The 288358-nt window shown below is 45.5% G+C and overlaps 2 protein-coding genes across 8 annotated transcripts; one reads left to right on the top strand and one right to left on the bottom strand.

Moving 5' to 3' along the window:
* The first annotated feature begins 12723 nt into the window (after nucleotides 1-12723).
* Nucleotides 12724-149265, top strand: ARHGAP22 (Rho GTPase activating protein 22). Of its 4 annotated transcripts, none has more exons than XM_026481525.4 (10): nucleotides 12724-13131; nucleotides 37204-37403; nucleotides 62329-62416; nucleotides 120422-120598; nucleotides 138130-138337; nucleotides 141237-141369; nucleotides 142191-142264; nucleotides 142898-143019; nucleotides 144867-145773; nucleotides 148717-149265. In XM_026481525.4, exons 1-10 carry the CDS (start codon nucleotides 13098-13100, stop codon nucleotides 148943-148945), a joined length of 2172 nt encoding a protein of 723 aa, XP_026337310.1. In that variant the 5' UTR covers nucleotides 12724-13097; the 3' UTR covers nucleotides 148946-149265. The 4 variants fall into 4 exon arrangements, with proteins under 4 accessions (XP_026337310.1, XP_026337312.1, XP_026337311.1 ...); XM_026481527.4 differs by having other exon boundaries at nucleotides 144867-145621; XM_026481526.4 differs by having other exon boundaries at nucleotides 120422-120550.
* Nucleotides 149266-157721: 8456 nt separating this feature from the next.
* On the bottom strand, nucleotides 157722-263333 carry MAPK8 (mitogen-activated protein kinase 8). Of its 4 annotated transcripts, none has more exons than XM_026481528.4 (12): nucleotides 263148-263333; nucleotides 198566-198736; nucleotides 194393-194522; nucleotides 188969-189027; nucleotides 188741-188879; nucleotides 175882-176047; nucleotides 172174-172245; nucleotides 170655-170837; nucleotides 170232-170356; nucleotides 169625-169688; nucleotides 166417-166494; nucleotides 157722-162291 (listed from the first exon to the last, which is right to left on the bottom strand). In XM_026481528.4, the coding sequence occupies exons 2-12, from the start codon at nucleotides 198685-198687 to the stop codon at nucleotides 162146-162148; spliced, it is 1284 nt and encodes a 427-aa protein (XP_026337313.1). In that variant the 5' UTR covers nucleotides 198688-198736; nucleotides 263148-263333; the 3' UTR covers nucleotides 157722-162145. The 4 variants fall into 4 exon arrangements, with proteins under 4 accessions (XP_026337313.1, XP_026337317.1, XP_048075190.1 ...); XM_026481532.4 differs by having other exon boundaries at nucleotides 157722-162296; XM_048219233.2 differs by lacking the exon at nucleotides 172174-172245 and adding an exon at nucleotides 172604-172675 and having other exon boundaries at nucleotides 157722-162296.
* Nucleotides 263334-288358: the final 25025 nt, after the last annotated feature.

A 288358-nucleotide genomic window follows, 5' to 3' on the forward strand; every position in this document is an offset into this window, starting at 1 on the left:
AGGCTCAGGGCAGAGGAGCCTGATGTGGGGCTCGATCCCATAATGCCAGGATCACGCCCTGAGCCGAAGGCAGACGCTTAACCGCTGTGCCACCCAGGCGCCCCCTAAAGTCAATATTTTCTGAGAATAAGCCCTGAGCATGAGGAAGGCCAGGGAGCCATGCCACCGTCTGGTGATGGGGAGCCCACCCCCCAAGTCAGCACAGATCCCCACACTGGGCAGCAGCAGATGGTGACAGAGGAGTGGGGCTCATGGACAGCAGGGCTAGAGTGTTTTCCAGGGCCGTCACAACATGTGACTTCATGACGGTGAGCACACCTGTGTGAGGGTGAGCCTGTGGGTATGTGTCAGGCTGTATGTACACACGCATGCGTGGGTGGTGAAGCCGAGTTCAAAGGGAAGTGTGCGACTGTGTCTGAACCGGAGCATGATCATGTGCCTGGGACAGAATGTGTGTATGCATGTGAGTGTGAGGGTGTGTATGTAAGACTGTGAGGGTGCGTGCGTGTGTGTGCACATGTGTGTGTGCATGTGAGTGTGTGCACATGTGAGTGCATGTGTGAGGGTTAGCAGTTTCGTATCTGCCTCCCCCTTTCACAAGATTATAGGCTCTTAAAAGCAGCAGCCCTGCTTGTCAGGTTACCTGTTTCATAACCGACATAAAGGAAGCCACATACCTACGTGTTACGGAGGGTCAAATGTGTTCCAAGCATATGCTCCCTGCTTTAAACCCTGGTCTCACTTCATCTCCATCACCACCCTGGCCGGGGAGGTGGCAGTCGCCACCACCATTTTGCAGCTGAGGTGACTAAGCTACCGAGAGATGAAGGGGCTTGCTCAATCCATTCAGCCAGTGCATGGTGGGGCCAGATTTTGATCCCAAAGCCCAGGCTCTGTCCGTGATATCGCACTGCCTCCCATAACCTGGCAAACAGAAACCAAGAACGGAAAAAGCTAATCAGATGATAGAAGCTCATCAGAGCATTGGGTGTGCAGAGGGCTGACGGGGCAGCGAGCGCTCGGCGTTGGTATGTGGTGTGTGCCAAACTAGAGCGGTGGCACGCCGTAAGCGGGCACAGTGAGTGTCCCCACCAGCTCACTTCCTCTGAAGTCACCTCCCCCCTCCGCTCCCTGTTGTATTTATATCAAGAGACTGCCTGCTGAGTTACGCAGAGCTGTAAACAGAGAAGCCACGTTTGGGAAGGCTTGAAATTATTGACCAAAACACAAGACTCACATGCCAAAGACGTCAGAGCAAACCGCAAGCTAGTGAGCAAACGCTTTTAACGTGCAGTGCAAATAAGTGTGTTACCTTCATCGGTAAGAGCAGAGATATCATGGTGGCTGTTACTGAGCATATGTCATATTGTGGGATACGAATCCAGCTCTCGGGGCCAAAATCTTGGGGAAGGATGAACCAGGAGTGGTTCTTCTCAGAGTTTACTGGGTTGTCAGCGCACAGCTGGTTCTTGCTCATCGTGGGCCACAGAGTTGTAGGCTTATACACACTCTCGTACATGTCCTTATATAGTGTTCGGCAGTTTGCAAAGAGCTTCCACATACACAGCCTTCCTACCTTAGTATGGCCCATTTGGGATGGGCAGAAAAGAAATGATCGTCTCCGTTTGATGGGTGAAGGAACAGGCACAGAGAAGTTAAGGGACTTGCTCCAAGTAACTCAGATCAAGGGTGGTGGAGCCAGGAGTCAGACTCTGGTCTCTTGTTCTTCATCCTCTTGGCTCCCCACTGTGAGAGCTGTTTTCAGCTGGCCACTGCAACCATTTCCAGTTTACTTTAGTTGGAGCCTTAGTCATCCCTGGCCTAGATCATTCCAATCCTCCTGCTCAATTCTCAGCCTCCAGTGCTCCCAAAGAGCCACCTTGTCCCCCTTGGAAGCCATCCTGTAGGATGAGCCTACCTCTTGGGTGGGAAGATGGATGAGTCGGAGGCTGTGGGTGGAGAAAAGGAGTGTTGCTTCCCTCGCAGAGGTAAGGAACAAAGTGGGTAGGATACAGAGTAGGGAGCCACCCTTTTGCCTGTAGACAAAGACATTTAGGACCAACTTTCACATCGAAGTCAGCAACCATGACAAACGCATCTCCCTGTGCTGTGGCCAAAATCACCACTGCACTGGGGCTTGATGTCGGACACATGTTTGGGCTATTCTGTGTGCCTTGCAATTCCATATAAGCTTTAGAATCAGCTTGTCAATCTCTACAAAGAAGTCATCTGGGATTGTGTTAAATCCGTAGATCACTTGGGGGGTGTTGCCGTCTTAATGTTAAGTCTTCCAGTCATTGAACATAGGATGTTTTTCCATTTATTTAGATGTTTTCAGCTAAATTCCTTTCAACAGTGTTTTCTAGTTTTCTGAGAATAAGTTTTGCATTTGTCTTATTAAATTTATCCCTGTATATTTTATTCTATTTAATGCTATCATGAATGGAATAATTTTCTTTTCTGACTTCATTCTTAGATTGTTCACAGCAAGTATGTAAAAATACAATTGATTTTTGTATATTGATCTTGTTAACCTTCAGTCTTGCTGGTCTCATCTACTAATGCTAATAGTTTTTGAGCAGATTCATTAAAAATTTCAATGTACAAGGTCATGTCATCTGTGAACAGAGATAGTTTTACTTCTTTCCTAATCTGGATACTTTTATTTCTTTTTCTTCCCTAACTGCCTGGCTAGAACCTCCAGTACAATGTGGACTAGAAGTGGTGAGAGCAGATATCCTTTTAAATCTATTGAAACTTGTTATGTGGTCTAGCATTTGGTCTGTTCTAGAATGTGTTCCATGTGCATTTGAGAAAAATATGTATTCTGCTGTTCTTGGGCAAAGTGTCCTATAAATATCTGTTAGGTCTAGGTGGTTTGCAGTGTTCTTCAAGTCCTCTATTTCCTCATTGATGTTCTATCCATTATTACAAGTGGGGTATTAAAGTTTCCAATTACTGTTGTTGCACTATTACTCTCTTGAGTCTGTTTTTGCCTCATGAACTTTGGTGCTTTATTGTTAGGTGAATATATGTTTATAATTGTTACATATTCTTGATATATTGACTCTTTTATTAATACTTATAGTCCTTCTTTCTCCCTTATAGTAATTGTTGTCTTAAACTATATCTTGTCTGAATTTAGTACCCCACTCCAGCTCTCCTTTGGTTACTGTTGGTGTGGGATATCTTTTTCAATCCTTTTACTTTCAACCTATTTGTGTCTTTGAATCTAAAGTACAGTAGTCCCTCCTTACCTGTGGTTTCAACTTCCCCAGTGTCAGTTACCTGTGGTCGAACATGGGCTAGAAGTAGATAATCCTCCTTCTGATGTGTCATCAGAAAGACAATACTAGCCTAACCCTATTCACATTGCCTATGTCATTCACCTCATTTCATCTCATTACGTGGGTATTTTATCACATCATCACAAGAAGAAAGGTAAATACAGTATAATAAGATATTTTGAGAGAGACCACATTTTTCATTACAGTATATTGTTATAATTGTTCTCTTTGTTTATGAAGTGTTGGTACTCTCCTACTGTGCCTAATTTAAAAGTTAAATTTTATCAGAGGTATACAGGTATAGGAAAAAACATAATATGTATAGGGTTTGGTACTATCTGTGGTTCAGGCATCCACGGGGTCTTGGAGCCTCTCCCCCATGGATAAAGGGGGCTACTGTAAGTCTTTTTAGACAGCATATTGTTGGTATCTTTTTAATCCATTCTTCCACTTCAGCCTTTTAATTGGAGAGCTTAACCCATTTATATTTAATGTAATTACTGATAAGGAAGGATTTGCTTTTGCTACTTTGCTACTTTTTTCTGTGTCACATATCATTTTTTGTTCCTCAGATCTTTAATTACTAACTTCTTTTGTGTTAAGTAGATATTTTCTGACATACTCATAATTCCCTTGTTGTTCCTTCTTTTACTACCTATTTTTGGATTATTTTCTTAGCAGTTGCCTTGGGGATTACATCTTAATTTATAGCAATCTACTTTGGATTAATACCAACTATACAAAACCTTGTCTTAGATATCTCTATCCCCACACACATACTTATGCACGTGTTACATCTTCATACACTGTGTGCTTTATACAGTGGGTATTCCTCACCATATATTTACCATTATTGTTTGATGCAGTTATCTTTTAAATCAGATAAGAAAAAAAGAGAAGTTACAAAAAAATACATTAATCCTGTCTTAAATATTTACCTCTATAGTTTACTGCTGTTCTTTATTTCTTCACGTGGATTTGAGTTACCGTCTAGTGTCCTTTCATTTCAGCCTGAAGGACTCCCTTTAACATTTCTTGGTGGGTGGGTCTGCTTGCAATTAGCTGTCCCAAGTTTTGTTTATTTGGGAATGTGTTAATCGCTACTTCATTTTGGAAGAATAATTTCATCAGATATCGAACTCTTGGTTGACAGGATTTTTTTTTTTCAAAGGCTAAATAAGTCCCCCCACTGTGGGTTAAAGGAAGGTGGTGTGTGTACCAGATACTTAACAAGGGCAGAGGTGCACACCCAGACAGGAGCTGAATTTTGAACAGATGAGGAGGAAAGAGTCCGGAAGGAAAGAAGTATCAGTCAGAGTGGGAAGACCCCATCCAGCTGCCCCTTCTGGTTGAGCTGCGATGACTGTCAGTCATAACCCACAAGAGCCTCACCCGGGAAACATGGCAACAGGCAGCCATGGTTAGGAAGGAGAGTCTGTGGTTTCCAGTCTGAGACGTGCGATGATTAGCTTGGTGGCAGAATTGGAGTAATAAGGAAGGAAATACCATCTGTGAGAGAACAGACACACGGGAGATGCACCATCTGTGCTGACTCAGGAGGATCAAGAAGTGAGAGAGAAGAGGAATATGGAAACAGGGGCTGAGAGGCATGATATGGGCCCCAGCTAGAAATCTGGAAGGCACCCGAAACCAGCTGAAGCCAGAAAGGGGAATTTATCAGAAGTATATTGGAGATTTACAAAATCTTTTGAGAGCTGAAGAACTAGGCTTGAAAAATGGACAAGAATGATGGTGGCCCCAGAGGGCCTAAAAGAAAGAAGCATAAGGATTCTTTTCTCGCGGGATGGCATGGTCGAGACACCCCTGCCTGATAGCTCCCCCATATGGGATGGCACCACTGTCACAGCAGGACATTGTCACTGCTGCCGGTGCTAGAAAGTCCATTCTAATCGTGTGTCCGACTTTTTGTGATGTTCAAGATTAGATTAAAAACCAGGCAGGGGCGTCTGGTGGGCTGAGCCTCTGTCACCTGGCCACATCTGACTGCCTGCAGGGCCGTAGCAGATCCATTCCTTATGGTTTCCAAAGAGGGAGATGGTGGAAGATATCCCCCCCACCACCACGATAGGAAGGGGCTGGATATTGGGCAGCCCCCAAATAAATTCCATTCCACCATAACAAATGAAGGAAAGAAAAGGTGTAAGTTTGAGAGCAGGGGACTCTTGAGTGGTTTTGTCAACTTGGAGAAAAGAGCCAGTGAGCAAGGGAGGGATTAAAGATGCAAAAGGAGGGGAAATGTCTAGAAGAGCAGAGGGACGTTATGTGTCAGGGGGAGGGGAGCCCAGGGTGCCCAGAGGAGAGGAGCAAGGGGCAGGGCTGGTTGTGCAGGGAAGGAATCCTGACCTTGGGGAGAGGTGTGAGTTGAGAGAGAAGGCTTCTGGGAAATTTCCGTTCTTCCCATCTATCCCAAACCCGGCCATTCCACAACTAGCAGGTGTTTTCACGAGGGAGCAGACTTGTTTTTCAATAATACAAAACTGACTAAAGTGGTGAGTCATCACTTTCTAAAATCCGACTCTTTGGGGAGTGGAAAACATTTCAGACCTGCTTCCTCGCTGGATCCAAGCGAGGACAGGTTTTGCCATTTGAACTTGGGCAGGCAGTAGCCCCACCACTGGGTCCCCCGCCGCTGCTTCAGGGGAAGGGTGACAGCTCCTTGGAACCTCGGTACATTCTATTTCCAGGACTCAGAAACCCACTAGTGAGGCCACATTTCCCTCTTTCCTCTCAGCCTCTGCCAAAAGCAGGAGCTCAGCAAGGGATCCTGCCTGGCCCAGGGTGTCAGGCCTGTGGTCTGGGGTCCTTCCTGCCCCTCCGCTGGTGCCCTGGGGGACCCCACATACTCACAGCAGGGCTGTCCCACTGTCAGCTCCACACACTCTTTAATAGAAGCTTCCCTTCTAAGAAACCCTCAGTGAGACTTTGCAGCTCAATAAAATCTTTATCTGAAAGCTTCCCAATTAAATGGGGAGTTCAGACAGTTGGCCAAATAAAGATTCTTAAGCAAGTAGTATGTGTCTGAACGCAGCCTTTACAGAGACTTAAAAATGAGGCCTTTGAGTTCCGTAGAACCCCTGTGTGGTAGCCGCTCAGAGCCCCCTTCGAGAAACGACTAACTGCCCAGCTGCAGGGAGAGGAATCGGCTGAGCCACTGACTATTACCTCTTTTAGAGTCAGCCTCAGCTTTCAAGCCAAGTCCCTGCTGTTCTTGGGGGGCCCCCAGCCAACAACTATGCCAAGCAATGATGGCCAAGGTCATGCTCTTCTTGAGAAGACCCCCAGCCAGTGACTGGAAAGGCAGCGGCACACAGGCCTGACCACCTCCACCCAAAGCCAGACCCCCTATTGGGCCCTCTGCTTTGGAGCTCCCCAGAGTGCTGGCAGAGACGCCGTCTGGTTCGCTTGGTGCTCTAACACTCCCCTCCCACCACACTCCTGAACAGGTGTTCATTCCCAATAGAACTCGCATCTCAGCATCTGCCCTAGAGAACCCAGCCAGTAACCAATCACTCATCCATCGCACACAGCAAGCCCCCCGCCCCCGACATCAGCTGCTTGGACATTAGCCTGTCCAAAGTAGAAGGTGACATGTGACAAGCACGACAGTGGAGGTTGGAGCAGAAGGCTGTGGTGTCTGAACCCGCTTGGGACCCTGGGCCACCTCTGCCCTGACACCAGGGCTGCAGAACTCTAGAAACCATGCCCGAGGCTACAAGTCATAAAGGAGGGGCTTTCCAAGCAAGGCCTCCAGGTTCTGGTCTCCACCCTCTTGCTCTGGCCTGGCGTGTCTGGGTGATTTTGCAATACCCAATCCAGGATTCTGCATCTTTGTCCTTCTGACTTTCTGGCCAGGAGCCTAGACCCAGAACCAAAGACCCAGAAAAGTAGGAGTCCAGGGCTCTAGACCCATTCTGGGGGCCTGGGCTAGTATGCGAGGCTGTACCATACGCCGAGGTGTGTGCATGAGACTGAAATGAGAAGCCAAGCTAGGCATCTGAAGGAGGCATTGGGCCAAAAGCAGAGACAGACATTAAGCCTAAGGCCACAGGACCTTGGGACAGTGGGCAGGGAGAGAGGCCCTGCTCTCCGGGACAGAGCAGCTCACAGCACCCAAGTGCCCGCAGGTAAAACCAAGGATATGCTCAGAGTACCAGCAAGGCAAGGCCACCAAAGTGGCAGAAAAGTTCACCTTTGATGAATCCCACACAATCGTGCAATTAAAAACTCTAGAAAGAACACTTCAAATTCAACATACTCTTAAGTTTTGTTTATAGTTTATATTTAAATTATGGGTTATCATATTTAAATTATGGGTTAATTTTTAAATTATGGGTTGATTATGGGTAATAATTATGGGTAATTTAAATTGTATATATTAAAATTATGGGTCATGTCTTCACCAGCCCTGGCAAGAGGCCTTTTAGAAGGTTCCTGTGGCCTCAGGCATGGGTGATGAGGGAGATAGTAAAGGTGCTGGACACTAACCGTGGCCACCGAGCAGGGAGGGGACACTGAAACAGGGTCCAAAAGGAGGCATTGAAGTCTGAGAGGCAAAGCAGGGCAGGCAGAGGGTATATGTGGTGGAAAGGCTAGCTGGAGTCATGAAGAGGACCCACTAGGTAATGGCTCTCCTCCCTCTCATAGACATCCGAGATGCTTCCAGGTTGACGGTGGGGCTTGCCCTCCCTCAGTCACTCAGAGGCTCAGACTGCAGGGCCTCTGCTCCCCCTGCATGGACCTTCCAGGTGGCCCCAGAAAAGGGAGACAAGCCTGGAGCAGTGTTGGAGGGAGGGGTCCTGTGGGCCAGGCCCAGAAGCGGCCACATCATGTCTGCTCAGAAACAATGGCCAGGACAGGGTCACGTGGAACTTCAAGGAGCCTGGGAAATGTAGAGCATCGGGCCATGCCCAGGAGGGAGGGGAGAGCAGATCCGGTGCAGAGCTAGCCTCCTCTGCCCACAGCAGGGAGTCGACAGTGGTGGGGCACACAGCGTCGACGGGGTAGGGAATGGCCAGAGGTGGCTGGCAAACACCTCACGACTGGCTCTCTGGAAGGAAAAAACACTTAAGTCTGGATTGGTAGCGTGTGCTAATTTTCTTGATGTAAATACTCCCACTACCATCCATTTCAAAGTACCAGCATGATCCCTGAACAAGGCGCTGCTGAGAGACGTGTGAGTGCAGCCCAATAAGCAGATGAGTTAGGGTTCTTGAGAGAAAGAGAACCAATGGAAGAGAGCTACATAGCTCTCAAGAGTGTCATAAGAATATATACATATTTATGCATACATACTGTATGTTATTGAGGCTGAAATGTCCCAAGATGACAGTTGGCAAGCTGGACACTGAGGAGGTTCAGTGTCGTTCTAGTTCAAAGGCCAGCAGGCTCAAGACCGCGGAAGAGCCGATTTTCAGTTCTACTCCAAAGGCAGGAAAAAAACCAACGTCCCCTCTCAAGGCAGTCAGGCAGGATGAGTTCCCTTCTATGCATGGGAAGGTGAGCCTTTTTGTTCTTTTCAGGCCCCCAACTGATTGGATGCGGCCCACCCACATCAGGAAGGGCAACATGCTTTATTCAGTCTACTGATTCAAATGCCAATTTCATCCAGAAACACCTTCACAGGCACACACCGGGAATAATGCTTGACCAAATGTCTGGCTGGGCACCCCGTGACCCAGTCAAGATGCCATACAAAATCAGCCCTCACGAGAGTGTTCTCACTATCACGCAGATACTATAGTGCAAATAACTGTAAGAATGTAGAGAATACTAAAATGTAGTAAAATAATTAGGAAGTGGTGTGTGTTGGGTATGTATTTGTGTATGTTTGTTTTTATCTGATTTATTTCACTGTAAGTTTATAAAATTTAATCTCCAATGATGCCTGCATTAAAATTGCAAAATTCCTGAAAACTTAGCAATCAGCTCTCATTGGCTTCTGTTCCGGCCAGCTGTTCCAGCGCACCACTGGGATGGGCAGACGTGACACGCGAGAGGGCTGGAGCCAAAGCCTCCTGGCAACAGGGACAGAGAGCAGTCGAAGCAGGAAGTCAGGGGACACTGGTGCTGGTGACCACAGTGCAGGCATCTCAGACCCAGGGTAGCAGTGTTTTCTCCCTCTGCCTCCTCTGCACGTTCTGGAATGGGGAAGCAGGTTTCTGCTATCTAGAAGAAGTCTTGGTAAAAAACAGTGAAAGGCTCACCCTCCTGGCAGCGGATCCCCTCTAACAGTGCTAGAACACACAGCTTTGCCAGCAGAGCCCAAACCCAGCCTTACTCCCTCCTCTGCTGGACACCGTTGTACAGTGAACAGGCTGTACAACCGTACATGAGGTTCCATGTGGAATGGAGCAGTCTCCCATTGAGACTTGGGAGGGGGGGCCCCTTTCTGCTTTCTGACTGGGAGACTGATTGGCAAAATGTGCCCCTGTCTGAGAAGAAGACTCTCTTGGGGTGACAGGAGACAGAGACTGCCTCTGGTGTCCCCAGGCTGAAGGATATGCAATTATCTTCTAAAGTAGTACTTCTCAACCCTGGCCACATGCTGGATCATGGGAGGAGCTTTTACAACTCCCAATGACCAGTGCACATGCCAGACTCAACAGGACCCAATGGCCAATGGGACACAGAAATTAATTTTCAAACTTCCCAACATCCAGCCAAGGTTGAGAGCCACTGACCTGAAGCCATGCTGGTGCTGGCCCGTGATGTTGGTGGGTGACCACCTGACTGAGAGGTGTGCGTTCCAGCAGCCGCCTTCGGAGAGTTCTGCCCTCCCAAACTTCTCTACTCACCCTTCAGCGCCTGGCCAAGTCTGGCCCACAGCAGCCTCGGAAAATGCCAGGCAGGAAACTGGGGGAGACCCAGGACCACTGCTGGGGCTGGGGGAGTGCCGAGCAGGCAGGGGCAGGGCCCTGGAGAGAGGGCCGCCTCTCTGCCTCTACTTCTGTGAGAGGCCTGTATCTTTCCTTTGTAAACTTCAGGAAGGAAGGGGTGCTAACATCCCTTCCAGCTGGACCCTGTGGATCCCCTCCTCCAGAGAAGTCCTGGAGAACATGGTCTTAGAGCAGGGAAAAGGAAGAGCTCCGTTGCCCACCCACCCGCCACAACCCCATCCTCCATCGCTCTCAGGTGCAGAGTCCAGACTAGATCTTGCCCTCTTCCCGGCTTTACTTCTGGGTTTGAGCCCAGAGCCTCCGTGGTTTTGTCCGATTCCAACACTGATCCCAGGAAAAGCAGGCGGGGGAGCACAGCGACTCAATGTCATTGGGGGAAACAGCTGCACAGGAAAAGCACCCGGGGGTGGTTTCTTAACCAAAACAAGTGTGAGTGGACCCAAACTAAGTCTTCAGGGCATTTTCCTGCCTCTGGCTTGGAGGACGTGGTTCAGGCTGCATTACTCACAGGGCTTCAGGATTGCTCAAGACATTGTCACTGGCCACGGGACCTCACCCTGTGACCCTGATGTCAACATGAGGTTTTCCAGATCTGTATCCTCCCCACTCCTCCCGGGTGGCCTGTGTCCCAGCCTGACCCGGCCTCTACCTGGCCTGAAAGGAAAAGGAGGGCAATTTGGTCATTCAGTGGTGTTTCTCGGATCTGTCCCTCAAGCCAATATTCCTCACATGGCTCGTGGCCTGAGTCCAGCCTGAGGCTGAGGACTGGGAGTGCAGGAGGGGTGTTGGGCAGTCTGAGACACAGCTCGGAGCCCTGGGGAAGTGCTTAATGGCTCCTTCTGGTGGTAGAATCAGGAGACTTTCACAGGGACTTAGAATGATCAGGCTTATGTAACTGAAACTGTGGGAAAGGATACTCCCGGGAGAGGGAACCACTGGTGCAAAGGCCCGGGGGCACATGGGCTGCATGTGCACATGGCCGTGTGTAGCATTAGCAAGAGATAAGTCATGGATGAAGCCGTGAACTGTACCATGAAAGGCCTTGAATATTATCTCAAACTACTGATTCCTCTCTCCTGAGGGGTGGCTGGGGGCCAGAAAAAGTGACTGGGTGCGGAGTAAGACAGCTCTGTCTCCAGGGACTCTGCTTTCTCCCTGCCACCTGGCCATTGGACCCCCACATCCTGATGAGTCCTTGACCTCTCCAATTCTCCCCTCCTCTCTGTAGGCCAGACCCTGTCCTCTAGCATGGATTGCTGCAGGGGCTAGACCCCTAGTCTCCAGAACTTCTGGACATCCAGCAGCCAAAGTTGATTCCACGTTCATATTTCATTTGGGGATCAGTGGACATGGGGGCGCTGTGAGGTTCAGGGAGGGAGCATGGCCATCCAAACAGAGAGGTCATCTTTCACATCCCTCATCTTCAGCTGAGCGGACCACACCACACTCCGACTCAGAAGGACCCAGCCCTAGGCACAAATGCCTAACACAGCACGTGGGGTCATTTCAGGGGCACCAAGGCTGGTCCTCACCATCCAGCAAGTCCGCTGAGGACTCTCAAGCCAAAAACTGCTCACCTGAAGTGGTTGGAATTTGGGAATTTAGAGAGACTGGCATCACAGAAAATCATCAGCTGTAGACACACCGCCCCGGGGTTCAGATTCCCATCCTGACAGTATTGTGTGACTTTGGGCAAGTTATTTAACATTTCTGTGCCTTATATTCTTTATCTGAAAAGTCATGACAATAGCACCTGCCTCGGAGAATTTGAGAATTAAATGAGATATGGAACATAAAGTACGAGCCTTAATGCCAGACAGAGAGTAGGCACCTAATGAACGGTGGCTATTACTGTGATTGCATTTCTCCGGCAATTTTTAGCCTCTTGGGGCTGAGCTCCCCAAAAGCCCCACTATGCATTCTTTAGAGTTATGTTACTATTAAATGGAAACATGACAATTAGCAGATTCACTACTCAGGGAACAGTGTTTGAGACTCTACTGCGTGCGGGGCCCTAATCTAAGTGCTTTACGTGCATTCTGATTTCTGTCACCTTATGAAGGCAGCAGAAACATCCCTAAGGGGCATCCCTCTGCTTGCTGGGCCCATCCCCGGGGGATCGGAGGATCTGAACGCTGCCCAGGCTGCGAGCTCCTCGAAGACACACCTGTCTTTCACAGTTGAGCTGTGAGCTCCGAAACCGCCTCCTGGGCCCCCCTGGCCGGAGACATCAGGCAAAGCGGGTCCCATTGGACGTGCGCTGGAGGGGGCCTTGGCCCGGAGGGGTCGCCCCTCTCTCCCCAAGAGCCCTCTCCGGGGGGAGGGGGGCGCTTGGCAGGACAGGAGGGCGGCGCCGTGGATTTCCGCCTCTCTTTGCCTGTAGCGGGCGCGCCGGACTGGCCCTCCCCGCGCAGTGGGCGGATCCGCTCCGGAGGAGCCGGGAGCCATCAGACCCGCCCGCGTCGCGGGGCCGGGGCTGCACCGCCCTCCTCGCGGACCCGCCCGTCTGCCCGCCCGCCCGCCCGCGGGGAGCAGAGCCCCACGCGCCCGCGGCTCCGGGATGGGTAGCGCCGCGCGCGCCCGGGGGCGGAGGGACAGCCAGGCCGCCCCGCCCTGGCCCAGTGATTGATCAGCAGCCCTACGGAGCCTTTTACTGGCTCGCGTGGATGGGAATTAATTCTGGGATGGATAAATAATGCATTGAGGTTTGTGTAGTCCAAGGCAAGCCGGCGGTCGGAAGCAAGGAGAGGGAGACCAGGGAGCCTCGCCCCGTAAAGCCAGCAGCATGGGGGCCCGAGCGGGGCTAGAGGGGCAGTTGGGCCAGAGGAAGAGAAAAGGGAAGTGGATGACAGCATGATCGGCACAAGGACTCTGGCCTGGCGGCTTCTGGAATATGCTGAGCCCAAAGATCAGGCAAGCCAGGAGGGGTAAGTCCAACTTCCTGGGGCGGATCTGGGCCCAGTGTGCGTCTCTTGACTAACACGTGCAGACACTTACCCGGCTGCCACCCTAGGGGTCAGATGAGGCAGGCAATCCAGAGGCATCCTCCTGACCGACATGGGTGCCTAGTGAGGCTCCTGGGTCCGTGGGGGTCAGACCTGAGACACGAAAGGGCAAGGGCCATTTTAGTGCTCTAGTCCTCGTGCAACCCTCACCCCATATTCTGTGTTTTGCCGTGTTCCTGAGTTGCTCAAAGTGACCAGGTGACAACTTTGGGAAAACTTTGTTCCTTTGCTACAAAGGAAGTGCTCAACGCTCATGATTTGCCCCAGCAGCCAAGACAAAAGTGGCCCTCACCAGAGAGGGCCATGTGCTGGCTTCTGGAGACAGCCAGGTCCAAGTGAGAGTCCTCATTGCTGTGGCCTGGGAGGGTGCTCTCTAGAGCCTTCGGGAACTGCGAGGGCTGGGCTGCAGGAAGCGATTCCTCAGGCAGGCCAGAGGCAGGCAGGCGCTCCCCCGGGGAGAAGTCCTCGGAAGTTGCACAGCCTGGAGGTGAGGGTGCGGAGGGCACAGAGAGCCAAGTCAGAGATGGGAGCTTGGAGAAACTTGCAGGATGATCTAGTGAGACTGGGCTAGTGCCCCAGCCAGACTGTGTCCCTGCAGAGTGGCCTGGAGACTCAGGACAAGTCCCTGGACGAGGGACAGCATCTCGCTAGGGACAGCAACTTCTTGGCCACTGTCATTTTAGATAAGAATGTCTGTCTTGTAAGAAAACAGAATGTGCCTTTTCATGTGGCCAGTCTTTACAGAGGGCTGAGCTTCCCTTTTGAGCAATGAGTATGAGGACAGGTAGCTTGGAGGTGGATGGAACATCTGCCTGGGGAGCTTGGAAACAGTGCATCTCGCCTGGTGTGTGTGTGTGACAGGGACCCTCCAGCCTCCTGTGAACTCACAGGCAACACACCCATCTCATTAGCTACTAACAGATGACTGCAGGGTGGGCTGGCCCTCCAAAGCGTGGTCACGGCAGTCGGGACCCCTCTGTGGGGTGCTCCAAATGGATGATAACCTGTGGACCCCGGTGGGCAAAAGAGGGCTGTGCATGGCTCTGCTGAGGGGTAGGAGTGCAACTAGTGACCACCTAAAGGGGTGGGCCAGGCCATGCATGCCCTTTGAGAAAACTAAATGTCCCTGCCCTGTCTAATGCACTAGCTACTGGCCAGATGTGGCTGTGGAGCCCTGGACATGTGGCTCGTCCAAATTGAGACACATACACGCTAGATTTTGTTGACTTGGTGGAAAAAAAGAATGTAAAATATCTTACTAATAATTATATTGAGTACAGGCTGAAATGACAATATTTTGGATATGTTAAGTTAAATAAAATATATTACTAAATTTAATTTCACCTGTTTTTTTTTTTTTTACTTTCTTTTAAAGCAGCTACTAGAACATTGATAATTACAATTACATATGTGGCTTACATTATATGCCTGTTGCATAGTTCTCGTCTAGAAAGAGACCAAGGCTTCAGCAAAGGGGCTCTCAGGAAGCCAGCCTTTGAAATCCCAAACTTCTTATAAGCAGTTGTCCTAGGTCAGTGGTTCTCAGCCAGGAGTGATTTTGCCCTGCTCACCAGTGGACCTTTGGCCTTGTCTGGAGACATTTTTGGTAGTTCCAAATGAAGGGCTACTGGCTTCTGGTGGGGAGAGACCAGGAGCACTACTAACTACCCTACAACGCAGAAGACAGGCCCCACAGCACAGAATTATCTGGCCCCACATGTCTGTAGTGCTCAGGTTGGGGACCACTCTACTTGATGCTGTTATCTGGTAAGATATGTTAAAAGATGACGTTTATGGGGCCGTGCGTCAGCTAACCACTTACCCACAAAAATGTATGATCATAAACTATGATAAGAAGCATTCTAGGAGCTTATACTACAAACATAGCGTCCGGAGGAAGTAAGAGGTCCTTGAGCTGTGAGCTGGGACATGACAGGGAGCTAACTAGGCGAAGAATGGTGGACGACAAGGCCATGTCGCAGGCGGGGAACGGCCTGTGTGCAGGTGCCGTGGGAGGGGCGGGGCACAGGGGAGTAGGAGCCTGGGGTGGGGGCAGGGAGGGGCAGCAGCCACAGCATGAGGCTAGAGACCAGGTCAGGAATTGGCTCATGCAGGGTCACGCTTGCAGCTTGGTAAGGAATAATTCACCCTGGGGACATTTCTGGAGAAATACAGACCAAATTCTGTGCACGTGTGTGGGGGTGGGCATGGGGGTGGGTGTGCACACATGTGTGTGTGCCTTTAAGTAACGGTTATGGTAGAAGTGGTGGAAAGAAGAGCTCACACCAAAATTCACCCCCCATTGAACCTTGTAGGGGCAGGGCAGGATGCGTGTTACCAACACAGCAAGTCAGAGGATGCTAATCACAGCCCTTGGTATCCAGACACTGCCTTGTCCAGACTGCTCCAGACTATCCATATTCCAGATGTATGTCCAGGCTACACCACTATGTGGATATGCTGGGTTGCATGAAAAAGACTGGGGTTGCTTTCTGAGATAGGTCACAAAATCAGCCTCAGCCAGCTCAGAAGCCTCTGGGATCTGGCCAAAAGGCTGCTCTGCAGATCGGGGCTTCCCAGGGACCCTTCCTCCGAGTCATGTTGGCTGTTAACTTCCCGGCAGGCTCTCATCCAGGCCAGCCCTGAGTGAGCATGCTAAGGCTGCCAGCACCCTGAAAGCTGTCCTCAGGTCTCCTTCCGAAGGAGGGGGAGATGTCCAGATCCAGAACCTCCCAAGGAAAACCCTGTTGTCACTTACCTGCATATAGACCTAAGTTTGTTCATTGTCACGCCCTGACCGTTCTCAATTTCCAAGAAGTTAGAGGCAAAAGAGACAGGTGTCAACTTAAACAGACATACACACATGGACACAGACACACACAGACACACACACACACACACACACACACACACACACACACACACACAAGAAGACGATAATTCAGAAAATAGGCACCCAAACTAGCTAGAAGTGGCTCAGAATAGGCCGGTGAAATCAAATATTGTGCTTGGTTTAAGTGCATCACACAATTCAGACTGATTTCGGGACGGTGGTCCAGATTGGCTCAAAACAGCATTCACTGGCCATTAATACGATAAGTGATTTTAGCTGGCCATTGCTTGCTGAGACCAGTTCAGACTCAGCCTAGCTAATCGTGGTCTGTCGAAGCCAGTCCGGGCTATTTGGAGCCAGATGTGGTTCCTTGCTTCCCACCTGGTTCCTGAGGTCCCTTCCAGAGACCCTTTCCTATCGCTTTGCCTCAGAAAGCTTTTCCTCCACTGATTCCCATTTCCATATTCCCAGAGTGGGACTAGAAGAGACAGTTGACCCCTACTCTTGCCAACTTTCCCAAAAGAAAAATAAGATAAATTCACTAGAGCTCCTTGAATGTATTACATATACAAAGGAGCAAGTTGCAAGTCTGTGTGCTTTGTGGCAGTGTGAAAGTTGTGATTTATTTTTCAAGATAGAAAATACAAACATAAGGCAGGTGCCTTCTCTCCTGGGAATAGGAGAGGAGGAGAAGTGGAGGCTCATGTCATACCCTGAGGCCCGCTACCACATTCTGTGCATCCACCCTATGCCCTCCACGCTCCCTCCTCTGCTGGCAGAGCCCCTGGGTGCACCTGGTTAGAACCAGACCTGGTTCCCTATCTCTCCAGTGATAGCAGAACTGAGTCCCAAAATTCTTGACCTTGATGCAGCCCCAGCTGGCCGAGATTGTTCCCCTTTCTGAAATTCCACTATACTAGGACTTAGGTCTTCAGAGACTGGTATGTTCTGTCGGTCTTGATTGAGGCTTATTGCTTTGGCCTTGCCCTAGTCCACAGGATGAGGGATGGGGGACAGCCCTGTCACTTTATCTTCCAAAGAGCTCTTGACTCTGCCTGTGTCAGTTATCCTCATGCCATCACCCACCCCCAGCCATCACCGTCTCTCACCTGGACTTTGGCCATAAGACTGTCTCACTCCCACCCACCCTCATCCATTCTCCACTCTGAAGCCAGAGCTGTCTTCATATGTAAATGCAGCCATACATTCACCTCTAGTGGCTTCCCCAACGTGGAATCCTTCAGTGGCTTCCCCATTGCTCTTTGGGTTAAAAGGCAAAGCCTTACCATGGTCCACAAGACGCCCCCTTACCTAGCCAGTGAGCACCCCTCCAGCCTCCTCTCACTCTTTAGGCTCCAGCCACACTGGCCTTCTTCCTGTTCTCCAACTGTTCCATGGGCCTCCTACCCCAGGGCCTTAGCTCACCATTTTCCCTACCTGGAATGTCTCTCCCTTCTCTCTGTCTCTCTGTCTCTCTCTTTCCCTGTCCCCCTCCCCCTACACATACATTCCTTGACTCCTCCTCACCCTCCGGCTCTCAGTTCAAGTGTCACCAGCCAGGGACATCCACACGCACCAATCTAAGCTAGGTCCTCTGGTGTAAGCTCTCCTTTCTTTTTTTTTTTTTTTTTTTAAAGATTTTATTTATTTATTCGACAGAGAGAGACAGCCAGCGAGAGAGGGAACACAAGCAGGGGGAGTGGGAGAGGAAGAAGCAGGCTCATAGCAGAAGAGCCTGATGTGGGACTCGATCCCGTAACGCCAGGATCACGCCCTGAGCTGAAGGCAGACGCTTAACCGCTGTGCCACCCAGGCGCCCCTCCTTTCTTTACAGCATTTACCTTGGATTATAGTTGTGCACTCCCAAATGGAATTATCCGATGGATATCTGTCACTCCACTGGACTGAGTTCCATGGAGGCAGAAACCATTTCCGGCTTTGAATATCATTATACTTCAATGCCAGGCACCTAAAGGAATTCAATACATACATTTTGAATGAATGAATGAATGAATGAATGAATGAACGGTAGGGAAAACATTAGCCTGGGAGGCTGAGGCACTGTCTCTGCTCTGACTGGTCCAGGTCCTCAGGAAAGTCAGCACCCCCCTTGACTGACTTATATATTGCAAATATTTTCCCAATTTGTTGCTTGCCTTTTACTTTTATTTTAGGGTTTTTTTCCCCCAGATGTACATCAGTTTTTAATTTTCATGTTGCTGTTCTATCCATATTTTCTTTCAGGGTTTCTGCCTTTGTTTAGAATATTTCAAAATAAATTGATGTCGTTATTAAGGAGGTTCCTTCCTTTAGAGGAAATCATGAAACGAATGAGCCGCGCTACAGCAGCTCTAGCTACCTCTCTTAGCCCGAGTGTCAGTGTCTTGGAAGCCTGGATGTATGGGCGGAGCCTGGTCAGTACTTGGGGATGGAGAGAGAGCAAGCGCCAGGAGATGAAGTACTTAGAGTGGCCTCATTGTTCTTGATTTTCCCCACAGGAAAGTAAGCCATCATTTATCACGTGTCCTCCACGCTCAAGGAGTCTGTGTTACTTCATGAATCCTCGTAACTACACTGTGATGAGGCATCAGTGCTCCCATGTTACAGATGTGGAAAGAGAATCATGGGGGCCCTGCCAACAAGTGGCAGCATTCCTATTCATGTCTGTCCCATGCTGAGGCTTCTGAGCTCTCTCCCTGACCCAATGCAGGGATCCACACCAGCCAAAGACCACTGACGGTAGCCCTGCATGTCCCCAGGGGGGCTGTAGATCCTTTGAGTTATAAGATGCAGTGGTTTATTTTTATTTTTATTTAATTTTTAATTCTTTTAATTTTTTAAATTAACATACTGTATTATATTAGTTTCAGGTGTGCAAGTAGTGATTCAACAATCCTATCTATCACTCAGTGCCCTTCCATAAGTGTTCTCTTAGTCCCCATTACCTATTTCGCTCATCTTTCTTCTCACCTCCCCTCTGGCAACTACCAGTTTGTTCTCTCTAGTTAAGAGTCTGGGTTTTTTTGTTTGTCTCTTTTTTCTTTGTTCATTTGTTTTGTTTCTTAAGTTCCACATATGAGTGAAATCATGGTATTCGTTTTTCTCTGACTGACTTATTTCACTTAGCATTATACCCTCTAGATCCATCCATGTTGTTGCAAATGGCAAGACTTCATTCTTTTTTATGGCTGAGTAACATTCCGTTGTATATATGTCACATCTTCTTTTCCATTCATCTGTTGATGGACACTTGGGTTGCTTGTGTATCTTGGCCATTGTGAATAAGGCTGCAATAAGCATAGGGGTGCGCATATCTTTTCAAATTAGTATTTTTACTTTCTTTGGATAAATACCCAGTAGTAGAATTACTGGATCATACGGTAACACTATTTTTAAAATTTTGAGGAAACTCTGTACTGTTTTCCCCAGTGGCTGCACCAGTTTGCGTTCCCACCAACAGTGCACGAGGGTTCCTTTCTCTCCACATCCTCACCAACACTTGTTTCTTGTGTTTTTGATTTTATCCATTCTGACAGGTGTGAGGTGATAGCACATTGTGGTTTTGATTTGCATTTCCCTGACGATCAGCGATGTTGAGCATCTTTTCATGTGTCTGTTGGCCATCTGGATGTCTTCTCTGAAAACATATTCATGCCTTCTGCCCATTTTTAATTAGATTATATGCTTTTTTGGTGTGGTGGTGTTTTTGGTGTTGTGGTGATATTTTTAAGAAGATGCCCACTGCATTTGAACACATGGAGATTAAATTTAGACAACCGTTGGAATATTTAAGGTTGAATGATTAATTTGTAGTAGAAAACTAAGCAAATGGAAAAAAACAAGACCGTTATGAACTCCAGGGAAAGCAAAAGTGATGCACGAAAGGAAAAATTATTATAGTATACTGCATAGCTCCGTTGGGACTAGCAGTTACATAGTGCAAATTAAGAATGCAAATGTGTCGTGTTGAGCAAACCAAAATTATAATACAACTATGTTGGGAGGATGGAGTGGATGCTTATGTGTGGTGGGGCGAGGGGAGGGAGAGAAATAAAATCCTCACTTTCCATAGTGAGAAGTCAACAAATAATACTTAAAAAAGAAAAATCGAGAAGTGATTTGGCATAAAAACAAACACATAGGTCAATGGAACAGGATAGAGAGCCCAGAAATAAACCCAAGCATATATGCCAGTTGATTTATGACAGAGGAGCCAAGAATATATGATGGGGAAAGGATAGTCTCTTCAATAAATGGTGTTGGGAAAAACTGGACAGTCACATGCAAAAGAATAAAACTGGACCATTATCTTATACCATATAGAAAAGTCAACTTGAAATGGATTAAAGACTAAGTAAGACCTGAAACCATAAAACTCCTAGAAGAAAACATAGGTGGCAAGCTCCTTGACGTTGGTTTTGGTGATGATTTTTTTTGAATTTGACACCAAAAGCAAAGGCAACAATAAATAAATAAATAAATAAATAAATAAATAAATAAATACGGGACCACATCAAACATAACAGCTTCTGCACAGCAAAAGAAACCATCAACAAAATGAAAATGGGAGAAACTATTTGCAAATCATATATCTGATAAGGGCTCAATATCCAAAATATATAAAGAACTCACACAACTTAATAGCAAAGCATAAAATAAAATAAAATCCAAACAATTCTGTTTAAAAATGGGCAGGGGAACTGAAATATAGACATTTTTAAGACATGCAGTCGCCAACAATTACACGAAAAGGTGTTCAGCATAACTAATGTCAGGAAAGTGCAGATCAAAACCACAAGAGATACCCCCTCATACCTGTTAGAAAGGCTATCGTAAAATAAACAAGCAAAAAACCCAAGAGATGACAAGGATGTGTTGTCTCCAGTGAGGCTGTGGGGAAGAGGGAACCCTGGCATCCTGTTGTTGGGAATGTAAATTGGTACAGCCACTATGGGACACAGTATGGAGCTTCCTCCAAAAATTAAATCTAGAACTACCGTGGGGTCCGGCAACCCCACTTCTGGGCCTACAGCCAAAGGAAATGAAAACAGGATCTCAGGGATCTCTGCCCTCCTATGTTCATTGCAGCCTTATTCACAACAGCCAAGACATGGAAACAACCCGAGTGTCCATCAGAGAATTATTGGACAAAGAGGTTGTGGTGTACGGATAGATACAATGGACTGCTATTCAGCCATGAGAAAGAAATCCTGCCGTTTGTGACCACGTGGACTGATCTTGAGAGCCTTATGCTAAGTGAAGCCAGACAGAGAAGGACAGATACTGCTGCATGGTATCACTTATATGTAGAACAAAAAAGGCAAACTCATAGAAACAGAGAGTAGAAAAGTGGTTGCCAGAGATGGGAGGGGGTGGAGGGGTGAGTAGGGAGAGTTTAGTAAAAGGGCACGAACTTTCAGCTCTAAGACGGACAAGGTCTGAGGATCTGATGTAAAACACAGTGACATAGTCGGTGACACTGTATCGTGTAAGTGAGATTTGCTAGCAGAGTAGAACTGACGTGTACTTCCCCACACAAAAAAGATAAATATGTGATGTGATGGGTGTGTTCATTAACTAAATGGGGGGGGGGGGTCAAGGGGGGGGGAGTGACAGTAAATGATTACTGTTAGAAATGTAGAGATAAATATCAAAAGGACCAAACTAAAAAGGATCAATGTGTCTGCCTCTGGGGGTTGAGGACTGGAGAGTCACAGAAGAACAGGAGACAGCCAGGTTTCACACCAAGGCTTGTAGGACTACTTGAGACGTGGTTGAGGGGTGATAGCCCAGAGATCAGATAACCTCATACCAGTTCAAACTGGAGGACCGCTCTTAAGGGACGACCCTGGAGTTCACAGACCTCCTCTGATTGCTTGGTTCTGAACAGTGTGGCCTTCCAGGATATGCCTGTGGTGACTCCATGCTGCCCCTTGCCCAGGCTTGTCCGCTGATGGCTCCCTAAGGCAGAACACCTCCATGGCCCTGAGAGTGGGACGGCCAAGGGACAGTAGCCTACTTAAGGGACATATCTGGCTTTGCCTGAGACTCAGAGAAAGGATCAAGGGCTGGGAGAGGGGTCAGGGAGGTGGTCTAGGAGAACAGTTTCTGGAGAGTGGAACCAGGGTCTGGCCCAGAGGCCAGGTAGGGACTAGAGGCCTCATAGACAGCAGCTTTTGGAGCAGAAGGAAGGCCACGAGAGACTGACCCAGTGGTCTCCTTATTCCAGGCCAGGCCCTGGCACCACTGCTCAGGCCTGTCACCTTTCCCGAGGGTTCAAGTGCCCAAGCCTAGACGTTCTCTACACTAACGGGGTCTTCTCCCCCTGCACAGAAGACTGAGCTCTCTCCTATCTCTCCTCCCAGAAGTTTGCTCAGAAATGAAATGAAGGGGGCATCTGGGTGGCTCAGTCAGTTAAGCATCTGCCTTCAGCTCAGGTCATGATCCCCGAGTCCTGGATCAAACCCCTTGTTGGGCTCCCTGCTCAGTGGGGAGCCTGCTTCTCCCTCTCCTTCTGCCCCTCCCTGCCACTCGTGCTTGCTCTCTCTCGCTCTCAAATAAATATAAAATCTTTTTAAAGAAACAAATGAAACGAAATTGCAGAGGCACTCAGATGAACCAAATGTCTAGGACAAGCCCCAAGGACCTGGTCAGAGGAAATAAAATTTCCAGCTTGAGGATCTTTGGACAACAGTGGCCTCAAAGTGCATTGCAGCCTGATTTTTTTAATACTGTTTATTCTAGGATTTTCATGATTCATTTCTAATATTTTCCTCATTTTTAAAATTGAAGCATAATTTACATACAGTAACATATGCAGATCTTAAGTGTATATCTCTGACCACCACCCAGGTCAAGACACAGAGCCTTTCCTTTAACCCCAGACAGTTCCTTCCTCTTTTTCCCCATGCCTCCTCACTCTCCTCACAGCCAGCCAGCCAGACACTCTTCTGATTTCTATCACCATGGATAGAAATCGTGGTATAGTGGTTCTGCCTATTCTTAAATTTCATATAAACGGAATCGTAGGATATGACTCTCTCATTACTAACACATCAAAGGCCACAGAGAGCCTTTGCACTTTCTCCTCTAGGGAAGGAAGGAAGGAAAGTCAGAAAATATCTCCTGAGCATTCAGCATCAGCCGTATGAGTCAAGGGAGAAAATGGAAGCAAGATAATTTAAAATGCTCAAAATCACACCACTAATAAAATCAAAAGCAGCTTAGCCACGGAACTCTGAAGCTCAAGAAGCTTCCTTCCCCAAATATAGGCCTGTCCAGAGGTGGGCGCCGGATGGTGTCACCGAGCAACTCGGGCCCCAGCGAAGCCAGGCTATCTGATCCCTTGGAAGCACCTGTTTCCATGGTATCCACTGCACTGTCGCCAGGTGCAGGGACAAAAACAGAAGACGGGGTCGTGCCACCCACTCTGTCCTGGTGTGTCTCAGATTTGTTCCGCTGAAAGGCCCCCTGGCTGAGCAGCAGGCTAGTAAAAAAAAGGAAGGACTCCAGGTTAGATGGGAAGAGGAGAGTGGGTATCCTGAGATGTGCCCTCACCAGTGGGTGCGGCAGGGCTGGCAAGGGTGCCAAGGTGTGTGGTGGGTGCAGGCGGGCCCGGCCCCCTCCACGCCTGCTGGTGCTGAGGAATCCCAGCCTTGGCTGCTTTTTTATTTCAACTTGCCGTATTTCCGACATAATTAGCCAGCTGGAATACCGCACACTCGGCTCCCTTCTTCTCCCTGCTTGCATTAGGCGTCACACATAGATTTAACCTTGTGCTCTGACCAAATATTTAATAATAGCAATAACCATCGCTCATGTCTATTGACCTTATGTAACCATGTTTTAGAACAAGCACAACTCATGAAGCAACTTTCTTTGTGCCCACCACCATACTGGGGGGCCAGGCCTGCCTCTGGCCCTGCCTGGGTAAGGCCCTGTGACAACTCTGGCCGCTCTTGGGTGATGACTTGCCCTAGAGTCACTTTCGTTTGCAAAATGCATGGCCACTTCAATATTTCAGCATCCATCCCAGGGCTGCAGAGCTGATTTTCGCTCACCTCTTTGAAAGTGTGCTTCTTGGTCTGGCCCTCGTTTAAATTGTCACATCTCTTGAGTCTCCGTGCCTTGTTGGAGTTTCTATTTCTATGTCCTGTGACAACTACCATGTGTGAAATCTCCTTTCATCTTCAGAAGACCCCTAGTTAGAGACCACCATTGCCCCATTTTTCAGATGAGGAAACTGAGTCCCAGAGAGCTAAAAGACCTTGCAGCCAGGAAGGGTACCCACCCGGATTCAAAACCCAAAGGCTCTCGAATGCTATTGTGCGCTTGCTTATTTATGCAGTAGGGATCTGTCTGGGCAGCAGGAAAGGAAAGCTTTCTCAGGCAGAGAAAGCCTCATATGTTAAGACCAGGGGTGCATGTGCTGGCCAAGCTGTGAGCCCCTGGGTATGGCGGCAGTGCAGAAAGGCAGGGGGAAAATGGTGATGTAGCCCGGGAAAGACCCGTATCGCATCCAGGTAGGGCTTTAAACAAGGGAGTGACGTGGCTGGATGGAGCGTTAGACACTGGTACTCGCTGCAGTGCGGCCAGTGTGTCTGCAGGGAGTGGCTGCAGGCAGGGAGAGAGCCAGCGTCCAATAAATGCTCTGGGAGCAATGGCGTTTCCCACCTGCCAGTTGCGTACAGAGTGAGGGGATAGCGGGGCTGTGGTGCAGAGCACATCTACTCAGAGCTCTCAGCTGCTCCCAGCTCAGTTCCCCTGCTTCTGGACACTACTCCAGCCCCCACAGTGTGTTCTAGAGAGATGCACTGTGAACCCAAGCCTGCTTTCTCCTGCCTCTCCTCCCAGATCCCAGCTGATGGGAAAGCTGAGGTCTTCACCTGTAGAAGACGCCCAAAGTTCGTAACACCAGCACTCTGGACACAGGACACTACCAGATGCTGGCCCAGAGGAGCTCCAGGGTGGACTTCTGACCCCAGAGAATAGAGAGCTGTTCCTGACCTTACTGACTGAAGGTGGGAATAAATGATTTGTTTGCAAGACAGGCCCGAACTGGGTTAGGTAGGCCTGGGCCAGAAGACTGCCTTGGACTCCCCTCCCAAGACAGCCAGGGACATGCCCTTACTCTGCTGAAATCATCAACAGCCTCAATGATTACTTAACCAAGGGTAGAGAATGTATTGATCTAAGCTAATGGCTTGTAGGCAGACAGAAATGAAATTTATAATCGATACCGAAAAACATTGACTCCACTGATCCCAGGCTTCTGGTGAATGGCCTGCTGATCTTAACAGAACTAGAGGTAGCGAGGTTGGGGCCAGCTGCTCTGGGACAAGGTGCAGAGACAGGAGAGGCTTCCAAAGGGCTCAGTCATTGGTAATTAAAACCACTACTAACCACCAATCACTCAGCGCCTCTTCCTTTCCAGAGTACTTTCAAAATACCCTTCATTTCGTCCTCACCAAAGTCTAAGAGGTGGATAGGATTTGTATTTTGCTCCCATTTTATATGGAAATATGGGATTCGAAGAGGCCAACAGGCCTCAGGCCTCCAAATTCTGTGCCCCTTCTGTGACCTCACACAACCTCTCCAGACCAACCGCCAAACTAGGAAAAGTAGGAAGACAATGGTTCGGTTCTGAGCTTTGTCTCCTTGCTTGCCACTTCTCCTGTTACGGGACTGGAATCAATGATCTCGTGTCCTTTAACTTTATAATTGGATGAAAACAGGCCCAGGGTAGGAGAAATCCTGTTGGCAGATTTCTTCCAAACCAAGAAGATCATCTACAGACACACGAGGTCTCTTGGATTTGATCTTTCCCATCTTCTTGGAACTTGAGGATTCCCATCTCATGTTCATTCATTCACTCAGCAAGCATGTGTCGAGAGGCTCTGTGCTGCAGTGTGGGGATCCAGGCACGGGGAGGGCACCTTCCCTGGTCATAAGAAGCTCACAGATCAATACAGCACAGAGATGTGTGCCAATCATGGCGGCAGCATAATGGATGGAAGGTGACTCCTCTGCTTTGAGAAGCTCCTAGAGGAGTCTTCACATGGTAGGAAACAGCTACACTGATGCCTCAAGAGTGAGTCAGGACTCCTCAGGCCGGCAAGCCCAGAAATGCAGAAATGTGGCATCAAATGACCCGTGTGGGGACCAGTCATTGGCTTGGAAAGAGTGAGGTATGTGGTGTGAGTAGGAGGTGACGCTGGAGATGAGCGCTGGCTCAGAGAGGCCTTCTCCTCGTCTCCACTTCATACCCATGTCAGGGATGGCTAAGGCACAGCCTCTCCAAAGGAGACCCAGCAAGGGCAAGATCACTACAATGGTGGTTGGAGGTCCAGCTTGTAGACAGAAATGGATGGAGGTCCATCAGGCTTGTCTTTCTCAGAGGAAGAGTTTCTTCATTAGTCTTGAGCAGGAAGGGTTAGGGAATTGTCTGTTCGAGGGTGGAGATGTGGGTCCTGTGAGAGTCAGTGTTAAGAGCCAGGGAGCCAGAATTCCCAGGTCTGAGCACACGCTCTCTCATCCTGCATGGCTTCCTGTGCCCCCTGCTGGCCACACCCTTTCTTCCCCCACCACCATAGTGTAGAGGATGAAAAACGTTTCCTCTACCCTCTTAAGTTCTGAATCTGGGACCTGCTAACTAAACTGACAGAAGGCAGGGCAGTTAAACACCAGGGGCAGTACATTGTGGATGGTGATTAGGAAGTGTATGGTAGATAAGGTTGTTTAGTAAGGTTTGTTATTCAGACTGTACTCAGAGTCTCATTCTCCTCTTCCTTGTACAGGAGTAGGAGAGGCACCTATACCCTTCTTTTAGGCAGAAAGAGGGAAGAAAGAAAGCTTCTTCAGTGTTTGCTATTTCTCAATTGCCTGCGACTCAAAATAATCAATGTGCCATATGGCCATATTGCCATCAGCAAGTGGCATATTTCGGGGGGTATAACCTGATCCCCTCCAATGTTCACTCCATTCTTTCATCCAGCTTCAGCCTCCCCATTGGCCTCCCAGCCTGACTTCCTCCTGCTGCCTTCATGTTCCCATTTCCCTTACATGTGCCATGATGACCATCAGACCTTGCGTTTGGGTGTCTCTGCTCCCCGTTTACCTGGGCTAGGGCAGGCGCATGCCTTCCATCTCCATGCCCCCAGTGGCCTGCACAGGGTGGATGCCCAGGAGGCCCGCATGAATGGATCGATGAATGCCAGACCCAGCAGACTCTGAGGGGGCCTGCTACAGGGAAGTGCAGATCAAGCCTTTCGGGTGTCTCTCTGCCTTCAGCTCCCTCTTGCCAAAGACCACCACCGGCGGAGTTGCGAGGCAGTCCCAGGAAGAGCCAACAAAAATAACTTTTAAGAATGTGATCTTTTTTTTTTAAAGATTTTATTTATTTATTCGACAGAGATAGAGACAGCCAGCGAGAGAAGGGAACACAAGCAGGAGGAGTGGGAGAGGAAGAAGCAGGCTCATAGCAGAGGAGCCTGATGTGGGGCTCGATCCCATAACGCCGGGATCACGCCCTGAGCCGAAGGCAGACGCTCAACCGCTGTGCCACCCAGGCGCCCCAAGAATGTGATCTTTTATATTGATTTTTTAAAATCATTAATCATTATGAAAAAATTCCAACTTCCTAGACAAGCTCAGCACTATGGTAGAATTAGTACTTCTCTCTTGTGGGGGGTAGGTTGTGCCCCTTGCTGTCTTTCGTCCTCCAGGCCCTAAAGTGAGATTCATTAGGAAGGCCTGGCTGCTTGTCTAGGCCCTTTAGATGAGGGACCTAACAGAGAATAGATGACTAAATGGAGTCCAGAAAGAATGCTAGGTAACAAGTAGGGAAAAAAAAAAAGTAGGGACACTCAGGAGCCCTAGTGTAATAAATCACCGAGGCTCGAGCCGTCTGTATTCCCAGGACAGCATGGGCACCTGACGAGGCCCCCTCGCCCTCGGCTGCAGATTGCATTAATGTTATGAAACTGTCTTGTCCGGCCCTCCAGATTGCCCCTTCCATTACCTCACCTCTCTGCTCAATCAATCTTTCAGCCTCAATACTTACCCTTTAAATCAATTCCACTCTGAGAGCCATCTTGCTAGTTTTCCAGCCTGGCTTTAAAATCCCATTGACTTGTATAAATCAATTATGTTTTAGCTCCTGGGCGGCCACTCCTCCATGCTCCTGGGGTTGCACTTACAGAGCTGCAGATGGAAAATCATCCCCTGGCCGGCTGCAGGGCGCCCAACCCCAGTGAGCGCTGCTTGGGCCAGATGCTCCAGCAGCCGCCCGAGGCCCATGCTGCTGCCACAGGCCTATCCAGAAGGCCTGGAAGGCAGTCGGGTATGGTAGGTGGGTTGTCCTAAGTAGACCCTGAGATGAGGATTGTCATGAAGTCATTTATCAAAGAGGTGCCCCCAGGAGACACCAGTGAGAGGGTGGGGGAGCAGGACAGGGAAGAGAGCCAAGCTTGGTAGAAGCCCAATCCAGGGAGGTGTCAGCCTGAGCCTTCTGGAACTTTGAAGTGTGAATTACACCTCTTTACCCCTCTGAGTGGTTTCCAACTAGAAACCAAGCTGCAGGAGTTTTCAGGCTCCCACACCCAGGAGTCTCGGGCCAAGGGCTGGTGGCTGGGAGCGTGTAAATTCCCAGGCACTTCCGGTTCTCCTAGAGTCTGAGCAAAATGGTCTCCATGAGCCCCAGGGCAGTCTTCCAAAACAGGCTTGCAGCCCTGAAACCCACCCCAGGGTGAGCTGCTGGAAGTAAAGCAGTAGCATACCAGTGGGGGTGGGGGTGGGCACATAAAAACAGGGAAAGAGATCCAAGGGAATTTGGGCAAAGCTTCAACATGATCCACAATCTAAGATGTCTTCGATGTGTTCTCAGTCATTTGTAAACTTCAGCACCAGCAGGAGGCCCCAGTAGTTGCACCACAGGGTAGTGAGTGACCCACACACGCTCACTGAGCCCCTCCGTATGTGGAGGGGTAGCAGATAGTCTGGAGTGGACCCAGGCTCCACCAGAGGGGCTCACAGAGAGGGGCCCCCTGACCTGATCCCCTGGAAGGGCCACAGATGGGTCTGGGTCCGCTTCCAGGAAGCATTGTCAGTTGGGCCTGGAAGCTCTTCTCGTCTGTGTTGAGGTCCACAGCTTAGCGTGATGCTTGCCACGGATAAATACTCGTAGACGTTTATCAAACTAGTGATATTTTACTTGTTATTTTAGATCTCCTAGGGGGATCCCATTCCATTCCAAAAGAGCTCTTTCATTTTGCAGTTTTTATTTTCATTTCCTTTCAGTAATCTAACGCATGCGTTCCTTCCGCATGTGAAACGCACGCCCCCACAGCTCCGTCTTCCCTCCACAGTCACCGTTAGAGCTGTGACGTGTTTTCTGTGCAAATACACGCACCCACCACAAATACAATGTGATGTCTTTTGTTTGGGGGTCGTGGTTTTTCTTCCCTCTATAAAAAGGGAAATTTTACATTTTGTGTGTTGTGCTGTAACTTGCTTTCTTCCATCAACAGAATTTAAGTAAATGTTAAAGTAAAGCAGGAAAGGGGAGCTGGGAGGCTTGGGAGTGCCTTTTTAAGGGGTAATTGGACTTTCCTCAGTGAGAAAGTGGCATTGAGTTCAGAATGAAGGGGCTGAGAGAAGCCCTGCAAGGATGGAGCGGTGGGGGGCGGCTCAGGTGCGGGGCCGGGTGGCTGGTGCATGGCTGGCCGGTCTGAGGGACAGCAGAGGCCAGTGCAGCTAGAACTGGGAAAGCAAGGGAAAGCTGGAGAGGTCGCATGGCCAGGGCCAGAGGACCCCTGTAGGCTGTACTGCTGGCTCTGACTTTCACTCTGAGCAAGACGGGGAGTCCCACAGGGCTTTCATAGGGAGGGACATGCTCTAACTCCCATCTTTAAAAACGCTCTCTGGCTGCCCGTGAGAGGCTGCAGAGGGGAGAGCAGGGTGACAGCCTGCAGAAGAGCTTCCAGCAGGAATTCAGATGAGAGATGATGGCAGGCTGACTGATGGCAGAGACCATGGGAGAAGTAGGGTCAGGGCCGGAAAGCCTGGGAGTTCCACTTCTGGCATGTGACATTGGCAGTGTCCTGTAGACAGCATGACGGACAGGTGGGTCTCTGCACAGGCGCCTTGCGCACACGGATGGTGTTTAAACCCATGAGACAGGAGCAGATCCCTGAGATAGTGAGTGTGGATAGGAATGGAGCCCAAAGGCAAGCCCTGGGCTTTAGACTAAGAGGCGGGAAGATGAGACAGAGTGGTGGCCAGTGAAGGAGGAGAGGGGCAGGGAGCGTGGTCTTGGAGCCCTAGGGTGGAAATGGTCCTGGAGAAAGGAGTTACCAACTGGATCCAGTATCGCCAGGAGTCAAGGAATGGGAAGACTGACTTGACCCTTGAATTGAGCCACGTGAAGGTCACTGCAGTCTTGAGAAGAGCAGTCTGAGTGGGGCAGAGTAGGGGAAACCTGACTGGGTGGGGTCCAAGAAGAACAGGGAGCAGTTGGGATGATGAGGACCTTCTGGAGCTGGGTGGTGGTGATGGTTGCACAGCAGTGTGTACAGACTGAATGCCCCTGAACTCTACACTTCAGAATGGCTGAAGTGGTAAATTCTGTGTTGTATATAATTTACTAAAAAGAAAAGGGACCAGGAGAGGAATTAGAGAAAAGGGACTGAAGACACCTCTTCTGAGGTGCTTGATAAAAAGGGGGAGCTAAACATGTTAGCTCACATACATTCTCCTCGTTCCGCTTAACTTCTGCAAAGCGTCTTACAACGTGAACACAGCGCAGTCTATTCAGCCATTTTCTGGTTGTTGGCCATTTGGGTTTTCCCCATTTTTAGGGATCATACAGAGAGCTCCAAGGGCATCCCTGTGGGTGACTGCCTGTGCACTCATGGTTCTTTCTTGGAGGACACGGGCGAGAGGCAGAATTGCTGGGTGGTAGACTGTGCGTGTTTTTAACTTTAATAAATGCAGCCCAGTTGCCGTCTGCGTCGTGGCTTACAATTACTCACAACCCATCCAACACATCACATTACCAGACTTCAAACATTTACCGCCTAAAGGGACACCGTGCTGTATTATCTTCTGGCTCTACTTTGCACTTCATTGATTATTCCTGGAATTCAGCATCTCTGCACATCTCGACTGGCCATTTGTATTTCCTCTTCTGTACATTACCTGTTCACATCTTTCATTTGTCCAGCTCTGAGAAGTGAAAGCTCCCCACTTCCTTGGCAGGCCCGGGCGTGCATCAGGGCCTGGTGGGCCGGCCCCGCCTCTCATTTTGTCCTAGTGACACCTTGATGCTGAGCCCGCTTTGCCCTTCTCTAATAACGGATGAACCTTGGGGCACTTGGCTTCCATTTTCTCCACTTGGAGTTCTGACGTCTCCCCGAGAATAAAGACTATGAAGACGTAGGGGACCCTGCTCCCTCCTGGGGAGCTCTGTGTGCCTGAGTGTGTGTATGTTTGCCAGTGTGTGTGTATGCGTAAGAGTGTGTATGTGTGTGAGTGTGGAAGTGTGTGTGTATGTGTGCATGCATGAGTGTGTGTTTGCAAGTGTGTATGGGGGCTCCCGGGAAACACCAAAAACTCAGGGTACTGCGCTGTGTCTGGAGGAGTTCCGTAGACTTGGAAGGCATGAATGAATGAGTGAATGAACGAGTGAATGGTTGTGATTTGAGCAGAGGAGCCCTGACCGGGGGGCGGGGGGGGCAGAGGGCCCCCTCCTCCTCCCCTGTCATGAGCTTGCCCTGGGCCCGGTCCTGGGCCCTCTTGAGAAACTCAATCAGTTCTAGAGCCTCAGAATGCTGCTTGAGTTGAAAGCTTTGCCTAAGTATTTAAAGAACTGAATGAGTTGACTCAAGGAAATGCTGAGGACAGGAACAGCGGTTATTAATAAATCATAACAATGATTATTTTCCTTTCAAGACACTCCATCGGCCTTATAAGAAGTAGTATCCCTGTGATTGATCAGCTGGGGGAAAAGCCTGGGCTGGTCTGGCAGCCTAAGTAGCATCTGCCAGCAGAGCCTCTCCGCTGAATGAGGCAGCGGGAGCTGGTTCTTCCTCTCTTCTGAGGGAGCCTGGGGCAGGGCAGGCAGAGACCAGTGCAGGGCAGAGCCAGGCCCTCCAGCCCCCTGCCTGCCTCCTCCATACCTGCAGCCATCGGGAGGGTGGTGCCCAGGGCCTGGGGATCAGGGCAGAAAACAGTGCCATGTCATCTTGCCACACCGAGGGAACAGCAGATGACTCACACTGCCAGTCGTTTATTTCTTGCTGGGCACCTGCTGTCCGCCAGGTTCAGCATCCAGCGTTCTGTGCTCTGAGAGCTCAGCGTTCCTGGGCAGACATGCCAGGACAGAGAGCGTCTCTGCAGACGTGGCCAGTGTGCGGCCCAGGGCTCCCCAGCATTCTTCAGTGTTGGGTGCACTGATGAGTCTCTGAATTTTTATTGAGCTCCTACTATGTGCTGGCCCTGCTCACAATGCTATGGGGGTGTGGAAGGAAGGGCAGGTGTATTCTGGGTCCCACCAGTGCTGTGATCTTGTCACATGAGACCATTTCAGGCCCTATTGTAGCAGAAGACAATAGAACCAGAGATAAAGCACTAGAACATTCCATAAAGCCAGATTCCTCACTAAAGACCCCAGAGGGTATTTAGAAGGGGAGAAGGTCCTACACAGCCCTTACAGATTCCCCAAGAAGAGGAAGAGGAGAATATTCAAATAGACAGAGGAGGCCTGAACCGACCCACCGCCTCCAGAGAGTCTTCACCCACAGGGGCCCAGCTTCGGTCAAGGCTCATGTTAGAAATCTCAAGTAATTAAAAAACAAAACCCTAGGCACTGCTGACTTACTTCATTTTACCACTGATTCTCAACCCATTAAAGGAATTTTAGAGATGAAGAAACTGAGACCCAGAGAAGAAAACTCAGTAACCAGGGGACACATCTGTCCCCTCTCCCACCTCAGTCTTCTGTCAGACTCCACCAGAATACTGGGGTTGTGGTAACTCTAGTGCCCAAGCCCCTAGGGCCCCACACAGCCCTGGGCCCTGGAACGGGATCAGTCAGTGTCTGCTGAATCCAGCCCCCCTCCCGCCCCGGCACAGCTTGAGATGGAAGGAGAGCTGGAGGGGCAGGTACCGCCCTGGGAGCAGAGGGGTCCTTCCCGATGCTGGTGGGTTCTGTTGGGCACAAGCCCAGCTGTGCCAGCAGCTCGGCCCCAGCGCTTCTTCCTGCAGAACAGCTGAGGCTCAGAGCAGAGGCGGAACGTGCCACAGACCCTGGGACTTGGGCTCTGGGCCCCTGGGAATGGAAGGGCAGCTTTTCTAGGGCTGCAGGGACACTTCTAGAGAATTAACCAAGGCTCGTTCAAGAGGGGGAGAGGGTCCAGGTGACCAGGAGACCTACGAGGACCCCAGCTGCCCCCCCTCACCCCCAGCCAGCTCTTTCCACCAGGGGCAATCTGTTATGTGGACAAAGGGAGCAGGCAGAAGCTTTCTACAGGGAGTAGGAGCCGATGCAAAGATGTCCCCCTGATAAGTAACCCAATAACAGGGTAAGCTGAAACAGTAACTGTCATTTTATACTACTAAGTTATGGAGTAGGAATATTCAAATTATGATATGATATTCAAATTATGATATTCAATTATGATATTCAAAATATTCAAGTTATGAAGCAAGTGGTACAACCAGGCTTTGTGTGTTATAATACAGCCACATGCTATTTTTAAAAGGAAGGGTGTAATGACACCTAACCAGCCAAAATCCGTAAAAAAAGTCCATGCCTTCCATCCCGTGAGTCTGCCCTGGGAACCCATCTCCAGAAAACAGTTCTGCGTGGACACATCTCCTGCACCATTTCCATTGGCAGGATCCTCACTGCCGTGGTAACCAGTTACGGGGCACCACGTTCATGCCAAGCCCCCTGCCAGACGTGGCCATCTCTCCTCCTCCGGCTCGCTGTCCAGGGTCAGGTGTCACCATCCCCCACGCACCCAGCTTGCCCATCAGCAGGCTGAGGCGCAGACAATTCACAGAGCTGGCCACAATCCTGTATTTCTTCAGCTGGACCCCATTGTCTCTTTAATTAAATCACTAACATTGGAAGGACTCCAAATACCCAGTGATATGGGAATCTTTAGGTAACTCACAGGGATAGAACAGCCACAGAAATAAAGGAGGGAAGTAGACTTTAATCTAGTACACGTCAGTACGTGTGGGGACTGGAACCGCAGATGGGCGGGGAGCAAAGGTAGGGGGCAGCCGGTGAGTTCAAGAGCAGCGCTTGGCACAGGGCTTCAGGGCTGGGCCGCTTTCCTGGAAAGAGGAGCCAATGGCGCCCCCTGACGCCTCTCATTTGCCTTCCCTTTCGTCTCTGGGAAAGACGCTCTGCCCTCAGGGATTGACAGTCCCCCTTCTGTGCATTGGGGTGAGCCTGGAAACAGCCTGCTTGCTCTCTGGGCCAAGCACAGCCAAGACAAGGCTGGAGCGTTCAGCACTGGCCTCACCGCAGCCAAGGGATGGCCATGGGAAATCCAGGTGGAGAAGTCACGGACTGACGTAGTCTGAGCTGTCACAGCTGCTAGGTGGCAGAGAGAATGGTGTCTCCCCTTAAGCCCCCTGCTGTCAGTGAGCTGACATCTTCTAGAGCAGGGCCCACAGGACAGCCTCCTTATTTTTCTGTCCTGTAAAAGTGGTCGATTCAGGATCGTATTCCAAGCCATATGTCACTTGAGACAAAGCTGAGGACCACCAAACGGTACGATCTCCTCGGAGAGCCGCCGAGTGTCATGTCACATTTAATGCCGTGATAAGACACAGACATACCTACGAAGTAGGGTGGGCCTCAGTACAGGACAAGCATGACTTACATCCATTCCCCGAGCAGCACGTGCTGAGGGCCACACATGCGGAACTAGGTAAGACATCATGTCCTCCCCTCCACGCACCTCGGTCTGCTGGGGCAGAAAGGCAGCCCCAGATGATTGCCAGCCATGGGTCACCTGTCCTGGTAGGGGAGGGGATGACTATCTGGAGGAGATCCAGAAGGAAGGTTCTGTGGAAGAAGTACCTGAGCTGGGTCTCGAAGGATGCGTAGGAGCTCACCAAAGATTCAAAGCCAGGAGTCGAGTGAGCAGGGGATGGAAGAAAGGTCCAGGTCCGTGGGGCAGCATGGGCAGGGGGTAGGCCCGGCTTCGGGACCTGTGGTCACTAGGGTGATGGGAGGAGCTTACACATATGCACACACAGAGTCACAGGTACAACGCCAGAACGGTGGGTCACAGGGAACATGCGTTCCAGTCAGAAGTTAGGATCTGTGGTCTAAGAATTACAAGTGGGGTTACATTTAGAAGAACTGTCCTTCGTAAGCCCAGGATGGCCCCTCCTGGCAACCACTGCCGCGGTACACCTATTACTGGCCAGAGAGGGGAGAGGAGCTTCTCCTAAGACAGAGGGGAGAGGGGGACGTGGCAGGATAGAGGCGGGTCAGTAGGCGACCTACTATGAAGGGCAGTACCAGTCCCAGCGGGGTGCCAGTCAGTGGTATCAAGTTAGGAGCAGAGGAAGTCTGCCGGGCAGAAGGGCTCGTGGCCTCAGAGATGCTGAGGTCAGAGAGACGGCGCCGCTGCCGGGCCAGGAAACCACTAACAAGTTAACAACCAACAGCCGAATCAGAGGCCCCGCTGTCTAGGCCCACTCTGCCAAGATGATTCCAGGGGAACAACAAGGTAGCTTGGGGGGTTCTGGGCAGTGATGTTCAAGTCTGATGCCTCCAGAGAAGGGGTGTCATGCAGAAACCAGGGAGGGGGTCCGATGGGGCCAGCTCCTCGGGGCCTGAGTGGCAGAAACCCTGGTAGAATGTGAGCTCCGGGAGGACCCAGATTTTCATCTGTTCCTTATTTCTCTGCTTCATCCCTAGCACCTAGAACAGTGCTGACATATACAGGTACTCAATAAACAGCTGCTGAATGAATACACGGTTGAACCATCGAACAAATGGAAAGATGATGGATGGATGGATGCATGGATGGATGGGTGGGTGGATGGTGGATGGTGGATGGATGGGTGGATGGATGCATGGATGCATGGATGGATGGATGGATGGGTGGATGGATGGATGGATGCATGGATGGATGTGTGGGTGGATGGTGGATGGATGGGTGGATGGGTGGATGGATGCATGGATGGATGGATGGGTAGATGGTGGATGGTGGATGGATGGGTGGATGGATGCATGGATGCATGGATGGATGGGTGGATGGTGGATGGATGGGTGGATGGATGCATGGATGGATGGATGGGTGGGTGGATGGTGGATGGTGGATGGATGGGTGGATGGATGCATGGATGCATGGATGGATGGATGGATGGGTGGATGGTGGATGGATGGGTGGATGGATGGATGGATGGGTGGATGGATGCATGGATGCATGGATGGATGGATGGGTGGATGGTGGATGGTGGATGGATGGGTGGATGGATGCATGGATGGATGGGTGGGTGGATGGTGGATGGATGGGTGGATGGATGCATGGATGCATGGATGGATGGGTGGGTGGATGGTGGATGGATGGGTGGATGGATGCATGGATGCATGGATGGATGGGTGGGTGGATGGTGGATGGTGGATGGATGGGTGGATGGATGCATGGATGCATGGATGGATGGGTGGGTGGATGGTGGATGGTGGATAGATGGGTGGATGGATGCATGGATGCATGCATGGATGGATGGGTGGATGGTGGATGGTGGATGGATGGGTGGATGTGTTCGTGGACAGCTGCATGCACTAGTGGGTGGGTGGATGGATGTGTGCATGCATGCACGGATGCATGGATGGGTGAACAAAGCTGGGGAAACGAAGAACCTAGGGGCCTAAAGACATTGCAGAAACGAATTAGGCAGGCAGGCTATCCCCCCAGCCCAGGTGGGTAACCCTGGGCTGCTGCTGCTGCTGCTGAGGTGTTCCAGCCCTTGTCCCTTTGAACCGAGGGGGAGTATGCCAAGCAGGATCATGTCCTGCTGGCCTAGGTTCCCATGCCCTGGTCACAGGGTAGCGGGGATGCCAGAAGGGCGCAAGGACTGGCAACAGGCATGCACCCTTCTCACTCACTGTGTGTGTTTTTGGCTTCCAGCCCGCTCCAAAAGCCTGGTGATGGGGGAACAGAGCCGCAGCCCGGGGCGGCTGCCCTGCCCCCGCAGGCTGGGCCCCGTGCTGAAGGAGGGCTGGCTGAAGAAGCAGAGGAGCATCATGAAGAACTGGCAGCAGCGCTGGTTCGTGCTGCGTGGGGATCAGCTCTTCTACTACAAGGACAAGGATGAGACCAAACCCCAGGTGAGAAGCACGCATCTTGTGTCCCGGGGCGTCATGGCAGGGTCCAAGGGAGGGTTAACTATGCCCAGGAGAGGGGAGAAGGCAGAGAGATCCTCTTGTCTGCACCTCAGCTCCTCAAGCCCCCAAGCCATTGAATTCACTCATGGTGGCATTCACCAGGATTTCCGAAGTGATTTTTATTCTCAGCCCCTCCCGTTCCGGGCACCCGAGCTTGTTTTAACGAACCAAATCCACAGCTCGAGTCATGAGCATGGCTCCGTGTAATGTTGGTAGAGAGCATCTCTGCACAACTTAGGAAAACAGGACTTCCCTGGGTTCTTTTCAGCCTCTTGGTAACATTCCTGTTACTGCCACTGTCCAGGGACATGGGTACCCAAGACAAATCTAACCTCAAACTGAAATCTGGCTCACTGTGGAGCCCCCGTGTCCAATGCCTTTGCCTCTCAGTGGCTGCTTCCATGTTCCGCCAGTTCTGGAAGATCCACTTGGTCTGGGGTCAGGTGGGTGGGAGCCTGTGCACATCACAGCGGCTCTCACAGTGTGGAGCTGGGGCCTGGGGGCAGAGAGTGTGCACAGTGAGGGGCAAGGTGGGAGGAGGGACCTGACATCTTGTGGGCCTCACAGTAGGAAGATAAATGACCTTCCCACCCCTCTTCTAATTTTTCTGAGTATATCAAGGGGAAGCATCATTCGGGTGCTAGGATGGGTTTAGCTGTCTCCAGCATTTGGGATCCTCCCTTAAAAAATGGAGATGGGGTGGGAAGGAGCAGGCCTCACTTCCAAGCCTTCAGTGGCAATAATGCACAATGTTCTTTGCCGTATTATTCTAACGGTTATCTTTGCTTGTGGAAGGTGATACTGGTCTCCATCCATGACAGTGATATCACGTTTTCCCTTTTAAAATATATCTAAGTTAAAACCAAAAAACATCGGGATGCCTGGGTAGTTCAGTCAGGTAAGCGTCTGGCTCTTGATTTCAGCTCAGGTCATGATCTCAGGGCCATGGGATCGAGCCCTGTGTCAGCGAGGAGTCTGCTTCAGGATTCTCTTGCTCCCTCTGCCCCTCCACATGCTTGCTCTCTCTCTCTCAAATAAATAAATAAATCTTTAAAAAAATCAAAAAGCATTGCATAGCAATGTGGAGGTACTTAGTGCCCCTGAGCTATGCACCTAACAATGGTTAAAACGGGAAGTTATATGTTATGTAGATTTTACCACGGTAAGAAATAAATAAATAACAAGTGTGAGACTGTTTAAGGAAAGCTTTTCTATGAATGCCAGTACAGAGGAGAAGTGGGTGGGACAGAAATCATGAAGCTGGATCTGAACTAAAGCTTAGGAAACCCTGATGTTGTCCAGCCTCCCCAGTTTCATAAGGAAGGGAAACAACTCCCAGAGAGGTCAGTGGGAGAAACAGAAACTTTGGAGTCAGGCAGATCTGCATTTGGTCTGAATTAGGTCTGGCACACTAGCTTTGTGACTTGGGACAAGTCACTTGCTCTCGTTTTACTTTTGATTTTATCACTGCTAAATGGAGACCTTATTACCTACATCACAGAAATGTGCTAAGGGTCAGATTATAGCACATATACATATCTGATTGCCAGTCCTAGCACATGGGTGGATACCCTCATGCTTCCTCAGCGCTTTTGCTTCCAGGTCCCTTTGCCTCGCTCCGCTCCTCCCTGGCCCTACCGCTGAGCCCACTCCCCAGATTGGGCACCACACGTCTGGCTTACCCACCACCATTTTCCTTCTGGCCTTTACTTCTTGTGTTGAAGACCATCCTTGGCCCTTCAATGATCTCTTAGCTTTCCTGGCTGACCTGTTAGTCATATGTCACTCTAATGACTGGGAAAATTGCCAGGGTCCCCACCTTCTTGGGATCCTGTTTGTGGCCCCTACTCTCATCCCCTCCTGGCCCAGCCCATAGCACTATCTCCTGGGAGAATTGTGTGTTGAGGCCGGGCAAGCCCAGCTCCATGAGGAATCTCTGTCTCCTGGATTTCATAAACTGGACACTCCCCTCCCTCCCCCGCCATCTTTTCTAGACTTCAGTGGCTTCTGATGGAGATAGCTAACAAATTGGTGGCATCTACATCCCCAGTCAACAGCCTGGGCACGGGAGGAGCCTGGGGCCCAATGCAAACTAACCCAGGGCATTCACTGCCAGGGAGCCATGGGATCTCTAAAAGGAGCCAGTGTCTCCCAACAGGGCCCTGGTTTGGCCTCTCTGGGCCTGGCTGACACTCCCAAATCCTCTTGGGACATGATTCCTTTCCCATAATCCCCCTCCCCACAAAGCCCAATGGCAGCCCTGTTGCACAGGTTCCCAATCTCAAGGAGACTGTTGGTGAAATTGGGCCCATTTAGCTTCTACAGTATGATCTCAAACCTGCATGCCTGCTGGCAAAATAGCCCACACATTTCCACTTAATTGCATGAACTGCATGTAATGGACTAATTCTCAATATCTGGTTCCTGGAAAAATGTGCCCTGCTCACTGTTTCCAGTGACAGAGAGCCCAGGCAGTAAGCACCCTCCTCACAGACAGCCTGTCATCTGTCTAGCAGACGTAATTGTGGAGAGCAGGGACGTCCGGCTATCCTTGATGCTGCCCAGAGCCCATAACCCATGATGCGGATGACTCTCGGCCCATATTCTTATTCTCTCTCAAAGCCCTATCACTCCCCCTCTCCCCTTCTCACTAGCGGGAAGGCCAGCAGAGAACCTAAGAGCGTAGAGCAGGGAAAATTCGAGATGGAGGCAAAGTGGCCGTACAAGGTGAGATGGGAAGACTAAGCAAAGGTGCTTTAGAACAGAACCTGGAAGTGTGCCCCTGTCCCTACTGCTTTTCCCAGCGCCTGTCAGCAGACAGCCCTTATGGCTTCCCTAAGACAAGATTCCAGGTTTTTGCGTCTTACTGGTTTTCGCTTTGGCTGGAAATGTGTCTTGAGCCATGAAACCTCCCACTACATTCTTTGTTGAGCAGCGTGGTGCGTTTCTGCAGATCGAGGACTCACTTTTAGTCTAGTGATCCGACATCCAGGCCCTTCGCTTCTGGGTCTCCTGGCTTTGAATAGAAATAGAACAGAATAGAAATGAAAAGTGTAACTTTCAAAACATGGGATGGAAAAAAAGGTGACAAATCAAATGCGATCATTTCAACAAGTGGGCAGAAAGTGGGGGGAAGGAAAAAAAAACAAGAGGGAAAGGTGAATAGAATAGAAAAAAATAGGCAAATGAGAGGCAAGGAATACGGACAACCATTGCAGTCACCATAACAAATGGGACTCGGTCATATTCACCTGAATCTTAAAAGACAGTGGAAGATTGGCTTTAAAAAAGAACAAAAAACAGAAAGGTTAAAAAACAAAAACCGTGGAGAAAAGATAAGCCGGCAAACGCAAGCAAAAAGAGAGCAGATTTAGCAACTTCAAAATCAAAAATAATAGAATTCAAGGTGATAAGAACAAAGGAGAACAAAGAGAAATATTTCATAATAATACAAATAACATACTGAGAAAATAGAGCAGCTGCGAACGTTTATGCTCTTAGTGACATAGCTTTGAAGGCTATATAAACAAAGAAAGACAATACCATTGTTTTCCATTTTTTTCAAAAAGTGAAATTATAGAGACATTCATTGTCTATAGTGCAAAAGAAAGACTTAAAAATTAAGAACAAAACGATAGTGAATTGAGGGTGTGTGCACGCGCGAGAGAGGAGTTCTATACATGTGGAAATAAAGCATATCCTTCATGGGCGCCTGGGTGGCTCCGTTGGTTAAGCATCCAACTCCTGATTTTGGCTCAGGTCATGATCTCAGGGTCCTGAGAGGGAGCCCCACTCTGGGCTCTGGGCTCGTCGGGGAGTCTGCTTGAGATTCTCTCTCACTCTCCCCCCCCCCGCACCACTGGTGTGCTTTCTCTCTCTCTCTCTCAAATAAATTTTGAAAAACACACACTTCATAATACCTCCTAAATTAATAAAGAAATCAAAAGTTAAATGCAAACTTCTAGTTAAAAATAACAGATTTAAAAACCCCACAACTCCAGGGGTACCTGGGTAGCCCAGTCGGTTAAGCATCTGCCTTCAGCTCAGGTCATGATCCCAGGGTCCTGGGATGGAGTCCCAAGGGGAGTCTGCTTCTCCCTCCCCCCCCCCACCTGCTCATTCTCTGTCTCGCTCTCTCTCTGTATCTCTCTCAAATGAATAAATAAAATCTTTAAAAAAAAAAACAAAACCGCAACTCCAGTAAAGAACACTGACAGATGCTTTTGAAGGTGTGAACACACCCGGGTGGAAGGGACAGGAGACAGATGCCACCACAGCATTCTTGATGCTAGAAAACAGATGGGCAAGAGGTAGCTGACTCAGCAGACCCCAGAGAGCTCAATTCCAAGCCAGCACAAGGAGAGCGCGAAAATCTGTCTGGTTTGCAAAGCGGCACCCCTCACTTCCCACCAAAGATCCAGGACTTGGCAAGACCGGTGATCTCTGGAAATGAGGGCAAAACAGGAGCCAAAACCAGGAGAACTGGTGGAAGATCAGCTTAAAAAGCAGCTAGGTCACAGATCTCCTGACCAACCTCATGTCAAGCCTAACCGCCCTCGCTCTCTGTGGCATAAACCTGGAGTTGGTTCTCCAGGAGGGCTGAGAGAGAGGGACTTCAGGCTGAGGACACCTGCCCGCCGTGGGTGGGAGCACCCGCCCCAGAACAGGAGGATGAGACCGAGGGTGATGGGCTCCCATTACTCGGCCCTCCCCATCTCTATCCCTCATGTGGCTCCCGGGAGTCAGGAAGAACCCTCAGGAAGGAAAGGAAGAACTTTCACCAAAGAATCTAACAGGCTGAGAAGAAAAAAATGAGATATACCCAGTGAAGCAGCCCCGCCCATCTCTTTCTGCGGGCCCGGCCGCCGTGTAGACACCTCCCCACCGCCCCTCATACAAGCTTCCCGTCGCTGTTTACAGAACAAATAGGGGCAAAGCGCTTTGGGTCACTACGCATTTAAGGAAAAAGTCTCATGTGAAGGACAGACACAGACACAGGAAGGAAAGAAAAAAAAAAAGAGGCAACAGAAACCATACAGGGGGAAAAACCTTTTTTTTTTTTTTTAAAGATTTCATTTATTTATTTGAAACAGAAAGAGCGCGAGTCGGGGAAGGCAGAGGGAGAAGCAGGCTCCCCGCTGAGCGCTGACTCGGGGCTCCATCCCAGGACCCCCGAGATCTCCACCTGAGCTGAAGTCAGATGCTTAACCGACTGAGCCACCCAGGCGCCCTGGGCAAAAAAACGTTTATATCAAACTATCTGCATCACCCTCAGAGACAGACTATTAAAATGGCTGGTCAGAGAATACACCAGTTCCCAGAACCCAGAAATCAAATGCCAGAAACAAAAACCCAAGGGAAGAGTTGGACGAAAAACATGACACGATCTCCCAGAAAGAAGAGAGGAACAACGGAGAGGAAAAGAGGAGAGGTAACCCAGCGTCTGACTGGGAGGAGTTCTAGAAAGAGGCGAAGAAAGGAATCCTCACAGAGGGGCTTCAGGTTCAACTTCGGCAGGGGCGCAGAAGCGCTGAGTACTGACCCCCACAAACCACCGTCACTGTGGACGTGCAGAAAGCCACCTGGGGTGGGGGCGTGAATAAAGCAACATCTCTGCCTTCCGTGCTGGGAATTCCATCCTTAAAGCCTAGAATGTTCATTCAAGACAGGGTCACGTAACCAGATTATTTAGAAATGAACGTGAGGAAAGAAAGAAAGAAGTCCTGTGGAAAAGAGCTGAAACTGGTGGCTGAGGTCCCGTAGAAGAGGAAGAAATTGCCGCCTTACACCCCGCCTTGTGGCCCTCCTTGATTCGTTCAGCTGTGGTGAGATAGGACCTTCACTGGAAAAGCGAGTGAAATAACACTGAAATAATTTATTTGGAGAGTTTTCAGAATACAAGTTTCGGGGAGGGTATGGAGAGTGAGGTGGGACTCAGACACTTGAGACTTATCTGTATGCTTTTTACTTTCTTACAGTGAGACTATATTCATTTAAATCCATATCTTACAATATTTTTAATTTAAACAAGGAAAGAAAAACTCAAGCCAGAGAGGGAATGTAACAGGGACACAACCGCAGAAGGGGCATCAGCTGAGGGGTCAAGTGGCTCCCTGTTCTAGACAGAGCCGCCAAGCCCAGCTAGTCTCTGCAGAGCTGGCCCTGGCACATTGGAGGTGCTCAGAAAATGCATTTAAAGTGAACCTGGGGGGCCTGTGTGTCTGGCAGCTCATGCCCGAGGAGGGAGCCCAGAGTATTTGAAATACAAGTGTGAGGCTCATTATATTGGCAGGAACACAAACCATGGACAGGATACCAGAAGCTGGATGTGGAGGGGCTTGGCTGCCACATCCAGGAGCCTGGGTCCTTATTCTGTCCATGGTGTTAGGGGGCTCTGAAGGTTTGGGGGCTCAGACTTGGCCCTCGGAGCTCTGAGAGGGGAGTCATCCAAGAGCAGCACAGGCAGGGGTTAGGAGGGGGCCGGGCTGGAGGCAGAAAGACCATTCGGATGCAGCTCTTGTCCTGACACCTAGCATGGCCTAGAAAACCACATGCCAGAGCAAGGAGGTGAGGAGGCTTGGTGACCGCAGGGGAGAAAGCGTGGCAGGTGGCGCCCGCAGCCTGGCATGGCAGAGCCTCCGACCTACGCCCCGGGTGAGTGATGCAAACACAGGCATTCACAGAGGTGATTTAAAAATCACTTGGAGAACAGTCTGGGTTTGGTTTTTGTTTTTGCCAGGAGGACAAGTGATGGGAAGCTCAGCCGTGGGAGAGGAGATTGATTTAAAGTTTGATTTAATTTCGAGTAAAAGGTTGAAATTGGAACAAGGAAAGACAAGACGGATGGGAAAGCAGATGCACTTCTAGGAGCGAACATTAACCCTGGACAGTCAGAAGCCAGAAATCTTCAAGAAGAAACCTCTGGGGAGGAAAGAGAGGCCATCTGACCTTTGATCTTGACAGTCACAGGGAATGTGCCAGCATGCAGCCAGTCATCCCTACCCTCAGCCATTATGTACCAATATGTACCAAATGTGTACATCACAGGGAAAGCGATACTGTCATGAGTTGGTCCCTCGGGTCCTTGCCCATGGAGAAGGTGCCTAGACTTTTTGATGAGGGAAGTGGGGGGCTGGCATCAGCCTAGGTTGACGGGGACGGTACCATAGCGCCTGAAGTCCCAGATGTGCAGCGGGACAGCTAGGGAGCAGCTCCTTGCTGGGCTGCTTAATGTGTCCACCTACGTCAGACTCTACCCACCACGGCCCTTATCTCAGCCCTGTGTGGGGCTCTAATCAAGATGCTGTCAGGCTGGTCAAAGCCCGTTCTATGCTCACAGCAAGTCAGGGGGCAGCCCATGCGTCAGATGCTCCTTTGCGTCTAGACCTCGTAAATCTGTCTCGGCTGCATTGGATTAGCGTGCGGTAACTGAGCCTCCTTCATAGGTTGTCAGCTGTTGCTCAACCCAGCCCAAGGCGAGGCTCATGCTGATTGCTATTGTTGCATTGTTGCTGTCTTGTAACACTGCCTCAGCTTGATGTCCGTTCTCTGTTTTGGACTGTAAACTTCATTCAGGCCGGGCCTCCGTTGATCTCATTCCTTCTTTTTTCCCACCACCCAGCGCAGGGCCAAGTAACTGAGGCTCGGTAGTATCCGACGCTTACAGGAAAGAAGGGAGGAAGGGAGGGAAGGGAGGGGAGGGGAGAGGAGGGGAGGGAGGAAGGAAGGGAGGGGAGGGGAGGGGAGGGGAGGGGAGGGGAGGGAGGAAGGGAGGGAGGGAAGGAGGGAGGAAGGAAGGAAATAAATGGAATGAATGAGTGAATTCTGCCCCAGCCTTGTGTTGGATCCTGAGTAGGAAAATATTTCATTATTTTTGGAAAATGCCTGATGATTGGCAAGGGGCTTATTGGACTGCCTCCCCTATTAGAATGTAAGCTCATCAGAGTCAGGATTTTGTCTGTCTTGTTTATATCTGGTCCTCAGTGTCCAGAACAGTGCCTGACACAAAGTAGAAGCTCAGTAAACACTTGTTGAATAAACATTCATGATTTCCTTCGAGCCTCTCAGCAACCTTACCGGGGCAGGTACAAGTCATTTCCATCGTACAGATGGAGAAATTGATGCTCCAAGAGGTGGAGTGCAAGCTTGCGTACTATAATTTTCCATATTTGGAATCAGAGAACCTGGGTTCAAATCCCGTTTATACCACCCATGTGCTGCAGATGTGGGGAGATCACTGAAGCCCCCCCTTGCTCCCACCTTTGGTTGGTGTCTGGGGCCCTGGCTGCACTAAGGGTCGGAAATGGAAATTGGTGGTGGCCGTGTCAATGCTGCCCAAACTCTCAGAGACAAGATTTGTCCGTCCTTGGAGAGGGACCTAAAATAGAAGAACTCCAAGAAGTGTTAAGAAGGCTTCTAAAATGAAATGTGAAAAGCAGGGGACAGATCCAGAAAGTGAGGACCACCCGAATCAGCAAGGCTCCCTGAGAGCAAGCGTACGTGTGGTCCACACTGCCTTCTTCAATTAGGAATCCAGGCCAGTGGGTGTCAGGACTGCCTTGGGCACCCGGTGTCTGGACCCCCGCAGCCGTTTTACAGAATCCCACATGATAGAGAAGAAAGACAGGTTTTTGGAGTTCGGCCTCACTGCTTTCTAGCCAGTAATCAGAGAAGGAATTTCCCTCTCTGAGCTTCGTTCCTTGGTGTGAGATGAGATTAGCCATGCCTACCTTATAGGGCTGCCCTGAGATTCAACCTGTAGGTAATCCCCTAGTGGTGATCTTTTCTCCTGGGGGGAGCTCTACCCAGTGAAGGCTTAGCAAGCCACCCAGCCCAGCCAAGCAAGAGGAGTCCTGTGGCATGGACCACGGCCCTGATCTTGGCTCTGCCTTACTCTGTGGCTTTGAATCTACATAAAAACGAACACTAACATGCCTTATGAACCAGCTATGGTTCTAAGAACTTTCTCTCTAACTTGCTGTCATGCTCACAGCCACTGTACAAGGTACATGATAAGATCGTCTCCAAGCACGGCCACCACCTGTTCCTGCACTCCCTGAGTGCCCACTCCTCCTCCCAACAGGAGCTGGAATCTAGTTCCCCTCCTCTGTCCCTGATGAGACAGAAGTGATCTGGGCAAGTTCCAGGTTCGGCCCTTGAGACTCCAGGCGTTTTCTGCTTTGGCTCTGGGAATGTGCTGCACGCTGTGAGAATGCTTGAGCGGGCCACACGATGAAGAGGAAACCCGGAGGAGAGACACCACGTGGCCCAGGCAGATGGGGCGAGGCCTCCATGGACCTTATAGCCCATCCCAGCCACCAGCTGCAGACAGCTGAGGGAGTGACCGTGGACTGGGCCGAGGGAGTGGGACTGCCAGCGAATCCTGCCTGCATTCTGGGCCACGGAGTCATGAGAAGTAATGAAAAAAAATCAGTTTTTCAAGCCACTAAGTTTTGGGGGTGGTTTGCTCTACGGCAATAATTGACTGAAACAATTGAGGAATGATCATTATCCTCACTTTCCAGAGAAGGAAACTGAGGCACAGAGAGGTGAAGTGACTTGCCTAAGATAACATAAAGCTAGACAACACGAGCACCAAGATCTAAAACTAAATGATCTGACTGCAGACTCCACTGTCTTGGTCGTTATGCTGTGGTGTGTTTTGATGACTTTAAAAAACCAAAGACACTCTTGGTGAATTTGCAGAGGTGGGAGGGACCGTAAAGGTGGAAAATGGCATTGAGATTCAAAATAACTTTGATGGGCTGGGTTCACGGGAAATTGTTAAGATAAAATATAAAGTCCTCCCTTTGGTTCAAAAAAATCGTTTGATTTCACAGATTAGAGAGACCTAGATTAAGAACAGTTCGAATGAGGCAGAGTTAAGAGTTTAATTGGCTTCAAAGCTCAGTACAGACTAACAGTACCCCAATCAGCTCTGGGCAGACCAGGTCACAACTGCCACATGATAGCCCCTCGAGGCACCACAGTTTCAGCGCAGCAGGACAGCCAAGATGGCGAGGGTTCTGAACGCCTGTCCACAGAGGGACACACTGAATAAATCATCTGGAGAAGACAAATCCTGAGAAGGGCACTAGTTCAGGCAGGCACCTCTTGTGAACAAGACTGTATCTCTTCTGTGAACTTCCAGAAGCTGTAGCCAGGACAAGTAGAATTACACAGAGGCCATCATGTCCCCCCATATGGGAAGAACCCTCTGTGCCAGTGGAGTGGTCTGCTGGTTAGGGCTGAGCTCCGGTCCCTGGTGCTGTGCAAGCCGAGGCCAGACCGCCAGTTGGCTTCGAAGAGAGTTGGTCATCAAGTGCGAAGTTGGCCAGAGATGATCTCCGAGTACCCCTTCAACTCTCAAAGCCAAAAGGTCAACAAAGACTGTACAAGGCAAAGAGAAATGGAGGCACAATAGCTAGTCAGCCAAACCATAGTGGTTTGCAGAGGTTCCTTCCTGGATGAGTTGAACACAAGGCTGAAGAAGCAGCCAAGCTCCAGGGGTCTGACCCAGAGTTCCTGCTGTTGGCGCCACTCTCGGTCTTGGGTGGCCATTTGGTAAAGCGCTCGGACTGTGGCACTGGCCAGGGTCGTCATGGAGACACGGTTAGTGGCAAGAGAGCTGATGGCTGCAGACCTTGATGCCGTGGGACCTTCGCAGCTGGTGTCTCCAACTGGTCACTTTTGGCTTAGTGAACTTGCCCCTGACTTTCTGAGAACTTCTGGAGAGCCTGACTTCCCTTCCTGCTTCCTACTTTCCACCTGCAACTCTCTGTGCACAGTAGAGCAAGTGACTAATGACTTCCTTAGCTGCTCCCATAGATTTTGCCACAGCGAATTCCAGTCGATCCCAGAGCGCTCAGAAGGGACACGCGAGGGTGACGGAAAGGTGCTGAAGTACAGCAAAAGCCAGCTCGCTGCCTCAGGTTAACGCAAGAGCTACTGAGCAGGTGTCCTCCACGGGGCCTTCGAGGTCGCCGTGAGCTAACTGGGAAGGGTAGTAACATTACCACGTGTGCTGCAGAGGAAAAACTAAACAATAAATGTTTTCTTGTGTAAGATGTCCTTAGGGACAACTTGGAATGCTTGTTCCGCAAAGAATTACTCATTGGAGTCTTATAGAAAGAGAAAGTCATTTATTTAAGATCAAACGTCAGAATTTATGGGGTTTTTTAAAAGGAGGCTTTATATTTTTGAAGCTGTTTGAGAAATATAACTCCTCACTATTAAACAGATCAAAATGAAAATTCTAGTCAGTTATTTTAAATCAACTAGAAACGTCTTTCGTAAATTCAAATTGGTAACGGCAGCCAACTTGTTTTTAAACAATTTTTAAACAATATTTAGTTAAAACCCTCTTTTTTTCCTGCATCTGACATGTGAAGGAAAAATATAAGATTGAAGGAATCATCCCAATATGTGTGTTTTAAGGCTTATCGTGCGGTGGTTGTGAAGCGGGCCCCGAGAATAAGGAGACCAGCAACACCTGTGAGTACCTACCACTTATCATTACAGGGCAGTATTTGCCACTGTCATAGGCAAAGAAAACTAAGACCCTAAGAGGCCTGATGACACACGCAAGAATATATAAACCGCAAGTGACAAGAGTCTGGCTGCCCCCAAATTCTTTTGCACCCAGAGTGTCACTGCCTGCAAAACGCATCTTCGCCTTCTCCAGAGGACATCTGTGTTTCCTTGAGTGTGGCCTGACTGTTGATGCAAATGTAATGAGCTTCTCTCAGGGTCTGCTCACTTAAGTCAGCACGGGTATTAGCTACAGGACCTAAGTGTCTCCTACTTATAATCAATCCTTTGGCTTTCCACTGAACCCGGTTAATTTACAGTAATAGCTACGAGACTGATTGGTAAATTGCTAGTTTTGTGTATTACTAGGCAGAAAAAAGAATCAAATGACATTGAGGCAGCGTGGAAAATATATTTTATTCATTATTCAGACCGGAATAACTTATTTTTAATTATATTTGGGGCATTCTAGCTCCTTAATACATTAGTAGACTGCTGAGCAAAATGGGGGAGATTGGGAGGGTCTGTGTAGGACTGCTGCCTTGCCTGGGCCCCTGAGAATGAAGGGAGCATTTCCAGAATGAACAGCAGCTTTTTTTTCTTGTATTTTCCTTTTTATTTAAATTCAATTAGCCAACATGTAGACATCATTAGTTTCAGAGGTAGAGTTCAATAATTCAGCAGTTACATATAACACCCAGTATTCATCACATCAAGTGCTCTCCTTAATGCCTGTCACCCAGTTACCCCATCCTACCCCTCCCCTCCCCTCCAGCAACCCTCAGTTTGTTTCTCATAGTTAAGAGTCTCTCATGGTTTGTCTCCCTCTCTGATTTCTTTCTATTCCTTTTCTCCCTCCCTTCCCCTATGGTCCTCTGTGCTGTTTCTTATATTCCTCATATGAGTGAAACCATATGATAATTGTTTTTCTCTGATTGACTTATTTTGCTTAGCATAATACCCGCCAGTTCCATTCATGTCGACGTAAATGGTTAGATTTCATCCTTTCTGTTGGCTGAGTAATATTCTGTTGTATATATATATATATATATCCCACCTTCTTTATCCATTCATCCATCAATGGACGTCTGGGCTCTTTCCAAAGTTTGGCTATTGTGGACATTGCTGCTATAAACATTGGGGTAGAGGTGCCCCTTCAAGTCACTACATTTGTATCTTTGGGGTAAGCACCTAGTAATGCAATTGCTGGGTCATAGGGGTAGCTCCATTTTTAGCTCCTAAAGGAACCTCCATCCTGTTTTCCAGAGTGGTTTCACCACTTGCATTCCCACCAACAGTGTCAGAGGGTTCCCCTTTCTCCACAGCCTCACTAACGTCTGAATTGTTAATTTTAGCTGTTCTGACAGGTGTGAGGTGGTATCTCATTGTGGTTTTGATTTGTATTTCCCTGATGCCAAGTGATGTGGAGCATTTTTTCACGTGTCTGTTGGCCATTTGGATGTCTTCTTTGGAGAAATGTCTGTTCATGTCTTCTGCCCATTTCTTGACTGGATTTTTTTGTTTTTTGGGTATTGAGTTTCATAAGTTCTTTATAGATCTTGGATACTAGCGCTTTATCTGATAAGACATTTGCAAATATCTTATCCCATTCAGTAGGTTGCCTTTCAGTTTTGTTGACTATTTTCCTTTGCTGTACAAAAGTTTTTATCTTGATGAAGTCCCAATAGTTCACTTTTGGTTTTGTTTCCCTTCCTTTGGAGATGTGTCTAGCAAGAATTTGCTGCAGCGAAGGTCACAGAAATTGCTGCCTGCATTCTCCTCTAGGATTTTGATGGTTTCCTGTCTCACATTTAGGTCTTTCATCCATTTGGAGTTTATCTTTGTGTATGGTGTAAGAAAATGGTCCAGTTTCATTCTTCTGCATGTGGCTCTCTTATTTTCCCAACAACATTTATTGAAGAGACTGTCTTTTTCCATTGGATATTCTTTCCTGCTTTGTTGAAGACTGGTTGACCATAGAGTTGAGGGTCCATTTGTGGGCTCTCTATTCTGTTCCATTGATCTGTGTGTCTGTTTTTGTGCCAGTACCATGCTGTCTTGATGATCACAGCTTTGTAATAAAGCTTGAAGTCAGGAATTGTGATGCTACCAGCTTTGGTTTTCTTTTTAAACATTCCCCTGGCTATTCGGGGTCTTTTCTGGTTCCATACAAATTTTAGGATTATTTGCTCCAGCTCTGTGAAAAATGTTGATGGTATTTTGATAGCGATTGCATTAAATGTGTAGATTTCTCTGGGCAGCATAGACATTTTAACAATATTACTCTTCCAATCCATGAGCATGGAATGTTCTTTCATTTCTTTTTCCTCATTTCATTTTCCTCAATTTCTTTCATAAATGTTCTGTAGTTTTTAGAATACAGATCCTTTACCTCTTTGGTTAGGTTTATTCCTAGGTATTTCATGTTTTTTGGTGCAATTGTAAATGGGATCAATTCCTTAATTTCTCTTCTCTCTCATTGTTAGTGTATAGAAATGCAACTGATTTCTGTGCCTCGATTTTATATCCTGCCAGGTTGCTGAATTCCTGTATGAGTTCAAGCAATTTGGGGGTGGAGTATTTGGGTTTTCCACACAAAGTATCATGTCATCTGTGAAGAGTGAGAATTGGACTTCTTCTTTGCCCAGTTTGAATGCCCTTCATTTCTTTTTGTTGTCTGCTGAAGCTAGGACTTCTAGTACTATGTTGAACAACAGTGGTGAGAGTGGGCATCCCTGTCGTGCTCCTGACCTTAGGGGAAAAGCTCTCAGTTTTTCCCCATTGAGAATGATATTCTGAACAGCAGCTTTTGAGAGGATTGGGATGAGGTGTGACTTTCTCAGCAAACACAGCCCATGCCCTTTGGCAGCCGTCCTCTCAGTGGGGCAGCCGGGCACAGGTCAGTGCATAGGACTCTCTACCGTGTTTCTCAGACTAACCTATTCTCCAGTAAACAGTACAGTGGCCGCTGTCAGAGGCACCATGTGCCCCGGAGCACAGCACTCGTTGCAGGGTCTCGAGGGCAGTAAGACAGAACCAAACCATGTCCAGCCAAGGGAGGGCCCCTCTCATTCAAGGTGAGCCCCTGAACCCAGCATTAGCACATGCCAATAGTGTGTATTCCCAGCAGAAACAAACTTCTGAGGAAGCGTGCTCTGAACATGGGCCAGGCTGAGCAGGCAGGGTCAGCCTCTGGGACAGCCTGTTTGTCATGGGGACAGAAGGCTGGAAACATGGCAGTGACAACCGCATGGAAGAGCACACTTACGGTTCAATGCCGTAGACCCCCAGCTATAGACAAGCGCTGTGTCCCCACCCCCCCAACCGTCAGGCTTCCAGTTCCGAAGGAGAAGCAGAGGCTTTTCCAGACCCGCCAGGCAGGCTCCAAAGAGCTAAGGACAGGGTAAGAAATCTACCCCAACATCTACCCAAGTCCTGGATTGGAGAAAATACTGGAAAGAGGTGGGTGGCCAGTGAAGACCCCTCCCCTTGGGAACCTCAGAGCTCCTGCAGCTGGCGGCTGGTCCCCGTGTGAATGCATCGGCCCTCTACTGGAGATAGCAAGTGCCCTGGGCTCCCGATGGATTGAACTTATCTCTGTTTCTCCCTTAACCCCTCCACCTGGAAAACCAGGTATTTTAAGGAGGCAAAGTGGCCTGCCATTGGGTCCAGTGAGCCAAGGCTGAAGAGGGGTCCTTTTCATGTTCTGTCCAGGGGAGATCCTACACAGGCTGGACATTTGCCAGGGACTGTGGTGGTAGCCCTGACCCTTCATTCACAGTGACCTACAGCCTTGCTGGTTCCTTCCAGTGCTCCAGTCCAAAAAGTCAGGCAGGAAGGGGGTACTAAATGGCCATCACAGCTCAAGACCAGAACCCAGACCTTCTTCCAAGCTCCACTCAGTGCATCAGACCACGAGACTGAGGCAGCTCCCCCATGCCTCCTCATAAGTAGATGGGCCTGGTCTCTCATTGCCTTTCCCTCCCAACATCCAATCAGAGGAGCAAGAGAATAATCTTTATTAATTAAACAGCTTCACCTGCATTAAAATACAATGTTTAAATGGTACCATGATTCTAAATCGTTTGTGTGTGTGGCCAAGTAAGCAGTTTGGGACAAAATTATCTAAATTTAATTTTTCAAAATAACTTCTAATTAGTTACAATAAACAATGCTCAGTGGTCCTGAAATCCCAGCACCTAAACACAATAAAAAATGTATCTTTTGCTGTGGACCAGGTGGCAGCCTCATCTGTCTATCGAGGCCTCCAAGGCTGACCTAGCAGGGCAGAAAGGAGAGAAAGCTGGAGGTCACTCCTGCCCAGTCCCCCTGGCCAGAGCTTTGTCACCATGGGAAAGTTCAGGAAAGCCCCTGTCTAAGCATGCTAGTCCACTGGTCACAAGCATTAATTCCCCTGTATCCCTAAAAGACGACTCAACATCCACAGGCACTGTGGGTCTGACCCAGCAAGGCCAGGACACCAAATCTCATGAGCACTGGCTTTGCACAGACTCCTTCCAACATGGCGTCGCATTTCGTTCCCATGAACTTGCTCACAGGCATTAGGATGCCCACAGTGATGAGGAGGACCCAGGGTGAGAGGCCGAGCCCAAGGTGCCCTCACCCAGGCAGAGCAAGGTGTTAGCTGAGGATCCAGGGCACAGCCTCAACCCCACCACCTGCTGCAAGACTTAAGGATCCACGGAGATGGGACCACCTAAAGGGATGGCCCCAGAAATGACTCAGTGCAGGTCAGGGGTACATGATCTGGGCTGGGGTCTAGACCAGGAACCTGGAGTGGCACAGAACTAACGAACTGCAGGGAAAACCAGGAGCTCAGAAAGAGGACCCACCCCGCACACAAAGGACACTCCATTGGGGGATGGGATTGGCTGTTAGCTATGAGGCCGGAGGGTTCCTAGGGGCCAGCCCAGACACCATGCTTAGAGCTACAAGTCTGCCCCAGGCCCTAGGCTCACCCTTGGATCCCAGCTGGATCCACTTTCATGAGCTTAGGCCCTAGGCTGGGTGGCCCCACAGGTAAGGGATTCAGGGACTGTGGTCAGCTGGGAAAGTGCAGGGAGCTGGTGCTGAGCCCCCAAAACCCCTGCTTCCTGCTGGAGGACACAGTGCTGTCCCTCAGGATACACCTACTGACAGGCTGTCTGGGGAGACTAGGTAAAGCAGAGTGTGGGGACATGTGGGGCACACCAAATGCAGCATCACTCTGGAATCTGCTGGGAGAAGCTTCGGGACCAAATCCTTAGCAAAGACATCGGCTGAACAAGTGACTCATCTCAACCCCCTAGGGAGGGAAAGTGCTCCAGCCAAGAAGCAATTTGTCTCCAACTTTAGGTTGCCCTCCTTAATATCTGCATTTTAGACAGTAATAGCCATGGTTACAGGCTTGTGTGATAAGGAAGGGGAGGATGTTCCCTGCTTGGCACTGAACTTCATTCTGACCTGTGTTATTTAAAATTCAGAGTGGTTCAGTTCCTGGTTGGGTGTCAGAGGCTAAGGCTTTTTAAGATTGATCTGAGGCCACAATCAGAATTACAGAAGATAAGGAACCTTGAGTGATTGCTTTTTGAAATGTGTCTGCAATTTTCCAAGATGCTGCCGGTGGAAAATCTTATCATGTCCTTGCTAAGGAGCATTTCAGAAGTTGGGTCTTCAGACAGTCTTTCTCTAGACAGGGTGAAAAATGAAGACTTTCCAGAGAACCAGCCTTTGATCAGGCTGGAGAGAGAGCTCAATAAGAGTATGAAGTTCTCAGGACTATTACGAACCCCAAAACTCAGGCCAGTGGGAGGAGTGCAGGCATCCCAGGTCCTGCAGGAGGTCCCCACAGGGCTGTCATCAGAAACCGTGAAGGAGGAACCCTGCCTTCACCATCCCGGGACTCCTGAATCTACATCAGACCTTATGTGAGGGCACAAGCCACGGTATTATTGCTGGAAGTGTTGTTCCCAGAACAACCGGTATAGTGGCCAAAATCCTCTTTACAATAATAATCATGACAATTACTCCCATTCATTCAGCCTTAAGTGCTTACAAAGCACTAGCCCGGGCAGCAAAGGACAGAGGTTAACAGCCTTATTTTTACAGGTAAGAAACCCAGGGCTCAGCCCAGGAGCTGCTCGAATCCCACCTAAGTGACGATGTCACAATAATTATAAACCCTAAAAACGATTTTTAAGTGTTTATATGTATTCTAACCCCTGAAAAATGGTCATAAGCGGACTCTACTCCTTGGCTATGAAATGATTCACAAATCACAGCAGCACTTACTCTGGAAGGCACTCTACCCAGTGCTGCCCAGACGTTAGCTCATGAAATCTTCAAAACATGGCCCATGACAGAGGAGGAAACTGAGGCTCTCCTGTCTTGCCGGAGCACTAGTCGGTAAGCTGTCACTAAGACCGTCCTGGGTGCCTGCCACAGCCCGGCCCCACTCCAGGCCCTCTGCTCACTCTGTCCCACTTGATTCCCAGAGAACCCCATTGAAAAGAGAGGGAAACTGAGTCTGGGCAAGGCAAACTTGTTCACATGCTTCCTGTTGATTAGCAGTGGGGTCAGGATTGAAACGAGATCTGCCTGACGCACACAGCTGTGTGGTGTGCATGACTGTCCCACCCCACCCCACCCCAGACTTAACATGTCACCGTTGCTTGCCTTTTTGCAACGTGAGTAAATCGTGGGGGTGAGACAACTGAATGGAGACAGATGAACAGCAATCTTTGTCACTGTTGCTCCTGTTCCCCTCACTGTCCCCCTGAGCCAAGCTGAGGCCTCCAGACCAGTGGGGTTCCTGGGATCTGTTGCAAGAGGGATCATTTTGCCCAGCAAGCTGCAGCAGCCTGGGGTGGGGGGAGTTTAGGGGGACAGGGAGTTGGGCAGAGGCTGGTGCACTCTAGTCAGAGGGCTTGGAGGGTGGCCATCACTAGATTTTAGTCTGGTTGGGGAAGTTGAGACACCTGCTACTCTAATGTTTGCAGAAGGGAGATCACTGTCCTTTGCCTGAGAATGACAGATGGACTTCCCAGCTGAGGTCATGTGGGGCAGGCTGGCCGGGCCCTTGACATGTTAAGTGGAGGAGCATTCCGTCGGGGAGTGACAGTGGGAAGGTGACAACAAGCTATCAGGCATGGGCAGTGCCCTGTGAATGATCTGACTGCCTTTGTTTCTTTTTTTAATTTCCTTATTTTTGATGCCAGCACTGTGGGGCAAACCATAAAGCCGCCCCACCACTCCGTCCCAGACTGCAAGCTGTCAGGGCCTTTCTGTGTGCTTAGGACCCTATGGGCTCTTGAGAGAGGCTAGGAACAGCACTTGGGATGGGGCTGTACAATTACTTTCTAGGGCTCCATTTTTTTTTTTTTTTTTTTTTTTTTACTGGACAATTCTGCTTAGAAGCCTTTTGTATTTACCTCATTCTGGAAGGCTGTACCCAAAATAATTGAACCACTCCCTCATTGTTTTCCACTTTTTCTGTTAGGAAAATAATGCTACAGTGGGCATCATTGTACATGTATCCTCATGTGTTTGTCTTTCCTTGGCACAAATGTGCAAAATTCAATACTAGGTTAAAGGGGTATTTTTATTTTAACATTATTTTAGAAATTGCAAAGTTGCTTTCAAAACGGCTTTATCAAATCATCACCCCATCAGAAGTGTATGAGAATGCCCAGTGATGCGGGGGATCTTTTTGTGAGTTTATTGGACACCCTTATATCTTCTACGGTAAAGTATCAGTTCAAATCTTTTGCCTATTTTTAAATTGGGTTGTTTCCTCATTATTAAATTTTGAGAGTGCTTTATATATTCTAGGTACAAGTCCTTTATCAGACACATGACTTCCAAATACTTTCTCATTCTCATATTTTCTCTTACTTTCATTTCTTTTATTTCATAATTCATATTTTCATTCTCTTAGTAACTTCTAAGGCACAGGGTTTTTATTTAAATAAGTCACATTACCAACTAGTTGTTTCATGAAGTGTGTTTCTGATGTTACATCTAAGAAATCTTTGCCTAATCCAAAGTCATAAAGGTCATTTACCGGAAGTTTCAGTCTTAGATTTTACATGTAGGCCTATGATTCATTCGAACATATGTGACATGGTGTGAGCCATGGATCAAAGTTCATTATTTTTACACACGAACATGGGTTTGTTCCACCACCGTTTCCTGAAGACACTATCCTTTCTCCACTGCATTGCATTTGTGCCTTTGTCAAAAATCAGTTTATATATATATATATATACATATATATGTATATATATATATAAACTTCTTATTGTTTCATTAATCTACTTGTCTGTCTTGACACCAATATCACAATATTTTGATTACTGTGACTTTATAATAAGTCTAGAAATCTGGCAGTATTAGACCTCAAACTTTGTTGTTGTTTCAAAATTGTCTGGCTATCGTAGGTCCTCTGTATTTCCATATGAATTTTAGAATCAGCTGGTCAATTTCTACAAAACACCCACTGGGATTTTGACTGGAATTGCATTAAATCTAGAGGCCAATCTGGGGAGAATTGATGTCTGAACAATCACCCATGAACACAGTGTATCTCTCCATTTGTTTATACCCTCTTTCATCTCCCCCAGCGACGATCTACAGATCTCAGCCTACAGTTCTTGAATGTCTTTTGCCGTATTTATCCCTAAGGATTTCCTATTTTTGATGCAATTAAAAATGGATTTGAGTTTCAATTTCCAATTGTTCATTGCTAGTATCTAGAGATATGATTCAGTTTTGTGCATTTCTCTTGTACCCTGCAACCTTGCCAAATTCATTTATCAGTTCTAGCAGCTTTTTCTGTAGGTTTTCACCGGATTTTTTACATAGACAATTATGTTGTCTGTGAAAGCACTTTTACCTCTTCCATTCCAATCTGGACAACTTTTCTTTTTCTTGCATTATTATAGCAGCTAGGACTCCGGTATAATATTTCATAGAAGTGGTAAGAATTTAGACATTGTTGTCTTGATCCTCGTCTTAGGGGAAGAACTTTTAGTAGGGTATTAGCTTATAGGTTTTCAAAGATACCCTTTATCAGGTTGAGGAAGTTGGTTTTGATCCCTAACTTGTTGAGATTTTTAATCAGGAATGGATGTTGAGTTTTTTCAGTTGCTTTTTCTACATCTATTGAGATGATCATATCTTTTCTCCTCTTTACTTTATTAATATGGTGAATTACATTGATGGGTTTTGGAATGTTAAGCCAACTTTGCATGCTTGGGACAAACCCCAGTTGCTCATTATGTATTTTCCTTTTTATACATTGTTAAATTTGATTTGCTAAAATCGTGCTGAGAATTTTTGCATCTATGTTCTCGAGGGATTCTAATCTGTGGTGTCCTTTCCTTGTAATGCCTTTGGCTGGCTATTATATATAAAGATAAAGCTGGCCTCATAAAATGCATTAGAAAGTGGGTCCTCTTTCTCAATTTTCAAGAAAAGTTTGGGTAGTATTGGTAGTACTTCTTTAAATATTTGATAGAATTCACTAATGAAGCCGTCGGAGTCTGGAGTTTTCTTTGCGGGAAGATTTTTTTTTTTAAGATTTTATTTATTTATTCGACAGAGACAGAGACAGCTAGCGAGAGAGGGAACACAAGCAGGGGGAGTGGGAGAGGAAGAAGCAGGCTCATAGTGGAGGAGCCTGATGTGGGGCTCGATCCCATAACGCCGGGATCACGCCCTGAGCCGAAGGCAGACGCTTAACCGCTGTGCCACCCAGGCGCCCCTGCGGGAAGATTTTTAACTACAAATTCCATTTCTGCATGAGATAGGGGCTATTTGGCTATTTCTTCCCGAGTGAGCTTCAGTAGTTTCTGTCTTTTTGGTCCATCTCATCTGAGCTGTCAGATTACTAGCACAATGTTGTCCTTAACATTACCTTATCCTCTTAATATCTGAAGACTCTATAGTGTGGTCACTTCTCTCATTCCTGATATTGGTAATCTCCTTTTTTTTTTCCTGACTAGTCTGATTAAAGGCTTATCAATTGTATTGATCTTGTCAAAAAACCAGCTTTTGGTTTCATTGATTTTCCCTATTATTTTTCTATTTTTCATTTTATTTGTAGCCACTCTGATCTTCATTTTTTCTTTCTTTTACTTTGGGTTAAACTTGCTTTTCTTTCTGTACTTCTTAAGGTGAAGCCCTAAGAGGCCTTTCTTCTTTTCATATCAGTATTGAGTGCTACAGCTTATCCCTTAAGTACTTCTTTTGCTCCATGCTCAGTGTGGAGCCCAGCCTGGGGTTTGAACTCACAACCCTGAGATCAAGACCCTGAGATGAAGGGTCAGATGCTTAACCAACTGAGCCACCCAGGTGCCCCCTTTAAGTCCTTCTTTAAAGGCATTTCACAAATTTTTGTGTGGCATGTTTTCATTTTTATCAGGTACAAAGTACTGTTCACTTCTTTCATTTCTTTTTCGACCTATGGATTATTTAGAAGTATGTTAATGGGATTTCCATATATTTGGGGATTTTCCAGAAAACTTTCTGTTATTGATTTCTAACTTCATTCCATTGTGAACAGAGAACATGTGTTGTATTTAAATTCTTTTCCCTTTATGGAGACCTGTTTATGGCCATGATAGTAAAAAGTTTCCTGTGCCTTTGAAAAGAAGGTCTGTTCTGCTCTGGAGGGGGTCAGCAATTAGGTCAAGTGAGTTGATGGTGTTCTTTCAGCCCATCTATATCCTTATTGATTTCTTGTCTCTGTGTTCTATCAGTGTATAAAATCAGCCATGGGCGGGGGGGAGAGCGTGGTGCAGGTATTTCTATCACAGAAGTTGGCAAACACTACAAACTTGGTGGCCTTATTTTTCTCAGAGAGCCTGTGGCTCAACATTTGCCAGCACCACCACCCCTCGCCCCCAGACCCGGTGCTCTGTGCTTTGACAAGCTCAGAGGTGATTCTGATGCCCTGCCCAAGGTTGAGACCTGCCCTGAACATCTCCACTGAGGGCTTCCGATGGACCCCTTCCGTGTCTTACTACTGTCACAAGAGGAATGGGAAAGCAGACTGCCTTGGCTTCCCTGCCCCTCTCCCCACCCCGCGCCCCACCCAGCACCTGACCACAGCACTAGGATCAAAGCCCGCTCTCCGAGTGTGCAGGCAGGAGGGATCTGGACGGCCCAAAGCCGGTTCTGACGTTCCCTTGCTGTGCTGGGGGCCACACTGGGATTCCCCAGGTGAGAGGAGAAAGGTGGGTCCCGAAGTCACAGGCTGGCTCGCCACGACAGCTTCCTGCACACAGTCAGCCCGCAGCTGCTACCACAGATGAGAGGCAAGACGCCCCAGCGTCAGATACGGCTGGGTGCACCCCCGGCTTGCCCCTGCGGCAGGAGGACAAGTTGCCGCTTGCGCTACCTCTCCAACCTCCCTCTACTCATCCAGGAAATGAGAATAGTAGTCCCCACCCCATGGGGACTCCAGAAGGTGAAATCCAATCATTTCAACAAAGAGCCTGGCATATGGAACTAGGTCTCTGAACAGCAGCTATTTCTGCTTTTCTATGGACCTGGAGCAGAAAGTACCGTCCATGTCAGCAATGTTACTCTTTTTATGGATGACAGGTTTCGAGGCACAGAGGAATGAAGCACCGTGCCCGGTATTACACGGTTACTGAAACAGCAAACACCAGAAGCCATCCCCTTAGCCAGCGATGGATCCTGTCCACACCCTCTCATGAGCACGTTTCCCCCACCCTGGGGCCGCACTCCTAATTTATTCCCAGTGGCTCCAGATTCCCTTGCAAGAAAGTAACTGATAATTCAGTTACAACAATTACCAGCTGGTTCTCTGGTTTATTGCTGTAATTTCTCTAAAGGAAGTCTGTGTGGGCAAAGATGTGGTCCTGCCTTTACGTTGCTTCTGTGAGAAGAGGTCTGTCCATAAGACGCCAGCAGCCATGGAGAGGCTCCAGTCACCCTGGTAAACCCAGGGATTGTCTGGAAAAGATGGCGTGGGAAGATGAGCGCTCTGTGAGCACACGCAGGAGTTGGGAGCGGGAGGTGACGTGATCACACCCCTCATCTGGGCAAATGCAGATGCGAGGATGCTTGAGCTGTGTGCCAGGCGCTGCTGTAATCCCAAGTCCCCATCCAGTCAAGGCTCACGACAGCCCCACAAAGTACTATTATTATTCCTACTTCATGAATAACAGAATTGTGAGGTTGCACAGAGGGGTTAAGCAATTTGTCTGAGGTCACACAGCCAGTAAGTAACTGAGCCAGGATTTGAACCCAGACAGTTAGGCTATAGGAATGGAGTTCAAAACAGGTTTCTCATGGAGAGCCAAAAATGTATAGTCAGAGCCACCTGCTGTCTCAAATGAACAAATCTGCACATGTACGAAATGAAGAGAAGCCACAGCAGCAGTCCGTCACTAACAGAGAAAGGGAGGCCCCGCCTAGCCCTTGGGTGGGAAAAGGGCTGGCGTAAAGGTGGTTGTGACAGCACCCCATCTTGAGCAGCACCCCCTGAGCAGAAATCCAGTGTCTCAATGCCCCTGAGAAGTGGGAGTTACGGTGCCATTGTCCCGATGTGGAAGTTGAGGTTCAGAGAAGTTAAGTGGTGTGCCTGAGGTCACACAGCCCAGAAGTGTAGGGCTGAGACTCAAACCCACATACCTGTCCCTACACCCTGTGCTCTTTCCCTGCATCTTTTATCCTGACTACGGGATTCCAGCATCAGAGAGTAGGGTGGACCCATCCCCTGTCATGGACACGCACGGGTACCCCAGGCACATGGCGGCATGATCTGTGCTGGGTACGTCCTGCGTGGTAGCTGACTCCCACTGAGCAAGAAATAAAATCCTACCCAGCAGGAGAGAGCAGAGCTGGACTCGCGATCTGTTGACCCTTCCTCCCTTGTCAGCTCGGGGCCAGTTCCATACAAGAAGCCAGCCTCGGGGTGCCAGCCTCCCTGACCCTGACCCTCTACAGCCTAAAACTCAGGCCCCCGGAGGGCTGCAGATGGGTGCATTGGAAAGGCAGTGAGGGGGTGTGGGTGCTAGGGGCCTTCCCCCCTGCTCCGGATTTGTGTTTCTGAGCCTTAACCAGGGAGTAACATTTCCAGGCAGTCCTGGCCCTGCCTGTGCGCAGAGCTCTTACAACTGTGTATGTAAACCACAGCACACACCCCGCTCCACCAGGAGCCCCACGCAGGCTCCTTGCGGTGCCCAGTCTGCCCAGCCAGTGCCTGGAGGGCCGTGCCCCTGACCCCGCAGCCCTGCCCTCTCTCTCCAGGAGCCGTTTTCCCACCATCTCACACCTCCCGTGTTTGTGTGTGTCTCTTCCGTTTCAGGGATTTATTTCTCTACAAGGGACCCGGGTGACTGAACTTCTTCCTGGCCCTGAGGACGCAGGGAAGCACCTCTTTGAGATCAGCCCAGGTAGGCGGGCGTATCTTTCTGCTCTGCGGGGGCTGGCGCTGGTGGCCTCTGGCCCGGGAGGGCAGACCTCCTTCAGAATGCTCCTCCCTGTAGGAACATCAGCGCTGTCCCCAAGCATGACTCAGAAATTAGGGCCAAATCTAGAGAATATTGCAAATTTGGGCGAGTATTAGAAAATCCAGTCTACTGAGTAACTAGCTTTTGGGCGAGAGGAAAATGTGGATTTTAAAACTCACAATAAACACAAGGGAAACCGGTCAACGGGGACTGGTTGGGGTGAAGGTCCAAAGGAGCGTCTGAACCATATGCAAGTAACTCCAGAGGGAACCCACTAGCACAGGTACAGAGCGTTAAAATGAGCTCTACGGTGACTCTCAAAACGGAGAACGGAGATGTGGTGGGGGGAAGGGAAGTATTTAAAACCAAGGAACTGTGTCGTGTTAGCGCTTACAACACCATCTTTTAAAACTCCCAGTTTTAAAATGAGATTGTTGTGGAACTAAATAGATGTGTCTTGAAGATGCGCTTCTAGAAGGGCTGCTTCCTCAGGTGCTGTTTTTCTACCTCGGCTTCCCCCAGATGCAGAGCCTGAGACAAGGCTCTGAACAGTTTATTCAGAGGGGATTCCCAAAAAGTAGGGGGAAGGGAGCAGGGAGGGAGGAAAGCCATGCGGGGTGTGCTAGTGAGCTGACTGCTGCTGTGGGAACCGGGGTTCGATTCCAGCAGGGGCGGTGGAGACTGCAGGGAGCCGACGTGCAGACATGTCCGGCCCCTGGAGCGTGGAGGCTGGGGGTGACCCACCTGCTTCCACCTTCCCACTACTAATTCCACCAGCTGCTCCCCCTGAGCGAACTCTGGCATCTCTGGACTGCCCGCGGCATGGCCAAGCTCCCCGTAGACAGAGAAGGCTTGAGGGAGCATCACAGATGCTTGAGCAAAGAGGCGGCTCTGGACAGGACATGGACGACAGGCAACTAGTCATCCCGTGCCACCAATGTGGTCCCCATTTAGACTTCCTTCTGCGAAGGGGTGGCTGTGAACTGAGTGTGCCAGGGTCTCCTTGGGCTCTGTGAACCATGCAGTTACAGTCTCCAAGCAGCATGGCCACCCCAACCAGTGTGAGGGGGTGACCCAGCTGTCAGCCGGACACCAAGGGAGAGATCAGGCCAGGCTCAGGCCAGCCAGCAGCAGCCCATGGGAGCCGCAGTGAGTGCAGCCAAGCTTGGGGCAGGGCCCTGTTCACCTCTGCTCTGTCCGCCAGTCCACACCAGGAATTACAGAAGACACAGGCAGAAGGTGACGTGCAGGGAGCCCCTCCCCGATTTCATGTCCTGTATGCATAATGCGATTTCATGGTTTCATTTGGGTTTTCCTATGTGGGTATTTAATCTACTGCAAAACCCTTGGTACTAAAATTGCACATTGGAAGGGGGCCATAGAGTGGTCTTGGAGTGTGGAGTGGAATAGAGAAGCTTGGTTGACTGTGGAACAGGGGCAAAGGCTTCTGCAAAGAAGATAGGGAAGAAATGGAGAGGGCAGTGAGGTAGACAGGGCCGGCCGTCTGGGGGAGGGGGAGCAGGCCCGGGAAGGGAGGCTGGGGGATGGGCGAGGAGTCCGGGGCTTGGCAATGGGGGAAGAGGAAGGCGGTGAGGCTGGAACGGAAAGGTAGAGGTTAGCACACCCTCTCCATGAATTCAACAAGGCCCTGAGCCTGTGCCCCAAGGACCAGATGGGAGAAATCACCAGTGCGCATGCTCTTGATCTGGGTCAGGGCTATTTACAAGGCTTTCTTCGACTGTGGGGGGAAGAACACCCATTTGCCATGTAAGGCAAGGTCCTGGGGATTAAGATGTGGACATCTCCAATGGAATATTACTCAGCTATCAGAAAGAACGAGTTCTCAACATTTGCTGCAACATGGACGGCACTGGAGGAGATAATGCTAAGTGAAATAAGTCAAGCAGAGAAAGACAACTATCATATGATTTCTCTCATCTATGGAACATAAGAACTAGAATGATCAGTAGGGGAAGAAAGGGATAAAGAAAGGGGGAGTAAACAGAAGGGGGAATGAAACATGAGAGACTATGGACTATGAGAAACAAACTGAGGACTACAGAGGGGAGGGGGGTGGGGGAATGGGATAGGCCGGTGATGGGTAGTAAGGAGGGCACGTATTGCATGGTGCACTGGGTGTTATACACAACTAATGAATCATCGAGCCTTACATCGGAAACCGGGGATGTACTGTATGGTGACTAACATAATATAATAAAAAATCATTTAAAAGTGAAAAAAAAAAAAAAAGATGTGGACATCTCTGTGGGACCACTATTCTTTCTACCACCATGCTCGAAACATCCCTCTAAGGCAGGAGTCCTTTTATGACTATTTTATTTACAAAGACCCTGGGAGTTGGAAAGGATAAGCCGCTTGCCCAAGCATGTACAGCTAGACGGTAGCAGAGGTCAGGGCTGGTATCCAGAGAAAAAGCTGTTCTCCAGCACAGGCGGCTGGCTTAGGACCTAGCGGCTTTCCCACCAGGGCGCGGGAGGTCGAGGGATACAGTTATAGGAAGGAAAGCTCCCCGCAGCCCTCTATCCCAAACTCAGTAATGCTTAAAGCACTCGGTTCATGCTGGTCCCGAGAGGCGCCCCGCACTACCCTCCTGCCTTTGCACACGCAGCCCTACTGAAGGCCTGGGGGCCAGGTGGGGGTGGGAGTGGGGCTGAAGGCAGCCGTGAGGAGGCTCAGGGAAAGCGGGTCGGTGGTGGGCAGAGAGGGGTCCAGTCAGCCTTTGTGGAGCACTGAGCAGGAAAGACTCAATCGTCCCTCTGGGCGCGCCAGGTAGGGTGTGAGTATGCCACACCGGATAGCCAGAGGGGGATCACCTGATGATTCTTGGAAATGTGGCAGAACCCAATTAGGATAATGCATAAGATCAACTACATGAATTTTAAGTTATAAAAACTACTATTTTTGTTCTTCAACAGTATGAAAAAATCCCAAGTTTCATCAGGATGGAATTAAAAGAGGAAATAGAAGAGGAAAAATTATACTGTGAGCGCCCTCTAGTGGAGAGGCTTGCCAATTACATGACAGGCCTTAGAGGCCCTCCTACCCCCACTCTCCACCCCCCCCCTCATGCCCCACACCACCATTTCAACCAGGCCACACCATGACTGTGGCTGGGCTCCCACAGAAACTAAGTGGTGGGACTGAAGCTTGAGCCACCTCTAAACCAGAGTCTAAACCAAAGTCCTGGGTCAGGTGGGAGGAGCCAAGCCCCAGAAAAGGTCTGGGATTCAAGGACCATGGGTCTCCTTCCCACCTGGCCTCTTCTGTCCAGGTAGTTGCCTGGTATGATCCTGTGGTTTGGATTAAGATAGATATAGATACAGGTACAGATACAGATATAGGTACAGATACACATATGGGTATAGATATAGATATTTGGTATTCACCCTGGTTCCAGGCACAGAGCTTCTAAAACCCTCAGAATTTTCTAAGTGAAGAGAGCGGTGAAGGTGTCTTTTGTTATGTTAATGAGACGACTTTTGGAGAGCCCCTAGGTCATCTAAGGATGGACACTGGTTGTCCGGGGAACCACCCAGGTGTTTAGAAGATTGGAGATTTCAGGTCCACCTCCCAGTAGGGGGAGGCGCTGAATATTGAGTTCAGTCACCAATGGCCAGTGATTTAATCAGTCATACCTACATAATGAAGCCGTCATAAAAAAACAAAAAGGAGAGGGTTTGGAGACCTTCCCAGCTGGTGAGCATGTGGCGATCCGGGGAGGGTAGGGCACACGAGGAGGGCAAGGAAGCTCCACGCGCCTTCCCACGTACCTTGCCTTATGAGCTCTTCCATCTGGCTGTTCCTGAGTTATATCTTTGTATAATCAGCCAGTGATCTAGAAACGAAAATGTTTCCTTGAGTTCTGTAAGCCATTCTAGCAAATTAGTCAAACCCAAGGAGGGGATTGTTGGAATCTCAGATCTGTGGCCCTTTGGTCAGAAGCACAACATGGCCTTGCGATTGGCATCTGAAGGGGGGAGGCAGCCTTGTAGGACGGAACCCTTCACCTGTGGGATCTGACATTTTCTCTAAGTAGACAGTGTGAAAATAGAGTAAGTTGTAGGTTGCCCAGCTGGTGTCGGAGAATGGCCTGGTGATGTGGGGAAAAACCCACACACACCATAACTAGTGACCAGAATTTTACCTGGCAAACCCCACTGCCTCCCGGCCCTTTGAAAGCTCTCTGCCCCTTGCAGACTTGATCCTGCTGGGCTCCCGGTCCTGACAAAGGGGGCATCCACCCCAGGCCATGTGTAGGCCTCCCTCTAGATACACAGGATGGAGCTTTGGCACTGTGGACAGAAAGAGTTACTAAATCCACAAGATGCTTTGTCTGATGGAACAAATTAGGTAATCAATAAAGCAAGTGCGACTTGTCTCAAATACTCTTCTTCCAGTATTAGCACAGTGTTACCAAAGGGAGGCAGGTCAGTTGCTAAAGGGATTTAGATGGGAGCCCAAAGTCTTTCTGGTAAGTAACCGCATGACTATCTTGTCTCCTCCATCACTGGTACGTCTTTCAAGAGTCCTGATTGCAGGTGAAGCCAGCTCAGGCTAACTCAGGCAAAGAGAGAATGGGCCAGAGAGGTTGTGGGGCCACATAGAATCATCAGGAAGCTGGGGAGCTGCCCGTGGAAGGGGCAGGCAGCAGGGCTGCTCAGTGGTCCTGGAGGCAGGAATGGAGAGCAGGTCAGTACTGTGTGCTGGAAAGGTTGAGTCCCAGCAGACTCAGTCCTCGTGTCGCTTGCTCAAGTCTGGAGTCTTGGTGTTGTGTTTTGGCCATAGGCCCGTGCCTGGCGACACTGGGGTGCTAAGGAAAGCCCTGTCCACTCCAGCATCTGGACAGACCCTCCCACCGAAGCTTCACACAGTGAGAGCAAGGAGCCCCCAGAGGGACACTGGCACCTTCAGGAAGGGAGGGGAGGTTCTGTTTTTTCAAGGACCAGGTGTCACATCATGGGCCTTGGCCTCTCTGCAGAACCTCACCAGGCCCCAAGACGGGGTGCCTTTCCAGGCGCATTTCATCCTGGGAGTGCAGGGACCTCAGCATGTGGAGCTGAGGATGAGCCCTGTGGGACAGGAGCGGCTGCTGCCATGACTCCAAGGGGACAGACAGAGGAAAGTGCTGTCTTCTTGAGCAGGAAGACACAGAGGATGTAATGGCTGCTGTGAAGTCTGGGCCCCGTTCCTTTGGCAGAAGGCCTGTCTGCTTTGGGCCCGCAGACTGTCTTCCTCAAGATAACGTGCTGGAGACTCCGGTGGAGGCTGCCCAGTTCAGAGGTCTGGCAGGCACTCCACTCTCCCACGGAGCTCGCAGACTGCCTCCCCTCGACTCCCCAAACACCCTTCGGGCAGCCAGCCTGGGTGGGGGAAGCCTCTGATGTGCTGGATGTTGAGCTCTGACCAGGGCTGGGGGGTTGAGGTTACAGGCAAAGGAGCAATGGCACCGCGTGGAAATCAGGGAGACGTCAGTTGGGCCCAAACGTGCCGGGGATGCAGATGTTCCCCAGGGGCAGGCTGGTGTCTGCGTGCAGAGAGGAGGGTCCTGGGGAGAGAGTCAGGAGGCCTAGCCAAGCCACCACCTCCCTTCACGCCCGCTTTCTGCACTCTCCCAGTGGGGCATGGTGTCCCCGTAGCATCTGGCCCTAGCCGGTGTTCCAGACTGCCCTTCTCGCCAGGAGTCAGGACAAGTCACTGAATATCCCTGTGCCTATGGGTAGTAATGGAGCCGAGGGCCTCAGGTTTGGGGAGGATGTGCTGAGATCCCCGTGCCCAGCTCACAGGAGGCACCTGCTCTTTTTACATCCTTCCCTCCTCCCTTCGGTCTCTCGATTTACCGTTATTATTCATCATAACAGCACCGTCACTGCCTGGCTGATCCCTGCAAATCAACAAACCCAATCCAGTGTGAGTGGTGCTCTGACAGAGGTGTCCCCAGGGCTGAGAGCCCAAAGCTAGGAGGGAGGGTGACTTGCCGGGGTGGTTAGGGAAGGTTTCACTCTTCCAGATGACCTCCAAGGTGCCACCCAGAAAGAACGGGTTCTAGCAGTTTCTGACAGCTACACGGGGTCTTTGAAGCCACTCTGGGCCCTGAGCTTGCAGCTGGCTGTCCTTATCCGGCCGGCAGCTTGAAGCAGTTAGGAGCACGGCCACCCGCTATCTCTGAGGCTTGACCTTGAAACGAAGCCAGCACACACAGATTCCCCCGGAGAAGTCGACTGATAACCGCGCTCCTGACCTCCACAGAGCACTGCTCATCTCATTAGCCGCCTCCTGAGCGGGATGCCGAGCTCGGCCTATCTCGGCACCTGGTACCAGCCAGCCTGCGTATCAGCCTGACCTCGCGCGGCCCTGCTGAGTTTGCCTGCGGAGCGCCAGACGATGGGTAATGACTAGAAATGAAATCAGATGAGAAGTTCTCCCGCGCTTCTCAGCCCCGGGAGTGGGAGACTCAGCAAGTCCGAGAGTGGTTGCTTGGACTTCCCGGCTTTGCGGTCTGGCCCTCCTGTCCTAACCTCACTTTGCCCAGCTAAACACAGAAACAGGTGTGGGACGCTCCCCCGGGGTCCCTGGAAATAGATGCCCTTGAAGAGGAACGTGCAGTTCATTCTTTTGGCCAAAATCAGGTTCCAGAGCAGCTCTGTTCAATAGAAACGTAATGCAAACCACGTTTGTGATGAGATGAACCATCCCGTTGCTCGGTGACACCAGCCACCTTCCACATGTGTCTGGTGAACCAAGGTGCCCCGTGAGCTGCAGTGAGAAGTGACTCAGTGCAATGGTTGGCCTAGAACAGGTGCTCAACAAGCACCCCTAAAATGAAAGAGAAGTGGGGAGGGAGGAAGAACCGGGGAAGCGCCTGGGCTTTGGAATCAGACCCAGATTCACATTTTAGCTCAGCTGCGCACTGATTTGGAGAACTTGGACCAATCAGTTAAATTCTGTGAGTGTTCTTTTCATTATCTGATCATAGAAATAAACTTGGCAAGAGCTGTGGCCATCAAGTAAGCTAAGATACATGGATGTGCAGAGGACACGTCCCCCACCCTCTGCTACCTGTTCTCTCCCTCCCTCCCTCCCTTCTTCCTGCCTTCCTTCCTACCTTCCTTCCTTCCTCTCTTTCTTTCTGTCTCTCTTTCAACCCCTCTTTTATCTGCAATATACAAGCAAGCTTCAAATAACATTACAAATTTCATCGGTCTATTGTTTAAAAAACAGGAATCCTAGCTCTAGAGTAGTTATTCTCAGACTTCCCCGTGTGCCAGAATCCCCTGGAGAGCTTGTTAAAACCCAGACTGCTGGGCTCATCCCCAGACTTATGGATCCCAGAATTCTGGGGTGGGGACTGAGAACCTGCATTAGACCATCTCCCCGAGGTGAGACCGGTGCTGCTGGTCTGGGAACCACACCTTGACAGGTCAAAAGAGAAGTCACAAAGGAAAGGAATACACTTTCACTGAATACCCTCAATGGCACTGTTTTCCTGCTTTTGGAAGACAGAGCCCTGCATTTTTATTTTGCGTTGGATCCCACTAATTCAGCAGACAACTCAGCAGTAAGGAGCCCAGAGGCTGTGTTTACAGAGAGGAGTCTGGAATAAAGAAGGTGCCAGCCGGAGCTGGGGTCAATTCTGGCACTGTGCTAGGACGGACTCGCACAAGGGGGTGATCTCCAACGCCTCCACACTTACCTGCAGCTCTGAGCTCCCCCAAACCCCTTCTCCGTGATAAGCTTCTTTAATGATAGAGTTCAAAAGCCAGACCCAGCACCTACTAGCTACGTGAACTTGGGCAAGTTGCTGACTTCTCTGTGGCTGTTTCCTCATTCACAAAATGCGGATAAAGTATCTACAGCTCGGTTAGGAATGGGGGTGAAGGAATTGGGTGGGACTGGAAAGGGTAGAAGAGGGAGACTTAGGATGATGGTATGGTTAAGTATCTTGACTGTGGTGATAGTTTCATGCGGTGAAATTGCATGGTGCCCTCCCAACACATGCGTGCGTGCACACACACACACACACACACACACGCACAAGTCCAGGTGTAACTGGTGGAATCTGAATGGGCTGTGTGCATTGTATCAAGGTCCACTTCCCGGTTTCAATATTGTGCTCTACTAGGATGTCTCCCTGGGGGAGGCGGGGGGAGGGTGCACAGGACCTCGCTGTACATTTCCATTTCTTTGCAATTTCCTGTGAATCTAGAATTATTTCAAAATAAAAAGGTTTTTTAAAAATACCTACCTACCCCATAGTGGTGTTGTAACATCGTGCAGCTATAGCTTAGGATATTATCTGTGTTAAATATTCCATGAAGTTCGACAAGTAGTATAACAGGGCGTCTGCAAAATCAAGAAACAGAGATAAACTTATTTTTTAAAAAATATGTCGGTAGCCTTCCCAAATAGTATATTCAGTGTGCTTTTCTTCAACCACCAGACATCTTTTCAGATAAAATGCCTCTGAATTGAAAGCGATGGTTCTAGTTGTTCATCTTTTAAAAAGGATGACGATACGATACTTTCTCTGGGTTTTGTAAGTTTTTGGACACTTGGGCGTGTGTTTGTTGATGGACATTGTTTCCTAGAAGTGTTTCACCTGACAACGCAGTAAGATTATTTGAAAATCTGCCCAACATGCTATTCAACAGTTTACTTTCACATTTCCTGACTTTGTAGACACCTGCGTGTGACTCTCCCTCACCTCACGAGTCTGCCCCCCTTCTGTGTGTTTGCCCCTCGCACACCTGGTCCCAGACATGTTGGCCAACTGACTGAGTGAAAGCCCACTCGCCAAGGAAAACCTGCTAATTCCGCCAAGTGTAACTGATCATGTTCCTGGGGCAGCAATACAAATTAGTTCCTTATGTTAATATTCTTCTGCAGGACACAAGCAACGTGAGATTCTTTTTTTTTTTTAAGATTTTATTTATGTATTTGAGAGAGAGAGTCGTGGGGGAGGAGCAGAGCGAGAGGGACAAGCAGACTCTGTGCTGAGAATGGAGCCCGCCGCTGGGCTCGATCCCACCACCCTGAGATCAGGACCTGAGCCGAAACCAAGAGTCATACGCTCAAACTACTGAGCCCCCCAGAAGCCCCACAACATGAGATTCTTAAGGTGATTTGTTGAGTTCCTTTTTAGAAGGGAAGTGAGAAGGATTATTCATTAGTGGTTATGTTGGCTGTCAATATGGTCCGCATAAAGGTGTACATAGTCCATACATGTTTAAAATTCAGGGGTTAAATATTTTATACACTTGAACATGTATACATATCAAATGCACGGAATAAAAACATAAGTCTATGAAATAGAAGCGTTAAAGTTATTACCCTTCTCGTAAAAATGATTAGCAGATTAAATTTTTTTTTAAAGATTTTTTTTAAAGAGACAGTGAGAGAGGGAACACAAGCAGGGGGGAGGGGCAGAGGGAGAGGGAGAAGCAGGCTTCCCGCTGAGCGGGGAGCCTGATGCGGGACTCGATCCCAAGACCCCGGGATCATGACCTGAGCCCAAGGCAGACGCTCAACGACCGAGCCACCCAGGTGCCCCGATTAGCAGATTAAATTAATAAAATCGTCAAACATAGCAGACCAAACCCCCAAAAAAGCAAGAAAATTTTAATAATAATGAACACTTGAAATGAAACACTCTTTGATGTTACTCTTGAATCCTGAGCCTATTTCTGTGCACATTTTTTTCCTAGCTGTCACAAAATTTCTCACTCTGCGCTGGAGAGGAGAGGGCTCCAAGCTAAATTTCAGGCCAACTCCAAATATTATCCTTTGAGCTCTTCATCTTCAAATAATGCATTCTCATTTGATACTTTAGAGATTTTTATTTTTGTCCCCCTTTTTTTGTTGTTCTTAGCAGCGACTACATCTTAATTGATTCGTAGCTCTGGTTTTATTTCAAAGAAAGAGTTTCCCAACAGCCTTCATCTTCTCAGTGTTCTCCTGCGTGGGCGGAGATCCCAGTGGGTCAGGTGGACGGATCGCCTGAAGCAATTTCTAGGCTGTTGTGTTTGAATGCCCTGGGTCGGGAGGTCTTTGAACCAGTACAAGGATTTACGGTGTGACAGAGTCCCCGTGGTTTTCTTCCTCCCCTCTGGATGACAGAGAAATAGAACACCACTTTTGAAACAAGTTTACTTTTACTGGATCCAAACTTCTGCTGCAGCATATCCCCGTGTGTAAATGATTCCGTTTTTTAAAAAAATTTATCACAAAAATGCCCATAGTGCGGCACTTCTTGTTTTATTTTTTAAAAGATTTTATTTATGTATTATTTGAGAGAGAGAGAGAATGAGTGGGAGGAGGGGCAGAGGGAGAAGCAGACTCCGTGTGGAGCAGGGAGCCCCCCCGCCCCGGCCCGTGGGACTAGATCGCAGGGTCCTGGGATCATGACCTGAGCCGAAGAGATGCTTAACTGACTGAACCACCCAGGCACCCAGTTCAGCACTTTTTAGAAGCACATTAATCTGGGGGCACTTGGGGGGCTCAGTCAGTTAAGCGTCTGACTCTTGATTTCAGCTCATGGTATCAGGATCAAGAGGTAGAGCCCCACATGGAGCTCTGTGCTCAGCCCTGAGCCTGCTCAGAATTCCCGCTCTCCCTCTCCCTCTGCCCCTCCCCCGCCATGCTCATGGGTGCACATGCGCTCGCTCTCTCATTCTCTCAAAAAAAGAAGGTGGGGGGGCACCTGGGTGGCTCAGTCAGTTAAGCGACTGCCTTCCGCTCAGGTTGTGATCCCAGGGTCCTGGAATCGAGTCCCACGTCAGGCTCCCTGCTCAGCAGGGCAGTCTGCTTCTCTCCCTCCCCCTGCTCATGCTCTCTCTCTCACTCACTCTCTTTCAAATAAATAAATAAAATCTTAAAAAAAAAAAAAAAAAGAAAAAGAAAGAAAGAAAGAAAGAAAAGAAAAAGAAAGAAATAAAAGCACATTATTCTGGAATACCAGAATGTTAAAACTGGGGTTGCAATCAGTTAAAAGACTCCAGATTTGGAAGGTCTTCTGAAGGTCAGTGACACTTTTCTGGGCTGCCAGGGCACAGCTCGCCCCGATGCTTTACTGAGTGCGAGGAAACAGAGCTGGGGAGGCCAAGGCTCAGAGAGGAGAGAGGTCATTTTTGTCCCCTCCCCCCCCCCTTCACCACCACCAGAAACCTCAGAATGTGACTTTATTTGGCTCTTGGGTCTTTGCCTCTGCAGTTAGTTATGAGGTCCAGAGTGGTGGAGGTGCCACATGCAGTGACCGGTACCCTTACAAGAAGAGGGAGCTCTGGACCCTCAGACACACCAGGCAGAAGGTCCTTAAGGATAGAGGCGGAGACTGAATTGATGCAGACATAGGCCAAGGAGTGCCAAGGATTTCTGGGTGACCCCAGCAGCTAGTCCAGGGGCCTGGAACAGAGGCTTCCCTGGAGCCTTAAGAGGGAACACAGCCCTGCCTACACCCCAATTTCAGCCTCTTGCCTCCAGAGCTTGGAGAGAACACGTTTCTGTTGTTTTAAGCCACCCAGTTCGTGGCACTTTGTTCCAGCAGCCCTGGGACCAGTACAGTCGTGGAGTTGTCAGGGAAGCTGCCAGAGCGTCAGGCCCTTCTCAGCAGGACCTGCTTTCGCTGACCTCGGCAATCCAAGCCACACTCTTAGGAGCCGAAACCCAGAAGACCTGGCTCTCTTCCTCCCTTCGTGCCCCAGTGGGTGGTCCATCTTCCCGCACCCCCTCTCTGCCCAGCTCTTATACACAGGCAGCACGCTCCTCCAGCCGCAGCACCTCAGTCCCAGGGTCCGCCCCCCCCCCCCCCCCCCCGCCCCCGACTTCCACGTGCTTCTGTGATCAGGTGGAAAGAACAGAGAGCTACAGGAGTCCAAGAGACCCAGGAAAGAACCGGCTTTTCCTAGCTGTGAGCGAACCTCCTTCCCTCCTAGGGTCAGAAGAGTCGAGAAACCCGGCATCCTGGAGAGCCAGGCTTCTCCCGATGGGCTTGGGGCAGGACTGGAGCAGGTGGAGACGGGCCAGAACACACCCTCAGTGGGCAGCTCCTTCCTCTGGGAGGAAGAGGCTTGGCGAGGGAGGTGGGAGACACCAGTCCTCATCACAGATACACAGGCCCCGGACTGAGAGCGAGAGGCTCCGGTCTGGTTGCCTGTGCCTGGCACAGAGTGGTACCCCACAAATACGGGTCAAAGGACGGGTGCTGCAGGGGGGAAGGAGAGCCCAGCGGATGCAGAGGGCGGCTGGTGGGCCAGAGCCTGTGCGTGGGAGGAATGTGCAGTGCAGAGATTTCTTTGTTTTAAGTTGAGAGAAGCTGATCTTCTTTGTTCTGTGAAGGGTCCCTCAAGTGGCCCTCTTGGATATGCAAATGCCTGACAAGTAAGCGTCCTGGGATCTGTTTGTAATGGGAACTTTTGTGGCTGTGGGTGGTGGGTTCTGTTTTTTGTTTTGAGTGGCTTGGCCAAGATTGTGCCTTTCTCTGGCCTGCAGCAGACAGGGGAGATTTTGCTGGGAGAGTTGGGGGAGGAGAAATTTGTGGACTGATTTGCACAAAGAGCCCAAGTTTTCTGGAAGGAATGAGATGGTTATACCAGCAAAGTGTTTTCACACTTTTTTGACAATGAGAAATAAACAGTACATCCCACCCCAGGGCCCGGGCGCACACTGAAGCAAGCACAGGTTTCACAAAGCAGTTTTATTCCCATATGCAGTGTCCAGTGGCATTTTTAGTTCATGTGATTCTATCTCATTTTGAAAATTACTGGTCAAGACCCACTGAGTTGATTTCATGACCCGCTAAAGGTTGAGCCCATATTCTGAAAAATGCTTCTTGGTTTTGGAGTTCAGGAGATCTGTTAGGTGGACCAAGGGCTGCAGGAAGGGCTCTGAGGCCATGGAAGGAGAGGCCTTGGAGGTAGTGAGCCCCACCCAAGACTGAGGAGCTAGGGAGGTGAGGTACAGTGGTCCTGGGGGCTTAGCAGATACTGGAACTGTCTCTGACCCAGCTATCTGAGAACACCCGGTCCCTTAGAAATTATGTAATTGTGTGTATATGCGTGCGTGCGTGTGTGTATGTGTGTGTGTAATCCAACAGAGGAGGTCTGTAGAAGCTGGTGGATGGTCTCCCCAAGCAGGAGGGCATGTGCCAGAGGTTCTATGTGTCTGTGGAGAAACTCGGCAGCCCCGTGAGGCCCAGCAGCCCATCCCCACACAGCTGTAATCTTGTGGCCCCCACCGCAGCCAGCTTGGGAGGGGAGCGCCCCACGCTCAGCATCCCAGGGCAGCCCAGCACCCTGTGTGAGTGACCAGGTGAGGGAATCCACAGTCGTACCCCAGAGGCCCTGCGTTATCTGGCAGAGAGCCCTCCCCACTGAGCAGGACGCGGAGGCCTGGAGGGACCAGCCTGGAGGAGTTGCTGAAAGTGGCCTTCAGTGGCCCTCTTGGATATGCAAGGCCCTGGGGAATAGGGACTCTACCCACCGCAGCACATACGCTTTAGCTGCCTGGCGAGTGCCAGCTTCTGCTCAGCAGCCGATGGGCATCGGGAAAGGACGCTTATCTGCTAGAACAGAGAAAAGGGAAGCCGAGCCGTGCATTTCCTCCTTCCACAACTAGGTGGCGGCAGCAAACACAAGTACTCCATCCCCTTCCTAAGGACTCAGCATCCCCATCTTCCTCCTCAGGGGTAGAATTCTCCCAGTCCAGCCCCTCCACCTGCCCAGCACCCCATCCGCTAAGAAAGGGAAGGCTGTTGAGCACTGAATATGTGTCAAGCTCTTTTCTTAGCACCCCAGTTAATCCTCACAGCCCTTCAGGACCTTCAGCCCCTCTCATTGCCCCCGTTGAAGGACTGAGGGTCTTCCAAGATGTGGAGGCTGCAATTCAATCCAGACAGCTTTGGCATCCGTTTCAGTATGGTGGCAAAATACAAGCTTGGGCATCAAATCGCCTGACTGCCTCTCATGACAACTCACCCCTACGAACCGCAGGGGTTCAGCCAAACCTGTTTCCTTTTCCTATGGCCATGCAAACACACTGTTTCCCAGCCTCCCCATCCAGTAAGACAGGTCACATGACTGAGCTCTGGACAGTGGAATGCGGGTGGGAGTGCCATATGTGCTGCTGTCAGCCCCTAACATCCTGAGCTCTCCCTGCCCCCTGATCCGTCCTCTGACAAACAGATGGAGAGGATCCAGAGGACGACACCAAGGTCCTAGAGGAGCCTGGGTCCCTAAGTGACCACATGGAGCAGAAACCCCTCCCCCTCTTCCCCTCATGCTGCTCTACACGAGATGATGACCCGAGCAAGACAGAGTGTTTATAGGGTTACACCAGGGATATTTTGCAGTTGTCTGTCGCAGCAGCAAGCATTAATTACCTGATGAATGAGCTCGCTTTCTTATCTGCAACATGGGGTTATCAGCACTCATTGTCAGGGTCGTTGTGTCAATGCTGTACGTTGTATGTAAATCGCCCAACCTAGGGGCTGGCAGAGTGCAAACACTCAAAGGCTCACCCACTGAGGTCCCTCCCCTGCACAGTCAGCAGCCACAGCAATAATGATGACAGCAGCAGAGGGCTGGCTAACTCCCAGCTGACAGTGCCATGCCTCTAGCTCCGTGGACCAGACAGCAGGTGGGCAGCTCATGGTGGAGGGCCTCATCTTCTGGGGCACGCGCGATGCTAGGAGCCTTCAAGGGTCTGGGGCGGGGGGGGGGGGGGGCTGTCTGTGCAAATGCTCTGTCTACCGCAAGTTTACTCTACCCGTGGAGACACACCATCAGGGAGGATCTGTAACTGGGATGCTGAGCTAAGGGGATCGTACGCACTTGAAGTGACCGGTGAGAGTCACGTTGCCTGTCTCTTCCCCTTACTAGCTGTGGGACCCCAGGTAAATCGCTTAGCCTCTCAGTGCCTCAGGTTCCGCATTATTCAAATGCGGATGTAACAGGGTTCTTGTAGAGATTGAGTTAATATATGTAGAATGCTCAGAACAGTGCTTGGCATACAGCAGGTGCTCAATATGCATTGCTCTTCCTACCGAAGCAAGTATCCCACTTGGTAACTCCCGGTCAAGCAGCTGAGATCATCCCCAGCCCCCAGTGCCACAGTCTCCCTCGAGGAGGTGCTGCTGCAGCTGTCCAGGCCCCTGGGCAGGGGGCAAAAGCCCTCACGGCCATGGCTGCGGCCTCCCGCTCTTTCCCATGCTGCATTTCTCCTGGGGGTGGGAGAGGAAAGAAAGAAAGTCAAGAGCAGGTGGGGGCAGGGGTGGGGGGTGAGACTCCAGGAAAAGACAATGGGCTTTGTAAAATCCCTCTCTGGGCAGTCTGGCCAAGTTCAATGGCTGCAGGCCACATGAACAGCAAGAAAAATGTGGCCCAGGAATTTCTCCCCAACGATTCCCCTTGTCTTTCTCTGTGGGAATTTGGAGCTGCAGACACATTCCTTCCATGAACAACGTCCACAGCAGCTGAAGAACCATTGGCCAGAGCCGGGGAACCCAGCTGGCCAGGCACCTCTGGGGCCCCACCCCCAATGCCCCACCCCCACCCCTCCTGGCCCTGAGTAGTGGGCATGGCAAATGTGCAGGAGAATGGGCTCTCGCTGGCAAACTTCAGAGCCCACTCTGACTTCTCCCCCGCACTGCACACGCCTTTCAAGCGCCAGCTGTCTGGACAGTTTGTGCAGCTGTACTTTTCCCCAGTCCGTCACCCAGAAGTGGAAACTAGCCATCTTGGACAGAATTCCCACCTCTTAGAGATGGGAATTCACTTTTTTCTAAGCCAAGTACTTCCCAACTTAATAAGAAACAATTTCCCAATGCTCCAAAAGTCTTTTAAAACAGAGGGCTGCAAACTACATAAACCCACAGGCCAAATATGGCTTACCACCTGCTTTTGCAAATAAAGTTTTATTGAAACACAGCCACACCCATTCATTTAAGTACTGGCTAAGGGTGATTTCATGCTATAAGGGCGGAGTTGGGTAGCTGCAATGGAGACCACATGGCCTGAAAAGTTTAAATATGTTTACAATCTACCCCTTAGGAAAAGTTCACTGACTCTTGGTTTAAAGTAGATTATATTACATTCACTTACTCACTTATACTCCTGTGTTATTCCACAAAGGATTTGAGATGGCTTCTAATGAGAGCACTTAGTATAAAAATGAAGGTAACACAATAGTAATAATTTTAAAAAATTAAGGACCAGAGAAAATGCACGTAAATGGAAAAGCAGGGGAGCTTGGCTGGCTCAGTTGGTAGAGAATGCAACTCTTGATCATGGGGTCATGAGTTTGAACCCCGTGTTGGGGATAAAGTTTACTTAAAAAAAAAAAAAGTAGAAAAGCAAAATCAGGGCACAAAATCAGGGATGCGATGGCCTACCTTAGGGCCTTCATACTTGCCAAAGCCAAACTTTACATTTTCCCTGAGCTTCCTGGCAGCCAAAGGAAAAGTGAAATGGTAGTTAAGTCTCCTTAAGGAAAGGAAAAAGCAGACAAGTCCTTATGGAATCCACCACCTTTTCTAGCACGAAGCAGTGCAGGCCCGCTTCAAATAGACTACCTTCCCCAGAGTCATATCCTGCATTAAAAAAAAAAAAAGAAAGAAAGAAAAACCCAGAACAATGAGTCTATAAAGTGAATAGCAATGGCAACGCTGTTGATGACAGATAATATGGGCAGAGGGGTGCTAGTGAACACGTTTAATCAGATACTGAAATCCAAACCGGTCGGCTTCCGTGCACTGTGGTAAAATTGCACAGAATACGTTTTGAGATACAGGTGAGCAGCCTCCCTTCTGCTTATCGTTTCCGCAGGTCTGTTTGTTTCTGAGCAAAAACCGAAGCTGACTGGAGGTACCCCAGCTTGTCACTGACTTACCTTTCGGGGCCTGGCACGACGCAGGCCCTCAACAAATGCTTGATGTGGGGTGGATCTGGCCTCTCCGGACCGTAGATTTCCCACGAAAAGTGAGGAAGTTGTACTAAATCATGAAGTCTTTCCAATTCTAGAACGTCTGTGTGTCTTGGTGGTGTACGCATGGCGTGGGCACCCTGGATTTTGGCCAGACTCCTAACACAGATCAGAACTATGATGGAAGGAGAGGATGGGGGGGGGAGGCAGGCCAGATGGAGACCCTCACCTCCCAGAGGCAGGAGGCAGGAGGCAGGGGTCTGGTCATTAGGAAGGTGACCTCTGGTGGTCAGATTGCCCAGATGGCAGGGTGGGCTCTCCCACCACCAGCTGTGTGACTCTGAGAGCTCACCTAGCCCGAGCAGGTGTCGATAGCCTGTCCTGTAAAAGGAGCGTGCTGACATCTCCCCATCACCAGGCTGCTGTGGACAGGAAATGAGATGCTAGGGCCAGTGTGAGAGAGGTTTGTGACACGTGGTCTGCAAAGTGCCTTTGTCTTCAAGAAGCCCCTTCTACAGGTGCCAGGAAGTAGCCCTGACTCTGAAAAGCTAACAGAGCAATGAGCCTCCCATGGCTTTCCTGAAAGGCATGGTCCAGCCCTACAGAGGAGCTGTCTTTTCTATCCCATGTCTCGCCTACAGATGCGCCTTGGACCTATGGGGCACTGAATTCAACACCAGGTGTTGTCCCTTTCCCCTCCAGAATATCTCCCAGAGAGTCATTGAGAGCTCAGGCTCCAAAGCAAGACAGGCCAGGTTCCAGTCTGAGCTCAGACACTAATTAGCTGTGTGACCCTGTGCAAATTACTTTACCTCTCTGTGCCTCAGGGGCCTCCACCATAAAGTGGCAATAATGACGATACCTAACACATAGGACTGCTCGGAATTCGAATGGAATGCCAAGCCCTTGGCCCGGCACACTGGCCCAGCCTGACAGTGGGAGGACTGGGAGGTGTGGGTCACCAGGGCCACCCTGCAGACACACACCCCACCTGGTCTCCCTCTCCTCCTGCTGCGTCCAGGCCCTGCAGCACTCAGGCAGCTGCCTTTTGCTTCTTAGCTTCTCCCTGCTCCTGGTCGCCCCTTTCCGGTCCCTACTTCATTCCTGCATCAGGCTGATAAGTCAGATTTTTCCCCTACCCTAGATGCCCTCCTGAGCTTTCCCACCCTGGAACCCAGCTCCTCAACATGCTCACAGCACCGCCTGTGGGAGGACCATTCTTATGCCGTCCCCTGAGGAGCTGGTCTCCTCCTCTTGTCTCCATGCTCATCTCAAAAACCTCTGCTCTGTAGAGCCCTTCCTGAGCCCCCTCAGCACTGGGTCCCTGTCCCCCACCCCCCTCAGAGCTCTCAGGGTGTCATCTTGGCGTCCGCAGAGCTCAGGCCTTGGGCTTTCTCAGGTGTTCAGTTGTGTTCAGTCATTGTTTGGTATATAGATGAATGAATGATCGATCATCATAGCCCCCAAAGCTACACCTGGGACTAAGATGCCATGACCCCATTCCTACCATTCCCCCGAGCTGCCCAAGGCTGGGCTCACACCTTGATAATGGTACCATGGAGGTGCCTTGGGTATGTCAGGGAGGAGCAACCAGACCCCTTATAGAGAGGTAGAAGGACCAGCTCCTGAGTCTCTCCTAAGCCAATCCTTGAACGGCCTAGGACATTTCTGGAACCAGGAGCTCAGGCTGCATAAAGCTGGGATCCTAGCAGCAGCAGCATCCTTCCTAGAAACAACCCCATATCCTCACTTTGAAATGGAATAAAGCAGTAGAATGCAGAGCTCTGGGTGGATGGGGGTAGCCCCAGCCCCACAGAGTCTTTGTCCTCCAAATCTGGTGTCCAACCTTCCTCCCAGAGCCCCTGGTGCTCACTAGAAACCCACCTTCAGATTCTGGCTCTGCTTCCCTGTTGTGTGCAGGATGGTGGCCTCTCAGCTCAGAAAGAGCTCTCAGAGCCCCCTTACCCTGACTACTCTTCTGGAATGGGGTGGCTTGAGCTCATCTGGAGCCTTGCACACTGAGTGATCCTGCTGTTTTGGCTCAATTCAAGACGGTTTGGGGTCATGATCAATTCAGGGGGCAGAGCTAATATTCAAGGAGTTTGGTTTTTTGGGCAAATTCCATGCTCAGTATGTACTTTCCAGTTACAGCCCGTAACTCTACGCCTAAATGAGGAAATGCACCCAACCATCCATCCATCTGTCCACCCATCCATCTGCCCACCCACCTACGCATCCATCCATCCATCCATCCAACCATCCAACCATCCACCCATCCATCCATCCACCCATCCATCCATCCACCCATCCACCCATCCAACCATCCATCCATCCATCCATCCATCCATCCATCCATCCAACCATCCACATATCCATCCATCCACCCATCCACCCATCCACCCATCCACCCATCCACCCATCCATCCATCCATCCATCCATCCATCCATCCATCCATCCATCCATCCAACCATCCATCCAACCATCCATCTTGGCTCTACCACTTACCACTCCATTGGTCTTGGGCAAGTTTCTTCACCTCCCTGAACTTTTGTTTCTTCCTCCGTAAGTTGAATCTAACATCATCTACCTCATAGGATTGTCCTATGGTAAACTATGATATTATGAATTGCCTGGCATCTGGTAGGAAGCACATAGTGAATGTTATTTTTTCTTCCCTTTTAAGGAATAGACACATAACTAGAAAACTATAAAAAGCCAATGAATAATCAGGAATTAAAGTGTGTGAAATCAAAGGCAGTAATACTAGAAGCTCTGCCTTGCTTTCTGTCTCCTAACTTGCCCTGGGAGTTGATATTGAAAGCGACTTTGAAAAGTCGAGTATCCAAAATACATTTGAACGGTTCAATGGGGACGCTGACCCTCTATAATAGGCTCATTCGAAATGATCCTGCTTCGCTACTTCCTCTTAGAAAGATAAACAAGCAGCCCACAATGGCCGCTGTGATGTTTTCTTTTAAATCTTGCTTTCCAAATGTAGGACTTGGCCGTTGGACAATCACCCGGGGGCTCGCTCCCCGCACATGCTCTCCCTGAATGCAGGGAGCTCTAGCTTGGAATTCCTGGGGCCTCATTAAGCCCGCTGTGACTAAGTGATCTTGCCTGGTGCTAAAACTGTTTAAAATGACTTGGCAGCAACCATAAGTCAGGTCTCCGGCTTTTTCTCAGTTCCTCCCTCTCTGTAACCCCCGCCTACATGTCATGAAGTGAAAACATCTTTCTTTCCAGATCTAGTGCAGGACAACCCTTCTCTCTCCCTGAAAGAGCCTCATCTTCCTCTTTCTGGAGATTAGGGAGAGGGAGGCAGAAATCTGCCCCTTTGTTAATCTCTCCTTTGAATAAGACTTAAATCCTGGGAAAACCTCTTCTCTGCTCCAAGTTCTTCTTTCCTTCCATCCCCCGTGCCCCCCCACCTCACCCCGTGTAACTGTTCTGCTCCGGCCACAGGCAGCCTGGCCTGGCCGCTGCTCTTTTCCTGGACCACCTCTGTTTTCCCAAGAGGGATTGGGAGTAGGGTGGAAGGGAGAGAATCCCGGCAAGCCAAGGCCATTAGAGGCTCATCACAGCCCTTCAGGGGCAGGAACAGATCCCAGGACCTGAAGGGCTGAGAAAGAACTGATATTTAATTACACAATAGGTAAATACGCCTTTCTTTTAAGAAATTAGCCGGCTATCAACATGCTAAAGTCTCTTGACGCCATCTTTCAATCTGTTCTTGTCACTCACCCTCTCCGCAGACGTTTCTCTGGGCCCCAGGGCCGAGAGCAGTGCCGCCCGCGGAGTGACCGGTCTAGTACCATGTTGTAGGCGTGTGTTTATGTCGGTGCTGTGAATCCGCGGATCTCAAACGGCTCCAGCTCCCTATTTTGATACGCTATTTTGTTTTATGAAAATGCCTGTGTATTTGATAATCTCTTTACCACTGAACATTTTGTTGATTTCAATTTTTTGTGATTACAAACGAGGCTGCAATGAATGGCCTTGTACAGGTTTCCTTGGGCACGTGGGCAAGAATTTCTGTGGGGTGCACGCTGAGAAATGGGACTGCTGGGCCCAGGATGTTAGCAGTACTAGTTTAAAATAAGCAGCTCACACGTTACTTTCCAAAGTCATTGCACTAAAAGTACCCGTTTGCCCAAATCCTGACCAATACTTGACAATGATGGGTCCCACAAGGCACTGAGTGACCCCACTGGCTGTGTTCTTCATATATGTATAGTACATATCTATAGATCTATGACTAGATGGATTATATCAACTTATGTAATCCTCAGATTCACTGGAGCAGTTCTATTATTCTCTCCGTCTTACAGACAGGAAAATAGCACAAGTTTAAATAACTTTATACCATCAAACCTTTAATTTGCGCCAAATGACATCTGATCCGGTGTCCTTTCCCTCACTTTTCAGGTGGAGAAACAGTCTCAGAAGGAAAGTGACTTAACGAAGTCACCTAGTCCGTCACCTAGTCCATAGGTAGCACAGCCAGGTTTGGGGGTAGCTTGGGCAAACACTGTTTTACCGCTACTGCAAGTTGCAAGATTCAGGTGAGCTGGCAAAATGAGATACCCCCACCCCCAGTGACCCACGAGGTGACTGCTTAGAGGACGCAGGGGGGAGGCGCCGCCCTCGCACGGCACGCAGCAAGGCACCCTTCTTTCCCGCTCGCGCCGCCCAGAAGTCAGGCGGGTGTCCCCCCCACCCCTGGTTGGCTCCTTGCGCGCGGAGGAGGGAACCGGAGACCGCTCGGGCTCGCACCGCGCCCCCTGGCGGCCGCTCGCGAGCGCGCAGCCCGGCGCCGCGGGAGAGTAACGGGCCGCGGGGAGGGCGCCCGCGAGGGCAGGGAGCCGGCGCGGGGCCGCCCCGGCGCGCGGAGATAAAAGCGGGCTGGCGGCGCGGCCGGCGCAATCTGCGCGTTCTCCTATTGATTAGCAGGGTCTGCCCGGAGGCCGTTATGCCCGCGGCGCGGGGCCGGAGCGGAGCGTGAGAGACAGGGAGCCGCCGGCCCGGCGGCCCCGCGTGCAGCCCCGCGCCCGACTGGGCACAGCCCGCGGGCCGGACCTCGGTGGCCCGGACCGGGAGCGCGGCCGGCAGCAGGCGGCGCGGCGGGTAGCGGAGCCGAGCGGCGAGCGCCGGCGGCTGCGATGGGGCTGTGTTGCTGCAAGGACTGGAGGGGACACCTGCCGGCGCCCAAAGGTAACTCTCGGGAGCGCACGTGCGCCGCCGGCTCCATCCAGCTCCTGCTGGGGGATGCCTGACCCGCCTCGGGGACTTGTCCGCCACTTCTCCAGGGCCGCACGCCACCTGCCTCAGCCCTGGAGAGGGTTCAGGTGTGGCTGCAACTCCCGGAGAGTCTCCAAACTTCGGAGCGTGCGTCCAGGTGGTCCTCTTGCAGCACGGAGCCCGGCTGGGGGCTGGGTCCGGGGCCCCCGGGCGGGAGGGGAGGGGAGGGGAGCGGAGCCGAGGGGGAGCGCCCGCCCTCTAGGTCAGCCAAGTCCACGGCTGGGGCGGAGGAGCCCCCGGGGCCCGGCCCCGCCCACAGGTCGTCTGCAGACCGAGCCTGGTCGGCGGCCGGTACCGCCTCTGCGGCTTAACCGCCAGGAAAGGGGCATCCATTCTCCTTGCCCGCCTCTTTCGCAAACTTGGACCCAGTGACCCTGACTCAGAGTCTTTTAAAAGTCGCGGCAGAACGTGCGAGGGGAGCTGCTTGTGGAATGCAGCAGACTTGGAGAGGGCTCTGAGCCTGGAAAGGGGCTGAGGAGCCGGCGGCGGCAGCCTGAGGTCCGGCCTCCTTCGGGCACTGGCCTTTCCTGCTTTTAACCCTTGACTGACTGAACCGATCCCTGTTGATAGAAACTTAGAAGTGTGTCGCTTTACTGAAGCTCTTCCCAAACTCACCTGACCCTAGAACTCACCTAACACCCGCCTCCTCCCTGCTCATGAAACAGGCAGATCCCCGGGCCCCACCCTGACCTGCTGGATAGGCCCTGAGGAAGGTCCTGCGAAGCTGTGTGCTTAAGGACTTCCCCAAGTGACTTCCCAAATTGGGAAGCCTTGTATGTAAACCATAAGGTCAGTGTAGGCTTTTCCAGAATGGGCCTCAGATCCTGATACCTTGAAAAATATATCCTGGATCCAGATAAAGGTATGACTGTGTCAAGCAGCTTGAAGGACTCTTGTTCAGGTGATAATGATGCCCAAATGTACTGGTTTGTTTCACAAAGGGTTTGAGATAGCTTATAACATGTATAACAAATAAACGTATTTTAAAAACTGAACTGGATTCTACATTGAAACAGAACTCATTGAGCAAAGAGCCCAGTTAATCTGGCCATAAGATACTATCTGTGGTTGAGACTTTCTGCAGCCAAAACCAAATAGGAAATGTGACTAGTTGCATGGTTCTCATTGCCCAAAGCAACAATTTTCTTAGCATTTGATTTTGAAAAGAAAAAAAGAATTTTGTCTGTGGGGCTTCATGTTTGGAGGGAGAGGACTGAGAGTTAGTGAGTCTGGACTGTTCCAGGAGCCAGGGCAGCAGTAGGACCCAGAGGGCAGGGTTTTGCTGCATGCTGGCTGAGGGCAGGTCTGAGGGAGGGCACAGCTGGAAGGATTTCTCTGGGGGCTGGCCGGGCTGGAGCTGCTTTTGTCTCATCCAACCTGACCCTTCTCAGTAAACAGGGCAAGGGGTGGAGCCTGGGTCCCAGAAGCAAGGGTAGATTTGCAGGGTATTGGTTAGGGGGGGTACATACTCAGCAGCCCTAGAAGGGGGCTAGGGCATGTCCTGCTAGATTTGTCTTCTGGGGCTGTGGATGCCCAGGCTATACCCATCCAGGTGAGGACACAGGTCTGGAGTAGGAATGTTTCCCGGCGTGACGCCCCTGCCCCTGCCATCCCAAGGCACAAGTAGCCACAGCAGCCTGAGGTCAGGGACCCAGTCTAAAGGGACCACATGGTCCTGCAGCCCATGTAAATTAACAAAGCTGGTGAAGTCTGGAGCGAGAGGGGGTAGGGAGCACTGTGATGCCAGAATGTGCCTGCGCTGTCCAGAGTGGGTAGCCAGCCGGCCACTGCCAGGCAGCAAGGATTTTCTGTGGTTCAGGGAAGGCAGATATTTGCTTTGTTTGGTTTTAATGTAAAATCTCCAAATGTTTAAACGTTGTTGCCTCATTTAATAAATTCAGCCAATCTGGCTAGGCCGGAACAGTTTGGACCATTGTGCAAAATGCGTTCTGCCATAAACCGGGAGGAGGAGGAGGGGTTCCTTGGTCAAATAGTCCTAGAAATCATGAGTTATCAAAATTTGGATGGTTTTTTCACTGCGAGACTTCTCAGTGCTCTAAACACATTGGTGCCATTGTGCATCTCCAAGTTGGGTGGATTGTAGGTACGGTCTCCAAACCTTCGGCCAGGGAACCCACTTTCCGTGGAGCACCTCAGCACCCGTGTCTTCGGACACACTTTGAGAAATGTTGCTTCAGACGGTAAACGGATGTGGTGCATTTGTTTCCAGGGGGAGAGTGTTGTGTGTTTGGCTGCTGCAACTACCTGGGTAGGGAGCTTTCTGACCTTCCAGACTAGAAATGTGTGTAGGTATTTCATGTAAGAAAAGACCAAAAGAGAGTCTATTAGTCACTGATGTAATTGAAAATTTCCCAAGACAATCACTGTTGTTAATGGATTTCATTGTTGGAAATTTCTGAAACAAAACTTTTAGAGCAGGATATTTGACTATCTTAGCCCTGTGTGAAAGTGTACTGGATAAAGCAGAAAAACTCAAATAATAAATGCCATGAAGAGAGCAGCAGATATCCGTCACGTGCCGGAGTCCCCACACTGGATCTGGTCATCGTGCCTTTATATCCAAAGGCCGGCACTCCCTCCGGGAGACACCTGCTCCCTGCTGGCTGCAGAGCTTCGGGTGGGTGCTGTGGACCTGGGGAGGGATTGCTGCAGATGCTTTTCGGACGTGATCTGCAGTGACCCTCATCACACTTACTATCACACACAAGACAGGTCACTGCGAATGCGGCAGACCTGGGGCCCGGGCGCTCCCGAAAGGTCAGTGAGCAGGATCTGATGTGCGGAGAAGGCTTACCCCTCCTCAAAGCAGAGGTCAGATGTACTTGATCGGAACTCCGAGAACACTTTGATTTCATTCTTTCTAGGCAATGTTTCCAGATGCTTCTTCCAGGTAGAGCTCTATGGTGGGTCTGTTTAGTGGCAAGTTTCATTTTCTTCTACTTTGCCTTGTGGTCCAAGGCTGAGACTCAGAGGAAGAGGTGGTCCAGGAGTACAGCGGTGAAGCAGCTTTTGTTGAAAGCTGGGGAGGGGGGGCGCGAGCAGACTCGTGGGTCCCTTAAGGTCCACTGGCCCTCTGCTGCCTCTTTGTCCCCAAATTCACCTTTCCTGCTGCTCTCAGCACTGGGAGCCCTCCTCTGTTTTCCAGGATCTTGACCCCTGTCATGTCCCCTGTCTCCCCACCACCCTCATCTTCCCTTTTGCTGGCTCCTTGTCAGACTGCAAACCTGCCCCAACTCACTCATCAGAACATTTTTTAAAAAAGCCAGCTTCTTGGGGCGCCTGGGTGGCTCAGTCGTTAAGCGTCTGCCTTTGGCTCCAGGCGTGATCCTGGCGCTCTAGGATCGAGCCCTGCATCAGGCTCCTCTGCTTGAAGCCTGCTTCTTCCTCTCCCACTCCCCCTGTTTGTGTTCCCTCTCTCACTGGCTGTCTCTATCTCTGTCAAATGAATAAATAAAATCTTTAAAAAAAAAAAAAAGCCAGCTTCTTGTGTCCGTGGGCACCACAAGCCCGGCCCTTGTCTCCTCTCCTGTCCAACACCAGTGCCCCAGGAGCAGTCAGCCTCCCTGTCTCCCCCTTCTCCTTGTGGACTTCTCCCTGCCCCCCCCCCCACACACACACACTGTGCTGGACCTGGTGAGCAGTCCTGGAGCTCTGAGCATCTGGGAGCCTGCTCTGCCCCCTCCCTCCTACCCACAGGGGCTGCCCCCGTCCAGCCCTTCTATCTCCTCTTGGCCCTGCCCCCTTTAATGCAACAAGTTCAGCTGGGAATTCTGTTTCATCTTCTGAGCTCTGTCTATAAGTCTCCCCCAGAAATCTCACCCAGGGCCCCGATAATTGTGCTCACTTTTAAGCAAACAGCCCCCTAAATCTTTTGCCCCGCACCCTGCAGTGCCCATCTCCAGTCTGAAAATCCAGAACTCCACCGGAGTCCTGTGCACTCACCTTCCCTTTCTCTTGGGTTCCTGGCTCACAGCCCTGCCTGCTGCTTCCTTTCCCGTGATCAAAAGGCCGATAGCATCTGTGATCCTGCCCCAGGCAGTGTCCCCATCCTTGCCCCCAAGGCCACCGTGATGCCTGTGCAGACTCTCAGCATCTTGCCTGCGCTGGCTTCCCAACTGGTCAGCCCAAGTTCATCTTGGCTCCTTCTAGTCCACTGCCCGGGCCAGCATCCCATGCACACACCTGTCACACTGTCCCTCCTCCAACTCTGCCCCGGCCCCAGAGTGCCTGCAGAAGAAAGCCCAGCTTCTTAGCCTTGCTGGCTTTGCTCGCACCCCCACGCCCTTCCAACCACCCGGACAACCTGTTCCCCTCTGGGCCCTGCATGCACCACACCCTCTCCTAGAGCCTGTAGTCAGGCCGGAGAGGGCTCTACAATGGGGAAGGTGGGCTGCACCTGGAGCCACTTCTGAGCCCCTGGCCCACAGCCCCAGTTCATTTCATTCTTTCCAGTGCCTGGTTGGTCTGGGTCTGTCGCCCTTAGCTGGTAATTGTGTGACCTCTGTGGTCTGGCGCCGTGCTCTGCAGAGAATTTGGGCTCAGTGCATGGAGTTGACGAGCTGGAGGAGACAGTCATGCTCACCTTTGCCTGTTCCTATTGTCAGACTCCCCGGGGACCCCAGTGGCCCCGACTCCGTGTATCACTCTGCTGTGCTAGAGGGAGGCGCAGGGCATGGCCTCCGTGCCCCTTTCCTAACGGACAGAGGGCTTGTTGGGGCATCTGGCAGCCTGGGTGCAGAGGCCGGTGGGCCGGGCTGGGCACCCTGCAGGACAGGCAGGCAGAGGTGTGCTCTGCCCTGGGGAGAGGCAAGGCTGTCCCTGGGTGGAAGTGGTAGAACTGGTTCTCTCCGGCAAACTCCTATGCAGCCTCTGAGCCCGCCGTCTGGAGAAGGTGCCAGTTTTCATAAACTCTTCCAAGATTGCTCATCCAGGCTTCTGTCCATCCGTGTAGCAGTTATCTGTTGGGCACCCACTCCACGCCTGGCTTCGTGCCCAGCTCGAGGATGAAGAGTTGGGGAGGGTGCAGCTCTGCCCCCGGGGTGCTCAGAGCCTGACGGGGTGGAGACCTGGGAGACAGACAGGGACAGGGCAGGCTGAGAAGAAAGGCAGGGAGAACAGCCAGCCCTGGTGCTCCACGCAGCCTGGAGGTTCCGAGAATGGCCGGAGCAGCCAATGCCTGAGCTGTCTTATAAGAGGGGCAACCCCCCAGTAGAGAAAATAGGGAAGGGCTTTTCAGGCCTGCGGAGGTGTGCCAGGGCCGAGGCGTTTGGGGGGTGCAGGGGCTCCTGCCTATCGCCGCAGCTCCCTTATAGACGTTCCTCCACTCACTTCTGCCCCCCACCTGCTCAGCCCTCTTGCTGGCAAACCCTTCAGAGTCACCATTTTTCCAGCCCAGGCCGGGCTCGGAGCACCAGACCAGCTTGACCACCTCCCTTGGGTTCTCCTGGACTGGACAGGGGCTAAATCTGAACTCTGGCTTTTTGTCCTTCTGCTCTGGATTGCCATCACCAACTCCTGCCAGTTCTGCTTCCAAAATACACCTGAGTCCCTCTGCTTGTCTCCATCCCAGGCCAGCACCCGGGTCCCAGCCACCTGCATGCTGCCCGGGGCTCCTACCGTGGCCTCCCGATGGGTCTTCCCACATGGGCTGTCCCCGCTCCAGTACGTTCTCCAGCAGCAGCCAGTGCCTGCTCAGGTTGCCTGCGGGATCTCGTCAGTCCCTCCTCACAAACACTCGATGATTCCGGGGCCATTCGCACCGAGCTCTGCACACCGTTCACAGCCACCGCGGTGCGGTTGGCAGCCTCCCGTCTCACCAGCCTGCGCTCACACCCAGCCCGCTCTCACGACCCTCGGGCCCCCACGTTCTCTCCACCTCTACGGTTGCCCATGCTCTTCCCTGCCTGGAGTCACCTTGCCCCTGCTCTTGACCCGGGGACCCCAACATTTGGCTGGGCCTAAGTGCCTATCTTTCCTGAGAGCCTGACCCCCGTAACTTGCTCACTTGCGATCCTATACTTTAACTTGAAAATGTATCACAGCGCATACATACACACGCGTCCGTCTGTAAAATCTGTCCTCTCTCACGTGAGCCGGATGCTCCCTGAAGGCAGGGCCGGCTCTGTCTTCTCTTGCCTCTCAGAAGGCTGGCAGAAGCCAGGCTGTGTGGGAGCATTGATGTCTGACCCGACCTCGAAGACAGTGGAGATTTGACAAGGACAGACAGGAGGCCAGAATGACCTGTTCGAAGGTTCGAGCCTCTTGCTCCAGGGGCTGAGCTCATGGCCCAGAGCCCTAAGGCCTTTGGTCTGTAGCAGGAAGTTCGCGTGGGTCCCACTCTGTTTCTGAGGAGCGTCCCTCTTTGTTACCTCTTCCCCATTCAAGTGTCCCGGCCAGCAGTGCTGTGGCTTTTTTAAAAAGGGAACCAGCCTCCGGCAGAGGATTTGGTTCATTTCCTGGCCGGGGGATCCCAGGCCACCCGTGACCTCTCTGAGCCTCTACAGCCCCACCTGTAAATGGGGACAGGCGTGCTAACCTCAAAGAGGCCTGTTGGTAGTTCTCGCTCTACCCCTTTTAGCTGGGTCACCACTTAGGACCTCAATTTCCTCTTCTGTAAAGAGGGACATTGGCAAGACTAGATGATCACTAAGGCTGTTCTCTGAGGAAACTCAGAACTGCTCCGTGTTCCTAGCAGCGAGGCAGTTAGAAGGCCAAATGCCTCTTCCTATCCGCGCGGACAGGGGCTCTGCCAGTGGTCATCTCTCGGGGGCAGGGGACGGGGGTTTGATACTGCAAGGACAGATTAGCAGCCCCCCTTGGATGAAGTTCATGAGCAGGTCTATTTAACCAGCACAAACCCATGGCTGACAGTGCTGGCCCCAGATGGGAGCCAGTCCTGGGGGAGCCGGAAGGCTCTGTCTTGGCCATTAGGGCAGCAAGCCTCCCTGAGAGCTTGAGTCCTAACTCCTGAAGGGACAAGGGAAGAAAATGCCTGGTTGTGTTTTCTGGTCTTGTTAGCCTGTGGCCCTGGCACCTGTAAGACAGCTCTACTTCAGGAATGCTGGGACTAAAACCCGGGGCATCCCAATGAAGCGAACCCCTGAAGCAGTTCTCCTTATCTACCTGCTCCATCCCAGCTAGGTCGTTGGTGCCTATTCTTGCCTGAATTACAACTTTTTCTGGGCTCTTCCCTCGAACATCCAATCACCACAGTGTTTTACAAACAGCTTTAATGAGATATATTTTACATATAGAATTCATCCTTTTCGACTGTACAACTTAAGAGATTTTAGTATATTCACAAGTATGCAATCATCACATAATCCAATTTTAGAACATTTTCATTACCCCAAGAAGGAACCCTATATCCATTAGTAGTCACTTCCCAGTCCCAAGACAACCCTTCCCCCTTCTCCTGCAGCCCCAGGCAACCACTAAATTGCTTTTATACAATATTTGGCCATTTGTGAATGGCTTGTTTAACTTAGTGTTTTCAAGGTTCATCCACATTGTAGGGGCGCCTGGGTGGCGCAGCCGTTAAGCGTCTGCCCTCAGCTCAGGGCGTGATCCCAGCGTTCCGGGATCGAGCCCCACATCAGGCTTCTCCACTAGGAGCCTGCTTCTTCCTCTCCCACTCTCTCTCGCTGGCTGTCTCTCTCTGTCAAATAGATAAATAAAATCTTAAAAAAAAAAAAAAGGTTCATCCACATTGTAGCATGGGTCACTATTTCACTCCTTTTTATGGCTAAATATAGTCCATGCTATGAGTATGACACATTTTGTTTTTCTGTTCACCAGTTGGTGAGCTTTCGATTCTATTCGGCTAGTATTTTGTTGAGGATTCTTGTGCATGTATTCATAAGGAACGTTGGTCTGTAGTTCTGCTGCAGTGTCTTTGTTTTTGTTATCAGAGGAATCCTGGCTGCACAGGAGCTGGGAGCTATGCTCTAGTCTTTCCTGTTTCTTGGGCAAGTTTGTGAACAATTGGTTTTAATAGTTTAAACGTTTGATGGAATTTACCCGTGAAACTGACTGGTATTAATTCTTCTTTACATGACTGGTAGAATTTGTCAGTGAAACATTTTGGGGAATATTTAAGTTATTCATTCAGTCTTTTGCTACATAAAAGTTTTTTTAGATTTTCTATTTCTTCTTGTGTCAGTTCTGATAGTTGATGTGCTTCCAGGAATTTGTCTATTTCATCTAAGTTCCTTCATGTGTTGGTGTGCCGTTGTGCGTATTATTTTCTTATAATCCTTTTTATTTCTGTAAGGTTGACAGTGAGGTCTCCTGTTTCATTCTTGATTTTAGTAATTTGAGTCTTCTCTTGCTTTTTTTCTTGGTTAGTCTAGCTAAAGCTTGTCAAATGTGGTTATCTTTCCAGTGAACCAACTATTGGTGTTTTTTATTTTAATTTTCTCTATTATTTTCTAGCCTTTGTTTTATTTAAACCATTTCCAGTCTAATCATAATTATTTCCTTCCATCTGTTTGATTTGGGATTGGTTTGGTTTTTCTCTAGTTTCCAAGGGTATAAGCCTTGTTATTGATTTGAGATCTCTCTTCTATCTCTCAAGGTTATTGATTTGAGATCTCTCTTCTTTTATAATGTGGGCATTTATAGCTATAAGTTTCATTCTAAGCACACTGCATCCCATAAATTTTGCTATGTTGTGTTTTCATTTCAATTCAACTGAAAGCGTTTTTAAAAACTTCTTTTGTGATGTTTTTCCTTTGGTTATTTAGAAGTGAGTTGTTTAATTTCCATATTATTTGTGAATTCTCCAAATTTCCTTTCCTTACTGATTTCTAATTTTTCTCTATAGCTGGTGAGTATACATTCATAGTTGGTTTTATTCAATCCATTGAGATGTTTAAGATTCGCTGTAGGATCTAGCATCTGGTCTATCCTGGAAAAACCTTCTTTGTGCCCTTGAGATGAGGGTGTACTCTGTTCCTGTTGCATAGGGTGTTCTATAGGTATTTGTCAGGGCTACTTGGTTCCTTGTGTTGTTCAAGTCTTTCGTTTCCTTATTTATTTTCCTCCTAGTTCCATCCATTATTGAAAGTGGAGTACTAAAGTCTCCAAATTATTATTGTGGAATCCCACTTCAATTCTGTCCATTTTTGCTTCATAATTATGGAGCTCTGCTGTTAGGGGGACATATGTTTATAAATGTTGCATCTTCCTGCTGGACTGACCCTTTTATCATAGAATGTTCAGCTTTGTTACCAGTAATATTTTTATCTCAAAGTCTATTCTGTCCCATATTTGTGTAGCCACTCTGGCTCTCTTTTGGGTGTTGTTTACATGCTACATCTTTTTCTGTTATTTCAATTTCAACCTCTTTATTTTCAAATCTAAATATGTCTCCAATAGATAGCATATAGTTTGTTTTTAATCCATTTATATTTAATATGATTACTGATAAAATGGATTTATGTCAGCCATTTTGCTATTTGTTTTCTGTATGTGCCATGACCTTTGTTTTATCATTGCCTTCTTTTTATATTAAAAAGATATTTTTCTGTTGTTTCATTTTAATTTCCTTTGTTTTTTTTTTAAGATTTAAAAAAAAATTTTTTTTTTAATTTGAGGGGCACCTGAGTGGCTCCATCGGTTAAGCATCTGCCTTCAGCTCAAGTCATGATCCCAGGGTCCTGGGATCGAGCCTGTTTCTCCCTCTGCCTCTGCCTGCAGCTCCACCTGCTTGTGCTCTCTGTCAAATAAATAAATAAAATCCTTAAAAATGTTTTTAATTTATTTGAGAGAGAAAGAGCGTGCATGCACACAAACCGGGGAGGCGGGGGGGAGTCGGGGCAGAGAGAGAGAGAGAGACAAGCAGGCTCCCTGCTCTGAGCCCAGAGGGACAAGGGGCTCATCCCAGGACCCTGAGATCATGACCTGTGCCATAGTCAGGTATTCAACCAACTGAACCACCCAGGTGCCCTTCCTTTTGTTTCTTTACCATATTTTTAAAGTTATTTTCTTAATAATTGTTCTAGGGATTACAGTCTGCTCCCTCCCCTTCCTTGTGCCATTATTATCATACTAATCACATATTTATGCATTATAAGCACATCAACACATTTTTATAAGTATTGCTTTATGCAGTTCTCTTTTAAATCAGGTAAAAGAAAAAAACTACTAAAAATACATTTATACTGTTTTTTATATTTGCCTATATCGTTACCTTATTGGTGTTCTTTCTTTCTTCGTGTAGATTCGAGTGACCATCTAATGTTCTTTTCGTTTTGCTTGAAGGACTCCCCTTCAGAATTTGTTGCAGTGCCCCTTCAGTGCTCAGGTCGTTCATACGGCCTTAGCCTCACTCCCGGCTTGTGCGTGGTTGGCCAGAAGTGAGAGACTGGGGGACCTCTCAGGTCTGTCCTGCTCACTGGCACGGTTCCACACCTGTACATGGGTTTCTAGATCTCCAGAAATAAGTCAGAGCTTTTCAAAGCCCCTGGTGGGTTTCTCCATCCCCCAGATCTTCCTTTGGGCCAGCCACGTTTGCCCAAATTAGCACCCCAGCTGTGGACAGCTGTAATGATAAAGACTTAGCACTGGGTGTTTTCGACAAATGCCCTGGAGAGAAGGCTTTTCCACAGAGTGAGTCAGGCCTGGTAATGACAGTGCTGTGTCAGCGGGGCTTTTTCAGGGATCTACAAGACAGGTCAAGTTGCTGCAGTGCTCTGGGGGGTGGGGAACCTTGTGAGATGCTAAGTCATACCCAGGGAGGTGTGGGAGCAGTTCCTAGGTCTTCTCTGGTTTACGCTTTGTTTCTCTCACCTGAACGACCTGGATGTGAAGTGGGGGGTTGGAGGTGAGTTAAGGGGCTCGAGGGCTTGGTTGCAAGGAGGCGGTGTGAAATGTTGGAAGCTTGTGAAGCTTTGCATTGGGCAGACCTGGTCCTGAGTTCTGGCTGTGCCACCTGCTGTCTGTGCGGCCTTGGGGACAGGTCCCTTGCCGGAGCCAAAGAGGGATACGTTTGTCTGCAAATTGGAATTACTGACAACCTCAGCAAGTTGTGCTAAGGGAAGAATTCACTTGGCCTCTGTACGAAGGCGGCTGGCACGCAAGAAAATGCCCAATAATGGGAAGGATGATTCTTTCACTCGAGGCTTAGGGTAAGATCCTGAAAAATGATGAGGCCAGTGTCTCTCGGTTGAAATAAAAGCACTGACGACACGTACCACTCACTGTGTGCCAAGCCCCGGCCCCAGCACTTCACAGGCAGGGGTGCACTGAATCCGCGCTGGCCTTCAAGTGGGTTCTGGTGTCGGTGTCAGTTTAGAGACGAGGAGACAGGCACTGAGTTCCCTGCCCGGGGCCGCCCCGAGCTGGGAACCCCCCAGCCCATCTGGCACCAGGGTCTCCGCTCCCAGGCCGTGCTCCGGATTTATTTCACTTACTACCCCGTGACTGAGAGCCGGGCATTCGCTCGGACCCGCGGCAGCGGGGAGCGCAGGCGAGAGTCAAACAGAAAGCAGCACAGGCCCTGTGTCCGTGAAACTTGGAACAGAGAGCTGGACACCCCCGGTCACATCGGCTGGAAAAGAGCCAAAGGTCAGTCATACACCAGCAGCTTCTCCTTTGTGGCTTCAGCTGGACAAGGTTCCCCTCTGAGGATCCGTCACACAGGGCCGGCACCCCCTCCAGCTCCCGTTGGAGTTCCTTTTAGGGCAGGGGCTGCAGTGTCCTGGAGCCTGCTCCGGCGCTCACGCGGACCGAGGCTGCCGTCGAGGTGCTGTGCTTCAGCCCCCTCAGTCAGCTGCCCAGCAGCGGGCAGGGGTGTTCAGTCATGTGGCACTCACCACGACTCACCCACGCCTTGCAGGAGCAGGCGCCCCCGGCCCCAGGGTCAGTTCAGTCTTTCCAGATTCAGATGGGCTCATGCCAGCCAGGGATGTCACAGCGGCCACTGCCCGCCTGTCGCGACACTGCCTCTGCGAGCACAGAGCACAAGGTGTAGGTCAGGAACCCCTGCAAGGCCCTCTGCACCTGTTCCCCAGCCTTCTTCTCAGACCTCCCTGATGAGGGCCCTAACCTGGCAGGCTCTCAAATTCCTTCCAGCCCAGGAGGTCTGCAGCCTTGGCTGAAATTCAGATGGCACTCACCAGAAAGGCTAAGAGGTTTGTAAACCACAGAAATACTTCCAGGCCAGTTAGTAAATCGTCACCGCCCCCAGCCTCCCCGGAGCTCCCCAGCCTCCCCGTTATCTAGTAGCTGAAATTTCAAGTCTGGCCCAGCAGGGCCACCTCGGCCTGGGTATAGGCTTACGGCCCCGTCTGTTCTGATTGGCCCTGGTCCCTTCGTTTAGGATTTTGGACCCCACCCAGTCAGTGTGCATCAGCAACTTCTGGAGAAGAGAGCCCCTGAACTTGGGAGCAAGGAAAGATCTTTGAGATGAGATAGTTTCCTTCATTTCCTGATGAGGAGAGTCAAATGGAGAGAGGTCTCCGTCACTGTTTCAGGGCAGACAGCTTGTTGGGACAGAGTATGAGCCCCTTATAAGTTGGGGGTGCAAAGTAAGGGGGCAGCAGGAACGGCCTTAAAGTCAAGGCTCCCTGGTATCAAGTCCTGACTCTCCCACCTTGCCCTGCATGCCTCTGGGCCTCGGTCCCACGGCGCGGGGAGCACTGCCTCACCCACTGCCCCTGCCTGATGCAGTGAGGTTGTGCAGGAAAGGGACCCGTGTAGGATGAGTGCCCACCAGCACCCAAGGCTGCCTTCCCTCACGACCGGGGCTATGGAGACACCAGCACCTGCTAACTTGGCGAGTCCCAGGGCCATGTCCAGGGCCACCTGCCTGTGAACGAGCCACCACCAACCTTGTCCCAATTCAGTGTGGGGGCTAAGCAGGCTCTTTTCCAGGGAAGGCCTCCTAGGGGAGAGGTAAGCAAAACATGCAGCATTCGGTTCCAGTGATCAAACCGTCAGTCCTCATGGATAGAACATCTGGACTCCGAGGGGGCGAGCTGAGAGGTCCTGAGAGATCACCCAGCCACACTTTCTCATTTTCCAGATGAGTTTTTTAAAAAAGCCTCAAAGAGAGGAAGTGTCGGCCTAAGGCCGTCCACCATGTCAGTGGCCCAGCTGAGGCTCCCACCAGCAGTCCCTTGAGTCGGGGGTCCCCTGTGCTCTTGGCTCTGAACAAGGCTTCCTAACTTCATTCTCAGTTAGTCCCTTTGGATTGAGGGCAAGTTCAGTGCACAGAACAGGTCTGGGCCCTGACAGAGCAGGTGTGGCCCTTCTATCCTCCGGGGGGGGGGGGGTTGAATGGAGGGAAGGGGCAGGACAGACAAGAGTTTTCAAGGCCCGGTGGAGTGTTGGGCAGACCCAGCTTATAGGTGTGGGGCCGCCACCGTTTCCTGCCACCGCCGACAGCTGGACGCACAGTCAGCCCCTTGGCCGTGTCTCCTGCTCAGAATGTGCTGGGGGGTCGGGGCAGCTCTGTCCGTGCTCCCACCCCTGTCGTGTCAGCATGTCCCAAGGACCAGGAGGGACCGCCGAGGCTTCCACCTGAGCCTCTCTGCTTTGCCATGGGCCCCAGCACCCTCTGCTGTCTTGCTTTGCTCACTTGCGTGGACTCCACGGCCAGGGCCGGGTCAAGAGGGTTCCCTTTACGCCTGCCAGGTTGCTCAGCCGTAGTTCAGGAGCACTTTACGTGTGGAACGCACTTGGTCTTGCACTTGGGAAGGAAGCGGGGCTAACACTTGTCAGGTGCCTGGTGCCACGCCCAGCGTGTGCGGTGCCTCCGATTTTTCTACCTGCCCGGTCGGGGCGGTCTGGTACTGTTGGACTTAGAGCGGAAGACATCGAGACTCTGAGAGTTAAGTAACTAGCTGTCACTGGTCACACTAAGCCTGAGCCTAGCTCCAAATGACCCCCACATCCCTGTTCTGTTTCTCTTTCTTCAGCTATCTTTCAAATCTCAAGAATGGACTCTTCTGGAAAGATTCCAGTTAATGGTCCTTGGCTGCCAGGACTATGAATCTTTGAGGTTTCTCCAGTACCTAATAAAGTGTTTTGTGATGAAAACCTAAGGACATCCTTCCTTCCTGTGCCCCCCTCCGCTGTGACCCCCAGGACATCATCAGAGCCTAGAGATCCGGGAGTAGCAGGCGCCAGAGGGATGTCGCAGCCCCTCGTTTTATTCGCAAAGGCTGGGGAGCTGCTCCTTCCCAATAAATTCCCAGGAAGCCGCCCATCAGAACTGGGTGATGGGGGCAGGGCCTGGGTACGTCTGGGGGAAATGAGGCCACGGAGCCCCGGAAAAGGCCAGGGTCACCCAACATCCTGCCCTATGTCCCCTGTGAGGCCCCATTGTCCTCCTCGAGCTCCCAGGCTGGCCCGCCCTCGCCACTGCCGCATTCATGAGCTGGCTCTGAGGCCCATTCTGAGTGAGTGCTATTTGTAGAATCTTCTTAAAATACCACAACAGTGCCATTCACAGAGCGTCTGCCCGGCCGGCGATCGATGGCGGAGGCTGGAACAAAGCTCCGCTGTGCTCGGCATCCCGTCTGGGCCCTGCCGGAGGGCACCCCTCCGCCCCACTGATGGGGTGCTGGGGCTCTCCCTGTCCTGGGTGCACCCAGGCGAGGCCCCTGGGGTCCAACGTGGACTCTGGTCCACCGCGCTGGCCTGGAGCGGGCCCCGGGCCGGGCTGGCAGACCGAGCGAGTGCAGGACAGGGTTCGGCTCCCTGTAAATGACGGTGTGCCCTTCCCAGCGGCCATCCCCCACAGCCCAGGTCGGGTCAGGCCTGTCACCAGGCCACACACTGGCTCACTCAGGTACAGTTGGGTGGACAGATGAGAGTGAAGAATCGGGGATCATCAGGGAGGGACCCGAGAGGGAAGGCTTTTGTCCAGAATCAGGGCCCTGGTGTTCTGGTGTTCGCAGGTGCTCGTGTCCTCCCCACCCACAGCAGCGTCCTCATCAGCTGCTTCTCTGCCCCACCTCAGTTCTCAGGGGCGTGTTAGCAGGGGTCCTATTAGCAAGCAAGGAGCTGAGTGGGGGGTCAGTGTTTTCTCTGGGGTCGGACTCCCTATAGCCTTGCCAACGGACCACGTGCTGGGCATCTGTTCCCAAACGTTGAACCTCTAGGCCCTCCCTCACAGGACTGCTACCTGCCCAGCGATGTTCTCGCCAGACCTTCCTGTGTCCCCTTCAGGACGTGGGTATGGCTGAAGCCCTGTCCGGTCAAAGGGCTTGTCTCAGTGCTTGTCTTACCCCATTGGCACCTAGCCATGTGTGGCGTAGAAAATCAGAAATTGCTCCAAAAGGAGGCGGCTTGGCCGTCCCACCGCGCCTGAGGCCAGGAGCCTGCAGCTGACCTGCTGTGTGTCTGGAGCTTGCTGGGGGACCCCCTCGCTGCCCAGAAAGGCCGGGTGGGCTGGCACCCAGTAGCTCCCTCATTGGGCAGCTGTGCCAGCCAGGACTGATGTCCAGGCTCCCAGGGTAGGTTTTTAAATGTCCTTGGCAGGTCCCCAACAAGTCCCTAGTAACCGTTGGTCACTGAAGGACACTGGACCCCTCTCTGACCAGTGATGGGGTCATGACACACAACTGCAGAACAAAGTGGGCCTCTTGACAAGGGCCCTGGCCGTGCAAAGCTGGGGCGAGGACCAGGTGAGACACCGACACCCCGGGATGGCTTGGGGATTCTCGCGGAGCACCACCGCGTAAAGAACAGTAGCGACCTCAGTGTCATGGTGACCACCCAGGGCTGGAGCCCTGGCAGTTGAACTGGAACCTTACCGTCCTGGCAGAAGGCAGGATGTCCTCCCTCTGAGACAGGCAGGCCCCCGTCATTCACTGGCTACAGCCTTTCAGGCAAGGAGCTTGGCATTTCGATCTGTCAGTTTGCCTCTCAGTAAAACGGGATCTGTAAGGCCTACTGTGGGGCTTGCTGTGGTCCTTCTAGCTCTGCCGAGGGGGGAAGGGGGGAAAGCACCGGATACCAGATAGACAACGCATAAAATCTCAGCTCTGGGTCTCTGGCTGGGAGACCTTGCGTGTTTTTTTCTGTAGAAAGTGGAAAGATAAGTACTTCCCCAGGGTTGTCTCAAGGCTTAAATGTGAGAACATGGAGGGTGTGGTGTTGCACAACTCCAGGACCTGCGGGGGTGGGGGGCGGGAGGCAGGGAGTCACAGAAACTACAGTGTGAATTGGTGCCACCAGAGGGCACCATTCATTTAGACTACAATGAGAGTGGCTGCCTGGAGTGGGGACAGGGTACCATGCACTTAGACTATGTGAATAATAGTAATAATAATAAGGTGAATGTTATTCTCCGGGGTGCCGTTCATTAAAGATGAGTGGCTGCCTTCAGAGGTTCCGTGCTCTTAGACTACCATGTGAATGGCAGCCTCTAGGAGCTGGGCCTCGGCGTGGTGCTGGGTCACAGAAAACACATTTAGCTTCCAGCCTTGCAACACTTTTTACTTGTCAGACGGTTGTTTATACCTGGCCTCCAGGAGAGAGGCAGCTTCTAAAGACAGTGTATTTTTTTTTTTTAAGAAGCAGAAGAATTTGGGTGAAAAGAGTGTGGGGAGAGCATTATCTGAAGCCCCGAGCTCACACATACCTGCTGGAGGCGGGCCCGCATCTGGCTGGGCCTCACCGGAGCCCCCGGCAAAGGAAAAGAGCACCAGTGAGAGATCCGTAAGGGAATTTCTCATGTGCCCAACGTAGATTTTGTGGCTCAACAAATGTCCACATGAGTGGCTAGAGCAGGCACAAAGGAACTGGGAGGTGGGGGTGAGGGTGCGGGATTGGGTGAGTAGAACATGGGTGTGGAGCCCCACAGGCCCTGGGGCACTTCTGTGCCCTTTGCTAGGTCCATTCCCTGAGCCTACCTCTGCACTCAACCTTTCTCCCCAGCCAGCTGAACTACTTACAGGCCTTTGGCTACATTTGCTGCCAGCCACCTCCAGGCAGCCCTCCAGACCCACCCCCCTGTGCCTGCTGGCCTTGACTTGGAAGCCCAACTTGTCTGGGGGGAGTGGAAATGGTTAGCCTAGGAATTCTGCTTCCCGTACTCTTCCAGGCTGCTGGAGGCAAGGGAGTGGCCTGCAGGCCTCCTCCCCGCCCCCGTCCCCACCCCCACCAGGGCGAGTGCCGGGGAGGTAAAGGTTTTGTGATGCAGAACAAGAGACCCGGATGACGACCTCCATTATAAAGAGTGGAGAGGTGGGGAGGGGGGGAGCATCCATCCCTCTTGTCGACCTCCTCCCAGATTCTGGGGTAGAGAGCAGATGTCTCTGTTGCCAGTTTGTCGTCTTGGGTTGTTTCCCAGTCTGTGGCTGACCCGCCTGCCCTTGGCTCCCTGAGGACCAGGGCTTAATGTCCCCCGTTCCTAGCAGGCTGCCTGGCAGGGTTCAGGTTGTGCCATGATAGGATCCGAGAATGTCCTTCAAACACCTGTTCGGTAGGTCAGTATCCAGCACCTGGAAACACACAAGAACTTCTAGTAAATGGAGGAATGGAGATGTAGCCCTGGGCTGGCCGCTGCCTCCTGGGGTCAGTGATAAGAATCCGGGCCAGGCCCTTGAGCGCAGGTCAGCCCCTGCCCTGTACTCCAGTCCTTCCCCAGTGATGCCAGTCCAGGGGGCCTGGAGGCGGGGAGCTAACCACCAGGAAAAGGGCAGAGATCCCTCCCTGGTCTGTGCTTTTCAAGCAGCTGGGCTTGAGCCCCGGTGGGGTTCAGTTGGGAAGGGGACAAGAGAGGAAGCCACCAGCATTTTAAAAATTGGTGCTTACAATTACAAAATGATCTTTATTTATTAGATTTTGCCTAAAATGTAGTTTCTGGAGACAGTGAGCAGGGTGTGGTAGGACATGGGACACCCTCTCTGGCATTGGGCCCCGTGCCTGGAGGTGGATCCTCGTTCTGCACTTCCTCTGGGTCACTACCAACACCAAGACAGATCCTGAAGCCAGGCACTCGTCACCCCCTGCACCCCTCCCCGCCTGGCCTACATCACTGCATCTCCACCCTGGGTACCTGCCACCCCCTCCTATCTACCTCCCGACTGACTCACAGCCTCCTGGGTGCACTGAGCCTTACAGAGGACCTCAGTACTTTTCCTACCCCAGGGCCTTTGCAGTTGCCGCCCACCCCCAACCCTCTGTGCCCAGACCAGATCAGTGCAGGAAAACCAGCCCCTCTAGTCACTTAGTGCTCAGCTCAGGGGCCCTCTTCTCAAGCAGGCCTTTACTGATCCCCTGCTTAAGTAGCAACCCCACTCCATCTTGCCTAAGTCACCCCACTTGACCTTGTGTCCTTCCTTGTCCTTTGTCCATTTCCCCCAGGAATAAGCTCCAGGAGGGTGGGGTCTTGCCTGTCTTGTTCTCCCATGTGCTCCCCCCCACTACCCCTGTGCCAAGCACAGAGCTGGCACAGTGGGGTCTCCCCGAGTATCTGTTGCCCCTTTGAAAGGAAGAGACTCCCTACCAGTGCTGTAGGGGGTCAAGCCCTTCAGAGTGCTGGCGGAAGGAGAGGGGAGGGACGTGAAAACTGTAGGGACCACCCTTGACCAGTGGGTAACTGGAGCCAATGGGTAGCATCCTTCTGGGCTCTGTCCACTTCCCCGGTTCATTCCCTGCCCTGCACCTCTCCCCAGGGTAGCTTCCCAAACCCACCAGCACAGGAGTCCTTGTCTCAGGCTTTGGTTTTGAGGAACCCAGGCCAAGACAGATGGAGTTAGTGGGGGGAAAAAACACTCGGTAGCAATGCAAAGTAGCGAAGGTTCCAGTTTCCCGCAGTTACTACCAGCTCCGGTCAGCCCCCGGTGCTTCGCTCACTCATTTAACAGATGTGCTGATGTGCCCACCTGGAACCAGATGTTCTGTCAGCTGAAGGAGAGGTCCTGGAGGCAGCTCATACCCGGGGAGCCTAGACGGGAGCCCAGGAGGGTGGGACCCCGGGGCTGGGAGGGGGCAGGGGCTGGGTGTGGACGGAGGAGGGGTCCTGGTTGCATGTCAGGCTTCCACCACTTGCTAGATTGCAGGGCTTGGGAGCCTTGACCGCCGGGGTGGGTTTCTCCTGCACACTCTTGTTGGGAGGGGTTCAAGTGTGTGCTGGCGTGAGCAGCGAGGGGCCCTGCTAGCTCGGACATTGGGGCCCAGCAGGAACAGGGGGCCCCGCCCTGCACGCAGACCCTGGAGAGCTCGGAGAGCTCGAATCCGAGGGCGGTAAGGAAGGTGGCACTGTGTAGACGCTCCATAAATGTTGATTCCCTTGTCCGTCCCTAAGAATAATGAGTTGAACCATCATTCCCTCCAGGTCGCTCAGCATAAATCGCATTTTTTTCCATTCTGAGTGTCAGGCCCAGCCCTCTTCCCTCACAACTCCCCACCCTTGAGCCCCAAAGAACCCGCTGTTCCTCTGGCAGTTAGCATGCTCCATTTGAATCTGGTGCTATTTTTCACTTGTTTTTTTTGTTTTTTGTTTTTCTCTTCACAAAAGTTATTTTTAAAGGGGGTAGGGGACAAGGGTGCCCTGGCCTCACCATCGGCGGTGTCTTCCAGTCCTGGCCATGCAGCCTTACTGCTCCGGCCTGGCTCCCCCAGGGCGGTCGGGAGAGCAGAGCCAGGTGAGCCCAAGGTGTTGGTGGCAGGTGGCCCTGTGGACGCAGTTCTCAAACTAGGGTCTCAGCCCCCACCCCCCCAGACCTCTGGAATCCTTCCTAAGCTTTTGATGGCGGTTTTGCATGTGTTTGTGATAATGGTTCAGGCCAGTCCTTCCCACCAGGCTGCATTCTCTAAGAGGCAGGGCCTCTTGGCTTTGTCACTGCCCGTCCCCAGCACATGGCACCATGCTTGGCACATGGTGGACCTTTAATATATATTTGTGGAAGGGAGAATGGGATAAGGAAAACTGGGAGGAGCAAGGGGGAAAAGTTAAGGAAGGTGAAGGAGAGGTGGGGCTATTTGAGCCGGGTCTTGATGAATGAGTAGGAGTTTACCAAATGTGCAAAGTGGAAAGGTGTCCCAAGAAGAGGGAACAGCATGTGCAAAGACAGTGAGGCACGAAGTGCAGGGTATGGCCCAGGAATAAGAAGTGCGGCAGAGTGCCTGGAGTGGTGCTGAGATGGCCTGAAAAGGTACACTCAGCTGACCCCAGAGGAGCCCGGGTGGCAAGCAGCAAACCAGGACACATTCTGAAGGCAGAGGAGGGAGGCCTTGGTGTGGAATTCTTACCAGGGAAGGGAAAGGCCTGACTTGCATTTCAGAGAGGACCCTCTGACCAGGCATTCCCCAGCCAGCCCCACATTCCTTCCTTCACTTCTGCAATTGTCCCTGTGAGAAAAATCACAGTCCGTTCTCCCATGGGTGCTGCCTGGGGCAAGGTCAGTATGGATTCCCTAAAAACCCCAACATCCCCAGAACCACAAAAGATTTCCCAGGGAGATGCTGGTTTTGAGAAATGAAACTGCTGTGGGCTGGGCTGGCAAGAGGGGAAATTGGAGCTCAAACCATTTGGAGGATATTTGGGGCATTTTTCTAAGTTAAAAGTACTCAAGGGGCACCTGGCTGGCCCAGTCAGTGGAGCATGCAGCTCTTGATCTTGGGGTTGCAGGTTCGAGCCCCACCTTGGGTGTGGAGATGACTTAAAGATAAAATCTTTAAAAAAAAAAAAAAGTACTCAAAGCACAAGCAGGTCTAACTTGTCCCGGACCAAACACAGCAACTACCACCTCCCTTAACAATAAAAAGAGACAATCTTTGTTCAAGAAAGGAATCTGTGCCCATAATAACACACACACACACACACACACACACACACACACACACACACATACACTTCAGAGAGCCCTTAGGGAAAAGTAAGCCCCTCTGTTCCTGAGCCCCTTGCCTCCTCTCCTGAAGCGAGCCCAGGCCCCTGGACCCAGTCCTGCTCGTCCTTGCAGAAATGAGCTCACACAACCACACCCTGGAGTACATGGGACTCTTAAAATGGCAGCACACTGGCCACACTGTTTTGTGCTTTCTCCGTCATCGTGTATCATCCCCGATCACATATCCTGCTGCCACCTTTTTTTGGGGGGTCATACATAATTTATGTAATCAGTACATTATTTATGTAACTTGATGGACTGTTAAGTTGTCCCCAGTCCATTCTTGCTGACTCCTTATATGCAGGAGTGAATTTATCCACAGAGTAAATTCCCTGGAAGGAAGGGATTGCTGGCCATTTAAAATTTTGATAGATATAGTCAAACTATTCCCCAAAGAGATACACAAATCTGCTCCTAGCAACATGGTAAGGGGCCCCCTCAGCTTGGTGCCTCCACCTGCAACCCCCCCCTTCACCCCTCCCCGAGCTGGTACCCCCACCCCAACTCCCAGCTGCCAGTAGGCCCACTGAGGCTGATTCCTTGCTGAGCACACAGCCTGCAGCCCACCCCTCATTGCTCCCATGGCCCGCAGGTGATGTGAGGCTTCTTTTACTTGTCACTTTATATGAAATTCTATTGTCATTTAAAAATTTTTTTAAAAATTCTATTGTCGTTTAGGTTTTTCTTTTTTTTTTTTTTTATATTTTTATTTATTTATTTGACAGCACAAGTAGACAGAGTGGCAGGCAGAGGGGGAGGGAGAAGCAGGCTCTCAGCTGAGCAGAGAGCCCGATGCGGGGCTCGATCCCAGGACCCTGGGATCATGCCCTGAGCCAAAGGCTGATGCCCAACCAACAGAGCCACCCAGGTGCCCCTGTCATTTAGTTTTTAAAATAGATAACATGGTTCGCTTTTCAAAGGGAGGAAAGCCAGTCTCCCTGTGCTACCGCTTCCCTCCCCGGAAAAGCCACTACTCCCAATGGAATCTTCTCGTTCCTTCCAGAGATATTTTGCACATATTCAAACACATAAGTATCTCTTCCATTCTTCTTTCCTCCCTTTCTGTGCAAAAATGGTCACAATCATTGTGTTTTTCACCTGACAGTAGCTAGCAGAGAACATTCCAGATCTGGGCATTAAGCACAGCCTCACGGTTTTCAACACCCACAGAGCATCATATTTGGTGACTGTCTGTCCCTCTCACCTCCTTTTGTCATTTGTCTTTTCACTTTCTTTTCTTTGCCATGCAAATATTTTTAACTTTTGTGCAGTAAAATTTTCTTTTGTGGTCTCCGGCGGTTTGTGTCGTATGTAGAAAGGCCTTCCCCAATTTGGAGATCATAGGAAATTCCTCCCACTGTTGAGCCTCGTGTTTCTGTGGTTTCATTTTTCATCTTTAAATCTTTGACCCATGGTGAATTTTTATTTTGTTATAAGGTCAGATATAATGATCCAACTCGGTCATTTTTCTCCGGGGGGGCTATCCCTTTGTCTCTCTTCCATTTATTCAGTAATGTCTTGTCCTTGCCCACTTGAAATAACTCTTTTTTCCAAACTCCAATGTGTATTTGAATCTATCTCTGTTCATGTACTGAGGGACCTGGCTGGTTTTACTTACCGTGGCTGGATCCTCAATTCCGTTTTAATAAATTGGTTTCACTTCATTTTTTCCCCCCAAAATGCCTTTGCTGTTTTTGTTACGAACTTTAGAATCAACTTGTTTAATTTAAAAAGAAATGCTACGAGTATTTTCTTGTCTTAAATGTATAGATGAAATCAGGGTGAATCAGTATTCTATTATGTGGGTTTTCCTACTCACGTGATGGTATTTCTGTTTCTTCTAATTTATAAATAGCTTGTGGTCTCTGTTGATTAATTCTGTGTCTGCTCACCTTACTGCATTCTCTTACTGCTTGCAGTCCTTTTCAGGTCATTGACTTTGGTTTTCCACATACAGAAATAACAATAGCAATAATAATAACACTGTACCCTTCCCTCCAGCTTTTATTGTTTGACGTTCTTTCTCCAATCTAATTTGCACTGCTGAAGACTTCCAGGAAAATGTGCAGTAACAGTGACGATGGTGGGCACGCCCTTACTGTCTCTGGCCTTGATGGCAACGCTGCTCGTGTCTCTCCCTGAAACACGGTGTTGGCTTTGCTATATCCCTGTCAAAGAAGGGGCCCTCTGTTTTTATTTAATGTAACATGTCCATCAAAATGGACGTTAAAAGTTGTCAAGTGCCTTCTAAGGTTTTTCCTCGGAAAAACGGATTCAAGGAGAGCCCTAAAGGAACCCTGGGGACCTGAGTCTTTCCTCCAGTCACTGGAACACCTGGTGTTCTGCCCTCCACCCCTCCCTGCCCCCTGGGCCTGGGGCAGGCACGGCTGCCCTGGTGATGGAGTAGAGAGGGGAGGCTGAGTGTTTAGACACCCTCCACTCCCAGATTTCAACATCCTCTTTTCTGGGTCCGTCTACCTTCCCTGGTCTCCTTTTTCCCTCGCATTTATGGCAATGAAAAGGCTTTCTGGAAATGTAGGGGTGGGTTGTTAGTCTCTTCTCATCCTTTGGCTGAGGGCTGCTGCCATGGAGAGCACACAAGACACAGTCTGTCTCTTCGGAAGCTGATCTCAGAGGTGACACCTGTCGCCTTTTGCCTTTTCTGTTCATTGAAAGCAAGTCACTAGGTTCAGCCCACATTCCAGAGGGTGTGATGCCAGGAAGCAGGGTTCACTGGGGGCTCTCTCGGACGCTGCCCACCACAGGGATGGAACCAGGAGGACAGATCCTCAGCCCGCAAGGGTGGGAGTGGCCAGCACTTTGGGAGACCAGCTGGCACGCAGTTTCCCCTTGCTGACCAGAGCTACCGTAAGCCGCACTCATAAGCCACTTACTCAGCCCGTTGTCTCATCTGCAAAGTGGCTGTCATCACTGTACCACCTTACAGGGTCATCGTGAAGCTAAAATACTGAGCTACAATGTGCAGTTGGTAGAAATCATGCCCAGAATATTGTAAAGACCCAATAAAACTTAGATGTTGTCCTAAGCGAGATTGCCTGTCACTTCCACAGAGCTTTCCATGTGTCCCCACAGTGACCACTGCAATTCATTGTGCTCCCACCCTTTTCCAGGCACTGGACCAGTCCCTGGGGATACCGGCCAGACCAAGGGAGGCAGGCTCCGCTCCCATGAAACTTGCCTCCTCTCGCAGAGACACAATAAACAAGCAGACACAGAAATAAGCTCATTTCCCAGTGTGATAAGCTCTACGGAGAAAAGAGCGTGAGAGTAATTGGGCAGGAGGGAAAGGTATTTGACAGAGGTTCTCGCCTGGGGCAGGGGAAGGTTTCTGTAGTGACATCTGAGCTGGGGTGTGAAGATGCAGGGAGCTGGCCCAGCAAGGAACCAGTAGAACAGCCTTCTGAGCACCTGTAAGTGCCGACTTCTGGTTGGAAAACAGTGAGTCTGAGGAAGAGAGAGTCCAAGTGGCTGCTGGCAGTAAGGGTGGGCCAGCGGGGGAAATGTGGTCAGGGAACCTGGAACCCCAGGATCACAGGAGAGTTGACTCTTATTCCAAGAACCATAGGCCCTCCGAAGAGTTTTAAGCAGATGTGCTTTGTTCTTAATTGTCTGCTTTTCTTTGTTGAAGGGATGGATGGATGGACGGATGAATGGGTGGATGGATGGATGGATGATGGGTGGCTGGACAGACAGATGGACAAATGGGGGGATGGGCACATAAACAGGTGGCATCAATACCAGCATAGCCTCTCACCAGAGTTTAGTGCCCACTGCCTGCCCCAGCCCTTTAGGAAATAACTTGAGAGCTTCCCATGGTCCAGATTCTGACACCGGGCCCTGGAAGGAATGAGTGATTCAGGAGACACAGCCAGGCTGGGCAAGGGGGCTGCCTCTAGCTCTCTTTGTCTCGAGGATGGTGGAGACACTGTGGGGATGGCAGCTGATTTCATGGCAAAAGTCCCCAATGGCTAAGTTCAAGTCTGGACTGTGCCAGCTGGGTGGCCTGGACCCCTGGAAGCTCCCGGGGCTCCGGCTTCCCTGCCCGAGGCAGGGCTGGTGGTGACTTACAAAGTCTGTGCAGGTGGCATGCCCAGCTCAGGGCTTCCTTGTTCAGCCCCCACCAGAACCTCACCAGGTAGATCCGGTTACTGGCCTCATTTTGCTGATGAAGAGATGAAAACGGAAAGATTCTGTGGCAAATAAGCACTGACATTTTTCAGGCTTCTTCCATGTATTCTCTGAGTCCCCACCAACCCACTGAGGTGGGCTCTCCAAGTCTCCAGTTGGAGAGGACCCCGACGTACAGAGCTGGTGGGGCTGGGGGTCCAGCCCTGTGCTCTGGGGCCCTAGGGAGCTGGGGGACTGGAGAGACCCAGCAGCAGGCCAGCCAGGGAGGGGAGGCACTTGCTGAGCTCTGGGCAGGACGCAGGGGAGCTCGCTCTCAAGGTGGCTGGTGCAGGGACTTGGGATTTCTGCTGTTTGAACCCCTGCGGACCCTGCCCCAGCGGGAGGGCCTGCGGTTCCGGCTGGCTCTGGCCTCCTGGCCCCGCCCCAGACAGTCCCTGCTCTGGGGCGCTGAGAAGGGCAGAAGTTCCCCAAAGGAGACAAAAAAAGGACCTGGCCCAGTGCCCACGGCAGAGCGGCAGAGCACAGGGGACAGGACGGGACAGGACAGGACGGCAGCAACTCCTGCCGCCGCCAGTGTGCCTGGCCTCTGTCCCTGGCCTGCTGTGCCCAGCGGTTGCTTCTAGGGCCACAAGCCCCCTGCTACCACACCATGCCCTTCTGCCCCGCCAGGCATCTGACCAGGAGCAGGCGTCAGCCCAGGGGTAAGTGGGCAACCAGGGTCAAGAGCAGGCCGCAGGGACAGGAGGCCAGGGGCGATTAACCCTTGAAGGGCAAGTGGTGTTTGGTGACTCCAAGCCGGTCAAGAGAAATGAGTGGAGACAGAGGACATGAACCCGAGGGGCGGCTTACACCCCTGTGGGGGTCAGCTTGGTGTGGGCTGGCAGGGATGGGCAGGGCGGCAGCCCCTGGAGACCGTGGACGGGCCCAGCTGGCTCCTAGGCATTGCTCAGAGCTGCACCCCCCCCCCCCCCCAGCCACAGTCTCAGCAAGTCTGAGGGTGGTTCCCCTCCTCCCCTCCAGCCCCAGCTTGAAGCTCTGTAGCCACCAGCCCACATGGCTACTGAGCACTTGAAACGTGGCTAGTCTGGATGTGCTGTTTGGACAAAATGCACACTAGATTTTGAAGGCCTCGTAAAAAAATACATTAAGATTATTGATTGCAGGTTGAAATGAATGGTACTGTTTTGGATGTGTTTGGATAAATATATTATTCAAAGCAACTTCACCTGTCTCTTTATCCTTTTTAAATGTAGCTACCAAAACATTTTAAAAAGTACGTGTAGCTTGCATTGCATTTCCATTGGACCACACTGCCCCAGACAGCTGTATTCTCACACTTGGCCTTCACCCCTCGGAATCTATCAGCAGGGGCTTCCCTAGGGCTCCCCGCTCCCTGAGCTCCCAGTAGAAAGATGGACGGCCCGTGGTAGGTCATCTCTTGCAGTTACTGTCACCTTTAAATAGTGATTTCTTTTATTTTTTAAACATTTTCCATAACTCCTGGCCTAATACAGATAGCATTTGATTAATTACATCAGAATGACAATTTTTTCACCTGAATGTCCTAGATGGAGTCCTCTGCGCTACCATGGTTTAAAAAATGCTCTTATAAATATCACTTACTCTTTTGTTTTCTTTTTATTATAAAGATTTTTGTACAGAAAAGTTGAGAGATAGGGGTTCCAGGACAGGAGCCGCTGTATTTTGGAGTCACCTCTTCTCCCCCAGAGCCCCTTGCATGGGTAGAAAGAGAGACTCACGCACAAAAGGAGTTTCTTCAGTTGAGGTGCTCAGAGGGGAAGAAAGGCCCGGCTGGGAATAAGAAAACCTGGGGTGGGGTCCTGGCTGGGTCACCTGGGGGCCGGTCCCTTGAACACAGTGGGGACAGGGTCAGGAACCCGTCTGCCTAGGGTCCTAGTTCACTGACTTGACAGCGTGGACATGCTTCTAACCATCTCTGGGCCTCAGTTTCCTTTCCTGTAAGAGGGGGATCATGGCACCACTTCCTTTGTGAGCGTTCAGACGTGGTGCTCGTCCGTTTGTGGACATCACACCGACCTCAGAGCGAGCGCTTAGTGCGTGCCGTCCGCCTTGGTTCTGCGGCCGCTGTGATTTACCCCCCATTCGTCACAGAGTCCCTGCACGCCCTCCCCGGGCCCCGCTGCTTGGTGTGCTGGAGTGGCCGCCAAGACAGACGGAGTGGGGCTGGGCCTAAAATAACCAGTATGAATAAGCACGTCACGTAAACACATAAACTGTGTGTGTACTGGGCTGTGCTGAGTGGGAAGAGGCATGGGTCGCAGTGGGTAAGGACGTTTAAACAGGGTGATCAGGACCGGGTCCCAAGAAGGCGACACTTGAGGACAGAGCCGAAGGAGGCAGGCGAGGTTGTGTCTGGGAGAACAGCTTCTGGGGCAACAGTGAGGGCGGGTGCAGAGACCTTCAGGCAAGGGCGTGCCTGGTGGTTTGAGTAATGGGAGTAATGGCCGAGAGCTAAAGAGAGAATAGTGGAGAAGTCAGAGGAGTGGGGGGGGGGTGTTGGGAGGGGGAGGAGCAGCCTGGATGATCACTGCAAGGACTCTGCTGCGAGGGGCACGTTTTGCATTGAGCAGAGGCTTGTGAGCTGGTTTGGGTCCTACTGGTCCACTGTGGCCGCCATCCCGAGAACAGACCGTAGGGGCCAGGGAAGGCCTGGAGACCACGCCAGTGATCTCGATGTGAAAGGACGGTGGCCAGGACCAGGTGGAACAGTGAAGCGTGGTCAGATTTTGAGTGTCTTTTATCAGAAGAACCAGTGGAACTTACGGCTAGGAATGGATGTGGAATGTGAAAGAGCAGAGCTGATGATGCATCTGGTTTCCACTTGAGTAGCTAGAAGAGGGGTCGCCCTGACCAGAGACGGGGAGGGTGGGGCAGATCCAGAGTGATTTCGTCCTTGGTAAGTGGGAGGTGCCTGGAGAGACATCCCAGTGGAGCTGTGGGGCGGCCAGTGGAGAGTGGGTCTGGAGGGCCGGGGGACAGTGACCTTGGAAGTCATCAGCATAGGGATGGCATGGTCATCACAGAAAGTCTTGAGATGGTGTGAGCCCACAAGAGGACAGTGTAGGTCAGCGTGGGGACAAGGGTGGGGGGAAAGGCCAGGTGACCCCAACTTTCTGCCTGAGGTACCCGATTGCCCGGCACTGAGGTGGGAACCCAAGAGGAGGCTGACGTGATGGACAAAGTCGTGACGATTTTCAGACCAGCCACGCTAGCCTGGGGAACATCACACAGCTGTCGAATTGTAAAAAACTAAATTTAGACTCAGAGGAAATACATGTGGTTGTTCGATATCTCATTCTTAACTGGGGCGGTTTTGCTCCCCAAGGGACACTTGGCAGCATATGGAGACATTTTTTGGTGGCCAGCCTGGGAGAGAGGGGGGCAGGCTGTTACAGGCATCTCGTGGGAAGAGGCTGGGGATTATGCTTAACTTCCTTCCCTGCACAAGACCAGCCGCCACCCCAAGGAAGAAATACCGGTCGTGCTGAGGTGGGAGAAGTCTGCCCTCTGTTATAGTTCGTTGAATGTGATAATAAAATCGAGCATTTAAAGAGTGCTTGTTAGAGGCCAGGTGCTAAACTAGGGGAGTATCTCCTTTCGTTCTCCCAGGTGGCCGCCAACCTAAAGTTTTCTTCACCGTCCAGGGGTGTGATGGACACTTGGGGACGTGAAGTCACTGTGCTGCCCCTGGTGGAGCCAAGGGTAGGGCCAGGCTTGGGCTCCGAGCCCCGTTCAAGGAGGCCTCTGAGGCCTGCACCTGTGTCAGGAGGGGCTGGCAACACCGGGGCCACACAGACTGGTTTAACACAGGACAGGAGAAAACCCAAAACAGTAGCAGGAGACCCTCTGCTTTCATGACGCTCTTCTTCCTGAAATAATCGGCTGTTAGGATTTTTTTCTTTAACTAAAGCTAATACCCCTCTTTCCTAAGCAGCAGAGAAAAAAGTGCACATAAATAATTGAATGCTGTAGAAAATCCCAGAGTTTGCCTTAATGACCTATTTTATCTTCCTTGGATTGCCCTCTGCTGCCAGAGAAGGTTCTCGATAATAAATAAAGAATGAGCGTGTAGTTGAACAAACCTACGTTTGAGTCCTGGCCCTTCCGCTTGTTTGCTTGTGAGCTGAATGTGTAACTTCTCAGAGCTTCAGTTTACTCATCTGTAAAATGGGCTCAGTAATACTCCTTCCTACAGTGCTCATGAGGACCCCGTGTGGCCATGCGTGTTAAGCATCTTGTGCAGTGTTTTACGTATAGTAGGTCCTTAAAAGTGGTAGCATGACTTTCATTTCTGGATAAGATGGAGTAATAGGTACCAATTTGCCCTCTCACCTAAAACACCCCCCCCCACACACAAAAAGACAAGTAATATGAAACTGGTTTTTTTTTTAGATATTTTTACTATTTATTTATTTATTTGCGATAGAGAGCATGAGAGAAAAGAGCACAGGCAGGGGGCAGAGGGAGAGGGAGAAGCAGACTCCCCGCTGAGCAGGGAGCTCAATGTGGGGCTCCATCCCAGGACCCTGAGATCATGACCTGAGCTGAAGGCAGATGCTTAACTGACTGAGCCACCCAGGCACCCCTGAAGCAGTTTTTTGTTGTTGTTGTTTTGTTTTGTTTTAAAGATTTTATTTATTTCTTTGACAGAGAAACAGCCAGCGAGAGAGGGAACACAAGCAGGAGGAGTGGGAGAGGAAGGAGCAGGCTCTCCCAGCAGAGCAGGGAGCCTGATGTGGGGCTCAATCCCAGGACTCTGGGATCACACCCTGAGCCAAAGGCAGATGTTTAATGACTGAGCCACCCAGGCGCGCCACCCCTGAAACAGTTTTTAAGATACTCAACATTAGGCAGTGAAGGGCTGTGATCCCCAAAAGATGGGAAGCAAACCAGGTGAGCCCTACACATGCCCCAGCTTACTGCCTTGAGAAAGTTCCGGCTGTAATGCAGAAAGGGGAAACCCAGGTGGAGCCCATTAGCCTCCATGCATTAAGGACACAGAGCTTAGAGATGGAGAGACCAAAGCATCTAGAGTTTTCGGGATGGAATACCCAGGGGAAAAGAGCTGCACAGAGAGAAAACTCCTCGAGAATTCATCACCATGTGCGTGTGAGGAAATGACCTGAGCCCGAGGAAAGAACCACTAGCGAGGACTCCAGGCAGCAGTGTGCCCTCTCACACAGGGCAGGGGATAGTGCCTGTCCCACGTGCCCTCCAGGAAAGCCTCGTGACTCATGGGGCATTGCATAGAAAACACAAAGGGTTTTTCCCTTTGAAGTGGGGAATAATTAGCTCTCTCCTGAGTGTTCTGGACCCACTTCTAAGAAACCTTAGAAGCAAAGTCTGTAAAGATCAAACCCTTTCCAAGTAACCTAACTTCATCCCAGAACAGGACTCAAGAATATTTAGAAGAATACACAGATGTTCAGTACCCAACCATTTAAGAATCACAGTGTCTGACATCTAATAAAAAATACCAGGCCTGCAAAGCAGCCAGAAGAGAGGACCCACAATGAGGAGAAAAAGCAATCAACTGACACCAACGTAGAAATGACGCTCTCAGAATTCGCAGAGACAGTAAAACAGTTTTTATAGCTGTATTCCATAGGTTCAAAAAGTGAAGTAGGGACGTGAAAACTATTTTTAAAAAGACCCAAATCAAACTTCTAGAGATCGAACCACAACGTATGAGATAAAAATATACTGGATAGGATTAATGGCAGATTAGACAGAGAAGATGATAAAAAGATCGGTGCGTTGAAGATAGCGGTCAGAACTGTCTGTATTAGTTCTCCGCTGCTGTAACTAATTACGATAAACTCCGTGGCTTGAACAACAGACATGTATTATCTTCTTGCTCTGTAGGTCAGAAGCCAGTCTCCCCGGCTTAAATCATGGCATCAGCAGGGCTGAGTTCCTTCCGGGAGGCGCTAGGGGAGAATCCATTTTCCTGACTTTTCTAGCTTCCAGAAGCTGCCAGTTGCTGGCTCCCTCCCTCCATCTTTGAGGCTAAAAACGGCGATTGAGCCATCACGTTGCATCACTGTCACCTGTATGTGGTCATATTTCTCTCTGGCTCTCTTCCCTCTACGTTTAAAGACCCTTGTGGTTACCGTGGGCCCGTCTGTATAATCCGGGGGCCTGCCTACCTTAAGGCCTGAGCAATAGAATTCCATCTGCAACCTTGATTCTCCTTTGCCCTGTCACCTAACACAGGGACAGGTCCCAGGACCTAGGAAATAGGAGTCTCCGGACACTATTGTTCTCCCCACCACACTCTCCAAAAAGAAAACACAAAGAAAAGAATAATTATCAGTGAGCTGTAGAATAACTTCAGGCTGCCTAATATACATGTACTTGGAATCTCAAAATGGGCAAAGTATATTTGAGGCCGTAATGGCCCCACATCTCCCAAATTTTATGAAAACTATAAACCCAGACATCTCAGAAGCTCATCGAGTCCTAAGTTCTAGAAACATGGAGAAGACCATACGGAGGCACGTCATATTCAAATTGCTCAGAAGCTGAAAGAGAAGAAAGACGCGTTACATGCAGAGGAAGGTAGCAGCCAATGTCTCATCAGAAACGGTGCTCGGAGAACACTTAGAGGCCAGACCATATTCTTGGGCAAAACCAAGTCGTAAAGGGACTCAAGTCGTACTACAGGTGTTATCTGACCACAGTGGAATTAAAGTAGGAATCAATAACAGAAAGATTGGTGGGAAATTCCCCCAACTTGGAGACTAACACATTTCCAAATAACTCATAGGTCAAAGGAGAAATCCAAAGGGAAGTTATTTGGAGTTGAAAATATTTTGAGCTGAATTAAACACAACACAACGTACCAAAATTGGGGGGGGGGGTGCCTATAAGCGGTACTTGGAGCAGTGTAGCACCTGTCGCTGTGAGCAACGAGAGAAGGAAGACCCAATGAAAGCCAAAGTAGACGAATGAAAAGAAGTGCTAAGGATCAGAGATGCCATCAATGAACTAGAATATACATTTGCGGACTACAGCCCCTGGCTGGCTCCCTCTCTTTGGAAATAAAGTTTCACACAAACACAACTGTGCCCTTTTGTTTACATATTGTCTGCGGCTGCTTTTTAGCTGTCACAGCAGAGTGGGTGGTTATGGCAGAGACCATATGGCCTGACAACCTAACATATTTACTGTCTAGCCCTTTAAAAAATTTGCTAACCAGACACATAATAAACAAAATCTGTAAACCAGAAAGCTAGGTTTTGGAGATCAAAAAGATTGGTAAGCCTCTAGCAATACTGACCAGAGGGAAAAAAGAAGACACACATTACCAACATCGGAAATGAGAGAGGTGACATCACTACAGATTCTCCAAATATTAAAAGGCTGAGAAGGGTATATTATGGACAACATGCCGTCTATACATTTGACAACTTAGATGAAAGAAATTCCTTGAAGAACACGAACTACCAAAGCTCACTCAAGAAAAAGTACACGTATGTATGAAAGAAGTTGGATTTGTTATTAAAGACCTTCCCGCAAAGCCAAGTCCGGGCCTAGGTGGCTCCGCCATTGCATTCTGCCGAATATTTAAAGTTTGAAGCAACAGCAACTGTACACAAACTTTTCCCAAAAAATGAAAAGGTGGGAATGGTTACCTGCTTCTTCTGTGAGGCCAGTGTGACCCCAGTACCAAAACCAGACAAAGACATTCTAGGAAGAGAAAACAGCAGACCAAAATCCCTCATGAATACAGATGAAAAATTCTCCAGCCTGAGAAAGGACATCTACAAAAATTCTACAGCAGACTTATTTAGGGATGAAAAGCTTAGTGCTTTTGCTATCGGGTCAGGAACAAGAGAGGATGTCTGCTCTCACCGCTTACGTTCAGCATTATGTATGAGGCTCTAGTCACTGCAATGAGATAAGAAAAAGAAACAAAAAGCACCCAGATGGGAAAGGAAGAAATAAAACTGTTTGTGCAGACGGCCACCGTCACCCGTGTGGGTGCACGGGCCAGTCAGCGGAGAAAGGACGGTCTGTTCATCGAATGGTGCTGGAAAGACTGGACATGCAATGCAAGAGAATGAAGTTCAGTCTGTGCCTTGCACCAAATACAAAAATTAACTCATAGACCTAAATCAAATCCTAAAACCACGACACTTCTAGGAGAAAACTTTTATGACCTTGGATTAAGCAGAGATTTCTTAGATACAACGCCGGAAGCACACTCCATAAAAGAAAAAAAATGGATACATTGGGCTTCACTAAAATTAAAAACTTCTGCTCTTGTAAATAACACACTTAAGAGAACAAAGAGAAAAGGCCTGGACAGGGAGAAGTATTTGCAGAGCGTGGATCTAATAAAGGACTTGTTTCCGGAATATATAAAGAACTCTCAAAACTCAATAAGGAAAAAATGAACAATCCATTTCAAAAATGGACAAATGATTTCAACTGATATTTCACTGAAGAAGATACATGCATGGCAGTGAAGTCCATAAAAAGATGTCCAAAATCATTCGTCATTTGGGAGCTGCAAATTGAAACACGATGCTCTCCCTCTGCACCCGCATCAGAATGGCTAAGAGTGAGACTGACCACACCAAGTGCTGGTGAGAAGTGGAGTTCTAGAACTCTGGTACCCTGCCGGCAGGAACAGAATGGTGCCCTCACTTGGGAAATCAGCAGCGGCTGTTTCTTAAAAAGTTGAACATGGGTAATGAAAATATGCATGAATAAACATACACGGAAAGTGAAACGTGCAGGCCCAGAGCGTCAGGAGGGCAGGACTCTAGGCAGGGGCCCACCGGGCAGGAGAGCACCTGCCGACCTCTGGGCAGGATGGATCCAAGTTTGGTGGGAACTTGAATGAAGCTTATGCAACTTGAGTGGCTCTGTTAAGGAAAAAGAATTTAAAACGAGAAGCCAAGATTAGGTACAAAAGTGAGTTTTTAGGACAAGCAAGTAACTACAACAAATCCCTGGAGTCCTAGATCTCTTTCTTCTGAGTCATCCTGAGACACTGGTTCAGAGAAGGGAAGGTAGAGAAGCTTCATTGTGGTTTCTGGAAGCTTCCTCTCCCCGCTTTCCCGCCTCAGTGGCAGCGCCCACACCCCTGGGAATGACCTTAGGAGCCCACCGAGCCATGAGTGCCGCCTCTCTGGCCTCGGGCTCTGCTGTCTCCGCCCCTGGCTCCCCTCCCCTCCGCCTCCACAGCCCTGCTGCCCCGCGGGGATGGGGCTTGGGTGTGCAGAAGGCATCCTGGGGTCCCAGCAAGTTTGTCTCCTTGCTCGCCACCCTCCTGAGTGTTCGGCCACACCGGCCTCTCCAGAAGGCCAGCCCTGCTCGGTGCCCCCGCAGTGAGGCCACACCCCACCCGTGCTCTGGCTCTCAGAGCACTCTCCTCCGCTTCCTAGTCCTTGGGGGCTTTGCCGGGACGGCATCAGACCGACCCCTGCAGACTGCCTTGTCTGTGAGGGGTGACAAGAGCGTGGGGTGGGTCAGAGCCCAGAGCGGGGGACTTGGAATCCCAGGCTCCACGAAGTGGCTGTGTGAGTTCAAGCAAGTTCCGTAATCGCTCTGTGCCTCCCTTTCCTCGTCTAAAAATGCAGAAAGCAGTAGTACCTCCTTCCACAGAGCCTTTGTGGAGATGAAAGAATCCTAGGAGGGCTGGTGTGTCTGTCAGTTTTGCCCAATTACGTGTCTGCAGCTTCTAGAAGAGCCCCAGGCAGGAACCAAGTACTCGGGAAGCGCTTGCTCCTGTCTGGTCTCCGTCCCGGGGCTGCGGGTTCTAGCAGGGGGTGTCCTGGGTCTCACAGTTCTCCCTCACTGCTGTCCCAGCCCCTTGAGAACCCGGGTCTCGGGGACTCACAGCCAGTGTGGACAGTCCTGCTTAGGGCTCTGGGGCCGGGAGCAGGCACGTGGGGGAGATACGTATTGCAGGATGTTGGGGACGAACAACGACGAGATCGTTCTCGAACATCCCTTAAATCACCTATAAAGTTCAGTGGAACTGGGTTTTGTGTACGTCCAAGATCCGTTCATTTACACATGAAAATGTAAGAACCACTGGGAAAAAGTCACTTAATGAGCGTTGGTCTGAGCTTTCCCACCTTCTGCCTTGATGTAACGATCCACTGTCTAGCTGTGAGTAGGCGCAGGTGGAGAATTCTGGAGCATTTGCTCCATGCTGGTGTCATAGCAACCCTCGGTAAGGTTACTGCTTACGGACAATCAGGTCTCATCCTCAGGCTGGAATGTCAGAGCCTAAGTTAAAAGCATGAGGTGAAGTTGCACTGCGTGCCTAGGAGGTGGAAAGCTGATTTAAAACAAACTATAGAGCGAGGCTACTCTGGGTTCTGCACCTCTCCCAGCCAGGGGGCTCTGATGATTTCCTTTTTGATGTGGAAATGTAGCAAAGACCAAAGGACAACACTGAAACCTGGAAGGGCCCCAGGAAGCGTGGAAGGGGTAGGTGGGCCCGGGGAGGGGGGCGGGGGGCGGGGGTTGCTGCCAAAACAGAACCAGAAGCCTGGCCATTGCGGACAGGTTTGGGAGAGGCGGCCTCCTCCCACCGCAGGGAAGAAGAGGCTCCCTGTGGGAGCGAGCATCCGCCTTCTGGTTGCCGTCACACGGGGTCCTTGCAGTAAGCCTGTGTCTCCTGTCTTGCAGGTGGTGCCGGGGAGCGGGAGAAGGTGCCGGCCAGCCCCGAGGCGCTCCTGCTCCTGGCCAGCTCCCAGCGCGACATGGAGGACTGGGTGCAGGCCATCCGCCGGGTCATCTGGGCCCCCCGTGGCGGAGGTACTGCCCGTAGATCGCATGCTCGCTCTTTAGAACCCTTGCCTTCAGGTAATCATGCCCCCACGCCGCCCTGAGCCTGCAGGACCCCTCTCGCTCGGGGCTCACTGGCTACAGCAGGCGGGCCGTGCCAGCCTCGTGTGCTGCCAGCCCCCAAGAGTCACGCCTCCCGAGTGCCAGGGGGGTGGCAGCAGGGGGCCTCGGGGCCACTTTTCCAAAACGTGCCCTCCTCCAACGAGAATCCTGAGGCAGGGGCGTGCACCCAGAGCCCTGCTGGGCAGTAGGCGGTCGTGAGGTGGGTGTACTAGGCCCAAGGTCCTTCCCCCTGCCGTGCCTCGCTGCAGCCACATGGGGCCCCTGCGCTGCCCACACAGCCTGCTCCCGGGTCCTGATGTGACAGCAGTGGCTTCCACCTTGATTAAGAACACTTCTTGGGTGTCTGAGGCGTACCCAGTTGTATTCCAGGCGCTAGGAGTTCAGTGACAGACAAAATAGAGATTCCTCCCCCGTGCCCCCCCATCCATTGTCCAGTGGGAGACAGACAACAGGCAAGTAAAGGTGCCACATCACGTCGAGTAGAGAGAGATGTAATGAAGTAAAGCTCAGTAGGAGGATGGGGGATGCTGTGTCAGATGCTGTAGCCCAGCCAGCTCGATGAAGTGGCCAGGAGAGCGAGGGGAATGCTGGGTGAGGAGCATTCAGGTGGAGGAGGCAGCCAGTGCAAAGGCCCTGAGGTAGGAATGAGTGATATGAACAGAGGGAATCTCAGGAAGGCCAGTGGGTCTGAGGAAGTAGGACTGGAGAGTGGAGGATGTGAGGCATGAGAGGTCACCGAGGCCTTGGGGACATGGTGGGGATCTCAGATTCTGTTCTAAATCGATGGGGTGCCAAGGAGGGCTCTGAGCAGGAGACAGACAAGACCTGACTCAGATTTATAAAGGGCCCTCTGGCCGCCACGTGAGGGGTGGAGCATCGAGAGACAAGCGTGGACGCAGCAGGCTGAGACAGCCCTCAGACCTGGGTGACGGGGGCCCGGGCTGGCGTGGGAGTGGAGGAGACGGTGAAGAGAGGCGAGCAGCAGGTGTGTTCTGCAGGGAGGCCGCCAGGTTTTGTTGAGGGACATGGGGTGCGAGAACAAGGAAGGATGGCCCCCGGCCGTGCGGTTGCTGTCGCTGTAGGTTAGTGACCCTCTGCAGTCATCAGGAAAGAGCTTTTAGAAGGGGTCGCCATGCTGGCCGGGCTGGGGCCACCAAACTCCCTGCTGAGTGTGGGGACCAGGAGCTGCTGGCCTGTGACCATGCGAGCCGTGGATGTCTTCTCTCCTGCACACAGTGTCTGAGTGGTGTACAGGCGGGGGCGGAAGCTCCCCTGCGGGGCTCGGAGCCCATCTGCAGACCCTGGGTGCCCTATAGGCCGAGCCCGTTCCTCACGCCTCGCCTCGCCATCTCTCCTCTGCCATTGCTGGCTGGGCCTGCCCGACCGCCTTTCCTGGAGCCAGAAGTCCTCATGGAGAAGAGTCGATAGAACTTCCCAAGTCAGGTGTTCTCCTGCGTGTCACAGATAGCCTCACGCTGTTAGCCACGGCCTCCCTGCCCCTGATGACTGCAGCAACTCTGACCCCAGACCCGAGCCCACCCATGATTTCTGCAGCCTCCACAGACTTCCTTCAGTGCAGAGTGGCTGAAACCGAACCCACGGAACGAAGTAGAGCCCAGAGACAGACCCTCGTGCGGCTGGACTTTGATTATAACAGGTGCTGCCTTTGAACGCTGGGGAAAGAACATCCTCGTGACCTTGGGGCAGAGAGAGATTGTTTGCAGGAGTCCAGAAAGTCATTAATCTTGTAGGAAAAGGTTGATAAATTGTCCTCCACAGAATGAAGAGCATCTGTTCTTAAAAAGCAGATTAGGAAAATGACAAGACAAGCTTACAGGGTGGGAGAGGCTGTTGCCGCACACGCGAGGCTTCCTCCAACTCCTGCACGTCAGTAACGCAGGGACAGGCACCAGCAGCGGCTCGGGCAGGGGACCAGAACCGGCCCTTCACCAGAACAGAGGCGCTCGTGACCAGAGAGCACAGGCAGTGGCGCTCGGCCTCACTAGTGATCAGGCAGGTGTGCGTGAAAGCACTACCCCCGCCAGAAAAACTCCGCGAAGGAGGTGGGTGGTTTCCAGGGGTGACGAGGACAGAGAGCTCCAGGCGCCTGCGCGGCTCGCTGGGGATACCTGCAGCATCTGCGACAGTCGATGCTATGCACACCTAGGCCCCAGCAGCTCCGCTGCTACACTCCTCCCGGATGGAAATCTGCACACACAGGGGTGCCTGGCGGGCGCAGTCACTTAAGGGTCCGACTCTGGATTTTGGCTCAGGTCCTGATCTCAGGGTCGTGAGGTCGAGCCCCACATCCAGCTCTGCACTTAGTGTGGAGTCCGCTTGAGATTCTCTCTCTCCCCCTGCTCCTCTCCCCGCCTGCGCTCTCTCTCTCTTCCTCTCTCTCTCCAAAAAAAATAAAATAAGAAAGTGCACGTGACGTATACACGTCACGTGTTCCCAGCAGCCTTCCCTGCGATGGCCTGACGCTAACACACTGGATAACTAAAGATGGTTTGTTCTCGCAGCAGAAACCCTACAGCAATGAGAAAGAATCAACTACAGCCCCACCTGGCAACATGCCTGAATCTTAAAAACATATCGAGGGACTAGGGAGGCCCAGTAACATACTGTAGGTATGATTCCATTTCTAGAAAGTTGAAAATAGGGCAGAAGGAAACTATTATTCGGGGATAGGTCATGCGGCTGCAGAAAGAAAGACCGAGAAATGAATGCCATAAAAGCCAGGATTGTGGTCCTAGTTCCACAGGCGTTCATTTTACAATAATGGGTAATCTGTACACGTATGCCTTAAGTGTGTTTCTGGATGTACACATATTTCAATATATAAAATATATTAAAAAAAAAGAGAAACTAAAGGCCGAAGAGGCTATGTAATTTGCCCAAGATAACCCAGCCCTTCAGGGAGCAAAGCTGAGAAACAAAGGTGGGTGTTGTGAGCCCAGACGCTGCCGTGCTTTGACTCGGACCGCGCAGGATGCTGGCACAGCCGGTCTACACAGGGAGCCGGCTTCCGGCCACAAGTCTATGTCTCTCTCTGTCTTTCTCTCACCTCCTCCTTCCCCCCACTCCTTCTCTGTGCTTCTGCACAACTGGGACCCTTTGCAGAGTCCCACGTAGAACCCAGATCCATCCCTCTCCCCCCCCCCAGCGTTTATCAAATTTCTCAGGCTGCGTGCTGAAGAAAGTAAGAATTAAAACAGGAACCATCATCAAAGGCGCTTATCTGCTTTCTACCCGAAGCATAGAGGAAACGCAGAAATCCCAGGGGTTAGCCATGGCAGACATGTCTGGGCAAGCCATGGGCACTCGCAGGTGGGCGCAGTCAGCCTCGGCAGCTTTCCTGGCAAAGCTGTTATTAGCCTGGCTTCCCCTGGAAAGGAGGCTTAGAAAGGAGGCTTCTTTCACTGTTAATCACGGAGTCCGTGAGCCCTTTCAAGCATGTTTGTTCTGGCCAAGAGTGGGCCACCTCTGACAGACGGGAATGGGCAGTGTGCCTGCTGCAGTCAGGGGAGAGCCCGGCTGTCCCCACAGAGAAAACGCGGGGGTACACACACAGGGTCAGTGGAGCCTGTTACCGCTGATGGCCTGCCCTGAGGTGGCCCTGACTGTGGTACCTCTTGTCCGGGCATTCATTCATTCATTCAGTCAGTCATTCATTCCGCCAGTCATTCATTCACTTGGGAGTGTGTTCTAGGGGCTGGGGATACGGTAGGGAGCAGGACAGACAAGGTCCCTGCCCTCCCTCATGAAGTGCCCATTCTGGAAGAGAAACCAGGGAACAAGTACGATAAGGAAGCCTGTTGCAGTTTAGATGACAATGAACTCAGTGGAGAAAGATGAGGTGGGGAGAGCAAGCAAGAATGATGGGGGACAGAGTTTCATGATCTTTGAGTAAGATGAAAGGGTGAATTACACACATATTTGGGCAGAGAGTTTTGAAAGCAGAGGCAGCAGTGTCCATGTTGGAACAGCAGCAAGGAAGCCAGTGTGCCCGGAGCAGAGTCTGCGGAGAGGAAGAGAGCAGGAAACGGGTCAGAGAGGCAATGGGGAATAAATCAGTAGAGCCTTGTCGTCATGGTGACACGGACTTTTCCTGAGTACCTTGGTGCCATGGGTGGGTTTTGAACAAAGAATGGCAGAGCCTGACTTGGGTTCTAACAGGATTCCTTTGGCCATGTGTTGAGAATAGAGCAAACAAGGCGAGGACAGAAACAGGGAAATCAGTTCCTTATTCAGTAATGCCAGTGAGAGATGATGGCAGCTTGGTCCTGGATGGTATTGGTGATGAGAGGTAACTGAATTCTTGAAATATTTTAAGGTAAAAGTAGTACTATTTCCCTGCTGGAATGGAAGAAAGGTATAAGAGAAAGAGTAAAGGCAAGGGTAATCCCAAGGCGTTTTGATCTAGGCAACTGAAAGGATGGATTAGCCATTAACTGAGATGAGAAAGACCACAGGAAGTGCAGTGTTTGGAATGAAGATTGAGAGATCACACTGGGGCTTAATCTGAGATACCTGTTAAAGACTTAAATTTAAATGTCCAGCAGGCAGTTAAACATTAAAGTCGAGAGAATTGGAGAGAGGACTGGGTTGGAGAGAGAATTTGGAGGCTTTTGCCACATAGATGGGATTTGAAGCCATGAGGCTGGACGAGACACCATGGAGCAAGTGTAGGGACAGCAGAGGATGAGGACTGAGCCCTGAGCTGCTCCCAGGTAAGAAGTCAGGGGCTGAGGAGGAGCCAGCAGAGGGGGCTCAGAAGTAAGGGAGAGGAGCCAGGAGTGAGTTGGGGATCCAGAGCCAAATGAAGAGAATGTCTAGGAAAGAAGGAGCAGTGACAACATGCACTGTCAACAGATCAACCAGAAGAGAATGGACACTGAGCACAGTTCCCCCACTGACTTGGGCACCTGTGGTTCCGGTGGAGTGCTGGCGATAAAGCCTGGGAATCGTGGGTTTGTGAGAAGGGATAAGAGGAGGGGACTTGGAGTGTGAGGATAACCAACTGTTTCAAGATGTTTGCTGTAAAGGGAAAGAGAAATGGGACAGTAGCTGGAGGGGAAGGCAGGTAAAAAGAGGTTTGCTTTGTTGTTATTGTTTTGTTTTTTCAAGTTAGAAGATAAAACGCCAATGTGAAAGGCTGATGGTACGGCACAGGGAGAGAAGTATTACTGGAGCACCAACAGCTCCGTGGGTCTAGATGCAAAGTTCCTCGACAAAATGCTTACAAATTGAATCCAGCGATATATGCAAGGATCGTACCACGAGCAAAGGAGATTTACCCCAGGAATGCAAGGGTGGTTTAACACCTGAAAATCAACAACTGTAATACATCAGTAGAAGAAAAGACAAAAACCACACGTTCAACTCAGTAGACTCGGAAAAAGCATTTAATAAATTCTGACACCCTCTCATGATAAAAACATAGAAGGGCCTAGGGATAGGGATAGAAAGGAAGTTCCTCAACTTGATAAAGGGTATCGACAAAAAACCCACAGGCAACATCATACTTATGGAGGAAGAGTGGCTCCTTCTGCTCTGAGATCAGGAAGAAGATATGGATTCTCACTTTTCTCACTTCTGTTCAGCACTGTACTGGAGTTCTAGCCAAAGCAATTAGACAAGAAAATGGCATAAAATACATCCAGATTAGAAAGGAAGAAAGAAGTAAATGTATCTCTTATTTACAGATAACATGATCTCATGTACAGAAAATCTTAAGAAATCCACTAGAAAACAATAAGAAGTCATAAAAAATTCAAGACTGCCGGATATAAAGTCAGTCAGTACACACAAATCAAGTGTATATTTGTTCAGGGGTAATGAGCAAACTGAAATGAAATTAAGACAACTTATTTACAGTAGTATCCCAAAGAAGAGAATACTAAGTGGGCGCCTGGGTGGCTCAGTAGTTAAGTGTCTGCCTTTGGCTCAGTTCATGATCTTGAGGTCCGGGGATCGAGTCCTGCATCAGGCTCCCTGCTCAGCAGGGAGTCTGCTCCCTCTGCCCTTCACCCTGCTCATGTGCACTCTCCCTCTCTCTCTCTCTCTCTCTCTCTCACTCTTTTGCTCTCTCAAATAGATAAAATCTTTTAAAAAAAGAGAATACTAAGTAACACAAGAAGTATAAAACTTACTACCCTGAAAGTGACAAAACATTGTTGAAAGAAACTGAAACAGACCTAAATAAATGGAAAGACATCCCATGTTCATGGATCAGAAAACTTGATCTTGTGAAGAGGGTAACGCTCTCCTGTGGATCTCTGGACTTCTGGGACCAGCTCTAGGAACAGAGGCAGCAGCTCCTAGCCAGCTTGCTGTGAGAGGAGAGAGGAGGGACCCACAGAGTAGCCAGGGCTGCCTGGCATCTGGCAGGTGCTTGCATGGGTATCTGGAGAGGACTGCACGCCCTCAGAGGTGGGTCTGGTGTGCACGGGAAGGTGCTTGGTGACACCAGTTGCACTGATGGGTGAGAGGAGGCAGAGTGAGCACAGATTTCAGCATTGGGCTGTGGTCTCATGTGATCTGGCTCTGCCCTTTGCTTTTGTGACCCTGGGTATGCCAGTTACCCTCTCTGTGTCTTTTTCTGCAAAATGGGAAGAAGAGTATCTTCTTGGAAGGATTGTCATGGGAATTAAGAGAGAAGATCTATGCAAAATGCTCATAACAGTGGATTTCTTTTTTTTTTTTTTTAAGATTTTGTTTATTTGACAGAGAGAGGGTGAGAGTGTACAAGCAGGGGGAGCAGCAGGTAGAGGGAGAAGCAGGCTCCCCACTGAGCAGGGAGCCTGATGCGGAGTTCGATCCCAGGACTCTGGGATCATGACCTGAACCGAAGGCAGACGCTTAAAGGACTGAGTCACCCAGGTACACTCTCAGTGCTAAGTAGCCCTGACTCATTGAGCAAACACAGAACATCTGCCCTCTGCAGGCCGGGACTTGGCAGGGCAAAAGAGAGATCAGAGGGAGCTTCTACCCCACTCCCCAGGCGGCCACTAAGCAGGAAAGTAAATCAGGAGGCCCAGAGCAGTGGTTCTCAAGTGTTCGCTAGCATCAGAGTCACCCGGAGGAAGGCCCCTGAGAATAGACGGCTGGCTCCTCCCGCAGGCTTCCAGCTCACGTGGTGCCCGAGAATTTGTATTTTGAACAAGCTGGCAGGTGCCGCTGGTGTTGCTGGTCTGGGCCCGCGTTCTGTAAACCTGTGTGTTAGGAGGTGGTGAGCGCTATCATAAGACATGCAAACAGCGGTTTTAAATACAGTGATGAGGGCAGGACGTTCAAAGAGCGTTGGGAGGTGAGAAAGCGAGCCAGGAGGTGTGGTGGCAACCAGCAGAGCACGTCTGATGTGATCTTGAACCCTCATGGAGGCAGGTAGGCTCAGGAGAGGGACAGAGCCTGCTGGGACGGAGCCTGCTGCCCAGGCCTCCTGCGCCCTGTAGGAGGCACTTAGGCTCTCATTCCAAGTGGAGGCGGAGGTGGAGGGGGGGCATTGGAGGGCTTTGGGCTGAGGAATGATGGCATTTGATCTACAGCTGAAAAGGGCCATTCTGACTGCTGACCCCTCCCCAGGGACAATGACGAGGCGAAGCCAGGACACAGATATTCGGGCTTCTCCAGGCAAGAGCCAAGGGTGCTTTCACTCTGGTGGGTGGCAGTGAAAGTAACCACGTTCTGAGTCTGTTTTGAAAGTAGGACTGACAAGCCCTGGATGGGGGTGTGCCAGCGGGGGACTGGCAGGTGGGCTCTGAGAGGTCCTCCCGAGAGGCCTTGGGGACAGAGCTGTCATTAACCAAGAGGAGGAGACTCAGCATGTTTGAGAGGTTAGGGCAAGACCACAGTTCCATTTGGACACATTTGAGTTTGAGGGGTCTCTTTGTCATTCAACCAGAACAGGGCTGCCTGGGCAGCTGGATGCGGGAGTCTGGGGCTTGGCGCTCTCTGGTAGCACAGTAACTGTCCCACTCACAGACCAGCAGCCACTGCCTAGCACAGCCCATGTGGTCAAGTTAGACCTGCCAGAATCCTCTCTACCACCGCCCCCCCAAATTCCCCAGACGGATGGAAGTGGGCAGGTGCCCTCCTGTAGAAGGCTCTGGACTCCAATGGGCACTGCCGTATGAGCTCCAGATTATGCCCTGGCCAGGGTGACCCCCATCCCACGGCGGGGGCGGGGGGCATTTTTAGTTGTGGGGCCTGGTAGGGGTGGGTTTTCAGAGATAGCCAGGAAGCTGAGAAGCTGAGGGTCTGCCCTCTCAAACAAGTACCTCCCACACAGGTGCGAGAACCGAAGCTCAGGAGGGGAAAGCAAGTCAGCACCAGAGCCCACGTGTCCCCTGGGAGGGCCCATCTACTCCCAGAGTAGGTGCCTTTCCCTGAGCCTTTGGGCCCTTCTCTTTAAGCTGGACAGGGCCCAGACCCAGGGGGTCCCTGGGCCGTGGGAGCTCCGGGCTTTTCTGGCAGGTGTAGGGCAGGGCATTCCTGGGCTTGTGGCCCTCACTGGCATCATGAAATGCCCTTCCTCCCTTCCTGTATTGGTGAACTCTGGGAAGGGAGCACACTGAGCCCCTCCCCACAACCCAGGGCTAAGGAGGACGCCAGCCCCCACCCCCACACTAGCCTCTGGGCCGGGACCAGGGAGCCTCAGGATTGAAGGGGGCACCAAAAAACTCAGTAATCAAGATAAACGTTTTATTGTAATATTTTTTAAATGAAAATTAGTGCAAAAAGTCCGTTATGTTAGTTTCTTATTGCTGCTCGACAGATTGCCACAACAGAATTTATCTTCGCACAGTTCTGGAGGTCAGAAGTCAGAACTGAGTCTTACAGAGCTAAAATCAAGGTGTTGGCAGGGTCTGTTCCTTCTGGGGGCTCTTGGGAGACCCCTGTTTCTTGCCTCTGCACCTTCTAGACACTGCCCACCTTCCCTGGTGGTGGCCCCATCACTGAGGTCCCCGCTTCACCCCTTACGTCACTACCTCCTCTGTAGTCGCACTCCCTCTGCCTCCCTTCTCTGAAGCCGACCTGGATGACCCAGTATAATCGCCATCCTTAGTTCAGTCATGTCCACCCAGTACCTTTTATTAGGTAAGGTAACACAGTCACAGGTCCCAGGGATTAGGATGTGGACATTTTAGGGGGGATCATTATTTAGCCTACAACACCCATGATAAATATCAACATTTTAAATAAAGACAGGATCCATGGGGTTAGGGTGAGGCACTCGTGAAGTCTGTGCAAGAGCAGGGCTGGAGCCTGTCATTACTTAAAATTCTGATAACTCGTTCATCATGGATTTTCTTTTGCATTTAATTTGTATTTTTAAAAATATTGCAATAGGATATTTATCTCATTAAGTTTTTGACACCTCCTTAAATTCTGCGCCTGCGGTAAGTGCCTCATATTGCCTCATGCTAGCCCCAGCCCTGCTTAGAAGAGCAAGAAGAGGGGCCCTGCCCCACGCACTCAGCTTTGGGATGAGCCCCCCACCCCTTCCAGCCGCAGGGCTCCCCTAAGCCCTTCCCTTACAGAATTCTGCGCCCAGGCTCCTGTGGACCTCTCTTCCTCCTGCCTGGTGTTGCAAAGCCCCCAGCTCTGCTTTGCTTTCCACGGATCCTCCTGGTTTCTCCCTGAGGCTGCTATCCATCCCACTCTTGAGACTTTGAGTGTGGGATCATGGGCTTATTTCACTGGGACAGCATCCTGCCCCGGAAAGAACGCATCTCTGCAGAAAGGTAATTTAGGTCTGGAGGGACGGTCTGTCCACTTGCTAGCTGTGTGACCTCAGGCAAATTATATAACTGCTCTAGGCTTTAGCAGCCACGTCTGTAAAATGGGGACACTGATACTCAGCTCTCAGGGCTGCACAAGACACCCAACTGGAAGTCCCAAGCACCAGCTCTGAAGCTAGGAGCCCAGCTGTAGATCCGAGCTCGACACCCCCCCCCCCCACCGTTGGGTGACCCAGATGAATTACCTGAGCATCCTGGGCCTCCGCTTCCCCACCTGGAGCCCCTGCCTCCCAGCCTGCGGGGAACGGGGGCTGCTAGAGCGAGTCCTCGGCGCCCCCGCAGGAAGGGACCCTGGCTGGGAGCTGCCGCTGGCATTCATTCCCCCGGAGTATCCTCGCGCACTCGGGGAAAGCGGGTGAGACGCCGGCACGGGAGCCCTTCCCGAGGCCGGCTTCAGGCGTGGCACGTCGGGAACTCCGAGTGCGGCCCTCCCTCCCTCCCTCCAGGGTCCCGGCCCCGGGGCGGGCGGCGGGCAAGACGCTACCTGCGCGCGTGCCGGGCATTCCTGCGCCGCCGCACCGGGCGCGCCATGGGCCTGATGCCGGCCGCGCGGGCCTTCTCCCGGTGCTGCGCCTGCCCGCGGCCGCCCTGCCGCCTGCCCGCCTGCTGCGCGCCCGCCGCCCCAGGTAGCGCGGGACCGGGTGCGGGGAAGCGGTGGCCCGAAGCCGGCCGCGGGCGAGGAGGGCGCGGCGCACGCGTCCAGCGGGGGCGCTGCGGGGAGCGCGCGAGGGTCGGGGTGCCCGGCGCGCGGCTGGTCGCAGGGCCGGGGGAGCGGGGCGCGCGCGTGTTCGCGGCGAGAGGCCGAGGCCGCACGCCCCTCGTATCTTGTGCCCGGCGTGGCGGCCGGGAGCGGAGCGGGGACCCGCCAAGGGTCATCCCCGCCACTCCTGAGGGGACCGAGCGGGATGGGAGCCCCGGGCTCCAGACTCCAAGCCCAGTGCTCGTCCCACGTTTGTCCCCCTGGGCCTCAGGAAGGCCACTGTGCTGGGGCGTCGGGCAGCCTGCCACAAGGAGAGGGATCCTTCGCCCTGGGCAGGACCCCCGCGGCCGAGGTGATGTTTGCCTCTTGCCGTGTTTCTGTCTTCTGGCTGCTGTCAGCCTGTTGGTTTCAGCCTCCCCCCCCCCCCCCGCCCCCAAGGGCAGCTCTGAGTACCTAGAGCAGGGCCAGGCACAGGGACATGCATGGCCCTGGAAGGGTGGGGTGACAAACCTTGGCAGGGGAGCTGAGAGCGGGAAGGGATTTCCCAAAGTCTGAAGCTCTGGAGAGAATTCAAGAATGGTTTCCTCCTTGTGTCTTTTCCCTGACTGTGGCCTGGCCCCCTCCCCGGTCCTGCAGTCCCCCAACCAGAGAGAGCCCCAGGAGAGCCAGAACAGGCCCGAAGTCTCCGCTCAGGAATCAGCTCCGAGCGAACACGGGCTGCCTCCCTCTCCTGCTGGGGCCCTCGGAGCTGACAGAGCCACGGCCCTGGGCCGGCTGTCCTGGGTCAGGAGAAGGCTACCGGTATCAAGCACCTGCTGCAGTGGGCCTGCAGGGTGAGCCCTCCCAGGGCGGCTCACAGCCCCGCCAAGGGGCAGAGAGACTGAGGACTGTGCCCAAGGTCATCCAGGACAGGGATCCGAGCCAGCTGACTGCCAGGCCTGGGGCCCGTGACTTCCTGCTCCTGCGTGGAATTCTGGGGAGAGGGGAGTGAGAGTGGGGTCTTGCCAGGGAGAGCTGGCAGGAGGGGAGGCCCGGCCCGGCTCTGAGCCCGTCAGCAGGTTGGTCAGGGGAAAGGCAGCCTCTGCCGGTTTCCTCTCTGGTGGCAGAGCCAGTGCTCTGTGAAGAGCGTGGGCTGGGACCTCGAGGAACCCGCACACTGGCTGGGTTTCCAGGGATCTGACAAACCTACTGGAACTGGTTCTTGGCAAGGCTCCCCCTCCGAGATGTGCCAGGAGGGCTGAGGGAGTGGAGTGCGGCTGCTCCCAGCCCTACCCGGCTCTGCGAGAGACCCTGGCGAGAGGAGTGGTGGGCAAGGGCCCCTGCAGCCTGAGTGCAGGTGGTCTCCTGCAGGAGGACCGCTGGGAAAGAGGCCCTACTAGGCTGAGCTGGAGTGACCTTTCCCAGGTACTCCACAAAATCTCTCCCCCCAGAGGGCGGTGAGGGGCAGCTTGCCCCTGAAGCCTGCACAAAGTCTCCCTCCAGGCTCCCCACAGCCCTGCTGGGAATGTGGGCTCTGTCCCAGGCCTGCTGGTGCCTTGGGCGGGGCCTCAGGGCAGCATCTTAGGTATGATTCTCCCATTTTATAGATGGAGAAACCGAGGCCCAGGAAAGGCGGCCACACCTCTCCTCAGTAGCTCCGCTGGGGTTGTACACCCAGACCAGTGCACAGGTCGGCTCAGAGTCTGTCTTCACGGCCTTCGGTCGTGACCACCACCTGCCTCTGTCTCCACCCCCACCCCTAGCCCAGCCCTGTCACCAGGCTCAGCACTTGGAGGGCCTCTGGGGCAATGTCACCATTTCCCAAAGCCCCTGCGCAACATAGGAGGTCGGCTCTCACTCCAGCGGCTGGTCCTTGCCTCTTCCAAGATGCTTCCTCAGCCCATCCTCCAACCCCTGTGCTCCACGGCAGACCCCCACCCAGACCTGCTCTGGGGCCTCTGCTCCTGCGCCCCACTCCCGCATGCCTGCCTCCCACGCACTCTTATACCCCAGTGTCCATGTCACCTCGTCCCCAAAATCGCCTCTATTTGGAAGCGCCCTGGGCCCCCTGGACTTCCCGGTCCCGTCTAGGAGGGCAGGGCGGGGTGAGTGGTGAGGAAGGTCTCACGGGCAGGCCCTGGCTGTGCTGAGGTTGGGGGGGGGGGCCCTCAGAGATGGGGGCTGGCTCTGAAGCAGTTGCCCTCTCTCTGGCCCCGGTCTGCACCCCAGGGGGAGGTGTGGGCGGGGCCTAGCCTGCCTGCCACATTGCATTTTCTCCTGGGTGGGGAGGAGGGAGGCAGCAGAGGGCGTTCAGCTGACTAGGCCCCGGTAGGATTTGCGTGTCTCCAGCCATTGGCGGCGCTGAGGCCGTCCACGACCTAGAGCAGGCCGAGGCACAAGTGCGGCGGATAGAAAGGTGCATGGACAGACGGACAGAAGGACGGCGGATGTCCTGGGGACAGGAGGTGGGCGAGCAGGAGGGGCTAGAGCCTAGAGGAGGCTTGTGGGTCTCCGGCGGGAGTTTTAGAATTCCTCTCCTGTCTCTCTTCCCTGACTGTGGCCTTCAGTGACCTGTGAGCCCAGGGTGGGGAGGTGAGTGCATGAACTCTGTCACTCTGTCACTCGGTGCCCCTTGACCTCTGCTCCCAGTCCAGCACTAGCTGGGAATGGCAGAGAGGGGTGGCTCCCAGTGGGGACGCAGGCAGAGGGGAGCGTTCAGGGCTCACAGCTCACGGAGCAGGGGCATCTGAGCTGTTCCCAAGGGCTGATGGGAGATTTGCACAGACCGCAGAGGAGCTCCAGGCAGAGGTCTGTGCGCGGGCCGGGCAGCAGGAAAACATACGCCTTTAGGGCGCTCGAGGAGTGGGCAGAGCTGACAAGAAAGGGACGTGTGCGTGAGTGGGGAGGGAGGCAGGAGGCAGGCACTGAGGGTGCACTGCCAGGCTAGTCCCCTCCCCTTTTGGGGACCCTCTATTCGTGAGCAGTTCCCCCTGTATGTCCTTTGCCCGCTCATGTGAGGTCCTAGCAAATGCCTCAGGTCGTGACAGGCATGGTTTCCCATTTCTACCTCTTGTGAATCAGGACCCCTCTCCTCCTTCATCCTGACCGCAGTACCCCTGGGGGATGTCTGTGCCATGGAGGTCAAAGCAAAAGGGGGTGAATACCTGTCAGAGCCACATGAGTGGAGTTTGGGCTGGGTGTGAGGCAATAGGGCATGGTGAGGCCTGGGGAGAGGTGCCAGGCGATGGGCTATCACAGGCACAGATGCCGTTGGACGCTGCTAATGTTGCTGGTTGGGCATTCCAGCCTAGTGCCTCCAGATCTGTGGCTTTTTTTCAAGAGAAGCTGGAAATCCAGGTTTTTATATAAAATCCCGCAATTTTTTTTAAAGATTTTATTTATTTATTTGATAGACAGCCAGCGAGAGAGGGAACACAAGAGGGGGGAGTGGGAGAGGAAGAAGCAGGCTTCCAGCAGAGGAGCCTGATGTGGGGCTCGATCCCAGGACTCCGGGATCACGCCCTGAGCCAAATGCAGACACCCAACGACTGAGCCACCCAGGTGCCCCTAAAATCCTGTGATTTTAAGTAATATTAAGATGGTTCACACATCACACTAGCTAAACAAGAGCATTTGGCCCCACGTGGCCCATTGTTGAGTATAGGTGATTGAACCCTGAGTGAGGTGACAGGGAACAGTGGCTCTGTGTCCGCGGACCAGCCCAGGTAGCTCTCAGGCTGGACAGAGAGGCCAGGATGCTGTTAGTGGCGGGCCCTGGGGACGCCTCATTCAGGCTCTTCAGAGCTGCCCCAGTCAGCCACCATGCCAGTCTCATGGCAGTCTCAGCCCCTGTGTTCGACGCTATTGACTGCCCATCAGGCCCCACCCATGTGGGCAGGGCCACTGGGCTCTCCCCCGAGTCCCAGAAGGCTGACAGCTTTTCCTTTCGTGTCATTGTAGTCCCTGCTTACCTCTGCCTGCTGCCCAGTGACCATGTCCTTGGGAACCACTGGGGAAGACCAGAGAAACAGGGGAAGCAGGACTGGTGGGTGGGTAGTATCCAGGTATCCAGGTACCAGCATGGGTGGGGAGCAGCAGTGTGGCCTAGAACATTCTCTAGGCCCAGAGCCAGCCTGCGTGGGTTTGAACCTTGACCCTGCCAGGCTGACTGAATTTGGGCATGTTCTTAAAGTCGCCTGCCTCTCGGTTTGTCCGTCTGAAGAATGGGGATGGTGCTGATAGTGATGATGACAGTAATAGGCCCTCAGTTGTCAGGCTGCGTGAGAACCGTATGCGCTGATGTCCGGAAAGTGCTTAGAGCAGCACCCAGCACCGCAGGCGCTACGTGTTTGCTGTGTCAGCACCCTGTCCTCATGCACACTCGTGCACGGACGTGCACACAAGTCCACTTGCATGCACACACTGCTCCCTAAAGCACTGATGGCATCACTGGGTGCACTCCACATGGGCATGTTTTCTAGAAGGGAGAAGTCTCACGCCTCAGATTCTGTGTGCTTTGTCCTTGGGTCAGGCAGGGGGAGAAGGAAACGACTGAGTCCTGCTCTATGCCAGGCACTGTATTAGGGACCGATGTATCTTGTTTCAAACTAGCTGCCGTGTGGGGGAGCTAAGTATGTGCCGGAGTCCTGCCACTGCTTGGTGACAAGGGGAGATTGAACTCTGACCTCACTGGTTCACCATCTCGGTCTTGGTAGCCACATGCCTGGACAGAATGGAGCTCCGGCATCATGCCTCTGGCACACCCCAAAAGCCACCTTGTGGGGAAGGTCTCTGCATCGCACATGCATATGGAAGATGTTGGGCATTTGAAAGTCCTTGTAGAGCTTAGGGTTGCGAGAAGTGTTTCTCCTGTTACCCTCGCTGTGAGAGAGAGAGAGCTTTATGGACCCCAGCTGCTTCCACTCTTTGCCTGGGCTGCCAGGAACCTCTCAGCCAGTTGTATATTTAGTTGTCATAGGCCTTCTCAGTCTAGAGTTCCTCTGCTTCTTCCTCTCTCCCGCTATCTGTTACTTGCTTTCTTGTCCTCTATTAAATGCTTTGGATCTCTTCCTGTTTTTTGTTTTTTGTTTTGTTTTTTTTGCAAACGTTATTGAAATGTAGCAAACAAGGAAGTGTATAAATCACAACTGTACAGTTTAATGATTTTTCTCAGAGTGAACAGAGCTGGGTAAGTAGTGCCCAGGTCCAGAATCAGCACTACCAGCTCCCCAGAAGCCCCTTGGATCCCGTCCAGTCACTGACGCGCGAGGGTAACCGTGTCCTGATCTGGTGTTGCACGTTACACAGATGGAGTCATGCAGTGTGTACTCTAGGTCTGGGTTCTGCTCACAGTTTTGGGTTTTTTTTTTTTAAGGTTTGAGAGTGAGAGGGTGCATGCATGCATGCATGAAGGGAGGGGCAGGGGAGAGACAGGGAGAGCCTGAAGCAGACGCTGCACTGAGTGCAGAGCCTGACATGGGGCTCAGTCCCATGACCCTGAGATCAAGACCCGAGCCGAAATAAAGAGTCGGACCCTTAACTGACTGCGCCAGCCAGGCACCCTTTTTTTTTTTTTAACTTTTAAAAATTGTTGGTAAAACAGAACTAAGATAATATTTATCATGTTAGCCATTTTTAAGTGTACAACTCAGAGGCATTAAGTATATTTGCAGTATTAGCAAATGTCACATCATCAGGCTCCAGAGCTCCGTCTTGTGAAACTGAAACTCCATCCCCATTAGACAGTAGCTCTCCATCCCCCCAGCCTCCAGCCCCTGGCCACCACCGTTCTCCTTTCTGTCTTGAGGAATTTGTTATTCTTAAGTACTTCACATAAGTGAAATCCTACAGTATTTGTCATTTTGTGGCTGGTTTATTTCACTGACATAATGTCCTGGAGATTCAGCCACATTGTATGTAGTGCCTCAGAGTTTCCTTTTTAAGGCTGAATGATATTCCATTGTATGTATGTACCACACTCTATCCATTTATCTGTGGATGGACACTGGGTTGTTTCTACCTTTGGTTTTTGTTTTGTTTTGCTTTGCTTTTTTTAAGCAAAGTCTGTGCCCAACCTGGGGCTTTGAACTCATGACCCTGAGATCAAGAGCACTCTGCCAACTGAGCCAGCCAGGGGCTCCCTACCTTTTGAATTGTGAATAATATACGACGACCATGGATGCACTGATGTCTGTTCAGGTCTTTGCGTTTGATTCCTTTGGTTATTTACCCGGACGTGGAATTGCTGGGTCGTATGGTGATTCTCCTGTTTTCCGTAGTGACTGCACCGTTTTCATTCCCTTCAACAGCCCACAGGGGTTCCAGTCTCTCCACATCCTCGCCAGCACTTGCTGCTTTCTGGGGGCTTTTGTTTGATAGTGGTCATCCTAATGGGCTGCGAGGTGGTTCCTCACTGTGGCTTGACTTGCATTTCCCTAAGGATCAGTGGTGCTGAGCCATGAGTATGTTTTCACATCAGTGTGTCATCTGTCTTGTCGTGTGAGCTGTTCACCCTCCGTTCTTATCGCCGTCTGGTTCTGCACAGTATGAGTAGACAGTGACATACTTGCTCATTCTGCTTACGGGAATTAGGTGGTTCCCCATCTGGAGGGATTGCAAAGAGTGCCGCTAAGAACATTCTAGTGTCCTTAGTCCTGGGTTTTTAAATGTAAGCCACTCCTGTTTGAAGGTTAGTGTTGCATAAATAAACCAATCAATAAAATGCACAATGCCTGTTCCGAGGGCCCTTTAAAGGTTCCTCTGACTTAGACAAATTCTGTAGCGCTGGACAGGCCTTTGCGTGCTGTGCTCTACTGCTCCCTGTCCCAGGTGGCCCAGGGTCCAGCTGTCTGGTGTGTGCCCTCCCAGATTCGGATTTGCTCCCCTCAGGAAAGAGCCACTTCTGCCCTGACTGCGACCCCTGCCCCCCATTGTCCCAAGCACCCTTCCCCCACTGCTGAGCTGGATAGCTGAGGGTGTGACCAGCCCCTCTCTGTGCTCAGGGATCTTTGGGCAGCGCCTGGAAGACACAGTCCATCATGAGCGGAAGTATGGCCCCCGGCTGGCCCCCCTGCTGGTGGAGCAGTGTGTGGACTTCATCCGGGAGCGTGGGCTCACCGAGGAGGGGCTCTTCCGCATGCCCGGCCAGGCCAACCTGGTGAGGGACCTGCAGGATTCCTTCGACTGTGGGGAGAAGCCACTGTTTGACAGGTGAGCTCTTGGCGGAGAGCAGCAGAGATGGGATCACCTGTCCATTCCTTGCGGCAGGGGCTCCTCCCAGGACACAAGCTCCAGGGCGCAGAGGTGGGCTGGCATCCACGAAGCCTGGCAGCACGAGGGTGGGTGGCATGGCTCCTCACAGTGGCACATGTGCTCAATTAGTACCACCCCCGCCACTGTCCCCATGGGCACAAAATCACTGCCGCAGCCCCGGGCCCCCTCTCAGGGAGAGAGCCTCCCGCAGACGAGGCGCACGCATGTCTATGCAGGCTGTCTCCCTGGTGGGTGCCTGCAAACCCACCCCAGGCAGGGGAGAAGGAGGGCCTCTGCGGGTTCCATTTGGGACTCTAGGCCTCCTGCAGGGCCTCCCTCTCGTCTCTGCTTCCTCGGGGTGACCCAGCCCAGGCCCCTTCAGTGGCAAGATGGAGCCCCCCATTCTCTCAGGTATCAGGGGTGGGGAGCCAGTGTCTGTCCTAACCCATCACTGGGGCTTCGTGGGTCCAGGGCTGCACTGTGTGGGGAGAGTCAACTTCACTGAAGAGCCCAAGGGGTATGACCCGGGAGGTGGGGCTACTTGGGGCCTCTTCTCCCTGACAGGACCCCACCCATCATAGAGCAATTTTCATAGGAAGTTCTTCCTGCGTAAGCCAACCTTGGCCTCCATGGAGCTGCCTTTTCCTCTCAGATCTGCCCTCGTAGTCAAGGCTGCCCCCTGCCTCCAGGGTAAACCCATGGGTCCCTGCCGGTAGCCCTGGCCTTCCCAGCTCTTCTCTTGGGGTAGAGCACCCTCGTGCCTCCAGCTTCTGCCAAGACCCACCACCGCAGCCAGGAGAGTCTGTCGGTAGATGCGGAGCCTGGGACTGACCCCATTCCTGGGGGAGGTCTGCTCTTAGGAAAGAAGAGATATCGAGGAACAGAAGCGTTATCCAGCAGGCAGAGAAACTAAGGCTCTCGGGTTAGCCACCTCTCTCCAAGCCGCACCTGCAGTAAGGGCAGAAGCTGATTTGGACCCGCGGGCTGCCCTCCCTGCCTGCGCACCCAGCCCCCTTCCACCGCAAGCTGTGAGCCTGATCCTGGGGGAGGGAGCGGGACTGGTGACGGCACCTGCCCTAGAGGGGCTCACAGGCTGGTGGGCCCCCACAGAGCTGTGGGCTGCAGAACGTTCTCCTTGGGTGTTGGGGTAGGGTGCCTGGATTAGGGCAGGTGTGTGTAGGAGCGGAGGGTGGTGAGGGGGGTTTCAAGAAGTACCAAGAAAAAGCCTTAAGCCACTGTTTAAAGGGAGAGGCTCTGCCATGAGTAGGGAAGGAAGGAGAGGAAGAGGAAGTGTGTCTCTAGGCAGGGAGGAAAGAAGGTGAGGCAGTTGGTGCTGGGCCAGGCTCCCTAAACTAGGGTGGGGCAGAGGATCTGGAAAGGACTGACTGCAGGGACCTGTGGGGCAGGGGGCTGTGAACTGGGGCTGCTGCACTGGCTGAGGGCCAGGCCTCCCAGGCCCCCCCCACCCCCAGCACTGAAAGCTGAGGGCCTGGAGGAGGAGCCAGGGTGGAGCTCCAGCCAGCGAGGCTGGCAGAACAGAAGTGTGGAAGGGCTGCTCTGAGTCCATTGCCCAGGACAGAAAACCTTTCACCTCCCCCACCAAGGGGAGACCTATCAGTAGGCCCTTGGCCACACTTCTGTGTTTTTACTGTCCAGATCTTCCCCGGAAAAGCCTGCAGATCCTCCCTGCTTCCTGCCCCTCGCCCCAGCCTCCTAGGGCTCTAGCTTCTGCAGTGGCCAGCACTGAACCCACAGGGCTGGGGGGGAGGGGGCACTGGGCTCAAGCCTGGGCTCCCCAGAGGCTGTGAGCACCCAGAAAGTGGGGCGTGTTGGCAAAGGAGGTGAGGGGGCCTGGGAGAAGGCAGTGGAGCCATAGAGCAGCAGCACGCCCGGCTAGAGAAGGTAAGGGGAGCAGAGACAGGGACTGCGCGGCCAGACCAGACCGAGAGCCACTAGGCCTGAGGTATGTGGGTCTGAAGTATATATGGGTATATAGATCCCCAGAATCCCAAATGCCATAGCCAGAAGGGACCCAAAGGCTTAACTCAGACCAGCCATGGACAGCCAGGGCCAGGTGGCACCTTAATGGCACAGCCACATTCTCCCGGCCCCAGGCTCATCTTTCCTGAGTGTGTGCCATGAAGGAGATACAGGCTCAGGGTTTAAATCCAGGGTCCTAGAAAAGCAGATGAAATACCTAAGGCCCAGGCCCATCCAGGAAGGCAAGCTTAGAAGAGGTGCCAAGACCACAGACCAGGACCTGAACCCAGAGGCCAATAGGCCAAGGGTTGCTGCCCTCCTTCGGGGGCAAACCAGCCTGGGAAGCTCCAAGCTGGGGTGCAGGAGACTGAGGCCTCCGAGTGGACAGGCAGGGCACTGGGGTGCTGAAAACAGTGTGATGAACGTAGAAGCCCAGGCTTCTGTAATGTGAATAGGAACCTCGAAGCTGAGGGAAAGGGCCTGACCTCTGACCTGCCCGGTCCCTAATGGCCAGTGCCCAGGGATTCCTGCTCTTTCCAGGAGCTCAGCAGGCCAGCGTGGCAGATACCTTTGACGTGGCCCCACCCCTTCCGTTGGTGAGCCAGTCTGGGGGTGGGGGGAGCAAGCTCGGTCTCCCCATCACCCACCCCCTCTGGGAGCAGAGCCGTTCTCACGTTGCCCTGCAGAGGACCCCAGGGTGACCACCAGGCCGGCAGAAGGGGACCCTTCACTCTCCAGTTCCCTGGCTAACTGTGCACACGTGAGCACGCATGTGGACGTGAGAGTGGAGGCTGCCCCTGGGGGAGTGGCCCAGGGTGCTGGCCACTTCTGGGGCTCCCTGGTGTCCCAGGCCTCATGCATGTCCCCCTGCCCACAGCACAACAGACGTGCACACGGTGGCCTCTCTGTTGAAACTCTACCTGCGGGAGCTCCCCGAGCCCGTGGTCCCCTTCGCCAGGTACGAGGACTTCCTCAGCTGTGCCCAGCTGCTCACCAAGGACGAGGGGGAGGTTAGTGGCTCCTGGGGACCCATCCTGGGAGGCGGGTGTTTGGAGCGCGGCACAGACAGATGTTTGGTGACTTTTGTGGCCAATAGATCGTGGCCTCCAGCCTGCTCTGTAAGGTGGGAGGCCTTGAACCTCTTGCTGGGCGAAGCGGGGTCCCGAGCACCCCGCTCTGTGTGGGGGAGGGTGCCTAGAGCGCCCTGTCTGCGTAGGGTCCTCTCTGTGTGCAGGCCTCAGTTTCCGGGAGGGGCAGCGACCTCCCAAAGCAGACCGAGTTCCAGTCATGGTTCTGGGTGCCTGGGGCCCAGGTGTGGGCCCCCACATGGTAGGGACTCCTGCTGTGCTACCCAGGCCAGCCACAGGGTTCAGAAACCACCAGACCTTTCATCTATTTATATCCTGCCTCCTCCCAAAAGAATTTGAGACTGCTTCCAGGACAGAGGACTCCCACACCTACCCTCCCCGTCTCCTGCAGTGCCTGCCTACAGCCCTAAGCTGGCTTTGGCTGGGGAAGGACTATTTGCCGACCTCCTGGCCCTGTGGGAGATGAGGGGTCTTTACCTGGCAAATACTTGTGCCTCCATAAGTGTGCTGAGCCGTGGCCCTGACATTCCTCCTTAGCCCTGCAGAGGCATACCCTTCACATCAGTTCCCCAAAAGTAGATCTTCCCCAAGGCTGGCTTAGTTGGAGGTGGTGGTACCTTCTGGGACCTGGCTGGAGGTCTGGACTCTGATTCCTGCCCCCGCTCCCAGCCCTCCCTCCAGCAGAAGGACCTGGAGTGTCACTGCTGGCCTTTGAAATGCTGTTTTTTTCTTTCAATCCCAAGGGGACTCTGGAGTTGGCTAAACAAGTGAGCAGCCTTCCCCTGGCCAATTACAACCTGCTCAGATATATCTGCAAGTAAGTGACGAGGGACAGGGAGCTTCCCATCCCTGCGCCCTGGCTCAGCTCCCTTCACAGAGGGGGCCTCGGGCATTCTCCCCCCCACACTCCTCCCCACGTGTTGATGGAGCCAGCGAGGGGCATAAAAGAACACAGCCCCTGCGATCATGGAGCTTACGGTCCCCGTGGGAGCTGACAGTGGTACATAGTCCCCGGTGACATACGCTGTGTCCCTTCAGCCTTCTCTGGGTGCTTCTTGCTGTCCCCTCCCCCAAGGGTCTGCCTCCCGAGCACAGTGGCCTCAACCCAGGTGCTTGGACTCCGAGGGCAGGCAGGGCGGCCCTCACTTAGCCCCACGCCTGAGGGGTCTGGGCCTTCTTGAGCATCTGCCCCCACTGCGGGCGGGAGAGTCGTGTGTCCTGCTTCCACACTGACGATGGGCCCTTGTCCCACCGGCCTCGACTTCTGATGGCTGGCTCCTACCCCTCAGAGGGGAAGCTCTGCCTTCTTCTGAGTTTGGCAGGGGCAGCTGGCTCTGCCCAGCAGCCGCGGACATGCATAGACACGGCTGGGCATGGAGGCCAGGCAGCTCCCAGCAGATCTGGCATCAGCTTTTGCTTTTCCGCCAGCTGCTTCTTCCTTACTGTACAGGTTTCTGGATGAAGTTCAGTCTCACTCAAATGTCAACAAGATGAGTGTCCAGAACCTGGCAACCGTTTTTGGACCCAACATACTTCGGCCACAGATAGAAGACCCAGTAACCATCATGGAAGGTAACGGTGGAGGCGGTGCTGGGTGCTGCCCAGGTCTGGTCTCCCCTTGGTCCCAGGCGCATCTTCGGAAGCATCGCTCTGCATCAGTCCAGCCCAGGGCCAGGCTGGTGGGAGGGGGCTGTGTTCCGGGGGACCTGGCAGGGGTCTCCAGACCACCTCCCTTCCCCCTCCCTGACCCCATGGGGTCCAGCTATGAAAGGAAAAGGAACTTTGCCCTGTGGATGGGGTCATTGGGAGCAATTAGAATGGCAGGAGAGGCTGGGGGATGGAAGAGGTCAGTGTCCTTGCCCTTGAATACACACTGATGTTTTTGCTTTCCTTAAGTAAATGTTATTAAGTAATTGTCACAGGCTCCTGGATGTCAGAGCGTACCCTGGGGAGTAAATAATGATAAAAAACAGTAAGAGCAGCTGCCTGCGGCCTCTCGGAGCGCCGACTTGTGTCACACTGTCGGCTTCACGAGCTCATGCCGTGGTTATTGCACGATTTTACAGATGGGGAAACTGAGGAGAGGCAAGGGGACTGTCAGCCAGGTTTACCAAAGGGCACGGGTACAGGCTGGTCCAGAAGCTAGAGCCCATGCTCGGAGGCCCGTGGAAGACTGTCCCAGAGGCGTTAGCGTGGGAGTCCTGCTGCCCACAGACAGGAGCCCCACAGCCGTCCCGGCTGAGGTGTGGAGAGGCTGGCGAGGACTCACCCAGCACAGAGCCAGCTGCAGCTGCTGCCCCTGGCCCCAGGCCAGCTGAGGCTGGAGTTGCCATCCCTTGCCGAGCATGACCTGGGAGAGATGGGAGTGTGGGGGAGGGCTGTGGAGCTCTGTGTCCCCTCAAGCCTAGGGTGTAGCTCTTGGGGAGGCACTCTTGCTCAGATCCCCCCCTTGGCCTGCCTAGCTTGGTCTCCCATCCTAGGCCCCCAGGTTCTCAGCCTGCCAGGTTGAACAAATGCCGAACAGCAAACACTGAGTTCCTGCTTCACCCAGTTTTCTGGCTAAGGGTTCCTAATTTTTTCCAGGATTCTTAGTTACCTCTATCAGGAGGGTCCACCCACCCACCCCTCCTTTATCACCTAGAAACCTTCCCAGTCTCTGGTCTTTGGTGGAGGGTAACAGGAGGGAACAAGGCACGAGGATAGGTACCATGGTCTGTCCCATTGTGCTGAGCCCCAACCCCCAGTGGCAGGAACCACAGGCACCACGGGCTGCATCTCAGGGGCCGTGGCCTGGAGAAGAGGTATAATGTTTGTCCTTGTGTGTGTGTGTGTGTGTGTGAGAGAGAGAGAGAGAGTGTAGGGTGGGGGGAAGGCAGGTGTGCATGTTGGGGGCTGTGTACATTCGTGTGTTGTGACTGTGTGTGGGATCGTGTGTATGTGTGTGTCTGCTTGCACCTGTAAGACATCTCTGTCCCTGACCCAGAGCCTTGTGCCCCGCAGAATGTGGACAGTCAGGCACAGCCCTCATTGGCAGTACAAGGGAGTGACATGGGGCAGCCGAGAAGGCTGTGATGTCTAGGTCCCGGTTTCCAGTGCCAGCCTGCCACTGGCTCGCCCTGCAGCCTCTGTGGGCATGGTGCCTGCTTCTTCCCCACACCTAGTGGGACGGAGTGGGCTGGAGGCACAGTGCCCCCTCTGTGTTCGCGGAAGGGGATTCCTGGGCAGGATTCCTGTCTGTGCTAGATTCGGAGGGTGTGGTGGCTGTCCTGTCCTGTGGAAGGGCAGATGGCAAGCTTTGCTGAGTCCTCTCTTGAGGGGCAGGGTGGTTCCAGACTGCAGGCACCCTGGGTTGGGTCTGGTCTAGAGAGCCCGGACTGGAGACCTCACAGCAAGGCTTTCTCACTCTCTCTTCCTGGCAGGCACTTCTCTGGTCCAGCACCTGATGACCGTCCTGATCCGCAAACACAGCCAACTCTTCACTCCGAGGGCTGAGGAAGTGCCGACCTCCCCGCGTGGGGGCCCACCATGCACAGTGGGATGGGGCTCCGAGGAGGTCCCGAGGGACGGCCAGCCAGAACCCAGCAGCCCCAGCAGCCCTGGTCTGCCATCACACAGGACCTCGTCTCTGGATGGGGCCACTGTGGCAGCACTGTCTAGAACCTCCCCCACGGGCCTGGGCAGCCGAGGCAGCCCTGCCGCCACCAGCCCTGGGAAGAAAGTGCAGACGCTGCCCAACTGGAAGTCTTCCTTCTGGCAGTCAGGGTCTCGTTCGGGGAGCCCGAAGGTGGGCAGCTCATCCCTGGAAGTGCCCATCCTCTCCTCCGGAGGGAACTGGCTCATGAACGGGCTGTCCTCCCTGCGCGGCCACCGCCGGGCCTCCTCGGGAGAACGGCTCAAGGACTCAGGCTCTTCGCAGAGACTCTCCACTTACGACAATGTGCCCCCGCCCAGCGGCCTCTTTCCCAGCACCCCCAGTGTGGCCAGCACAGCGTGGTCCGGGGCCTCCTCTTACGAGGCATCGGCCAGAGGCTCAGTCAGCAGCTGCACAGCCTGCCGGGCCAGTGACTCGTCTGCCTGCAGCTCCCTGCACACCGAGGGGGCCCTCGAGCCTTCCCCTTTCCCCAGTAGCAGCGAGGACCGCAGATCTCCAGACCTGGGCCGCGGCCTGGACGAGGTGGGCACTTGCATCAGCAGCAGCGAGCCCAGCGACCCAGGCAGCCCCACCCAGGACTATGCCCGCTGCTCCGAGGCTCTCCAGGGCCTGGTCACGGAGCTCAGGGCGGAGCTGTGCCGGCAGAGGACTGAGTACGAGACCAGTATAAAAAGGTAAAGGGCTGCAGCCATGGGGTGAGTGCGAGGCTGGCACCCCTGGGGCTGGGCAGAGCCCTTGTGGCCAGCAGCTCACAGGGCACCACTGGCCCTGGGTAGTCGGCCTCTGGTCATGGCCTCTGGCTCTGAAAGAAAGCCTCTCTGAGGCCACGGCTCAGAGCAGCCAGCTCCTGGAAGCCACTTTTCTGAGAGAGTGCCCCAGGACAGGGCTGGGAATGGAGGGGTGGGGTCCTGTCTGGAAAGGCTCAGGAGCTGCAGGGCCTGAGGTGCGGTCAGAGCTCTGTAAAGGCCTGCTGATGAGGGAGTGACTCTGAACCGCAGCCTGAGCTGCTCAGAGCACCTTTAATGGAGGGGCTCAGCATGGGGGTCCCTGTGTGGCCCTCGGGGAGGAGCCGGGCCCCCTGAGGTATGCATAGACCCAAGGAAGTGCCCACATGCCATGCAGGCCCTAGGCCAACCCGGCTGGCTGACCATGGTTGGGCCTGCTACGGAATGAGGACTCCTTCCAGGATTGTAATCCAGTTCCCTATGGGGAGGGAGCTGGCTGTGCTGAGCCCTGGCCTCCTGCCTTCCCTGGTCACAGAAGGAGGCCTTGAGCCATATTCTGAGCCTTCCAGGTCTGCTCACAGATGGTCCTAGTTGGATCCCTCCAGCCTCCCTGGGAAGAGGGTGTTTTCCAGCTCTGAGGCACCAGGTTCTCCAAGCAAGGTCACCAGCAGAGCCTGCACTGGCCCATGTGCGGTGCTTCTACCAGCGTCTCAGGCTTCTTAGCCCCTGGCCCCAGTGTTCTGACCTATAAATCCGACCCCACCCTGATCTGTAGGGTCCGAGCACAAGAAAGAATGGAGCCCCCTACAGCAGGTATTCCGGGACTACATCGGCACACAGGAGTCACTCAGCGCTGGGTCTGGTCTGGCGGCTGGGGGAAACCAGCTTTCCACCCTGCCTCCCAGGACTCAGAACCCCTCCCCTGTGCCCATCCCTGTATTCCCAAAAGAGAATTCAGTGAGTGTCTATGATGTGCAGACACTGTACGAGATGCTGGGCACAGCCAAGGCCAAAACTGATCACGACCTCTGCCCTCATTCTTATTTGGTGGTGTTTGGGGGTTGGAGGCGGAGAGAGACCGTAAACAAGACAGCTTTTAAAAATCTATGGTATGTTGGAAGGTTAGATAAAGGAGGAGAACAAAGCAGGGTGAAGCGAAGGGGAGCATGGTGCGGTGGGGAGAGGGGTGGCAGGCCGTGCTGGGACAGAGGGAAGGCTAGGTGCAGAAGCCCAGGGGCTGTGGCGGAAGAGGCAGGTGGAGTTAGTGTGGGGACGAGGGGAGTGTGAGAAAGGGGGTGGAGGGCAGAGTGTGGGGCTCCAGGCTAGACATACGGTAGCATGGACCTAAGGGGCAGCAGTTGAGATAGAAGAGCCAGATTCCGAACACATTTGGGGGGTTTTGCTAATTGGTCAGATGCGGGGTGAAAGAAAACGGACTTAGGGCACAACCCTTTTTGTTTTGGTGGGGTAAGTGGAAGAAGGTGTTCACTGAGTGGGACAGCAGGACTGCAGAAGTGGTTTGGAGAGGAAGGGTCAGGAGCCACCTGCAGGCTGTTAGGGTGCAATGCTTATGAAGTTTCTGAGTGGAGTTGAGGGAGATAGAGGTGGAGGGCCGTCAGCATGGAGATGAGGCTTTGGCTCTGGAGACCGGATGAGGTCACACAAAGAACCACATAGAGACAAGACAGGAGGCCCAGGCCCGAGCTTGAGAACACCAGGGCAGAGAGGAAGAACGAGCAAAGAGGGGGTGGAGCCAGAGAAGCAGCAGTGAGGCGTCTGGGGGGGGTCCTTCTGCCACCCACCTTGGGGGTTCCTCTGTCTCACATCGTGTCCCATGCTCCCCAAATGGAGGGCTGGGGCGCAGGCAGCTTTCTTGCCTTCTTCATGCTGTGTTCAGTGACTGAGGGTGGAGGCCTGGGCCTCCCCCTGGACGCGGTGGGGAGTGGAGGCTTACTCCAGTACAGGTTACCCCACGTAGCAGGCGTGGTGCTGCGCACTGAGCGTGGTGGTCTTGGCCCATCGTAGCTGTAGCTCTTGGGGGAAGGACTGGCCCTGCATTTTTTCAGAAAAGACACCAGGACTCAGAGAAGTTTGTGTTGCTTCGTAAAGAGCCAGGCTGGGGCTCAGACTCCAGTGTTGGTTCCCGGGGGCTGGGCTCAGCATGCCCCAAAGGCCCTACAGGAGTTGGTCGTCTGGTCAAAGAGACGGATGTGCCGGCCTTTGTAGTGTGGTGTCAGCCTGCAGAGAAGCAGGTCTGTGGTGGCCTAAGGAACACTAATGTGGCCTCCTGGGGAGGATCCAGAGAAGTGTCACTGAGGGTGAGACACTTGAGCTGGGGCATGAAGGACAAGGAGTAGTGGCGGGGACAACCCGAATGGGGTTTCCCCTGCATCACAGTGTCTGGCTGGGGTCTGGGGGGCCGTGGGAGGTGAGGCAGCCAGAGGGAAGCCAGAGTACAAGGGGCCTCACAGACAAGCAAAGGCGAGGGGACAGTTTCCTACTTCCCTCTCCATTTGGGGACCAGTCCTGCTTTCTGCCAGCTGGCAGTCCATTCCTCAGCAGACAGTTGGCTGGGCTGGAGGGCAAGTGGACTTTATATTTTAGTGAGGACTCAGGGAGGCTCCCAGCCTCGAGTGCCAAAGGGCTAAATGCTCCTGCTTGCACTTCTGGATCACAGGCCGAGGGGAGGTCTCCTGGGGGTGAGGGCCCAGGCCTTGCGAGGAGCTGATGAGGCCTGTGGGGCCTGTCCCAGAGCCAGGTCTGAGCCTGCACGCGCCCTTCCCCTCCGTGGGCCGCCTGACCAGCTCCTTCGGAAGGAGTGCACGCAGGCACACGTTTGCCAAACCCAGCCAGCCAAAGGCTAAAACACTGTCTTTCTTCTTGATTTTAAAGACTCGAAGAAAGTAGTGCCAACCTGAGGAAACGAATGTCACGGCTAGAAGAAGAACTGGACCAGGAAAAGAAAAAGTACACAATGCTGGAAATAAAGCTGAGGAACTCAGAGCGGGCACGGGAAGATGCGGAGAAGAGGAACCAGCTGCTGCAGAAGGAAATGGAGGAGTTTTTTTCAACCTTGGGAAGCCTGACTGTAGGGACAAGAGGTGACAAAGCCCCAAAGTGAAGGAGTGGAAAGAGCTCCCGTCTGCAGTGGTGCTCGCCGCCTCTGAGCAGAGCTGGCCGCCGGCCTCGTGAGCAGCTGCAGGGCTTCAGCGGCGCCGGGAGCTCTGCAGCCAGCTGGAGGGAGGAGTCCTGACACCCCCAGGGGGGACTGTGGGGAGCCCAAGCCCCACGTGGGATCTGGATGCTCCTCCGACCATGCAGGTCCTGGCAGGTGTCAGAGGGGGCAGTCCCGTGACCACCAAAACAGATGGCACCTGGGATCTGAGTAGCCCACTGGGCTACTTTTTTGCATTCTTTATTAAATTTGCTGCCATAGCATGATGTCTGCATGCCTGACTCCTTCTTCATGGTCATGTAGAATGGGGGTTACCAAGTTGTTGGCAGGGTTGGAAGTCTCCCGGGTGGAATGGCCTGGGCTTCAGAAGTGGGTTGTGAACCTCCCTGAGAAACCCAGCGTCGTCACAGGCACTGAAGCTAGATTTATACAGATTCATGATTTTCTCCATGTTCCCTGTGCCCAAGGCAAGACGATTTTCCTCAGTCCTTCCTTCCCCCTCTGAGCCAGCTGGATCTCCGCAGCTGGCATCTGGCCTGGAATTCCTCTCAAGCCTTCCACCATAACCTGCTTGCCTTTGCTTGGCTCCAGATCTGCTCCAGGGCCAGAGCCTCTGAGTCAGAGCTCAGCATGGGCCCTCTACACCTCACTTCTACACCCGGGTGTGTGCGGGGGCATGTGTTTGAAGGAAAAGAGAGCCACGGTGATGGGAAGGGCCCATTCTCGGTCCTCCAGGTGCCCCTCGGACTGGGTGCCCTGCTTCCCTGCAGACTCCCCCTGAGCTCGTGCTAGTCCCTCTCCCTTCTCTGCCCATTTTACCTTCTTCTGCAGCTCATCCTCAGACTTCAAGGCCCCATCAGGGCAGAGCTTTCATGAGGGTGTTTACCTAGCCACCACCACACAGGGCAGACCTGGGCCAGGGCTCCTAGGGTTGGGACTTAGGGAGACACAAAAGAGTGGCCTGTGACTGGAGAGGACTGGCATCCCTTCACTTGCTCCTGCTCACGGTGTCCTTACGTATCACCTCTTGCTATCCCGAGCACCAAAGTGCCCCAATTTCTGATCACTATCTCTGGAAAAGTCCCTCAGGCCCAACCACCCACCTACCTAGAGTCAGGTATAAACTACTGCACTGACGCTTTAAATGCCAGGGTCTTGGTGCTCCCAAGAAGAGCTGGCGTCATACCATGAGGTAGAAGCCCACAGGCCCCAGTTGGCTGGTAACTCCCACAATGGTGAGGCAGGCTGACCAGGCCTTCTGCTGGGCCACCCATAGTCTAACCAGGAAGCCAGCTGCCTGCCAAGGGTACCCAGCAGCATCAGCAGTCAAGAGTCCCTTTGAACTCTTTGGGGGGGGGGGGGTCAGTGGAGAGCAACGCCTGGATCTACGCAGGCAATCTATAGCAGATGACCTGGTGATCAGCTTCCCCAGAAGGTAAAATATTGCTCTTCCCTCTATTCAAGGAGAAAGAAAAGAAAGTGAAGTGACTGATTCCTCAACAAGATAGGAATTGGCTCTAGGCTCAGAGGAGAAACTGAGGCTAGGAGAAGATAGGTGGGAACACCAGTGTATTCTTATGGTCCTGGGCTCCCTTACCACAGTCCTGGAATTCTGCCAACTTTGACTTGGAAAGAAGATGCCACCAGGCTATCAAAGGAGCAGGAAAGACAAAAGGGGTTTCACATGATGAAAAGGAAGGTTGTCTTTTCCTAGCCATTCATATTGGCAAAGGCTCAGCTTCCAGACAAGTCCTGGCCAAAACCAGCTCATGAACCCCATCTGCCACCTGCTGGCAAAATTAGGATCTGCAAATGCAATTTTTTTCTGAAAATCAGCAATACTCAGTAGACGTTCTGTCCCCAGTTTCCAATTAACCAGTACCTTCCATTCTATCTGCAAAACATACGGACTTCTGCCTATAAAGCACGCTCAGGACCAGGGCCGACGGGCTTTGGCCTAGCACCCTGTCCCTATCCACTCAGGTTCTCCCCAACTGAGTTACAGTTCAACAACCTAGTCTCAAACTGTGGATTCGGGTTGTACCTATTAGTGTAATGACATCATTTCATATTAAGTAAACCAATGAATTATGACTATGAAAACATAAAAAATTAATGTTTTGAAGACCCTTGCTTTTTTGGAGTGCTTTTGGAAAGAGCAAAGGTAAGCTGCTAAAAAAATTGTCAAATTGTGGATAAATCAACCGTGCAACAGTGGAAAACTGGCGAAAATCTACGATTCTGCTCTCCGATTACTTCAAAAGTGTTTTAAAATTTGTGTCTGACTTTAAAGCAAAAATTGGAAATGATAAGACTCATATACTAAAAAACAAAAAAGGAAGTGGCTTAATAAAAACTGACAAATATCCTTTTTTTTTTTAAGAGTACAGTTTTTAGGGTATGTGTGTGTGTGCGAGAGAGAGAGAGATTCCTGTTTTACCTGGCTGTTGAATAATGGACCAGGCAGGACCGCCATATACGCCACACTGTAAAAGGGCTTCGGAGTGGAGCCCACGTATCCATGTTCCTAGGCCTGTGGGCAGTAAATGGAGTCAGTAACAGTAACAACATTTCTCGGACTCCCCCTCTTTTGATGCAGGGTCCCAGCCCCCTGGAGAGTTCTTCCAATATCCTATGTGGTTCTGTCACAAAGGGACAGTTTCTCACTTACCTGAACCCACAGCTAAGTAGGTATGAGAGTGCTGCTGCGCTCTTATACCCTTGTCTCCACAAGAAGCCCCACCTTGGCCAGAAATCGCTGCCCCTTCCTACCAAGCCCATTGCTACTACTTCCATGCTCCACCAAGCCCCGTGACAGGTGGACCTATGAGGTGCCAAAATTACGTGGTGGTTGGTGAGGAAGGAGAGATACAGCCATAGAAAGCTTTTTGGCATAGAGCAAAGAGCTTGGGCCGGTTCTGCGCAGCTGGAAGACCCTGGGGAAGTTAAGCTCTGTGGGTCTCTGTTGCCTCGTGTCTAAAAACGAGGATAACCTCAGAGAGTCATTGCTGCGCCAGCAGGTCTAAGCGCCTCGCGTGTGATTAGGCGACGTTATTTTCTGCACTTTAGAGCTGAGTACTTTGGAAGTTAAGGATCTGGACCACAGCCATACAGTGAAGGAGGCAGGCTTCCATCCCAGGGAGTATTAAGAGCCTGTATTCTTAATTACTCATCAAACTGAAAAGATGCTGGCTTGATAGTTTTAAAATGTTACCCTTATCATGTTTTAATGAGGTCTGTTCACAGGATGCAAAATGAGTGCTATAAGAGACCTCTAAATCAGACAGAAGGCAGAGGTCAGAGAGGGCTCCCCGACAGATGTGACACCTCAACTGTTCTGTATGCTGATGTACGTAACCAGAGCTAAAGGGTGAGTGCGTGAGAGGGACAGAGCCAGAGAAAGAAGAGGGGCAGGGAGGATGGAGGGCTAGAGAAGGTGGCAAGGATCTCGTCAAGGGGGTGGGGTGGGGTGGGATATGCTCTTAGCCTTTATGCTGCATATTATATCCACTATAGAAATCCACAAGGCCTTTCATTATTGTGGGGATAGAAGGAACAAGACCTAGGTCATGGCTTTCATAGAACTTACGTTCTAGTGGGGTAAGATCGACCATAAGGAAGTATTACAAAGAAGACAACAGGTCCCATATGGGGTCACTTATACTCAGTCACATATCACGGAACAAAGACTTACAGTTTGGACTCTCCCAGAAACGCAATCTTAAACCAGTCCATCAGTAATCATCTGGTCCGTACTAGGTAGGTCATCTGCCGGATAGACCCCAACCATCCCCTGCAAGAAAGCAACCTTACAATAACCAACCTGCTTTTTTGTCTAGTATAATTTCCTGCTCCCTTCTGCCTGTAAGTTTTTCATTTTGTACAGCTCCTCCGAGATCCTTTCTATCTGTTAGGTTGGATACTGCCAAATATTTATGAATCATTGAATGAAGCCATTAAGATCTAAATTTACTCAGTTGAATTGTGTTTTTTAACAGAAGTACACATGAACAAGGTACATTCAGATTTTAGTAAGTGCTCTGAAAAAGGTGATCCCCGGGGCGCATTTTAGACAATTTGGTCCGGAAGTCCTCTCTGAGAAGGTGAATTTGAACTGAGACTCAAGGACAGACAGGCCAGCCGCGCAAGCAGAGAGCTGCAGGCAGAAGAAAAAGAGCTGCAGAAGTTTGATGAATGCTGGCACCGCTGTCAGCGTGTGGGTGACAGGGCAGGAGCCAGGCAAGGCCAGACACTGTAGGGCCTTGTCACCTAAGGTAGAGTTATTTTATTTTAAGGGATGTAGAAAAGCATTTGAAGGCTTTAAATCAATGGACATGAATTGGCTTGTATTCCAACAAGGCTCTTTTGGCCATTGGTGGAGAGTGGATAAATTTGGTGGGGGCGACAGGGAGTAGCTGCAGGGAAACTAGTCCAGAAGTGTGGTCCAGGCCACGTGTAGTAGAGTGACAGGCCAGAAACCAGACAGGAATGGTCTGAAGACTGAATGACGGGTGAAGGGAAGGCACCGTGCCCAGATTAACTTTTACAGAAGTCCCGATGTGAACAGGAGCAGAAAAATAGGGGAGCAGAGTGAAAGGGGGTGAGACAGAGCCTTTTAGAGATGGGAATTATTAGAGCATGTTTGCTCCTAAGGATGATTCAGTAGAGAGGGAAAGACTATGATGAAGAAACGCGGGCAATAATGAGAAGTCCAAAGAAAGATGCAAGAAAGTGGAAGGCCTGGCTTCCGAGACAAGACCGGGGAAGACAGAGGACACAGATATGGCTGCAGACCGGTGCGTGGAAATGCGTGAAGTTTCCGCGCCACCCTGAAGAACGATGAACACACTCACCTTTGAGCAGCGGCCCCGCAACTTACTGAACACGAAAGCCTTCATTCACACGGGACTTCTCGGTCCTCACTTTGTAATCCCTGTAGAGCAGAGCGGCTGCAAACTGAAGACTGGAGCCAGGCGGCCCAGATTCAGATCCTGGCTCACCACAGGCCGGTCGGGTAGCCCCGAGCACGTTACTCAGCATGTCTGTGCCTGTTTGATCGCAAGAGGGGAGAAGAACGGTTCCTACCAAATAAAGTCGTAAAAACTCTGCGAGCTCACACACAGCACTTAGTGCCCGGCCTAGAGTAAGCCCTTGATGAGTCTTGTTACTAATTCAACAGAGCCACCTCGCATCGGTACTAGGGTTGAGTTTGAGGAAGGGTAGAGGCGCGATCGCTGCTTGGGCTGCACCATCTGCCCTCCTCCACTTCCACACCTCTGTCTTCCCTTAGCGGTCTCCGGGTGTCTTCCAGGTTCCCTTCTTCCACAGTAACCGCTTGGGGCTTGGCATGTCTCATTCTTGATGTGTCCTGCACCCCATCTGTCACTACTCTTGGTGGAGAGTTGGGTATTTACTGAGGTTTCTAAGGCAGCTGACAAGAGATGGTGAGGGTGCACATCAGAATCATCTGGGGAAGCTTGTAAGAAAACCATGTCCCTCACGGTTCTAATTCTGTAGGAGAGTCACCTTCTCCCTCTAACCTCTTCTGAGAAAACAAGAGCCTCACAGAGTTTAGGCAACTTGCTGTAGGTGAGGCAACTACTGTGAAGCCAGGATTCTACTTTAGGTATCTGGCATTAGAGCCCACGCTCACATTACGACCGTAATTTCAGAGTGCTGGATACAGTTTCCTTATGACACATTTTGAGGGCCATGGATATTGCATCGCAGAGGACAGAAATAGCATAGATGATAGGTCCCAGTTATTAGCTTATCCAGCCCGACATTGATTGAATGCCTACCTCCCAGGCATTATCTAGGAGTTAAGACAGGTTCTTCCATCCAAGGGCTTCCAGGCTGAAGGATCTAGAAGACGAGCACACAGGGTCCCCTCACAGAACGTTTAAAGGCCCACAGTACGTTGCTGTCTTACATCCTGTGGAAAAACAGTGGGGAGTGAACAAATGAATAAGCAAGCACGCACCGGGTATGTGAAAGAAAAAGTCATGGCAGGGAAGGTTCATCAGAGATTTATCTGAGTCTTAAGCAATGAGGATTTAAAATAGGCAAAGGCAGGAGTAAGTAAACCAGTGCGTGTGCACAGAGATGTAAAGTACACGCCATGGAGGAGGGTCAGCTGGAATGGCGTGAACGGCAGGAACGTGACATGAAACAGAACCAAAGCAAAATGCTCAACTGTTCCAATTCCAAAAAAAAAAAAAAAAAAATCAGTATTGATTTTGAGGCATTTCTCTCAAATGAGGAATCATTCTTACCAACCACACAAAGACGGGGACTACTTGCAATGGAAAAAAATGACTCGAAGGTCAGAGCATACAAGAGTTCTCAGGGGAGAGACCGTACAAAATACCTCCTTTTGCTCTTCGACATTTCTCTACATTAAACCATTTCTATTCTTTCCCAGGTTAAAGTCAGCAATTGCATTTGCTTACACTGATTATTTGTATGAAAGTACACGGCGTCATCATTATAGCAGCCCTGTGAGACCATCTCCCAGCCTCACCTGACAGAAGGACACGGCACCAGGCTCAGCAAGATTGAGACTTGTCCAAGATTGCCCAAACTCTCCCCCGTGAGCTCAGGCGAATCCGGACTCACAGGGCTCAGTAGGTCCCCCGCTCTCTGGGGCCTTGTCTCATCAAGACACATGTGCTTTTAGTTCCTCCTTTTTAATCTCTTCTGACCCTTCAGTCTCTTCTTCTCGTGACATGTCATGATTTTTTCTATTTCCTGCCAACCTTTCAGAAGTCCTCTTTACTGCTGCTTCACCACTCACTCAATCCTTAGCAATCAGAACTATGCCCCCACCTATCCAGGTAACCCTAAGTCTTACAGACACCCCACAGGAATCCCCTTTTTCATTCATTCCACAAAATGACACTAACGTGAATGGTTTATGACCCGTACAAGCTCACAAAACTCACAATGGAAGAGACTGGAAAGGTGTACAGGCAATAAGGAGAAATTACTCCTCTCTTCCTACTCTGAAACGTAAGTGACAAGCTGATGCTATACCTGGCGTGTGTTTCATCACCGTCTCTTCAAACCATGAGGTGCAAACTGGAAAACACATCACTGGATGGTACTTTCCCCGCACGTCATCTTGTGTGCTGCCGAATCCTTAGGGCTCAGCCTCAAATGCTAATCTTGGCCATTTTACGTAGCTGATGCCCACCTGAGTCCTCTCTCTTCCATTCTCATTGTGCAAAAAGGACCTCAGCTCCCTCAGCTGAGTAGCTTTGGCTTCCCGGTCACCTGTCACCACACCTCCAGTCTAACCAGCTTGCTCCCACGATCCGTGTCCCTCCTAAAACGAGAGTCTGGTCATATTACTCTTTCTCACAAACTACAAGTTCCTACTTTCTTTAAAATGAAAACAATTTCTCCAAATGTTTCAGTTCTGATCCCCAACTTCTCAGACTCCTCTCTCATTCTATTCTCTTCATATACTCCCATTCATGCCAGGCCATTCCACATTCTTTGCCAGGCACACACTTTAAACCTCCTTGCTTTTCCCTTAACTTGGGAATACCACCCTTCCTTATACCAAGGCTCGAAAATGCCTCCTCTACAAAACCCTCTTTTCCTCTGATCAGTGCCTCCCTGTGTTGTTCCTTCAGCATGGTTCTTGCTCCTCTACACAACACTATTTCGATCAGGCTGACCAGACTGTCATCCATTTTTGTCTCTCTCCTTACCCAGCTTCCAACACAGGATCTTAGACATATATGCATTCATCAATTGAGGGAATTAAATGTTAGAAGTCTAACATTAACAAAGCATATTTGAAGTATTTTACAAAGACATATTGGTGTGTTAGCTGTAAAGCTAAAAATTTTAAACCACAAAATCAGTACAAATTTCTATTTACATGAAGTCAATGGACTTTGAAGGTTCAATACTAAAATAAATGGGGTACCTAGACTAACAAACTACTCCCATCTTATTTAGCGTCACTGGAGTATAACAACTGGGTGGATACGGACGCAACACTTTGATGTCTGCTTTTGCCACCCAGTCTGCTCCTTGGAGGCCTCTCCAAGGACTGCGAGGCAAGAGTGCATGCACCAGGCTGGCAACCACATGGGCTGATGGAGCAGCAGTGATCGGGTAAAGACCTACCTCCTGTCCTTTCCTCAGAGCAGGGGAGTTTGAGTGCAGGTGAGGGTGGGGACAGCATAGGTAAGATGGTTTTCTGGAGCGAGAGTTGAACAAGATGAGGAGCACTACCATACAGAGACATCCTGCACGTATATAGTGAGTGACCCCGATACTCAGAGCAGCCTGGCCAGCACAGGCAAAGAGAAATAGATGCATGGCAAAGGTGAAAACGCGCTCAAAGCTGAAATCCCGTTTCTTTTGGAATAGATCCTCTGTAAATTAAGCTTATTTTTACCAAGTGGCCATGATGGCTGCTCTCTCAAATGGTTACCAAGAACTAGGTTAAGGGCACTGAAGAAAATTCCTTTTAGATCAAGTTTCTCCAGAGATTTTCAACATAAGAAAATCAAGACCAGACAAACCAGAAAACCAGGGTGACATTTGAGGCTCTTCACAATCTGTATAAATCCAAATCTAAAAAACCTGCCCTAGTATTACTACCCCTTTAATCCCAATCCACAGGAAATCTTAAAATTGCCCAGAAAAAACTTTTTACCACAAACTACATTTTGTTTTCAATGAAAAAACTCTTAATTTCATATTTTTCATACCACTTTTTTCTTTTTTATTTAAAATATTATAACCAATGAACATACTAGGTAACAATGTTTACATTCCAGTGGTGCATGTTTAATGACTAGGGCATGAATGATTAAAAACCACAATAATTATCTCAGCATTCCCTACAAAGTGCCCCATTTTGTTTTGTCTAGAGGAGAGGAGAGGGAATGGAACACAAGGGAAGGAACAGGAATGAAGAAGGAATGGCATCATAGAGGGAGAAAAGCAAATGTCAATTATCATATGCAGGTTTCCAGGTTTTACAACCCATTGAACAGGATAAACTGTAATGAGAAAATAGATGTCACAGTCCAGGTAGACAGCTAGTTCAGTTTAACTTCATCATTCAGCTAAAAGATTAAGAGCTTCTCAAAAATATACCAAATATCGGGCCTACAAAAGTAATTTATTTCTTCGTAAAATTTACTAAGATTTATTCCTTTTGTAAAATGTAAAGAATGGACTGGTATCACGAGCAGGTTTCTACTTATAAAAACAGACAGTAATAATGTCCAACGAACACATCTAACACAATTTTCCAAGATATACAGTGTAAGATTTTCCACGTGAGTCTCTCTTACTGATGCAAGGTATGTATTTTACACACTTATTGGTATTGTGTCAACATTGGCTATAAAGTATTTAACACACATTTATAATTCACACTCAGTAAAGAGCTTACAATAAGGGCAATAGCTTACTTGGGAAAGCATAGAAAATCAGTGTGAGGTAGTTCAATAAAAACCTAGTTTAATTTGTAAATTATTGTGAGAATAGAACATTGTGCAAAACTAATCCACAGGTCATATTTCTCAGAAGTTTCAGGAACGAAGAGAATCTAAACTAGAAATGGCCAGAAATTGTTACTCTTATGAGACTCTCCTTAAGAGCACTTAACTAAGAGCAGTTAGTTTGAAATTAGGACTTTTGTTTTCCTTGTGAGTTTTCTAATCGTACCCCAAACTATACATTTCTGCTTCAATGCCCTTTACCTCTTCATCTTTCTTGCTATTAAGGAAAAATTAGTTTCCTCTGATTCAGGAAAAACCTAAGAGAGATCATAGAAACACAATGTACATTAACATGTGAAGGATACGGAGGCAACATTGAAGAGGGCTGCTAATGACAGAACAGTGGTGTTTGGTTTTTCTACTGGTAAGAGAAGTTTACTGGGGTCATGGGGCTTCATGCATTCACTCTACAGCTAATGTGTGACTAATGAACAACACTCACAAACAAACTACAACAGTATTTCTGAAAATAGACTATGCCTTTACCTCAAAATGTTATGCAGGCTTGTGCCTAGGCAACACTGAGTAGTTATGTCTTCACATGTATAGCACATACTGGCCGATAGTGTAAACCACGTCTTATCTGTAACCCCAAAACAGTTTCACTTGCCCGCTTCTGATCTCACTATCAGACACTGATGTCCTCTTCACCTTCATCTTTTTAGACAAAACAGCAGGATTAACATGGAAGAGAATAACGAAAGGGCTTACGGGAAAGTTTGCTGCTTTGCATACCATCAAGCTTCTCTGTACTATGAAGGGGGCTGTGTGGTAGCCTCCTCCTTTGAGAGGCTGGCATTTCTTAGGAAGTCTGGTGCGAAGCACTGTGCCTTGCTTGAACCAACCTGGAAGAGCACACACCAGGAACGATCAGCAGCCAAGGGTGTGTAACAAAATAAGCACTGTTCAGCAAACAGTATGGAAGAGTTGGGATACTCTATTTATGTATATTATAATTAAGCAATCCCAACACCACAATCATTTTACAAATGGTCAGTATACACTAGAGATTAACAGAGTAGTAACCAGGAAGAACTATGTAGAAAGAATTAGTGTCTCTTTCCTATAAAGCTGAATAAAATAATATAAAGTTGAATAACAAATCTTAGTCAAAATAATTTTCTGACAGTAAGATGATGGGTATATTAAATATACAAAGTTGAAAAACCACAGTTATAAGAGAAGCAAGGTGGCTTTACATAAGTACTGCTTGACAGAAATCTTATTTGTAATTTCTCTTAAAAAAACCCACACACAAATGTTGAAGATGTTTTAAAGGTTCAAAAAGCTTGTAAATGAAAAGAACCAGTACATCTTTAGCTTAATAGATTTAAGACACAAGAGAAAGTTGTATTTTGATACTGCATTTTAAAAACCTAGGGCACGCAACATTTAACAGACTTTGTTTTCAGGATAGAATTTGTTAAGTATTTTAGTCTACATTAACTAATAAGAATTCCTTTTCTCTGAAGCAACTGAAACATGCTGGTTGGCAAGGAGGAGCTGGCATTTACAACAAATGATATAGTAAGAACACCTGGTTTTCCTTGCTTAATCAAGATCTCTATCAATAGAGATGGCTTACTAGCAATCCAACATAAAATATGGGGAACTTCTGAAAGCATGTCAGTTGTTAAAGTGCAACAGTGAAATAATCTATCCTAGGGAAAATAAGGCTGATTAACTGCCAAATATAAACTAAGAAAACACACTCATGCTCAAATTTCTGCTAAAATCGTAAATCCAATTCTGTTTCTATAATTCAAGAGGTGTTAGTCTCAAAACTCGAATTTGCCTAATAAAATTAATGCACCATGTTGTATGAGTAGAAAAGGGACTGTTAAAAGGCTAACAATTTCAAGAGGCTAGAAATCACGACCTGAAACCCATCAGAAACAAACTTGCTATTTCAAAGCATACAAAAAGGCTAATGTGTTTTAATCCTAAATATTGCACGTTAACAATAACCTAAAATGCCTAACTCAAAAGGAATTGTACACTAAATATACTAATAACATGCCAAGCGAACTTTCAGACACTGCATTTTGAGATGCACCAGGTCTCGCTCCTGTTGGTCGTGAATTCCCACGGGCTTTCTGCCTAGAACCTTGGCGTGCTTAAGTATGCATTTCCCAGTTCATTACATGAAATCCCTCTTGTTCCAAAACTAACAAAAGGTGCCTGGGGGCAATACAGAGAATGTATTTCAGAGATAGTGAGACTTCAATGACATTTACTTAAGAAAAATTCAGGTGTGGAGAAAGAAGTCTGCAGGTATAAAATGTAAACAGTTACCATACAGTTGTCAGGAGCAGCACCAATCTTCCACTACTCAACATCCACATTGCATGTTTTATTGAAAATCAGGTATAAAAAAACAAAGACTCAGACTAAATAACCACCACTTATGCCTGCTCTGCTCAATGGGAAGAACAGTCCTTAGAAAATGATATCCTATATATGGCTGTGTGCTACTATTTTCAGATGAACGGTGTATTGCTCATTTGATACATCACCTACAGAAATTGAAGTAGGCTTTGGAACCCCCCAACAGCTAGTATAAATAAGATTATGCTACAGGTAGAATCAAATGGCCAGAAACACCTTGAGAATTGGTGCTGACACTGTGAAGGAAACCAGAAAGGTCCAAGGTCCAAGGCCTGAGGCTGCAGGAAAGGGAAAGACCAGACTCTAGACCACTGCTGGGACCTACAGCCTGAGTAGATTAACTCAGTGTATACAAAAACAGGCTCATAGCTAGTAGAAGTGAACCATCTGTTTATTTGCATTGAAATGTATTATTCATGAAGTATCCTCTTGCCTTTATGTGATCATCAGCTTTGAGCATGCCACAGATTTGCAGAAAATACCATATTCTTTTTACCTTACTTTTGGTGTGTGGGGTGCGAGAATAGGAGGGGTAGTAGACGCCCAGCATCTTCAAAGACACGCTCTGAGTTATTCTCCCATTTAGATGATGGGGCTTTTGCCAAAAAACAATGTAGGATACCTAACCAATTGTTGTAATTACATCAGAATTGGCAAATAGCAAATATTGGAGGTTTTTAACACGTTCATCATTTACAGTAGTTATTCCTGAATACAACTGGCTACAGGTTATTTTCCCTCACTCCTCTGGGGTTATTTCATTGATAAGCACATAACCCTGAAGGACAGCATCATGAACAAAACATCTGAAATAAAATTCTAATAAAAAAAAACTATAAAAATCTTAAATAATTCATGATATAGGCAAGTCACCACATAATAGTTGCTTTGATAAACAAAATTTTACAAATTCAGTAAAAAAAAAAAATCAGCAGCATAAGATAAAGCAAATATGCAAAAATTTTAAACCATGATAAAATAATTAGGTTTACATTATACAGTTAATTACAGCAAAAATACAATACAGTTTTGTTGCTGTTTTAAAACACAACTTAAGTTTTAAATTACATCACTTGAAATTAAAAAAAATAAACTACTTTACTACAAAATGAATTCTACATTTTTGAAAAATCACTCAAAAATAAGACCACTGAATTGTTTTCAAAGTAGTTCTATCAATGACTAAATGACTCCCCAACCCCCCACCCCCCAAAGGCCCAAGTAGTCATCTACAGCAGCCCAGAGGTCCAGCTGATGCTTCTAGACTGCTGTCTGTATCTGAGGCCAAAGTTGGATCTGTTGACATTGAAGACACATCATTGACGGACGATGATGACGATGGATGCTGAGAGCCATTGATCACTGCTGCACCTGTGCTATGAGAAACAAAACAGCAAATCAGTTGCAGACAGAGTTGCACACCGAGCTACCTATACTGTACTGGCTACCTCTAGTGGTCAATAATTTTTTTCTTTTGTTTTTGAAAAGGCTCATTAGATTGTACATGATGAATAATAGATGAATAATACTGATAGTACGTGCAAAACTGTCTATACTGCATTTTGTTGGAGGATCTCGAAGAGACATATGACCCAAAAAGTTAAAAACTACTGCCCTAATAAAAATGACTTATGTTATCTTTTCACTGTAAACTCCAAACAGTATTCTGGTACTTTTTTTTTTTTTTTTTTTAGATTTTATTCATTTATTCGAGAGAGAGATAAAGACAGCATAAGTGGGAGGAGGGGCAGAAGGAGAGAGACAAACAGACTCCCTGCTGAGTGGGAAGCCCAACTTGGGGCTCCATCCCAGGACCCTGATGTCAAAATCTGAGAAGTCAAAGTCAAGACACTTACCGCTACTGAGCCACCCAGGTGCCCCCTGGTCATCTTGTTTTAAAACAAAAGCCAAACAAAGGCTAAAATTATTTTAAAAGAAAAGGCTCTTAGTTCAACTGTCCCCGTTTGCATGAGGTTACATGATTTGCCAGGGTCACTAAAGTGCCCTAGTTAGGTAGACTCAAGTCTTCCTATTTTTACTCTAATAAAATACCTGATAAAAGCAAATATGGACTTATTAAACACATAAAGTAGGGGAAGACTGTTTCCTTTACTGAAAGTATAGCTAACAAGCATTTCCTGGATTTAAAAAAAAAAGTAACAGGAATATATAACCAATAGAGAAAAATCCTTTCAAGGGGGTTGGGTTAAGAAATCTCACTGAGGGGTGGGAAATATGTTAAAGGTGACTCATGTTCTAGGTAAGTACTTTTTTTTTTTTTGGTAAGTACTTCTCAACTATGTGATCACTAAATAAGGGTCATTCCAAATGAGCTTATTTAATAATGCAAGTTATACAACAGTTCTTATAAAGAATACACTTATGGAATAAAAGCAATGGTTTCAAATTGAGCAGTAAGAATTTCTAGGGTTGAGTTTTAGGTACTCAAGGATGCTAAAAACAAAGCCTGTTGAAAACCAGTGCTCTAGAACCCAGCACCTCAGTGTTTGAAATTATCCTACTATTCTGTCTAATGAACAATAAAATACTTTAGAATACAAAAGGTCCTCTGAGAGCTTGTCTTCAAATGCAACAAGGAAATGGCCAGGGGCACAGGAATAGGCAAATCTTTAGGATGCTGGGAAGGGGGCTGGGAGACAGAAAAGAATGGAACCATTATGTACAGAGCAGGTGACACAAGATAAAATGAATTTAAAAAGCAGACTGAGTACACTTCAGGCCTGACCCTCTACTTCAAATTCCATCCACAGGACACTAGAGAATGTGCCTATTCTGACTGAAGAGTACACAACAGCACGGCTAGCTTCAAAGACTGGTACCGAAATATTCAAATCGTAAAAGGGTTCCACCAAATATACATTTTCATGCCTCTATTTTTTAATCCAAATTTTATTTTATCCAAACTTCTTTATCTGATAAAAATTAACTTTTATTTATTTTATTTTTTAGAGTATTTTTAAAGTAATCTCTATACCCAAAGTGGGGCTTAAACTTACACAACCCTGAGATCAAAAGTCGCAGGCTCTACTGGACTGAGCCAGCTAGGCGGCCCAAAAACTAACTTTTAAATGAATTAAAACAGTTAACTTCTTAATCTGAAAATCAAATGCCTATGAAAAGAATAGTACTTGTTTTTTCCCAAACTTTAAAGCAATATAGTAAATTCTCAAATATTTGAATGGCAATAATAGGGAAAATTGTTAGTTTCAGGGGGGTGGGTCATTTCCCTCTCAAATGAGTCTCTACACCCTCAAAGGCATGCAAACTCACTGTTAATATTAGCCAAACCAAAATAAAGATAGGAAAGTGGGAAAAATAATATATTTCATTTTTATTTTTTTTTTAATTGTATTTATTTATTTGACAGAGAGAGACAGCGAGAGACAGCGAGAGGGAACACAAGCAAGGGGAGTAGGAGAGGGAGAAGCAGGCTTCAATACAGGGCTCGATCCCAGGACCCTGGGATCCTGACCTGAGCCAAAGGCAGACACTTAATGACTGAGCCACCCAGGCACCCCTCCTTTTTAAAAAATCAAGTTGAGGGGCGCCTGGGTGGCACAGCGGTTAAGCGTCTGCCTTCGGCTCAGGGCGTGATCCCGGCGTTATGGGATCGAGCCCCACATCAGGCTCCTCCGCTATGAGCCTGCTTCTTCCTCTCCCACTCCCCCTGCTTGTGTTCCCTCTCTCGCTGGCTGTCTCTATCCTGTCGAATAAATAAATAAATCTTTAAAAAAAATAAAAATAAAAAAATAAAAAATCAAGTTGAAATGGTATTGTGATTATCTGATATTCTAATTTGTCAAAGACTTTCTTCTGTTTTTGCATATAATCAAGAACTAAATATTTTTATAACAGGTTGATTCACTAACACTTTTCTCTGCAAGCTATAACTGAGAATCCAGAAAATGTCTAGAAACCTGCAGTCCTGTCCTTTCCACTGACTTATTTTATAACCACAGTCAAGTGTTCTTTAAGATCCAATTTCTTTAAATAAATTAAGAACAGCTACAACTGTTCTATCTCATGAAATTTACTCAAACATTCGACACTTAGGATGTACCACTCATTAGGATAGCATTCTGAAGTATAAAAGTCTCCCAAATAACGGACTTTTCAAATCCCACTTGAATCTCCAACATGAACAGCTTACTTATGCTACTACTCTACTTCAATACACAGCCAATTACCTCTGCTATGAAAGCATCTATAATATAGTTTTGTTACAACTAAATTGTAGATGAAAGCTGTAGAAATCAATTTATATTTTCAACTGAATCTATATTATAACTTGAAAAACTGCACTCCTGATCAAGGTTTTAAAGAATAATTTTAAAACTCACAAATATAACCAAAAACGTTAGAGAAAGCCAGAGAAATTATTTAAACAAATATATGTTTATAGTACAACAAAATGGGTATTTGAAACTATAGTTTAAAATCTTACCCATAGGATATTCCTTTTTTTTTTTCTTAATATGTAGAAGCATTTTAGAGGGATGATTAAAATGGCATTGTTTTGCTCAAATTCAAGATCTGTAGAACACTACTTGGCCTTCGAGGTTCAATTCAAATTTCATCTCTTTCCTAAAGCTGCCCTAACGTCTGTAGCCAAAAGTCTCTGCTGCCAGCCAAAGGCCACTTGGGATGCTGAAAAACCATGCCATCTGAAGTTACTGGTAAACATGGCTTCAAGTAGTAGCTTTTCTACACATTTGTAATTTTATGTTCATTTACTTTTTCTGAACTTTAGTTTCCTCATCTGTAAAATGTGCATAATAATCCCTTCCACGAGGTCTTAGGTAAGGTTTGAAAGAAATAAATTACAAAACCACCAGTGCCTGTCAAGTAGTATGTACTTAATATATACAAGTTATCTGCCATTTAACTTTTCCCCCAATGCTTCATGCTCTTATAAGTGCTAAAATTAAATGTAAGATAGCTTATGATAAAAGAAAATGTTTAACTCCTATAAACCAGTTTTCTTCTTAGATATGGAACAATTTCTAATGGCAGTTTTAATGTTACTGCCTTAGTTTAGCAAATCAAATATACCAAAATGAGAAAGATGGTAACTTAGTATCACATGTACCAAATTTTTCAATGAAGCCTTAGTTCATCCAAAGTAAAGACTGTTAAAATCCTGATTAGTATACTGAATTGTGAAAAAAAATTCTTCTTTAAAGAGAACAATGCCAACAGAAAAAGGTTTTAAATTTCTCTTCTTCAATGGAATGTCAGTATTATAGAAAAAGATGAACATTTTATGGAGTCAGTTACCGATGTATTAGTATGATTGTACTTGTACGGCAGTGTACCAGTGCTTTCAAATTTAACTATCCTACTTGTATTCCCTATACTTCTTAACTTTGAACAAGAACAGTGGTAAATATGGGGAAAACTGCAGGATTCATGCAACTGTAGACTACAACAGAAGAAGTAAACTGTAACCTCAACCAAGCTTATATTGTAACCAACCTAAAGGAGAGGGCTGCCCCCGTATAACTCCATTCTTGGTTCTCTCCTCCAAGTCCATAACTTCTTTGTATATCAACTCTGAAAAAGAAGGGAACAAAAACAAACTTTTCAAAGTCTGAGAGCCAATCTCACAGATACCTATGTTTTAAGTAAAACATTTTTACACGTGTTAACTATTTCTAATCGTGTCCTTTCAATGGTAGAGTCCCTTAAGTATCAGTCTAAGATTCAAAGGTGTTAGTAACAATTTCCTGATCCTGAACCAGGAACTATACTAAAAGAAACAAAATCTCTGCTATAACCAGTGTTTCTTAAGTTGGATTAACGACAGCACTGGGGTTAAAAGCCTTATCTTTTTTACTCCACCAGCATTTTGTACTACACTGTATCATTCTACACACCATACTACAAATGCTCAAATTCTGTCTCAGTGAGGGCTTGAATCACATTTGTCTTATTCACATCTATTTCCTGAGCTGTGGCACAGCACATTAGGTGCTTATCCAGGTATCTGTTAAAAGATTTAAATGCAAGCATGTATAGAAGCTTCTTTTAATCAGAATGGAATATAAATACATTTTTATTTTTTTAAAAAGCAGGTAGCTACCCTTCAAATCCTTATGATTTGAAGCACGACACACTATCACAATCAAGATTTCTCCATGGAAATCTCATTTTTTTACTACACTTCTGTACAGTGGGTGGACTGTTGTGAGCACTGCTCCAACTGAAGAGACAGCAGACGCTGCCCTGAGACTGTATGTGCCTCCTGCCCTGTGTTCTTCTATGTCAAGTGTGATGCACCTTGTGAGTCTGAATGTCTACTTCAGAACCTTCTAGTGATGTTACATCACCATATTCATCTTCTTTGGGTCATGGAATCCTGAGAAGTGCATGAACCCTCTTCTAAGAAAAATGTACAAGTAGAAAATGTTACAGAATTTCAAGGCATGTAATTCCTTAAACTGATAAAGAATCTCTGATTATAAGGTAAAATAAGTAGATATGTCGGAATGAAAAGAAGCTAAAGACACCTAAGTTTGCTATGATAATCTTTTTGGTCTTGGAAGGAGAAAAATAGAAGTCTGGATAGAGGAAAGAATGAAAGAAACAGAAAGGAATGTATTTCAAATAGGAGGATTTTTTAAAAAAAGAGAAAATAACACCCGTTTGTGAAATGATCTTAGGGCATAGGAACCAAAACTAAGTAGGAGTACTAACTAGGCAAAGCAACCTATAAGTTAATGGTTCTGGCAATGGATTTTTCTTTCTGTTATAATGCTAAAACTCTTATGCAGATCTTAAAAAAATGCAGTTTGTGGGTAAGTGAGTTGCACTTGGACTAGGAGAAAAAGATACAGAATAAAGGTAAACATGTTTAGAGTAAGCAAAAATCACAGATACATCTTTTACACACAAATAAAAATACAGCTGACTCCCGAACAACATAGGATTGAAATGCATGGGTCCACTTATACATATTTTTTTTCCAACAAATATACATACAGTACTGTAAATGTATTTTGTCTTATGATTTTCTTAATAACATTTTTTCTCTAGCTTACTTTATTGTAAGAATACAATATATAATAAATATAATATACAAAATATGTGTTAATCAACTATGTTATTAGTAAAGCTTCCAGAAAACAGCAGGTTATTAGCAGTTGTTTTAGGGGAGTCAAAAGCTATATGTGAATTTTCGACTGTGTGTGAGTCAGCACCCCAAACCCTGTGTTGATGGAAGGGTCAACTGTACTATGTTTCACTATTTTAAGATGCACTTTTTCCAGTTTAATATCTACGAAATGGAGTTGCATCTTATAATCAATGGTGCAGTGGAACTGGCAGTGTTTTCTCTTAGTGGTATGATTATGTGTTTTACAACTGGTGGCCTATTAAGATTCCAAGAAATACATAAATGTCTATTGTAAATGTAATGATATATAAAAATATCAGATATTTTAATACATACTTTGGTCCACAATTATATCCTTGTGCATAACTTATTACATATACAGATGTATTAGGTTCTACTCAATCTATCACGCTGGTGGGCTCTACAGAGTCTAACTATATGTTACCCAAAAGTTGACTCACAGAGAACTAATCTTGGTTATTCCTAAGAAAAAAGAATCAAATCCATTCTTCCCAAGTAGATTCATAGATGGATCACTCATTCAGGTTTACACCTCCCCACTACCTTTATTTTAGCCTTTCCAACTATTTAAGTACTTAAGCTCTTAATAACATGTCTTCTGTCTTCTTTTAAGATCAGGTAAAGAAGGGACCAAGTGACTTGCCCAAAGTCACATAAGTAAAAGTGGTCAAGTTACTAAATGACAACAAATCAAATGGAAGTAAACAGGATCTAAAAATTAGCCCCAATGACCCAGTGAATCTTTTAAAGAAAGAAATATTTTAACATTTCGATGACAGTCAGTGCATTATTAATGTTAACCCACGTTTACAAAGTAGAACTACTGTATTAGATTCACCACGGTTAACAATTAACGCACTCTGTTGGTGAGGGTGGGAGTAAAAGAGACATCCCTACACAATGCTGCCGGAAGTAGAGACTGCCATAATTTCTTTGGAGAGTAATTTGGAAATACTTGAAAAATATCCTTTGGCCCAGCAAATCTTCTTGTAGGATTTTTCTTACAGGAATGTTATCATATGTGCACAAGAAGACTGCAGAGTTGTCTGTAACAACAACAGACTGGACACAACTTAAAGCTCTTCAAGAGGGAGTTGGATACAGAAATCGTGACACAGCCATCAAAAGAACACTAACCGGCTATTAAAACAAATGAGCCAGATACGTGGGGCAAGACAGGATAATCTCAAAGATAAATGATTATACCAACAAAGCAAGTGTGCACAGTATACAGCCATTTGTGATTAACACAGGGTGGGAGAGGAAAAGAGGGAGACACTAAACACAAGTTTGTATATCTGTACATTATGGAAGAACATAAAAATTACAGAAAGCATCACTGTGTTGGGGTGGGAAACCTGAGAGATTCAGATTAAGTCAGGGACAGAAGGAGACTACTTTCTACTTCTGTAAAAATGTTAATAATCTTTTTACCAAATATCAGTTATGAATAATAGAAAATAGTTTTAATCTCCTTAACATGAATGAATCAACATAAAGATCCAGAAGCTCTTTCAGCTTCATCTCTAAGAATCTGGTGAATGTTACCTTTCCATTCTTCTATTGTATGTTCCCTTTCATCTAACTGCTTATCAGGTATCTTTGGTGGTGGCTGAAAAACACAAGGCAACAATAATTGAGTCAGTTTACTGAAAGTATATAAATTCTTTATAATTATTTCAATTATTAGCCACACAGAGACTTTAAAAAATACATCATTAGATCAACACTGGCCAATCATCAACAACCTTCTCATGTAGAGAGACTAGTTCTGGATGACACTTTCATGACAGGAAAAAAGATGTTTAACCCTCTTTTTCTTTCTTCCAGTTTTTGAAATTGTCACATTTTATTTACATCACAGAATTGGGCTATGCTTTGGACACACCAGTTTGTTTTATAACTAGTTAGAATGTTTCTCCAAAGTGCTCAACATTCTAGAGCATCATGTACCGAGGCAAAAAGGCAAGAAATAGTGGAATGTACCTTTATTTTGTGTGTGGGTGCTTGGATATGCTCATTAACTTAAGATACTACCCATGCAAAAACAGAAAAACACCATAATCATTTATGTATATTTTTATTTAAAATTAAAGTCTCCTCCAAACCTAACTTTAATTCAATATATTCTTCAAACATTAAGAAAAGAACTTACAGCTTCTGCTTCAGAAGGATCATACCAGACATTGATATACGGGTGCTGGAGAGCTTCATCTACAGAGATCCTTTTAGATGCATCAATTACCAGCATTTTGGATAACAAATCCCTTGCCTGACTGGCTGTAAAAATAGTGATGTTAATGTACATGTACTTCATAAAGGTTTTTAAATTATCATAAATTTTAGAAACTTGAAACTATCATTTATCAAAAAATATGTTTTAAAAAGAACAGATTTTATTATAAAATCACATCATGATTAAAAAAATAAAATTACAAAAAAATATAAAGTAACAAAAAAAATTATTTAAACCTTTCACTTTGTTCCCCCACCCAGAGAGAATGCTGGGTTATATCCCTTAAGAACATAAACACACACACCCCAAATGGGACTAAATACACATATTTATAAAAAGTACCTTTAAGTTTGTTGTGTTCCGAGTCAGCTGGGAAAAGTACATCGGGGAAGAGTTTCTCAAAGCTATATCCAGCATATTTAGGTCTGTTTTCAACATAAGTCCTTACTGTTGGCTGTAGTTTCTTCATGAATTCAGGGCATGGTGTTCCAAGCTGTTCAATAACTTTATTCCACTGATCAATATCTAATATCAAGTAGCTAAGAAAAATACTCTGTATCTAATGTTCAACACATTAGCCATATCTATATTAAAATGACAAGAAAATGGCAGTTCACAAAAATCCTAAGAAAGAATGTGGCAGTTATAAATCTTCTGTCTTATAGCCACCTTGTAAAAGGCAATGACTGTAGCCAGACAGAAAGGATCAATAAATAAGCTTTGTTAACCTTAGTGTGTGTGTCTGTCTACTAACACTGATTTTACCATTGAAAGAGAAGCTTAAACCCACAAATTCTAAATACAAATAATAAGTGACTCAAGGAATAATGACAATTACTACCCACAGGGACTCTTAAATTTAAACTGTACACAATTCTAGAATACAAAATCTGTCTTTTTTTCCAGCTTATCAGAAAATGTGAATGCATTTCCTGGAGGATAAGAAATATTTCTTATAATCTGTCCTACATTTTTTTGTTTTCTGCCCTAACAGAAAATAACCAGTAGCAATAACAATGATGGCTTTAACAAAAGTGGGATTTTCGTTTGCCATTCTTTGTTCGGCTTATGTTAATTAAAACGTTTTTAAAAAGCTCTGAAACTTAAGAAAATGAGTCTGCATTTTGGTAAGATGTGAGGTTAAGATTCCCTGGTCTTTTTCATCGTAGTCTTTATACTCCAAGTGCTCCCTGTGGACTAACTCAAACTTTCTTACTATAACGCACTGAGTATGGCTTTTCCCATTCCTCCTCCTACAACAATTCTCAGTGTTACTAACTGATAAACACATAACAGATCACTGTTAATATAAACTCTAAAACTAATCAGATGAACAAAAAGAATGAATCCAAATCTACTCACCACAATACAAAACTATTACTGATAAAATTCTCAGATGAAAAAATCAGTATGTTGAGCAATGAGACAACAACCAAAAGACACAAAACACACATAACATTAACAAAAGAGGAGGTGGTTGGCGGAACAAAACAAAAGGATGAACAGAAGAAACAGATGATTCTAAAATTCATATTAAGTCCTAAGTACTTCTAGACTTACTCAAGTGTATAATTATTAGAAATTTTAATGCAAGCCATGATTTTTGATTTAGGTTAAATAAATCAACTCAAAGCCAGCAAGTAATTGTGGATAATTAACTTGAGCAGTTGTCAGAATTAACATATAAAACAATAAATGAGGGAAAGGAAAGTCTATGTCAAATAGGTGGTATTTTGAAAGAGTAATTTAACAATACTTTATTATTAGGGAGAGACAAAAATACATTATACCTGACCAAGCTGAAGTGCTATCATACATTTTGACCTTTCGAAACTACATTTTAGGCCAAAGATAAGGATACGATCTGTACCTGGGAACAAAACACCACCTTTGATCATTTCTCCCATGATGCACCCAACTGACCAAATGTCAACTGAAAACAAAATGCAATGACATTAACATAAAAATTTTGGTTAAAATAAAAAAATTTAAACATTAAAAAAAATCACATACACCATGTATACTTTAAAATTATAGAAAGCAGTATAAAATAAAAATGAATGACAGTGAATGTGCTCTAACTACCAGCAGAGACTGTATGTCCTACTGCCAGATGCAGCCTACAAATATTTCAGCTTCTTGTCTCAACAATTTTTGAACTATAACAGCCACAAACTTTACATCTGTTTAAAGAAACCCATATATATCAATGTACTATATTTATTTTCATTAGAGAACATAAGGAAGTTCATCACCTAACTAATTTAACTGCTGCAGCAGCACAAGGATACAGTCCCTTCCTGGAAAGAGGATTTTGTGGCAAACCATTTCTCCCATAATGCACCCCACAGACCATAAATCCACTATATGTTTGCAGCACAAAAGAAGGAAAAGCAAAGCAAAAGGTCATTAAAATCAAAGAAGCATAATATGACTGCATTATATAAAAACTGCGAACATCACAAAAAGAAAAAAGTGATTTTAATTTTAGCTAATGGAATAATTTAAAACACAAAATATTTTTCAAAAGGCTTTGATTCACAAAAGCAAATGTGAAGTGTAGCCTTTTAACTACATATCTAATTTAAAGTGAGAGCTATGCACAGAAATCACATAATTGAAAAACCTATACATTTTGTCTCTAAAAATTGTTTATAAAATATGAAACAGAACCAAACACATCTTTGCAAATAAGGCTGAAAATGAACACGAGGCGGCAAAATTTAATAAAATCTTGATACTATTTTGAGGTTCAACTGTGCATTATACTCTCTCTTTAAGTCAAATAAAAGAAAAAAGCATGAGCAGAAATAATCTAGTATATTAAAATATTTAACAGAAAGAATGTGTTTCTATGAGTCATTATAGTTAAAAAGTTAATCAACAGCTCTTTAGAAATTTTCAAACTGGATTTCAAAAATGGGTAAATTTATTTGAAAAGTCCTATGTTTATTCCGAATTGAAAGTCAGTGTTTTCTTGGCAATGTCATGCTACATTTACCCTGTTATCCCAAAAGGAACAAGTGCATAGAGAATGAACAAATAATCAATGAAGAAAACTTTGTAAAAGAAGTATATTTTATATGTTTTCCACTTAAAGTTTTTTAAACCCATAAAACCAAACTGCTTTGGTTTAAGAAGTTAGTTTGAGTTGGATATAATATGAAAGTTCCCACAGATTTATTATCCATAAAGAGTCTCCTCGTTGACTTACTGCCCCTCATCAACTTTTAATAGGAGCTCTAATGAATGCTGAAAAGAATCTACTAGACAAGGAAAATGGCGATTTGGAGATCTCCACCTGGTTCACTAATACACGCTGACATTTTATATCTTTGGTTTGAAAATTTGTTAAAAAAAAGGAGAGGAGGTAGCTAGATTCATTGTGGTGATGATCACTTCATAATGTGTATATATATATATATAAACACTGAATCACTATGACGTACACTTGAAACTAACATAATATTGTATGTCTATTATACACTTCAATTTAAAAAAAAGGAGAGTAGGTGGTTGCAGTTTAATAGAAGAGGGGGAAGAATAAGCAATTTAAAAAGAAAGCCTTAGAAACTTGCATTTGTTTTTGAAGTTTCAAGGTCCTTTTTAAGAGCAAAAGAAGAAAGGGGAAGAAATAAGTGTTAGGGAGAGGTGACCATGCTGGTGGACTTATGAAATTAGAAGTCTGTTCTAATATACTCATAAAGAGACTGCCAGCTCATTACAGAATCTTGGAACGAAGGTGGGAATAAATTTTGGAAATCCTGTAGAACTAAAGTTTCTCTAAAATTTCATATTAAAATTCATATTAATCTATATGATTCAACTTTCAAGAATAAAATTTTAGAGGAAAAGGTAATACTTATAAATCAGTTCAGAGAACAATCTTTTTCCAGGGTTTTCATTTTTGGAATAAATCTACCACAATAAAACTTCCCTATAGATTTTAGAGAATGGCAAACTTTAGTTAAATATCCAGGACATAATTTATATAGGTAACCTTAAGAAAAACATATTTTTAAACAAATTTCAAAAGCTACAAGCATGAGAAGATATTGTCTGGGTTGGTGAAGATTTCTCAAAATACGGTGTGCCTGATTCAAACACAAAACTAGCTTTAAATGGTCTAATTGCTTAGCCTATTAGGCAGTTTAAATATATTCCATTATATTACAGTCTGCAAAACAGAGTTGTTAAAAAAAGTGGGGGTGGGATGCTACTCAAAGAAGGAAGTTCTTATGTTTAACCTTATTGCTAACATTATAGTGATTAAGCATTACATTTGACTTCGTTTCCTGAGGCAAAAAAGGGCAATAAAGTGATCTATACAATTCCTATCTAAGACAGGAAAACACGTCAATTCTTTATACGATAGTTTCTCTCAGTGCTAATTTCTGGTAGGAAGCTATCTCCAAGATCACATCTATAGGACACTGAGTGACACAGTATCTGTGACAATTGATAGCTTTATAGCAAATGCAAAAGCAATCTTTATCATGGTCACTGGAAGTCTCACTTCTCTAAAGGAAAGAGTCTAATACTAAATCCAACTCACTGAATTCTAAGGTATAAAACAATTTAAGAGAGTAAGAAAACAGAACAGCATGTTAAAGAGGAATAATCGTAAATATTTAAAGTATTTGTTTATAATTAATTCAGAGAAGCAAAGGAAATTAAGCTAAAATCCTCACTTCAATGCTGTCTTTTATAAAAACGAATCTTAAAGATTGAAGTAATACAGTTTCTTGATTCAAAGTGAACTGCTGTTCCAGACTCCTTGTGGAAAAAAACAAAACCCTAGGTCCTATTCTAGGGAGTATTTTGGATGAAATTACCACATTTTAAAAGTTACAGTGTAAGTCCATAATAATCCTGTGTAGATTTATTTATATCCTAAATATCCGAGATTCAACTTAAATTACATGTATGTACATATATATAACATTTTTAAAAATACGTGAACTACATGCCTGGTAACTTTCTTCAACCTTGATTCTAATGCTGAAATACTTAATTGAATATACCCACATATGATAATGCCATTTCTTTAAGGTGGGACACAGACTTTGATGAGACACTGTTTCTTCCAAAAGATCACCTTAATTATCCATCAGCTCTGCAGAATGGCCTCACTGTAGCTCTTAAAGTTTACACTAAGTGCTATAACTTTAGTTTCATAAGGTTGGAAATATCTTCAAATACCACTAATGCAAAGTAGGATTACTACTAAAGAATAAACTGTCAGTCCACCATATACTTCCTTGAGCCCCTGTCAGAAATACTCATTTTCAAGTTACAGGCAAGCAAATGGCATATATTCTGTTTTAGGAGCCATAGCAACAAATCTTTTATCCAACTGTAGTGTTGATAGTTATGTACTTATATTTAAATAAACAGGGGCCTCAAGTTTTTCCAAACATTTATGACAAAATTTATAGTTACTTTCAAACCCGTGATAAACATTTTAGTGATACATTTAACTTCTATGCACTTCAGCTTAAATATTTACATAAGAAATCTGATAAACAAAAGCAAATAACAGTATTTCAAGTAAATAGTGTTTGCTGACCGTTTTCTTTGTAGCCCATCCCTAGGATGACCTCAGGTGCTCTGTAGTAGCGAGTCACTACGTAAGGTGTCATCATAAAACTAGTTCCTGCGGTCCTGGCCAGTCCAAAGTCAAGAATCTTCAAAGTGCAGTCTGATTTTACCACTATATTACTGGGCTTTAAGTCCTTCAAAATATTAAAAACAAAAAATGACTGCTATGATATATATAAATGTTTTATAATTCACAAGTTGTTAGATCACTTTTTAAAAAAATATTTTATTTACTTGAAAGAGAGAGAGTGAGTGAGTGAGCAGGGGGCAGGACAGAGGGAGAGAGAGAATCCCAAGGAGACTCCCTACTGAGCAGGGGGAGCCTGACACTGGGCTCCATCGCACAACCTTGAGGTCATGACCCGAGCTGAAATCAAGAGTTGGATGTTGAACCCACTGAGCCACCCAGGTGTCCAATAGATCACTTGTAAAACAATTCATGATAACTGTTGTAATTTCTCTCATTATAATCAACATCACTGCTCAGATTCATTGTAACAGGCAATTTTGAGAAATTAGCTGGATGGCATTTTCCACTTATGAATACATACATACATATTAGAGAAATTTGTAATGTTTTATTTTCTAGAAATTATGATTAGCTAGAAATTTTCAATCAAGCACAATAAAAGCAAGTAAAAGGCATTTCAAAGTTATTACAGTAAAAGAAAGAGAATCATAAGTTAGTATTTATGCTCACTTGTATACTAAATTACCAGATTTTTAAAAATCTAATTTTAGGGCCGCCCAGGTGGCTCAGTTGGTTGAGTGTCCAACTGTTGATTTCAGCTCAGGTTGTGATCTCAGGGTCATAGGATCAAGCCCTGTATTGGACTCTGCACTCAGCAGGGAGTCTGCTTGTGATTCTCCACCTCCCTTTGCCCCTCCCCCTGCTACCACATTCTCTCTCCTCTCAAATAAAAAGCTTTTTTAAAAATGAGATTTTAAAAATATTTTATTTATTTATTTGAAAGAGAGAGAGAGAATGAGTGGGGAGGGGAAGAGGAGACGGAGGGAGAAGCAGACTCCCCACTGAGAAGGGAGCCCAATGTGGGGCTCAATTCTAGGACCCTGAGATCATGACCTAAGCTGAAGGCAGATGCTTCACCAACTGAGCCACCCCCCAAAAATCTGATTTTAAAGTCACAATAAGCTATATAAAGCTTATATCTATATAAAGATATTACAGGTCAACAATGGGGAATTCCGTGTCAATGCAAGCGAATGTCATTAGACCTTTCAAACTGGCAGATTTTCAATTCTAAAGGACTGAAATGACCATTATCAGTCTTTCCATCACTGGATTTCCACTTTAAATCACACAAATTTACTCATAAAATTATCTGCCCATGGGAGTAGGACACCATTGTCTTGCTGCCACTAATCCATAAAATTACTTGCTGTTGATGCCTTGTGAAGAATTTTCCACCTAACACAACCTTAACGAATTCTGTGCTATGATCATTAAAAGGCACTCATGACTTTTCAAGTCCAACACAATGCCCTGTTAGCTCCAATGAATCTTGTTCTGAACCAGGAAACCAAAGAAAGCAAGCACAGTATATCTTTACCACAAAAACATTCTATTACTGGTACTGACAAGTAGTATATAACATTAAATACCAGTGATTAATACAAAAGAAAAAAAGATGGTCTGAAAGACAGCGTTTACACTTTTGTAACATTTACATCCAGAAAATTACGTACGTTGTCTTCAGCATATTTTGGCAGGTGATCATGAATGGGTTTAGAACGTATATAATCTAAGGGCTTTTTCAAATTAAAAATAGATATCAACAGGCTTAGTGAAATAGAAGATGGAAATTTTCATTATTGCTATTCTGTAAATATAATGGTACATTATTTACAAAATATATTATCTCAGCAAAGTAACACAGACTATTCAAGAATTACGTATTACAAGCTTTGATACTACTTCAGTTTCTACTGTGATGGGTACAGATTAATGGCTCTTTATACTACTGCATTCTAGCCTAGAAATAAGATTTCAACCTCACATACTTTATTTTGGAAAGATTAAGAGCACAATACAATTTTTTTTTGAGAAATATTTTTTATCAAGAAAAAAACAGTAAAAAAAATGCTTCAACAAATATCACCTGAAATTCATCTTTGTACATCAATATCAATCTATACCTTTCTACAGATGTTAGAAACATTGCCAACTATATATGAGAAGAATAAGTGAATTTGTATAAATTTGTGGCAGAGGAAGTAGAACTAACCTAATATTCCAACTTCTCCCCCATAATTTTTTAGCTTCCTTACATGCAAGGCCTAACTGAGATTAGTTCTAGTCAACAGGATGGGAGTGGGAGCAAAGAACAAATGGGCCAGGTACAACATCCTGTTGTCTCTTCCCCTGTTTTGTTGATTAGTACCATTCCAGGTAGTCTGTCAGCCCAGGTTGTTGAGCACAAGGAAGGCAGAATCCTTACCCCACACCATATCTGCCCTGGACATGGAGTATGGAAAATAAACCTTAGTTGTGTTAAGCTACTAAGAATTTAGGGTTTATTTGTTACCTTGGCATAGCCTAGTTGTAACACTGTAATTTATAATAAGAAATACATATTTGGTCTTTGTCCCAATTACTGGCACACAGCTCCAAAAACCGTTAGAATTACCTAAAAGATAAGAGCAATAAGGGTGAAAGGAGTGCCTTTTGTTATTCATAAGAAGTCCCTATCAGGGCACCCAGGTGGCTCAGTCAGTTGAGCATGGAACTCTTGATTTTGGCTCAGGTCATGATCTCAGAGTTGGGAGACTGAGCCCCACGTCTGGCTCCGTGCTGGGCATGGAGCCTGCCTAAGATTCTCTCTCTTCTCCCCTCTCCCCTCTCCCTCTCCCCTCTCCCTCTACCCCTCTTCCCCCACCCCTGCACTCCTGCTCCTTCTTAAAAAAAAAAAAAAAAAAAAAAGTCCCTTTTGAGGATACCGGAGTTTATGTTATTAATGAGGTGGCTTTTGGAAAGTTCCAAAGGATGGGGGCTGGTTGCCAGGGAAAAAAAACAAAGTAATTAAAGGGTTGGAACTTTCAGCATTTCCTACCCAAAACCTCCATCCAGGAAGGGGGGAGGGCTAAAGACTGAGTTCCATCATCAAAGGCCAATGATTTAATCAATCACTCCAGGTAATGAAGCCTCCATAAAAACACAAAAGGACTGGTAAGGAGAACTTGCAGGTTAGCGAACATGTGGAAGTGCTGGGAGCCTGGTGCACCCAGAGAGGACACCGAAGCTCTGCTCCCCTTCCCATTTACCTTGCCCAATACATATCTCCATTTGGCTGTTTCTGAGTTATGTCCTTCGTAATAAACTGGTAAATCTAGTAAGTAAAACGCTTTCCTGATTTCTGTGAGGCACTCTAGCAAGCTAATTGAGCCTGAGGACGGGGATCTTGCAAATCTCTGAATTACAGCCAGTAGGTCAGAACCACAGATAACCACCTGGGTTTGAGATGGGCATCTGAACAGCAGGCACTTGGAGGACTAATCCCTTGACCTGCTGGATCTGATGCTATCTCCAGGTAGGCAATATGAGGACTGACATGCCAGCTGGTGTCCAGAGACTTGTTTGGTGTGGGAAAAACTAAGTGTTAGAAGTAATAATGGTGTTAGAAGTAATAATGTAAGAGTAAAGGAGACACAGAAATATTTTTCCTTTATACTATTCTAACACTAAAATTCTAACACACACATTTGGTGTTAGAAGTAATAATGTAAGAGTAAAGGAGACACATAGAAATATTTTTCCTTTATACTATTCTAACACTAAAATTAGTGCCAGAAGTGGGGTGTTACTATTATAAACACAGGATCATAGCTTAGCAGTTTGAGCCACAGGCAGCAGGGAAACTAATACCAGAGGTTGGATCGGTGATCCAGGTTATGTAATAGCAATACATTTCAGGATACTGCCCCTCGCAATAACCTGGAAAGCACAGCACTTGCATAATGAACCTGAAACTCTAGAACAAGGGTTGACAAGTTAAGGCCTGTTTTTGTGAAGAAAGTTTTATTAGAACACAGTCCTGCCCATTCAATCACGTACTGTATACAGCTTCTTCTGTGTTACAATGGCAGAGCTGAACAGCTGTGACAGTGACTCTATTATCTGCAAAGCCTAAAATATTTACTATCAAGCCTTTATAGAAAAAGTTAGCTGATCCCTCCTCTAGAAGAGATTGGAAAGCAGAACTTTAGTAGTGTATTGGTGGCTACTGGCTGCATTTGAAAGAACTGGCCACTTTAAAAGCAGAAATGAAAGAGAACCAGAATCTAGAATATCAGGACCTTGCCATTCTAGAAAAGCTAAATGTTACTAAACCGTTAAAAAAATGGCAGATTGTCCAGTAAAACTCTCCCCCACGCAACCCAGTATATAGATGCTCCTTGACTTCATGATGGGGTTATGTCCCAATAAACCCTCATAAGTTGAAAATATCGTAAGTTGAAAATGCGTTTAGTACCCCTAACCTACCAAACATCATAGTTTAGGCCAGTCTACCTTCAACATGCTCAGGACACTTCCCTTAGCCTATGGTTGGGCAAAATCATCTGACGCAAAGCCTATTTTATAATAAAGTGTTGGAATATCTCACGTAATTTATCGAGTAGTGTACTGAAAGTGAAAATCAGAATGGGTGGGTACAGAATACTTGTAAGTGCAGCGGTTGTTCGCCCCTGTGACTGCGTGCCCGACTGGGAGCTGCGGCTCGCTGCTACTGCCCAGCATCACGGGAGGGTGGTGGACTACATACTGCTAACCCGGGAGAAGATCAAAATCCAAAGTATGAAATGTGTATCACTTTTCACACCATTGTAAAGTCGAAAAATTAGGTTGAACCACCGTAAGTAGGGGACCATCTGTACTCCTCCATTATACTAATGAGCCTTGACAGATGACTTGTTTAGGCAATGGAATGTGAAGGAATATGATGTTCACCAAATCTGAAAAAAAGTTTTAAATATGCTTGATTTAGCTTGGCTCTTGCTCCACTGTCTTTCACCACGAGAAAAGGATGCGCCCCAGGGAGGTACTCCTTCAGCCTGGATGCTGAAACCTGAACAAGGACAAACGCTGAACCCGACCCCATGATCTGGAGCAGTGCCATATAACCGAACCGCAGAACCCTGAGCAAGCGATAAGTGTTGTGTTAAGCCATCGATACCTTGGATTTGTTTTTCATGCATCATTTCCACATAATAATTCTGAAAATCCTTGAGGGAAAAAGAGCTGTACATTCTTCCAGTTGATGAAAATGCCTCACATCTGCCCACAGAAGCCTGAAAGCTTAAAGGCAGACATTCAGTCGAAGAATACAGAGCCAGTGACTAACAAATGTGCTCTAAAAATAACTGTAATTAAAAAGAAGCAGCCTCCTAAACTTCTGACAGAGCTGTACTATCAAAAAACTCCATTAGTCTGTGACTTTTCAGGGCAATTCTGCCCCCAGGGGATCGCTGGCACTGTTCAGAGACATTTTTGGTTGTCACAATTGGGGAGTACTGGCAGCATCTAGTGAGTAGAGGCCAGGAATGTGCTAAACATTCTACAACGCACAGGACAGCTCCTCAAAAGAAAGAATTCTTTATCCAAAACATCAATAGTGTCCAGACTGAGAAGGACCGCCTTAAAATGGCACTTGGGCCCCCAATCTTTTACAGAGAGTAAGCTGAGAAAGCTGAGCAGCCCCCAAGAAGAACACATTTTCCAATAACCACTTAAGATATATTCAAAAGGACAGTAGAAAAGAAACACACTTCACAGAGTGGAGCCAGGTACTACAGAGAACAGAGCATTCCTTGCAGAAATGAGATTCAGGGACTAATCAAGGAATATTCCCCCCACCCCATCTCCAAGGGAAGTGACACAACATCTGCCCAACAGAATGTCTTTCTTTCTTAAAATAATTTTAAAAATGTGTTTATTTATTTATTTGAGAGAGAGAGTAAGAGAGAGCAAGCGTGGGGTCTGCATAAGACTCTATGCCGAGCGTGGAGTCTAACACAGGGCTTGATCCCACTATGCTGAGATTTAATGACCTGAGCTGAAACCAAGAGTCAGAGGCTTAACTGACTGTACCACCCAGGCACCACTGCCCAACAGACTTTCAAGTTACAAATAACCCATGACTAAACTTTTCAATTTCCCAAATGGGATTGTTTACTGGATCTGAAATAGAGATTACCATGTATCACTTGGGAAATAAATGCCTTGATAGACTAGGATTTTGGGTTATCTCCCCTAAGCAGGGGGTGAATAAAGGTGTGGAATAAAGGGAGCAAAGAAATGTTTCATGACCAGAAGGGTAGACTGTGACAGAGAAAAACGCTCACCAACATTCTGAAGTCCGCCTCTCCACATTTCCCTGTCCCTTATAATTAGGCAGGTCCTCATGTTCTGCCAATGGGCTCAGAGAGGAAGTGGCGTGTGTCCCTTCCAGGCCAAAGCACAGAAGAGACAGTACACACCACCCGGCTTTCTCCTCCCCTGACACAATGACCAGGAACCACGCAGATGGTGGAGCCTCATTCAGCTTGGGTCTCTGAGGGACTATGTGGAACCCCATTCCCAGCCCTGACTTGTACTAAAACCCTAATAGAGGAAAGTTCAGGTTATTTTACCAAGTGAATGATCTTAGACCAGCAGAGGTATTAGGCTGGGGTGAAGGGTATTTAGACTTAGTAGTAAAGCAGAGAGATGAGTATCAGTTGTGGCCTCAAGACCAGTTACAGGAGTGGGTGCTGTTGTTTACCCCATTAAACTTCTTCTAAGTTAGTCAAGGAACAAATATCAAGTAAAATCCTGGAGTAGTATCCAGAACTTACTGTATGAAGGAAATAGGAACAAGTAGCACCAGAGGTGTCTTATAGAGTGAGTCCTGTGGTGCCTGTTCTGATCCCTGGTTCAGGATCCCTCCCAGCTGCTAGCAGTATTGGTTGCTGAATTTTCAGCAAATCTCTCTCCTGGAACTGCCTACAGCCACAGAGAGCCACCTTTTCCAAGGTCATGCTGCTCCTCAAAGTCCAACTGAATCACCAGCTGAGGACTCTGGAGTGATTGAATTCAATTCAATTCTTCCCTCTGTCCAGTATTAGTATGACTTCCTTTACTCCCTTAAAGATGTTGATGCTGAGGGGACTCCCCAACAAACTTCTTTCATGTATATCTCCATCCTAGAGATTGTTTCCCAGATAGTCTGACTTAAGATAAAGGCACATTCTTCTTCATAGGTAACAGATCCTAATATGTCTCTTATAAGCTCAAATTTATTATTAATAAATTTTCTACAGTTGTACTGTATTTTTACCACTTTATCCATCCACACTAAGGGAGTATATTAAAATATCCCAATACTATCGTGTTCGTATAATTCTTCTATTTTTCACAGTTTAAGCTTTGTGTATTACAATTCCACTGCATGTATAAAGTTCTTGACAGTTACTTATCCAAATAGGTGGATTACACCCTTTATCCTCACAAAGTTACTGAAAAATACTTTGTCCCTAGCCCCACCATATTCAATGCATGTGATTAAATAGTTATCCTTGTTCTCATGTTTTATTTTCCCACTACATCTTTGCCAATACCTTTGCTTTCAGCCTTTGGAAGCTTGCTATAATTGTCTGCAATACAGAAACACATGATGGTGGTGGTTTTGTGTGTCAAAATTTGAACTTTGTTCGTTAAGGGGTTAATCCCCTTTACCCTTTATGTTATATATTGGTCTTCTGTAATTTTAAAGTTTCTTTTTTATATTTCTTGCTATTTCTTTTGTCTCCTATCTTCTATCATGTAGTCTGTGATTTCTGTTTTACCTACCTGCTAGCCCCCCATTAATCTGAAAATTTTTTATTTCGAAGATTTTACTTTACTAAAATCAAATTAACTTCCATTGTAGCACATTACTGTCCTGGTCCACAGGGCAAAAGAAACAAAAACAAAATCAAGAAGTTTACCTCATTTGCCTCACACAATATATAATGTGATGTGGAAGATGATATACTTTCCCACGTAAGGAGATTTCTCTTACATTGCCTAAAGATGGCATTAGACACAACAGTACAGCAGCTGCATATGCAATATACAAAGCAATTCAGTTAGAATGATAACTAAGGATAAGCCTAAATATCTCACATATGTGACTGTCTTAAAACAGGTAACTTGAGCACAAATCTGTGTATTCATTTGAGTTAGGTTATTTGACACAAGGTAGCTCAAATATGTAATTCCACTGAATTAAATACTTTTCAAGAAATTCCTCTCAAATTAGTTGTTATACTTTTCAAAGAATAAGCTAGAATTAAAACTAAAACACAAAAACACATGTCCACACAAAAATTTGCACACACACGTTCATGTCAGCATTTCTCATGATAGCCATAAAATGGTTATCAACCCAAATGCCCTTCAAGTGATGAACAGATAAACAAAATGTGGTATACATCCATAAAGTGAACAATTATTTGGCAATAAAAAGAAATGAAGTACTGATACATGATAAATAGATGGATGAACCTTGAGAACACTATGCTAGGGAAAAGAAGCCAGACACAAAAGACCACATTATATATAATTCCACTTACATGAAATATCCAGAATAGGCAAATATATGGCAATAAAAAGTATGTTAGTTGTGTAGGGCTGGGGGTGAAGGGAACAGGGGATAACAGGAATTGAAGGCTAACAAGTACAGATTTCTTTAAGGGGGGTAAAAATATTCTAATGAAAATGTTCTAAAATTATATTGTGATGGCTGTAAAACCTTTGAATATAATGTAATAATTATACACTTTATAAACTGTATGGTATGTGAATTACATGTCAATAAAGCAGTTAAAAAACAGATTACAAAAATATAAACTATTTCTGAATATATGAGAAACACAACTCTGATAAATACTCAATTTTATATAACTGGTAATGATAGCAGGATATTTTATATACCGCTTCATTTCAGAGCAAAACTAAGCTTATACTACTCATGTAAATCGGTGAAATACAACTTTCCCAAAATATAATTAAAGGCAGTGATGTCAACAAAAATGGAAGAGTAGACTGCTCCACAGAAACACCAAAAAGCAGAGCAAAACGGATCAGGATAAACTTTTTCAGAAATCTGGGAAACAGGTAAAATGTTCACAACAACCAAGTAAGTACAGAATCAAGAAAAAGGCAACTTAAAAAACAACAAGAAAAATGTGTGGTGTTTTTACTAGCCCTTGTCCCACCCATCTTCCTGGCTGGGTGGAGAGTCTTAAAGAAAACAACCTGCATTCTCACTGTGAGACTCTGGTCTTGGGCTAGACAGGGGGCATTTCTCAAAAACACTGCAAGGCAAATGAATAACCCATTTCGCCTGTGAAAAGACATTAAAGTTGAAGAAAACAAGACATGGCATACCATCAAGTGTACAACATATGCATAATGGAAGTGCCAAATAAGAGGAAAAAGGAAAAGGAGCAGAAAAAAATACTTGAAAAAATAATGACCAAAACTTCCAAATTTAATGAAAGACATAATTCTATACATCCAAGCTGCTCAATGAACTCCAAGGATAAAGGCAGAGATCTGCACTGAGACACATTATAATCAAACGGCTGAAAACCAAAGACAAAAAGAGAATCTTAAGAATCAAGAGAAGTAACTTGTCACTTATAAGAGATCCTCAATGATATTAAAAACTGATATCTCAAAAGAAATCATACAGGCCAAAAGGCAGTGAAAAGACACATTTAATAACTGCTAAAAGAAAAAAAATCCAAATAAAAGTTCTACATCTAGCAAACTATCCTTCAAAAGTGAAGGAGATAATTAAGATACTTTGAGATAAATAAAAGCTATGGGAATTTGTTGCTAGTTACCTACTCTATAAAAAAGGCTAAAGTAGTCCTTCAGGTAGAAATAAAAGGACACTACACAGTAAACTGAAGCTGTAAGAAGAAATAAAGAATACTGGTAAAGGTAATTACACAGGTAAATACAAAGGTCAGTATTACTGTGTTTTGGATTTTTAACTCCTATTTTTTTTTCCAATATGATTTAAAAGACAAATGCATTAAACAATAATTATGTATCTATATTACTGGGCACACAGTGTATAAGTACGTAATTTGTGACAACTACAACATAATGGGGGAAGGACAGATTGTATAGAGGAGTAGAGGTTTTGTGTACTGTTGAAAGTAAGGTGGTAAGAATTCAAAATAAATTCTAAGTTGAAGAGATTAATTGCAATCCCAATGGTAACCTTTAAGAAATATTCCCTCCAAAAACAGGAGAATACGTATTTTTCTAAGTGCACATGGAATATTCTCCAGAATAGACCACGTTAGGTGACAGAACAAGTCTCGATAAATTTTAAAAGACGGAAATCATACAATGTATCTTTCTGACCACAATGGAATGAAGCCAGAAATCAAGAAAAAAGGAAAACTGCAAAATTCAAAAATTGGTGGAAATTAAAGAGCATATTCTCAAATAACCAATGCAGCAAAGAATAATTCACAAGGAAAATAAGAAAATACTTTGAGATGAATGAAAATGAAAAAAACAACACAAAAAAATTTAGGGAATGCAGAAAAAGCAGGCTCAGAGGGCAATTTCAGCTGCTGAGTCTGTGTTATTTTGTTATGGCGGCTCAAGCAGACTAATACAACGTAAGTAAACAGAAAGACATTCATCCAGTGTCCGCGAATCGGAATACTAAATATAGTCAAGAAGGCAAAACAACCCAAGCAATCTACAGAGTCAATAAATGAAATCTTTATTAAAACTCCAATGGCCTTTCTGCAGAAACGGAAAAGCTGATATTCAAATCCATATGGAGTCACAAGGGGCTCTGAATAGTCAAAACAATATTTAAAAAGAAGAATAAAGTTGGAGGGCTCACACTTACTCCCATTTTTCAAAACTTACTAGAAAGCTATAGTATCAATTCATCTATTTTTTCCTTTGGTTGATTGCGCTTTTGGTACCATTTGTAAGAATTCATTGTCAAATCATTATGGTTTACCCTGATATTTTCTTTTAAGTTTTACAGCTTTAGCTCTTATGTTTAGGTCACTGACACATTTTGAGTTAATTTTTGTGTACGATGTAAGGTAAGGATCCAAATTCATTCTTTTGTTTGTGGAAATCCAGTTGTCCCAGCCTCGTTTATTAAAGAGACTTATTTTTTCCCAGTTGAATGGTCTTTGACACCCTTGCTGAAAATCAGTTAGCCACAGATATGTGATTTTATTTCTGGACTCTTAGTTCTATTCCATTGGTCTATGTCTCTGTCCTTACAGCAGTTCCACATAATTCTGATACCTGAATTTCATGAAAATTAAATACTTTTGTGCATCAAAGGATATCAAGAAAGTGAAAATACAATGTATAAAATGAGAGAAAATATTCTTATGTTCCGTAGATGAGAGGAACTCATCTACGGAACATAAGAACTAGGAAGATCGGTAGGAGAAGAAAGGGATAAAGAAAGGGGGGGGGGTAATCAGAAGGGGGAATGAAGCATGAGAGACTATGCACTCTGAGAAACAAACTCCGGGCTTCAGAGGGGAGGGGGGTGGGGGAATGGGATAGGCTGGGGATGGGTAGTAAGGAGGGCACGTATTGCATGGTGCACTGGGTGTTATACGCAACTAATGAATCATCGAACTTTACATCAGAAACCAGGGATGTACTGTATGGTGACTAACATAATAAAAAAATATTAAAAAAAAAAAAAGAAAATGGGCAAAGTACTTGAACAGACACTTCTCCCAAGAAGATATACAAATGACCAATAGCATATGAAAACATTCAACATCTTTAGTCATCAAGGAAAGGCAAATCACAAGGAGATACCACTTTGTACTCACTAGGTTAGAATAAAAGTCAGTAAGTATTGGCAAAGATTTGGAGAAATCAGAACCTTCACACATTGCTACAGGGAATGTAAAATGGTATAGCCACTATTAACAGTTTAGTAGTCCTTCTAAAAGTTAAATATACAATTACCACCTGCAGGACCCCTGGGGCGCCTGGGTGGCTTAGTCATTAAGCCTTTGCCTTAGGCTCAGGGCGTGATCCCAGCATTCTGGTATGGAGCCCTGCATCAGGCTCCTATGCTGGGAGCCTGCTTCTTCCCCTCCCACTCCCCCTGCTTGTGTTCCCTCTGTTGCTCTGTCAAATAAATAAATAAAATCTTTAAAAAACAAACAAAAAACAATTACCACAGGACCGAATCCTAGGAAGATAACCAAGAGAATTGAAAATAGGAACTCAGACAAATACTTGTACATGAATGTTCATAGCAGCACTATCCGCAAAAGCTAAAAAGGCAGAGATAATGCAAATGTCTATCAGTGGATGAATGGATAAACAAAACATGGTACATACATACACTATAATATTATTTGGTCATAAAAAGGTATGAACTATTGACACATGGTACAATATGAAGGAGATTGACAATCTTATGCTAAGTTAAAGAACCTAAACACAAAAGGTTACATCTGATTCCATTTATATGAAAAATCCATAAGAGATAAATCCATAAACACAGAAAGCAGATTGGTATGAGGCCTGGGGCTGGGGAGAGAGAGAGAGATGGGGACTGACTGCTTAATGTGTATGATTTTGGGGGCAATGGAAATATTTTGAAATTTTGTATCGATGGTGGTTGAACAATGTTGTGAATGTACTAAATGTCAGTGAATTGAACCCTTTTAAAAGATGGTTAATTTTATGTTATGTGAATTTCACCTCAATAATTAAAAAAAAGAATATGATGATAATAATAATAATTTTTTCTACTAACCCGATGAATAATTCCAGCAGAGTGAAGGTGCTTGATTCCACACAGCATCTGATAGAGAAGGTAGGACATTCTTTCATGATCTAGTTCCATCTGAATCACTTGGCAAAGATTTGCATCCATGAGCTCCATGACTATGTAACTTCATGGGTGAAAAAAGATGACAGCTAAAGTGTACAGCAACAGTCTAAGAATAATGTACGAACATAAAATTTTAATTATCACACTTACACATCTTGAAATTCTTCTAGGGATTTCTGTGGTGTGAAAACATTCAAAAGGCCAATTATCTGTGGCAAAAGCAAAGAGACCAAAAAATTAGACACCACTGTTACTAATAATACTTTCATTTAGAAACTGCAAATACATGGGTTAAAAAAATTCCACCGTCAGTATAAGAATTTTAAAATCTTATGTTCTAAGCCCAAGTAATCTCTCTTATTTTACTTTACGGCCAGGGATCAGGGGTAGGGAGGGAACCAAAGCACGCAGGATCTTTAGGGGGTGAAAATACTCTGTATGATACTATAATAGTATATATTGTGTCATTACACATTTGTCCAAACCCAAAGAATGTATAACACCAAGAGTGAACCTTAATGTAAACTACAGACTTTGAGTAATAAGGATGCATCAGGTGATTATGATGAATGTACCCATCTGGTGGGGGATACAGGTAATGAAGTAGGCTATGCATGTGTGAGGGCAGGAAGTGTATGGGAGATCTCTGTAACTTCCTCTCATTTTTGCTGTGAACCTAAAATGCTCTTAAAAAAAAAAAAAGCCTTAAAAAAAACTGTATCAACGGAAGAGTTCCACATATCCATTACATTTATGAATACTCAATTATCAAGGACCTATATCATACAATTCTCTACATAATTTGTAAGCAAGTTTTAAATACCTTCTACCAGCTCTTATCTAACTTAATACCTGTATATGATCTCAGCCCTCCCTGCAATGCCCTCAGTTTTTCATAATACTGAACTTCCCCAGTTTTCTGCATTCCCAGTCTATTCACTGGTTCATCCACAGGCATGCCCTTTCCCCCACCATCCTGTCTTTAATCCTTTTCCTTTCTCTACCTGTATCCTTTCCCTGAGCAATATATGGTTTTTTGTTTTGTTTTGTCTAAACATCTCTATGTGGATAATTTCCAAATATACATTAAAAGTCCTTGCTTAGTTTGTAAGTCTCAAATATATATTGCCTATATATTGCCACTTCACATGAAAATCTCACAAATATAAAATTGAACTCCTTATCATTCCTACCCAAACCCTTAACTTTTCCGGAGTGCTTTCTCTTATAAAAGAGAAGGCTCACAGTGATTTTTTACTCCTTTTTCAATAATTGCACCATAATAAATGTTGAAAAGAATACTATCCCATTGTACTGTCAGCTGAACTTCAACCTATTCTTCTTATTCCCTGTGCTACTGTATAGATTGAGGATTCTAACATCTCATCTAGACTGCTCATGCTATAATTATTTCTAACATTAAGATTCCCTAAACAATGGTTTCTATTTTATTGCCTGTAATATGGTAAAAGAAAGACCTGATCATATTACTGACCTCTTTAAAAACTTAATGCCAGAAAAAAAAATTTCAAAACTCCCTTGCAATACGTATTGTTCAAAGCCTTCCTTCCATGACAGAACATCAACCCAGTTCATCTCCTGCTAAGCTCACTATTAAACTTGATACTTTGGCCTTCCTAAATAAGCTTAAACAATGTTAGCTTTAAAAATGCTCAATGCCTTTAAACATACTCTTCCCTGTACTTGTCATATTTACCTACTAAATTCAGTTACCTTCAAAATTAATGACTTTCATAGAGTCTGACAACCTCTAGTCCTTGACAGGTGGCTGAATATTTTCTTTACTTAGTCCCCACAATATCTTATATGCTATTACGGCATTTAACACAGTGTCATATAGTCTCATTTTCACAACAGCCTCATCCCAATCACACCAGGATCCTTGTTAGAAAGAATTATTCACTTTTTCAGCGTTGACACACATTTTTAAAACATGTGTTAACAATTAGGGATGGGAAAATTTTTCTAGACCAACTTCATGAGAGCAGAATCTATGTCATTCATCTAAGCTTTATGCCTTATAGAGGCATTCAAATGTTTGTCCAGTGAATAAACTCAGAAAAATAATTCCAGATCAGAAAAGGTCAAACAAATCTGTTTAAGACAGGGAAAGTGATAATAAGAATGCATCTAGCTGCTCAAAATGAATTAATTCCTGACTCCTAAATAGATGAACTGCACATCTAGAGACTTGGAGAAATAATAAAATTGTTCATATCTGAGAAATGCTACAGTAGAAGAGAAGTGTTAAAGATGAAAAGCATAAAAAGACAAGAGACTAGTGGTTGCTTAGAGCCAAAGGGGTTGGGAGATAGGAAAATGAGAGCTAAACAATATGGAGATTCTTTGTGACGTGATGAAAATGTTCTAGAACTATGGATAGTCACATACATCAGTGAATATACTAAAAACCACTGAACTGTACACATTGAGTGAATAAACTGTACAGTATGTGAACTGTATCTCAGTAAAGCAGTTACAAAATAAAGAAGACAGACAGCTGTCTTATTTTTCAAAAAGGAAAATAAAGGAAATTATATCAATCATAGACTGGACAGCCAAACAAAAGTCAAGGACTGATTCAGTGCGTGGTATATAAGTACTCTGAGAGAAGTAACACTTACTAGAAGCAGGTAAAAATTCACTGAGAAACTGTACTTCCTTCTGTGAATAGAACAACAACGACAACAAAGAACAGCAGCAGATCAGAAATGTGGTAAGTATATGAAGATTTCCAAAAGGTATTTTTGAAAATGTCTCCAGTCATAATATCCATGTGAATAAGATGAAGAATTCAGGAGAGATGGGTAATTTTTATAGTTACACATGTCATTTTTGCGGTATACCCAAGGGTCACTAATGAACTAATCCAGCAATTAAGAAGGCATCCTGAGCAACACTGGGACGTGAAACTAATAAGTGAAAGTCAGAATGAAGGAAAAAGCAATACCCAACAGTCTGGGAAGAGGAACCAGATTTCACATGTGAAATTCTAGGGAGAAATAGGAAGTACTATACTTAACCTCCAAAACCAAAAGATAAAAAGTAAAAGATGGGGGGCACCTGGTTCACTCAGTCAGTACAGCATATGACTCTTGATTTGGGGGTTATAAGTTTGAGCCCCAAGTTGGGTATAGAGCTTACTTAAAAGTAAAGTGTTTAAAAAAAAGAAAAGAAAGTAAAAGATGGGAAAGATGTGATCTATTAGGAGGCCTGTGACAAAGAATAACTTACTAAAACAATGTGAATCAAATGGTGACCTGATTTCTAAATAGGATTATAATGTCCATGGTTAAGAGGAGATTATATGCCTCAGTTCTCTTGGAGATTTCAATCAGACATGAAGTACTGTGTGCTAGGGGACACAGCAAAGTATGTTCAGAGATAAGTGACCAAGTTGAAAAACAAACTCAAAAGCATCTATGAAAATAGGAAATGCAGAACAATATGAACATACTTAGTACCACTGAAGTGTATGCTTAATATGGTTAAGAGAGTGAGTTTTATGTAATGTGTATTTTACCACAATAAAAAAAAAGAGGTGGGAAAAAACAGATGTTTAGACCAATGAAGAGATGATCTGTGTGGAACATGAAACTGCTGAAAAGGCAAGACATTACAAAAACATCCATCCATTAGAAGTATAAAAATTCCTTTATCATTCCTGGCTTTCCTATACAGTTGACCCTTGAACAACATGGGTTCAAACTGTGTGGGTTCACTTATACATGGACTTTTTCTGATACAGTACAGTATTGTGTAAGAATTTTCCTTATGATTTTAGTAACATTTTTTTCTCTAGCTTACTCTAAGAATATAATATATGTAATACACAAAATATGTGTTAATCTACTATTTATGTTATCAGTAAGGCTTCCAGCCAACAGTAGACTATCAGTCGTTAAGTTTGGGGTAGTCAAAAGTTATATGCAGATTTCGGCTGCAAAAGGGTTGACATCCCTAACTCCCACATTGTACAAGGGTCAACTGTATTTAGTTTTACATTCACTCTCCAAACAAATCTACTCTATGTCAGCACTCTTGTAGGTGCCAAGGGTACTGCCTGCATGGACCTTGCCATCCCCATCAGAGGGTTAACTATGTGAAATAAGCTTTCCATGCCCTCCATTTAGTCAATGGAACCATCCTTTTTTGCTGTCACCCAGGCTCAGGAAGTAGGAGTTTATTGGCCATGTTCCCAATGCAACATCACAGTCATCACCACCTTGAAATGGACTACAAGGGGGCATGAACAGCTCCATCTGAGGGCAGGAGGCCACCAGCAAAACCCTGACAAGCAACATGGCTAGCTCCCACATAGAACAAGAATGGCTGACACAACTTGTTGCCTGTCACTGACTTTAATCTACACCTCTTTCTAAGTGCTCTTCTTTCTTTCTGGGAGGCTCTTTTCCTTCAACAACCCAATTTTTACCGCATTTTTAAGAATTAACCTAGGGCCACCTTTCCCCAAAGCTTTTCCCATTTCATGAAAGCTCATACAATCTTCTCTCTCCTGAAATCTCAGCACTTATTTTCCATCTGCCACAATTTGACAATCAAACTTCCACTGCTTTATATTTGATATTTCACTATGTATGTGTCTTCAAAATAACACTATACATTCCCCAAATAAGGAGCCTCCTTCTTAACTTCCGTGAAGTTTTCCCCTCATGACGAATCTAACAACTCCAGTACACAGAGGCCTGCAGCGCTGGTTCTCAAAATGTGGTAAACTGTGTTATCTGGCATTAGAAAGCATTGAGCTTATTAGATTTTATCAACTCCTTTGGACAAACACCACAAGACATCTTCAGTCCGATGCTTTTGGTTTGGTTCATAAAACTGTTCCTTACACAATTCGCTCCCAGTTTATTTCCTCTGGGCTGAGAGAAATCATTCCATTAAAATAATCATAAAAGTATGTTTTCACTCATTCTCAAAGTGAGTGAAAGTTATATTTTTAAGTCGCTATAATCATTAGGAAAAAGAATTAGGGATATTTTCCTAATTTCATTTAAATATTTTTTGAAGTTTCTGCTAAACTGCTTTATAAAATCATGGACTATCTTCAACCTAAAATGACCAGTGAGTATCAGCATCACTTCAAAACGTGGGAGTAGGGTAGGGAAAAATGATTTGAATTTTGTATCTAATATTATTAAATAAAATTCCAGTGTCAAAGTAAAATGGGAACAATTTCATCTCTGTGCTAAGGCTACAGTTTTCTGAAAAGTCAGCCTGACAGAAAGCAAAAAGTAGAAGATGAGATCAAGCATAAATAAAGTTCTTCTAAAACACCTACTTCTTTTAAAACTCCTTTTGCAAATTAAATGTCAGAAAATTACACAATCTAAATTTCAGAAGCTGTTTTCTTTTGATATAATTTAATAAAGTTGAGAAAAGTTTACACTGTAGATGTATACCCCTTTTAAATGTTTCAATCCAGAAGAACTTAAAGCACCAAATATATTTTTAAAGTTTTTGTTATGTATTCACAAACAAATCTTGATTTCAGCTATACTTAAGACATTTTCCAAAATGTTCACTTACATTTTTGTGATTAACACATTTCATAAGAACTAGCTCTCTGTAAGCCCGTTTAGCATGAGTCTGATTCTGAAATGGCCGGCTTAGCTTCTTGATTGCAACATTTCTTTCAAGAATGGCATCATAAGCTGCACTGTAACAAAAAATTCAAAAACAAACAAAAAAAAACTTTAAAATCTGCAAAACTGAATTTATGAAACATTCATGCAGATTCCCTTCTCCAAAAATAAAATGCAACTGTATCAATTTCCAATCTTTGATATTCAACATGTTTCTTCTATACCTATTATAGCATATTCCAACAATGTATAGCATTGTTAACTGTTTTTTAAAATGCTAATATATTCAATGGACTGTGAAGACAGACACAGTGCTTATTACTGGGTGTCCTCCAAGATCCACCTAGCATATAATGGGCACTCAATGCACAAATGTTTAAGGACTATTCAGGTCCAATAGATAGCTTTAAGCCTAATGAATCCTTCACCCTGCACCTACACCAAGGAAAGACAGGATTAAAGAATACATGTGGTCATAAATTCTACCCAAATACTTCCTGGAGAATTCTACATAAGTAGATCACGTCCATCTTCCTTGGACACAACAAAATGCATACAGAAAGAGAAAAGAACACATATATAAAGGTATATAAAAGGTTATTTTACAATATAGAAAGTACTTAAAATTTGTTTTTGGAGGAAGAATTAAAAAATCAAGTTTACAAATATAAATGCTAGATCTCAGGACATTAGACGTTGCTTTGTAACTGTTAATGAAACGCCTATAATTCTGTGATATATAACATCATCCTCATCACTCTTCATATCTTCTACCATATGACACTGACTAAACAGCATGTTTTGCAAATGACAGATCAGAGAAAGTAAAGCACAAATAAGGAAAAATATCTTAAAATTATAGAATATTATGACTGAAAGAGACTTTAAAAATCATTCGAATTCACCAGTGCCAGCGATTTGCCCAAGGTTAGTCAGAAAGTTAAAAGCAAAGCTGAGACCAAAAGACTAAGATATGAAGTTAACCACTTTTCATACTGGACTACCTAATATACTATAAGACTTCTGTTTATGTGATATTTGGAAAGTTAGCACACCGCTGATTAAAATTATTCTCTCATCTAACTCAACACTTGAGTTTGTTTTCTAGCTATCTCACTATCTCAAATCTTGTGAAGAAATACGTACTGAGACATTGGTACTCTGGCATGTAAATACAGAATTATATATGCCATAACTATTTTGTGTATACATATGTATACATACACATAGCAAAACATACATAAATATTACAACATTGAGTTAGAAAATGCCATATTTACAGATATGTTCTCCCCAAATTAAAAACAAACAAACATTAGGGGTCATAAAAAAAAATAGAAGTTTTGACTGTATCAAGTTATGTTTTATTTTTAAGCATTAAATTCATTCCTTTTAATTTTTCATCTGCTAAAACAAAGTAATATTTCAAACTCTAAAGTATCTAAGTAGGTTACACTATTTTGTATCCAAGGAATTTAGATTTCTAGTTGTTAATACTTAAATGTGCACGAATTAGAGACCCCAATCCAGACCCCTATGAATCTTATTATCACTGGGCCCAAAATACTGCCTTTAAAAAAGAATTAAGCTCTTCAGTTGATTCTGATGGTAACAGAGTGAGGTTTTTGGGTTTTTTTAAATTTTTTAAAGATTTATTTACTTATTTGAGAGACAGAGAGAGCGAAAGCACACAGAGGAGAGGGGCAGAGAGAGAGAGAATTTAAGCCAACTCCACATGGAGTGCGAAGCCCCATGTGCGGCTTGATCTCACGACTGGGAGATCACAACCTGAGCTGAAACAGAGTCAGACACTTAACCGGCTGTGCCACCCAAGTGCCCCCAGGAAAACATTTTTAATTTTTTTTTTAAAAATTTGAGAGAGAGAGCGAGCATGCGTGCATGCAGGAGCGTGGGAAGGGGGAGATGCAGAAGGAAAGGGAGAAGCAGACTCCCTGCTGAGCAGTGAGCCCAACGCAGGGCTCAATCCTAGGACCCTGAGATCATGATCTGAGCTGCAGGCAGATGCTTAACCAACTGAGCCACCCAAGCACCCCACAAAAAACATTTTTAAACACTATTAAGAAATTTATAAATACTATATTCCTTACAACAACCATGTAAATTAGGTGAGAAAACTGGCTTATAAGTGTTAACTTGCCATGAGTCACAAAGTTAATACATCATAAAGCTAGAATCTGAACCACAAGCTGGCTTTCAGAATCCTTCTTGTATTGACTGTTGCAAGTTATCTTCTTTAAATTTAATTTGTGGTTTGTTAAAATATGGTTGGCTAAAATGACAACCAGCCAGCCAATAATGCTTTATAAAATTATCCAAATTCTGTAATTTTTGGTATTATAAATTACTTCAAGAGTACAAAAAGAGAATAAATACTATCATTCCCATTAATCTGTTAAGATTTTAGTATTTTACCATAATTGCTAATTTTTTTTTTTTTTTTTTTTTTTTAAAGTAGGCTCCACACCCAGCATGGAGCCCAACACAGGACTTAAACTCAGGACCCTGAGATGAAGACCTGGTCTGAGATCAAGAGTTGGACGCTTAACTGACTGAGGCACCCAGGCACCCCAAGTGCTAAATTTTTTAAAAAGTATATATTATCACAGGTAGAGTCCCCTCCCTTGTCTCTAATTTTAAGAGGTAAACATTATTCTGAGTTTTTACACTTTCCTAAATATGTAAGGATCCTTAACTACATGGTCCTATTTTGCAGATTTTTTTTTTTAATTTATTTATGTGACAGAGAGACAGCCAGTGAGAGAGGGAACACAGCAAGGGAGTGGGAGAAGAAGCAGGCTCCCAGCAGAGGAGCCCGATGTGGGACTCAATCCTGGAACACTGGGATCATGTCCTGAGCTGAAGGCAGACGCTTAACGACTGTGCTACCCAGGCGCCCCTATTTTGCATATTTTAAACTATACATAAATGGTACAATAATGCATATATATTCTGCATCTTCCTTTTAAACTCAACACTACATTTCTGAGATTGTCCTTGTTGAAACATAGCTCCAGTTCATTTTAAATGTTGTATAGTATTTCACTATATGAATATATCACAATTTTTTATTCTCATGGATAGACCTGCTGCTGTTACCAATTTTTGCTATTATAAATGGTGTTGCAAAGAACAGCCCTATGTATGTCTCTTTATGTACATGTGCAAGAGTTTTTCTAGAACCTGGGAGACCTGCAGGGTCATAAACACATGATTTTCTTTAATAGATTCTGAAATAAATCTGGTTCAAGAAGAGGTAATATATAATTATGCTTGAGTGAAGCTTAGAATTCCCCCAAACACTAGTTTATTATGCTAACTCAGTGATCTAAAATTATTAGCAGACCTGTCTCCAAAAGTGTTCTACCCTTCATTTTATAAAGAATTATGTTGGGGTACCTGGGTGGCATCCGACTTTTGGTTTCAGCTCAGGTCATGATCTCAGGGTCATGAAATCAGGCTGCACTGGGCTCTGTGCTCAGCAGGAATTCTGCTTGAGATTCTATCCCTCTATCCTGCCCCCCCCCCACCCCGTGCTTGCTCTCTCTCTAAAACAAATAAAACTTAAAAAAAAGAAAAAAGGATTATGTTGATCTATAAAGCCTAGGCCTTTCATAGAAATTAGCCAGTAAATCAATTTTAAAGATACTCTGAAACACATACAATGAGATGGTATTAACTCACTTCATTCCCCAAATAAGATTTCTGAAGTTCCAGAGTTTCATTATAGTGTGAAAGTGATGATTAAGTGAAGCTTCTTATTAAACAACTAACTAGCTATGGGAATAGGTGCACACATGAAATTAACAAGCATGCCACTTCTTCTTTTCTTATGACTGATAGTTGTCTTTACATGGCTTGTGACCAAGTATTTAATGATACTTTATACTTAAAGATGGCACTGCTGGTTTATAAAGTTGTGTTTATTAAATAATAAAGACCATCAACCCGAGAACAAAAACGTTTGCCATGTTATAGCTTTAAACTGTATAGTTTTATTTTAATTTTTTGAGGCAAGTTAAATATTTACCAAGGTATATATAAGAGAAAAGATGGCAGTTAATGATTCTTTGCTTAATTTTTGGAAGTAAAAACTTACCATACTATTCCTTGAGCTCCTGAGCCTATAGGTTTTAAATTCTGATACCGTTTCAAGACTGTAAAGGTAGAATCTCCAATCTCTACACTATAAAAATTGCTGTCACGCTTGCTTCTGCTCATGATGGCAAACAATTAATTTAATGGCTTCATCCAAATATTCACCGAGAAGCTGCAAAATGGAACAAAATGTGATGTTAGTAAAATGAATTTGTCTAATCTTAAAATTCAAGTCCTCACTCTGTTCACTGATAGTAACACAGATTGCTATACCATGTTAAAAGAACTGCTTCATTAAAACACAACTGAAAGAAAAAAAATACCACAGAGCCTGGTTAGCATTTGCTAAACTTGAGATGACTGATAGTTAAAAACAAAACAAAACTTTTACAAGGGTTAACAGTTTCTCCACCCCAAGTCACTAGTATTAATATGCATACATGTCTTAACTTACTGGAAAACTGTAAAAACAAAAAAAAGCAAATAATTGAACTAAACATGCTTTTAGGTCACTTCCATAGCTTAAAATTTAGAACCGGTCCTTTTTATGTATTTATTATAAAATATGGAAACCTTGATTTTTGTGAGAAATTGATAAACTTTCATTCAAAAATAATTCACAATCTCATTTAGTGTGACATGGAAGAAACAACCAACTGGAAGGCTAGTAAGCTGGTTAGCATTTATGATCCCTACCTAACAAACAGAGAGCAGCACAGTGCCGTCACCATAACAGAGTCCCTGATCCCTGACAGCAACAACTAGGTGTAATGCAGATGCTGAGGTTATAATGGTTGAAAGGATGAAAAGCAGGGTAGAAAATACAAGATAAAATAAGAAGATATAAAATAAAGTTAAAAATAAGAAAATATAAGAGAAAATATACAGAGAAAGCATTTAGTATATTAGGATGTGAAATAAAACAATACTGTTCTGAATTGTGTGGGGCCTCAAAAATATGACATAAGTTCTGACCACAGCTCTTTACCACATGCCCAATTACAAGCCAAGGAAGTCTTTTTCTACCTATTTGAGTTGTATTTATTTACAAACCCATTACCCATTCTTTCTAGATGAAAGTGGTCTACTCCAAAATGCACACAAGACAGCTCCAAACTACTCCCCACATCCCACAATAAACCAAGAAACAAGTTAGGTCTAAAGAATTACTCTGTGTGTGCGTGGCAGGGGGCGGTTTAAGACAATGCTAACAAAACACAAAAATAAAAACAAAATCCTGATAAGACTTAACAATGCAAAGAATCAATTTAACAAATACTAAGTGCCTAACCTGTGCCAGGCACTACATTGGGCTCTAGGGCCAGATTATGTAGACGCTCGTGAACTGGATTCTAACACAGCTGAATTCTTAGAGTAGGATGGAAGGCACTGGAAAGTGGAGAGCAAGAGTACCCTGACCAGGGGTGCCTGGGTGGCACAGCGGTTAAGCGTCTGCCTTCGGCTCAGGGCGTGATCACGGCGTTGTGGGATCGAGCCCCACATCAGGCTCCTCCGCTATGAGCCTGCTTCTTCCTCTCCCACCCCCCTGCTTGTGTTCCCTCTCTCGCTGGCTGTCTCTATCTCTGTCGAATAAATAAATAAAATCTTAAAAAAAAAAAAAAAAAGAGTACCCTGACCAGCATCCTGGCTGCTACTTGGAGATTATACTGCAAGAGGAGGGGAACAAAAGTTGGAAGAGGAAAACTAGTACGCTATTGCACTAATCCAGATATTGTACTAATCCAGATAGGAGATAAAATCAAACTTAATGAGGACTCTTAGATGTGATGAAACTAAACAAAAAAGTTCAAACAGTGTAAGCTTTAAAAAAGAAGATAAGTAAATTGAAAGCATTGAGAAGTCAGATAAATGAACTGGATACATTAAAGAGGTGCCAGAGAAATATTTCCAAAATCACTAACTAAACTAGTTATGTAACTCCATAGAGAAGCATCTGAAATGACAAATGTCATTAATTCTGCTTGAGAAGACAGACCAGAAGCTTAAAGAAAAAAGTTTGGTAATGATTTAAAAATCTAGATATGCCCATAGGATGATCAAATATAGGTATTGGGTACCCAGATCAATTTCCTAATGTAACCTGCATTTCCTCTTGTCTACCAGAGTACGGAAGTAGGGAGAAAAAGAAGTGAAAAGAGGAAGAGAGGGAAGTATTAGGTGTCAGGCCCCTCATCAAATATTCCACACACTGATCCTAGAAACTCGGTCTGCCCAGGACCCGGAAACAGTCATAATGGTCTCTGGTAATGTGCACATATGGTCAGAGGCGGAACACAGAGCCTCCATAATAGCAAGGAAAGGCTCCTCTCTATTCCCAGAACAGAATGGCCCAGAGCAGAAGTGCCCATGGTATACACACAGAAGTCTAGACTAAGCTGTGGCAGCAGCTGAGTGATGATAGCTAACACAACTCCTCAGGAACAGGCACAGCAGAGTACCCAAGGTTAAGTACGTAGGCCCGGTCAGTGGTACCCTCCACAAAAGCCATAGCTGCCACTCCCACAAACAAGAAACAGAAAACTCTACTCGCTTAGGCTCTCAGTTACACAGTATTTACTGGTATACCTGAGTCAAACTCTAAGCTGAGTACAATGAACACAACAGTAATCAGTATCTATCTGCTCCTTAATGGAGCTTGCAGTTAAGACAGATAAAGAGACCTTATGTTGCTTAGTATCTGCCTGTGTATCAATATGGCTGTGATAAGAATGTGAAGGGAAAGGACAGGATGCTAACAGAAGCAAGACTATGCTAGTCTGGGCTCAGGAAAAAATTCCCTTGATGCTATGATGTTTGAGCAAGATCTGAACACTGAATATGAGTTAACCAGGCATGGAGAGAAGGGAGCTTTCTAGGCAGAACAAACAGCACATGCAAGGCTAATCCACCAACTTTAACTACTCAATTTGATGAGTCTGAATGAATGTATACAATCCTATAACCACAACCCAAACCGTGCTATAATTCCATCACCACAAAATGCCCCCCGTGTGGGTCCATCCCTGCCATCTATTTCCCACGCACCCCTGGCAACCAATGAACTGCTTAGTTGTGTTTTTCCTAGTTCTTCATATAAATGAAATCACACAGCATTATGTAATTTGTATGTCTGGCTCTTTCACTTGCCCTAATGCTTATTTTTTTTTTAAGATTTTATTTTTTAAACTTATCTCTACACCAACTGTGGGGCTCAAACTCACAACACCAAGATCAGGAATCTCATGCTCCACCGAATGAGCCAGCCAGGCACCCCTGCCCTAATCCATTTACTATTCATCTGTGCTGCATCCCTTTTTACTACCGAATGGTATTCTACTGTGTGGATATACCATTTGGACATCTGGATTGTTGCCAGTCTGGAGGTTATAATAAATAATACTAGTATAAACATTCACACTTTTCCCCCCCATTCATCTTGGGTAAATATTTAGGAGTGGGATTCTGAGTCCTATGTTTAACTTTTATAAGAAATTGCCAAACTGTTTTCCAAAGTGGCCATACCATTTTTCATTCCCAACAGCAAAGTAAGAGTGTTCCACCTGCATCATATTCCTGTGATTACCATTTAACTTTATGTATACTAGTGGGTACATAGTGGAATTTCACTGTAGTTTACATTTACCTTTCCTAATAATTAATGATGTTGAGCATTTTTTCACAAGCTTATACGCTACATCTTTTTTTGATAAAGTAGCTAATTAACAAACTTTTGCGCATTTAAAAATATGATTGCTTTAGTACTTATTTATATATTCTGGATATACATCCTTTATCAGATGTTGTGCAAGTATTTTTTCCAAGTCTGTGGCTTGCCTTTCCATTTCCATTTTCTTAAGTGTCTTTTTTTTTTTTAACATTTTACTTTGAAATAATTTTAGAACCACACAGAAGTTACAAAAATAGTACAAAGATCCTGGCTATCCTTCACCCAGCTTTACTCAAATGAGAGCATTTGACATAACCACAGCACAATTATCAAAATGAGAAAGTTGACATTGGTACATACTATTAGCAAAAAGGAAACTTGACACTGGTACAATACTATTAAAGAAACTACAGGTTTTATTCAGATTTTACCAGTTTTTACATGTACTTTGTGAGTAAATTTATCACATACATCTATTAGTGTAATCACAATCAGAATACAGAAGTGTTTCATCTCACCAAAGAAAATCCTTCGTGCTATCCCTTTAGATAATTACACCCTCTTGCCAACTGTAACCCTGGCAACTATGATCTGTTTCCACCACTATAATTTTTTTTCATTTAAATAATGTTATGTAAATGAAATCACATAATATGTAATCCTTTATAGTTTCCAATATACAGGCCTTGCAAAATTTTGTTCAACTTCTCCTTAGGTATTAATATTCTGGGTGCTACTGTAAATGTTTTAATGTTAATTTATTTTCAAATTTTCAATTGTTCATTGCTTGTACACAGAAATACAATTAAGTTTTTTGTATAATAACTTTGTACTAAGCTCATTTATTAGTCTTAGTAGCCTTTTTGGTGGATTGAGATTTTCCACATATACAATCAGTTTCATTTCTTCATTTCCAATTTGGATGCTTCTGAATTCCTTTTCTTGCCCCACTGTACTAACTACAATTTCCATATAATCCTGAATAGATGTGGTAAGATCAAACATCGTTCCCTTGGTTCCTGATCTGAGGGGGAAGGCATTCAGTCTTTCACCACTAAGTATGATGTATATGACAGGATTTTACTAGATGGCCTTTAACAAGATGAGAATGTTCCCTTTAAGTACTATTTCACTGAGAGTTTTTAGTATTAGTAAGTACTGAATTTTGTCAAATGATTTTTCTGAATCTATTGAGACAGTCATATAATTTTGTTTTCTTAGTTGGTTCATAGGAAGTACACTGAGTGATTTTCAAATGTTGAACCAACCTTGTATTCCTGTAATGAATCTTATTTGGTCAAAAGTATCCTTTTTATATTACTGATTCATTTGGCTAAAATTTTGTTGAAGGCTTTTCCATTTATTTTTATGGGGAAATTGGTCTACAATTTTCTTTCACGGTAGCATAATGCTGACCTCAAAAAATGAGTTGGGAAGTGTTCTCTCTCCTCTTTTATTTTCTGAAAGACTCTGTGTAGAAGTGATACTTCATCTTGAATGTTTGATAGATAAAACGTCTCAGTGAAGCCTTCTAGGACAAGAGTCTTTTTTGAAGTAAGGTTTTCATTGCAAATTAAAATTTTACATATATAGATATACACAGGACTATTCAAGTTATTTCTTCTTAAATGAGTTTTGGTAATTTTGTGTTTTTCAAGGAATTTGCTAATTCCATCTAAGTTGTCCAATTAAATGTCTATAGGACCTGTAATCATGTATCCTCTTTCAACCCTATACGGTAAACTGTGTTGTTGTTTTTTGTTTTTTGTTTTTTTTCCTGATCAGTCTGGCTAGAATTTTATCACTATTTTTGATCATTTTAAAAAATTAGATTTTATTTCTGACTTTATTGTTTTGAACTTTTCTATTTCATTGGTTGATGCTCTTGTTTTATTTCCTTCTTTTTGCTTGTTTTGGGATTGCAATTCTCTTCTAGTTTCTTAAAATGGAAGCTTAAAAGTACTGGTTGGAAAACTTTCTTTTACTATAAGCACTTAATACTATAATTTACTCACCACTTTAGCTTCTTCCCATGATTCGTTATCATCATATCCATATTTAACAATAAAATAAATACAACCACTTATGTAGGTTTTACTTTACGCCGGATCTTATTTCAAGTGCTTTATAAATTTCCTTTAATCCTCATAACAGGCCTATGAAGGTTTTCTAGTTGTTTATGGCTAAAGGGTAAATTCAGTTCTTGTTACTACTATTTGGCTGGAGGCATAAATCCCATGTACTTATTTTGTGTGATGTTTCTTTATGTCAAGATAGGAATTACTGTTTTTCTATCTTTTAGATGACGAAATTAAGTCTTAGAAAGGTTAATTGTTTATGGTTACAAAGTTAGTAAGGGGTGAAGATTTGAGTCCTTCACCCATACACTATATCGAGTCCACATTAAAAAAAAAAAAATCTTGGTGGTGAAAAAGAGTATGAAGGGAAAGGTACAGTTATAAATATGTTGAGTCTGAGATATCTTTAAGATATCCATCCAAATGTAAGTATCAAGTTGATAGCCAGACACAGAACTGGACCTCAGAGGAAAAGTGTGGGTAAAAGATACAAATTTAAGAGTTGTTACTGAGCCAATGAAAATGATGTTACTCAAGAAGAGAGCAGTAGGAAGGAAGAGAGACCCAAGATTCAGCTTTGTGAACACCTACATTTAATGAGCAATTAGAAAAAGATAGGCCAACAAAGAAATCAGAGAAGATCTAGCCAGTCACATAAAATGAGAGAAGATACTGGAGAAGCCAAAGGAAGTGTTTTAAACCACAGTGGTCAAAAGCAGTGAATGCTACAGAAGTATCAAAGAAACCACCTGAATAGAGTAATGGGGTTTGTAGAAGCTAGACTGGAATAAGCTGAGGTATAAGTAGGATATGATTTTAGAAACAGGTTAAACAGGTATCAGTACTTCTTAACATAAATTTAGCAAAGAAGAGAGGCAATTGATAGAGAAAAGTAAATGGTCAAGGGAGAATAATTAGATTATATACAATACATAACGTAGCATAGCATAGCAAATATAAACGAAGACAACATGAGCACATTTACCTAATAATAAAAAGGGTCCAATATAGATAGGAAGGGTGAGAATAGGGGAATGAAAAAGAAAAATGACGTTTCAGATAGCACTGTATCTCTGAAAAGGTAGAAAGGAATGGGGTCCAGAACATGTACAGCCATACAGAGCTCTGCCATCAGAAAATACCATCAAGACTGAGATGGAAGGATCAATTTCCAAGACAAGGGCAGGAAGGATACTGGTGATTTTACAGAGGATGCATTTGTTCTCCTGTTCTCTCCATGATGATACTGGAACACCAAGAGTGTGAGAAGGAAATGGTATTGGTCGCTGATGACTCATGTCCCTCCTCAGGAAGGCCTCTTCTTGAATTAAAAACAAAGGAACTATAGTTGTAGAATTTAGATGTGACTGGTTATGGAGCTCACAGCAATAAGAGAAAAGACAGGCATTATTATCCCATTCAAAAGATGGCGAAACTGAGGCTCAAAAAAGGCTAATATACAATCAAATGTTGTGGAAATGTTGAAGTTCAGCTCTAGTCTTCAAATTTCACCTCTTATTATTCCTCTAGCAAGAATACTAAACCCGATGTCAACATGGCTAAATTATCATCCCCCAAAACTCTCATGCACCTGAAATTTGCTCATTTCACTTTATTTTTGTGAAATATTTTCACCGTTTTTTCTATCCCAATTCTATCTACCAAAGACTAGCTTAAGCCTTTTCTACTCAAACCAACTTGAACATAATTTCTTATCTAAACTACTTTGTATATTTAAATATGCAGATTTTACTACCAGACTGTGATTTTTTTTTTTTTAAGATTTTATTTATTTGAGAGAGAGAGCATGCAAGGGGAGGGAGAGAGGGGGAGAGAATCCCAAGCAGACTCCACGCTGAGTACAGAGTCCACATGGGATTCGAGGCAGGGTTCTATCCAACAACCCTGAGATCACGACCTGAGCTGCAACCAAGAGTCAGACATTTAACTAACTAGGCCACCCAGGCGCCCCCAGCCTGTGATTTTTTTTGAGGATAAGGACTGTTTCCTACATCTTCAGATTTCCAAAATATCAGCTCTCTGTAACAGTTATAATTTAATACTAACTCCTAAGATTATGAATTTTTTAAAGTCACAAATTATTTAATAAATTGTTCTGTTTATCTTCATCAGTGTTTCCTCCATTAGCAGGAAAAAAAAGACTGAATTAAGTTTTTACGACTCAAGGTTTACTTCTGTGATGTCTACACAAGGAACAAAACTCTACTGCTATCAGGCTGGCCCATCTATAAAATGGCAAGCCTGAATGTGGAGATAAACATGTTAACTAAAATAGTTATATTAAAAGTATTTAGGGGAAAAAGAATGAGTTCAATGCAGCCACACCAAAAGGCCTTACAGACAACAAAAAATAACTCAGGTTGCATCACAAATATATTTAATGGCTAAGCTTAGAATTTAACCAACTAACTTCAGAAGTTATCCTACAGAAAAGTGCAACTCAACAAACTCCTATAATCCGCACAACAAATAAGCTATATAAGACTTAAGAAGCTTATTATTAGAACAGAATGAAGTAAAACCAACACACAAGAAGAAACAGAATTCTCTACCTAGCCACCATCTCTAAAGCTGAATGCGGTGAACGTACACTTGTATACCTTTCTTTTTCCTAGAGTACACTTTACACCCTAGCTTAGTGATTCTCCAATTTAAATGTTCATAAAAATTAATTTTCAGAAGTGTGTGTACACAGAAGATTTTATATTGTTTTTTATGAATTAGGGAACTTTCAAGAGTGGTTCTGACTTTGGCTTTATATACTGACTTTAGACTCTAACTCCAGTGTACAAGAGTCCAATCTAATCCATAAAACTTGCACAGTCAAAATCACCCCTAAAAATTTTTTAAATCATCATATACAATAACATTTAGTACAATAACTTTTAAGGCCACACTAAATATGAGATGTTCACCCTATGGGAAACATAGGAACTAATTAAAATAGAACAGCAAATTCCTGTCAAGGGCATAAGCAGATTCTTGTCATTTCTTTCATTTTATCTGTCTGTAAGACATGCATAGCCGGATATTTAAAAGTTAAACTCATGTAAGATGAAATGTCACTACCATAAGCATTAAAATAATGAAGCTTCTAGGAAGGGGTCAGAATCTTTTAAGAATTAATTCACCTGATTTGGACTTTAAGAAAGTAAGAAGCTAAATGAACCTAGATGAGGGTGGAAATGATGTCCCTCTAAATTTGAGACTCTTCCTTATTCTCCTTCCTTTTCTGTACTACTCATTTATAAAGAGGAGGTTAGGATCTGTTCCCACAGATCCTCTGTAAAAAAGTAGAGGGCAAATCCTTTAAGCATTAAGATAATTAGTATGTTTCCTTAGTTATGGGTGCAGAAAGAAAGTATTCCAGCCAAAAGATAACCAGGTGCCTGGGCCACTACCAATTCTTTCTACTATGTACCAATCATACCTCGTATGTCCTCCTTTCTAGGAGAATCTGACCATGCCCCCACCACCACAACGGCAGTGGAGGAAGTAAGGCCCAGTTTATACGTCAGTAACTGGTTTTTGTAAGTATAAAATAGATTTATCTTTTAATTGAGCTTACTTGAATATGTTTATTATATTCCAACCACAAAATAATGCTAACACACCAGCGTCCCTTCACAATTTCTGTATTTAGAAGTGAAATCACTAAGCTTCAGAGCTAGTTTCCAAGACTTTAGATACTCTAGTTATTTATTAAAGATCTCAGGATTTTACAGCAGTGTCCTCGGCAATAAAGTAGCATGCTTCTGACTACTTTTTAAACAACAATAACAACCCAATATGTGTATTCTATTACCATTCATATTTTTCTTAGCTGGTATCCAAGATTCTAAAATTACTTTGTACTCAAATGGCAAAAATCTCAAAATATTAGAAACCTGGCTCTGGGCTGCTCAACTGTATCTAGATTCTTAATGTTAGTGGTTAAAATGCAATGAGAATGTTCTCAGTGACATTCAATTCAATAACAATAAGTAACCTAGGGACGCCTGGGTGGCTCAGTTGGTTAAGCGTCTGCCTTTGGCCCAGGGTCCTGGGATCGAGGCCTGATCAGGCTCCTTACTCAGCGGGGAGCCTGCTCCTCCCTCTTCCTGCCGCTCCCCCTGCTTGGGCTCTCTCTCTCTGGCAAATAAATAAATAAAATCTTTACAAAAATAAGTAACCCAATTTGTAAGAATACACTATTTCTCAAGGTACTCAAAAGATGTTTTCATTTTAAAGCTAAGAAAAATGTATACTTGAAATTCCTATAACGTATTTTTCAATTCTTAGGCAAGAAAGAATACCTATAGCTTTAAGGGCATCTTTGTACACTGTGGTACCTTGGGTTAACTCTTCTGCTATTGAAAAAACTGACCATACAAAATAACTCATTCCTTGAGAAAGATTCAAATGCCTGACGTTTTCTAATTCTAACTTTTGCCAAGTCTTCTAGTAATAAGAGTCTCAGGCTCACAAAAGACGAAAATGTTGATCACATTCAACCACCACTAGAGACACTTCCTAAAACCACAAATTAGGAATAGCAAATGAGAAGTGTCCCAGATGCATTTTACAGGGAATTTTATTCATATTAGTTAATTCCACAAATAATTACCACTAGTTTATCTTGCCAGCAGTGTAATTATGATCAGAATTTTGAAAAAAGTGCTAGGTAGGTGTTAGAAGAAAGTGATTCCATTATAAACAGCTTTCTGTAATTAAATATGCTGCTCCCAGGAGGGAAAAAAAAATAATCACTGAATTTCAGAGTAAATTACACCATTTTTCAAAATCTGAAAGCTCAGCAAGATGGGGGACAAAAACAGCATTTCCATCTTGATAACCAGATAACAAATCTAAGCTGAAGATTTGCAAGATTAATAAAAAGGTTTAATTGTCCAGTGACAAACCTATAATCAATCATTCAAAAATACCTTCAATTTTAACCTCTAACTCATCTTCAGGTTGCTCTTCACTAAGACCTGTATTTTGTACCACAAAAATCTTTTTCACTATCAACACATTAACAGCAACAAAGGCTAGAGACTAAAAACACAGATTTTTTTCCTGCATAAATTTATAGCAGATACTAAGTATTTCTCCTCTAATCCTTCTCTCCTAACACTTCCCAATAAGATTCATAACTTGCTGTTGTAATTCAATAACCTACATATGGAAAAAGCTCATGAAATCACTGAGAAGGCAATTTAAACATAACATGGGTGTCCCACATGCTAAATGGCAGAATTGATAAAATGGCTTTTCTCTGGTTTGGATTTTTTGATTCATGAAAGAAAACAGTGCTAACCAACTTACGTGTACTTATTTGTTCCTAAAGGTGCCTCTAACAATTTTAAACTATAAAACAATGAAGTACTTTGAAAGAAAAGATCCTTGAATAATAATGTCAAATGATTTGATGCAACAAATGGCACAAAAGAAAGTCTAGAAAAACAAAGTATGCTAGACCCACTCAGTACAAGAACAAATGATCCAAAGAGGGCTCAAAAGGCCCCAGCAGGACTGCAACCCTGAATAATAATCAATAATCATGATACTCCTGAGGCATTAATACCAGTACACTGGTACTCCATTTCAGAAAGCCAGAACCTGATGAATAAATTTTTATAAAGAAGCTAATCAAAGTTATATTTTTTAAATGTAAGTGTATTAGGGAGACAAAAATCACATATAATACACATCATAAATTGGCAGTAAACATGTTACAAAAAGTCAGTTACTCCTCAAATCCTTACAGTCACCCTTCATGCTCCACTATCTCTTGAACCCTCTGAAGAGCCACTTAAAAGTTCCCAAATCCAGGGCCTGCTCAATCAACTCCTCTTGAACCACCGCACAAACTGCTCAAACCTTGCAAGCAACTTTTCTCTACTTCTACTCCTCGCTCCTTAAATGCATACCATACCTAAAAAGACCTTACCTTTCTATATATTTCCCTTCCTTGGTAAATTCATGGCTTCCATTGTGATTTCTGAGTTTTGTTTCTAGCCCAGACCTTTTTCCTATATATTCAACTGTCTCTTGGTCACGTGAGTATGTATGTTCCATAGGTATTAAAACTCTACATAGCTAAAATCGAACCTTTCTTCCAAAACTTGTTCTTGCTTCTGTATCTATTTCCTTTGTCAGCAGTACCATTCTTCTAGTTACAAAGGCTGGAAATCTCCAAAGAAACTACTGGTTCATTTTCCTTTAGTGTCACATTCACCTAAGGATCAGTCTCTTACAGTAACTTTCATCTATTCTTTGCACAAAAGGACCCCCAGGCTTTTAACAACTCTACTTTCCCATTAGTCCTCTCATGCTTTTACTTTTTTCCTTCCTCATCTTACATTCCATACTCTGTTAGACCACCACTAAGCCAACATCACTGCTCTGCTCTTTCCAACGTCTTTCCAGGGATGTCTGTTTTACCAACATCCCTGCTCTTTCCTTGATAGACCAACCTGAAATAGTACAGCGTGGACCAAACTGGCTGCTCCTCCTCTTGAGCCTATACAGAAGCTGAACAAAAAACACAATGGTGCACACTGGTACTGCTTTTCAATTCAAGGCCCACAGTCTAAGCCAGAGAGAAAATCCTAGATTTCCCTAGTCAGCTATCTTCTCTAATTTCTACAATACAGCTGACCAAGAAACGACATAGGTTTGAACTGTGCAGGTCCATTCATACGTGAACTTTTTTTTTTCAATAAATACAACACAGTACTGTAAATGTATTTTCTCTTCCTTTTGATTTTCTAAATAATATTTTTCCTTAAGTAACATTTTCTTTTCTCTAGCTTACTTTACTGTAAGAATACAGTATATAATACATATACATAATGTGTTAATCAATTTATATTATCTGTAAGAGTTACAATGAACAGTAGACTAGAAGTAGTTAAGTTTTGGGGGAATCAAAAGTTAGATGCAGACTTTCCAATGTGCAAGGGCTGGTACCCCTAACCCTGCATTGTTGAAGGGTCAACTGAATCTATTTCACATAGTCACCCTGCTCCTTAAATCTTCAACCCTACCTTACTTACAGAAAATAGTAATCCCTTCCTAGAGAAAAGCAAAGTCAGGAAATACCTTAACTTTCTCTTGCCAAACCAATATCCATATATTTAGTTTTGCTTCATTCTTCACTATTACACTGTAACAGTGCTCTGAATAACTCTACTGTTGATCAAATAATCATCACTCTTTCTCCTAGCATTCAAAAATGACTAAGGCTCTGCTACTAAAAAAAATACATTATGCACACTTAAAAACCCTATTTCACTGTCAACAGCAATCTCTAGCCATAGAGATTCCCCTCTCCAGCCATCTCCTGCCTCTCAAATTTCTCATATGCTATTCTGACCTCTTTACCCCCCACAGAGTCCTCAATCTTCTTCCATTTTTACCACTTCCATTAAACTCATTTGCCAAGGTGATCAACAAACTCCTTGCTCTGAAAGTCAACAGAACTGTACTCCTTCTTATGCTGATCAGCAGAATCTGGCACTGTTCACCACATTCTCCTCTTTCCCTGCGTTCCTAAAAACATTGCATTTTCTGATTTTTCTCACCTTCTGTTTCTTCTCAGTCTTCCTTTTGCAGGCTCCTTTTCCCTGCCAGCCCTCGAACAAGACTGTCTCCAGGGCTGTCCTGGCTCTCTTCTCTCCTAGGCCCATCTTTTTTTTTTTTTTTTAAGATTTTATTTATTCATTCGACAGAGAGAGAGACAGCCAGCGAGAGAGGGAACACAAGCAGGGGGAGTGGAAGAGGAAGCAGGCTCGCAGCGGAGGAGCCTGACTTGGGGCTCGATCCCAGAATGCCAGGATCACACCCTGAGCCGAAGGCAGATGCTTAACGACTGAGCCACCCAGGCGCCCCGACTCTCCCAGGCCCATCTTATCCACTCTCATGACTTCAGTTAACACTTAAAACTAGCTTTCAAACATTTGCCTACTATTGAGCTTTTCCCTCTGCCCTAGATGCATACAGTCAATGGTTTGTTAGACATCTCCCATTTAAATGTCTCAAAGCTACCTCAAACTCTGCATGTGTAAAAATAAAGAATTCATTCCATCTCTTCCAATCCCTACTGAATCTTCTTCTCCTATGTTCTTTCCAGCTCTGGGTGCTATCATCATGAACTCAGTTATTTGAGCCAGAAACACAGACATTATCCTTGATTCTTCAGCCTCCCATATCCAATTTGCCATATATTTCTGGAGATTCAATTTTTAACATACCACAAATTCATTCTCTAATTCATCACTCTAACTCTGGCCAACATTATCTATTTCTTAAATTACTGTATTGTCCTAAAGAAGGCCCCTAGCCCCCCTGCCCTCAATTCTTCACTCTGATGTCAGACTGATCTTCTGCAGCTGAAAATTCTGAGAAATCTTCCCAGACCACAACTCACTGCACCCCCTTAATTATGAGAGGGGTGAGCTCTGAAGCCGTTGTTTCTGCTGTATGCTCTCCTGGCCATAGCTGATTAGACTTAGGGGAGACGACTGACACTGAGCCAATTAGATTTTCTCCAGGGGATATGGAATTGGGAGAAAAACTAAGAGGCTACGGGTTAGTTTTGTAGTTAAAAGAAACAGAGAAGCCAGTAAAAAAAGAAAAATGAAGTAGAAGCTAGAGACAAGATACCTTGTGGTGAAGTTGAGGAAGAGAGAGACCAAGAGAGCCTGATACTAATTCAGGACCCATTTTTGGTCTCAGACCATTGTGAGGTCCAGCTGCACTTCCTACCTTTGCATATGCTGAACTTCTCTGGATTACTTTGTGTTTTGCTTAAATTTCTTACTTAAAACTAAAACATCCTTAACAAAAATAATCCTTCTAACATGCAAATTTGATCCTGAATCTCCCTTACTTAAAATCTTACCATGGTTCCCTTTGGCTCACAGGTCAAAGCCCAAATCTCTCATTAGCATTTCCAGGGCTATGGATGATTTGGCCCTGGTCTCTCCAACCCAGGATACAACCACAATGAATTTCTTTTAGTTCCATAATGTACCACAATCTCTCTCAATTCCAAGGTGACACATAGTTTCTTTTTACCAGCAACATACTTTTCCCCACTCACTTTCCCTAGTCAAGATCTACTCATACTTTTCCCCACTCATTTTCCCTAGTCAAGATCTACTCGTAAGTGAGGCTTTGGTTTAGTGGCCAGTTCAGTCACTGCCAGGGCAAACTAGCTTTACATGGCAGCATATGCATTATCCTAATTGTAAATGTCTGAGTTTCCCATTGGACTAACAAAAACTCTGTAACGGCAAACAGCATTTGTTTTGTTTACAGTTGTGCTCATAGACTTGCACAGCAAATACCCAAATATTTATGAATGAATTAATGGAATCAGCTGCCAAATGGTGTGGATTTTACTCTGATACCTTGATAAAATTTCTTATTTCTGTAGATACTATCCTATTCAATCTCATTTCTTCCCTAGTTATTTCAATGAATTTTTAATCTCTCTGCCTAATTTCACCCCATTCAAATCCATCCTATCTCCTGTAACAAGCAGATATTAAAAGAGATGTTAATTCCCTCCTCTGCTTAAAAACTGACTCTAGAACAAAGCCCATTCAAGTGAACTACTTTTATTTCTTGAACACACCAAACTTCTCTGCCTTTATGTCTCTGTTCTCTTCTGTGAAATGCCCTTCTCTATCATTTCCAAGTGTTCAAATATAAGCTATCATATAAGGCCAGAAAATGGTACTTTTCATCTGAATTTTTTCTATCCTGTTTATGACAACTTAGTATTTATTATACTGTACTAAAAGTTACCTATATATCTAACTGTAAAATTTTTTGTCAACCAAAAAATGTCAAGTTTCTTTGTTACGCAAAGCTAAAACATGTAACACAACTCAAGGTGAACGATGTGACTAAGTTATTAATGTTCCCAAACATGGTAATAATCAGGTTACTATATTAGAAGTAATAAAATTGCATCTGTCTACAACATAGACTTCTCATATTTAGAATGTTTTCATTACAAAAGGTTGCTGCTTTGTGCTGGTTAACGACATTCCTTTAAACAATTAACCTGGAACTTACTTTGTATTAACTAAAATGTCTTAATTGTAAAGGTGAACAAATAACCAGCATATCTCAATCAATATTAAAATTTCATGTGTGGGCTTGGTATCTCAGATGGTTCTTGGTTTAACACCTTCTAATCAAGATTCAAGTCCAGAAGACGAAAGAACATTTGTGATTACACAGCAGAGAGGACTCAAGAAAGTAAGATTTTTTTTTAAAGCCAGCTATTAAAGTGCAATAATAAAGCTTTCCAAACATCCAACTGCTTTAGAACAGTTGGTTGCCAATACTTAGGGTGAACAATTTACTTTTCAATCTTATATGGCAGTATTTTCCAAACTATGATCCCAACCCACTGATGGATCAAGAAATCAATTTAGTGGATTAGAATTTTTTTTAATGAAACAGAAGAGAGTAAAGAAGATCAGAGAAAGCAGTTCATGTGTTAATAAGTATTTGTGAAGCTTTTACTTTCACACACACACACACATACACATACACACACAGGGTGTACTGCAGAATAGTATTTTTGTGATATTTTTATGGACCAGATATTTGTTATGGACCACAGTCAGAAAAATCAAAATAGGGGCACCTTGGTGGTCCAGTTGGTTAATGTCCATCTCTTGATTTTGGCTCAGGTCATGATCTTGGGGTCGTGAGATCAAGACCCACCTCTGGCTCTGTGTTCAGTGCAAGTCTGCCTGAGACTCTCTCCCTCTGCCCCTCCCCCAAAGCCCCACTAGCACACACGCTCTCCAATAAATGCATACAATAAAATCTTTTTTTTTAAAGTCAAGATAACGAACCAATGATATTTACAAGACACAGGGACATAAAATACATATTAAAAATATTCTTCTTAAAAAAAAAAACCCTCCATTTCCAACTAACAGTAAGTTATAGTGAGTTAAATATATGAATATACCTAGGGTTCTCTTATCATAGCCACTTCAAATTATGGAAAACAGATTAAATAAACTGTATTCTATAAGAATTCTCCTTTATTTTTTATTTCTTATAGACTTTACTTGCCAAGAACGTTCTACAAGCTATGAAGTAGAATATGCTAGCTATTAAATTACTACCTATTGTGACTTCTCCTTGAATCAGGAAGTGACTAAACAATAAAATATGCAATTAAGATTTAGATTAGTTGGCTCTGCAAGATACAATTGGTATCCAATTGTCATACCACCATTGTAACTCACTGAACATTTCTTGACAACTTAGAGTTCTTTCCCTATGTCTAAAAAATCATTCAGGTATATAGCTATCAACAACAATTGGCTAGGAATTCCACATACCTTTTTCTTTTAAAGTAGGCTCCACGCCCAGCGCAGAGCCCAACATGGGGCCTGAACTCAACCCTGAGATCAAAACCTGAGCTGAGACCAAGAGTCAAATGCTCAACCAACTGAGCCACCCAGACATCCCCCCCACATACTTTTTAAAACACCTTTGCCAAAGTTTCTTTATAGACAGATAATTTTACATTTCTCTCAAAAGATGGAATAAGAATCTCCCTAGTTTATCATTATCTTGGTTATCAAGAGTTGGCAAAGCTTTGGAATTTCCATACAATGCAACATTTTACGAATATAGTAATAATACTGTCAATGCCCAATAATATGTAAAAAGGAATAAAAATCTCAGTATATCTAGGCAGTCTGCAGGATAATTTAAAAGGTGACAGGAGAGGTATAAATTACTCATGCATGGCCATGGGAAGATGACATTGTTTAACTGCAATTTGATGACACAAAATGACATCCATGTGTTCAAGTCAGCAGTACTGATTATTTTTGTATTCACAATTGTGAAGGTACAATATCAACTTTGAAAACTTTGAAGGCTATGTACCTAAGAATGAAGACTACAGAGCCAAGAAAAATGATACCACAACCATAGAGAAATTAAATACCTGTTTTATATATTTTTTTTATTGCTTGTTTTACTTTATATCAGTCTTGTTTACTTAAGAACCTTGGATAACAACTACATTTCCTGTTTTATACAGTTTAGCTACATGATCCTTAAACAACAGTGAATACAAAGGAGTTTTATGAAAAGAAATATTTTTTTGTGGGGGCACCTGGGTGGCACAGTCGTTAAGCGTCTGCCTTCGGCTCAGGGCGTGATCCTGGCGTTATGGGATCGAGCCCCACATCAGGCTCCTCCGCTATAAGCCTGCTTCTTCCTCTCCCACTCCCCCTGCTTGTGTTCCCTCTCTCACTGGCTGTCTCTGTCTCTGTCAAATAAATAAATAAAATCTTTAAAAAATATATATATATTTTTGTTATCTAGTTACAATACTGTTAATAATTTGTATATTTCTATATCAATAACTTGCCATTTTACTTTAAATCATATATTGTCAAACTGATGGAAGTAATTCAGTTTTCACCATGTGTACTAAATACATATATATATACAATACCTGAAAAAATAAGGTTAGGTACATTTTTTCTGGATAGATCAATTTTTAAACAAAGATTACTATCATTCTAAGGTTATGTCAAAGACAGTATGATTGACTGCTCTAGTTTCCTGATAACGCTTCTTTACAACATCAAAGGTGTTTAAAAGATCAATTGTCAGAGGCAATTAATTCACTGTTTGGAGTATCTGCCTTTTCTGCCAAAATATGTAAGTCTTCAACCGGTTAAAATAAACATTTAAAATGGTTCTGGCACTTCAGGAAATAATCGTTTTCTCTTGGTCAAAACAATAAAAGCAACCCTTGATATCCCAGAGGGCCAGTTTCCCTTTTTGGAGGCACAAAGACCCATCTTCCCAGGACACAACACTGAAGCCTAGAAAGAATAAAAGCCTTGAAGCAGGTCTGACATGAATCCAAATTTTGCTTCTTCACTTACTAGTTGTTTGATCCTGGGCAATTTACTTAACCCAAATGATTCCTCCAGTTTCTACATCTGTAAAATGGAGATATCTGTATTTATATCTTCTAGGATACTGGGAGTATCAATTAAATATCATACATCACTTAAGAAACCAGAACATGATTAAGCATTCAGCCAATGTTAGTTCCCTTTCCTTTCCACTTAAAAACTCAAAAAACCACAAACATAAAATATTTCCGAAAAAAAAAACCAGTTTTATTTATTTATTTATTTATTTGTTTAGTAAAGATTTTATTTATTTGACAGAGAGAGAGAGACAGCCAGCGAGAGAGGGAACACAAGCAGGGGGAGTGGGAGAGGAAGAAGCAGGCTCCCAGCAGAACAGGGAGCCCGATGCGGGGCTTAATCCCAGAACCCTGGGATCACGCCCTGAGCCAAAGGCAGACGCTAAACAACTGAGCCACCCAGGCGCCCCCCAAAAATACAGTTTTAAAAAATCTTATTTTCATACAATACAAAGGAAAACTTGGTATTCAAAAACTCAAGGAAAAAAATTAATCCAGTGGGCTCCTTACTGATAAACATGTCCTGTTTATTCATCTGGTATTTCCCCCCACTGCCTAGTACAATGCCAAATACATGAACACTCAATAAATATTACTACCGAACTGAAGCAAACAGTCCTGCTTTGCCTCAAAAACTTGTAAATTACCACATTCTGCAAAATGACTCAAGAGACTGAGTCAAGAAGAAAAGGATGAGTTATTAACTGTGTGCCCAGTTTGAGGGAATCTATATATAGCTTATTGGCAAGTGAACTCAGGCCCAAAACAGCTCTTAAAAGCAAAATACAAAATCTTCTAAGCATTGTAACACACTTTACCTTCTTTACTTTTATATGAAGAACACTTCGACTACTTTTCAGATATTTATAAATAATCAGAAAATGTGGGGAATTTGCATTCATGTATACATAAAGCACTGGAATAACTGGTCCAGATAAGAGCTCATCCAGACACCTTACAAGCAAGCAGTACTCAGAACACAAAAATCACATGTCTAGCAGGCAAATATCAGTATGTGCTGCCAAAGTGGTACGCCTGAGCCATCTAGTGGATATGAGAAAACAGTAAGTTTAATTCTGTAAGAAAAACGTCTTTTGTCCCAATTCTCTTCTGCAAAAAAAATAATGTGTATGTTTTGGGGAAGAGTAAATTACAATCTATAAAAGACAGTAGAGAACTAAGAATAGGTATTGGGGAAAGATGAAGAATAAAGTGATGACGAATTTATCTGGATGGAATTCAGATTTTATGGATAATTAAAGATGAACAATAGAGACAAACACTCGTTCTTACATTTTTCTTAAAACCGTATAATCAGAATACATGTAAGTATGTAAAAGACATTATAGAAAATAAGGAAGATTTCCTCCAGCTGCAAAGGTCTGAGGAAGGGCTACAGGCAGTAGAAACAAGGTGGCAGCCTCTGGATAAAAAGAAGAAAAGAGAGCTGCTAATACAGTGATAGATGATGCCACCTTTCTGCCTGAGGACTCCAATGCTATTAGGTATGAGGACCCTGGTCACTTAGGATCTCCTCCTACCCCCAAAACTCCTCCACAACTCCCAGCAGAGCAGGAAGCCTTAGGAAAATGGAGAAGATTTAAACTCCAGGCCCCAGGAAGGATGAGTACTCTTCCAAGCACTCAAATCAACAGCATTGCTTCTAAAAGTCAGAATGTGAAATTTAAAAGTTTCAGAAGCCGGGGCGCCTGGGTGGCACAGTGGTTAAGCGTCTGCCTTCGGCTCAGGGCGTGATCCCGGCGTTATGGGATCGAGCCCCACATCAGGCTCCTCTGCTATGAGCCTGCTTCTTCCTCTCCCACTCCCCCTGCTTGTGTCCCCTCTCTCGCTGGCTGCCTCTGTCTCTGTCAAATAAATAAATAAATAAATAATCTTAAAAAAAAAAAGTTTCAGAAGCCACAAATTAATTGAACAGTGTGATATGGGCAATTTGCTTAAATTTGGGAGCCACTTTTTTCTTATCCATAGAATTATGGTCTTGGAATAAATAAGAGGGCAAGATCACTTTTACCTCTAAAATTTAATAGTTTTTTTGGTGCCCTCCCCCAATAAAAAGGTTAACTAAAAGAAAATGTGGTTTTATTTGAATTTTTTCCCCATTAACTCATATTAACAATAAAAACTGTGTCCCAAGCTCTAAAGAGGAAATAACTTTGACTGCCTGACCCTAAGATGTAGAAACTCGAGTAAGCAGAAATAAGACACTAACTCAAGTTCAGTTTAACGCAAGACAGAAAAACAAGGGTCTAAAGATTCAAATACAGTGCTATAGAAATCTTGGAAGCTAAGAATTTAGCCTGAAAAAAAGGCCAACTTTTGCTTATGTATCAGTATGTATCATTCTTTCTGAACTTCACTTAGGGAGGGAGAGGTGGTGGAAGGGGTGGGTGTATGTGTGAAAAGAATAAATGGTGGAAAGACAGACACCCCCCCCCTCCCCGAAACAGGAGGCAAAAACTAGCAACTATCAAGAAAGAGTAAAAAACAGTCCATTTTGCTGGGCAAACAAGCCTCATGAAGGATCTATTGCTGGAAATAAGACTAGGAAGGTGGGATGAATTTATTTTTGTACTGCAGACCATGGGGAACCACCTGAGGACTTTAAGCAAGGCAAATGCACCGGGCCAGGTCAACGGAAATGAGGAAAGACTTGAAAGTACTAGAAAGAGAATCAATAGAATTTGCTAACCAGCTGAATATATAGGCAATGAGGAAGAAGCTACTAGAATTGAAGGCAATCTAATGTGTGTGCCAGGAAATGTAGGGGTATTATTAACCCAACTAGAAAACACAATTACGCCATGTTATCATTTTACATATGAATTGATAAACTAAAGGTGAAAGCAAGTGCACCTTAAGAAAGACCTATATTTAAGTTGCTGGCTGTTGCTGGTTTTTGGTGTTTTGTTTTGTTTTGTTTTGTTTTGTTTTGAAGAGAAAGTTAAGGAAGAAAGTAAGAGAATGGGAAAGAGGAAAGGAGTAAGGAAAAGATGACAACAGCAATCAGGGTAAGAAGGAAAATGTGGAGAAGTATATTATAAGAGACAGCAATGTCAGTAGTGTGGAGGGGCTCGAAAACTGAAAAGGAGATAAAAAGTAAAGTAGTGATACCTAATAATACATTTCCTTTTTGAAAAGGGTAAAACATTATTCCATATGCAATATGGAAACATTTAAGCCTAGGAAAGGTAAGCTGAAAGGATTCATGTTCAGTGGCTTCAGTTTTGGCACTGAAAACAACATAAGGTCCCAGGGAGCAATAAGACATTGGAAGTAGAGGGGGAGAGCTTGGGAACACGAAGAAAATGAAACCATTATAAAGTGCCATGGTGATCAGAAGTCAAATAGGGGAGTCAACCAGAATAAATAATGAGACTGGCAACACCAGAAAAGCAGAAAAATGAAAAAACTGGTTTTAGAAATGACAATTTTGATCTTAGTAATGTAATCAGGGGGTGGTGTCTGGGAGAGTTACAGAAATAAAAAAGCAGAGCTCTAAAAAGTGGGTCAGGTTTCCACTTTACACATAAAAGCAGCTAGCCTGATAATCATTTTCATAATACTGATCAATTCAAATCTTTCACTTCTTTTGATACTATTTTGGTTATTTATATGTTCTGGAAAAAAAATCAATCATTTCATCAATATTATAGATTTACTGGTGCATAAATATAGAAAGAATTCATCTTGTGAAACTTTTCATATATCAAAAGTGTATTACGTGTATACAACATCAGTGTAATCATCACCTATTGCCAGTCCCTTGAAATTCCTCCCTAATGGTATCTTCTCGTGTTATCCACAAGAGGTAACCATTTATCCTCAAGTTTGTGCAATCATTCCCTTGCTTTTCTTTATAGCTTCACAATCTAGGTATTTATCCCAGTCATATTTTTCAGTTTTGCCCCTTAATGAACTTCATATAAAAGAAATCACAGTCACACATATTCTGTGGTTTTCTTCCTTCATCTGATCTTGTAACTGTGATGTGTGTAAGAAAGAGTGTGTATGTGTAGATTGCAGTTCATTAATTGTCCCTGTGGAATGGCATTCCACTACATGACAACACCACAATTTATCCAATTTACTACTGACGGAGATTTAGGTTGTTTTTGATTTTGAACTGTGATGAAAAGCTCTATGAACATTCTCGTAGATATCTCCCATACACATTTGCTTATGCTTTTCTAGAGTTTTTACCCAGGAGTTGAACCGCTGGGTCATAAAATAAATACATGTTCAGCTTTATTAGGTGATACCAAATTATCTTCTCAAGTGGTAACATCAATCCTTGGAACTGACAGAATTTTTAATGTAAACTAACAGTATCTCACCTAGTTCTAGTTTACACTTTTTAAAATACTTACGAGATCAGGAATCCTTTCATGTTTACTTACCTTTCGGTTTTCCACTTTTTGAAGTCTTTTTCTAATTGATTTGTTAAAGCCTGTGTTAACACAGTTTTTTTTTTTTAAATGATTAAAATTAAAAATATCTCCAGGGAACAATAACATATAAACAGAAAACTACTGAAAGTGACAGTTGGAATTGAATTAATGAAAAAAAAATATTAAAACTTGAGGGATAAAGTTATGCAGTATAATGATGGAAATTCATTCTTTAAAAAAAAGTAAAAATTAATAAGCCAAATAAATATTAGCTCAAAAAAGTTAGAAAAAGAATAGCAAAATAAATCCAAGAAATACAGCAAAAGGAGACAAATAATGAAAATGAAATGAGAGCACAAATTAATGAAATATAACAAACGGTACAGGGATCAGAAAAACCAAAAGTTGAATTTTTTTATAAACGATGAAGTAGGAAGATTCACACATTCTGATTTCAAAACTTACTACAAAATTGCAGTAATCAAAACAGCAGGTATTGGATTAAGGACAGACAAAAAGATCAGAGAGTCCAGAAATAAAACCATACATCAATGGTCAACCGATTTTCAACAAACTGCCAAGATAATTCAATGGATGAAGAACAGTCTCTTCAACAACTGATGCTAGACGGCTAGATAACGACATGAAAAATAATGAAACCCTTACCTACACCATATTTAAAAATTAGATCAAAATGTCTCAAAAACCAAATCATAAAAGCCAAAATTCTTAAGAAACAGGAATAAATCTTAACCCTGGATTTGGCAATGATTTTTTAGATATGACCTCAAAACCATACTAAACAAAAGAAAAAAGCAGATGAATCAGACTTCACCAAATTAAAAACTTCATCAAAGGACATTATCAAGAAAGTGACAGATGACCTGCAGAATAGGAAAAAATATTTGCAACTCATATATTTGAAAAAGGTCCAGGTTAAAGAATTCACAATTCAGTAACAAAAAGACAACCCAATTAAAAAACAGGCAAAAACATTTCTCCAAAGATTATATACAAATGAGCAGCAAGTACATGAAAAGATATTCAGCATGATTAGCCGTCAGGCAAATGCAAATCAAAACCATGAGATACCACTTCATATCCACTAGGATGGCTATATCAAAATGACAGACAATAACAAGCACTGGCAAGATGTGGAGAAATTAACTCTTCCATGTGGCTAGCAGGAATATAAAACGGTGCAAATGCTGTGGAAAACAGCTTGGTGGGTGCCTCAGTAAGTTAAACACAGAATTAGTTAACATATGACCCAGCAATTCTAGGCCCGGGCATAAATGCAGAAGAAATGAAAATAGGTACTTGTACCCAAATATTCATGGCAACACTAGTCAGAATAGCCAAAGGTGGAAACAACCCAAATGTCTATCAACTGATGAATGAACAAACCAGATGTGGTACATATATACAATGGAATATTATTCTGACATAAAAAGGAAGGAAGTAGAGATACATGCTACAACATGAATGACCCAAACTGAAAATACACTGGTAAGTGAAAGATGTCAGACACAAAACGCCACATGTTATATGATTTTACTTATGAGAAATATTGAGAATAGGCAAATCCATAGAGACAAAAAGTAAATACGTGGTTGCCAGGGGCTGGAGTGGGGGAAGAAAAAGTGACTACTTAATGTGTACAGGGTCTCCTTTTGGAGTGAGGAAATGTCTGGGAACTGTATAGTAGTGATGGCTGTGCAACACTGTAAATACAGTAAATGTGACTATTGGTAAATTTTATGTGTATTTTAAAAATTGTAGAATTAAAATTAAAAAGAAGACAAATAAAATTGATGAACTTCTGGCAAGATTAAGTAGAAGCAAAAGAAAGGCACAAACCCCCCAGCCCCAGTAAGAGTACTGAAAAAAGAGATAATGACTAGAAATACTACAGACATGAAACCGGTGAAAGGATACTATAAAAAAGTATTATGTCAACATTTTGTCTGCTTGTTTTATCAGTCAGTCAATGAGAGAAAGCTGAAAACTCTCAAATTATGCTTATATCTTTTTTTCTCAGTTTTTGTTTTTTGTTTTATATATTTTGGGTCACAGTATTAGGTATGTAACATTTAGTATTAATTTTCCTATTAAATTATATCTTTTATTAGTGTGAAACAACCCAATTTATCTCTAGTAAAGCTTTTTGACTTAAAAATCTGTACTAGTATTTGCATGATATATCCTTTCCACCATTTTATTTTCTTTATTTTGTAAACTGAACAGTAAAATTTTAAAAATCCAGTCTTAATTGAGACTTAGTCCATTTATATTTAATGGGGTTTACTGATGTCCCTCATTTTATGTTTTCTTGTTCTGTCAATTATGTTTTTGCCTATTTCTGTTTTTGAATTTCATACTTTTCCTTATTCCATTCCCTAAACTATATTTCAAAGTTATTCCCTCTATTTTGTTTAGTTGTTATTTTTTATAACATACATGTTAATTAATTTAGACTGAAAAGTTACATATCTTTACTCTCCTCACCAATAAGTACCGTTACTAACTCCATTGACCTCTCTTTGACTTATATGCTATTATTGACATATACATTAATTCCATTTTTAAAAGCCCATGAGACAGACATGATTACTGTTTTATGCAAACCACTGTTTGTTTAGATTTAATAAGCTATTCACTACTTTTTGTGCTTTTCATTCCTTCTTATACTTCAGGCCTTTCATCCAAGAATCACTTTCCTCCTGTCTAGAATACCTCCTTCAAAATTTCCTTTAGTAAAGACTTCCCAAATGCAAATACTCAGTTTTTGTCTTTATGAAGTATCTGAATTTCCCCTTACTTTTTTCTGTGGTGTAGAATTTTATATTTTTTTTTCTTTTTACTTAAGATTATGTTCCAATGTCTTCTGGGTGTGACACCATTGAAAGTAAATCTCTCTTCCCTCTTGAGGTAATTTTAAGACCTTTTCTTTGTCTTTGGTGTTCTGCTGTTTGACTGTAACAAAGCTAAGTGAGGATTTCCTTTTATTTAACCAGCTTAGCTTCCTATGATTGCTGAATGCATAGGTTAGAGTTGTTCATAAGCTGCAGAAAATTCTCTTCCGGAAGGCCATTTAAGTCAATGTTTAGACATCCTTAGATAGGTCTCCTAATTGCTCTTTCAGAGTTTTCATCTGTTTCTGGGGTGTCTGGGTGGCTCAGTTGGTTGAGCGTCCAAGTCTTGGTTTTGGCTCGGGTCACGATCTCTGGCCCAACCGTGCTGAACATGGAGCTTGCTTGGGATTCTCTCTGTCCCTTTCCCTCTGTCCCCACCCCCAAAACATATAGTTTTCATCTGTTTCTTTTGAATATATGCTGGATGATTTCCTCAGATGTATCTTTCAGTTCATTATACCCTTCCTCAAGTTTATATAGCATGTGGCAAAATCTGTTAGTTGAGGATGTTTTTTACAAATTTAAATTAGCATAATTTTCAATTCTATAAATTCTAGCTGGTTCTGAAAATCAAATCTTTTTGGATATTCTTCAAAGTATCTTAACCTTGGGACACCTGGGTGGCTCAGTCGGTTAAGCATCTGCCTTTGGCTCAGGTCGTGATCCCAGAGTCCCTGGATCGAGTACCGCATCGGGCTCCTTCCTTAGCAGGGAGCCCGCTTCTCCTTCTGCCTGCTCTGCCTGCCACTCCCCCTGCTTGTGCTCTCCCTCTCCCTGACAAATAAATAAAATCTTAAAAAAAAAAAAGGTATCTTAACCTTGGAATATATTTTCAACATCTTTTATTTAAACTTATTAAACAGTTATTTTATATTCTGTGTCTGACTATTCCTGTTTTCTAGCAGGTCTGCTGTTGACTCCTGTTCATGGCTTTTAGCTCCTTTATGTTTTTATTTTTGACTGTCAGTTGCTCTACTTATTTGGAATTTTATTTCTGGGAAAACTTTTGCCCTGGGATAGAGATGAGTTTCTCCAATGAGAATTTGTATTTGCTTCTACCAAGAGCCTAGAGATACTCACAGCCAGTGTATGAACACTACAATTATGGTAATAAATCCAAATCAAATTATCTTAGGGAAACATTTTTTAGACTACTTAGGTGGTGTTAAATTCAAATTGCGAATCACATGAGCATCAGCTGGGTTGCTCAAAATTCTCAGCAATGATCTTGCTCCCACATACGTAGATTAATGGTTCTCAAAATGTCATCCCCAACCAGCAAAGTCTGCATCACCCAGAAACTTGTTAGAAATGTGAATTCTCAGGCCGTATCCCGTATCTACAGAATCATAAACTCTGGGGATGTCACCTAACAATCCGTGTTTGAATAAGCCCTCCAGGGACTGATACATATTAAAAACTGAGAAGCACAGAGAAAAATCAATTTTCCTTGCAGTCTTGAAGGATGATGTGGTTGGTGGAGTTTTCCAGTTTAGCCCACTGAAACTCAGCTTTAAAGGGAAGAGGATGAGTTACTAGACTCAACACCTCAAAAGACCTTACTATTTCCTCAAATTCCTCAATAATTTCTGGGCCTGGGGAAATCCAACTTTAACCAAGTTTCACAAATGCCCTCTGAAGGAAAGCCAGTTTAAGTGTCACATATTTAACTTCTCACAGATCCTGTACCTTCACTTAGTGTTTTTTTCTGAGAATTGTTTGATGCTTTCGCTACAATTCTTCTTAACTTTTTACTTTGAAATAACTATAAATTCATAGGAAGCTGCAAAGGTAGTACAAAGAGGTCCATGTACCCTGCATCCAGTTTTCCCAAAGGTTACATTTTACTAGACTACCATATAAAATCAAAACTACGAATGGACATTGGTATAACATGAGTGTATAGTTTTATATCATTTTATCACATGTGTAGATCTGTGTAACTACCAGCAACGTATTCAAAATCCAGAACTGCCCTATCATCACAAAGACTTTATAGTCACATCCACCTCCTTCTCTTTCCTCACCCTCCTCTCCCTAATGTCTGGCAACAACTAAATTCTTACCTCTTCTCCATTTCTATAGTTTTGTCATTTCAAGAGTGTTACATAAATGGAATCATATAGCTATTTGAGATTGCCTTTTTTCACTTGCATAAACGTCTTTAAGATCTATCCAAGTTGTTGCATGTATCACATTCCTTTTTTATTGTTAAACAGCATTCTACCTAATGGATGCACCACGGAGAAATCATTCACCTACCGCACGACATTTTAGTTAACTGTTTCTGGCTGTTACAAATAAAGCTGCTATGAAAAATCACATACAGGTTCTTGTATGGACAATTTTCCTTTCTCTGGGATAAATGCCCAGGAGTGTGAATGCTGGGCCATATGGTAAGAATATGTTTAGCCTTTAAGAAAATGCCAAATTATTTTCCAGAGTAACTGTACCATTTTACATTCTTACCAGCAATGTATGAGAGACCCAGTTTCTCTGCCATCCTTGCTAGCATTTGGTATTGCCACTTTTTTACTTTAATGGTTCTGATACTTGGGTAGATATATCTCATAATCTTAATTTGCATTTCCCTGATGGCTGATGATTCTGAACATCTTTTTATATGTCTATTTGCCATCCATATACCATATACGCTCCTTCGGTAAAATGTTTCTTCACATCTTTTGCCCATTTTCTAACTGGACTGCTTTACTACAATTGGGTTTTAAGAATTCTTCACATATTTCAGTTATGAGTGCTCTATCAGATTTGTGGTTTGCTAACATTTTCTCCCAGTATGCAGTTTGTCTTTTCATCCTTTTTAACGGGTCTTTCATTGAGCAAATGTTTTTAATTCTGGCGAAGGACAATTTATTGATTTTTTTTCTTACATGAATTGTGATTTGGGTCATGTCTAGGAACTCTTCACCAAGTCCTAAGTCTCAGAAATTTTCCTGTGTTTCCTTCTAAAAGTTTTATGGTTGTAAGATTTACATTTAAATCTGTGATCTATTTTGAGTTAATTTTTGTGTAATATATGAGGTTTAGGTTGAAGTTCATTTGGTTGCCTATGTATATCCCATTGTGCCAGCACCATTTGTTGTAAAGACTATATCCTTCCTCCATTCTCTTTTGCACCTCTACCAGAAATAAACTGGCCTTACTTGTGTGGATTTGTTTCTGGGTTTCTAGTCTGTCCCAGTGACCTATTGGTCTGTCTGCCAGTATCACACAGTCATAATTATTCTAGCTACATAACAAGTCTTAAAATCATGTAGAGTAATTCTTCCCACTTTTTCTTCCTTTTTCAAAATTGTTTTAGATACTCTACTTCCTTTGCCTTTCCACATAAATTTTAGGATGATCTTGTCTGTACCTACAAAAATGTCTCGCTGAGATTCTGATAGGGACTTTGTTAAACTTGTATATCCATTTTGGGAAAAAAGACTTCTGTACTTTGTTGAGTCTTCCAACCTACAAACAAAGTATGTCTCTCCATTTATTTAGATCTTAGATTTCTTTCCTCAGCATCTTATACTTTTCATTATGCAAGTCCTATACATGCTTTTCTAGTTTCACATCTAAGTATTTCATTTTTTTAAGCAATGACAAATGGCATTGGTATTTCAAATTTCAGTTTCTACCTGTTCATTGCTAGAGTACAGAAACTGCTTTTTGTATGTTGGTCTTGTATCCTGTGATCTTGCTGAACTCACTTGTTAGTTCCACAGGTTTTTTTTGTACATTATTTGGAATTTTCTACACATACGATCATATAGGAAAGTAGGAACCAGTCTCATTTCTCCCTTTCTAATCTATATGTATGCCTTTTTTTCTCTTGTCTTATTATGCTGGCTGGAACTTCCAACAGTATGCTGAATAAGAGTAGTGAAAATGGACATCCTTGACACCTTGTTCCCAATCATAGAGGTAAAATATTCATCTTTCATCAAGTATACCCATCAACTATGTTTTCTGTACATGTTCTTTATCAAGTTGAAGAAGTTCCCCTCTATTCTTAGTTTTCTGAAAGTTTTAGTCATGAATGGTGTTCAACTTTGTCAAATGCTTTTTCTACAATAATTCATATGATCATGTGATTTTTCTTCATTATCCTGTTAGTATGGGTGATTACACTGGCCAATTTTCAAATATTGAGCTAACCTTGCATGCCTGGAATAATGTCTACCTGGTCACAGTGTATAATTTATTATATATTGCTGAATTATATTTAATTATATTTTGTTAAAACAATTTTGCATCTATACTTATGAGAGGGATAAAATTAGTCTGTAGCTTTTCTTTTTTTGTAATGTCTTTGTCTGATTTTGTGGCAAGGTTAATACTAGTTTCATAAAATGAATTAGGAAGGGTTCCTTCTCTTGTACTTCCTGGCAGAGATTATGTAGAAAAAGTGTGAATTCTGCAAGCATTTGGTAGAATTCTCCAGTGAAACCATCTGGGTTTAGTTTTCATTTTAAAATTACAAATTTTATTTTCTTAATAGTTACAGAGCTATTCAAATGAAATCATATTGTGTGAGTTGTGGCAGCTTGTGCTTTCTGAGCAATCAGTTTGGTTCATCAAAGTAGCTGAGACTTATTCTTTGTTGAGAATTTCTATTTTTTCATTTATTTCAAGTATGTTTGCAATTGCCTGTTGAAACATTTTCTTGATACTGCTTTAAAATCCTGTCAGTTAACTATGACATCTGTGTTATCTTGATGCTGGCATGTATTGTCTTTTCTAATTTGAGTTGAGACACTTCTGCTTCTTGATATATTTTCAATTGAAACCTGGATATTTGAAGTATTATGAGACTCTGGATCTTATTTGAATATTCCATTACAGCAGGCTTCCTCTAACACTGCTCTGGTGAAGAAAGGATATAGCCTCATTACTGCCTGGCATGGGTGGTAGGACAGATTCTTCACCAGGTTTTTGTTGACCACAAGTGGGCAGGGAGGGAAGTTGGAACTCTGCTATTCTTGGTGAAGGTGGGAGTTCAGGATCCTCATTAATACTGCCCTAGCTGGTAAAAGTGCATAGTGACTGCTCCCTACATCACCTCCACTGACACCATGTGGGGAAGGATTGCTTTGTTATGCCTTAGGAGAATGGAAATCTAGGTCCCTATATGGCTTTTGCTAATCAAGGTGATTTTTCCTGTGTATTTGGCTGGAGCAGAGTGGTTATTGTCTAAAAGTTTTCTCTCACACTAGGCTATTCCCTCCCTGGTCCTTTGCTAAAAAGAGGATAGACTTTTCTCAGAATTTTGTGTGTGCCCAACATTTCAGGATTGCCAGCTTCTCCACAACCATTCTCAAATATATGAGGCAACAAGAAAACCCAGGATTTTACCATCATGTTATTTGAGTCCTAAGGTCCCAAGCCAATCTACCTTTTCTCCGCTTTTCAGACTCTTGTATTTGTTATATCTGTAATGTACAGGGTTTTTAGCTGTACTTGAGGAATAGGGGAAAGTATATCTATTCCATTTCTCTGGAAGCCTCATTTTTTTTTTAAAGATTTTATTTATTTATTTGAGAGAGAGATAGAGTGAGCGAGAGAGAACACAAGCAGGGTAAAGGGCAGAGGGAGAAGCAGACGCGGGACTCGATCCCAGGACTCCAGGATCACGACCAGAGCTGAAGGCAGATGCTTAACCAACTGAGCCACCCAGGCGCCCCTGGAAGCCTCACTTTTAAGTTTACTTTTATATTTTCTTCAGGGTTAAGCTTGGTAAAGAGGGGGAGGCTGTGTGTGTATGTGTATGTTGGAGTGTGGGGTATATATGTGTGTTAATCAGATCTCTGACTCAAAGAGATGGTCCTATTTCTTTCTTTCTTTTTTTTTTTTAAAGATTTTATTTATTTATTTGACAGAGATAGACAGCCAGCGAGAGAAGGAACACAAGCAGGGGGAGTTGGAGAGGAAGAAGCAGGCTCATAGCGGAGGAGCCTGATGTGGGGCTCGATCCCATAACGCCGGGATCACGCCCTGAGCCGAAGGCAGACGCTTAACCGCTGTGCCACCCAGGCGCCCCAGAGATGGTCCTATTTCATTCATACACCTCCTCATGACATTACAAATACCTGGTAATTTTACTTATTAGAAGGACTTAGGATTGGCTTCCTAGCAGAAAATAACAAAGAACCCAAGGCTCGTATACTTGCTGACTCAGAAGCCAAAGTGAGAAGTTATCCAGTAGTGAAGAGAGTTAAGTCAACCATAAGGAAATAAAGTGGGGAATTCATAGGAATATTGGATCAAGTCATGAAACTGGGAATTCTTGACAAGTTTATCTGAATCTCTAATATTTCCTATGGTCTTATTTATTCCCTGCATACTTAACTCTGAGAGATAAGTATGTTAAAATTTCTCACTATGATTTATCAATAAAAAAAGACCCTTTCTGTTCTGTTAATGTTTTATCCCTTGAATTCCAACACATCTGATATTAATATCATTCTTAGTTTCCTTTACAATTTTATAATCTTTTTAAAAAAGTTCATGAATTTATTTTTAACCTTTAACCTTCCTGTATCATTTGGTTTTAAATGATTTTCTTTTAGAATGCATCTACCTACCTTTTGTTTTCTGACTCTACCTGGATTTCAGTGGGCAGAGAGGAAAAAAGAATGAGAGAGATGCACAATCATATTACAATCGCCTAAAATTCCTGAACTTCTACAGCAATTTTAACTTTGTCTCATAGCAATTGTAACTATATGATTTGGGTTTATTTATATACATGCTATCTCTCCATGGACCATAGGCATTTGGAGGATAGAAAATTTTTTATTACTTTTTAAAAGGTTTCCCAAAGTATTTAACACATTGCCTTGTTTATAGAAGATATTTAACAGATATATTTTGAATTTAAACAGGAAGATTAGTCTTACAGCATTATGAGGCTAGAAAATCTATCAACAATGGGATCCTAGGGGCACCTGGGTGGCTCAGTTGTTAAGCTCAGATCATGATCCCAATGTCCTGGGATAGAGCCCTTCATTGGGTTCCCCACTCGGCAGGAAGCCTGCTTCTCCTGCTCCCATTCCCCCAGCTTGTGTTCTCTTTCTCTCTGTCAAATAAATAAATAAAATCTTTGAAAAAAACCAAAAACCAAACAAACAAAAAAACCAATGGGATCCTAATATGCAAACAGTCTGCCAGTTTAGAAATGCATGCTGAGGACGGCCACCAATAAGAAACTCAGTCACCTTCTGTACAGTGGCCTGATGTGAAACTCCCCAATGCAGGAATGAAAAGAAGAACTACTTTGGTTAAGTACATGATGAAAAACTAATGACTAGTGGGAAACAACAGCAGATGGCCAATCTGGCAACAATCTTAAATGGGGGTAGCTCTTTAGAAATGAAGATGAAGACAAGAGGAAGTTATAAATAGCACCAGAATCTGTAAACTCAAAAGTAGCTCACAAAAATCTGTGCAGTTTCAAAAATGAATATAGAGAAGCAAATCTGTTACCCTAAACTTTCTGTAATTCATCTGGACCATATTTTCTTATAATAATTTTCAAAGGTGACCAACTTTAGTTGCCTTTAAATTATCTGTGGTCACTGGGGAAACCCATACTTAAAGTCAAAATATCATCTGATCTTTGTTCACTCTGATATTGTTCTACTTTACCAACTAGTTAACTTGCATTCCTTAAATGTATCCTGCCTAAAGGAGAGAGACTGGAAGTACACCAGAACATACATAACCTGCTATGTTCAATAGGTAATCTGTCTTGAATCAAAATACTATAAACCCACATATCAAATAATCTAGGTTTGTAACCGATAAAGTTATAGCACCTATTTCCATATATTTTTAATGTATGTCACTACCTTCTTTTCTTTGTCATGTCACTTCTGGCACCCTGACCTCTACTGCTTTCTCTTGAAAACAGTAGAAATAGGGCACCTCGGTGGCTCAGTCGGTTAAGTGTCTGCCTTTGGCTCAGGTCATGATCACAGGGTCCTGGGATTGAACCCCACGTTGGCTGTGTGCTGGGGGGGGGGGGGGAGGGAGGAGTCTCCTTCTCCCTTTCCCTTTGCCACTCCCCCAGCCTGTGTGTGAGCTCTCTCTCTCTCCCTTTCTCTCGAGTAAATAAATAAAATCTTAAAAAAAAAAAAAAAAACAGTAGAAATAAAAACCTACAAAAGCTGCAGCACTTGCCTTGTGAAGCAAGTTAAGGCTGCAATCAACTGAAGACCTCACTTCAGGTCAAGTAAAGTCAATTATTTGAGAACGGGACCTAGTACCCACCATCTCAAAGAAAAGAGCAATAAAATTCATAATGGCTATCATTTCATCCAAAAAAAATTACTTTTAATGACCAACCAAATGTTCACCATCATCCCCACGGAATTCTATACCTCTCTGACCTGTGACCAGGGCCTCCACTCTTCCTCAACCTTCCCAAATTTTTCCGTAGAGCCACTACATCTGCACTCTCAATTCCTCTATATTCTCAATCTTTTTTCCAAACATTTGCTTTGCTTCTTTGCTTTGAATGAAAACTTGTCCTCTCAAAACACCACTTATGCTGCCTTCTCAAATGGTGGTATAGGTATCTTACTTACTCCCCACTACTACTATTATTCCGATATTCTCTAATGAGACATACACAAAAACTTGCTCCTTTAAAGCTCATGTTACTCAGCTGTAACACTCATCCTCTTCTTTGTTGCTATGATCTACTAGCCCCCCTATTACCTCCCTCATTCACTAAGGACTTTCCTGCCTAGTTAAAATCTTCCCCTTTACCCTAAACCCTGCTATCATCTGAAGACAGTACCAATATCCCTGAGATCAAACAGCCCAAAACTATAATCTCTCAGTTGACATTCTCATCTACAATAATCTATCTCTCCACCGAACCCCAAACCCTAGCTACCTCTTCCCGTGGCCACTATCTGGGATTGAGTCACCACTTATAGAAAACATAGTTCAGGTATGCCATTCTAACCACAGTCTCTTCTCCTGGTAGCCTACTTATAAAACACCCTCACAATAAACATTCTTTGAACTCAGATGGTCTTCTAGTACCTTAACTTTCTACCTTCTCCCCATCTTTCTCTTACTATATTCATTTTCCTTTTTTTTTGCCAGTTTAAATTCCATGTTCCATCCTGTTAAAAATACTCTTAGATATGAGTATCTTACACTTCTTAAACTCCTGTTTTGCAAAATCCCAAGTCCAGATGAACCCAGATATCTTTCTCCACACTCACGCCCAAATGCAAGTAGAAAAAGTAACACAAAAGGACAAATACAACTATCACTTCATGATCAACCTCAATTGAGTGCACAATAATAATAATAATGTCTTTTCTCTGTTAAAATTACTTTCCAAATTCTCTACAAAACTTATTTCAAATTTTCTCCCATCTCTTCAAACTCCCAATTCCCATCATTTCCTTCTCTTCGCAGAAGAGAAGCTATCAAACAAGAAGTCTTGCAACTTTTGGCTACTAAGCAGCCTATATACACTCTTAACATCCTCCAATCTGGCTTCTGCTTTCATCAAAGAGGTCTTCAAGATTACCAATGAAATACTTTGTCAATCCACATTTAACTTGATCTTTCAGAAGGACCTGACAAAGCTGATCAACTGAATCTTTGAAGCATTCTCTTCCCCTGCATGGTAGATTGAAAAATGCTTCCCCAAAGGCAGCAGGTCCTAAGAAATGTATATTTGATTTAGTCCCTGGGTCCTGGCACACAGCTCCTAAGATAAAATCCTTGCAATTTTTACAGTGGTGAAGAGTGTCTTTTGTATGCTAATTAGATGGCTGGTGGCTGCAGGCCATAGGTAGCTTCAGGATGTGTACTGGTTCCAAGAAAGACCAAAGCATGATTAGAGGGTTGGCACCTTCAGCCCTATCCCCTGACCTCCAGGGAGAGGAGAATGGCTGGAGATTGATTAAATCACTAGACATTGGTGATTTATTTATTTATTTATTTTTTAAAGATTTTACTTATTTATCTGACAGAGAGAGAGCACAAGCAGGGAGAGTGGCAGGCAGAGGGAGATGGAAGAACAGGCCCCCCACTTAGCAGAGCACCAGATGTGGGGCTCAATCCCAGGACCTTGGGATCATGACCTGAGCCGAAGGCAGATGCTTAAGCGACTGAGCCACCCAGGCGCCCCTGCTATAATCAATCTTGCCTACATAGTAAAACTCCATAAAAACTCCATTTGGAGAGCCTCCAGGTTGGTATACACATCAAGGTGCTAGGAGGGTGGCATGCTTGGAAAAGACATGGAAACTCTTCAAACTCCTCCCCATGCCTTGTCTTATGGATTTCTTCCATCTGGCGATTCCTGAGTTGCACCCTTTACAATAAACCAGCAACAGTAGGTAAAGTACTTCTCTGACCTCTGTGAGTCATTTCTTGTAAATTATCAAACCTGAGGTGAGGGGTCGTGGGAAACCCCCACCTTGACTTTACAGCCATTTAGTCAGAGTATGGGTGACCCAAACTTACAACTGGTATCTGAAGTAGGAGCAATCTTGTGGTACTAGGCCCTTAACCTGTGGGGTCTCTAACAATGTCAGTAATGAACTGTAGAACACCCATTCAGTGTCCAGAAAATTGGAGAGTTGGTTGCTATGAGAAAAAAATCCACACATTTGGCGTCAGAAGTGTTGTGTAGCTAAAAACAGCCCAGGGTAAAGCTTTGGCTGATGTGATTACATTAAGGATCTTGAGATAAGATTATCCAGGTGGACCCTAAATGTCCTCATAAATATCCTTACAAGGCAGAGGATGATTAAGCAGACAAAAAAGGGGGAAGCCATGTGACCACAGAGGCAGTGACTGCAGTGGTGGGGCCACAATTCAAGGAATACTGGCAGCCACCAGAAGCTGAGTCTCTAGAGGGACCTGGCCCTGCCAATACCTTGAATTTGACCCAATAATACTGATTTCAGATTTGTTACCTCCAGAACTATGAAATAATATAAATTTCTGTTGGTTCAAGCCACTAAATTTGTGGTAATTTGTTAAAGCAGCCAGAGAAAACAATACACTGGAGCTTCTTTAATAACTCACTGTCCCGGTATGCTGAAATCAGTTCTTCTTGGACTTTTAATAATTAATCATTCTCTACCTAGACATTAAAAAAAAGGAATTCCTCAAAGGCTATGACTTCTATTCTTTTGCACTGATTAATTTCACCCACATCCACAGCAACTGCCACTGATACAACAAATCCAAATGTGTATTTTCATTTCTTTAAATAATATTTTTTATTATATTATGTTAGTCACCATACAGTACATCCCTGGTTTTTGATGTAATGTTCGATGATTCATTAGTTGTGTATATTTTCAACTCTGATTTCAAACCCAACTGTCTATGTGATATTTCCATTTAGACGTTCCAAAAGCACCTCTAATTCAACAACTCTAAACTCCAAACCTGGTCCTTCTTCCAGTGTTCTTTGTCTCAGCAAATGGTATTCTGCCCTCCGATCACCATATTAACCTTCCCTCATTCCCCGGAATATGTAAGACTCTCTCCTGACTTCTGCATATGCATTCTCTCAGCCTAGATTACTCTCTCCAAGTTCTAACTCAACATACTTCCTCCCTTACTATTGAGAAACTCCTGCTCACCCTTTAAATCTTGGATTTCAGTTTAGCTGCCAACTTCTCAGGAGAGCTTTCCCTCACTCTGCAATCTAAACTGGGTGTCCTTACACATTTTCATGATACCAAGTTCTCCTTCATATCATTTATCAGAGTTCTAACGGTTCACTTATTTTTGTGATTCTCTTCTCTACTAGACTATAAACTCCAAGATGGCAGGGAATGCTTGCTTTCTTCATTCTGTATCCTGAAAGCCTAAGCGTAGTGCCTGGCATATAGAAAACACCAAATAATATTTGGTAAATGAGCAAATGAAAATTTAAATCTATTACTTCAGATATAAGTGTCCTGGAAATCACCTATACTCTTTACATTTAATTACCAGGGCTATTAGAGTTATCTACTGTTTTTTAAAAGTTTACATTATGCCAATTCACTTTTAGGAAAGACCTATATTAGTACCTGTTTTTGCTACTCGAAAGAAATTCAAAGAGAATTTCCATTTTTATATTTAAAAAAAAAGCAAAAAACAAAAATAGAAATCAGCATTTGTTTTGCAGTGAGCCACTGTAAAGGCAGCACACACCCCGAGCAACAAAAATGCACTGCCAATCTCCTTCCCAGGAACTACACTCAGCATTTCAGCATCAAACGACCATAGCTTTGAACTGTGTCTGTGAGCATCTGTGCATCATCTCATTTTATTTTATGCATTTGTTAGCAAGTTGTGTTCTGAAGTATCAGAAAAGCCTAAGAAGGTTATTTTGGGGTCTGGGAATGCCCCAAAACTTGCTCAACTACATTAATGGTGATTGCTTCTTTGCTTTATGCCATTTTAGCACAGAAAGGTGTCACAGGAATGCTCTACTTTCACATGGGGGGAGGGGAGCCCATTAATATGTTTTAACCCTGATCCAGATGTTTGTATTTTCCTAAAGTAATGAAAAAAATATTTCATTGTCCGTATTATCCCACTATATATTAAATACAGTTCAGTTCCTTTAAAAGAGGAGTTCTTCAAGCATCTCTAAAATTAAAGCTGATTTCTGTGTCTGGCATGCTGGAGGACAAGGATCAGATTTACCCTCTTTCAGTAACTAGAAAGCAGAGAAAATACAACACTATTATCAGACACTGAACAACAGAGAGATTAGGTCCGCAACCTCTGAATAAAGAAAAACAAAGTAGGTAAACACTGTAACTGCCCTGCAGTTCTGCCTGGGGGCCCTTTCCAGACTACCTTGCAGAACAGGCCACACTTAACAGCATGGCAGCTTCAATGAGCTGAGAAGCGACATCAGGAAGGCAAAGGTGTCTAGAATCTTGGGGGCAGAGTAGGGAGAAGAGAGCTACTCAGAGGAGAAAGCGCTCCAGAAATCAGCATGGGGTCCTCCTGTATCTTTGGCTGAATACCAATCTACACATGAGTAAGGCAAAACTCCCCAAGACTGAGGAACAGGACCACTGCCAGGGAGCTATTAAGATGAACAATTTCCAGAACTCATTCAGAAACAAGGATAAAAATTACTAGACTTCTCTGAAACCATACAAGTCAGAGACAAGGAAACTACAACTTTAAAGTGCTGAAAAACAAAAATGTCAATCCAGAAATACATATCATTTGTCTTTCTCATTCTCATTCACTAACGTACAAGAATTTTCCAGAGGCTAAGAGATCTGTGATTTCACAACAGATAATTTTTTCTTCTGGGAAAGTTATTTTTCACAAAAAAGTTCACGTTAAAAAAAAAAATGTTATCCATGTTAACTTGTAATTGGTTTATTATTTTGTAAATAAACTGATAAATACTTCTTAAAGTTCTTAATTTTCGTTTCTAGTAAACTTTGATAGCTATAGCCCACATAAAGAAAACTCCTTTGAAGTCCTCAATTATTTTTAAGAACATAAGATATTTCAAGACTAAAAAATTGGTGAATCATAGCTTTAGAAGTAGTGGACCCACCAAATTAGTGTCCATTCCCTTGTGGTGCCAAAGAGCCTATGAGAAACTTTTTCATTACAAAATCAATTTTTCTAATAAATACAAAACTTTCTTATAGTGTCAATCTGGGTAATGCATATCTTTAAAAGAATTTTTCCATTCCATTCCAGTAAGTTGTTTAATTATTAGTATATGTTGTCATGTCCCTTTTTTACTCTAGATATTGGTAATTTGGAGACTCTCTTTTCTTATACTAACCAGTCTGGCTTCAGATAACAATTTTGGTAATTTTTTCCCCAGAAATTATTCACCATATAAATCTTAGCCCTCAAGTACTTGACACAGATGCAGTTTTTGGTGATGGCTCTGCAAGTCCTCATAAGACACTATGACAATAAGGACATAATGAAATATTTCAACATTTAGATCTGCAGACCTCACTGAACCAGTATTTTCCAAATGCTCAATGCACTGGCAAAAGATTCACTTAAATGCAAGACAGACCAATGAATTTTAATATAATAGAATATGAAAAATTATTTATATGGTTTCAGATTTCACGCTGTTGTTAAATTGTCAAATTCTGATGTGGCATAAAAGAGGAATATTCAACTAATCTGTATGACGAGATGGGAAGCTCACATTAGCACTGCTACTGTATACTGAAAAATAATGGTTGTCTCAAAGGTAAAGCACCTCTGCAACTATTTGAGTTGTGAGCTACTTTTTCATGGAATACCATTTTTACTTGAAAGAATGACTGACAGACAAACTATTAATTTGCAGTAGGGTATTTGGAAGACATTTTCTTGAAAATGAACAAAAGCAAGCCTGTAAGTTCAAGGAAAACAAATGACAATATTTACTGCTAAGGACAAAATTCAAACTTTCAAGTGAAAATTAAAATTCTAGAAAATTTAAACCTGTCCTTGTGAATCCTGGCAGCTTCCCAAGATATTTCTAATAAGATAAGCAGTGATATGAACAAATGATTTCTTGACATCCTATATTAAGCTGCTCTTAAATTTTTGGGTCTCAGGATCCCATACACTCTTTAAAATTACTGAGATCCCAAAGAGCTTTTATTTATAATTTATAATGATCATATCTATCAATATGTACTAAGTTAGACATTAAAAACTGAACATTTAAAACTTACTTAAATATAATAATAACAAATCTATTACATGTTACCATAACTAGCATTTTGGTGGGAAATACTTTTTGTAAAACACTTTTGAGAAAGGTACCACTGTTTTACATTTTTACAAATTCCTTTCCCTGTTGGCTTAATTTCAGACAGCTGGATTCTCTTATGTGCTTCTGCACTCACTCTGCTGCCACATCACAGGTCAAGTCACGTGGCCTCTGGAAAACTTGAGAAGAAGAACGAAAAAGGCAAATAACAACTAAGTATTGTTATAAAAACAGTTTGTTCATGGAACCCTTGAAAACCCTTCCTATATTTTCTACTGTTAAAGTTCAGAGATGTTAATAAACCTTAGCAGACTAAGGTACGGAGACCAACACTGCAAATCTTTTCTTATTTTGCAGAACTTCTTACTCCACTAAGGACACATTTCTTTTAGGGCAAAATCTATTTTTCCAGGCTTTCCCTACTCTCTTCCTGTCATTAGCACTAGAAAACATTCTTTTCAAAAGAAGTGTGGGTTTTTTTGTTTTTTTGGTTTTTTTTTAAAGATTTTATTTATTTATTTGACAGAGAGACAGCCAGTGAGGGAGGAAACACAAGCAGGGGGAGTAGGAGAGGAAGAAGCAGGCTCCCAGCAGAGAAGCCTGATGTGGGGCTCGATCCCAGAATGCTGGGATCATGCCCTGAGCCAAAGGCAGATGCTTAAAGACTGCGCCACCCAGGCGCCCCAAAAGAAGTGTGTTCTAACCTTAAGGAATCATCAGCAGGCCTTAATAACTACAGGGAGGCAGAGAAGAAAGAGAAAATTACACCAGGAAATAGGATGCAGAGGACCCCATGTTAATATAACAAAGAACTGAAACTTAGAATTCTAAGAAACTAGGATTTCCAGCAAAATGTTCTCTTAAAATAATGATCCTTCCTATACAGTACCAGCAGAACTATGTACACCAATAAACTTGGTACAAATATTCAGCTGTCTGTACCTTATATGAAGTCTTTTTACTTACTCTTCTTTTATATCATCACATAATATAATACTTCAAAATTCATACTCTAAATGGAAGTACTGAACTTTTTTTTTTTTAAGGAGAATGCAATCTTTTTGGAGATATCACTGTTCAAGAAAACGTTTGTCTCTTGGACAAAAAGAATTGCAGCAAAGGGCCAATAGAGCAAAGCAATGAAATTCAAGGCTCTGAATTCTTCCAATTAGGGATCTCAAAATTCCATTGCTTAAATAACTAACGCCCACAATGCCACACCAAGGCATTACAGTAATATGAGTGTCACCTACATAGTTAACATGAAAAGAAGGTGAGAACTTGATGTAAAATCACAAACAACTCTTCCAGTTAACCACCACAGGAAAGGCCACACATAGCAGTGATTAAAGCTCAGACTCTGGAGCAGATTATCTGGATTCAGATTTTGGCCCCACCATCCTGAGCAATTTACTTAACTTCACCTGCCTGAGTTTTCCCAACTATAAAATGGAGGAGAGAGTAAAATAATAAAAGTTGTTAGAAAGATTAAATATGTTAATATTAAGTGCTAACAGATAGTAAATATTTGTTCAAAAAAACCCCACAAAAACCTTGAAATTAAAGTTCAAACATTTTAAATATAAACAATGAAATAATTCTAGAGATGCAGAAAAGCCAAATGAAATAATTCAGAACACTGCATACTCGATTTTCTAACTTCTTAAAAAGCTACGCAGTGTGGTATGAAATTATCTCTTAACATAGCAGGAGCCCAAACTGCTAAAGTTCAAGTCACTTTCAGGGACTTAATAGGAGAGTTTGTATGTGAGGTATCTTTATGCTACACATACTGAACAAGAAAACACTCTTTTTGAAATAAGGAAGAATGCAAAATATACAAGCATGGACAGGATACCTCAGTTGCTCTGTAGACTATCAAAGTAAATCAAAAAGCCTAATCCTTTGTGACAAATCTGTTCAAAGTTTAAATGAAAGAAATGAATAATCATGTAAAACTAAGACTAAAACTAATTTCCTAAAAAAATGGAGTGTTCCAGGCTGAGGGAGGGTAAGTACAAGTTGAAACATAGACATCTTGTTCTGCCAGGAAGCACTCAATGACCAACCAGGTCAGATCAAAATGATAGAGCCATCACTTCAAGAAATTTCCACTGGCCAAATCTGGAACAATGTAAGCATCGAAAAGAATAAAGACACCTGGGGGCGCCTGGGTGGCACAGCGGTTAAGCGCCTGCCTTCGGCTCAGGGCGTGATCCCGGTGTTCCAGGATCAAGCCCCACATCAGGCTCCTCCGCTATGAGCCTGCTTCTTCCTCTCCCACTCCCCCTGCTTGTGTTCCCTCTCTCGCTGGCTGTCTCTATCTCTGTCAAATAAATAAATAAAATCTTTAAAAAAAAAAAAAAAGAATAAAGACACCTAAAGCAAGCAAAAGAAAAAACAAAGCAAAACAAACCAGCGTAGAAATCAATAGAACTGAAAACAGAAAAAGAAAACAAATCAACAAAAACAAAAGCTGTTTTTTTGAAAATATAAATAAAATTGATAAACCCTAGCCAGACTAAGCAAGAAAAAAAAAAAAAGACACAAATTACTTATATAAAACATGAAAGAGGGGTCATCACTACCGATTGCAAATTCATTAGAAGGATAGTAAAAGAATATTATGAAAAAATTCTATACTCACAACTGTGTTAACTGAGATGAAATAGACCAATTCTGTGAAAGATACAACCTACCAAAACTCACACAAACAGAAATAGATAATCTGAATAGGGCTATACCAATTAAAGAAATTGAATCAATATTAACCTTCCCAAATGTCAGCACCAAGTCCAACTGGTTTCACTGATGAATTCTACCAAATACTTAGGGGGGGGAAATGATATTAAGTATTAATTCTCTACAATGTCTTCCAGAAAACAGAGCAAAAGAAACATTCTCTAACTCACTCTATGAGGGCAACATTATCCTAATACCAAAATCAGATAAAAACATTACAGAAAAAGAAAATTACAGAATATTTCCTATGAACATAGATACAAAAGTCCTCAACAAAATATCAGCAATGAAATCCAACAATATATGAAAAGAATTGTATACCTCAACAAAAGGGTATTTATTCCAGATATGCAAGGCTGGTTCTAAAATCTAATATAACCCACCATTTTCACAGGCTAAAGAAGAAAAATCATATGATCATATCACTGGAAGAAGAAAAGCCATTTGACAAAAATCTAACACCCATTCACAATAAAAACTTTTAGAAAACTAGGACTAGAGAGCATTTTCCTCAATTTGATAAAGAAATCTACCAAAGCAAAACAAAATCCTATAATTAACATTAAACTTAATGGTGAGAAACTAGATACTTTCCTTCTGGGTTTAGGAACAAGAGAAGGATGTCCCCTCTCATCACTCCTATTCAGTATCATACAAAAACAACAAAAGAAAATAAGAGATAGATTATAAAAGAAAAAATGGAACTGTTCTTGTTTGTCAATGTGATTACATATGTAGTAATTCCTAAAGAACATACACATACACACACACACACACACACACACACACACACAACTCCTAGTTGATAAAGTTGTTCCCTTTTGGGTATAGGTTAATTATGATACTGCTCTGCATGTATACATACTGGAATTAAACAATTAAGTAAATGGATCCTATATGGTAGGAGGCAGGTTTCTCACTGTTGGAGGAAATCTACTATCACTAAGAGGAGAATGCCAGAAAGATCCATGTGGTAATGGGTTAGAGCTGAAGACAGTAAGAACTCATGTTTAGCTTAATATAGACACAGATGGTTACATAAAATATTTATAAATATGTGTATAGACACAGATTTACATGTGTTATTATATATACACATTCATTTCTTTGCTCTGTCTGCTGAGAGTGACTCAAGGAAGCGACATCCCAGTAACAATAAGCACACCTACCCCCTAGATCTTGGTTTCTAATTCTCTAATACCATTCTCCAATAAAAGGAAATAGAGCTCCTTGGAGAAGTGGTTGATTCTAAGAGTGGGGCAGAAAATATATAAGATAGGCTAGAAGCACCTTGCAGTTGCAAAAAGTAAAGAAATCCTCAAAAAAAAAAAAAATCACCCACTTTGACAAAGGTATGTCAAAGAAGCAGAGGAGCCAACTGGGAGACCTCTCAATGGCCAAAGCTGGAACAATTTCAGCAAGAAAACAAAGCAGGACTGGGTTGTAACCCAAAGTATAAAATAATCATGAATCTATATTGATACATATTATTACTGAATTAATAAATGGAAGAACAGTCAGATCTCTCATGCAGAAGGATTCCAACTAATTTATGCACTGTACTCTCAAGGAGGCAGAACGTAACTCCTCACTCTTTAAGTGTGGCTGCACATAGTAACTTCTTGCACATACTGACTTCTTCCCAAATAGTACAATGGGGAGTAAGAGGGGATTCACTTTACAGGGGAGAAATCTGACAAACACTCTCAGCCAGGTGATCAAAGTCAACATCAGTAGCTGTAAATTATGTTAATAGTATGTACCCTTGATATGATGTGATGAAAATGGCACTTTACCCCTAAGATCTGTCTCCCCTAAACTCATAATCCCAGTCTAAAAATCAGAAAAACATCAAATTCCAACAAAGGGGAATCCTACAAAATACCTTACCAGTGCTCCTCAAAACTGTCAAGGTCATCAAAAACAATGAAGGGATGTCTGAGAACTCAATGGCAAGAAGATTCTAAGGAGACATGCCAACTAAATGTAATGTGGTATCCTGGACAGGATACCTGGAACACAGAAAGGACCTTCGGTAAAAACTATGGAAAACTGAATAAATTATGTACTTTAGTTAATAACATACTGGGGCCCCTGGGTGTGTCAGTCGATTAAGCCTTTGGCTCAGGTCATGGGATCAAGCCCAGTGTTGGGTCCTGGGATCCAGGGTCCTGGGATCAAGCCCAGTGTTGGGCTCCCTGCTCAGTGGGGAGCCTGATTCTCCCTCTCCCTCTGCCCCTCCCCACCACTCATGCACCCTCTCTCTCAAATAAAGAAAGAAAATCTTTTAAAAAATTAGGTATTGATATTAGTTCCCTAATTGTCATAAATGTACCATACTAATATAAGAAGATGTTGATAATAGGAGAATCTGGGTGAGGGTATAAGGGAAATCTCTGTAAAATGTTCTCATTTTTTCTGTAAATCCAAAATTTCTAGAAAATAAAGTGTACTAAAAAAAAGGAATAGTTGGGGCGCCTAGGTGGCACAGTGGTTAAGCGTCTACCTTCGGCTCAGGGTGTGACCCTGGCGTTATGGGATCAAGCCCCACATCAGGCTCTTCCATTATGAGCCTGCTTCTTCCTCTCCCACTCCCCCTGCTTGTGTTCCCTCTCTCGCTGGCTATCTCTAACTCTGTCAAATAAATAAACAAAATCTTAAAAAAAAAAAAAAAAAAGGAATAGTGAGGGGAGGGAGACAAGATGGGGAAACAGCAGGGGACTTTATTTCATCTGGTCCCTTGAATTTAGCTAGGTAACTATCAAATCATTCTGAACAACTACAAATTCAATCTGAGATGTAAAAAAAGAATTGCTGCAATTCTACAAATAGAAAAGCGGTCATTTTTTGCAAGGTAGAGGGTGCAGAGAAGTAAATCTGAGGGGATATATCAGAATATAAATGGCGAGGGGAGGGGGAGGGAGCCTCCATAAGTTGGTTATTGGAAAGTGATACAGCAGTGGAAAGCCTTCAGGGAACAAAAGCCACACAGAACAAACCCAAGCAGCTTACACTGAGCCCGGCCCTAAGCAAGGGATTGTGCAACTCTGCTCAGGCAAAGACACCAGATAATCAGCACAGCAGGCCTCTCCCCCAGAAGACCAGCTGGAAAATCAAGAAAATACCAAGTTTACCGAGCACACAGAACTGCAAAACTCCAGCGCCAGAGGAAAACAGTATATAGAATTTGAGGTTTTTTTCTCATGATTCTTTTTGTTTCAAATTTTCCTTTTCTTTTTTTCATTTTCAACTAGTTTCTTATTTTATCAACTCTGTTTTTAAGTATTTTTTTAACTTTCATTTTTACATTTACATTTTATAGATATATTCTTCATTTTTGTTTTACTTCTTTTCACTGTATTCAACTTTATTTTTGTATATATGGAAGTTTTGCTTTTTTTTTTTTTTTTTTTTCCAATTTTGGGACTTAGTGTCTTCTAACAAACAGACCAAAATACAGCCAGGACCAACTGGATCACCCTGTTTTTGTCCATTTGGGGAGATTATATTCTCTCTTTCCCCCGCCCCCTTTTTTCCTTCTTCTTTTTAATTTTTATTTGGTTTCTGACTTCTTCGGATTTGTCTACTGTGTATTTAGCTTGGGTCATGGTTGATATTTTTGATTTTGTTCTCTCATTCATCCATTTTTCTCTGGGCAAAATAACTACAAGGAAAAATTCACAACAAAGGAAAGAACCAGAGGTAATACTGTCTGCCACAGACCTAATCCATATGGATATAAGTGAAATGTCAAATGTGGAATTCAGGATAGCGATTACAAAGTTACTAACTGGGCTTGAAAAAAAGTATAAAAGTATAAAAGACACTAGAGAATCTCTTAGTGCAGAAATAAAATCTAATCGGGCCAAAATAAAAAATTCTTTTACTGAGATGTGGTCTAAAATGGAAGCTCTAACAGCTAGGGTAAATAAAGTAAAGAAGAGTCAGTGACACAGAAAACAAGATGATGGAAAGGAAGGAAGCTGAGGAAAAGAGAGAAAAACAACTAATGGACCATGAGGGGAGGCTTCAAAAATCAGTGATACCATAAAGCAAAACAATATTAGAATTATTGGGGTCACAGAGGAAGAAGAAAAAGAGAAACAGAACATATATCTGAGCAAATCATAAATGAGAACTTCCCTAATCTGGGGAAGGAAACAGGCATTCAAGTCCAGGAGGCAGAGAGAACCCCCCCCCCCACACACACACAATCAATAAAAATAGATCAACACACTGACATATAATAGTGAAGCTTGCAAATATCAGAAATAAAGAGAAAATCCTGAAAGGAGCTCAAGATAAGAGGTCCTTAACCTACAGGGGTAGGAACATTACACTGGCAAGCAGACTCATCCAGAGACCTGGCAGGCCAGAAAGGGCTGGCGTGATATATTCAGGGTCCTGAATGAGAAAAACATGCAGCCAAGAATATCCAGCAAGGCTGTCATTCAGAATGGAAAGAGAGATAAAGAGCGTCCAGGACAAACAGAAACTAAAAGAATTTGTGATCACTAAACCAGCCCAGCAAGAAACATTAAAGGGAATCCTGTAAGCGAAGAGAGAGCCGAAAAGTAACACAGACCAGAAAGAAACAGAGACAATCTACAAAAACAGGGACTTTACAGATAATACAATGGCACTAAACTCTTATCTTTCAATAGTCACTCTGAATGTAAGTGGGCTAAATGCTCCAATCAAAAGACACAGGGTGTCAGATTGGATAAAAAAGCAAGACACATCCATATGCTGTCTACAAGAGACTCGTTTTAGACCTAAAGTCACCTCTAGATTGAAAGTTCTCCTAGAGGAGAACACAGGCAGCAATCTCTTTGACCTCGGCCGCAGGAACTTCTTGTTAGACATGTCTCCAAAGGCAAAGGAAACAAAAGCAAAAATGGACTATTGGGACTTCGTCAAGATAAAAAGCTTTTGCACAGCAAAGGAAACAGTCAACAAAACTAAAAGGCAACCTACAGAATAGGAAAAGATACTTGCAAATGACATATCAGATAAAGGGCTGATATCCAAGATCTATAAAGAACTTATCAAACTCACCCAAAAAAACAAATAATCCAGTCAAGAAATGGGCAGAAGACACGAACAGACATTTCTCCAAAGACGACATCCAAATGGCCAAAATGCTCCATATTACTCGGCATCAGGAAAATACAAATCAAAACCACAAGGAGATACCATCTCACACCAGTAAGAATGGTTAAAACCACAAGGTCAAACCAAAATGGTCAAAACCACAAGGAGATACCATCTCACACCAGTAAGAATGGAGGTTCCTCAAGAAGTTAAAAATAGAGCTACCCTACGAGGTGGCAACTGCACTACTAGATATTTAACCCAAAAATACAAATGTAGTGACCCGAAGGGGCATATGCATCACAATGTTCATAGCAGCAATGTCCACAATAGGCAAACTGTGGAAAGAGCCCAGATGTCCATCGACAGATGAATGGATAAAGAAGATGCGGTGTGTATATATATATATATATATATATATATATATACACACACACACACACACACACACAACAAAATACTACTCAGCTATCAGAAAAGATGCATACTTACCATTTACATTGATGTGGATGGAACTGGAAGGTATTATGATGAGTGAAAGACAATTATCATATGGTTTCACTCATATGTGGAATATAAGAAACAGCACAGAGGATCATAGGGGAAGGGAGGGAAAACTGAATGGCAAGTCATCAGAGAGGGAGAAAAACCATAAGGGACTCTTAATTATAGGAAACAAACTGAGGGTTGGTGGAGGGGAGGTGGTGGGGGGATGCAGTAATTGGGTGATGGGCATTAAGGACAGCACATGCTGTGATGAGCACTGGGTGGGTGCAACTGATAAATACTGAACACTACATCTGAAACTAGTAATGTACTATATGTTGGCCAACTGAATTATATTTTAAAAAGAAGGAACAGTGACTGAAATGATTATAAAAACACTAAAAAACCCTCCACAAATTGCTGTCATACTACAAGAGAGAAAAAGAGAGAAATAAAGTTTGCCACCATTGGAGATGACAGGTAATTAATTTTCAGAGTAGACATCAAGTTCAGAGTTTCAGAGTTCAAAGAGTTTTCGGAGTTAAAAAGTTGATAAATCAAAGGAAAATAGGCATTTACCTCATCTTTTTAGGAAAAACTGTAGTTCAATCCTAGTTGACAAGGGAAATGCCTTTTTAATGGCGGATAGCTGGCTAATAGATCAGAAGGATGACAGGGTTAGAAAAGGCAACATTTCGTGAGCCCAAGTGAAATAACTGGTTTAGACAAGGCTCATCAATAAAGGCTAAGAAAATTTAGGCAAAGGCTACTGGGAAACAGAATACTCTCGGGGAACCAAACTATTGCCTCACTGATCAGTTGTTAATTACAAAGAAGGAGAAATAAAACCCATCTTTGTAATTGATAGATCTAATGAATACCACCATAACCAAATGACTACAATTTGGGCACACAACCTGGTGTTATAGGTCTTGAGTTATGAATGAATATAATGTACACAGGAGCATATAAGCCAAAAAACCTAAATACAATTCTGCCTCTAGACCCAACCTTCTATTTTTAGGAAACACAGTGGCTGCAGATACAAGTTAAATGCCACAAGGAAACAATCATACAAATTCAGAATGTGGAACATTCTGCAAGACAACTGGCCTTATCTTTTTAAGAAGGCAATATCATGGGAGAAAAAGTACAGGCAGGGACACCTGTAGTAGTCTACCCTTATCTGAGGTTTTGCTTTCCATGATTTTGACCATGATCCAGAAGCAAATGAAGCCCCTTCTGATCTACCATCAGCATGTCAATACTAGCCTAACACTATTCATAATACCTACATCATTCATCTCACTTCATCTCATCACATAAGCATTTTATCACCTCACATCATCACAAGAAGGGTAAGTACAGTACAAGATATTTAGAGGGAGACCACATTCACATAACTTTTATATAATGATGATTGTTTTGTTTTATTATTGTTATTAATCTCTTACTGTGCCTAATTTACAAATTAAACTTTACTGTAGGTATACATATATTGGAAAAAAATAGGGTTTGGTACTACCTGTAGTTTCAGGCATCCACTGGGTGTCTTGCAACATATACTCCACAGATGGAGAGGCACACTAAGTGTCTAAAGCAACAACAAATGTTATGCATGAACTCTGAACCCTGGTTTGAGAAAACCATCTACAAATGGACAACTAAAGAAACCTGAATACAGACTAAAACTTAAGGTTTCTTGTTAAAAGAATGACATCTGTAGGAAAATGTGTTTAATTTTAGGAGATGAACTGCAGCATTTAGGGGTCAAACGCATGCACATAAAGCCTCTATTAAGAGAAATATAAACAAATATTACAAAATGTTAACAACTGTATCCAAATGGTAGTCTGGGGTGCTCATTGTACTATTCTTTCAATTTGTATGTTTGAACATTTTTTTTTTTTAGATTTTATTTATTTGAGAGCGAGAGAGAGACAGAGTGCACGCGTCAGCAGGGGAGGGACAGAGGGACAAGCCGACTCCCCACTGAGCAGTGAGCCCAATGCAGGGCTTGATCCCAGGACCCTGAGATCATGTTATGTTATGAGCCGAAGACAGACACTTAACCAGCTGAGCCACCAGGCGCCCCTGAAGATTCTTAAAGTAGTTTGGGAATGGTGTGGGGGAATGAAATTAAAAAAAAAAAAAAAAAAAGGCTTGCCGAATGATGAACTGTAAAGCACCAAAATATAGTACTAGCAGATTCTACAGACAAACTTTCAGATTTTAAACCAGTGTCCCATAACACACACACTGCATAAACATTAGAAAGGTGGAGCATGAAGGAGGGAATCAGTTTAAGAAACACTTTCCATCTTCCAAAAGTTTAAAATATCAACCAAAACCCTGCTGATAAAATCACCTGAGAGAGGACACCTCCAATATCTCTCATTTTCTTAGAAGAAGAAAGGGGACTACAAAAGAGATATCATTTTCACTCTTCAATTACAACAGCTTAAGGAGTAGCAGAAAATTTTATAACTTACAAATTTCAGAAATACAGAAAATGAGTTGGAGGATCAAGAACATAAATTAACTCACGAAGAGCATAAGTTAATTAATATGTATATATAAGTAGCACATTAAATCAAAATCCATACGATTTCATATATCTTATATTAATAATGGATTTCACAGAATTAATTTCTCTTTTTAATCCTTTACTAGTGGCTGTGCTGTAGATATATACTGCTTGCTACAAGGCATAACCATAAGCCCCAAAGTCAAACCCTTCTTAATGACTTAGAAGACAATCCTGGGGCTTCTCTTTGTGGAACAAATTTAAAATTTTAACTTAACTGAGTAGATACTTCCCTATGCCTGTTCCACTATATCTGAGATTCTACAGTCGCATAACTATGACGATCTCATGCTGATAAATGTCAGCTCCTTTCATACATAACTGTCCTTTGATACTCCTGACAGACATGGAAATGTTACCCTAGCTTTAACTCTCTCAAACTTTGCAAAAATATCATTTTCTCTGCCATTTGTTTCCTCCCTTTTCTACCCCTAAATCTGTTTTCCCCTTCTGTAATAATTGCTATAACGTATACATATGGCTACATAATACATAATGTATATATAATAATGCTAATACTCAACATCTCACCTTGAGAAAAACTAAAACTATATATACTGGAAATCTTATGAAATAGGCCTCCATCGAGCTAATAAATTACTTTGGTGAACTAGGTAATTCAGAGCACTCTCTTATTGAGAACAAGAAAAACTGGACACCCCTTCCCCCAGGAGAAATCAGAGAAGCAAACAAAAACCCCACACCTCTTTGAAGGCATCAGAATGCTAACAAGGCAGTAAAAAAAGGTAAGGAGGCTAAGGTAAGATTTGAGACAGTAAGGAAATTCTCAGAGGGGGGGCGAGGCATCTGGGGCCATTTTTCCCAGGTTGCATCTGTCAATTCCATATAGGTAACTGAGAAGCTGGGCTGAACTTTTCACAGATCTGCAAGGCTGAGAGAGTTAAATATTGGAGGTAAGGGCCCAATGCAGTATGGGAATAGAGAAATTGGGGGGTGGGGGCTTATAACATCCCTGGTTTTATGTTAGGACCCCCAAAGAATCATATTCTGGGTGTAAAGAAAACATAAAACAGACCAGCCTTTGCAGAGTTTGGAGCCCAGCTTTGAAACATTTCAGTCTCTAACTGGATTAAGATGATCCAGGATGGCTAGTTCCACTAGCTAGCCTCCTACTGAAAGTAAACACAAGTCCTTTATGGAAGGAGATAACATCATCCCTAAACCTTGAACTATCCCTAGACTTTTGCATATATAATGTCTTAAGAAACATCCAAGTATAAAAGACCAAAACAATATGATGAAAAACTGAGTGACACAAAGCCTACAGGAAAATACCTACAAAGGATCAAAATAATGAAGTTACCCAATACAGACATGCTTAACATTTTCAAAGAATTTTTTTTTTTTTTTTTTAAACTCAGAAGGCACTTGGGTGGCTCAGTTGGTTACCCATCTGTCTTTGGTTCAGGTCATGACCCCAGGGTCCTGGGATCCAGCCCCGAGTTGAGCTCCCTGCTTCCCCTCTCCCTCTGCACCAAAGCCATCCCTGCCGCCCCGCACCGCCTGGCTCGTGCTCGCTTTCTCTCTCTCCCTCAAATAAATAAAATCTTCTAAAACACAAAAAACAAAAACAGAATCATGAAAAACTGGCCCAAGACAAAACCCTGATAACTTTGAAATTTCAAATCATACCTCATTTCCTATTCCTCAGGTTCATCTCCGGTTAAATATTCCACAGCTGTTCTAAACCTTCCTTATTCCTTACTCCCCTTAGGTCCACACACACCCAAAAAGAACATCTACTAAAGTAAGAAAAATGTGTCATTCAATAAAAAGAATTCTACACCCAGAAAAAAGCCCTTTAACCTGCCTTGTTGGTACATTCTCTGAGAGGGAATACATCCCATTAATTTGCCATAAGAGCATGAACTGTTACAGAGAACCACCAAAGCTCAATCAGAGATTTTCAAGCGTTTTACATCATAACCCATTACAGACAACCTCTGGGTGTATCTATATATAAGTACACTCAACTTAATTTAAACACAAATTTCAAAAAAACCTTTTTACTAAAATAATCAAGACAGGGTGGCTGATATAATGACAGACAAACAGATTAATGGAATAGAACTGACAGTCCAGGAAAAAGCATATTTAAAAAAAAAAAAACAAGGATGACAAGACATAAAAAAGCACAGTATTTGCAACAAATAGTGCTAGGACAATTGCAGGTCCACATGCAAAAGAATGGAGTCAGATCCCTTCTGCACACCATACACAAAAAAATTAACTCAAAATGGATCACAGAACTAAATGTAAGAGCTCAAAATATAAAACTTTTAGAAGGAAACACGGGAGTGATCTTCATAACCTTGAGTTAGGTGATGGCTTCTTACATAAAACACCAAAAACACAAGCAACAACAAAAGAAACAGAAACTGGATTTCATTAAAATTAAAATCTTTTCTCCTGGAAACAATACTATCAAAAAACTGAAAACCCCGAAAACAGGTGAAAATATCTGCAAATCACATGTCTGATGAGGGACTTTTATCTACACTACATAAAGAACACAACTTAAAAACAAAAAGGTAACCCAATTTAAAAACAGGCAAAGAATCTGAATAAACATTTTCCCCAAGATATACAAATGGCCAATAAGCACATGTAATGATGATCAACATCATCAGCCATCAGAGAAGTGCAAATCGAAACCACAACGAAATGCCACTTCCCACCCATTAGGAAGGCTATATCAAAAGACAAACAGTCACAGGCACTGATAGGATGCAGAGAAACTGGAACCTTTGTACCTTGCTGGTGGTAATGTAAAATGGTGCAGCCACTTTGAAAAGCCACTAGGCAGTTCCTCAAAATGTGAAACATGGAATTATCCATACAACCAACAATTCCAATCCAATGTGGTTATATACCCAAAGGAACTGAAAACACATCACACAGCAACTTGTACATGAATGTTCATGACAGCATGACTTAAGGCAGCCAAATGCCCACCAACTGAAGAATGGATAAATAAAATGTGGTACACCTGTAGAATGGAATATTACTAGGCCATAAAAAGGAATGAAGTACTAATCATGCTACAAAATAAATGAACCTTGAAAACATTATGCTAACTAAAATAAACCAAGTCACAAAAGACTATATACTACATGATTATATTTACATAAAATGCTTAAAATAAGCAAATCTATAGAGATAAAAAGTAGAGAATAAGTGGTTGCTTGGGGCTGGGGTAAAAGTGGGGGGCTGTACAGGAATGGGGGGAGTGACTGCTAATAGGTATGGAGTTTTTGGAGTGACAAATATGTTCTAAACTTAGGCTGTGGTGATGGTAGCACTATTCCATGAGTACACAAAAAAATAACTTGTATACTTCAAATAGGTGAACTGTAATGGTATGTGAATTAAATCTCAACAAAGCTGATAAAAAATTCTTAGCCCCTTTACTACTTTTGATATTCTACTGTGATATATACTTGTGACATTATACTGTGATATTTTCTATTTCATTTCATTTAAAAATACAACATTAGTTGTAATCTCCTAAATTCATGACTGGCAATTTGAAAAACACTGCCAGAGTCCTCTCACAGTAAAAACGATGCCCGCTTCTCCTATTATCAGGACTAATCCCATCACACCCCACATCCCAGAAAAAGTCCAACCCTTCCTGGTCATCTTCCCCCAAGTTCTTACTGCCACGGTATTGAGTACATTCCTCCATTTTACCCAATCTTCCAATTCTCCTAAGCCCTTCACTGGCCTGAAGTTCCTAATTTGTGATAGTCAAATCTAGCTGATTATACTACCTTTACCATTCTTTATTATCATCTACCCTCCTTCCAATTCTTCCCCACTGATTAAGGATGCTGGCAACTAGTTCACAGTAAGTATCCTTACTTCCTCACCACCTGCTTGTCTTCACCATTTATGGAGACTGACCCCTTTAAGAGCTCAGCCTTTTTTTATTCACTGGCCTCCTCATTTCCACAGACTTTTCATTCAATTCCACCTTAGTAGCCCACTCCCAAAGCCCATCCTGGGTATTAACATCGCTAGAAACTACCGTACATGTTAAATCTCTATTTTGAGCATCCCACTCTGACCAACACATTCAATCCTTATAGATCATTACTTTATCCCATCCCACTCACCTCCAACAATTCTAATTGAAATTTCCAATACACTGATGCTACCACTTCCTTACTATCCATCCTGACTTCACCTCCTTTCTTATCCAGTTAAGATTTTATGATTCATCACCACTCCTGTAAGCACTCCCTTAAAAAAAAAAAAAAAAGCCCTTATTTCCCTTGTCCCTTCCCTTTTCCTTATTTCATACTGACCTAGTTTTATGTGTCACTTTTGTGGGATGATGGTCCTGTTATTCAATCAAAAACAAATCTAAGTGTTGCTGTGAAGATATTTTGCAGATGTTGCTAACATCCACAGTCAGTAGACTTTAAGTACAGGACATAATCCTCAATAATGTGGGCGCACCTCATCCAATCTGTTGAAATGTTTTAAGAGCAAAACTGAGGTTTCCCTGAGGAAGAGGAAATTCTGCTTCAAGTCTGCAGCATCAGCTCCTGCCCAAAAGCTTTCTGATGGACTGCCCTACAGATTTCCAACTTGCCAGCCCCCGTAACTGTATAAGCAAATTCCCTGAACTCTCCTTGTGTATACATACATACATATCTGTTACTGATGCTATTCTTTGAGAACTCTGATACACCTAGCAAAACCTCACCCCAGAAGCTGATCTGCCTGTGTTTTTATCTAACCAGTTAAATAATGCTGGGAGCGGGGGGGGGGTGGGGGGGGTGGAATCACAAAACCAGGCTAATATCACTTTAAATTCAAGATTTCAAACCTTAAAAGAATAATCAATCAATACTTTCTGGCACACTGCTTCAAACTTCCCACACTCCCTCCCTCCCCCACCCACGCCCATACCAATCTCCTACTTCACTGAGAAAACAGAAACTAGGACAAAAAATGAATGCCAGAAAGATAAGCCTTCATCTTCCAACCACCAAACTTCCTTGCAAGAAAGGGCACACAATTTTTCTGCATTCCCTCCTATATGATAGACAATCTTTAACAAAGGCCAATCTCTCTACCCATGCTCTCCATTCCCTTCCCTGTGTATTCTCCTTTTCATTGCTAAGCCCTACATTTTCCTTTATCTACCCACTTACTTTCCCTTCATGGCTAATCTTTAAAAAGCTGTCTACATACACTGTAACTGCATTTGCTCATTTCTCATTCACTCAAAAAACTTTCATTCAGTGTCTTTCAACTGACTTCAATTAGTTTTCTTCCTCTTCATTTTAATAAAACTCATCGACATCACCAACAATTTCCCACTTAATCTCTCTGTGCCTGCTTCCTCATCCATAAAATAGGAATAACAGTAAACAGAGACTACTTCATAGAGCTATTTTGTGATGTTTAAACACTTTAACAGAGGTTAAGCACTAGAACAGTGCATGATAAATAATAAGCACTGAATAACTATCATTTATTGTATTATTAGCATATTCTAGATTCTTGTTTTCCCTTGGTTTTGATTTCTTATTTCTAGCTTATTCAACATTATGTGAGTCCTGGCTCACACATGGCTTTCAATGGCAAAAGACTGAAAACCACCTAAATGTACATCAAAAACGGGGCTACTTAAATCAATGTTATACCTGTATAACGGTGTTACAGACTGAATTTTTGTGTCCCCTTTGGGACTTCCGGAGGTAATTAGGACTACAAGAACTCATGAAGATGGGACCCCCATGATGGCATTAGTGTCATAAAAAGAGGAAGAGAGAGCAGACACTCCCTCTCTCCCTGTGAGGACACAGTGAAGTGACATCTGCAAGCCAGGAAGAGTCCTCACACGAACCAAATCTCTGAGCACCTTGACCTTGCACTTCCCAGGCTCTAGAACTGGAATGTCTATTGTTTAAGCCACCAAGTCTATGGTATTTTGCCATAGCAGCCCAAGCTAAGACACTGTGGTGAAAGAAAGAAAAGAAAAGAAAAAAGAAAAGAAAAGGAAAGGAAAGGAAAGGAAAGAAAAAGCATCATATTTATGTCCTGATATGACTAGTAGGAAACCATCCTAAGCTATATTGTTAAAAATAAAAGGTAAAGGATATTGTGCATAGTATGCAACAACTTAAATGAAAAAGGAGATGAAGGCAGAGGACATACGTTATATATGTAAGACATACAATCCATCATTGGCAATTCCAAAATCTGTAAAGCTCAGAAAAAATATTTTTTATAAGTTTAGTACAAACCTGTTTGGTGTCAAAATCTGTCAGTAATTTCCATAAGACTTTATAATCTTTATCTTTATTGTACTATCTATGCTTCTGATATAGAAATATTAATGCATTTAATTACAAGATGCTACACATTCCCCTCCAATTAGGGATTTTGAATAATACACGAGACGCACTATACTACCTTTCCACAGCACACCCCCCCCCCCAAATACAGAACAAAACAAAACCCCTTAATTCTGAAATACATCTGGATCAAGGGTTTTGGACAAGGAATTATATATCTCTATTTACTTGCACATACATAACCTATCTTTAAGTGATTCACAGGAAACATAACACTGTTTCCATGTGGAGGAACTGGCTGTGCAGAATGGGAAGGGGACTATGCTGTACATCTTTTTAAATCTTCTTGAAATTCTGAGTCAAAGTGAATACATTACTTAAAAATGTAAATAAAATTACTAAAACTTTTCAACTCTCAGCTATATGCTTTGGTTTTTATTTGTTTTGACTAAAAAGTAACTCTTAAGTCACAGAGAAATCTATATAGTGATGGCTTTCCTTTATTTCACTTTTGGTTGACCCATATGGCAGCTGAGAGTCAGACAGTCACCCTCTAAGGAGCAAGTCAGAGAAGAGTGAGTATCCATCCTTATTAACAGTTTTTAGCTGATGTCTTGATGCCTCATGCCGAGCAAAGAAGGTTTTTCTTTTCTAGTGACCCCCAAAATGTATTGTTTTTCTTTTCTAGTGACCCCAAAATATGGTGGGGCTTAGGCCCCTTAGCAACAGGAAGCAGTGAAACCCATACTTCTCAATATTAGAAAAACTTAAGAAATGCTCCAAGCATAAGTCTAGCTGTAAGTCTTCAGAGCTTCAATACAGAAGAGTTTAAGGGCTCTGATTAGTATATGAGTAGCATCTTTTCTATCTGCTTTTCATATACTTCTTTTAATATCTTATTGTGTTCCAAAATGGATTTGAGGATATAAGGTTTATCTTTTCTTATGATTTAGATTTTGACTTATCTGTGACGCATTCTCATCTTTAACCAGAAATTAGGAAAGATAACACTTGATTTTTGTGGTTTATCTAGTGAGTATATTTTAAAAGGCAAGGTGAGAGATATATGGTTTGGAAATCCCCAAATGCTCCAACATCCAGCACTCAGGCTTCAAGATTAAAGAAATTCCCAATGAAACGCCTATCAATATCTGGTTCCTTGCCTTAGGAGATAAATGCACTTATGTTTGTCCTTATTTCTCATCAGGTTATACGCACGGAAAGTAGAGACTAATTTCTACTTCCTGTTGCATCCACATCACTTAATACCTGCCCTGGTATAGATGACTTCTCAATGAATACTGCCTGCGTAAAACCAGTGTCATTCCATAGCTGCTATCCTCAAGAAGGAGAAAGAAATCTGACGTACCAATATAACCACTGAAGCACTACACAGAAAACTTAGGAAAACACAGGAAAAATATTTCAAGATGCTACTTATAACTTCCCTCATTTTTCTAGAGACCTCTAAAAAGTGCTTAATGAGCTGCTGTAGTTGCCCGGTCTCTGACAAATTCGCAATCTTCACAGAGTCAAAAATTCCAGTAATATTAAAGATGCAACAGTATTCCATTTTCTTCAAATACGGAAAGAGGATACAGCTATTCCCAGCTCCTGGATTACCATTCTTTTAGAAATCTATGATAATCAACCTAGGAAAGCTTAGGCAAATCTCTGCAGTGGGAAAGGTACACACGGCAAAATAACTTTGTATTAGAGGATGTGACAAATAATTTTCTTTTAATATTTGCTTTTGGAACGTTTCCAAATTTTAAAGCAGAGAGAATTACTGGTCCAAATGTTAAACCATTTCAGTCAATTCAGATTAGATGAAGACAATCCAATTTTAAATAAAACCCCAAAGATGCAGAGGGAAACAACTGGCATTTCTGGAGAATTCAGACGCATACATGAAGTTAGTTTTTAATTTACTTGGCATTTTGCATTTGTTCCAAGTTAAAAATAATAAGTGATAATAATAGCTAAAATTTCCTGAATACTTACATCCAGCGTTCTACATACTGTATTAGTACCAAGCACTTTAAACGCGATGCCTTACTTAAACCTTATGGATCTATGAGATTATGTGGTATTATTATTCTCACTTGACAAATAATAAAAATAGGCCCGAAGATGTTATACAACCTGACCTAATCTGGCCATACAGTTAGTTAGATTTGGATCATGAATTTGAACTCAGAGCTGACCTTAAAACTCATGTTAACAATCACTATTAAGTTTGGGCTCCTTAACTTCTTAAAGAACTGGCAGATTTTAACCAAACCTGATGTACTACCAAAGGATAACAGGAGACTAACACATATTTGTACTTTATTGCTATATTTCTGATATAACCCACCACCCTGAAAAAGAACGGCAGCCAATAAGTTTTCTAAAAGATTTTATATACATACACACTCACATGAAATTTAAAAAATGGATTTCTATGAAATTTAGCCTGCCCAGATATTTGGGGCAGGCTTTTGTTTGTTTGGGGGAAGCCCTCTCATCAATCTTTTAAAAGAACATAAATTCACTATTTAGATATGCCTCTATTCCCTTCCCTGATCATAAGCTTCTTAAGGCTAATAAACTTCATTTTCACATCTTCCACTCTCTGAGAATAAGGAGTCTCATTAGTAAGTATGGTGTTGTGGAATGAATAAAATGTATCATTCAAATAACTCAAGTTTACAGTGAAATTTTTATTTGTTTTGTAAAAATGGATTACAGAAAATATTTGACTTAATTTTTTCTGCTTCTATAAATTACAAAAGTCTAAGTTTCATTGCTGTTCTTGATACAGGATTCAGATTATCACCAAAAGACTCTTTTTGTCCCAGTATGTTTTCTGAAGAAAAACCTATCTAAGGAACAACATTTTTATAGAAGAGTTCCAACAGCCTCAGTTCACAGTGCTAAATCCAAAAAGGTTAAGCAACTTTTCTATGGTTCTAGAACTTGTTAATGACAAAGTCTAGAAGACAGAATTGAGAAGTGAACCTAGGTCTGAATTCTGGACAGGTCTAGTTTCACCTATCGCCCTGAATGATAGGACAGCTCTTATTTCAATACTCCTGTCTCCTTTTAGGTAGTAAAGTCTGTTGACTCAGAACTCATTTCTGAAATCAAAGTTCAAGTTAATCGGCATTAGAGTAAGAAGACTAATTTTCTAAATGTTCATGTAAAGAACTCATGACTAAGACAATAAGCATCACAACTCCGAAATAGGCCAATGATTCATATCTAGAACTATGTGGCTATAATGACTTCCCTGCACTTCATGAATCAGAAAGGCTGCTACCCATACCATTGACTTGACCAGAGACCTCTAGAGAGCTGGCATCTTAATGTCGGACATTATTTTATACTTCTACATGTGCAACACAGCATCTGAACTATGTAGATGATTCAAATGTGTTCAAACTCAATTCACAGACAAAACAGACTAACATGGATCAGACTTCTACTCAACAACTTCCTTGACTGTCACTAGGTAGTTTGCGACTGGCCACTTACATTATTTTAAGTTGTTTCACTGAGCAGTGAATATCTTCACAAGGTCATTTCCATAATATTAGGCATTGAGTTAAGATTCTAACCTCATTAATTTGGGCAGAATTTATTCTTAAACTAATTTCCTTTCCAAGTGGCCTTTCTCCCAGGATCTAAAGGAGTATAAGGATATAGTTCCCTACTCTGCCAGGGCACAAAGACAGCACATTTCAAACTTATTAGTGGACTATACTCACCAAAAGAATCAGTGCTCTCTCTACCTTTAAACATAATTTAGAGTGGAAAGGGGAATAGCTGCTAATAGATACAGTTTTTCTTGGGGTGATGAAAATGTTCTGGAATTAGACAGCAGCGATCAATTGAGAACTTTGGGAATATATTAAAAACCACTGACGCACATGCTAAAAGGGTAAATTTTATGGTATGTGAATTATATCTCAATAAAGCTGTTATTTTTAAAAAACCAAAAGAAATTCATAAACAAAACAAAACAAAAACTGGTTTGACATGTAGCCTGAGCTACAGCCAAAGGATTTGTATCAGTAACCCTTCCTGAAATCTGACATACTGTAACTAGGCAAAGCAATAAAAGTTTGGTATCTCAAGATTTTCATTCCTTATCTTACTAAAGTATCATTTCCTTTTCACTCGTACTCTACATCAGGCAATAATGAGCTCACCTCAAATTCTCTCATATCCAGAACAAATGCTAAAATTTATTAAGTAGTGAGTGGAAAAAAGATATAACTTGGATAAATCAGTATTATTTGGGGTTTCAGGCCCACATGCTTCACTAATAGTAAAATTTTAAATTAAGTTAGGCCCAAATACTTCACCAAGGTAGAACTTTAAATTGAACATTTCAAAAAAATGCAATCAGAAATTAAACATCTCTAATAAAACTTTTATGTAGCTTATTTCCTAGCTTTTCCACTTACAAGTGTCATCAGAAACTTTTCAAGCAATATTCACAAAAAAAACAAACACAATCATTTTAGACCCCTATTGTAATATCACTATGTCTGTGTGTGATACACATACTAAAAAAGACATTCTAATTCTAGACAAGGTTTTGTTGTAGAATAACGAATTAGAAGTCATAGAAAAAAACTGATACTAAAATATTCAGAGGCACCTGGGTGGCTCAGCCAATTAAGCGTCTGCCTTCCCTTCAGGGCATGATCCCAAGGAGTCCCACTTCAGGCTCCCAGTTCAGTGAAGAGCCTGCTTCTCCCTCTCCCTCTGCTCCTCCCCCCATCCCCCGCCTCACTTGTGCTTGCTCTCACTCTCAAATAAATAAAATCTTTAAAAATAAATAAATAAAATATTCAAAAGCCCCCACTGTGGTGACAGATAATACATATGAATGAGTCATTTAGCCATCTGAAAGTGACAGTTTGCAAGAGGCTTCCAAAACTTTACAGAGAACTGTAAAGACTGGATTTTAAGACTGGATTTTAAATATTATTAATTATAAAGAGTTTTTCATCAGTCTGACTCTTATTGAACACTTACTTTATTTCAGGCTAAGTGCTGGAGACAGATGCAAGACAGGCCTGTCCTCAAGGAAGTCCCATTTTGATTGCTTGCTTTTGTCAGGCACAGCACTAAACATGTTCACTTACAGCATATGACCTCCTAGATTTAACCCACAGCAGGGATATCGGAGGTAAACATACCAATGACCGTAAGACTGTAACGCTGTTAAAACTGAAAAGTTAAATTTGTAAAGAAAGCCATTGCACATTTAGACCAATCTCCTAACTCTACTTCCCAATACAACATTGTAAGTCCCAGATTGTACTAAAATACAAAACAGTAAAATGACCCAGAGTATAACTATGCCTTTTTTAACACACACCACTTACATAATTGTCTCATTTAAAGGGACACCTATTATATTCCCGTCAAAGAATCCTCTTCCATTAAAAGATACTTCTCTTTACCTTCAAACTCTCCATCTGAGTACAGCACTGAACAGTTGCTGAATGAATGAATGAAATAAACAGATGTTCTAATAGCCAAGAAGATACTTGCCGAACGCTCATCTCAAAACACAATGGACTGACGACCAGAATTCTATTGAAAAGACTACTGAATTTCAGAGGTAAAAATAGTAACTACTGAACATTGATACCATGTAGTCAACATGTTATTAAGTTCACAGTAAACATCTGATGGCGGACTCAGAAATGAAAAGTGTTCATCACAATACTCTACAATGGACTTGGTTCTACCATCTAAGGATTGGGAACACAAGTGCAAGACAAAGAGAGGAGAGGGTGGGGTGAAAAAGTCAAAAGGTCACCACCGAGTGACCCTCAAGAGAAAAGCCCGCTGACCACTGAACCTCGTTCACAGCTTGCTGGACACCTTCCGCGCAAGTCGAGGGCCCGGGCTCCCCCTCGCAGCCCAGAGCTGAAGGCCACCCCAGCCTTTTTCGGCGCCGCTGACTGCGTTCGCCCAGAACCTTAGCACAAAGAAACCACCGAGAAACAAAAACACGGACCCCGTGGGCGCCAGGCGGGCGTCGGGACCTGGCGACCGGAGGAGCGCTCCCGGCTTTCCATCGCCGGGAGAGGCAGCCAGAGCGCGGAGGGCCGCCCTGGCGCCTCCGTCCGGACCTTCCCCGAAGTGTTCCAGAACTTGCCACCTCCCCCTCCATTTTCCCCTCCCGACGTGGACGCGGGACCCGCGGGAGGAGCGCGCGCGAGGACGGACGGGTGGAGCCGGGGCGGCGGGCAGGGGGCTGACGGCCGGGGCGCACCGGGGTCCCGGGGTCCCGCAGCCCCACGCCCCCTGGCCGGCCCCCGCCTCCCCGGCCGCTATTGTTCCCGCGCCGCCCCCGCCCGCTGCGCGCCCCCCGCCGCCGCGCGCTCCCGCCCCCACTCCCGGGAGGGGGTCACGGCTGAGGAAAAGGCGGCGGTGGCGGCGGCACAATAACATAAACACGGCGGGGCCGCCGGCCGCCCCGGCCCTGCGGCGCCCACTGCACTCACCCCGCAACGCAGCGAACGGCGACAGGAAAGCCCGCCGGCGGGACTGGCGCCGTCCGGGCTGTCGCCACGGCCGTTACCCAGGGTTGCTCGCGGCTCCGCGCTCCCGGCCGCGTCGTCCGGCCTCCGCCGCTCCGCTGAGTAACAGGGACGCGGGCCGTCACCGCGCACGCCCGCCCACGTCATCGCGCAGGACCCCGCCCCCGCGCCTCCGAAACAGTCCGCGGGGCGGGGCAGCCCCGGGGCCCGGATTGCGGGGGCGGGGCCCGCAGCCCGGGGGCGGGGCTACTATGGGGCAGGGAGGGCTCGCGGAGGTCGCCTGGAGGCGGGGCTGCGGGGAGAGCTTCAGAGAGCCAAGTGTGAGGGGCGTGTCGGGGAGCCGGTGGGGGCGGGGCCCTGCTCCTGGCACGTGGCGGCGTGTGGCCAGAACTCCCAGCTTTTTGGCCGGGGGCGTTCCACTGGCGGGAGCCAAAGCCTCAGGGGCTGCTCGCCTCAGGGTTTAAAAGTGAGGGGCGCTTAGGCCAAGCGGGCACCCCGGTCTGACCACACACCCAAGAGACAAAATGCTTCTTACCTTGACCAACAACACTTTACATTCTGAGGACACCTGTCCAGAGCCCAGCAACCTACAGCAAGTAACTGTTCTTTTCAGCCACATGGAAAAAACTGCCTCCTGTTTTCCCAAAATCCACCAGATTCAATGTATTACCTTATTTATCTCTGAGGCCCACAAAACGTGTATTTGTTATAGAAGTGACAAATTGGCAAGCCCTTAAATATACAACAATGGATGTCTAAATTACATTCATCCATGCAATAGAATACATCTCAGCAATTTAAATGCCACGTGCTCAAGGAATTCTTAACAATACAGAAAAATGCTGACAACATATCATTAAGAGAAAGAATGGGGTCCGTATATAATGATCCTACCTATATATTGCGTATACATGGAAAAAACCTGAAAAGAAATTTGCCAAATTATTTTAACAGTAGTTCATCTTTGGAGTCTGGAATGAAAGGTGAATTGGTTCTCTTTTATATTTGGGAATTTTTTCCCATGGTTTCCAAATGAAACAATTATGTTCATAATCAGAAAAAAGTACATTCATAATGAATACATAAGTATTTGTTGAATAAATGAGTGAATTCAAGAACACTATCTTCCCATGTCCTGTTGGGCTGGCCTGTTCCCAGTGATTCGAAATGAAATATATATGTGAGTAATCATTCATACATTCTCTCCCCATTTCCTTGCTCCCCCTCAGTCTTCTTTATTTCCCTCCTTCCTTTATTTCTCCAATAAATATCTATTGCATGTCCACTCTATGCCAGGCACTCTGCTAGCACTGGCAATATGATGGAGCTTACAGATGTAATCAACAGAATATGGAATTAATAATGGTAAACAAATGCAAAATGATCATTGCATTATAATGCAAACTGATATGGATACAAAGTATTGTGAAACTTATTGAGAGAATTGATAAGGCTAGCTAAGTCTTCCTTGAGGAACTGCCTCTTAAGCTAAGAATAGATTTAACTAGGCAGGAAATATTTCAGATGGAGGTAACTTGGTGTGCAAGGGTCCTGTGTTGAGAGGGAGCAGAGTGAGTTGGAGAAATTGGGAAAGGCCAGCACTGCTGGAAGAACAAGAAGGAGCTATGAGATGAAGTTGGGAAGACAGGAAAGAGACCTGACCTGACTTAGTGCAATCGTACTACCCATGTCTTTATCCTAAGTTCAATGGGAAGCCCTAACATGCTTCAGCAAAAAGGGTTCAGAATGGCATATTAAAAAGATTCCTTATTGGAAGGAGGCCAGGTGGATATAGAAGTAGTTTAGATGGCTGATGGTAAAAGCTTGGTCTAGGGTGATGGTCATGGAAACAGTAAAAGGAAGGATCTGAGGACCATTTAGGAGATCCAATGCAAAGAATTTGGTGACGGATTAGGTGGGTAGTGAAGGAAAGGGAGTCATCAAGGAAAACTCATACGTTTCTGGCTTGTGGCCAAAGGTGGATATTACTGCTGGTTCACCAAGATGGTAGTCTTGCCAGAAGATGAAGTTTGAGTGGGAAGTTTGAAGGTTTTTGATGCCGCGTGAAGAAATGCCACATTGGCAGTTGGATATACAGAGCAGGGCTCAGGCAGATAAGAGATAAATGTTGAACATTCAACATACATTCATGATAAAAAAAAAAAACCCTCTTAAAAAACTAAGCATAGAAAGAACATATCTCAACACAATATAGTCCATATATGACAAGCTCACAGCTAACATCATACTCAATGGTGAAAGACTGAAAACATTTCCTCTAGGATCAGGAATAAGACAAGGGTATCCACTCTCACTACTCCTATTCAACATAGTCCTAGAAGTCCTACTAGAGCAATCAGGCAAGAAAAAGAAATAAAAGGTATTCAAAGTAGAAAGGAAAAAGCAAAATTGTCTCTATTTGCAGATAACATGATTTTATATACAGAAAATCCTAAAGATTCAACCAAAAAACTCTTTAGATTTCATCAATGAATTCATCAAAGTTGTAGGATATAAAAATAACAGTATTTCTATACACTAACAGTGAATTTTCTGAAAAAGAAATAAAGAAACGGATCTCATTGACAGCAGCATCAAAAATAATAAAATATTTAGGAATAAATTTAACTTAGAAGTGAAAGATCTCTACTCTGAAAACTACAAAACATTGATGAAAGAAATGAATAAGATACAAATAAATGGAAAGGTAGCCTGTGTTCACGAATTGGGAGAATTAATATTGTTAAAAGGTCAATACTACCAAAAACCATCTATAGATTCAATGTAATCCTTAGCCAGGTTCCAGTGGCATTTTTTGCAGAAGTAGAAAAAAACATGCTTAAAATTCATATGGAATTACAAAAGACCCTGAACAGCCAAAGAAATCTTGAGAAAGAAGAACAAAGCAGGAGGCATCACACTACCTGGTTTCAAGCTATACTCTAAAGCTATAGTCATCAAAACAGTATGGTACTGGCATAAAAATGGACAAATCGGTCAATGGAACAGAATTGAGAGCCCAGAATAAACCCAGGCATATACACTCGACTAATATTTGACAAGGGAGCCAAGAATATTCAATGGAGAAAAGACAGTCTTTTCAATAAAAGATGCTGGGATAATTGTATATTCACAAGTAAAAGAATAAAACTGGGCCTATACCTTACACTACTCATAAAAATGAACTCAAAACGGATTGAAGACCTAAATGAAAGACCTGAAACCGTGAAACACTTAGAAGAAAACATAGGAATAAAACTCCTTGGCATGGGTCTTAGTAATGATTTTTTGGATGTGACACTTAAAAGTACAAGCAACAAAATCAAAAATAAACAGGTGGGACTACATCAAACTAAAAAGCGTCTGCACAGCAAAAGAAACAATCAACAAAGTGAAAAGATAACATACAGAATGGGAAAAAATATTTCCAAACCATATAAGGGGTTAATATCTAAAATATATAAAAAGAATTCAGATAATGCAATAGCAAAAAACCAAATAACCCAATTAAAAATGGGCAAAGCATCTCAATAGACATTTCTCCAAAGAAGGTATATGAAAGGCCAATAGGTACATGAGGAGATGCTCAACATCACTTGTCATTTGGGAAATGCAGATTTAAACCACAATATTACCTCACACCTGTTAGAATGGCCATCATCACAAAGACAAGAGAGAACAAATGCCTGCAAGGATGTGAAGAAAAGGGAATCATTGTGCACCATCAGTGAGATTGTGAATTGGTATAGCCACTATGAAAAGCAGTATGGAGGATCCACCCCCCCCCCAATTAAAAATAGACCCACTATATGATCCAGTAATTCCACTTCTGGAAATACATCCAAAGAGAATGAAGACACTAACTTGAAAAGATGTCGCACTCCCGTGTTCATTATTTACAATAGCCAAGACATGGAAACAACCCAAGTGTCCATCGATAGATGAATGGATAAGGAAGTTGTGGTATAAATATTTACAACGGAATATTATTCAGTCATATAAAAGGAGGAATCCCATTATTTGCAACAACATGGATGGACCTCGAAGGCAAATGCCAAGTGAAATCAGCGAGACAGAGAAAGACAAATACTATATCACTTATGTGTGGAATCTAAAAACAACAGCAACAGCAAAACCAAGCTCATAGAAAAAGAGATCAGATTTGTGGTTGGCAGAGAGTTGGGGGAGGGGGAATTGGGGAAGGTCAAAAGGTATAAATTTCCAGTTGTAAGATCAATAACTACTAGGGTTGTCACGTACAACATAATGTCTAGAGCTAACATTGATGTAGGATATATGGGAAAGCTGTTGAGAGAGTAAATCCAAAGAGTTCTCGTTACAAGGAAAAAAATTTTCCTTCTTTTTATTGTATCTATATGAGAAAATGGATGTCAGCTGAATCTTTTGTGGTAATCATTTTACAATATATGTAAATCAGACCATATAGTATATGCCTAAAACTTATACAGTGCTGTATATCAATTATTTCTCAATAAACCCAGGGGTGGGGGGAGAGATTAATCATTGACAGAGAGTGATAACTTGAAGCCTCGGATATGGAAGAGTTAGCCCAGGCTCATGGGATAGCGGGTAGGAAGCAAGAAAAGAAGGCTGGGAGCCAGGCCTGAAAAACTTCAGCATTGAATGACCATGAAGAAGACGAGTCTGCAAAGTAGCTGCCAGGGAGATAGAAGGAAAGAGGGATTCAAGAAGAAAGGAGCGTTTAATAATATCAATATAAGAGGAGACTTGAAATCCCAGAGTACTTAGAACCAGGAGTGGATTAGAATGTGCTAAGGAATGAGTAGGAGATAAAAAAGGAAGGCGGTGAATATCCATGGGTCAGGCAGGGAAGAAAGACAGACATATGTTACGTCTGGTAGGGAGACTCCTAGAAGAAATAAGCATGAGCGGAGTTTTTCTGGGAGAGCAGGGGTGTGCCTGGACACCCAGATGGAAGTCTTGGCAGGTACCTCCCACTCCTCGCTAACAAGAGATGATAAAATCAGAGGTTATGAAGTGTGGGATGTTGCCAGGACAGAGCTCCTGTGAGTTTCATGTCCATTTCTGTGATGCTTTAACAGGCTCTCTTTGGTTCAACAGGGAGTGCTTCTAAGCCAGCATCAGCCTACCAGGGTCAGCTTCCAATGACCTATATCTACGAAGGATATCCTGCATGTTTATATATGTGTTCATCTGTGTGATTTCAGAAAGGATTTCACTGCTCGTGATTGAATGTCATCATCTCTGATATTCTGCAAATTCAGAATGCTTTTTGTACCCAGATGTGGCTCTGGGCCTCCTTCCTTCTCCTGGCATTGCTCTTTGTTAACCTTTTATGCTCCCTTGTTAACCTATTGGGGGCTAATTGAAAAAATGAGGAAGAGCTAAGGAATTCAGGTTTTTTTGTTTTTTTTTGTTTTTTTTTTTTTTTTTACTTTTGTCCCAGGGGAGTTGTCTTGGGGACAGCCGGTTCTTGGCTCTCTCTGAGGCTGGGTTGCAGAAAGAAAAGGAGGGGAGGCTACAGGCCTCTTAAACCCAGTCTCTGCTGGAGCCCTGAGAGATAATCAGGAAGAGGCCGTACCCTGTCCAGAGTACCTCTTCCCTTGTCATTCTCCCTAGACCACACACATACACTAGACTGTGTTGGAGTTGGGCCTTTGGTTAACGTGTCAGGTGGATCTCACTAAGCTGTTCAAGGGTATTTTAAAAATCACAGAGCAGGGGCACCTGGGTGACTCGGTTGGTTGGACATCTGCCCTGGACTCGGGTCATGGTCCCAGGGTCCTGGGATCAAGCCCTGCATTGGGCTCCCCACTCAGCAGGGAGTTTCTCCCTTTGCCTTCTGCTCCCCCCTACTTCTCTCTCTCTCTCTCTCTCCCTCTCAAATAAATAAATAAAAGTCTTAAAAAAAAAAATCTCAGAGCAATCCTGACAGGACAACCTGCCCTCCACTAGCTTTTGTGTTTCAATTTCTCTCCTAATCCTTACTTTAATTATTGGCTCTTTTCTCTAATGTTCTGTTCCCCACCTTTCACAACTTAAATAGATGTACCTTTGCTAAGTTTTCCTCTTCCCATCCACATCCAGATATTGAAGCTATTCAGCACTTATTCTCTGGAGAAAAAGAGACAGGGAATTGAATGGGAGGGAAAGAATATATTGTTGAAGTCCTGTAACTAATAAAATCCTTGTTGTTATTTTAAATAAGCATATATTTAGGAAGAAGGCTTTCCACCAGACCTCTCAACAAGGACTCTCTGCCTCACTTACAATTATTTAGCCTAGAATTTCTTCCAGGCTGGTGGAATTTCTCCATTTTTACTCCTATACTGCAGAAAATTTGCCCAGGCACCATGGTAGAGAGAAGACGGCACCTAATCACTGGCCTCGAGTCCTTGGCATCGTCAGGGAGGACCCATCTCCACCTCCAACTCCATCTCCCCTTCCATGGTCCTTCCCGCACCCTTCAGATGTAAAACTGGAACTCAAGCTAGACAGGCATTCCACAAATGACCCTTTGTCAGAGAGACCCTGTGAATTCCAACTCATTATCAGTTAGAATTTAAAGGGCTCTCTGTGTTGTTACTGGGTAGACAGAGATTCTAGCATCCTTGGAGGGTTAAGAGTCATTGCCTGCAAGTGGTAGAATTTTGAGCCCCTCAGAAAGCAAAAGTGATGCTAAGAGAGGTATTTCCCTGCTACTGACAGGACAGGATTTGTCTCATTTCCCTGACTGCGGAGGTGATCTGAGGTCCTCCTGTCTTCCTGAGAAGGTGATCGTGCTTCTAGAAAGCAGAGGTTAAGAGACAATCTGATACAGGAATTTCAACACCCCTTTATCCTGTTCGTGAAGCAGATTTCCACACAAGGCAGCTTTGTTTCTGAGGGTAGGTTCCAGTGCTCTTCGTGTCAAAACCAGCAGGCATAATTTCTCAGCTGCAGGTTGACATAATTTCTCAGCTGTGGACAACTCAGAGCTTGTCATGGGACTAAGAAGACAGAGGAGAGGACTGGTTCTGTGCTCTGGAAAAGGTATGGAGAGGAGCTGTATCCCTTTAAGGTATGACGTTTGAAATGAAGGACAACCACGTAAGAGAAAGAGAGCATTCCTTCCTGAATCCAAGGCAGTCTACACTTCAACTGATGCCTGAGGGATAAGCAATCCAGGGTAAATAGAGGAGGAATTTATTTCTGGGGCTGCTAAGTCATGATGACTGGATAAGGTCTCAAACCCAGACACCAGCCTACTCCCCCTCACCAAGCCCACCCCGCAGTATTATATTTCCTTTTCAAGTCAAGGTGTAGTTGGTAACTGTCAGCCTATGCCGAGCAGAGAGCAGGATTTCCCTCGGAATCAGCAGGAAAAAATAGGGATGTCACTAATACCTTCTTCTCAAAGGTATGGCCATGGCCTGTGGTTCTCTCTACCACCAAGCAATCAAACAAGGTCTACCAAGTGAAGGAGTATCTGTGTAGACAGGGGCCATGCTCTTTGGATTACCTTGTGAGGGTACGTACCCACGTAGTTAGAGAAGACGGAATCGCACACAAGGACATCAGATTCAAATACTTGGCTCACTCTGCCCTCGCAGCAGGTTGGGACATCAGAAGGCAGAGTTTCCCCACTGTTTCAGAGGTCGACAGCCCCAGGGAAGGAGACTGGACAGGGCTGAAAGAGGGAAGCCAAAGAGAAAACCAAATACAGACAGCTGCCCTCGGGGACAGAGATAGTAATCGTAAAAAACAAAACAAAACTACGTAGACACACAGAAATGAGATCCCCCCAAAAGGCTAGCCAGTGCACTGGATTTCCTCCTCTTCCAAAAGGTCCTACAGCTTATAGGTCAGAGAGAAGATGCTTGAGAGTGCTGAGTAAACCGTGAAGTCGAGGAGTTTCGAGTGGTACTCAGTAGGGATTGAAAGCCATGGATTCGAAATGATATATTTGTAGACATTTCTCTGGAATCCTTGTCAACGTGGGTAGAGAAACAGAGACAGCACTTAAAGGGGTGTATCCAGCAGCTGGGGATTTCCTGGGCTTGTTGAATGGAAAGAGGAAGGGCAAGGAGGTCGAAGTAAGGACCCCAGGACCCAGGCTGAGCAGGGGAAACAGTGAGGCCAGTGGAGGACACATGGATTGGGGCCAAATTCACACTGGGAGCAAGTGCCTTCTGTTCTTTAGGACTGAGAGTGGTCGTCAGTGCACATATGGGAGTGAAAGAGGGAGACAGATAGGATTTGAATGAGATACTGCACTTTACGTTTTCAGTATGGAGCAGCCCCTAGGTAAGTTTGTAACTGTGAATGCTTGGTCTGAAGCAGAAGTACAGATCTCTCAAAGTGAGTAATAGAGAAACTGTGAGCCTTTGTGTTTGGCAGGTAGTTTGACCAGACGTCCCAGCTTGTCTAGGATCGGCTCACTTTGTATGTGTTGCCCCTGTGTGATAATGAATATTGTTTCCCAGACTTTCAAAAGTATCCAGGTTTGAATGATTACATTTATCAGCGGTGACAGTAGCAGAAGCCAACAGTGGTGGCCATAGCCCAGGAGAGGGGAGGGGGAGCAGTGTGAGGGCTGCCCTGGGACTTCAGAAAAAGCATCTTTCCATCGGTCTCCAGAGACCCTCCCTTGGGCATCTTCCCAGACATGAACTCTTTGGCCTGAACTCAAGGACAGAAGCTACCCACACTCCGGCTTCTAATGTCATGGTTCTGGGTAGAGGACTTTCATGCTAAGTACTCAGCTTTGGGGTTAACTAACTTCTCTCTTCTCCAGGCTGTCACAGGGTCAAAAGAGGGATAAAGAGTGAGAAAGGTATCCTGGGAAAGTGGAGTGAGAGATAATTTGGGTGAGTGGCCCAGCCAGTCACTTCCATTTTCCCTCTGGTGGACTGAACTAGTCTTCAGCAGCTGGACACAATCAGGTTTCCATACCTGCCCACGTGTCTAGGACATACTGCTTTCCCTTCTTCCAGGCTGGGGGTCCTTTGGATCTTAGGAGCACGGATCAGAGAGAGAACATTGGAATAAAGTCAACAGGCCTGTGGAAGTTACAACCTCTGCTCACATCTGAGAAAGGTTTTTGCCTTGGTTTGGGCGTGTTGGTACCAATGATGCATATCCTAATTTTCCTGGAACCACTCACACTGTGTCCTTGGATCTTGACATTGTGCCTGGAGAAGATGATCTGGCATGAGACCAAAGTTCCCCTTGGAGGTGACTAGAAGTCTAGATTTTCATATTGTCCTCATATAACTCTATGAGAAGTAATATTAAGACTCCCGTTCAGATGAGGAAATAAGTTTAGAGAGGCTAGGTCATTTGCCTAATGTCAACAAGGTCCTCACCAGTGGTGTCTGGAGTTTAAACTCAGGACTGTCTCTAGTCCCTGCCACTGCTTCCTCCCAAGGATTGTGTTGTTTTCTCTTTAATTTCTAAGAAATGGTTGCCTTAATTAGGCAGTGCTTCTCACCCAGAGATCCTCAAGGTCATCCTATCAGAGAACCATGGCTTTTCCTGATCAAGGAGATTGGCTGTGGTTCCAGGGGTGGCCAGCAGGTGTCATGGTCATGGTCAGTTTGCAGCGTGCTGCGTCTGCATTGTTGGACAGGGGACTGCCCTGTCATTGTTCTTCGAAGGACTTTCTTTTCAGCAACTTGACAAGTTCAAAGAAAAACATCCCGGACAATGCACACCACTCCTTCTTTCTTTATGAACTCCTGCCAACGTTTGGGTGAACGCTTCAGTCCATGGGAAGAAATCATATTGACATTGAGCTCATGAGCCAAGAGACTATAAAGAATTCCTAGATTTCTAAAAGAAATGATTTATTTAAAGACATTTTTTTTCTACAAATAATGGACTATAGAGGTAGATACAGAGGGGCAGTGTTGCAGGCCTCCCTGGTCCTAAGCCGTTTATACACAGACCTCATTTACCATTCTCCCTTGCATGCTGTCAAGTGGGCCTGCCACAGGGTTGATGTCAGTAAATGATGATGATTAACTTGTATCCGTGTCTGTGCTCATTTAATTCTCACAATCATTCCTCCAGAGAGGTAAAGTAATTCATCCAAATTCCCATGGCCATCGAGTGGTGGGATTGATGAACGAGCGAGCAATGGAAGGATGGGGAAACTTTCTTGTTCTTATGCTTTTCCAAGCCAGGCCTCTGGAGCTGGGGGAAGCTGGGGGAAGACCCGGAGAGGCAGATGTCTCTTCCCCAGAAGGGCTGACTATTGAGGGTGTGGGAAGGAGTGTTGGGTGGGGGGTGCGTAGCTGTGACTGCGACTGAGAGTGGGAGGAACAGGGCAACGTTGTAAAGCATCACCTTCCCATCTCAGGGCCCAACAGCAGCACTTCCATCATGAGTGAGTGTGAGCCAAAGCCAGTGTGGGCCATTTATGGGACGAAAGCTGTCTCATTCATCAAGGAAAACATTTGGGCAAGAAGTGGTGGGAACGTAGTGTGCCTGGCCCCTTTATTACCGAGCAAACCCGAGGAGTCTGCCGCTGCCTGTGACGCCGAAAGAGCAGCTACAAAGGATCTGCCCTGGCCAAGCTCACCATCTCAGTGGTAGAGACACCATCAAAGAATGGGCCCCTTTCCTGAATTTTGTGCTTCCTTTTTCAGTTGGGCGTGCAAGAGGTTATTTGTCTCTTCCTAGAACCTTGCCAGCAGCTGGAATACGTTGCCACGAGAAGAAAGGACCTGGGAGCTTGGTGTCTTCAAGCTTCACCTTGGTGGCCTTGACCTATATTTGTCTCCACCTGCTCTGCATCCCAAGGGCCTCTGTTTGTTCCTCCTCTGTCTGCAGAGCTGGCTTCCGTGGATTCTGGACCCAGGGCACTGCTGCTTTGTCTCTGAGCTGCAGACTTGCCTTCTTTTCTACCTGGGCCAGAACGTTCCATGGAGATCATGGCTCCTGAAAGGAGAGCCATACAAGGTGACATGAACAGGGAAGAGGCGTCTGCATGCGCAGCGTCCGACCCTGAGGTGCATCATTCTGCTCAGGCTGTGAGACCCTCCCTTTGCCTTCTCCTCGTGACTTGCAGATTTGGACCACAGAACCTTGCCAAGCGAATCTTATTAAAGTATGTGCCTTCTTTTCAATTATGGTTCACAGAAAAACAATGCCCAAATTTTATCTCAGTAGGTAGTAGCAATGCTAACTAAGGTCAGTCATTCCAAATCACGCACATTGGTCAGATGTCCCTGCACCTGACTGGGTTAGCTCAGCAGAAGTTGAAAGTTAAGCCCTGAGGCAGATGAGTAAAGTAAAATGGCTCCAGGCTCTGCCCCAACATTTTTGGCTGGTCTGTCAGTCTCAGTTGTCTCCCTCCCCTATCTCCTTACCTTCCCTATCCTTTCGGATCACATACAGATCCCACAGAGCCTAGTCCTGCCCTGCTCAGCACTTCCTGGCCCCAGGACAGCCCTTCCGTGATATTTACCAGGATCCTCCTTCTTTTGTATTCAAAGCCCCTTTCTTGCCAGTCTTCTTCAAAAACTGCCCGGGCGCCATCCGCTCCAGATTTGGAACCTGGGTATCTGGTCTTTAGAAATCCCTGCCCTCCTCCACTGAGAGGACATGTAACATCAGGCACTGAACCAGTCTTTGGCACTTGTCCATGCCTTGTCTCAGTCATCTTCTCCCCTCCCTGGGCCTCCCTCTGGCCTTCCTGATTCTCTGACCCTCCACACAGCTCCCACCGCTGCGGGCCCACCCAATGCTCATCATCTTTGCTATTCCCCTCAAATGGATCGCCATCTCAGTCTTCCCAGCGCCTGCCACACATTGTCTCCATCTTGAAGCCTGAACTTCAGCCGACTTAGTGAGCTGCTTTCCTGAAAAGATTGAGGCCATCTGACATGGAATGTCTCAAATTCTCCCCATCAGCCTCAAAATTTCTGTGTCCTTTCACTCAACTTTTCCCTTCTTCCACCTCAATAAAAGAACTACTTCTCCACCTCTCTAAGGTTTTCCTTTGCATTGGTTCTTCTCGTGGAAGGAATACAGGGTTTGAAGTGTGACTATTTGGATTTCAAATCCTAACTTTATCATTTCTTATAGCTACGTGGCCTTGGGCAAATCATTTGACTTCTGTGAGCCCCAGTTTCCTCGTCTGTGAAATGGAGATAATACGCCCTACTTTCTAGTATGTGTGCATATGGAATCATACCGTATATGTAAAAAGCCTTGACAGACAGTAGACCTTCATTAAAGCAGGTGATTCCTGGTCCTGCTCTCGTAAGACCATTCATCATCTATCATTTCGTTGTTCTTGAGTGCAATTTCTGCCATTTTTGGAGTTTCTCCATGGGTTTGAGCACTTTATCCATGTCCTGGCTGGGTGCCCTTGACTAATTCAGTCAACCTCTTCAAGCTCTAATCTTCTTCTTTGAAAAGGAGTGAACAGACATTGACTTCACAGGGCTGCTATGGGAGATGAGCGAGACTGGACCAAAGAAAGCGTATCTCTACAATATCATCGTGGGGGCTGTCTGGGTCACTTTTAGTCTATCAAGGCACAAATATTCCATCATCCAGTCAGCATGTATTCATTGAGCATCTGTTCTGACTTGGGCCGCATTCTAGCTGTATGGGGGTGGCAGATATTCTTGGTTTCTCACCCAGTAATCACACCTCGCCTCCATCTTCCTTGGTGTCAGGCCTGCAGTTTGTGCAGACAACAGGGAGCAGGTGCTCTGGAAAGATAGGTTTGTCCTCCTCTCCAGGGAGAAACCATGATTGATTTGACTTCATATGGACAACACTATAAAAGAGGAAGTTTGCTAGGAGTCTGAAAAAGATTCTAAAGAAATGCAAGGTGATGAAGTCCTTTCTCTCCCTTATAACATGGTGGGGTCAGGACGTGAAGGCTGGAGCTCCAGCAGCCATTCTGCAGTGTGAGAAGAACAGAAACGTCAACCCTGGGCTCTGAGGCTGTTGAATTGCCAGATACACATTTATGTGAGAACACAGATGTCCTTGATTGTCTGATTCACTTTCCATTGTTTCACTTTATACACACAGCTGAAAACATACTGCAAGCAGTAAGCAAGATGGATAAAGTCCTGCCTTTGTATAATTTGTATCTGTCAGTGGGGAGATAGAAAATAAACAAGTCAACAAATAAATACACACTATTAAGGTAAACATGATAATTAGAGTAAAGAGAAGTGAAGAAAGCAAGGGGATCCAGAATGACGAAGGCATTCTACTTAAGGGACAGTCTTTCTACGAAGACTACACTTGAACAGAGAGCTGAATGAAGTGATGAAGTAAGTATATGAAGATCTGAGGGAAGAACATTCCAGGCAGGGGAAACAGCAGGTGAAAATCTTTGGATCAGGAACAAACTGGACCTGTTTGAAAAGTGGCAAGAATACCACTGTGACCGAAGCACAGGAAGTCAAGAGGAGAGTGAGGTAGTGGGATTAGACTGCACTTCGTGAGCCATGGTAAGACCTTCAGCTTTTATGCCATTAATATGATGGGGATTCATAGGAAGATGTTGAACAAGGTGATGACAGGATCTGCCTTTGGTTTTAAAAGGAAAACTGTGACTGTCGAGTTGAGAAGATTCTGGGAAGGGCCAATTGTTAAAGCGGGACCAGCAAGGAAGCTACTTTACTGTTTCAGGTTAGAGAGGATGGTGGTTCTGATGGAAGATAGGAGCTGGTGCCGATAAGGAGCCGTTAGAGTCAGCATACGTGGTAAGCAGCTTGCCAATCTATCAGACACGAGATGTGAAAGACCTAGGGGAATCAAAAGTGACTGTTAATTTTTTTGGCCTGGACCAATGGACGGAAGGTGGTGACATCTGTTGAGATAATTAGACAGGGAAGGAGAAAGGGTTTATTTTGGGGGTAAGGGGATTTTAGAAATCACCAATCCTCTTGCAGATAAACTTAAATTTGAGTTTCTTATTCGACCTTAAAAGGAAGATATGTGGGTAGTTATATAAAAGAATCCAGTTTACTGGAGGGGTAAGGGCTCTTTATAAATATGAATTTGGGATTCATCAGAGGATAGGTGGCAGGTAAAGTCATGGGAGTTGAGATTTTATGTGGCGAGTGAGTGTAGAAAGAGACGAGAAGGGGGCTGTGAAAGAAATCACCAGGCATTCCAGCATTTAGAGGTCAGCAGAAGGAGGCAAGTAGGCACAGGGGTTGCAGAAGTGGCTGACAAGGTATGAGGCAAGTCAGAAGAATTCATTCTGGAATCCAAGGAAATAAAAAATTTCAGGGAAGGGGGGGCGCCTGGGTGGCTCAGTCCTTAAGCGTCTGCCTTTGGCTCAGGGCGTGATCCCCCGGCGTTCTGGGATCGAGCCCCAATCATGCTTCTCTGCTAGGAGCCTGCCTCTTCCTCTCCCACTCCCCCTGCTTGTGTTCCCTCTCTCGCTGGCTGTCTCTCTTTGTCAAATAAATAAATAAATAAATAAATAAATAAATAAATAAATAAAATCTTTAAAAAAAAATTTCAGGGAAGGGGGAATAATCCAATGCTTTGTATGTCAAGTAAAATGAGCACTGAGACCTGACCCTTGGACTCAGCAGCCTAAAAAATAGCCCCTTCCATGGCTCTTGTGGGGAGAGCCTGATTTGAGAAGGCTGAGGAAAGGAGAGGTGAGGAAACAGACTGGCGAGAGTAAGAGGCAGCAGACTTGATGCTGGGACCATGAAGGGGCTCCTCTCGGACAGATTCTCCCTCCTCAGTGCAGCTTGAGGTTATCTGCTGAGCGTGGGGACAGAGGAAATGGCATGACTGTGGCCTGGGAGAGTTGAGGGCAAGCGGGCTAGGGAGACTAGTTAGCGTTGGTTTGCGCTGTTCTTCAAGCTGGGTCAGCTGCATGGACATAGGGTACAGCTGGTGGAAGCAGAGCAGTAGAGGGGTGTATGCAAAGGCCGCAGACACACCGTGGTCCCGTGTCTGGCACTGGTCTCATCGCTCTCTGCTCTTGTCGTGTGTTCAACTCCTCCCTGCCCCCACTCCACAGATGGGGAGACAGCACAGACAGGAGTCAGGAACTTGCTCAGGTAGCCAAGTGGGTAGGTGGCAGAGCCAGGATTTGAACCTAGGCAGTCTTAGCTCAACAATCCTGCTCTTAATCATGATACCACGTCGTAGCTCATGCTCCCACTTACCTGTGGGGGAATGATTTTAGTGACAGGCTACACTAATGTAATTGATGGGACAAAACCCAGTGACCTGGACAACATATTTTTTTCTTTCTTAACACTCCAGGGAAAATCTTCTAGGTGGGGGGAAGTTGGGGTCCCAGGTTGAAGGGGACTCTGCCATCTATAATCCATGACTTCCGAGGTCCCTGAGGTCATCTTCACTGCCATTCCAGCACCCCCTGCTGTGGGGGTTGGTACACACATCCTTTCCATTGGCCAACTTTCCATTGGCTGGGACTCTGTCATATGGCTCCACCTAGCCACAAAGGAGGCTGGGAAGTGTAGTCTGGATGTATGCCCAGGAGGAAGGGGAGAACAAATTTTGATGGATGGCTAGCAGGAATTTCTGCCACACAGACATGGACTCAAAACCGCATAATGAGGGAAGAAAGTACAGGGGGTAGGGGGCGCCTGGGTGGCACAGCGGTTAAGCGTCTGCCTTCGGCTCAGGGCGTGATCCTGGCGTTATGGGATCGAGCCCCACATCAGGCTCCTCTGCTATGAGCCTGCTTCTTCCTCTCCCACTCCCCCTGCTTGTGTTCCCTTTCTCGCTGGCTGTCTCTATCTCTGTCAAATAAATAAATAAAATCTTTAAAAAAAAAAAAAAAGAAAGTACAGGGGGTAAGTGATGATTAGTGAAAAGGTGGTAGGGCCCACGATGACAGGTCTTCACGGGCACAAAAATTTGTCGGAGTTGAGGTAACTGCAAATAAATAAGCTGGAAACATAAGTGTCAGTGGGTTATCTGAGCTTAGGATATTGGAAATGTAAGTTTTGGAGGTGATGCAGTTACTTGTAATGACAAAGACTACGTGTGAACACAGGAGTGGATGGCTAAGGTGGGGTGAGAAAGGTGAAGTGACATGGTCAAGGACCTGTTGAGGTCATAAAAAACATGGTAGGAAAGACCGTGGAAAGCCTAGAACTGACATGTCAGTGAATAGGGGCGGCCCCTCACTAACTGTTGCAGGGTCCAGGGAAAGGGTATAAATGGAGGCCCACATACCTTAGGTCTAAATATTTAAAAGGTATAGATTAAGCCACCAGACTTTAAATAAAATATGTCTGTCCTGTTACCCTGACAAATGTACCTTTATAACTTCCTGCAAGACTACATTCGACATGAATGTTCTGAGCCTCTGGGTTTTACAAGAACAGCTGCCTTGGACTTCTAGTCCCAGGCTCTGCCACACGTTGTGAGGGGCTTTTGGTCTTCACATCCAAGCTATAGCCCTACTTACACCAGCAGAAACCTGCACAAGCCCTGAAAGCAGGCTCAGTGCGGGTTGGGCAGGGCACCTTGAACAAAGCCCAGGAAACGGACACAGGAGCTGGGTCAACCCTTGGCCCACGGACTTCTCACCCACTGGGAAGAGGGACCTTCAGATGGGGGTGAAGCGGGCCTTCGTGCCATGGTCTCAGTGGCAGACTTCTTAGGAGTCAGTAGATGATGGCAGAAGGGATAGTAGGGCATCTGGTCACGTGTCTCAGAGAAGGGGCAGGATGTCAGAGAAGCGGTTAGAGGAGCAAGGAAGACACCTGGCCTCTATGGAGGCAGCCAGGTGAGCCAAGGCTACAGGAGACAGAGCCACGTGAGGGGTTCGGGAATGGACAGAGCTGTGTACCCTGTGCGTCACCACCGGCTCAGGCATGACGTAGAACTCTCCCATCACCACAGAGGTTGCCCTGTGCTAGCCCCTTATTACCACCCCTCCCTCCACCGTCTCTAACCTCTGGCAACCACGAACCTGTTCTCCACCTCTATAATTTTGTCATTGCAAGGATGTCGTATAAATAGAACCATACAGTATGTGACAATTTGAAATTGGCTTTTCCACTCGACTTAATGCCCTTGAGATTCACCTAAGTGTTGCATGTGTCAACGGTTCATTCATTTTTGTTGCTGAGTAGGATTCTGTGGTATGAATGTTCCCCAGTTTGTTTAACCATTCACCTACATTTTGATTGTAAACGGCTTTTGACTGCTGTAAATAAAGCTGATAAACAATCATGTACAAATTTTGGGGTGGACAGAAGCTTTCATTTCTTTGGGAAAAATGCAGGGGTTCAATTACTGGCAAAAACATGTTTCATTTTTTAAGAAACTGCCAAACTATTTTCCAGGATAGCTGTGCCATTTTTATATTCTCATCAGCAATGTATGAGAGGTCTTGGATTCTGTTTAGAATAATAAAACTTTATTATTCTAGATGCAACTAATTTGCAATACAGGACAGTATAGACATTGGACACATTGCTGGTAGCAAGGGGGCATTACTGGGAATTGGCTTTAGTATTAAATTCTACTTGATTCTATATCCTACTTTAAAGAGCTGTATTTAAATATGAATAAACATGGTTCTTAAAAGTGAAGCAATAGGATTTTCTAAAAATATGCAAATTCAAAAATCTCAATACTGAATTAGGATTTTTTCCTCACTTTAATTTGAATGAATGAAATCTTAGCAGAGATAAGTACAGAAGGAAACTGCTGCCGAGTGCTAATATTTGTAACAAAAAAGGTGACGGCAGTGGGGACTTTAAGCAGACCAGCATGTCCCTGGGTGTCAATGACTTAGAGGTTGCTCTCTGTCCTCCTAGGAACCAGCCCCATGCTTGGAAACGTTCACTTTCTCCCTCTGGGACTCAGTTTCTTCAGTTATACATGGTTGGCTTAAACAAATTACTAAATAAAAACTACCCGGGCACTTATTAAAATGTAGATTCCCCTGCTCTCTCCCAGAGTCAGGTTCAGCAGGCCTAGGGTGCTGCTGGGAATTTACCTTCTACGAAGGTCCATTCCGAATCTGATGAATAGACAAATCTGGGAGAAACACCGCAAGATGGTTGCAATTATTGCAAAAAAAATCCTTTACTAGCCAATATGGAAAGCAAATCATGTTAAACAGGAAAAAATAAATTTTGTAAGATATTGTATAATGTTTATTGCTTAAAAAAAACCTAGAGAACATAAAACTACAGGGGAAAGGCCCAAAAATGGACAATAATTTTCCAAATTAAATAATAACTAATGACTAATTAACAACATTTAAAAGTCACTCCACAAAATAATCACTATTAAGTTTCTAGTGATTCCTGCTAAAGAATATATCTGAATATCTAATACATATAATTTAATATGTAATATAATGTAGATTATATATAGAGAACATATTATGTATATATACTTATATATCTATTCACACTAAGAGGAATCATACGGGGTGAATCCACATTTCTGGTTTTTAGAAGATTTTCTGAGCAAGTGTTGAACGCCGACACGCGCAGACCTACACCCCTCCTTTGCAGAGCTGCGTAGCTGGATTTCCACTGTGTGCGAACAACAATTTGCTTCTCTGTCCACTACTGACGGACATTTTGGTGGCTTCCAGCTTTTCACCATAACAATAAAAAAAAATACTGCGATAAATGTCCTTTTTTATATGCTTGAGTGAACATTTGCAAGAATGTTCATGGGGTCCGTTCCCCACAACTGGGTCTGCAAATGATCTGTCCATTTATAGTTTTCACGAACATTACCAAATGCCCCACCGAGAGCGTGTGCTCGTCTACATTCCCGCTACCGACACGGGACTCTGTCCACCATGCCCTCAAGCACTGGAGTTCATCAAATGTCATTATTTTATGTTTTGGTCCATATATGAAGGAAAATGCCTATTTTCTTTTAAAACTCAGTTTTGATATTGCTGTCAATTTAGGGGCCTCCGAAGACCTGTTCTTTCAGACCCACCTCTGCAGAGCTGGGGTCTAGTTGTTGCCGTTCTCTTCTGCTGGCTACTTTCTGAATCCAAGTACCAGAGAGCATGAGAATTCCTTTTCCTCCTTCTCTGACCACATTCTGCTTTTATTTATTTATTTATTTTAAAGATTTTATTTATTTATTCGACAGAGAGACAGCCAGCGTGAGAGGGAACACAGCAGGGGAGTGGGAGAGGAAGAAGCAGGCTCCCAGTAGAGGAGCCTGATGTGGGACTCGATCCCTGAACTCCGGGATCACGCCCTGAGCCGAAGGCAGATGCTTAACGACTGCGCTACCCAGGCGCCCCACATTCTGCTTTTAAACACAACACAAAACAAAACATCTTATTGAGGCATGATTGACGTACAAAGAGCTGTGTATATTTAATGTATTTATTGAACGGGATGAGTTTGGGGATACGTATCCACCCGTGAAAGCAGCCCTACGATCTATGCCATAAACATATCCGTCACCTCCGAAAGTTTCCTCCTGCCCTCTTTGTGTATTGAGTTATTTATATGATTGTAATTATTAGTTTTGTGTGTGTATAGTCATCACAACCACATTCCTCTTGCCCTCCCACTGGCGGTTCCAGGTCATCGTTCCTCATCAGGATCCTGCATGTGACTTGGCCCCATTGGGTGCAAGTCCAAAGTCTGACTCTGATAAAGGGCACGGAGGGCTGTTGAATAAATGAAACTAAGACTCGGCTCTTGGGGGGCCCCTGGTTCCCTGAGGGCTCTTTCTTTTGATTGGACCAGGAAATAAAGTGACATCCGTCTAGAACCCCCACTGAGCCACAATCCTATTGTCTTCAGGGGCACCTAATCCACTGAGCTCTTACAAGCTCTGTCTCAGGTCACTGGCCTTGGGGACGCAGTTATAGTGGGGTGGCTCTGTCTGCGAACAGGCCAGAGACTGCCCAGGGCTCGGGGCAAGAAAGCAAGTGGCAGAAAAGGGAAGGCCCTTTGTTGACTCCCTCGCTGGGCAGCCAAGCGCTTAGTAACAAACAGTAAACAGAGGCAGCCGCTCCAGTGGCAGGGACGGCTCAGTAGAGAGACGAGCAAGAGATTCCTGCTTGTTGTTGGAAAATTGTCCGTGATGAAGGCCTAGCCCTGATCGCGATCACAGAGACTTTGGAAGCAGCCTCTGACTCAGGACACAGGTATTCTCAGTGCTGTTCACTTTTCTTCCATAAATCTGGGTCAGGGGAAGGGCAGATCCATTCACTAGCTTTGGGAATTGGGAGTAAGGATAACACAACTGGACTAAGCCCTGTGTGAGTGACTCTGCTGTATTATTTGGAATATTGTGTTCTAGGCTACTAGTGGGGCCGGATTCAAAAGGTGAATTTGCTTCAAAGCAGTAAAGAATGGGCTCAGGAGAGAAAACGCGGGGTTTAGAGGTAGACCAACCCTTGTGTGAATCATTGCTTTGCGACTCAGCCTCTGTTAGCAAATTCAAATTCAAAGCAAATGTTTTAATTTTCCCAAGACTCAGCTTCCTCATCTGTAAAATGGGGATGATAGTACCTACATTGTAGGGTTACTAAGGATACATGAGGTGACATATTTCAGGCACTTAGCACATGCTTGAAGCAGGGGAGTAGCCCAATATATGATAATTGTCACTGTCTTTCAGAAATGGGTATTTTAGTTATGTTTAAAGAAGGTCAATGCTTTAGAGTCGAGTCTCAGGCTTTCTCTAATTGACTTCCAGAAAACAATGGGGAGAAAAGTGTCAATGATTCATCTGACTTTTGTTTTTTAAGTAACAATTGAATTCAGAGATGAGGTGTGCTTATTTCTCCTGGCTACATCCTGTTATTTGCTGTGAGTTATAGCTGAAACCAATGAATTAATCAATTCAGCAAAGTATCTCCGGGCTGCCAAGCCAAGTGCTAGGTGCTGGGGACACCTGTCTCTGCTCGGAGAATCTTCCAGGTGAGCGTAGGAGCTAACGAGGGGAGCCTGCATGACAACCTGCAGCAGTAGCGAGTACCAAAGTGGTGCAGGCTCCTGGAAGAGATGGTGTGTGAGCGGTGGGAACTAGTAGGATGTGGGAGGAGAGGAGTTGGGGCAAGCTATCTGAGACAGAGGAAAGCATGTGCAAGAGCCCTGTGGTATGAATAAGTAAAGTGTGTTCTGGGAATAGCAAGCAGTGTGGCGTGACTCTCACAAAGTGTGAGTGTGGGCATCTGAGAGGAAAGGAGACTATAGAGGTGAACAGGGCAGAGCAAGGAAAACCTTCTATGGCTTGCATTCTGTTCAGAAAGTTCTGGAAAACCATTGATAATTTTAATGAGGAGATGTCATGATTGCCTTTAAATATTAGAAAGATTATTCTGGTAGTAATATACATGTGGGGTTGGAAGGGATGAAGCCCGGGATGAGGACAGACAGACTAACCTCAGGAAACAGCAGTAGGGATGTATAGACCCTCCAAGCAGGGGCTGCCAGCACTGCAAAAAGAAAGATAAACAAACATGCATACATATACATATGTATAAGTTTATTATAAATTTTATTTATATGAAGGATGTGCATATTGCACAATTGATAAGCAGTAAAATTTATGACTCTTTATTGCAAATTCCGTATAGCCGGTCTATTCACACCGACTGCATACATTGATTTTGCTGAACTCTCACATCCTCAGTCAGTCTATGTTTGCAATTGACCAATGGGTATAGTTGCAACATGAATGTTGGCTGCTATTTTGTTTACATGGACAAGGAAGAAGAAAGTTAAGCAATGAGGGTGAATGTTTTAACTTCACTCGTTTGTCAAAGACATGAGTGACTTCTGAATTGGATAACAGTTTTTGAATTCTGGAAGACCATATCCTCAATTTTCGTGCTATTCACAATATAACGGCTCCATACATGCACACTTTTAATCTGAATTATTAACATTTTCTCCATCACTTTCTTAAGTCTAGATAATCAATGAAACAACAAACCAAAGCTTGTAGCTTTTTCCAGTTTCTGTGGTGTGAACACTCCCTCTGTGGTCAATTCCAAGCTCCCAAGATACAATCACTGAACACAGTTTGGAGAGATATGTCCTAGCACATCACTACACAGACTTTCCGCCACGCAAATGCAATTGATTTAAAGGAGCTGAAGAGCATCGACAATAATAAGATGTAGTAAAATAATGAGGAAATGGTGGGTTTTTAATATATTATGAATACAATTTATTTAATTGGAAGTTTATAGAACTTATTTATTTATTTTTTTTTACAATGGCTATGTTTAACAACCAGCTTGCAAAATTCCTGGAGATTTAATTATTGGCTCTCACCGGTCAGTGGGAGCCTTCTTCAGCACAGCACGGGTCTAAGAGAGTTTTAAAGAGGCAGAACCCATGGGGGTGGGAATATGAGTATCAGGAATGGGAGAAGCAGGGACCAAGAAAGGAATTAAGAAGAATATGTGCTTCTCTCTATGGACAAACATACCACTCGTCAAAATAAAGAAATGCAAGAGTGATTCAGGGGTACAAAGCAATGTTAGAGTCTTTGAAGAGACCAACATAGAAAGATAACCTTGGCTTTAAATAAAGAGTGGAGAAGGTTGAGGTTATTTGCAGTATTTTTTTTTTTTTTTAGATTTTATTCATTTATTTGAGAGAGAGAAAGCAAGCAGGAGCGGGCAGAGGGAGAGGGAGAGGGAGAAGCAGACTCCCAGCTGAGCAGGGAGCCCAACGAGGAGCTCGATCCCAGGACCCCGAGACCATGACCTGAGCCAAAGGCAGACGTTCAACCCACTGAGCCACCCAGGAGCCTCACTACTTGCAGTCTTGAAGAGAAGTGACTGGACTTTTTCAGATGCCAGCAGAACCCGTGCTCATTCCCCTGCCAGCGAGCCCCTATGGAGGAGGAGTGGGTCCTATACTTTGAATTCCCAGCATGGAAATCCCCAGGCCTGGCATATCAGTGCTCGATGGAATTTATTTTGGCTAAGTTGGTCTGCATTCATCCTTTTATCTTGAAGGCAATGTTTACTTTGCCTTTCTAGAAAGTGAACGTAATGCTCCTCTCTTCAAACTGTGTTTTAAGTCTTCAGGAATATCTGAAAAGCGATATGAACCTTCTTGGGTGCTGCCCCTTGCCCATGCTGCCTCTCCATCAGTCCCGCTCAATGGACTTGAGGCTATGGAGGAAGGACAGGCCATGCTCAGAGGGTCTGGCTGGAGCAAGGGAGAACTCTTGGTGGGGCAGGGAAGCAGGGGGCAGGGGCACAGCCTGTAAGGGAGCACATATAAAAACATTCCTGTGGACCATCTCTCCCCCTCTCAATCTCCCTAGTCTCTGGCCCTGGTAACCATCCCTCTCCCACTTAGTGTCCCCTTTTACAGGTCCCCTCCACTCACAGCTTCTGTGTTCAGGCCACACAGGCCCCCTGGATACTGTGCAGCTGACCCAGTTTCATGGCCTCAGTTCATAAGTCCTCCACCAAATTCCTCCCCTTCAGTCTAAGAGAGTAGTTACCCACGCACCCTGCAGCACTGACAAGCCCTAGGTAGGGGTCTTCCTGGCTACTTAACACAGTAATTCTACTTCCAAGTCTTAGCTGGCTGCAGCCATTGCCCACCTGTACCTGGTTCTTCCAAATAAGCAGTGGGACCCAGGGCAGTGCCATCTGTCACTTATACTGAGCAGATGAACCATCGGTGATCTTGTCAAAATGTAGATTCTGACAAAGAGGGCCCAGGGAAGGCCTGAGACTGCGTTTCTCCCAAGTTCCCAGGTGATGCCGTTAGGGCTGGTCTGAGGGATCACACTGTGACTGGAGTCAGTGCCACTGCAGGCCCGGGGGTGAAGCCATTCCTGCTCTCGAAAGCCCCGGTTCTGTGGGCTTGTCCTTACCCTACCCCCTGCCCTCGCCGTATATTCAACATTCATCTATGAACAGCTAGCGTTTATTGAGAAGCTACCATGTGTCAGATGTAATAACTCATGTTATAGATGATAAAGAGGAAAAAAATAAGTTACCCAGGGTAGACGGGCTCAGGCCTACTCTGACCTCGGAACCTCGCAGCCACTATATTTTGCTATTTCCATTTTTCTCTCTGTATTTACTGGCCCTGAGGTCAGTGTTTTTAGCTGTTTTCCTCCCTGACCTCTCGTGTCTGGGATTGTCTGGCTAACTCCCCTTCCCCGGACCTGGTCTTCCTTTTATTCTTGGTCACTGGCAGCTCTATTTCTAACTGCCCCCCCTTTTTTTTCTTACCTAGTTCTACTGCTCTACTTCCTTCCCCCTGTAATTCCTTGAGTTCAAATGGTTATAATAGCCCAACATCATTGGAAATAGAGTAGGTAGTGAAGGAAAGCAGGAAGGAGATCTATAGAATGATGGAAAAGGATCAGTTCAGGGTGGGCTGTCGTCAGTCAAGTGGTAGATTTCGAGGCTAAGCTGTCAGAGCTTACTTCTCCACGGGCGCCTGGGTGGCTCAGTCGGTTAAGCGTCTGCCTTCAGCTCAGATCATGATCTTGGGGTCCTGGGATCAGACTCCCCGCTCAGTGGAGAGCCTGCTTCTTCCTCTCTCTCTGCCCCTCCCCCTGCTCATGCCCTCGAGCTCTCTCGCTCTCAAATAAATTAAAAAATCTTAAAAAAAGAAAGAACTTACTTCTTCCTAGGTTGAAGAGGTGTGGCGAAGTGTCTGGCGAGGCAGGAAATGTGTTGGACGTGTAAAGAAAGTGTCACCTAAGTACCTCATTTATTTCTTCTATTGGTATCTTTTCTGTGTGATGCTGGTCCATAGAGTACAGGCAGCTCCCTACTTATTCATTGATTTTCTCGGTCATTCAGCCTATGGGGAAGAAGGGACTCCAGGCAGGAGTGTCCCCACATGGACTTTGCTGGGAAGGACAGGAGATGAGAGGGCCATGATGCATCTGGAGCTGAAGAGGCTGTGGAGGCAGGGGGAAGTGGCTGGAGCTCATTCTGGAGGGAGGACGGGAGGTCCTGTAAGCCTTGTTCAGGAGGTGGGAAACGGAAATGAGTCCAGGGGAAATAGCCAGTGGGGGATTTAATGTGGATGAGTCACATGGGCAAATGTGTTTAGGAAGAGAGCTCTGTAAGATGGAGATTGGATTGGGGCAGTGGTAAGACTCTTGCTATAAAAGTGTTTTAAGATGCGATTAACATCTAAAATCAGTTGACATTAAATTAAGGATTATATCCTTGACAATGTGGGTGGGCCTCAGCCAATCAGTTGAAA

The sequence above is a fragment of the Ursus arctos genome, unplaced genomic scaffold, assembly GCF_023065955.2.
Source record: "Ursus arctos isolate Adak ecotype North America unplaced genomic scaffold, UrsArc2.0 scaffold_7, whole genome shotgun sequence".
NCBI lineage: Eukaryota > Metazoa > Chordata > Mammalia > Carnivora > Ursidae > Ursus > Ursus arctos.

Coding starts and splice junctions, on each gene's coding strand:
- ARHGAP22 (XM_026481525.4), top strand. CDS start 13,098: ATGCTGAGCCCAAAGATCAGGCAAGCCAGGAGGG. Junction 13,132..37,203: donor GATCAGGCAAGCCAGGAGGG/GTAAGTCCAACT, acceptor TTTGGCTTCCAG/CCCGCTCCAAAAGCCTGGTG. Junction 138,338..141,236: donor GAGAAGCCACTGTTTGACAG/GTGAGCTCTTGG, acceptor CCCTGCCCACAG/CACAACAGACGTGCACACGG.
- MAPK8 (XM_026481528.4), bottom strand. CDS start 198,687: ATGAGCAGAAGCAAGCGTGACAGCAATTTTTATAGTGTAGAGATTGGA. Junction 170,357..170,654: donor GGAACACAACAAACTTAAAG/GTACTTTTTATA, acceptor CTATTTTTACAG/CCAGTCAGGCAAGGGATTTG. Junction 166,495..169,624: donor TACAATAGAAGAATGGAAAG/GTAACATTCACC, acceptor CTTCTTTTTCAG/AGTTGATATACAAAGAAGTT.